The sequence below is a fragment of the Balaenoptera ricei genome, chromosome 2 (genome assembly GCF_028023285.1).
Source record: "Balaenoptera ricei isolate mBalRic1 chromosome 2, mBalRic1.hap2, whole genome shotgun sequence".
NCBI lineage: Eukaryota > Metazoa > Chordata > Mammalia > Artiodactyla > Balaenopteridae > Balaenoptera > Balaenoptera ricei.
The window spans coordinates 175,386,529-175,617,104 of NC_082640.1; the positions used below are offsets into that span (position 1 = coordinate 175,386,529).

The 230,576-nt window shown below is 37.5% G+C and overlaps 1 protein-coding gene and 2 pseudogenes across 1 annotated transcript; 1 reads left to right on the top strand and 2 right to left on the bottom strand.

Annotated features, from left to right (window-relative positions):
- Nucleotides 1–41,166: 41,166 nt before the first annotated feature.
- Nucleotides 41,167–42,541, bottom strand: LOC132360733 (acetyl-CoA acetyltransferase, mitochondrial-like; annotated as a pseudogene).
- A 17,058-nt stretch (nucleotides 42,542–59,599) lies between these two features.
- Nucleotides 59,600–197,878, bottom strand: CATSPERB (cation channel sperm associated auxiliary subunit beta). Its single transcript, XM_059915818.1, has 28 exons — nucleotides 197,812–197,878; nucleotides 189,266–189,344; nucleotides 178,966–179,054; nucleotides 176,663–176,803; nucleotides 172,408–172,468; nucleotides 162,410–162,505; nucleotides 149,869–150,018; nucleotides 142,784–142,879; nucleotides 142,526–142,644; nucleotides 141,172–141,204; nucleotides 137,314–137,380; nucleotides 136,970–137,016; nucleotides 136,431–136,583; nucleotides 135,913–135,915; nucleotides 134,906–135,058; nucleotides 127,199–127,343; nucleotides 110,538–110,692; nucleotides 108,213–108,367; nucleotides 94,602–94,792; nucleotides 90,202–90,534; nucleotides 81,188–81,327; nucleotides 78,820–79,017; nucleotides 77,969–78,079; nucleotides 74,566–74,676; nucleotides 68,055–68,190; nucleotides 65,523–65,623; nucleotides 64,746–64,820; nucleotides 59,600–59,788 (listed from the first exon to the last, which is right to left on the bottom strand). Exons 2-28 carry the CDS (start codon nucleotides 189,342–189,344, stop codon nucleotides 59,600–59,602), a joined length of 3,327 nt encoding a protein of 1,108 aa, XP_059771801.1. The 5' UTR covers nucleotides 197,812–197,878.
- On the top strand, nucleotides 163,328–164,485 carry LOC132360848 (pyruvate dehydrogenase (acetyl-transferring) kinase isozyme 3, mitochondrial-like; annotated as a pseudogene).
- Nucleotides 197,879–230,576: the final 32,698 nt, after the last annotated feature.

Genomic DNA, 230,576 nt, shown 5'->3' on the forward strand with positions numbered 1-230,576 from the left:
CTTTGGGGCTGGACTGGGCACCCGGAGCGCGGAGGTCGGTGGCGCCGGAGCCTCGCAGACTCGGGCCTTTCTCCTTTGGGAAGAAATTGAGAAGTTTTCGGGAAAGAGCGCAGGTTTGCGCAGCGAGGTCAGCCGTAGGTCCTGGGAGCTGCCATAGGGCACGTACTGAGATGGGAGTCTAGAAACTTGGCACAGTTTTATATTTCTGGGCGTAGGACCAAGCCTGAAGTGACGAGTCTGAAACCTCTCCTTACAATAGCTGCTACCTCTGTTCCTCCAGAATTGTTATTTTCTAGCTCTTCATGTTGCAAAAAGAACTTGAGGGGCTTACGAAAACAAACGGGGTACTGTATAATCAGGATGAGTAATTCTCAACGTTCACTGTTAAGCACTGTTAATCTTCACAAAGGAATATCGTTCCCATTCCTGTCACACAAATGATAGCCACCATTTGGGGGGCTTTGCCACGCCGTCTAGGTCATTGCTGGCCACTGGCAATAAAATGTGGGGCGCGCATGTAATTTTACATTTATGGTAGCCGCTTCTTTAAAATGTTTGAAGAAACTGCTGAAATTTGTTTTTATAATGTATTTTGTTGTGTTAAAAAAAAATGTTGCCTGCCGTTCCACTTCTGCAAGATTCCAGCCATTAGCCACTGCAGTGGCTCACGGACAGTGCACCCTGAGGGGAATTCAGGAAGGAGAAAAACAGGAAGCATTCTGTGCTTTGGATACACTGGCCCCTGGAAAAATAAGAAACATAGCTAAGGAAAAATTTCAGTGACCCCGAGATTCTAACATCTTCCCAAACGTAGAAAAGCACTAAAATCATTGAGATGTCTGTTCTTTGTGATGAGCAGTAACCTTTTCATGCTTGACTACAAATGTCTTTCCCGGCAAAAAAGTTCGTATATATTCCTGGCTCCTCCCGGACCTCTATGGGGCCGTCCCTCAGAGCTATCCGAGAGGCTGCCTCCTGGGCTGTAGCCCTCAGTAAGGTCCCAGAACAGAACTTAACTCACAACTTTTACATTTTGCCTCTTTACTTCAGTCGACAGTCTAATGCAGTATCTTCAATATAAAATGAAAAATATTTTGAATTACCTTTTTTTCATACTAAGTTCAAAATGTGATGTGTATTTTACCTTTAGTGTAAATTTCTATTTGGATGCTGAATTTTCATTGGAAATACCTGATGTGTATTTAGGTTTCACTAAATTTACAGTTGAAATAGTAGATTCACATACTAAAGTTACTTGAAATATACTTACCTTTTTTCCAAAAATAAATCGAGTATTTTTAAACTTTAATTAAAATTAAGTAAGTTTTAAAATTCAGTTCCTCAGTCCCACTAGCCACATTTCCAGGCCTTAGTACTAAAACTGAGCAGGACCCTATGGGACTCCTGGGCACAGAAGCCTTTCTGTGTCCCCCGTTCCTTGTTTGTAGGGAACAGACCCCAGCTTCTGTGATCTTCCCTGAGTCCCAAAGGGCAGATTCAAACAGTTGCTAATCAGGGAAGGGAGGGGATGCAGAGACAAGGGAAGAACAGCCAAGAAACAACAGTGCAGCCTTGGGGCAGGATCCTGGTTCCTCAAGGGATGCACATAACAGTATCTTTAAGCTCTTTATAGAACTAAAACCCCTAACAAATGGAAGATGTCAGGATTCTTCATTCCAGAGAAGACCACCTGAGGCCAGATTCAAGGAACCAGAAAAGCTCATCCAGAGATTACCTGAGACCAGATGAAAGGAGTGCAGTTCCTGCACACACCCTAATCTTATCAGCAACCCCACCTTTGAACCATTGCTATAAAACTCCTCACCAAATCCTCCCGGGTTGGGACACACAGTTTTCGAGGGCAGGAGCCTACTGTGTCCCCTTTTGCCTGGCAAAACAACAAAGCTATCCTTTTCTACTTCACCCAAAACTCTGTCTCTGAGATTTGATTCGGCACCAGTGCACAGAGGCTGAGTTTTTGGCATCATTACCCACATGTGGCTACTGGCTACCATTTTGGCAGGTTCAGGTGCTTAGTATTATCAGAAATCTCACCAAACCTGCAACGTACAGCATTTTGAATTATACCCATCTATTCAGACAGAGGCCTTGACCGAATGACCAGGGCAAAGGGGTTTCACAGGATGTGGGAATATCAGTTTTAAAGTCAGAAGTTGGAACCTTCCTCCCCTACCACGTCAAATACAAAGAAGTGCTTGCCAAGAACAGCCTGAGACTTTCACCATTTACAAAAAAAACTGGAAAATTATAAAAACAGAGCAATTTTTTTTTCTAAAAAGTAAGATGCAATAATTTCAAGCATATGGGCATGACAGCAATTATGTCTACTTTTGACACAGACATCTTTAAATGTATTCACATGTTATTACTTATTCGATCCCCAAACCAAACATGAAGTAATTTGTGGGGAAAAAAAACATACTTTATTTTATATCTTTTTAAGGTAAATTAAACAGCAGGGTTTATTAAATGACAAAAAGATTTTAAATTATATATACAACTAATATTAATAATTATGTTTAAATGAACTTTTTAATATAATCTTAAACAACAGTTGAGTTGTATTAGAGTTCTACCAGAGAAACAACCAGTAGGATACATCTACAGAGAGAAAGAGATTTCGAGGAATTTGTTTATATGGTAGTGGGATCTGGCTAGGCAAGTCTGGAGGTACGTAGGGCAGGTCAGCAGCAGGCTGGAAACTCTTGGGCAGGAGCTGACACTGCAATCCACAGAATTTCTTCCTCAGGGGAACCTCAGTTTTGGTGTTAAGGCCTTTCCACTGATTTGGATGAGCCTCACCCAGATTACTGAGGATAATCTCTTTTACTTAAAGTCAACTAATTGTAGATGTTAATCACTCTACAAAATACCCTCACAGCAACACCTAGATTAGTGTTTGACTGAATAACTGGGTACTATAGCCTAGCCAAATTGATGCAAAACTAACCATCACAGTAATAAATAAATACCTTAATTTATAATCACTTAATCATATGCCATGCGCAAATAGTGATACAATTTAAGAAAATTCCTAATGGGAGGTTGCAAATCACAAAAGGTTGAGATACATTACCATAGTGGTCAAGGATGTGGGTGTCGGATTGTGAGTCCAGGTCCTGCCTCTTAGTAGCAATGTGATATTTGCAAGTTTCTAAACCTCTCTACCTCCTTTTCTTCACCTGTAAAATAGGAATAATAATAGCTTCTAAGGTTGTTGTAAGGATTAAATAAGATACTGACTCCTTCTGTGCTCTAAATATAAAACTTTTCCCCTGAACCCTGTACCTTCACCTACATACATAACATAAACTTATAAAATATGCAGTGGAGTCTATTCATTGCACAATATTTATACCTACTCTATGTTACTTACCTTTATCCATGTCACAGTCATTAGTTTTATAGTGTTACCTCCTTTAAACTAAAAACCCTGGAGAGAACAGGGACAAGGATGCTGGATTATGCACTGCCCAACTCCAGAATGCTCCATCCCTATAGATAACCCCCATGTTAGGCCATGAAGATAATGGTGTCTGTATGGGGGGAAGGGCACAGCACCAATGCTGGAACTGTTGAACCCTAATTGTGGTTCAGTCAATAAACTGGTGGCCTAGGATAAGACACTTAACCTCCTTGGGCCTCAGTTTTCTAATTCTGATGAGAAGATCTTTAAGGATACTTCTAGCTTTCAAATTCCATAACTGTGGAGCAATGATGGTAAGAATAATAGAAATTATTAAATTCTCCCCATAAAGGCAATAAAAAAGATGTGGTATGTGTGTGTGTATATATATATATAGTGGAATACTACTCAGCCATAAAAAAGAATGAAATAATGTCATTTGCAGCAACTTGGATGGACCTAGAGATTATCATACTAAATGAAGTAAGTCAGAAAGAGAAAGACAAATACCATATGATATTTATATGTGTAATCTAAAATATGACACAAATGAACTTACCTATGAAACAGAAACCAACTCAGATATAGAGAACAGACTTGTGTTCGCCAAGGGGGTGGGGTGGGGGAGGGATGGACTGGGAGTCTGGGATTAGCAGATGCAAACTATTATGTATAGAATGGATAAAGAACAAGGTCCTACTGTATAACACAAGGGAACTATATTCAATATCCTGTACTAAACCATAATGGAAAGGAATACAAAAAATAATATATAACTGAATCACTTTGCTGTACAATAGAAATTAATACAATATATAAATCAACTATACTTCAATAAATTTTTAAAAAATTCTCCCCATAAATGCCGATGCTCATATGAGCATACATAAGCATTTTCATGACATTCATGAGCATTTTATTACATAGCACCATGTAATATAAACAGCTGAGAATAATCAGAAAAAACACTCAGCAGAAAAATGTTCCATCAGTCATCCATTTTTGTTCTAAACTATTTTCATAAGTTAGATAAATATTTAATTTGCTATATAATACTTCTGGAAAAAAAAGTTAGTTTCTCTTATCCTACCCTCAACATAATGTAATCATGAACAAATCAGAAAATGAAGGTAATTTTAGATAAACCCTGCAGCAACAACAGACTTTGACCAGCTGAGAACTCACTACCACCCACAATTCATTTCTTTAAATATAAAAACTACCTTACAAAATGCTGAATAGCAACTCTTCATGGGTTAACAACAAGCAAAATAAGTGTTAAATTTATTTACAAAGAACAAGTTAAATTGAAAACAAAATTCCCTAAGTCTGTCATTCAATTAGCATGCTTGGGAATCATTTAAGATACTTCTAGGGAATGGAAATCACAATTGGGATTACTATGATTTGTTCCCTGTTCTTTTCATTGTTCAGGATTCTATCCACCTCCCCTCCCCTCACCAAAAAATATTGAAAGAAAGAGGAAGGTAGTTTGTCCTCTCTCTTGAAAAGCTTTTAATATGAATTCCATATGTGTTTATTATTCCTTTCCATCAAAAATTTGATAAAGACAAGCCCTCCCAGAAGTACAGCTGTTGTAGCAAGATAAGCTTTCCTGCTGGAAACCCAATTGGTACTTTATTAACATAGATCTGTAATAAAAGGAGCGAAAATCTGTGATGTTGCTTAATTTTTATTAACCAACCAAGAGCTTTATTCATGTTCAATTGTCAATAAATGTATCAGTCTAGTCCTAGAAATAGTCATTTACGTGTGTGCCCCAGTGAATAATAATATAAGCAGGATAAATAGAAGTCATTATTTTACTAATGATGTATATTAAAATGAACAGGTGGGTAGCTTAAATATTTGGGTACTTTTTACTTTTATTTTTTTAAATTTTATATTTATTTATTTATTGGCTGTGTTGGGTCTTCGTTGCTGCACGCAGGCTTCATCTAGTTGCAGCAAGTGGGGGCTACTCTTCATTGTGGTGCGCGGGCTTCTCATTGTGGTGGCTTCTCTTGTTGTGGAGCAAGAGCTCTAGGTGCGCGGGCTTCAGTAGTTGCGGCACACGGGCTCTAGAGTGCAGGCTCGGTAGTTGTGGCGCACGGGCTTAGTTGCTCCGCGGCATGTGGGATCTTCCCAGACCAGGGCTGGAACTCATGTCCCCTGCATTGGCAGGCGGATTCTTAACTACTGGGCCACCAGGGAAGTCCTGGGTACTTTTTAATTTCAAAGCTTCCCCCTTCACTCCAATCCAGGCAATGCCCTGCTACCAGAATTACATATGTTTGATATACGTATCCCTATATACAGTGATATATAACAGGGCTCCCCAACCCCTGGGCCGCAGACCGGTGCTAGAACCGGGCTGCACAGCAGGAGGTGAGTGGTGGGTGAGTGAGTGAAACTTCATCTGCCGCTCCCCATCGCTCCCCATCGCTCCCCATCGCTCCCCATCGCTGGCATGACCGCCTGAACCATCCCCCCCTCCCCCACCCCCGCCCGTGGAAAACCTGTCTTCCATAAAACCAGTCCTTGGTGCCAAAAAGGTTGGGGGCCGCTGCTATGGGATATGCTGGAAACTCTTCAGCAGATTACTATTTTGCCTAAAAGTTCAAAGGCTGAAACAGTCAGCATCTCCCTTCATGATCTGTTACTTGCCCCTTGAATTTTAACACCACTCCAGGGATGTTGACTGCTTCTAGTTCCCTAAATATTAGTTTTTGCTTTGTGTCTTAAGCCTTGTGCCTCTGTCTAGAATGTTCTTTCCATCTTGTTTCCTTTTAAAGTCTGTATAGGTATCACCTACTCTGTTAGACCTCCCCTGACAGCTCCCATCCCAGACAGCCTTAGCCATCCTCTCTTTTATAACAATCTGTGTCTTTTCAATACTTAAACTATCACCTGTGCACTATTGGTTTATTAACATGCCTGATTCTTCTACTAGCTTGTGAAGCTCCTTGAAGGCAGGACTTTCTCTTATTCTTATGTATACTCAATGTCAAGTACATTGCCTGGAATTTGGTTAATGTTCAGTAGATATTTGTTGAACTGAATGCTAAACTGTCTAATTAGGAAAGTCACCTGGTAATTGAGCACAGATTAGCTACAAGGAAATAAGTGTTAAACTAAGGCAAAGGTCATGCTGAATGAACACAGAAGTTGTGGTAAAATTGATGATTGCAGGGGTCAGAGAAGAGTTTTGTGGAAGAGGCAGCATTGGGATGAGACTTGAAGAGTTTGATGTCAAAAGAATGGGAAAAATAGCATCTGAGGCTGCAGGATTAAGAGAAAAAATATTTATAGCAAGGAGATATGAACATATATGGCAATTCAGGAAACTGTAAGCAGATCAGCATGACTGGGGAGCCCAAACTGAGGGAAAGTAGGAAATTAGGCAGAAAAGGGAGTTTGGGCCAAGATTATGAAAGCCTGAAATGTCATTTGGATATTTGTTTGGATGTAATTCTGAAGATGAATGGAGAGACATGAAAAGTTTCTGGGGCAGAAAAGTGACAGGATAAAAATCTACACTTTGAAAAAACAACTACATTTACAGTAGCATCGAAAAGAATAAAATAGGAATAAACTTAGCCAAGGAGGAGAAAGACTTGTACACTGAAAACTACAAAATATTACTGAAAGAAATTTTAAAATACATAAATAAATGGAAAGATATCTCATGTTCATTGATTGGAAGACTTAATATTGTTAAGATGACAATACTACCCAAAGCAATCTACAGGTCCAATGCAATCCCTATCAAAATTCTAATGCCTTTCTTGTTGTTGCAGAAATTGAAATATCCATCCTAAAATTCATATGGAAGCTGAAGGGACCCTGAATAGCCAAAATAGTCTTAAGAAAGAATAAAATAGGAGGACTCACACTTCCTTATTTCAAAACTAACTACAAATCTACAGTAATCAAAACAGTGTAGCACTGGCATAAGACAGACATCCAGACCAACGGAATAGAATAGAGAGCCCAGAAATAAGCTCTTGCACGTATGATCAAGTGATTTTCAACAAGGATGCCAAGACCATTCAATGGGGGGGTGGGGGGATGGCAGGGTGGGAGACAGTCTTTTCAACAAATGAAGAAGAATGAAGTTGGACATGTAAAAAGATATCCACATGTAAAAAGAATGAAGTTGGACCCTTACCTTACACCATATGCAAAAATTACCTCAAAATAGATCAAAGACTAAACATAAGAGCTAAAACTATGAAACTCCTAGAAAAGAACTTAGGACATGACATTGGATTTGACAATGATTTCTTGGACATCAAAAGCATAGGCAACAAAAGAAAAAATAGATACATCAGACTGAATAAAAATTTAAAACTTTTATGCAAAGGATACTATCAAGAGAGTGAAAAGGCAACCCATAGAATGAAACAAAGTATTTGCAAATCATATCTGATAAGGGATTAATATCCAAAATATGTAAAGAACTCCTACAACTCACCACCACCAACAACAAAAAATACGCTATTAAAAAAAATGGGCAAGGGTTTGAACAGATATTTCTCCAAGGAAGATATGTAAATGGCCAACAAGCACATGAAAAGATGCTTAACATCACTAATCATTAGGGAACTGGAAATCAAAACCACAATCAGATACCACTTCACACACATTAGGAGGGCTGTTGTTGGCCAGGATGTGAAGAAATTGGAACTCTTTTGTGCATTGCTGGTGGAACTATGAAATGGTGCAGCTGCTATGGAAAACAGAATGGCATGTCCTTCAAAAAATTAAACAAAGAATTTACCATATGATCCAGCAATTCTACTTTAGGTATATACCCAAGAGAATTGAAAGCAGGGACTTGAACAACTATTTATACATCCTTGTTTGCTGCAGCATTATTCACAATAGCCGAAAGGTAGAAACAACCCAAAAGTCTATTGACAGATAAATGGATAAACAAAATGTGGTGTACACACACAATGGAATATTATTCAGCCTTAAAGAGGAAAGAAATTTTGTCACTTGCTACAACATAGATGAACCTTGAGGACATCATACTAGGTGAAAGAAACCAAACACAAAAGGACAAATATTGTATGATTCCACTTGTATGAGGTACCCAGAATAGTCAAATTCATAGAGATGGAAAGTAGAGTAGTGGTTACTAGGGGCTGGGGAAGGTGGTAATGGGGAGTTATTGTTTATTGGGTACAGAGTTTCAGTTTGTGATGATGAAGAATTTCTGGAGATGGATGGTGGTGATGGTTGCACAACAATTAATGTACTTAATGCTACTGAACCGTATGCTTAAAAATGATTAAAATAGTAAAATTTTGATACATATATTTTACCACAATAAAAAAAGTGTACAGTTTAGAAGCTGAATTCTGGTGGCACTGTTGAAGATAGATTGAAGAAGGTAAAAACTGGAGTCTGAGAGGCCTGCTTGCAGATTATATAATAACAATCAGAGTTTCTCAGGAGGGTCTACATCAGCACCAGGGCAGAGTAATGGAAAGAGAAGGGTAGTTACAAGGGCTATTTTAGATGTACAATCAATAGGAGTTAGACACTAACTGAATACTGAGGTGGAAATGAGTATGGATGATCAAGGTTTCTAGGTCATATGACAATTAGAAGATAGGAAAGGGATTGCAGGAGAAAATTTGATAGGTATTTGTGTCATTTACAAAATATGAAATCAATGTAAATTAAAGGAATATAAAGCAATCATTTGCCCCTTTATCTAGATGCAGCGTGGTCAGCTCTTTCTGTTCCGGTTTATTTGTACTACCAGCGCTCAGTAACGTGGCTAAGAGCCAGGTTCCAGATTTGGACTGCATTTTGCCACGTTTTGTTCTTTCTATCCCTAAATTTCATGACATCCGAGGTACAGGAGATAAAGAGCTTTATCGGATGAGCCTAAATTCTATATTATTTAAATTATGAGATAATCATACATACAGAAAAGTATATAAACATAATATACAGTTTATTGAGTAATAATAAAATGAAAAACTGTACCACCATCTAAAATGATCTCAGAAGTACTCTGTGTCACCTTCCCCCTCCATCTTCCCTCAGGAGGATCACTTGTTCCTTTGCTTTTCTTTTTAGCTTTACCTCCAATGTATGGATTTCTAAGCAATATGCTGTTTAGATTTGAAAACTGAGTAAGAAGCACAAATTTAGCTGTGCAAAGAAAGAGGACAAAAGTGCCACTGTTCGACTCAGTCGTTGCTATGGACTAAATGTGTTCCCCCCAAATTCATATGTTGAAGCCCTGACCTCCACAGTGTGACAGTATTTGGAGATGGGGCCTTTGGGAGGTAATTAGGTAGTTAAAGTGAGGCTTTCATGGTGGGATTAGTGCCATTATAAGAAGAGACAAGAGAGAGCTTGCTTTCTCTCTCTGTTCTCTGTCATGTGAGGACACAACCAGACATCTGCAAACCAGAAAGTAGGCTCTCACCAGACAGGAATCTGTTGGCACCTTGATCTTGGACTTCTCAGCCTCCCAAACTGTGAGTAATAAATGTCTGTTGTTGAAGCCACCCAGTCTATAGCATTTTGTTACAGCAGCCCGAGCAGACTAAGGTCATCATAGTCTGCGGGCATTAAATGGATTCAGGTTTCCTGAAAATTCAGAAGGGCCCTTTCAGGGAATTCAGGGAGCAAGGCTGTGAACGAGTCCGGGAAATGAAAGATTTCCATTTGGGGGGCATCTGGTGGGGCTGAGCAGGGGCGAGGCACTGATGCCTGACATGAGCACAGTCATTTTCTGCTCGTAAGTAGACCATGGTCTAGCTCTAGTCCTCCTGTATCCGTGCCCTCTCTTTCTTGTTTTACCCTCTGGTTTTGGTAGACCACATTCTTTGGTAGCTTCTTGAAAAAAGTTCATGGGAAGGGAATCTTTTTTGAAACTTTTGCACGTCTGACTCAGTATTACTTGAAGGTTTAGTTCAGTATCGAATTCCAAGTTGGAGGTAATTTTCTTTCAGAATTTTGAGTGTTTCACCATTGTCTTCTTGTTTCTGGTGCAACTGTTGCAAAGTCTGGAGCCATTTTGATTCCTAATGCTTTGTATTTTTTTCTCTCTGGAAGCACAACTAAGTTTTGAGGTAATTTGCTACATAGCAATAGTAACTAGGACATGTATTTGCTTGGGTAATTGATTCTAAGCTCAAAGAGATGGGGGTAGTAGTGTATTTTCCAAGGATAGAATAGATGGGATTGAAATAGTTTTGCATTTTTAAAAAACTTTCTTCTGATATGCTCCTTATCTCTTATGGAAGAACTCTTTACTTAAGTAGATACAATGACTGTATGAAATGGATTTTTGAGCACAGTCTATATCTCAAACATCTGACTCTTGTTCTGAGATTTGATTTGGGAAATATGGATCAGATCTGATTAAACCAACCTTATAGGGACTGTATAGATATTTTATACTATACTGAAATTCTGTGGTATCTTTTTCCCCCCTTAGGTGGTCTCAAAATTTCTGTTTAGTTAAACTTAACTTTTACTTATACTGGTATTATTATCATATTTCTATTTGAAGTTGGATCAAAGGAAAAAAATGAAGGGAGTTAAATATGATAAAGAATGAGAATAGGACTTTCCTTTGATCAATGACTAAACAAGAACACTGTGTTTTCTCTGAATGGCAGTTAAGAGTCAGTGTTACTTTCTCAGGTTCTGTGCAGGACTGATTAAAACTGAGAGCCTGGGCTTGCAAGATCAGTGTGGGAAAGGGGAGAGTTGAAGCACAGTTGAAGCTGAGGTGTCTTAGCTAAGGTATCTCAGGAAGCAGAGTCTGAGACAAAGACTTGGGAATGAGTATTTTGTTGGGAAGTGTGATCTCATGGAGAAAAGCAATGAAGAGGGGTACAAGGCAGAAAAGGAGGAGAAGTCAATATGGGGAGGTGTTAGCCAACATGGCCCCTGCTGTGTGTGGATGATTGCTTGATCCTACAGGGCCATTAGTCTGAGGGGAGAGATGGAAAGCATTTATTCATTAGCTCCAGTGTCGCTCAGTCAAAACTTTACCCCATGGAGTGTTAATTCCCCTACACTTCTGGGTTTTGCCTGCATGGGCATAGAGCAGGTCATCATGGCATCCCCACATTATAGCATCAGAGAGGCCCTGGGAGGGAGGTGAGAAGCATATGATACAGGGCTATGGTGAGGCTTGTTAAGTTGCATCTGTGGGAATGTGATGAGTGCCCAAGCAGCACTGGTCACCACAGCAGTGCCTGGAATAAGAGAGAGATGAGTCTGAGAGTATGGGGGGCGGGGGGGCGACTAATCTGAAAACATAGTTAATAAGTGGAAGTTTTCATATTGAATCATGGGACCCCTGAGAAGACTTTCCCCCTTTCTAGGCAAAAGGTGGCAGACTTCTCTGCACAATCTGATCATAAAGGGAAAAATTTTTAAGATGCTAAATCACCGGGTTTCTCAACAAAATGGTCTAGCCAGGTCATTCCACAATGCATCCACAGTTGACAAACCCAACCCATTCACATAATTTCCAAACAGCTTTTTAGTTTCTTACTCTTAAATATGGGTAGAGATCTTAGGCCCACAAGAGAAAAGCTCATAACATGGCATACGGATGCCAAAGCAACAAGCAAGCAGGGAAAAGCAACTTGGAGGAAACAGGAACTATTCTTAGAAAAGGAAATTTCTAAAAACCTATTAATATCCTCAGAGATAGAGGATGTGGCACCTATGAAACAAAAATGGGGTGCTTTTAAAAAGGAACATTCAGAGAACAAAGTATAATAACAAAAATGAAAAATTCAATAGATGAGTGGGAAAGAAAAGTTAAGACTATCTCCTGAAAGTAGATCAAAAGAACATGTATAGGAAGAAATGATAAGAAAATCAGAGGAGCTTCCAGAAAGAAGAAAGCCTGAATATTAGGAGTTACAGAGAGAACAGAGAAAATGGAAGGAAAATAATTATTAAAATTATTGATTCAAAAAGATTTCCCAGAACTGACAGACATGAGTGTCCAGACTGAAAGGCCCACCATGGTGTCTGACCCATAACATGCATATAGAGCAAAACCAAAGCACATCATTACAAAATATCAGAACTCTAGGAACAACAGAAAGATATTTAAATCTTCTCACACAAAAGAATCAGGAAAAATAATGGCATTAGACGTCTCAACAGCAATACAGCAAACTAGGGAACAATAGAGCAATGCTTTCAAAATTTTGAGGAAAAATGGTTTCTAATATAGAATTCTATACCTAGCCAATCAAGTGGAAAGTAAATAGACACTTGCAGACATGAAAGATCTCAGAAAATTGGCCACCCATATATTTTTTCTCTGGAAGGTACTGCAAGATGTGCCCCACAAAAAGAGGTATTAAACTAATAAAGCAGAATATATGGGAGCCAGGAAACAGAAGATCCAGCAAAGGGAGGTTATGGGGATAAAATAGTGAAAAGTGCATCGAAAACTAAAAGCAGGGGCTTCCCTGGTGGTGCAGTAGTTAAGAATCCGCCTGCCAATGCAGGGGACATGGGTTTGAGCCCTGGTCCAGGAAGATCCCGCATGCAACGGAGCAACTAAGCCAGTGTGCCACAACTACTGAGCCTGCGCTCTAGAGCCCACGAGCCACAACTACTGAGCCCATGTGCTACAACTACTGAAGCCTGCGCACCTAGAGCCTGTGCTCCGCAACAAGAGAAGCCACCACAATGAGAAGCCCGCACACCACAATGAAGAGTAGCCCCCGCTCGCCACAACTAGAGAAAGCCCGTGTGCAGCAACAAAGACCCAATGCAGCCAAAAATAAAAAATAAATTAAATAAATTTATTTTTTAAAAAATCTTAAAAAAAAAGAAAACTAAGAGCAAGAAAAACGAAAAGACTTTCAGAGAAGGAAAAGAAACATGGCTTAGTTGTGAAAGTGGTTTACATTGTTCAAGTAATGTAAACAGTGAATAATGATCTGACTAAATTTTGATAAAACTATAGTGGGGGGTGGGAAGAGTGAGTGTTAATGTATGGTGGTCATGGTGGGGCTCATGAGAAAGCTAAACCCCCTTTTCCAAGGTGGAAAGTTAATAGATTATAACTTTTTAAAAAGTGGCAATAGGGAATTCCCTGGTGGTCCCATGGTTAGGACTCAGCGCTTTCCCTACTGAGGGCCTGGGTTCAATCCCTGGTCAGGGAACTAAGATCCCACAAGCTGCGGGTGCAGTCAAAAAAAAAACCACAAAAGTGGCAATAAAAGCAGGTTTTTTAGAAATACAGGGGGTAAATATTCAAACAGCTAAAAGAATTTTATGTGGTTGCCTCTAAGGGAAAAGAAATGGGGAGAATGTTGTCTACAGGGAACTGTTACTTATAATATTTGTGGAATTATTTGAATTTTTTGAACTATATGGAGGTACACATTTAATAACAATTCTAACTAAATGAAAAACTTAAAAAGAGCAGGCTAGAGCTAAATCAGGTTGGTCAATGATTTTTTAAAAGCCATTAACATCTGAAATTACCCATGAAGTTATTTATTAAATGTCTATTTGGTGGAATCCCCTGTTATTCAATTGTGATTAGTCTAAGAAATATTGCTTTCAAGTTTATTGACAGTGTAAGTGCTTAATCTTCACTCTTAAAATATTAAAGTTCATTTTAAAAATTCATTTTTAATATTTACTTAGTATCCAAAGTATATAGTACAAGTTGTTCTACTTATGGATTCTAGCAGCTATTGTGCAGCATTTAACCACATATAATGACAAGATTATCTATTTGTTTAAAAGTCCATTGGGTGGATTTAAATGATTCTGCTGAAGAATAATGTTTTCCCTGAAAATAATAAAAAACATTCTACATCCTAGGAAATGGCTCTTGTAAGCGGCATGAGAAGATGTTTTGGTCAGTGAGAATACTTGGGGAAGTATTTAACCAACTGTATTATATTAACCAGATTATGATTATGGGTATAATTATTTAATTCTTTTTTGAGATATGAAGAATTTTTTTAAATTAATTAATTACTTAATTAATTTATGGCTGTGTTGGGTCTTCGTTTCTGTGCGAGTCCTTTCTCTAGTTGCGGCAAGTGGGGGCCACTCTTCATCGCGGTGCGCGGGCCTCTCACTATCGCGGCCTCTCTTGTTGCGGAGCACAGGCTCCAGATGCGCAGGCTCAGCAATTGTGGCTCACGGGCCTAGTCGCTCCGCAGCATGTGGGATCTTCCCAGATCAGGGCTCGAACCTGTGTCCCCTGCATTGGCAGGCAGATTCTCAACCACTGCGCCACCAGGGAAGCCCAGAGATATGAAGAATGTTGAAAGCATAGAGAGCAAAATAATGATGCTACCCATACAATGAAAAGGGAATTTTGTATAACACCCTTACATTTGAATTGAGACCTGGGATGCTGGTATTTACACACTGATGAACTCTATTAGAAAATTTTATGATCTTGGGGGATAAGAATGGCATTTGGCAATTTGAGACTTTTGGTTCATAGCTGCTCTAAAACGTAGATTGACTTGAAGTTCAATGTGCTGGTTACTCTCCATCTAGCTGCTCCTCCCCAGCCACATCCATTCTTTACCCTTCCCTTCCCTGCTCTGTGGCCTGGGGGACCAATCTCCATGGAGTTTTTTACCAGGCTCTCTTGCCCTCTGGCTTCTTGCTTCTGGTTGGATTTAGTCTGTAGGAGGAATGGCAAGAGACTGCTGAGGGGGAGGAGATGTGAGGAAAAAGTGAATGTGTTATTTTTTCTCTTGTTTTCTTATTGCCTCATGGCCTCAGTTCTGTCAGGGCCCACATCCCAGGAAAAATGGTTTGTTGCGGATTGAGTACAGAGATATATAGTGGACTGAGCTGGTGCCGGAAAACTCAGTTGGACCCAAATCCTGAAGGCCTCTATTTGTTTTGGATTTTATTCTGGAGGGTACAGGGATTTATGAAAGAATTCTAAGTAGAGGAATATTTGTGTTTTCTAAAGATCTGGAAGCATTGTGGAGGAAGGATCAGAGAGAGGTGATACCAAAGTGGGGGGGGATCCTATTTATAAAGTAACTGTCCCAGACCAGACAAGAAATGCCAAATTATAGAATTAAAGCAGTTCTGGTGAGTATAGAGGGGAAGGAATAGATTTCAAGTACTCCTATCACTCCCAGGAAGGAAGGTATGAGTGGAGGCCTGTAGGGAGGCTGGAACTCCCATCTCCACCCAGCAGTAATGAGGAGTACCCCAGCTTGGATGTCAGAGGAGGCCAAGTGGGAACCTGGACTTTTACCTCCACCAGGTAGTAACAAGGCACCACTCCTTCCTTCTCCCGGAGAGGAGTCAGAAAAAAGCAGCCAAAAGGAGGGCCTAAAGAATATCCGGAGTCTCATAACATGTTAACCAAAATGTCCCAAATTAAACTGAAAAGTCATTGTCATCCCAAGAACCAGGTAGAGCTCAAATTGAATGAAAAAGTACATTCAACAGATGCTAACACCAAGGTGATAGAGATGTTAGAATTATCTGAGAAAGATTATAGAGTAACCATCATAAAAATGCCTGAACTAGCAATTACAAACACACTTGCACAAGTAAAAAAGTAGAAAGTCACCCAATATGAAACAGATCATTGGAATAGCTCTATGATTATTAAGCCCTATGAACTTGTAATTAAAATCTCCTCAAAAAGAAATCTTCAACCCAAGAAACTAGGGGTTCACTGGAAACTTCCTCTCAAGATCCTTAACTTAATCACACCTTCTGGCATATAAGATAATATTCACCCTTTTGCCATATAAAGTGATATTCATGGGTTCTGGGGATTGGGATGTGGCCATATTTTGAGAGGAGCCACCATTCAGCCTACTACATATAGCCATAGTAGTCAAGATGTGTGATACTGATGCAGAAGTAAACATAAAGATCAGTGAAACAGAATAGAAAACCCAGAAACAGATGCACACAAATAAGCTCAACAGATGTTATACAAAAAGAAAGAAAGCCTCTTCAACAAATAGCGCTGGAGATTTAGAGCATCCATGAGGGGAGAAAAGAACCTCTCTCCAAGTTTCACACCTTATTAAAAACTAACTCAAAATGGATCCTGTACTTTAAAATGTAAAACTATACAGCTTTTAGCAAAAAAACACAGGAGAAATTATTTGGGACCTAGGAGAAGGGAAAGAATTCTTGGACTCAACTCCGAAATCACAGTTTATAAGAGGAAAAAATGGACAAATCAGACTTTATCAAAATTAGAACTTCCTCTGTGACAGATCCTGTTAACAGAATGAAAAGATAAGCAACAGACTGGGAGGATTTATTTGCATACCACATTATCTGACAGAAGATTTTTTTCTAGAATATACAAAGAATGCTCAAAACTCAACAGTACAACACACACACAATCCACTTAGAAAATGACCAAAGATATGAACAGACATTCACCAAAGAGGATATACAGCTGGCAAATACATGAAAAAATGTTCAACACCATTAGCCATTAGGGAAATGCAAATTAAACCCACAATGAGATATCATGTGCACCTAACAATGACTAAGATTAAAAAATAGTGACAAAAAAAAAAAAAAATAGTGACAACACCAAATGCTAGTGAGGATGCAGAGAAATAGGATCACTCATATATTACTAGTGAAAATAGTTTGCCATTTTCTTAAACAACTAAAATGAAGTATGACCCAGAAATTTCACTCCTGGGCATTTATCCCACAGAATGGAAAACCTATGTTCACACAAAACATGTACACAATTATTTATAGAAGTTTCTTTGTAATAGTTAAAAACTTCAAACAACCCTCATGAACTTTTATGGGTGAATGGTTAAACAAACTATAGTTTAAAAAAAACCCCTCAAATCTGTCTAAAAACCAAGTCATACCTTATTAAAAAATTAACTCAAAATGGATCAGGGACTTAAATGTAAGATGTAAAACTATAAAACTTCTAGCAAAAGACATAGGAGAAAAATCGATAAATTGGACTTCAAAATTAGAAACTTCCTAGAAAAATTAGAAACTTCCATGGTAAACCATGGAATACTATGCAGCAATAAAGAGGAATGAACTACGGATACACCCAACAACCTGGATAAATATCCAGAGAATTATGCTGAGTGAAAAAAGCCAAAGGATGCATACCCTATGGTTCCATTCACATAACATTCTTGAAATGATAAAATGATTGCAATGGAAAACAGATCAGTGGTTGCCAGGGGTTGAGGAGGTGGACATGTGTGGAGCTGGAAGGAAGTGGGTGTGGTTATAAACAGCAACAGTGAGCATCCTTGTGGTGATGGAAATGTTCTGTATCTTAACTGTATCCATGTCAATATCCCGACTGTGGTATTGCACTATATATAGTTTTACAAGTTGTTTCCTTAGAGGAAACTGGGTAAAAAGTACTTGGGATCCCTCTGTATTATTTATAATAACTACATGTAAATCCGTAGTGTTCTCAAAATAAAAATTTTAATAATAGTATTATTATGAAGCAAACAACTGTGTAACCACCCTATATAGTTGGCCAGCATCTCAGAAGCCCTCTGCCCGCCTCATCCCATTCAAAATTACTCCTTCCCCTAAAAGTAACCTCTGTTCTGACTTTTTATGGTACTAACCTTCTGGCTTATGTTTATAGTTTTACCACCTAAGTTTGCATCCTCCAAGATAGCAGAGTTTTTCCTGTGTGCTTTTTTTTTTTTTTTCTGTTTACTGCATGCTTACTTCCCGGCTTATTTATTTCTGGTTACTTTTTAGTTTTTTCATTCCTTCTATTTTATTTGAGTTTACATTGTTGTTCTCTCTCTAACTTCAAGAGATGAATGCTTATCTAATTTATTTGCAGACTTTGTCCTTTTCAAAGGCCAGTATACACTTTTAAGATGAAATGTTTTCCTCTAAATACTGCTTTAGCTGCATCCCCAACCAGGTTTGATATGAAGTATTTTCATTATCACTGTGTTAAAAACATCTTATAAGATCACTATGATTTCTTTTATGATTTCTTTTTTGACTCCCACACAGGGATTAACTTTTATGTTGTTGTTTTGTAATTGATTTCTAATTTAACTGCAGTGTGGTGAGGGAACAGAGTCTGAGTAATTACAATCCTTTTAAATTTGCTGAGACTGCTTTATAGCCAGAATATGGTCAATTTTCATAACTTATCTGTATGTGCTTTAGAAGTATTTGTAATATGGTAGTAGTTATGGTCAGTATTTTATATATGACCATTAGGTCAACTTTGCTCATTTTGCCATTCAAATCATATATTCTTACAGATTTTTGTCTGCTGTTCTTTTAATTACTGAGACTTAAAAATCTCCCATTATGCTGGTGGATTCCTCTATTTCTGAGCTTTCACTTTTTTTGAGGTCATCTTATTAAGGGCTTACGCATTTTAACTGGCTATAGCTTCCTGGTTAATTGACCTTTTATTACTGTAAAGTGACTGTCATTAATTTAGTATTGATTCTTGCCTTAAAGTCAATTTCATCTGATATTAATACAGCATGCCAGCTTTCTTACTGTTAACGTTTGCGTAGTATATCTATTCACAACCCTACAAGACATTCTTTTTATTATTTAATACATTTGGAGTTACCCATCTATGTGTTAGCTTTTTACCCTTTATTTTTTCTCCCAACTTGGACTTTCCATCTGGGATCATTTTCTTTTTGCCTAAAAGGCACCTTTTTATAATTTCCTATAGTGAGACTGTGCTCTTGGCAAACTCTCTTAGTTTTTGTCTGAAAAAAGTTTTTTTTCCTGATCCCTGATAGATATTTTTGGTTGCTGTAGAATTCTAGGTTGATGGTTATTTTCTTTTAAATATATTAAAGATATTTTTCCATTGTCTTCTGCCTTTTGTTGTTCTGCTGAAGAAATCAGATAATTTCTGATTGCTACTAATGGTTGCCTTTTTGAGGATAATATATTTCATTTTCTCTGGCCGCTTTTTAACGCTTTATTTTTCGGTTTTCTTTAGTTTCGCTATTTATTTCACTTTTATTTGTATTGCTTGGGATGTGTTGAGCTTCTTGAGTCAGAACTCCTGTTTTTCATCATTTGCTTGACAACATCAACCATCCTTTCTTCAAGTATTGCCCTCTGCCCTCTTATCCTTCCCTTGGGGGACTCCATCTGATTGTATTTTAGATTTTCATACTGCTTCTTCAAAGTCTACCATATCTTCTGTATTTTCTATCTTTTTGTCTTTCTAATCTAGTCTGACATTATTTTCTTTCTAACTGGATTGCTTAGTTATAACAACCTATGATCCAGTTAACTAACCCTTTCTTTTCCTAGCTATATCGTCACACTTGTTTCTCATTTATTTAAACTTATTTTGCACAGCTGTTTTATAGTATGTACCTGTTAAATCCAATGCCTGAAGACGCTGTGGGTCTGGTTTGGTTTGTTATTTCTGCTTCCTTTTGCTTATAGAGTCTGATTTGTCGGGGGAGGGTTCTTGTTATTCTTTGGCGACAGTTTGGACATTGTATTTGAAAAATGATTTGTAGAAATAAGTTAAGGCCAAGAATTGAGGTGCTTTACTTCAGAGAAGAGTTGCATTTGCCTCTGCCAGATTCCTGGGTTACTACTAATTCAGAATCACTTTAAAGCAAGTTTAAGCCTTGTCAAGACAGGTGATTTGAAAACTGGCCATAATTCTGTGAGGGCTGTTGTACTTCTGGTTCGGCCTGTCTTATTAGACTCCCTGCTAATGTCCTGGGCTTGATTCTGTCCTTCTATCCTGGATAAATGTTTCTCTTCAATTTTGGCCTCATAATTTCTTACTGTATTATATGTTTTCATGCTATGAAGATCTTTAAAAATGTTTTACCCACACTTTTTGTTGTTTTCACCATATAAATTAGCCTTCAATGACAGGATGACATATGGTATCTTCTTTTATCAGTTATATAAAGTTCTTAATAGCTACAAAGTTCTAAAGTTAAAGAATGGGATCTGAAGAAAAAAAATCCACAATTAAAACTTCATTTGATAAGATCAGGAAGCATTATGATTTCTCATCATAGATTAAAACATCTTTGAGTCCAAAATATAATCGTCCTCTCTTGAGTGCTCTTTTAAGTTTCTATTAGTAGAACAAATAAATATAAGCAACAATGGAAGACCAGAAAATTTAAAAACAGTTGAAGTTCTAGAAACACATCAGAAAGTAGTGTAACTAAGGTAATGTATTAGTTTCCTAGAGCTGCTAAGAACAAATTACCATAAACTGTGTGGCTTAGAACCACAGAAACTCATCTCTTACAGTTCTGGAGGCCAGAAGTCTGGAATCAAGGTGTCAGCAGGGTGGTGCTCCCTCCAGAGGCTCTACCGGAGAGAACCTGTCCCTCGCCTTTTCTAGCTTCTAGTGGCTGCAGGTGTCCCTGGCTTGTGGCCGCCTCAGTCCAATCTCCCTCATGGTCATATGGCTTCCTCCTCTTCTGAGTCTTCTGTGTGTCTATCAAATCTCCCTCTGCCTTTCTCTTATAAAGACACTTGTGATGGCATTAGGGCTCATTCACGTAATCTAGGATAATCTCCCCATCCCTAAATCCTTAACTTAATTACATCTGCAAAGGCTTTTTTTCCCCCCCCCACATAAGGTCACATTCACAGGTTCCAGGGATTAAGACATGGATTATCTTTTTAAGGGCCACCACTGAGCCCACTACAGGTGCTATGATGCAAAACAAAATTAAATATAGCTATTGTGATAAAATCTTGTTAAGATGAATAATAGTTGCTAAGAAATAAATTTGAATATTGCTCCAGGTCAAATTTGGAGTGTCCAAGTTATTCCTTATACTTTTTTCATTCTTCCACCTTCCCTTAGTGTCTCTTACTTAAATCATGACAGTCAGATCCTCCTCTCACATCCAGTTACCTAAAAAAGAGAGTGGTTACATGTGTGTTTGTCTTCCATACAAAAATATCTAAGGCTGCATGGAAACTGGGCATATTAACTCTGAAATGTTAGCAGTGATTGCTCTAGGGAGAACCGGATATGCATTCAGAATACATTGAGTACCCTCCCGTTTTACAGACTGCAAGCATCTATCCTTTATGTTTTCTTCTTGCTTCTTTTGGGTGTTTACCAAACTAACATTAGAACCATGTGGGACATGGATTATAGAGTTTCCTCTTTTCCACAGTAGGGATAGAGTTCTAAGGATACACATACAGTAAGTCCCCTACATATGAACCTAAGAACATTTTATGTACACAGTTAGTCAAAATGTATACATACTAAAATTCCAATTTTATAGTCATTTCAAAAAGCCTTCAGTCCTTGAGTGCTTTGGCACCAAAGGGGCTCCCTGTAGTGTTTTCTGTTGCATTTCCCATCTGAGCCAGAAGGTGGCGATGGTTCTCATTAGAGTGGTCACCCCTCCGCCCCTTCCTGACCCAGGAAGTTCAGCGTTCTCTTTTGGAATTAGGGAGTCAGCTTTTTGAAAATTCATAATGGCATTCACTTCTTGAATTTTAAAACATTAAATAATATAACAAGCACTAAATGAATGTTGGCTCATTTGATAAACTACATGTGAGATTGCTTGGCAGAGAGCTGCATTTTTAAAAGACATTTGAAATTGGGACTATATGGTTCTAAAGGAAAAGAGATTTCATAGCATTGGACCACTAGTATCAGTTAACGTTCTAGTAATCAACATGCTTCTGATTTCTGCATGCTTAACCTCTTAGGTCCCTTACCAGGAGAAATTTTTGTCCTCTGATTAGAGGTTGCAAACTGCTAATCTGAGGGTCAAATCCAGTTCACTGACCTATTAAGTTTGCCTGAATAGTTTAAAAATTGGGAAAACTTACATAAAAATCTTGATTTCTGACTTCTCTTGAGGGACTGGGAAATCTGACCACATTGCTTACATTCCCACAGGACAACAATGGGTTGGTGATACACAGTAGAAACTAGCTTTGGAGAGGACACCCCAGCTCCAGTCAGCTACTATGTGTACCGTGCCCATCAAGTTTTACTTTTCCTGCTTCCTTATTGATGCCTGGCTCCTGTAGGTCCTTAAGTTTCTGACTGTTCTGAGCAGATCAGTAAGTGCCTTGCTGCGGAGGAGACAGATAACTACATTTTATATAGATGAGCCAGCAGAACAGTTTTTGAAAGTTTGTGTGTGTGTGTTTAGTGTAACTGCAAGAAAATTAAGTTCCAAACATTCAACAGACTTGAAAAGAAGAAAAATTTCCCTAGGTTATGTGATTTATATCACTTTTGAAGTTCCTTAATTCTTTCATTAGTTAATTTATCTATTATCTATCTATCATCTATATATCTATCTAATTTGTCTTTCTTTTGCTAAAGACATTGGAAAATTTAACTGAAACTAAGAATTAAACCAAACTAATAAAAACTTTACCAAGGCTATTTTTTCTTTCTAAAGTGATTAATAATAATTTTTTTTAACATATTGAACTGTGAACCAAGCAGGCATGTTGCCTGATAGTATTTACTAGAAGCTATTATTTCCACTGTGTAGCTGTGTGTATCATCCCAATAAGTTTTGATTTTTATTTCAAGCACATTCAGATTTCCAACTAACACTTGAATAAATGGTACATACAACACGTCGGCAGCCACTGCTGTGACGAAGAACAACTATTAACGTTACCCTGGCAAGATAATGAAAAACTAACTATGTTTTTAAAAAGTCAACATTATACTCAGTGGCAAAATTCTAGAGCAGAGACCATAAACTGGTAGCCCTACTACTATATCTGTCCCACACACTGTATTCAAAAATTTTGAATTACCGTAGTTGCAAACACTGAAAATCGCAATACTATAGTGCAGCCTCCACAAGGGGGCGCTTCCAGGACACTTGACTGGGTTAAATGACATGCCTGGCCTTATAGGGCAGTAGATTTTGTGACCTGTGCTCCAGGTATTCTTTTTCAATTCAGAAATATTACAAGGAGGCTCATTTTCACCATTTCCCCCTATTTTTAAAAAGTATTGGTAATATATGAAGGCATGAAAAAAATACCAAGAAGCAGCTGTTGGAAATGATGAAGCTAAAATGTGACATCATCGTAGGGTATAAAATCCAAATAAATTAGCAAACTATCAGAACTAATCAGTAGATTTAATAAAATGACTGTGAATCGATAAATGTAGCTATTAATAATGCTCTAGTATTTCAGCAAGATAATTTCTCACTCACCTCATCTTTTTTTTTTAATTGCAGTGTAGTTGATTTACAATGTTGTGTTAGTTTCACCTCATCTTTTTAAAAATGTGTGCTAAATACAGTTGGTTCTTGTTATGTCTGGTAGTTAAGTTCTATAAAGTTGCCACGAACTCTGAATTAGTGAATATTGAACCACTGCTTCTAGGGGAAACACAGGGATGGGTTTCTGTGAGCCTCTGGTCACATTTTTGTTGACTGATCAATACATGACCTTGCTTTTTGTGTATTTCTGTTTAAAGACACTTTATTTAATATATAGTGTTGACTCACTAACACTGATCTCACAGCCAACAACACTGTCTCTCAGGGGACTTCCCTGGTGGTGCAGTGGCTAAGACTCCACACTCCCAATGCAGTGGGCCCGGTTTCAATCCCTGGTCAGGGAACTAGATCCTGCATGCTGCAACTAAGAAGTCCGCATGCCACAACAAAGATCCCGTGCGCTGCAACTAAGACCCAGCACAGCCAAAATAAAAAAAATTTTTTTATTAAAAAAAAGGCTGTCACTCATGCCTGTAGGAAGCTTACCTAACACATATTTTCTCCGTAAGGTAATCACAGCCTTGCACTTAGGAACACAAAAGACAGCACTTCTGCTTAGGGCCATTTTAAACAGCAAAATCACCCACAAAAAGCACAAAAATGTGAAAACCATGGCACTAAATAGATTGTGAAAAGGACATTTGTTGACATTTTGAGAGCTGACACAGAAGGCAGAGGGTCACCTTGTTCTGACCTAGCTGGGAAGGTGCACATTCGGTGACTCAAACATTTTCCCCAGTCTGAGCATTTGTGTGTCTGAATGACCTGAAAGTGTTCTAAGTAGTGGTTTGTGGTTACAAATAAATTTTAGTAAAGAGGCAAATTAAAAAATACAGAATCTGCAAACATTGGGGATTGGCTGTATGTAAACTTACAAGCACACACAATTTTACAGAAATACATATGTACTTTTTTTAAAATGCAGTTTTTCCTTTAGCTTTTTGGTTCCTTCCCCTTCTCATCCTCCTTCCTCTCCCCTATTACATACTCCTCTATTTTCACCCCTCCCCCAGAGTAATTTATGTTGGTAACTTAATTGACATCATTCCTTCTTTTCCTTATGCTTATTTAATCATATTAAAAAACCGACATGCACATAAACATATATTGTTTTACAAAACTAGAATCTTAAACAAATCAAAACTAGAATATTAAACATTCTTATCTCCATCTTGCTTTTCTTACTCAACAATATCTCATGGAAATTCATCCAAGTCAACCAGTGTGTCTCTAACCCAATCTTTACAATAGCTGTGTCATATTCCATATTCCATAGTTGGGGGGGGGTGTATCTATTTCCTTCTTGATAAACATTCACTTTGCTAGAACAAATAAAGCTGCAATAAAGTTCATAGGACATATATTCCTTAATTTCTATCAGCTAGGTCATCAGGAAAGGGACTGCTGGCTGTTGTCAGATTATTTTCCAAAAGGTCTCTAACAGCTGACATTTCTATCAGCAGCATATGAGAGTACTCTTAACACACGTCCCTATAAGGAAGAGATGTTATATGTCTTTTTTATTTTTGCCAGGATGCTAGTAAGAGAGTAATCTAACTCATTATCATTTTAGTTTGTATTTCCTTGACTACCACTGGGTTTTTTGTTTGTTTTCATTTGGATTTGCTTATCTGAGGACAACCTAATTTTCCACTGTTCTGTCTAATCCCTTCTTGTTGAAATGTAAGAGTTCCTTATATATCAGAGATCTTAAATTTGTTTTCTAATTTAAAAATATTTTTCCAAATTATTAGACTTTGATTATGGTATTTTTCCTAAACATGATTTTAACTTTAATATAGTCAAAATGTTCAACTTTCCCTTTTTTTTTTTTTTTCTTAAACAACAAACTTTAATTATTCACAGTTCTGGAGGCTGGGAAGTCCAGATCAGAGTGCCAGCAGGGTCAAGTTCTGGTGAGAGCACTTTTCCTGAGAAAGAGAAAGTAAGTACTCTTTCTCTCTCTCTCTCATATAAGGGATGTGTCTCTTCTTATAAGGGCACTAATATATAGGGCAGGCCATCAGGAAGGGTAGGCTGGGGCTCTCCTGCACAGTCTGAAGCTGCTATCCAAAGGCAGAATTTCTTTTTCTTCTTCTTCTTTTTTTTTAAAAATTTAATTTAATTTTATTTTCATACAGCAGGTTCTTATTAGCTATGTATTTTATACATACTAGTATATATATATATATGTCAATCCCAATCTCCCAGTTCATCCCCACCCCCTCGCTTTCCACCCTAGGTGTCCATATGTTTGCTCTCTACATCTGTGTCTCTATTTCTGCCTTGCAAGCTGGGTCATCCATAACATTTTTCTAGATTCCACATATATATGTTAATATGCAATATTTGTTTTTCTCTTTCTGACTTACTTCACTCTGTATGACACTCTCTAGGTCCATCCACAGCTCTACAAATTACCCAATTTTGTTCCTTTTTATGGCTGAGTAATATTCCATTGTATATATGTACCACATTTTCTTTATCCATTCGTCTGTTGACGGACATTTACGTTGCTTCCATGACCTGGCTATTGTAAATAGTGCTGCAGTGAACATTGGGGTGCATGTGTCCTTTTGAATTATGGTTTTCTCTGGGTATATGCCCAGTAATGGGATTGCTGGGTCATATGGTACTTGTATTTTTAGTTTTTTAAGGAACCTCCATACTGTTCTCCATAGTGGCTGTATCAATTTACATTCCCACCAACAGTGCAAGAGGGTTCCCTTTTCTCCACATCCTCTCCAGCATTTATTGCTTGTAGATTTTCTGATGGTGGCCATTCTGACCAGTGTGAGGTGATACCTCATTGTACTTTGGATTTGCATTTCTCTAATAATTAGTGATGTTAAGCAGCTTTTCATGTGGCTCTTGGCCATTTGTATGTCTTCTTTGGAGAACTGTCTATTTAAGTCTTCTGCCCATTTTTGGATTGGGTTCTTTGTTTTTTTAATATTGAGCTGCATGGGCTGTTTATATATTTTGGAGATTAATCCTTTGTCCATTGATTCTTTTGCAAATATTTTCTCTCATTCTGAGGGTTGTCTTTTCATCTTGTTTATAGTTTCCTTTGCTGTGCAAAAACTTTTAAGTTTCATTACGTCCCATTTGTTTATTTTTGTTTTTACTTCCATTATTCTAGGGGGTGGGTCAAAAAAGATCTTGCTGTGATTTATGTTAAAAAGTGTTCTTCCTACGTTTTCCTCTAAGAGTTTTATAGTGTCCGGTCTTACATTTAGGTCTTTAATCCATTTTGAGTTTATTTTTGTGTATGGTGTGAGGGAGTGTTCTAATTTCATTCTTTCACAAGTAGCTGTCCAGTTTTCCCAGCACCATTTATTGAAGAGACTGTCTTTTCTCCATTGTATATCCTTGCCTCCTTTGTCATAGATTAGTTGACCATAGGTGTGTGGGTTTATCTCTGGGCTTTCTATCCTGTTCCATTGATCCATATTTCTTTTTTTCTTGCCAGTACCATATTGTCTTGATTACTGTAGCTTTGTAGTATAGTCTGAAGTCAGGGAGTCTGATTCCTCCAGCTCTGCTTTTTTCCCTCAAGACTGCTTTGGCTATTAGGAGTCTTTTGTGTCTCCATACAAATTTTAAGACTTTTTGTTCTAGTTCTGTAAAAAATGCCATTGGTAATTTGATAGGGATTGCATTGAATCTGTAGATTGCTTTGGTTGTATAGTCATTTTCACAATATTGATTCTTCCAATCTAAGAACATGGTATATCTCTCCATCTGTTTGTGTCATCTTTGATTTCTTTCATCAGTGTCTTATAGTTTTCTGAGTACAGGTCTTTTACCTTCATAGGTAGGTTTATTCCTAGGTATTTTCTTCTTTTTGTTGCAATGGTGAATGGGATTGTTTCCTTAATTTCTCTTTCTGATCTTTTGTTGTTAGTGTATAGGAATGCAAGAGATTTCTGTGCATCAATTTTGTATCCTGCAACTTTACCAAATTCATTGATTAGCTCTAGTAGTATTCTGGCGGCATCTTTAGGATTCTCTATATATAGTATCAAGTCATCTGCAAACAGTGACAGTTTTACTTCTTGTTTTCCAATTTGTATTCCCTTCATTTCTTTTTCTTCTCTGATTACTATGTATAGGACTTCCAAAACTATGTTGAATAATAGTGGCAAGAGTGGACATCCTTGTCTTGTTCCTGATGTTAGAGGAAATGGTTTCAGTTTTTCACCATTGAGAATGAGGTTTGCTGTGCGTTTGTCATATATGGGTTTATTATTTTGAGGTAGGTTCCCTCTATGCCCAATTTCTGGAGAGTTTTTATCATAAATGTGTGTTGAATTTTGTCAAAAGCTTTTTCTGCATCTATTGAGATGATCATATGGTTTTTATTCTTCAATTTGTTAATATGGTGTATCACATTGATTGATTTGCATACATTTAAGAATCTTTGCATCCCTGGGATAAACCCCACTTGATCATGGTGTATGATCTTTTTAATGTGTTGTTGGATTCTGTTTGCTAGTATTTTGTTGAGGATTTTTGCATCTATATTCATCAGTGATATTGGTCTGTAATTTTCTTTTTTTGTAGTATCTTTGTCTGGTTTTGGTAACAAGGTGATGGTGGCCTCGTAGAATAAATTTAGGAGTGTTCCTTCCTCTGCAATTTTTTGGAAGAGTTTGAGAAGGATGGGTGTTAGCTCCTCTCTAAATTTTTGACAGGATTCACCTGTGAAGCCATCTGGTCCTGGACTTTTGTTTGTTGGAAGATTTTTAATCACAGTTTCAATTTCATTACTTGTGATTGGTCTGTTCATATTTTCTATTTCTTCTTGGTTCAGTCTTGGAAGGTTATACCTTTCTAAGAATTTGTCCATTTCTTCCAGGTTGTCCATTTTATTGGCATAGAGTTGCTTGTAGTAGTCTCTTAGGATGCTTTGTATTTCTGTGGTGTCCATTGTAACTTCTCCTTTTTCATTTCTAATTTTATTGATTTGAGTCCTCTCCCTCTTTTTCTTGATGAGTCTGGCTAAAGGTTTATCAATTTAGTTTATCTTCTCAAAGAACCAGGTTTTAGTTTTATTGATCTTTGCTACTGTTTTCTTTGTTTCTATTTCCTTTATTTTGGCTCTGATCTTTATGATTACTTTCCTTCTACTAACTTTGGGTTTTGTTTGTTCTTCTTTCTCTAGTTCCTTTAGGTGTAAGGTTAGATTGTTTATTTGAGATTTTTCTTGTTTCTTGAGGTAGGATTGTATTGCTATAAACTTCCCTCTTAGAACTTCTTTTGCTGCATCCCATAGGTTTTGGATCATTGTGTTTTCGTTGTCATGTGTCTCGAGGTATTTTTTGATTTTCTGTTTGATTTCTTCAGTGATCTCTTGGCTATTTAGTAATGTATTGTTTAGCCTCCATGTGTTTGTATATTTTACATTTTTTCCCCTGTAATTTATTTCTAATCTCATAGTGCTGTGGTCGAAAAAGATGCTTGATATTATTTCAGTTTTCTTAAATTTACCGAGGCTTGATTTGTGACCCAAGATGTGATCTATCCTGGAGAATGTTTCATGTGCATTTGAGAAGAAAGTGTAATCTGCTGTTTTTGGATGGAATGTCCTATAAATATCAATTAAATCTATCTGGTCTATTGTGTCATTTAAAGCTTGTGTTTCCTTATTAATTTTCTGTCTGGATGATCTGTCCATTGGTGTAAGCGAGGTGTTAAAGTCCCCCACTATTATTGTGTTACTGTCGATTTCCTCTTTTAGAGCTGTTAGCAGTTGCCTTATGTATTGAGGTGCTCCTATGTTGGGTGCATATATATTTATAATTGTTATATCTTCTTGGATTGATCCCTTGATCATTATGTAGTGTCCTTCCTTGTCTCTTGTAACATTCTTTATTTTAAAGTCTATTTTATCTGATATGAGTATTGCTACTCCAGCTTTCTTTTGATTTCCATTTGCATGGAATATCTTTTTCCATCCCCTCACTTTCAGTCTGTATGTGTCCCTAGGTCTGAAGTGGGTCTCTTGTAGACAGCATATATGTGGGTCTTGTTTTTGTATCCATTCAGCAAGCCTGTGTCTTTTGGTTGGAGCATTTAATCCATTCACGTTTAAGGCAATTATCGATATGTATGTTCCTATGACCATTTTCTTAATTGTTTTGTGTTTGTTTTTGTAGGTCCTTTTCTTCTCTTGTGTTTCCCAGTTAGAGAAGTTCCTTTAGCATTTGTTGTAGAGCTGGTTTGGTGGTGCTGAATTCTCTTAGCTTTTGCTTGTCTGTAAAGCTTTTGATTTTTCCATCAAATCTGAATGAGATCCTTGCCAGGTAGTCTTGGTTGTAGCTTCTTCCCTTTCATCACTTTAAATATATCATGCCACCCCCTTCTGGCTTGTAGAATTTCTGCTGAGAAATCAGCTGTTAACCTTATGGGAGTTCCCTTGTATGTTATTTGTCATTTTTCCCTTGTTGCTTTTAATAATTTTTCTTTGTCTTTAATTTTTGTCAAATTAATTAAACAAACATGCTGAGATTTCTATGTATCTCAGCGTGTTTCTCCTTGGATTTATCCTGCTTGGGACTCTCTGCACTTCCTGGACTTGGGTGGCTATTTCCTTTCCCATGTTAGGGAAGTTTTCAACTATAATCTCTTCAAATATTTTCTCGGGTCCTTTCCCTCTCTCTTCTCCTTCTGGGACCCCTATAATGTGAATATTGTTGCGGTTAATGATGTCCCAGAGGTCTCTTAGGCTGTCTTCATTTATTTTCATTCTTTTTTCTTTATTCTGTTCCATGGCAGTGAATTCCACCATTCTGTCTTCCAGGTCACTTATCCGTTCTTCTGCCTCAGTTATTCTGCTATTGATTCCTTCTAGTGTATTTTCCATTTCAGTTATTGTATTGCTCATCTCTGTTTGTTTGTTCTGTAATTCTTCTACGTCTTTGTTAAACATTTCTTGCTTCTTCTTGATCTTTGTCTCCATCCTTTTTCCGAGGTCCTGTATCATCTTCACTATCATTATTCTGAATTCTTTTTCTGGAAGGCTGCCTATCTCCACTTCATTCAGTTGTTTTTCTGGGGTTTTATCTTGTTCCTTCATCTGGTACATAGTTCTCTGCCTTTTCATTTTGTCTATCTGTCTGTGAATGTGGTTTTCGTTCCACAGGCTGCAGGATTGTAGTTCTTCTTGCTTCTGCTGTCTGCCCTCTGTTGGATGAGGCTATCTAAGAGGCTTGTGCATGCTTCCTGATGGGAGGGACTGGTGGTGGGTAGAGCTCGGTGTTGCTCTGGTGGGCAGAGCTCAGTAGAACTTTAATCCGCTTGTCTGCTAATGGGTGGGGCTGAATTCCCTCTCCATTGGTTGTTTGGCCTGAGGCAACCCAGCACTGGAGCCTATAGGCTCTTTGGTGGGGCTAATGGTGGATTCTGGAGGGCTCAAGCTAAGGAGTACTTCCCAGAACTTCTGCTGCCAGTGTCTTTGTCCCCATGGTGAGCCACAGCCACACACCCCCCCCCCCGATTCTGCAGGAGACCCTCTAACACTAGCAGGTAGGTCTGGTTCAGTCTCCTATGGGGTCACTGCTCCTTCCCCCTGGGTCCTGATGCACACACTACTTTGTATGTGCCCTTTAACAGTGGAATCTCTGTTTCTCCCAGTCCTGTCGAATAGCAATCAAATTCCACTAGCCTTCAAAGTCTGATTCTCTGGGAATTCCTCCTCCTGTTGTCAGACCCCCCAGGTTGGGAAGCCTGATGTGGGGCTCAGAACCTTCACTCCAGTGGGTGGATGTCTGTGGTATAATTGTTCTCCAGTTTGTGAGTCACCCACCCAGCAGTTATGGGATTTGATTTTATTGTGATTGCGCCCCTCCTACTGTCTCACTGCAGCTTCTCCTTTGTCTTTGGATGTGGGGTATCTTTTTTGGTGAGTTCCAGTGTCTTCCTTTCGATGATTGTTCAGCAGTTAGTTGTGATTCCAGTGCTCTCGCAAGAGGGAGTGAGCGCACGTCCTTCTACTCCACCATCTTGAACCAATCCTTGACATTTTAAAATTACGTTTTCCCAGTCAAGAACATGATGCCTCTTTCCATTTGTTCAAACATTATTTGATGGCTCTCAAAGAGGTTTTAGTTTCCTTCATGTAGATCCCAGTCTTGTTAAATTTATTTCCAAGTACTTGACAGATGTTGCTGCTATTATGAATGGAAAAATTCCATTTCTTTTCCTAGGAAATTATTATTAAAATAGAGAAAGGTTATTGACTTTAGTACTTATAGGCCACCTTATGAAATTTATTAACACTAATGCATTTTCTTATTAGAATCTTTTAGGCTTCCTTGGTATAATATAATATCATCAGCAAATAGATGGTTTTTATCTCTGCTTTTCCAGTGTTAAACCAGTTATTTTATTTCTTCACCCTACTCTTCTTGCTGTAACTTCCAAAACAACGTTGAGTATTATGGTAGTAGCATGTAGTCCTGTTTTGTTCCTGATGGTTTTGAACACCCAGTGAATGTTTGCTGAGAATCAAGCAGTGTCCTAGGGTCTGAGAGTACTCTGGGGAATAAAACAAAAGTCCCTGGACACATGGTGTTTACATTCTAGAAGGGGGTCCATGGAGGGACTTTGAGTACCTTTGTTCCGCAAATGTTTGTTCATGTTTCTGATTTTCATCTTGTGGCTTTAGTGTTTTGCCATTTAAAGACATTATTTGCTATTGATTTTTCATAACGAGTCATTCCTATTTTTTAAAAGGAAGAGCTGCCAAATTTTATCAAATGCTTTTTAAGGATGAAATGATATAATTATTTAATTTTTCTCTTTTTAACTTGTTGATGCATCTGTAATGAAATATATTGATTAGCTTCCTGATACTGAATTATCCCTGCATTCCTGGAAGATACGACTTGGTCATGTTGTACTATTCATTTATTATACTACTGGATTCTATTTACTAATATTTTATTTGAAATTTTGCATCAACTTTCAAAAGTGCATTTGCTCATTTTTGTTACTAAAGTTATGTAAGCTTTATAAAAAGATCTGAGATTTCCCACCTTTTCCCTACAGTGTGTAAATGTTCAAATAACATTGGAATTATGTTATCTATTCCTATTGGTTAAATAAATCTCAGGTGTTAATTAATCCTCTGATTCTGGTCTTATTTCAGTGGTAGCCATTGGCCTTTTGGGCACTTTAACCTCATTCTAGCTCCAGATGCTCAGGAGCTTTCCTTCTATTTGTGAGCGTTACCAAATTGGTCCAGAGCTTCCATAAGTTACCTATCATGATAGAGGAAATCTTAAAAGTCTCCTCGGCAAATATTGGTGGGGATGCTTCAGCTCTCATACTGAACAGGTAATCTCAATTTGTCCCATCTGCCAGAAACACAATCCTGTTAAAAAGGTAAAGGTGGGGCAAGGATGCCAGCCAGCTCCCTCAGGCCCCTTTCTCCACTGGCAAATGGATTTTGTCAAACTCCCATGGTCTCATGGGTACAAATATGTTCTAACCATACTCTGCATTCTAAAAATAATGCTTGGAAGCTTTGTCCTGCAAATAGGCTACTGCCACAGCTTGAGCGAAATTGCTGCTAGAATTTTTCCCACCTGGGGAATCCCTCTGTTCCTCTCTAGTGACAGAGGAACTCACCACATTGCTGAGTAGTTCCACTCCCACAAAAACGGCAGTGTCCTTACCATCCTTAATCTGCAAAAGAAAAAAGAATGAGCCAACGGAACACTCAAGTTAGTCAAATGCTGAGGAACTCAACCTAACTTGACCCGAAGTCTTGCCATTAACCCTGATAATACTTTGATTCTCACTTTCCTCTCAACATTGAGTATCCCTTTATGAAATAATTACTGGCAGGCCCATGAAGATTCCTTACTCTTGTTGGACCATAGGAGGTTCAAATATGATCCAGACTGGTATTCTTAAATACTGCCAAGGTCTTATTCAATACACTCATATTTATTACTGATAGTTCAAGTGTACCTTTCCCCCAGACCTCCCACCTCAGCCCTTACATGATCTTCATGTTGAAGACCTGGTCTTCTGGAAAAAAATACCATCAAAAGACCAATCTTGAACCCAGGTGGAAGGAACCTTATACTGTCTTCCTAACCAGTTGTACTGCTGCAAAACTATAAGGAATACAACCTTTCATGTTTTAATATTTTAACAATACAAGTCTTATTTTGAAGTTAGGAAAATTCACCCTAGCAGCAGACCTTAAACTGAGGGTCCTTGAGAGCTCCCAGAAGCAGATGATGACATGAGACAAACTGCTTTCTCATGAATTTTGGAACAAGCAGATGGCACCACAATGGGGTCAGCTTCCACCCACAATGCTGGAACACAATTGCCTGGGATTCCCCTATCCAGTGCTCTCCATGTTCCTCCTTTGTATCCTTCTCATCATTCTGTAATTTTTCTATTGTCCATTAGTTTCAGAACTTCCTGAGCCATGTCTTCCCTGTTCCTTCCCATTTCTGGCCTCCTTACCATTTCCTTCTCTATTCCTCATTTATCTACGGACATGCAGGGTCCCCAATTGTTTCACGTTTGCTCCCACAAACCTCTCTGACCTCTACATCATAAGCAAGAACATGTGAGATGCTAACCAAAAAATTCACTGCATTGCCTCCACAATCCTGACCCCATCCTTGAAGGATCTCCACACCAATTTCCTGGAATCCACTAGACTGGTTCTCGCTGGCCTTGGGTCTTGGTTTTACTCCTTATCATAGCCTCTAATGATCGATTTTCTGCTTTCTTTTATAAGTATCCTAATTAAGTGTTTTTTCTCCAGAACACTTTCTCAGCTTCAGACCACCATCAGAGCTCAACAGATGATTAAGCTAGTGCTCCAAGGGGAGTGCCAACAAGAAACTACTGACTCCATGGACAATTTCACTTAGCCTCGACCAAAACCCATGGAAATTACTGAGATTGTTCTAAGACAGATGATGTTTGTATGGAGCAAGAGGGGGCACTGACCAGGCCAAATACAGACCTTTCCCCTTTTGCCTGAATCTGATGAGGCCAGATACTGACCCTCCAATTTCCCATTCTCTGTCTCATGATTGATTTCCTAAGATTAAAATTATTTGTCCTCTGAAACTAGCTAACCACAGAGAAAACCATTTCCTCTTCACATAATTGACTGAGACTTCTGTTGGAAAAACAACCCCAAGTATAAATCACCCCTTCTGCAACTTGTTTACTCCTCACCATAAAAGTCTAAGGCAGAATCACCCTGCGGAGACATTCTGATCTTTGGATCTTCGATGCTCCCCCTATTGCCTGAAAACAACCTATCTCCTTACTTGACTGACTTCTGTCTTTGATATAAATCACACTAAAAGTGAACAGACAATAGAGTAGTAGGGCAAAATCAAATGGACCAAGAAACAGAAATCAATCTCTGTTATGTGTAAATTTGATATATGATAAATAAGGTACCACCAAAGAATGGCAAAAAAAAATTTTTTATTCGATGGTAGTGGGCAAATTAGCTCACTCCATGGAGAATAGTAAAGAAAATAAAGTTGAATCTTTAACTTATATTAAATAAAAAGGGTGGGTCTCAGACTGAAGTCCTAAATTCAAAAGGTAAATTTAAAAATCTAATTGAAGAAAATGTAGGAGAATATCCATGTGAACTAAAAGTGTGGGGAAATTTCCTAACCAAGGCTCAAATAATGAATAAATTTGACTGCATCAAAATTAAAAATTTCTGATAAACAATGTACCCATTTGGCAAAATTAACAGAGACATGACAAACCAGGAGATGTTTGCAAATCTATAACTAACCAGGGATTATATCAAGGACAATTGATTTTAGATTATGATTTGTAGACCATTACTGAGTGATAAATTCAACTGAGAGAATTGCAAGCATAATTTAAAAAAATAAAGTAGGAAAGAATAGAAAATATCAGAGTGCATAACAAGTATTAGGAGAAAATACTCATCAGCCTTTTGTTTACATCATGTAAAATTAAAAATGTACATATATACAATAGTGTGTATTTGTTGGGAATATATATTTATGTATATAGTACATTAATACATATTAATAATTAATCATATATTTAATTATATAGACTTAATAGACACTTATATAATTATATATTACTGATATAATCAATATATACTCTAATTAATAATATATTGATATATAACATGTATACTCATATATGCATATATGTATGTATGTACATAAATATATATGTATACTTATAAGATTATAAATATACATCTTATATATTAATATATTAATGTATTATATATTATATATAATGTGTGTTGGTTGTGATGTAACATATACTTCTTACTGTTGATTATGATCAAAACAGTGAAACACTCAATATTTAAGGGGCTCAAGCAAATCACTGAGAAAAAGATAATGATACTCAACAGAAAATTGGGCAAAGTATATGAACAGGCAATAAATAGAGAGGGAAGCCTGAACAGCTAACGAGTATATGAAGAGATTCTCAAACTTACTAGTAATCAGGGAGATATATTTTAAAACTATAGACACCATGTTACACCCATCAGAATGGCAAAAATAAAAAAGATGTCTGCTATTAAGTGTTGGAGAAGATGGGGTATATGGGAACTCTTGCAGTTTTGACAAAAGTATAAACTGGTAAGGTCATTCTAAAAATAATCATCTGGAGGTCCTTAGTGACATTAAGAATGTGAATTCTCTTTGACCCAGCAAATCCACTTCAAGGGCTATATGTGATGGATATCTCCACTCATGCCCTTAGGATGGCACGTACTGGGGTGCTTCTTATGGTGGTGTTTATGGTTGGGGAAGTTGGAGGAAATCTAGGTTTTATCATTAGGGAAATGGATACCTGAAATGTGGTCAATGCACGCTTATAACATGAATTACTATCCACTAGTTGGGAGCAACAGACTTGTCTCCAAACAAAGGCTGATTACTTAAGAAAAACACAAAATATGAAAAGTATCTTTTCATAATATGGTTAAATATATTTGTCTTTTATAAAATTAATACAAGCTCATTATAAAATTTATAAAACATAAAAAGTAGAAACAGCTAGTATCCTCTTACCCAGAGTATAACCACTATTAATTTTGTGGTCTATATTCTCAATTTTTATGTCTTAAATAAAAGTTGGATTGTATTGCATATTTGAGTCTATAGTATGTAGTATTTTATAATTTTTTTATTTCCTTAACTCTGTATTAAATGAGTTTATGATGTGATTTTTTCCTTAAAAACCTGACTTTGTTGCATTCTACCATATGGACATATCAAAGCAAATCTAACCAATTTCTTATTGTACATTTAAGTGGTTTCTAACTGATTACTATTATAAACAATCCTGCAGTGAACACCCTCTAATAGAGGCTGACATTTGGCTCATAGGCATTGGTATAAGAAAAGTGGATGTTTACAAGCAGCAACTCTTCTGATTTAATAGATGTTCATGCTAACTGGTGATCCTATACTACCAGTGGTTGAATATCACCCCTGCTTCTACCTAATTCTTAGTGTTTAGTTAATGTTGTTTCATTAGGATAAATTCATTGAAGTGGAACTGCTGAGACAAACAGTATGAATATATTGCCAACTTACCTTCCTGTAAGATTCTACCAAGTTAGACTCAGACAGCCGTTCTCATTAACACTAGGTATTATGTTTTCGATCTTTACCAATTTCTTGTTACATTTTAATGTTAAGATCCTGTACATCACAGCACTTCAGTAACTCCAAATGATTATTTCCTCAAATGGCAAAGTCCAGATCACTCTCCTTTGCCACACTGTCTTTCACTCTGAAAAAAAGTCTGACAAGTTAAACACCTTATATCCAAAGTGTTCTGTTCCCTGTTGCTCCTTTAGAACTAAATAAACTTTTAAAACAATTATCATTTCCTTCAGCATTTGAGAGATTATTTTTTTAAAATTTATTTTATTGAAGTATAGTTGATTTCTCATGTTATGGAAAGATTATTTAATTATACTCCTCAAAACAAATTTTAAAAATTTGCTCATAGGTTAAATATTATTTTCTGAGGGAACTCTTGCCCAGCACACAAGCACTGGCTTAGCTCACCTCTCAGGGTCTGGTGGGGGACAGGGGTTGACTTTCTATGTAGGCACATGTTAGAGATAGTTGGACCAATGAGGATTCTCTCACTGTGTAATCATTGGCCTAACATAGCTCCATTCCAGGGCCTTTGAGCAAGGGTGCCATCAGCCTGCTGCCCAATTCTTATAAAAATAAGAGGCATTTCTCTAAAGGATTGACTGATCGTCCATTGTTATAGATCCTCTGATTTTAACCTTGGATTAAGCATACATTCAGAGAGTTACTCTATTTTTTCTTTTCTTCTGATTTTCTCACATTAAAAAATCTTTGGAAACCAGACAGTATCCTTCTGAAACTAATTTTTTTTGGGTGGATCCCAAATTGTCATTTGTATAATTTTTTTTAGATTCCACAAATAGGTGATATCATATGATATTTGTCTGTCTCTGTCTCACTTACTTCACTTAATATGATAATCTCTAGGTCCATCCATGTTGCTGCAAATGGCATTATTTCATTCTCTTTTATGGCTGAGTAATATTCCATGGTATATATACATACCACAACTTTTTTATCCATTCATTTGTTGATGGACATTTAGGTTGCTTCCATGTCTTCTTGCCTATTGTAAGTAGTTCTGCAATGAACATTGGGCTGCGTGTACCTTTTCAAATTATGGTTTTCTCCAGATATATGCCCAGGAGTGGGATTGCAGGATCATATGGTAGCTGTATTTTTAGTTTTTTAAGGAATCTCCATACTGTTCTCCATAGTGGCTGCACCAATTTACATTCCCACCAACAGTGTAGGAGGGTTCCTATTGGTTTTGTTTCTTTTTTTTTTTTCCTACTGGTTTTCTTTAACAAAGGACACATCATAAAAGGGTTTATAATCTTAATAGCACCTGTTTATAGACAATAGTAAAAGTAAATAAATCAGATTTCACATATTACTCTTTTGTTCTGTATAAAGTGGGTGGGGAAAGGACATATTTTGATAAAAAGTGACCTAGAGAGCCATGATGATGGTCAGCATTGCTATGAATGGGAGGGCTTCTAACTCCATTTGTCTTTTTATTTCTAGGAAGGTTAACAGTGCCCAAACATTATTCAAAATCTAACCATAATCTCGAAAAAAATACCATAGAGAGAAAGCAAAAACAATGACAATAACTTACTCTTCTCGTGTGTCAATACCCTTCCTTCTTCACATTCAAGACTCAGCTCATATGCACACCATTCCCTGGTAAGTATACATAGGACAAGGCCTTTCCCTTACCTAAACTCTTGGCTAATTTTATTGACTCGAAATCCTCCTTTCCTTTTAACTTATTCAATTTCCTTATGATGGCATCATATCTGAATATTTTGGTTAAACTTATATGTTTTTCCCTCACAGTAGATTCCAGGTTCTATAAGGGAAGAGAACACGCTTCCAGCATCTTTATAGCCCTAACAGCCAACAGTGGCCTGGTACACAGAACATGCTAAATGAACAAATTAAGAATCACTAAACGAATGAATGGATATGTGTGAATAAGTAGTTATCAACACTCTCAAGTTAGGAAAGAAAACAAAAGGAAAATTATTTTACAAAATTAAAACTATCAGAATCCCAAAGTTTTGTTGCTTCATGATGTATATGCTATTTCTAAACTCCAAAATGAAAGAAAATGAGCACTTCAACCCTGAAATAGATATTACTGTATTAGGGAAAAAGAGAAGTATTTTTAGTATGGAATAAAAATAAAATTAAAGACAGAAGTACTACAAATAAACATATCTGTTCTAATATAAAACAGGGGCTCAACCAAGGGACAAAATGTCACTACCGTCACTGAGGGAAAAAGAACTATTCGAGTCCTTATAAAGGTCTATACAGATTAGTGAGTGTCCAGAACAGTGCCTGACACTCAATAAATAATTGTCAAATAAGTGAATAATATCAAATCAAGAAAGTCAATATAATGGGAATAAATGACCAAACTGATAGGTGAAGAAGAAAGCAGTAATCTAGGGGATCAAGAGAAGAAAGGTTTCTAGAAGGCACTGAAGTAGAAAATGGGGATTAAAAAAATAGTACTTAGTAAAATTAAAAATAAATCAATCCAGGAAGTTGTGTAAAGTAGAAAGAAGAGTGAAGCCTAGTGAGGCCTACCATCGAGATTTTATTGGTGAGCTTATAAAATCTTAATGGAACAGATAATCCATACCTTAAATGAACACTTCCATAAAAGAGGGAAAACTGCCAAACTCATTTTATGACTGAACTGCTTTTATGCCAAAACTAGATACAGATAGTACCAGAAAAGAAAATAATGGGTTCATTTCACTTACATTTATAGTTGCGAAAATCCAGAAAAAAATATTAGCTAGCCAGACTCAACAGTGTGTTAGCAATCAAGGAATGCAAGAAGAGTTCAAGTGAGGTCAAATTGCAAGTCTACAAGGCAGAAAGACTGGTCATAATTTTTCCTCTGCCAGAAAAGAACTTTTCCATTAGAAAAATAAACCTTTTCTTCAACATGCCCAAGAGACTAGTCAGCATAATTAACTAGCAACCTCTCCAAGGCCAGAGAGGAGGCTTCCCTCATTATAAATACTGAGATCCTGAGGATCACTAGCTTTCCACTAAATACACTAGTGTATTCACTAGGTCCTGAATTGAAGAGGGGGAAAAATATTTTGCCAGTCTAGAAAGGAGATTGCTGCTTGCCACAAACTGGATAAGGTCAGCTATCATCAAAACAAAGGGCCTTGGGCTTCCCTGGTGGCGCAGTGGTTGAGAATCTGCCTGCCAATGCAGGGGACACGGGTTCGAGCCCTGGTCTGGGAAGATCCCACATGCCACGGAGCAACTAGGCCCGTGAGCCACAACTACTGAGCCTGCGCGTCTGGAGCCTGTGCTCCGCAACAAGAGAGGCCGCGATAGTGAGAAGCCCGCGCATCGCGATGAAGAGTGGCCCCCGCTTGCCGCAACTAGAGGAAGCCCTGGCACAGAAACGAAGACCCAACACAGTCAAAAATAAATAATAAATAAATAATAAATAAATTAATAAAAACAAAGGGCCTTAATGTCATTACTGCTATGACCCTAAAGTTTTACCATTATGCTAAAAATTTAAGTGTCTCTAAATACTAAGTACTTATCTATGTTCCCTATGGTTTTTTAAAAAATGTAAATTAAGATTTATTCTCTAAAATGGAAGCTTCTAGCTACTTATAAGTCACTAATATTGCACAATGGTATTTTAAGCAGTATAGCTTTATAACAAAAATGTGTTCAAGATTATAAAAACTGTAAAGTAGAAGAAAAAATTATTTTGTAATCTCAACAGGTTTTGGGATTTGATCTTTTTACCTTATTTTTTTAAAAGAGTTGAAAATAATAAAAAGTGAAACAGATTATTTTCATACAAGCTGACCCAGGGTAATCGGTCACCCTGATTACAGCAGGCCTTTCTGGCTACATAGGGTTGTTGCCTTACACAACAGAAGTTGTCTACAGCTTTCGGATCAGCATGGCAGAAGCACCTCCTCCTCCGCTGCAAATGCTGGCAAGACCATATTCTCCTTGCTTCAAGGCATGAGCCACATGGACGACAATCCTGGCTCCACACATCCCAACTGGATGTCCAAGAGAAATAGTTCCTCCATTGATATTCACTTTGGGGGGAATCAATCTCTAGCATTTTAATGTTTGCTAGTACGACTACACTAAAGGCTTCCTTTATTTCCCACATTGTAATACCTTTTTTTCAATTCTGCATCTTTAAGAACCTTAGGTACAGCATATGCAGGTGCAATTGGAAAATCAATAGGTTCTACAGCAGCATCAGCAAATGCTGCTATTCTTGCCAGTGGTTTAACATTGAGTCTCTTGGTTGCATCTGCAGTCATCAGAAGCATAGCAGCTGCTCCATCATTCAGTGTGCCGGCATTGGGAGCTGTTACTGTACCATTTTCTTTTTGGAAAACCGTCTTCAGCTTTGGAACTTTGCTAAAGTCAACATGTTTACATTCTTCATCTTCTTTCACCACTACATCTGGTTTACCTTTTACTGTAATTGTGACAGGAACAACTTCACTTCCAAATTTTCCAGCTTCTCAGGCTGCTTTACTTCTGGTATAGGAGTTAACAGCATAAGTATCCTGTTCATCTCGTGCAATATTCAGCTTCTTTGCAGTATTTTCAGCACAGTTGCCCATATGAATTTTACTGTAGACATCAGTTAGCCCATCTTTTACAATCAAATCTTCAAGCTTTACCCCACCATATGGCGTTGCTCCTCTGTTCATTACGTAGGGAACATTGGACATGCTCTCCATCCCACCTGCCACCATCACATCCTGATGTCCACACATAAGATTCTGAGAGGCCATCATGATGGCTTTCATTCCTGAGGCACAAACTTTAGTTTACAGTGTTACATGGAGTAGAAATAAGTAAGCCTGCACCCAGTACTGCTTGCCTTGTAGGGGCTTGTTCTCCACCTCTTTGTAGGACATTAGCCATGTATGCTTCTTTCACTGCTTCTTCTGGAAACCCTACCTTTTCAATGGCTCCCTGAATTGCAATGGAACCAAGCTCGGTGGCTGGCAGAGAGGAAAGTCTGCCTAGAAAGGACCCAATGGGTGTTCTTGTAGCACTTACTATGACCACTTCATTCAAAGTGGGTTTTGATCATAACTTCGTTCCACATATCTTATTTCCTGCATCCGCCTCCGAAGCAGGGGATTGCACCCGCGGGCGCCACCGCGCAGAAGGGCCGCCAGCACAGCCATGGTCACCAAGCGCGGGGCGGAGAGTTACCAGCGGAGAGATGTGGTCGCGCGCGGCGGGTCCCTGATCCCGCTTCCTCTATGGTTTTAAAGGTGTTCCAGTGATGCTTATATCTTTTACCTGGAATGACGTGTGTAACAAAAAAAAAAATTATGCATGAGAACAGCCCTGTTTAGAATATGGAATGAACTAAAATTTATTCATAAAAATGAACTAAGAAACTCCTCGAAGGCAATGACTGTGACTGACTTCTTCAGTTTTCCCTGCAGATACCAAACTAGTGCTGGATGCACAAATGAGTGATTAGTACTTGTTAAAATTGATTTCAGTTTGAGGGCAAATTTGAATATTTTCTATGAGTAGGACAGCAGCCACTTTATTAAGAGGTTTAAATGTATGGGTCCTACTAAAAATGTTGAAGTCAAGGCCTTCCACCTCAACTGAAAGCTGGAAGACATAGCAGCAATCTAATAGATGCTGGAGTATAAAATTTTTTTATTGACATGGAAAAAGTACAAGATCATTGCAAATAGAGCCTGCATTCATTTATTCCCACAATCACTCCTTTCAAAGCCATTCAGCTCAGTTATGCTGGGCTGGTGGGACTATACACACGCAGAAAAAGAGGCATAGAAGGGTCCTCACAAGGTTGTTTACATTTATAATAGGAGCAGGGGACAGCTCCTATTTCTGTTTTCATTGTTAGAAAAGCTTAGATCATTTGGCATCTTTTTTCAGACATGCAAACTGAAAGTAAATAATGTCTTTTTTTAATAAAAAATTTTTATTGAGTTATAATTAACTTACCACATTAAATTAGTTTCAGGTGTATAACATAGTGATTCTATATTTTTATACATTATGAAATGATCAGTGTAATAAGACCAGTTGCCATCTGTCACCATACAAAGTTGTTACAATATTATTGACTATATTCCCTGTGCTGTACTTTACATCCCCATGACTTATTTATTTTAGAGCTGGAAGTCTGTACCTCTTAACCCTCTTCACCTATTTCATTCGCTGCCCTCCAGCCCCTCCCCTCTGGCAACCACTAGTTTGTTCTCTGTAACTATGAGTCTGTTTCTGTTTTGTTTTGTTTGTTTGTTTATTTATTTTTTTAAGATTCCATATGTAAGCGAAATCATATGGTATTTGTTTTTCTCTGACTTATTTCATTTAGCATAATACCCTCTAGATCCATCCACGTTGTCACAAATGACAAGATTTCATTCTTTTTTATGGCTTACTAGTATTTCAGTGTGTGTGTGTATCACATGTTCTTCATCCATTCATCTACTGATGGATGCTTAGGTTGATTCCATATCTTGGCTATTGTAAATAATGGTGCAATGAACATAGGGGTACATATATCTTTTCTAATTAGTGTTTTCATTTTCTTCAAATAAGTAGCAGAAATGGAATTGCTGGATTGTACAGTAGTTCTATTTTTAGTTTTTTGAGGAATCTCCATACTATTTTCCACAGTGGCTGCACAATTTACATTCCCACCAATAGTGCACAAGCGTTCCCTTAAGAGATTCAAATCCATACACAGCCTCAAATATTTTGCACACATCCTACCATGCTCTCCTGTACTACACAAGGCTGCTCAATGTTCATTTCCTTGAATTTCTTTCTTCTACACCTTTGTTACTGTTGTTTCTTCTGCCTGCATTCTGCTCTGTTTTTGACCTCTCAAAACCTTTATCATCCTTCAAGATTCAATTCAAACATCACTGAACTGTTTCTTCCTCTCTGCTGCAATAACACCTCCTTTTCACTTTGTTACTACGTTGAGCACAAGTGTCTTATAAGAAATTACTTTTTGGAGGGCAGAGTCAAGATGCCGTACTAGGAGGATGCGGGATTCGCGTCTCCTCACAACTAGGGCACCTACCAGGCACCGGTGGGGGACCACGGACACCTAAGGGGGCAGGAGGAGCCGCCAGTGACCGGGTAGGACGTGGGGTGTGAGGGGGAGTGAAGGGGGAGGAGAAGTGGAGGCGGGACGGGTCTGGTGGCCCTGAGGGGCGGCTGGGGGATGGGAAGGGATCCCACGCCCGAAGGGGGAAACTGGGGAACCATTGGGAGGGCAGAGGATCAAAAGGGAGCGTAGCCAGGTTTCTGCTGCCCACTTGGGCCCCCAGGAACCTGCTGAGATCCTGGGCCTGATCCTCTGCCCGCCTAGGCTCCCTCCAGCCACGTGGGTCCTGAGGGAGTGGGAGGGAGGAGAGAGGGAGCAAAAGTAAAGGCCGGACCTCCGGGACCTGCACCCCTGAGGGGTGGCTTGGGGAGGGGAGGAGTTCCTACACCCAGCGGGATCCACCCATGGTTAGGGGTCCAGTGGCGATGGGGGAGAACCTGGGGGAGACGGTAGGGGAGGGGCACAAAGGAACGGAAGGGAACGGGACCAGTGCTTTCCCTGTCCACTTAGGCACCGGGGAGCCTGTTGGGCTCCTGGGCCTAATCCTCTGCTCTCAGAGCCTCCCTCCTGCCATGCAGATCCCAAGCCCTGCCCCTACACCCCCAACTCAGGGCCCCACCTCTACACTCGGAGACCCCCTCTGAGATGCCCTCCAACACAATAGGCCTAAACCCCGCCCACACACCCTCATACAGGGCCTTACCTCCAAACTCTGGAACTCCACACTCCAGAAGCCCTCCTTTCCAACTGCTGCCTCTTCCCTTCTGCGCAGGTCCTAAGCAGAGGCCCCGCCCCATGCTTGAACGTCACCTGCCTAGGCCCCGCCCCACGTGCAAACGTTACTCCCCCACCCGCCTAGGTCCCACCCCACCCTAAACCCTGCCCCTGCCTAAGTTCCACCCCCGCCTAAATTCTGCCCCCATAGCCAAGGCTTTTTTTTTTTTCTTTTTTCCTCTTTTAGATTGGGCTTCTGTTTTACCTTGTTGATTCATTGTTGTTGATTCTTTTACATTTTTATTTTTCCTAATAAATCTTGTATTTTTCTAATTTTATTTTATTCTTTATACTTTGTTAGTGATCTCTCCTTTTGGCTTGTTCCCCCCCAACCCCTGCTTTTTTTTTTCTTTTTTCTGTTGTGGTTTTATTTTACCTTGCTGCAGTTGTTTCAATTATAGTTTTATTTTTCCTAATTTTTTTTTTATCTTTCTAATTTTATTTTGTTTTTTATTCTTTGGTATTATACTGTTCCTTTTTTTCTTTCTTCCTTTTATTTATTTATTTATTTTTAACAGCACCATGAAGCTTGCAGGATCTTGGTTCCCAGGCCAGAGGTCAGACCCGAGCTCCTGTGGTGGGAGCTCTGAGTCCAAACTGCTGGACTAACAGAGAACCTCAGACCAGGGAATATCAATCGGAGTGGGGCCTCCCAGAGGTCCTCATCTCAACACCAAGACCCAGCTCTACCAACTGCCTGCAAACTCCAGTGCTGGATGTCTCAGGCCAAACAACCAGTAAGACAGGAATACAGCACCACCCATCAAAAAAAAAAACAAAAAAACTGAAATGACAAAAAAAAATGTTACAGGTGAGGGAGCAAGGTAAAAACCTACAGGACCAAATAAGATGAAATAGGCAACCTACCTGAAAAAGAATTCAGAGTAAGGATAGTAACCATGATCCAAAATCTCAGAAACAAAATGGAGAAAATACAAGAAACATTTAACGAGGATCTAGAAGAACTAAAGAGCAAACAAACAATGATGAACAACACAACTACTGAAATTAAAAATACTCTAGAAGGAATCAATAACACAATAACTGAGGCAGAAGAACGGATAAGTGAGCTGGAAGATAAAATGGTGGAAATAACTTCCAGGGAGCAGAATAAAGAAAAAAGAATGAAAAGAATTGAGGACAGTCTCAGAGACCTCTGAGACAACATTAAACATTCAAATTATAGGGGTCCCAAAAGAAGAGGAGAAAAAGAAAGGGTCCGAGAAAATATTTGAAGAGATTATAGTTGAAAACTTCCCTAACATGGGAAAGGAAATAGTCAATCAAGTCCAGGTAGCACAGAGAGTCCCATACAGGATAAAACCAAAGAGAAACACACCAAGACACATGTTAATCAAACAATCAAAAATTAAATACAAGGAAAAAATATTAAAAGCAGCAGGGAAAAGCAACAAATAACATACAACGGAATCCCCATAAAGTTAACAGCTGATTTTTCAGCAGAAACTCTGCAAGCCAGAAGGGAGTGGCAGGACATATTTAAAGTGATGAAAGGGAAAAACCTACAACCAAGATTACTCTACCCAGCAAGGACCTCATTCAGATTCAATGGAGAAATTAAAACCTTTACAGGTAAGCAAAAGCTAAGAGAATTCAGCACCACCAAACGAGCTTTACAACAAATGCTAAAGGAACTTCTCTAGGCAGGAAACACAAGAGAAGGAAAAGACCTACAAAAACAAACCCAAAACAATTAAGAAAATGGTCATAGGAACATACATATCGATAATTACCTGAAATGTAAATGGACTAAATGCTCCAACCAAAAGACATAGACTGGCTGAACGGATACAAAAACAAGACCTGTACATATGCTACCTACAGTAGACTCACTTCAGACCTAGGGACACATACAGACTGAAAGTGAGGGGATGGAAAAAGATATTCCATGCAAATAGAAATCAAAAGAAAGATGGAGCAGCAATTCTCACATCAGACAAAATAGACTTTAAAATAAAGACTATTACAAGAGACAAAGAAGGACACTACATAATGATCAAGGGATCAATCCAAGAAGAAGATATAACAATTGTAAATATTTATGCACCCAACATAGGAGCACCTCAATACATAAGGCAAATGCTAACAGCCATAAAAGGGGACATCGACAGTAACACAATAATAGTAGGGGACTTTAACATCCCACTTTCACCAATGGACAGATCATCCAGACAGAAAATAAATAAGGAAACACAAGCTTTAAATGACACATTAAACAAGATGGACTTAATTGATATTTATAGGACATTCCATCCAAAAACAACAGGATACACTTTCTTCTCAAGTGCTCATGGAACATTCTCCAGGATAGATCATATCTTGGGCCACAAATCAAACCTTGGTAAATTTAAGAAATTGAAATCATATCAAGTATCTTTTCTGACCACAACACTATGAGACTAGATATCAATTACAGGAAAAAATAAACTGTAAAAAGTACAAACACATGGAGGCTAAACAATACGCTACTAAATAACCAAGAGATCACTGAATAAATCAAAGAGGAAATTAAAAAATACCTAGAAACAAATGACAATGAAAACACGATGACCCAAAACCTCTGGGATGCAGCAAAAGCAGTTCTAAGAGGGAAGTTTATAGCAATACAATCCTACCTCAGGAAACAAGAAACATCTCAAATAAACAACCTAACCATACACCTAAAGTAATTAGAACAAGAAGTACAAAAAACCCCCAAAGTTAGTAGAAGGAAAGAAATCATAAACATCAGATCAGAAATAAATGAAAAAGAAATGAAGGAAACAATAGCAAAGATCAATAAAACTAAAAGCTGGTTCTTTGAGAAGATAAACAGAATTGATAAACCATTAGCCAGACATCAAGAAAAAAAGGGAGAAGACTCAAATCAACAGAATTAGAAATGAAAAAGGAGAAGTAACAACTGACACTGCAGAAATACAAAGCATCCTAAGAGATTACTACAAGCAACTATATGCCAATAAATTGGAAAACCTGGAAGAAATGGACAAATTCCTAGAAAAGCACAACCTTCTGAACTGAACCAGGAAGAAATAGAAAATATGAACAGACCAATCACAATCACTGAAATTGAAACTGTGATTAAAAATCTTCCAACAAACAAAAGCCAAGGACCAGATGGCTTCACAGGCAAATTCTATCAAACATTTAGAGAAGAGCTAACACCTATCCATCTCAAACTCTTCCAAAATATAGCAGAGGAAGGAACACTCCCAAACTCATTCTACAAGGCCCCCATCACCGTGATACCCAAACCAGACAAAGATGTCACAAAGAAAGAAAACTACAGGCCAATATATCTGATGAACATAGATGCAAAAATCCTCCACAAAATACTAGCAAACAGAATCCAACAGCACATTAAAAGGATCATACACCATGAATAAGTGGGGTTTATCCCAGGAATGCAAGGATTCTTCAATATATGCAAATCAATCAGTGTGATACACCATATTAACAAATTGAAGGATAAAAACCATATGATAATCGCAATAGATGCAGAAAAAGCTTTTGACAAAATTCAACACCAATTTATGATAAAAACTCTCCAGAAAGTGGGCATAGAGGAAACTTTCCCCAACATGATAAAGGCCATATATGACAAACCCACAGCCAACATCATTCTCAATGGTGAAAAACTGAAACCATTTCCTCTAAGATTAGGAACAAGACAACGTTGCCCACTCTCACCACTATTACTCAACATAGTTTTGGAAGTTTTAGCCACAGCAGTCAGAGAAGAAAAAGAAATAAAAGGAATCCAAATCAGAAAAGAAGAAGTAAAACTGTCACTGTTTGCAGATGACATGATACTATACATAGAGAATCCTAAAGATGTTACCAGAAAACTACTGCAGCTAATAAATGAATTTGGTAGAGTAGCAGGATACAAAATTAATGCACAGAAATCTCTTGCATTCCTATACACTAATGATGAAATATCTGAAAGAGATATTAAGGAAATGCTCCCATTTACCATTGCAACAAAAAGAATAAAATATCTAGGAATAAACCTACCTAAGTAGAGAAAAGACCTGTATGCAGAAAATTATAAGACACTGATGAAAGAAATTAAAGATGATATAAACAGATGGAGAGATATACTATGTTCTTGGATTGGAAGATTCAACATTGTGAAAATGACTATACTACCCAAAGTAATCTACAGATTCAATGCAATCCCTATCAAATTACCAATGGCATTTTTCACAGAACTAGAGCAAAAAATTGCACAATTTGTATGGAAACACAAAAGACCCTGAATAGCCAAAGCAATCTTGAGAAAGAAAAACAGAGCTGGAGGAATCAGGCTCCCTGACTTCAGACTATACTACAAAGCTACAGTAATCAAGACAGTATGGTACTGGCACAAAAACAGAAATATAGACCAATGGAACAGGATAGAAAGCCCAGAGATAAATCCACACACCTATGGTCACCATATCTTTGATAAAGGAGGTAAGAGTATACAATGGAGAAAAGGCAGCCTCTTCAATAAGTGGTGCTGGGAAACCTGGACAGCTACATGTAAAAGAATGAAATTAGAACACTTCCTAACACCATACAAAAAATAAACTCAAAATGGCTTAAAGACCTAAATGTAAGGCCAGACACTATCAAACTCTTAGAGGAAAACATAGGCAGAACACTATGACATAAATCACAGCAAGATTGTTTTTGACCCACCTCCTAGAGAAATGGAAATAAAAACAAAAATAAACAAATGGGACCTAATGAAACGTAAAAGCTTTTGCACAGCAAAGGAAACCATAAACAAGACCAAAAGACAACCCTCAGAATGGGAGAAAATATTTACAAATGAAGCAACTGACAAAGGATTAATCTCCAAAATATACAATTAGCTCATGCAGCTCAATAACAAAAAAACAAACAACCCAATCCAAAAATGGGCAGAAGACCTAAACAGACATTTCTCCAAAGAATATACACAGATTGCCAACAAACACATAAAAAGATGCTCAACATCACTAATCATTAGATGCAATCATTAAATGCAAATCAAAACTACAACAGAGTATCACCTCACACGGATCAGAATGGCCATCATCAAAAAGTCTACAAACAATAAACGCTGGCGAAGGTGTGGAGAAAAGGGAACACTCTTGTGCTGTTGGTGGGAATGTAAATTGATATAGCCACTATGGAGAACAGTATGGAGGTTCCTTAAAAAACTAAAAATAGAACTACCATATGACCCAGCAATCCCACTACTGGCATATACCCTGAGAAAACCATAATTCAAAAAGAGTCATGGACCACAATGTTCATTGCAGCTCTATCTACAATAGCCAGGACATGGAAGCAACCTAAGTGTCCATCGACAGATGAATGGATAAAGAAGATGTGGCACATATATACAATGGAATATTACTCAGCCATAAAAAGAAACAAAATTGAATTATTTGTAGTGAGGTGGATCGACCTAGAGTAGGGTAGGAAAAGTTAAATAACTAGAGAGAAGAGTACACCATATTTATCCTTAAATAAGGGAGAGATTTTAAAGTACATATAAACAAGAGACAGTTATTGCTATTAATATGTCTAATTCAAGTTAACAAAAAATAACCTTTACAATTACAGTTTCAGAATTACAGATTATGTTACTAAAACTGACAGAGTGAAAAGACATGGGCTTTTAGAACAAGGCAATCTTTTGTGAATTTTAGCTCTGCAAAATACAGGCTGAGGACCTTAGGAAAAATAGTTAACTTTATTCTAGTAAAGATTCAAGCTAACAGATATTTTTTTGAAAACATCTTACTTGTGTCTGTAACATAAGTGGTGTACAGTAAATGTTAGTCCTTGTCATTTACATTTTATAATGTTATGTAGTTTTCAAAGCATTATCGTATGTATTCTAATCTTGTATCCTTATCCTAACACTATGAGTACTAGCAGGTAATATTATCCCCAGGTCAGATAACTAATAAGTAGGAGAGCTAGTTAAAGGGATTAGAACCTATATTTTCTACTTCTAACAGTACTGCTTTCACTATACCATGATATGATTCAGAATAAAAGGATGGAAGCTGTAGTAAAATGCCCTCATTTTATAGACGATGGGCTAGAGACCCAGAAAGTGATTGCTCAAAACATGTAGCTAGTTAGTGGCAGAACTAGATTAGAACCAATGGGTAAAGCGTTAACAAAATTCTTTCATGAGGTTAACAAAAACCTTCTGCATGAGCATTTGAACTCCTGTTAACTTTCTAACTCTGTTTCCTTGGTAACCTGCTCAATAAGATGTGTTAACTGTGTTATTAGACAGTGTTGCTTATGGTAAAAATGATTCCTTACTGGTAAGCTGCATCCAGGCTGTGAGAACTATAAATACCTGATATCCTTGGGCTTCCCTCAGTGTGGTGACTAGTCACCTGGAAGATATGCCTATAAAGTTGTCACAAGCGATATTGCTCCTCTAGGAAGTGGGGCTTCTAAGGCAGGGCAGCTCCACTCCCCCTGATGTGAGTCATTAGGCAGTAAGCTCTTCTTCGTGTTACCTTCCATTTAGGCACCAATTACTTTCTATACTGGGTATGCTTAATGTACACTTTTACACACACACACACACACACACACACACAACGTAAAAGACTAAGAAAACATACCAAAATTTTAAGTGGTATAATTTTAAGTTTTCTTCCTCATACTTTTGTTTTCTAAATTTCCCAGTTACTACTCTTAAAATCAAAAAGACTAAAAAGAAACACTCCCTTATAATTTTATACAGATCATGTATGATCTTCAAACCCTCTCCCTTTGAATCTTCTCTTTGTGTTCATCTGTTTTTTCATTTTTCAACAAATATTTGAGTGCTTACTTTGTGCCTGTGGGATGTAGGTATAGTGCTACTTTATCTGAACTTCTCTCATAGAAAGATGCTCTTGTATCGTCTTTATGTTCTCCTGTTCACGCCTGAGTTTGATAATAAAGGGGTTTTACTCTTCAGTCACTTATTGAACGCTGACCATGTATTAGTCACTATACTGGACAGGCATTAAAAAGAAATGTGACAGAAAATTAGCACCATACCTAGTGCAGAGGATAAAGTATGTAAATAGCAGAACCAGGTTAATAGGGGTGATGACCTAGAAATGTGCACAGTGTTATGCTACTCAAAGGAAAGAAAAACTCATTACCAAAGAAAGTTGGGAGAGAATTTCTAAGTAGAGGAGATATTTCAACTGGGCCTTGAATGATGGGTCAAATGATCGTGGATGAAAAAGGAGGAGGCTGGCAGGGAGGAGGAGGCTGGCAGGGAGGAGGAGGCTGGCAGGAGGCTCTGTGGGGCGAGCTGGGGGTGGTAGGGAGGGCTCCCAACTCCAAGGCAGGCAGAGATTCTAATGACACTGGCTGGCATCTACCACCAAAGGCATGGAGGGGGCCGATGGGGTTGGAGCACACATGCTTGTTTGGAGGTGGCAGGACTGTTTGCTGACCCTTCCAGCCTTGTCCAGTCACCCACCAATCCCAGCTCTTTTCCCTTCCTTTCCATCTGAATTGCATTGCAATTTGCCCAGTGCCCCCATGTTTCAGTCATTGACACTCACCATGCTCAGTCATCCTCTCTGTTCTCCATAGGCTGCATCCAAGTTTTTGTTCCTCACCAATTGGAGGGATTGCCAAGCTAATCAATGGTTTTTCCTTTTCTGGGAATGGTGCATGACCCTGTCCCTGGCCGTGGCTGATTGATCTAGGGGTAACCATCTGATTTAGACACCTTCAGCCAGTCAGGTTCCTGCTGAGGACTTTTAACCTGAATCAGAGACCCGAGATGGAAGTTGTAGGTGTGTGTATTTGCGGGGAGCTTAGTCACACGATTTTAGCATGTCAGAAGGTCAGTCAGGAACTCCTGCTGCTGTGGCCTGGAGCTGCCTGGGTTAGTTCAGGGTCATGGACCCCCTGAGTGTGACATGAGATGGGGTTGGGCAGGAGGAGGGGGTGGATATTAGTTGACCACTGAAAGAGGCATGTTGGAACTTAGGTTAGGATGTTTGCTTCTAGTGGTGCTGAGAGACTCAAATCCCAATAATATTGATATAGACAAAACAGTCTTCCTCAGAACTGTCTTGTGACCCTTCTGAATGAAGCTCTCATGGCTGTGGCCAAAAGTTGAGACAATGAAAACCCAGTTTAGAACTGATTTTGAGGATTTCCGAAGTAGATTGCCAGTTGAGTTCACAGCCCAAGTAGATTTCTTTAATGAACATCATAGTGGCAGATTACAATTCCACAGGTGACTACAATGATCCTCTCAGCCCTTAGGTTCTTTTGTCATGTCGCCTTGCCACTCAAAAGAGGTGGAGTTTATTTCTCCTGCCTTTGAATCTGAGCTGGCCCTGGGACCACCTTGACCAATAGAATGAAGCAGAATTGATATTCTGAGATTTTGAAGTCCTAGTATTAAAGAAAACCTGGCAGTTCTCACCTTTGTGTTCTGGGGGAAGCCAACCGCCATGTAAGAAATCCAATCACCATGATACTACAAGTCTGTGAGTAAGAAGACAGATGCCTCCTGGACAGACCCCAGCTGCTCCAGCCAGCCCAGTTGAGGAGCCAGACATGTGAGTTAGGAAGCCATCTTGGACGTTCCAGCCCCAGCATACAAAGGAGCCTCAACTTCTTCCTTTGGAGGAGGGTGCTTTCTGATAAGTCTGCTGCATTGGTGGCCTTCAGTGAACCTCATCTCTCAATATGCACGATCATGCACAGTCCTCCTCCCTTAAATCTGGGCTAGGCTGGTGACTTGCTTTAGCCAATAGAATGTGGATGGTGTTGTACCACTACTAGGCCCAAGTGTGGCAGCTTCCCCTTTTGCATTTTTAGGAGCCCTGAGCTGCCATGTAAGAGGTCCTGCTACCCTCATAGAGAAGCTACATAGAGAGGCCATGTGGAAAAGGGAGAGGCCCTGAGACTACATGGAGAGAGAAAGAAGCTCAGAAATCAGGTGCCCAGCTGAGCCCAGCCCCCAGCCAACGTGCCAGCTGAAGGATGTGCAAGAGGGACCATTGGCAAGACCAGCAGAATCACCCAGCCAAGTCCAGCCCAGGCTACTGTCTTGAACAAATAAAATGGTTGTCGTTTTTAGTCACTAAATTGTGGAGTTGGTTACATAGCAATAGATGATCAAAGCAATGAGGTAAGAGTGAGATCTTAATATTTGATATCTAGAATGAGAGTAGTAACCATCCCTGTCCTGCCGGTGTTGGGCTTGGCCATGTGATTTGATCTTATAATGGAATATGAGCAGACGTGATGTACATCCCTCACGGGCTTCAGATAGTTCAGATGGTTTGGCTGGGTCTCTTGTGTCTGGACCTGTGCCATTAGAAGAGCTGCCCTGGTGGGCCCTGCTCTTCAGCCTGTGTTCCAGAATGACTGACATGTGGGGCAGATCTAGCAGGTGCAGAACCAGCACAGCCGATCCAGAGACCGGTGAGCAGGAAACAGATGCTTGTTGTCACAAGCCACTGAGAGTTGAGGTTTGAGGGTTGATACTGCTGTAAAAACTGACTAATATGCTCGGCCAACCAAGTATCATCTAAATTCTTCCCTCAGTGAAATCTTTGCCACTTCCTGCTGTGCCTCCCTTTGTAGACGAAATCTCAAAATCCGTCCTTTTGTCAAATGGTGGATTCTGACTCAAGCAGGAGAGTGTTAAGCATAATCAGAATAGAAAAGAGTTACACCATAGAATTGCCAATTATAGAATGTGCTCATTTCATTGTTAAAACTCCAAGGAAATTTTTACGGACGAGGACTTTTGAAATGTTTGACCAAAGATTGAAGAATATAATATGTGATCATTCTCAATTCATTGTCATAGTGATACTGTATTTGATATGCTAGCTAAGGCTGCTGGCTGGGGTTCTAAGGGACTGGACTGACTAATGCAAATCTGGCCCAATACCTGCACCACAATAGGTGACACTGAAAGGCCAGAAAGCACCTGACCCAGCAGAGAGAGAAGAGTTCAAAGACTGACAGCACCCAGAAGTCTCTCTCCCCTTTCTTGTCATTAGGGGCAGATTGATAAAAGAAGCATCTGAATCTTTTAAGATGTGCTCCCTGACCTTCCCTGTGTAATAGCTAACACTTCCACAGCACTTTCTAGGGGCGAGGCTCTGTTCTAAGCACTTTACATATATTAACTCCTTCAATTCCCAAGCAATCAAATGAGGCAAGTAACAACTATTATATTGGCAAAGAAACTGAGACACAGAGAAATTAAATAACTTTCTCAAGATGACACAGTTGGAAACTGGATCCCTGATACTGATAGAAATGAGAGGTGCCTAAGATGACTACACCCTGTGTGCTCATTATAGTGACAGCAGAGTGGGCACAGTAATCATGGTACAGAGACAACCATTAAGGGCCCTGGCATATTGCTCCATGTCAAGCACAGGCCTTCCCCTGGCTGGGTAGCAGTACACTGTTACTATTCTGCCACTCTGGCTCTGTGTCCCAATCTAGTGGGGAGCAAGGTGATCACCTCATTATGCAATAGGACATTATGTTGCAAGGACCTGAAGAGCATAAAGAAACAACTTCCTAAGACATCTTGGTAAGATTCATGTGTGATGAGATAGAAGATCAAAGTTGATAAGAATATGCTGTAGCAAAGTTTGGATTAATTCAGTATTATGGAGCCTGTGAGGATCTCCCATTCCAAAGTAAAGAACAGGCCAGAGCACCACGCATTCCCTACCACGAAGACAAACAACATCTGGAAATGTGAGGCCGTACATACCGCATACCATTTAGAATTCCTGCTCTAATAATTTTGGTTCAAAAATGGACAGCTTTGAGTGGGACCTAGCCCAATTCAGGCTGCAGTACAAATTGGTTACTCTTCTCTCATGACCCAGCAGACCTGTGGACAAATTTAAGCCTTGTTTGTGTCAAGAACTGTGAAGGATCTGAGGTTTTTATCCTACTTGTTAACTAATGAGGTAGTTCTGGGAATGCTGGGTGAGGACAGAAGACACCTGAGACAAAACCAAGGACTGTTTATTACTTTCAACAACAGCAGTAGCCAGAGTATTAGCATCTTTGCAGCACCCTGAGCCCCAGGGCAACACAAAGCGGGCCAGATGACATGTGCACATATGGTGAGTTGCATTACCTGAAAGGAACCCTGAACTTAGGGAACTAGAATCTTTTTTTTTTGGCTGCGTTGGGTCTTCATTGTGGTATGCGGGCTTCTCAGTGCGGTGGCTTCTCTTGTTGCAGAGCACGGGCTCGAGGCATGCGGGCTTCAGTAGTTGTGGCATGAGGGCTCAGTAGTTGTGGCTTGCGGGCTCTAGAGTGCAGGCTCAGTAGTTGTGGCGCACAGGCTTAGTTGCTCCGTGGAATGTAGGATCTTCCCAGACCAGGGCTCGAACCTGTGTCCCCTGCATTGGCAGGCGGATTCTTAACCACTGCGTCACCAGGGAAGCCCTATTCAGAATTTTCCAATCAGAAAATCTGGAAAGAAGTTATTCTAACTTCCACGTATATTTAAGTGCTGTGTTATAATCAAACATTTAAAATTTTAATTACCCATAGGGAGACACAATAATCTTTTCAGCACGTTGGGACTCTAAACAGTTTAATCCATCACAATTTGCCTCTGGCCCTATCCTCAACTCACTTCACAAAAAGAAGTGAGGCAATGGGTGGATGTTTTGGGGATTAATTGCATTACTGTTACTCTGTCATCCAGAAACAGGTGGTCTTATGATATAAGGAAGCCTACTGAACGTTCATGCACAGTGGTCTCTTGGACACTGCGATTTCTCTGGCTGGATGAAATATGTGTTCCATGTTGGAAATCCCCAGTATACAGGGATGTTTGCTAGCTAGAACACATTAATCTGGGAAATAAGGGGTGGAGAGTGAATGGTTATTTTTAGATTTCACTTAATAAACCTACCAAAATTTTTGTTTTTTTGTGTTCTAAACTTTGAGCTCTGATAATCAAGTGGCCTATCTCACCAGTGTAGAAATACCAGTGAAAGCAATAATGATCCCACTGAATTGGAAACCAAGACAGCCATGTAGCCATTTTTGGTTCCTGGTGTATTAGGAAAACAGGCACAAAAGAGGATAATCAACCTTACTGAGGAAAAATAGAGATGCTATAACACACTGAGGACCAAGATTAATTGGGTGGATGCAAGGCCACAAAATTCTACTACCAAGGATAACCCCGGATATCCTCGGTAAACTTCAATGGATAAAACCAATGGAAAAAAATCAATGGAAAAAATAAAAATCAATGGAAACTAACTTACAGAGTAATAGATATCTGATTACCAAAGGGCAGATTTACCAAAGGCTTGGATCCTTCACAGATGAAGACATTTCATTCTGCTGGGCAAAGGATCCTAATCAGGCGAGGTGCTGTTCAGAGGCAGGGCAGCACATGGAATGTGTGGTGGAGAGAGAAATCTAATGCCAGCTTTAGCGTTAGTTACAGGGTCATAAACAATTCACATTTCTTGACTTTTGCTACAGTATAATAATCATCACTATTTCCTCCTTTTCAACAGAAATTAAGAGAAATTGATAGCACCTAGAGATTCTGGACTCCCAAGAACAGTGGCTCTATGACGTTACTTCTGGACCCCATCATTAGATATGACTTTGGATGGTGTTTTTTGGGGGAAGAGGTGAATGAGTTTGTGGTTACATGTAGAATGAATTATCTTAGCAGGGGCATCTTTGAACACACAGGAAGACAGATGTGTACACGGCATGCATCTACATGCTCAAATAGCCAAAAGATGACATGTATAGACCACAGTACAGAATCTTAGGTTAAATAACTTTCCCAAGATCACACAGCTAGTAGGTGATGGAGCTAGATAAAAACCAGGCTGTAAGGCATTAATACTAGGGGCAAATGCGTGTGGGTTATACGAGAACCCTCTGTACCACCTTCACAACTTTTCGGTAAATCTTAAACTATTCTAAAAAAACAGTTTATTAAAAGAAGAAACACAGGTTGTTAGACTCTGGAGCTTACACTTTTAACTTCTGTGCCATGTTTTATCTCTAGAGCCCTGGCCCAAGTGATGTTCTGAGGTGCTGACAAACTCCTGTTTTCCTAGGTCTCCAGAATGGTTCTCATTCCTCCCCATGGACAAGAACTGATTGTCCAGATTTTGCTTTGATTTTCTGGCTTTCTGTAGTATCCTTCCAATAAATGTCCCTTTTTATTATAATTAGACAAAATGGCTTTCTATCACTTACAACCTAACAACAACAGCTAACACTTAGAGTATTCACAGAGCCAGGCACTGTTCTGATTACTTTGCATGTATTAATTCATTTGACCCTCACAACAGCCCTATTAGGTAGGTATTAATATTATCCCCATTTTACAGGTGAAAACACTTAGGCACACAGAAACTAAATAATTTGCTCAGGTCACACATCTAGGAAGTGGCAAACCTGGGACGTCTGGCTCCGGAGTCTAACTGTTGGATCTACCTTGCCCACTATCCTCTCAAAAGAACTTTCATGATACACAGGTACGGCCACGGTTTACAGTTCTCAGAGCTGGGCTCTCCTGGCCGGATGCCTAGGCTCTCCCTATGTTGTCAAGAGCAGTCTGCGGCTCCTCCTGAGCTTTTCCAGGAGGGTGCCACTCTCTGATCTCCAAATGCATTGGCCATCTTCTGACTACCTGGGGGCAGGTGCTCTGAGAGTACACAGAGGTGAATCTTTTGGAATTCTACATGTTGCATGTAGTTCTGTAAATAAGTACCTCACCCAGACCCCGTGTTCGTCCAACCCCACGATGGGGTCACAATTCATTCTCTAGGTGTTACAATCTGGTTTTGAAGTTGCCTCAAGAAACCCAAATGGTTTCATCTTTAATTTCCATGAGGCTCTGAAAGCACACATGCACAGGAGCCTCCTTTATCACCTATCTTTCCCTGGCAGGATTGCATTCTACTCATATTCCAATCTGAAAAGGGCAAGGCCCAGAATGGGCTCCAGTCAACAAAAGCTGAAAAATACAGAAAACCCATTCCACACAGAGATGGTTATCATTTTGTATTTTTCTAAAAACCTCAAGGAAAATCCTCTATTATAAGTGTTGACATAAGAAATTTTCCATGTATTCAAAATAAGAGAATGGAATGGTAAACATGTTGACAAATAGCAATTTGAGTTAAAATGGTAATTCTATAGTATTTTAGCTAGTTTTTACATTAACATTTAAATATATTTTTTTCCAGGAGTTGTCTAATGAAACTCGGAAATAAAGAGAAAATTATGATTACCATTTGTTCACTATTCAGATTTTCAGTCGATGAGCCAGCTAATTACCAGTAATATTTGTTGAATTCATATTGTTTGTCCTCATCAATTTTTTGCATGTATCCCATGGGTGGATGTTATGTATTTGGAACATAAATGCTATAAAAATTAATCCCCCTAGCAGTACAGCTGCTGCGAGGGCAATAAGTGTGTGTCCTGGAAATGGCAGAGGGGCTTCGTCAACATAAATCTGCAACAGAAAAAGCAAAGTCTTTAAGCTTTCTGAACCCAGTAATTCAAAACGCTGAACTTGACATGATTCCCACAGTGGTGGAGACATTGTTAGTCATTTAGCAACATTCCGTCCAGACTGATATAGATATTTAGCTTCCACAAAGCTTACAGTCTCTTGACAATTTGACAGGTGGTGAATTTCCACATGATACACAGGGAATAGGAATTCGATTTATATCCTATTCCTTTATCCTATGTCTTTAGTGGCAGAGGCGGGCAGATAGAACACTTACACAGCAGGAAAACATTCTGTGTTCAGTTACAGAGGAACAGGTAAAGTGCTGTGGGAACATGCTTAGAAGTGCCTAACTGCTTAGCGTTATCAGGTAATGTGCTTCCTGAGCTGGGTCTTGAAGAATAAGAGAAGGAGGAGAAGGTACATTCAAGGTAGAGGGAATAAGCATGGGCTCTTCCAAACTATCCTCTCTTTAGAAATCCTCTGTACAAGTGCTGACATTGGGAAATTTCTGTATATTCAAAATGTTTCCTCTGCCTGAATGGCTAATTAATAAAAACAAGTTCCTGGAGGGGAGACAGGATCATTGACAGAGGCACAGAGTCGTCTTTTTCTCTGAGACTAGAGGCAAAGATGGGTGCCATAGACGTTATAAGTAGAAGTGTGGGCATATGGAGAATAAGGTGGTTCAAGCTTATGTTTTCCCAGTGAAGTAGGAAGGAAGATCATCTTTGGAGGTAGAAGAAAGTAGAGATGAATGAAAACAGGGTGGCAGGAATGTGGGAAAATGTCAGGACAAGATAAAGGATTAAAAAGCTGCTTTAGGGTATAGATCAAGTTAAAGGTATCTCCATCCTCCCAGTGACCTAAGGATGTATCTGGTTTTTAAGAAACAGTCCCATAAGCTATGAATTCTTTTATAATTTCTCTCACATTCATTCTTTCTATTCCACTTTTGTTACTGCTATTGTGAGTTTTAATACCTCACTTTGTATAAATAAGCTCCCCTAACAGCTTTCCATGCTGTCAATTCATGTTGACATAATAACATTGCCAGATTAATCTTTATAAAACATCAGTCTGTCTATAAAATTTTTTTTTAAACAAAGAGAGATTGCTTCATTTGTGACGAGAAGAATCCTGGCTATATAGAACTGGTACCAGAAATGGAGTATTGTAAGCCACAGAATTTAGAAGGTGGCTCTGGCCAAGTGGTGTGGAAAGCAGTGAGAAACTGTGCTTTCCAATCTGGGAAGATAATTATCTTCATGGTAATGGACTAGCCGGTTTAACCATGTCCTATTGTACTTGGAGGCTCAGACAATGTGCCCAATGCTACTGGAATTATTGGGGATTTGATAGACAAATATTACATATTGGATATGATATGCTACTTGTGGTTTTCAATATGGTGCTACAAGATACCAAAAATCTTTCTTTTAAAGGTGGCCCATCAGAGGAGGTTGGATAATTAGCTTTGTAAGAATGATCTAGTCTGTTTGTGGTAAACGAGAGAGACAATTGTGCGCTACCTGTAATCTCAAAACTGAATTTTCTTTTCTATGCTAAAGTTAGGAAGAGCCAGAGGAAACCACCCATTGTAATCATAATCTATCTTTTTTTCTGTTCTGCTTCCTCAGTGTTGGATAACTCCCTCCATAGTCCCAACAGTCCTTGTGGCTGACAGTAGCTCCTGGGGCTGCAAACTTCCTTGTTCAATGTCATTAAGAAAGAGCAAGTCCATGTCCCAGCACTTTGAGCAAAAGTCCTGTGATTCACTCTGTTTGGGCAGGCGTAGGATCATGTGCTCATCCCTGAACACCCCTTTTCAAAAGTGTTTAATAGTTTCTCATTGTTGACAGGAATGTTCCAAAGTTCTCATTCAGACATTCAAGGTCTCCCACAATGGGACCCTAACCTACCCACTTTCTTATATATAACCTTACATTCCAGCCAAATGGATCTACTATTGAAGAGATTGCTTTATGACTTCCTATATCTGTGTCTTTGCTGCTGTTATTCTTTCCACCCAGAATGCCTTCCTTACCCATTTCTGCCTAAAACAAAATTTCAGTCACCTTATCAGAAGATATAAAAATTTCACTTGCTTAAGTCGTCTATTATATTTCTAAGAGTAGAAACCTCTATCACCTGTGAATCCTGTGTTCTCCAGCTAAACTGCTATCTCTAAAGTTCTTGAAAACAGTTTTTTCTTAAATGTTTCCCTCCCAATCTTCTATGATTATCTAAATATTCCATGCCATGTCTAAAAAAAAGTTGAACCCCAGAATCATAAAAGAGTATGTTCTAGACACAATGTCTTTTTATCATCAAAACACTTCAATTTGTACTTCTTTAACGCAAAGAATTCACTTAACCAGAGTGCAGTTATCAAAACCAGGATATTAACTCTGAGACAACGCTATTATCTAATCTCCAGATTTTACTCAAATTTTATCAATGATTCCAATAATGTCCTTTAGAATGAGAGAAAATCCAAGATCATGCTTTGCATTCCATTGTTTCAGGATACTTGCAAAAGTAGATTTCAGGAACCTTTGTCTTTTTCTATTGTTTCTTAATGATTCTCTTCCTTTATTAACTATGCAATCACTTCCTATTTTTCTTGTATTCATTTTCGTGGTTCTTCCTTCATTCCTGAAGCTTTGTTTCTCTCTGTTGACACTTCTTTTTAGCCTGAAGAACTTCCTTAGGCATTTTTTCAAAGAAGTTCTGCCTACAGTGGATTATCTTATTTTTCCTTCATCTGAAAATGACCTTTATTTTCCCCTCATTCCTCAAGGATATTTTCACTAGCTATAGAGTTCTGGGTTGACAGTCCTTCTTCCCTACACTACAACTGTCCCCAGTACATTAAGGATGTTGTACAACTTTCTTTTCTGTGGTTTCTGATGAGAAATCAGCAGTCATTCAAATTGTTGTTCACTTACATGTAGTGTTTTTCTCTGGCTGCTTTCAAGATTTTTCTTTGTCTTTGATTTTTAGTAGTTTGATTATGATTTAGGCATTCAGGTGTAGTGTTTAGGCATGATTTTTTTTTTAAGTTCACTTGTTTGGGATTCATTAAGCTTCTTGAACTTGTCAATTTTGTGTTCACCAAATTTAGGACATTTTCAGCCTTAATTTCTTCAGCTTTTTCTTCTTTTTTTTTCCTGTACTAATCTCTTTTTTCCTCTCCTTCATGGACTCTGGTGACATAAATGTTAGACCTTTTGATACTGTCACATAGATCCTTGAGGCTATTCTTTTTAAAATCTTTTTTCTTCAGGTTGAATTTTTACTGATTTATTTTCAAATTCACTGATTCTTTTCTCTGCAATACCCATTCTGCTATTGAGTCCATCCAGTGATTTTAAAATTTTAAATATTTGTATTTTTCAGTTCTAAAATTTCCATTGGGTTTTTTTTTTTTAAATAGCTTCTATTTCTCTGCTGAGAATTTCTTCCTTTCCCTTTCCATTCATTTCAAAAGTGCTTGCCTTTACCTAGAGCATGGTTATAATAGCTGGTTTAAAATATCTGTCTTGATAATTCCATTTGCTATCATTTGCTGATTGTCTTTTCTTTCCCTGAATTGCTTATATTTTCTTAATTCTTGGTATACTGAGTAACTTTGGATTGTATCCTGGATATTTAAGATATTATGTTTAGAGACTTTGGGTCCTGTTAAAAATTCTCTGGAAAATGTTGAATTTTTTGTCTGTTTCAGCAGTCAATCACACTGGTTGCATTCAGATCACAAGTAATGCCTTACTGTCTGTGGGTATGGCTCCAATGTCTGCTCAGTTTTCAAAAAAAGCCTTAGCTATGCTATCATGTCTTCCTGTCTCCTTTGCCACTTAGGGGAACTTAAGTGGGTGTTTATATTGTCGTTTTATTTTGAAGCCTTTGATAAGCTTCTTTAGGTGTGTTCTACTCGTGTGCTGCTTGGTACTTGCACTAGTACATATACACAATTAGGAATCTCCTCCTCCAGCTCTCTTCTCTTAGGGATTTCCCCCATACTCTCTACTCCTAGAGGCCCTTTTCCTTAGTCCTCTGGGAAGAAAGCTGGGATTCATTAGAGTTTTAGCCTTCTGTACTACTGTGCTGTTCCATGAAACTGGGGCTGACCTTGGGACAAAGAGATGAGAAAAAAGAGAGAAAAATAATGGGGATTTTCTCTCATGCTCCTCATACGACAGATGCTTCTTTTCCTAGGTCTAGTGGGATGGATTTTTTCTCAGGGTCTTAGATGTCTGCACTGCTGCCATGGCACCCGTCACCACAGTTGTGCAGATTCATTTCTGAGGCAGGGCCAGGACAGAAAAAGGAAAAAAGAGAGAGTAAGAGATTTTGTTTTTGATAATGTGGTAACAGTATTTGACAATGAATGAGCCATTAATCAATTTAATCAAATCCTTATTCCTTCCCACCCGCCACAGGCAGCAGATATCACTACATGAATAAACAAAAATGAGTCATTGAACATCATAGGGTGATTTGGAGAGACTGATTTTGGTTTCCAATTCTTTTGGATCTTGACGGCTTTGGGAGTATTTAAGACTCTACCCTTACAATGCAAATAACCAAAGGGAGGGTAATACTGGAAACTAAAGTGTTACAGACATAGGTCTCTGTGGGGAGTTGGCGGGGTGGGGGGTAGTGTCAGAAAACCAAGCTAAATATGGAAGGTGGAGAGGGAACAAAAACAAATACAGGCACTTATTAAAATTTTCCCAGCATTAACTGGTCCTGCAACCTATCAAGGGCCCTAACTTCAGCACTGCTGATAATGTCACCACCAGTCTCCAGGGTCCCCCATCTCCAGGTCTTGTCTATCATACAAATTCTGCCATTTTTTTCTCTTAAGTGTCTCCTGGACGGATGCCTGTCATATTACATCCCCAGCCATCACTCCCTTGGATACCACTGGATACCTGTGCCTTCACTATACCTGAAATTCTTCACCTAAGTTACAAAACGAGACCCCCGGAACAACAGACACTCTGAAGTGAAAGAGCTCAGAGCCCTGTGGAAGAAACACACCAGGCATTAGCAACATTGACATGTATGTTCCTTTAAGTAAAAATATACACTGGGGCCACTTTCCCTACAGATTCTGCATAGAAAAATTCCAACCTCTTTTCTAAGGTTCTTGGGCATATACTTCATGTATCAAAATAAAAATGGAGGGAGAAGGACAAGAGTTAGAAACAGAGGGATTCGATAGCTGACACTTTTTTCTTTTTGAATGAAGAAACAGAAACATAAAATCTAACATGGCCTTGATGAGTACTTTGGGCTAATCCACATATTCATGGTTTTGAGATGTCCCCTAACTTTTATTGGCTTTCACAACAATCACCTAGATTATGTCAACTTGATGTGTTCTTAGGGGCAGCTGAACCCAGAAGACATGTGTCTGTACATGTCCAGGTGAAGATTACTGAGCCCATTTCCCCCTAACTTTTGGAAACACCTTTTCTGCTCCACCTTGATAATCTATTAGTCTTGCATTTTAGCTCAAAAAATGGTAAGTTAATGTTAAATTCAACATTCAGATATCTTTAGAAATATTATAATAGCATCAAGGGAAATGGAGGAAAAATAAACTCCAAATAGCGATGCTATTTCCACCATTCACGGATACCTATCCTTTAAAACTAAAACCAAAGACATACAGGTTTTATGTAAACTCAAAACAGGAAAAATAAAAATGCTGTCAACTTACCTTTATACTTAGGTTGAGGCCTAAAGGATTATACACTGGAGCATGAAGAATCGATTCTAAGTAGTCTTTCATTTTTTTTACATTTTCTGGCACAGTGTGTTCTAAAATTACACAAAGTATATTTTAAGCACATGTATGCTATTTTCTCATTCTGTGTAAAGCTTCTTAAATACAGTAAGGTACAATGAAAGATTCCACTCCATAACATGGCTAAATTATACATAATTTTAGTTCTGCTTGACTCTGTGGAGAATATATTTAGAGGAAATTAGGCCTAGCATCTGACACTGCATCTTCTCAGGGGCATCGTCAAGAAGGATGACCTCTTACCACCTTAATTCATGCTGACCTTTCTTTCCTGCCCTATGCTTATGACTATCCTGACCTGCAGATATTTTGGGTATTTGGCAATGAGATAATTTCAGGACTACCTTAGCAGTTGGTAAATGATTTCCAGTAAGGTAGCAGAGAAGTTCCACAATAAGATCACTTAAATCTTTTCTGAAAGAAGTGATCAGTTACTCCTATCTTCTTGTAATTCTTTCTAAAACCACACATGTAGTGTGGGGGTTAGAAATGGCAGTGGTGTAAAGGTACATGGGATCTAGAGGGGTAAAAAAAAGCTCCGACTGTAGCGTTTGCCAATTTTCAGGGTGTGAATTTTTTTAATTGAAGTATAGTTGATTTACAATGTTATGTTAGTTTCTGGTATATAGCAAAGTAATTCAGTTATATATATATATTTTTATATATATAAATAATTTTTCATATTCTTCTCTAAGTTATTATAGGATATTGAGTATAGTTCCCTGTGCTATACAGTAGGACTTGTTATTTATTTATTTAGTTTGTATACAGTAGTGTGTATCTGCTAATCTCAAACTCCTAATTTATCCCTCTCCCACCTCCTTTCCCCTTTGGTGACCATAAATTTGTTTTCTATGTCTGTGAGTCTGTTTCTGTTTTGTAAATAAGTTCATTTGTGTCATATTCTAGATTCCACACATAAGTGATATCATATGATATTTGTCTTTTTCTTACTTCGCTTAGTATGATAATCTCTAGGTCCATCCACATTGCTGCAAATGGCATTATTTCATTCTTTTTTATAGCTGAGTAATATTCCATTGTGTGTGTGTGTGTATGTGTGTGTATATATATATATATGTCACATCTTCTTCATCCGTCCGTGGACATTTAGCTTGCTTCCATGTCTTGGCTCTTGCAAATAGTGCTGCTATGAAAATAGGGGTGCATGTATCTTTTTGAATTATAGTTTTGTTGGGCTACATGCCCAGGAGTGGGATTGCTGGGTTATATGGTAGTTCTAGTTTTAGGTTTTTAAGGAACCTCCATACTGTTCTCCATAGTGGCTGCACCAATTTTCATTCCCATCAACAGTGTAGGAGGGTTCCCTTTTCTCCATACAGGATGTGAATATCATCATGGCTAATTTTAAGCAATGAATGGTTTAACAACCAGTATGCCATATGCTTGAATATTTAACAATCAGTGCTCAAAAAGAGCAGGCTCCAGCACACCACAGAAAATGAGGATGTTAGTTAAAGCAAAATATTTACTAGTTCTCTTTGCTCAGTTTTTCAATTCAAAAATGCATATGTTGGGCAGAGTAAGACTCTTACTGAATACCAAATGTCTGGATGTTTGATAACATTTGGAAATTTCATTTAACTCTATCTATTGATCTATCAATCTATCTACCTATTTATCTCCTTAAAAGTACACATTCGTGAACAAACACAAATGTGCAACAAAAAATTATATATTTGAGGTAAAACTGAATTGTGGTAGATTTCATTTTACTTACTTAGAAATACTGCTGCATCCTTTCAATTATTTTACCATAAAATATTTAAGAAACTTTTCTCATATAATTAGAAGATAGATCTTATAGATAATGTGGCAACACGTTTTATATCTTCCTTCATAACATTGCAAAAGCAATGAAAGGAGACACCAGACCAACGTGTAGCACAAATTCAATCATTTTTGCTGCTAATCTACATAATGGCTCTGAGTCCAGGTCACTGGAAGTGATGATGAAATAAGTGTGAGACACACAGACATAGAAAACAAACTTATGGTTACCAAAGGGGAAGCAGGTGGAGAGGGGATAAATTAGAAGGTGGGGATTAACATATACACAGTACTATATATAAAATAGGTAACCAACAAGGACCTACTGTATAGCACAGGGAACTCTACTCAATACTTTTTAACAACTTATAAGGGAAAAGAATCTGAAAAAGAATATATATATGTATGTATAACTGAATCACTGTGCTGTACACCTGAAACTAACATGATATTGTAAATCACCTATACTTCAAAAAATAAAAAAAGAAGTGTGAGATGATAGAAGCAGCGTGAACAGCAACATGACAACTGATTCGACTTCTTTTCCAAAGAACTCTCGGCTATCTTTTGTGTAAACAGTTTTGTAAACCACTTCTCTACATAATAACAATAGTACGCATAGCTGTAATAATTGTAGAAGAAAGCAAACCTTACTTAGGTTCCAGTTTTCCCTGTTATTCACTTCAGTCACAGTAACCAGGTATGGAGTTTCCACTGGGATATGTCCATCCTCACTGTAAATTTTCAAAGAAATTGGATATTGTGTAACTGGAAACTTAAAACGAGGAACCTAAAATGCAAATGCCAAGAATGAAAGTAAATTTGGAAAATTCAATACTAACTCTTCATTTCCTGGTAAAGAATGAATAGATGTATTCCCAAGAATTTGTCTATTCTATATGAAATGTGCTTCTGAGGGTTTCTGCCTTCTCAGAGTATAAAAAAAAAAAATCTGTCTTATAGTAGAATCACTGTGAACTCCAAAAGTAGTGCACAAAGACTGTAGTAACAAAACTCATGACTTTCTGTCGGCCTTTTTTCACAGGAATTTGCTATTATGGTATCCACACTTTTTCGGCCAACCCATATACCCTAAGATACTGCATGAACTGGGTCTTGCCCAAATCCCTTAACGGCCCTCTCCCTGCCAGTCATGATCTTTTTTTTTTTTAAATTTAATTTAATTTTATTTATTATTTTAGACAGCAGGTTCTTATTAGTCATCCATTTTATACACATCAGTGTATACATGTCAATCCCAATCTCCCAATTCATCCCACCATCACCACCGCCCCTTGCCACTTTCCCCCCTTGGTGTCCATACTTTTGTTCTCTACATCTGTGTCTCAATTTCTGCCCTGCAAACCGGTTCATCTGTGCCATTCTTCTAGGTTCCACATATATGCGTTAATATACGATATTTGTTTTTCTTTCTGACTTACTTCACTCTGTATGAAAGTCTCTAGATCCATCCACGTCTCTATAAATGACCCAATTTCGTTCCTTTTTATGGCTGAGTAATATTCCAATGTATATATGTACCACAACTTCTTTATCCATTCGTCTGTCGACAGGCATTTAGGTTGCTTCCATGTCCTGGCTATTGTAAATAGTGCTGCAATGAACGTTGGGGTGCATGTGTCTTTTTGAATTATGGTTTTCTCTGGGTATATGCCCAGTAGTGGGATTGCTGGGTCAATATGGTAATTCTACTTTTAGTTTTTTAAGGAATCTCCATACTGTTCTCCATAGTGGCTCTATCAATTTACATTCCCACCAACAGTGCAAGAGAGTTCCCTTTTCTCCACACCCTCTCCAGCATTTGTTGTTTGTAGATTTTCTGATGATGTCCATTCTAACTGGTGTGAGGTGATACCTCATTGTAGTTTTGATTTGCATTTCTCTAATAATTAGTGATGTTGAGCTTTTCATGTGCTTCTTGGCCATCTGTATGTCTTCTTTGGAGAAATGTCTATTTAGGTCTTCTGCTCATTTTTGGATTGGGTTGTTTTTTTAATATTGAGCTGCATGAGCTGTTTATATATTTTGGAGATTAATCCTTTGTCTGTTGATTCATTTGCAAATATTTTCTCGGATTCTGAGGGGTGTCTTTTCGTCTTGTTTATGGTTTCCTTTGCTGTGCAAAAGCTTTTAAGTTTCATTAGATCCCATTTGTTTATTTTTGTTTTTATTTCCATTACTCTAGGAGGTGGATCAAAAAATATCTTGCTGTGATTTATGTCAAAGAGTGTTCTTCCTATGTTTTCCTCTAAGAGTTTTATAGTGTTCGGACTTACATTTAGGTCTCTAATCCATTTTGAGTTTATTTTTGTGTATGGTGTGAGGGAGTGTTCTAATTTCATTCTTTTACTTGTAGCTGTCCAGTTTTCCCAGCACCACTTATTGAAGAGACTGTCTTTTCTCCATTGTATATCCTTGCCTCCTTTGTCATAGATTAGTTGACCACAGGTGCTTGGGTTTATCTCTGGGCTTTCTATCTTGTTCCATTGATCTATATTTCTGTTTTTGTGCCAGTACCATATTGTCTTGATTACTGTAGCTTTGTAGTATAGTCTGAAGTCAGGGAGTCTGATTCCTCCAGCTCCGCTTTTTTCCCTCAAGACTGCTTTGGCTATTCAGGGTCTTTCGTGTCTCCATACAAATTTTAAGATTTTTTGTTCTAGTTCTGTAAAAAATGCCATTGGTAATTTGATAGGGATTGCATTGAATCTGTAGATTGCTTTGGGTAGTATACTCATTTTCACAATATTGATTCTTCCAATCTAAGAACATGGTATATCTCTCCCTCTGTTGGTATCATCTTTAATTTCTTTCATCAGTGTCTTATAGTTTTCTGCATACAGGTCTTTTGTTTCCCTAGGTAGGTTTATTCCTAGGTATTTTATTCTTTTTGTTGCAGTGGTAAATGGGAGTGTTCCCTTAATTTCTCTTTCAGATTTTTCATCATTAGTATATAGGAATGCAAGAGATTTCTGTGCATTAATTTTGTATCCTGCAACTTTACCAAATTCATTGATTAGCTCTGGTAGTTTTCTGGTGGCATCTTTAGGATTCTCTATGTATAGTATCATGTCATCTGCAAACAGTGACAGTTTTACTTCTTCTTTTCCAATTTGTATTCCTTTTATTTCTTTTTCTTCTCTGATTGCTGAGGCTAGGACTTCTAAAACTATGCTGAATAATAGTGGTGAGCGTGGACATCTTTTTCTTGTTCCTGATCTTAGAGGAAATGCTTGCAATTTTTCACCATTGAGAATGATGTTTGCTGTGGGTTTGTCGTATATGGCCTTTATTATGTTGAGGCAGGTTCCCTCTATGCCTACTTTCTGGAGAGTTTTTTTTTTTTTTTTTTTTAACATAAATGGGTGTTGAATTTTGTCAAAAGCTTTTTCTGCATCTATTGAGATGATCATATGGGTTTTATTCTTCAATTTGTTAATATGGTGTATCACATTGATTGATTTGCATATATTGAAGAATCCTTGCATCCCTGGGATAAATCCCACTTGTCCTTGGTGTATGATCCTTTCAATGTGTTGTTGGATTCTGTTTGCTAGTATTTTGTTGAGGATATCTGCATCTATATTCATCAGTGATATTGGTCTGTAATTTTCTTTTTTTGTAGTATCTTTGTCTGATTTTGGTATCGGGGTGATGGTGGCCTCATAGAATGAGTTTGGGAGTGTTCCTTCCTCTGCAATTTTTTGGAAGAGTTTGAGAAGGATGGGTGCTAGCTCTTCTCTAAATGTTTGATAGAATTCACCTGTGAAGCCATCTGGTCCTGGACTTTTGTTTGTTGGAAGATTTTTAATCACAGTTTCAATTTCATTACTTGTAACTGGTCTGTTCATATTTTCTATTTCTTCCTGGTTCAGTCTTGGAAGGTTATACCTTTCTAAGAATTTGTCCATTTCTTCCAGGTTGTCCATTTTATTGGCATAGAGTTGCTTGTAGTAGTCTCTTAGGATGCTTTGTATTTCTGTGGTGCCTGTTGTAACTTCTCCTTTTTCATCTCTAATTTTATTGATTTGAGTCCTCTCCCTCTTTTTCTTGATGAGTCTGGCTAATGGTTTATCAATTTTGTTTATCTTCTCAAAGAAGCAGCTTTTAGTTTTATTGATCTTTGCTATTGTTTTCTTTGTTTCTATTTCATTTATTTCTGCTCTGATCTTTATGATTTCTTTCCTTCTGCTAACTTTGGGTTTTGTTTGTTCTTCTTTCTCTAGTTCCTTTAGGTGTAAGGTTAGATTGTTTACTTGAGATTTTTCTTGTTTCTTGAGTTAGGCTTGTAGAGCTATAATCTTCCCTCTTAGAACTGCTTTTGCTGCATCCCATAGGTTTTGGAATGTCGTGTTTTCATTGTCACTTGTCTCTATGTATTTTTTGATTTCCTCTTTGATTTCTTCAGTGATCTCTTGGTTATTTAGTAACGTATTGTTTAGCCTCCATGTGTTTGTGTATTTTCCGTTTTTTCCCCTGTAATTGATTTCTAATCTCATAGCATTGTGGTCAGAAAAGATGCTTGATATGACTTCAATTTTCTTAAATTTACTCAGGCTTGATTTGTGACCCAAGATGTGATCTATCCTGGAGAATGTTCTGTGCGCACTTGAGAAGAACGTGTAATCTGCTGTTTTGAGATGGAATGTCCTATAAATATCGATTAAATCTATCTGGTCTATTGTGTCATTTAAAGCTTGTGTTTCCTTAGTAATTTTCTGTTTGGATGATCTGTCCATTGGTGTAGGTGAGGTGTTAAAATCCCCCACTATTATTGTGTTACTGCTGTTTTCCTCTTTTAGAGCTGTTAGCAGTTGCCTTATGTATTGAGGTGCTCCTATGTTGGGTGCATATATATTTATAATTGTTATATCTTCTTCTTCTTCGATTGATCCCTTTATCATTATGTAGTGTCCTTCCTTGTCTCTTGTAACATTCTTCATTTTAAAGTCTGTTTTATCTGATATGAGAATTGCTACTCCAGCTTTCTTTTGATTTCCATTTGCATGGAATATCTTTTTCCATCCCCTCACTTTCAGTCTGTATGTGTCCCTAGGTCTGAAGTGGGTCTCTTGTAGACAGCATATAGATGGGTATTGTTTTTGTATCCATTCAGCAAGCCTGTGTCTTTTGGTTGGAGCATTTAATCCATTCACGTTTAAGGTAATTATCAATATGTATGTTCCTATGACCATTTTATTAATTGTTTTGGGTTTGTTTTTGCAGGTCCTTTTCTTCTCTTGTGTTTCCCACTTAGAGAAGTTCCTTTAGCGTTTGTTGTAGAGCTGGTCTGGTGGTGCTGAATTCTCTTAGCTTTTGCTTGTCTGTAAAGCTTTTGATTTCTCCATCAAATCTGAATGAGATCCTTGCCGAGTAGAGTAATCTTGGTTTTAGGTTCTTCCCTTTCATCACTTTAAGTATATCATGCCACTCCCTTCTGGCTTGTAGAGTTTCTGCTGAGCAATCAGCTGTTAACCTTATGGGCATTCCCTTGTATGTTATTTGTCATTTTTCCCTTGCTGCTTTCAATAATTTTTCTTTGTCTTTAATTTTTGCCAATTTGATTACTATGTGTTTCAGCGTGTTTCTCCTTGGGTTTATCCTGTATGGGACCTGCTGTGCTTCCTGGACTTGGGTGGCTATTTCCTTTCCCATGTTAGGGAAGTTTTTGACTATAATCTCTTCAAATATTTTCTCGGGTCCTTTCTCTCTCTCTTCACCTTCTGGGACCCCTATAATGCAACTATTGTTGTGTTTAATGTTGTCCCAGAGGTCTCTTAGGCTGTCTTCATTTCTTTTCATTCTTTTCTCTTTATTCTGTTCCATGGCAGTGAATTCCACCATTCTGTCTTCCAGGTCACTTATCCATTCTTCTGCCTCAGTTATTCTGCTATTGATTCCTTCTAGTGTATTTTTCATTTCAGTTATTGTATTGTTCATCTCTGTTTGTTTGTTCTTTAATTCTTCTAGGTCTTTGTTAAACATTTCTTGCATCTTCTTGATCTTTGCCTCCATTGTTTTTCCGAGGTCCTGGATCATCTTCACTATCATTATTCTGAATTCTTTTTCTGGAAGGTTGCCTATCTCCACTTCATTTAGTTGTTTTTCTGGGGTTTTATCTCGTTCCTTCATCTGGTACATAGCCCTCTGTCTTTTCATCTTGTCTATCTTTCTGTGAATGTGGTTTTTGTTCCACAGGTTGCAGGATTGTAGTTCTTCTTGCTTTTGCTGGCTGCTCTCCCAGTCATGATCTTTCAACCACACTCATTAAACTCAGGCTCTGGAGTTCAAATCTAGCTCCATCACATATTAATGATGTGGTCTTTGGCAAATTACCAGGCTTCTCTGTGCCTCAAATGAAATGAGACAAGTTATGGAGAAGCCTTAGAGCAGTACATGGTAGACAGTAAATGCTCAAGAAATACTGGAATTCAGCAAGGGTGGAGTTGTGGAGGTATACAATAGCAACCCTCATAGTTTATTGACTGTTGACTCTATGCCCAATATTATAGTAAGCGATTTTATCTTTGTATAAAGTAATTTAAAATAATGCCATATACAGTCCAACAAGGCCTTTGAAATAGATCTACTTGAAAGTTATACAAAGTGCACAGGTAAGTCAGCTAATGCAGATACCAACATCAACTTGATATATGTCTGAATGTTTGGAGCCTAACAGAATGAAGTATTTGACACAGAACCCATTCTCTTAACCAACATATTATACTGTCTTCTATTTTGTCACTAGTACCTTGAGCTTTAAGTCCTATGTTCTCAGAGCCTGATACATGTTTGATAGTCAATACTTTTTTAAGTGAATCAATATTCACCATAATCTAGTGTAACGTTTGACAGGTTATACATTGTTTTCATATAGATATAAGCATGTGTGTGTGTGTATCTTTATAAGAACCTGTGAAATGAACAAGGCAATGCAGATATTATTCTATTCTACAGATGAGGTTAATTACCATGTCTGGGGACATTTAAATTCAAATATTTTTAGCTCTATGTCATATTTAATTCTATGTCATAATAAAACAGTATTTCTATGTCTTAGTTTTCATGTTTAACCAAAATGTGCATTTCAAAATCTTATTAATATGAAAATACTCTGTCCTCAGGAAATTAAAGATTATCTTACCTTTTCTCTGCAGTCTGAGAAAGCAACAGCATGTGAAAACTTCTGATCATTTGTGCAATTACACTCCTCCCGAGTAGACACATTTGCACACTGTTTGAATTTACCAGATTTCTGCAAATAGAATTAAAATAGGTTGATGTGCTTTTTTTGGTGGCAGGATTTCTGCAAACTGAGTAAATGTGCAATAAATATTTGTTGCCTGAATGAATAAAATCCCTGAGAAGTTAAAAAGGGAAAAAATCCATTAATAACAAGGTAAAAGCACAGTATTTCTGAATTTTGTCTCCTTGCTTGGAATGAACCCAAGTATCACTCAGCTGCTTGCCAGTTTACCTCAGGGCCATTGATAGTCAACATGCATGGGACCCAGAAAGCCTGTGTCTTTCTGAATGCAGTAATTAAGATGCCCACCTCCATCGCTGGCATGGAAACTGAGACCTAAAAGAACAGACTTGATATGATGGGCTGCCGACTATGGATACTCTCCAAACCTACTATTTTGTACTTATCTCTCCTCATAGCAGTCACTAAGGCTGTTTAAAATCTCCACTATAACCATCCACTTGTCATTCATTTCTTCATTTGATCACTCTTGCTAGAGATTGGTTTATTCGTTTTTTCAAAGAACTGGCTTTTGATTTTGATAATCAACTCTATTTCTAAAAACGTTATTCTTCTTTCTACTTCTTTTAAGATTACCATTCTCGTCCTCATTGCTTCTTTTTTTCTTCTTTTTATTGAGATAACATTTACCATTTTCAAATGTACAATGCAGTGGGTTTTAGTATACTCACAATGTTATTCAGTCATCACCACTATCTAATTTCAGAACTAATTTGCTGCTTAGTTAGGTTCATTCAGCTCTTCCAATCTTTTGAGCTGTTTCACGATTACATTTTAAATTTCTGACATCTTTTTTGTGTGTGTGATGTCTGTCTCCAATTTTTTTTTCATGGTTGCAATATGACTGAAACTGTTCTGAAATAATTATTTTGCTTATTCTAAAGTTTGCTTGTATTTATGATACTGTTTTCCAAGGCATGAGTTTTTTAGTTGTTTAGATTTATGCTTCTTTTTTATTGTGGACGTTTTCTTCAAATATTTGGTGTTTTACAGTTGTCTGCTTATCCTTGGAGAGTCTAACTGCCAACTCTGTATCTGGAATGACATCACACATGATTGCCTAGTAAGGGGATGATGCCAGCATAACAAGAAGTCACAGTGTTGGTTCAGATGTACTTTTTTTCCCAGCTGTTATATTTTGAGGTGATCAGAGGCAGAATTACATAAATTTTGAGCAGTCTGCTCCACTAGATGATGCTATTTAATTTGTGTAACTTTTAAAGCTTATTCTCCCCCATTAAAGATCCACGAAGATGTCATGTTTATCTTGTTCACTGTTGTCTCCCCAGAGAATATCTGTTTGTACAGTGTCTGATAACTCTGGAAATGCTGAAATTAACATTTGTTGAATGTATAAAAGGTGCCCCCCCAAAACCTGTTATTTACTTATGTGTAAATTAGATACATTTCCTATTCAACTCCCAAGAAACTCCAGAAGAAAAAAAAAATCCAAACGAAGGATTTCCATGTAAATATATTAAACTCATATTTCAATAGAGGAGGCTTGCATCTAGTGACATATCAGACTTTATCTTTGGAAGAAACTGCAACTGAAGAATTCAGTATTTGAGTTGCTCATTGCCTGGAGCAGAGCTGCTTACCCTGAAATCCAAGATTCAACAAGAAGTCAACCTCGTGTGTGTGTGTCTCTGTAATCATATGTGTATAAATGTGTATTATTCGTTTGTTGAACAATTTTTAAGCACTCCCTATGTCGGGCACTTTTCTGGGTACTAAAGATATTGTAGAGAATAAAATAGATTAAAAAAAACCCCAAAATAACCCTGCTTTATGTAGCTTACCTTTTAATGAAATACAATAAATAAATGGGTAAAATATGTAAAATTGTAAAAGTGCAGTGAAGAAAAATAAGGCAGGGAAGGGGGACAGGAGTGGGCATCAGTGGAGGTGGAGGTTACAGTTCTAAATAGAGTGGCCAAGGAAGGTCTCACAATGATGGTGACATTTAAGCAAAAATCTGAAGATGGTGATGGAATGCGCTATGTGATATCTGGCACATTCCAGACAGAGGACATTTTTGAAACTTAAAGACCCTGAGGTGGAAATAGGTCTGGTATACTTGAAGAACAGCAAGGAGGCCAATGTGTGCAGAACAGAGTGACCTGCGGGAAATCAGGTCAGATGTGAAGCCAAGGCTGAACCACAGAGGACCTTATAAACCATTGTAAGAATTTGGCTTTTACTCTGAATGAGATGGGAAGATGATGAAGAATTTTGAATAAAAGAAACAACCATTTTCTGTCTTTGTGTGTGTGTGTATGTTCATGAATGCATATGAATGTCTGCTTGTCCATATGTATATGCAGTTAGGTGCGTTTTTCTCGAGAGAGATGTTACAGGTATCTGTGAGGTTTCCTTGGGAAGCCACCCCATGATGTACTTTTCTTTTTTTAAAAAAAGTATTTATTTATTTATTTATTTTGGCTGCACTGGGTCTTTATTGCGGCACGCGGGATCTTTAGTTACATATGCATGTGGGCTTCTTAGTTGCGGCATGCATGCAGGACCTAGTTCCCCTGATTAGGGATCAAACCCAGGCCCCCTGCATTGGGAGCTTGGAGTCTTAACCACTGGACCACCAGGGAAGTCCTGATGTATTTTTCTTTTGAGTCTAATGGTTTCTCTCTGTTCTACCTTGCTCACCCTGACTCCAGAGAGGCAGAGTGCTGCTGGGGTTTGGTTATTTTCTAGGCGGATCCTCGGCAGTTCAAATGAGTCTATGTTGGAGCAAACACTCTTCTCTCCTTTTGGACATCATTCCTTTCACAGAGCTGTGAGATGGGTCTGAGGCCCCTTTCATTTAAAAAACGATGTTCTCACTCTACCTATGCTCTTTGAAATTCAAATGGGAGCTAGGGAGAGGTCAAGGGGAAAGAGTCCATTTAGACCTCTTGGTTCCAAAACTGTATCCAGGAGTAGCAGTAAGAGAACAAAAGGCTAAAGAAGTAGTAGGAGGAACAGGGATAGCAGTATTATTATTATTATTATTATTATTAGTAGTAGTAGTAGTAGTAGTAGTAGTAATAGTAGTAGTAGTAGTAATGAGGGAGGAGGAGAGGGAAGGGGAGGGGGAGGAGATGGAGCGGGGAAGGGGAGAGGGAAGGTGAGGAGGAGAAAAAGTAGTGATGTTATCAGGGCGGATTATGCTTAATGCACCTTCTCATTTAATCTCCACAGCTAGGTCTGTCCATCTGTAATTTTACTGAATGATTTCTTGAATTCAAATGAATACTAGTATATCTACAGAAAAAATATTTACCTTTGACTTGTGAAATAGATTTCTTGGTATGGGTTTGCTAGGATCTGCATGATAAAAATTATCTGTAAGTGGAATAGCTATTCCCATATTAGAGGGAGGCCTGTAGTTTATCTGAAAATGATTAAACAAAGTTAGTGTAAAGTTCATTATTATTTACTAAGTCTTTCATTTAAAAATCTTGATTTTCTAGAAAAGCATTCAAAACAAATATTTCACTTTCAGCTCCTGGTATTTAAGTAAATTTCTCTTTCTCCAGCACTCCCTCAACCCATGGTAATACAACTTGGACCGTGTAAATAAGTGAAAAAAGTTTTAGAACCTAAAGTAGCTGTCATAAAGTCAATGCAATAAAGTTTAAACACCTTATAAAGAGGCTTAGTGACATATTTAGTAAATAATTCTTCAAGTTTGGTTTTTTTTTTTGTCACAAAGAAAATTATAAGTAATAAGTTAACAAAGATATTTTTAAAAGAGTCACAGAGTCTGACAAGGCAAAAATTAAAATTGTTATTACATTGAAACGGGACCTGTAAGATATATCAGCTCAGGATGAGAATGAGTCAACTTAAGGGCAAATAACTGTATATATTGTGAAAGCCCAAGATTATGCCACCATAATATAGCATAAAACGTGATATTAATAATGATAAGACTAAGTTACCAAGAAAAATCATTATTTCAGAAAGTTTTCACATTTTAGTCATCATATCTTCAAAACGACATGAGGATTGAAAAATAACTGGGTTGTTTTGAGCATTTCAGGAAAGAAATGCTAAGACCGAATGGCCAGCCGATCATACAAAAGTAATCTATCACTGGTACCCTTCAAACAATCTGCTTAGGTTTCTTACTGGCAAAACTTTGATCATATTAAAACCCTGACTGTCCATGTGAACTCCACTGATCCAGTCCTCCAATGGGATAATTTCACTAGGAATGTGATGCATAGACTTGAGATAACTACAGCTGCTTCTCAACGTTGGCACGAATGTTGTAACAAGACACTCAGTCGATGCTCCCCAGACAATAAACGCCAGTGAAGTTGAACCCTGGAAATATCCAAATAAATGAAGGTTATTTAAAGTAACTGTTATCGGCTGAACTGTGTCTACTCCATATGTTGAGGTCTTAACCTCCAGTATCTCAGAATGTGATTGTATTTGGAGATAAGGCCTTTAAAGAGGCAAAAGTTAAGATGAGATCATTAGGGTAGGCTCTAATCCAATATGATGAGTGTCATATAACAACAGGAAATTTGAAAACAGACACACACAGAGGGAAGACCATGTGAAGACACAGGGAGAAGACAGCCATGTGCAGACCAAGGAGAGAGGCCTTAGAAGAAACCAACCCGTCCAGTGCCTTGATCTTGGCTTCTAGCCTCTGGAACTGTGAGAAAATAAATTTCTGTTGTTTAAGCCACTCAGTCCATAGTATTTTGTTATGGCAGCCCTGGCAAACTAGCACAGTACCCAAGTAAAGAATACAGAAAATGAAAATGAAAAGAAATAGAAAAAGAATGATAATAGAAAACAGAAATAGAGTCATAAGTTTGATCATAACAATCTGTTTGAGGATAAATCTTAACAGAAGAAATATTCTTTTCCAGGAAGAAATACATTCCAATCTAATTGCCTGTGGGTGACATTTGGAAATGAGCAAGGATTAAGTGTTTATTATTAAATAAACACTATTATTGGATGTAGTTGGACGTAAATCCAACTTAGAATGGCAAGGCTTCCCTCATTCATTGATAAGCATTGACATTTGCTTGGATAATACGAGTAAAATAACTTCCATTGGTATACATTTTGAAAAGAAGATACTCACTTAGCAATCACTGTATTTCACAAAGATATGTTTTTAGTAGAAATTTATGTACAAAAACCATATTTGAACCTTGCATGATATTAAACATTAACAAAATTTGATAAATTCTGTTTGAAATTTTTAAGTACTTCTTGAAATTAAAAAATGTAGAAATACTAATAATTATACTGATATAGTAGACTCTAGTAGTTTTGCCCCCATCTCTATACTCTGTAAGCCATTAAAAATAATCTATTTTTAATGATTTTTTGCTAAAACACATTGAACCAGAATTTAAGCAGGGTTCTACTATTAAAGGAAATTTGGGGTGGGTGGAGGGGGGTGACACAAGTTCAATAAGAAATAAGGAAGTAAACAGAAAAATCTAGAATACTGGAGATTCTACAACATAACTGACTCAATTGCTACAATTCAATGGCAGGGGAAGAAAATGGAGTCATACCTACCTTAAACTAAAAGAAACTTAAGAGATTAATAAATAACCACATACTGTGTGACTCTTGTTTCGATCCCAATTCAAACAAACCAACCCAAAACTCTTTATTTTTTTGAGAAAATTGGGGGAATTTGATTATGAACTGGGTTTTATAGGATACCAAAAAAAAATTCATTCAAAAAATTTCAGGGATGATAACGGCATTCTTGTTATGTGAGAGATAATACACATATTTTTTGGAGATATGTATGGAAGCATATAGGAGTGAAATGACATAATGTCTGCTATTCATTTAAAAGTATGTCAGAATATAAACCAAAAAAAATTAAATAGAGATGATAAAACAGAAGTATCAAAACCTTGACTATTGTTTAATTTGAGAAATAGGTATATGGAAATTCTTCTTTTGTCTATATCTGAAAATTTTCATGATAAACAGATTGTAGAATTTGCAGAAAAATATTTATTGACATAAAAGGATTAAACTATATAATTAAGTGGAAGGAGCAAATTTTTAAAAATGTATGTACAATGCTCTCCCAGTTTTAGGGGGAAAAAAAGGAAAATACTATAAATTCATAGTGATTGAGCATTTTCTATGTGCCAGACATTGTTTTAGATGGCCTACCTGAATTATCACATTTAATTCTCAAAACAATCCTATGAGGTAGGTATTATTAGTATCACTTCCATTTTATAGATGAGGAAACTTAAAGTAACTTTCCTAAGCTCACAAAAACAGTACCAGCAGTGAAAACTAACTCAGGTAGTCTTTTCCAGAGCTCACTTTTTAAATCTCTATCACATACAGCCTTTTCATAATTCCCAAAATGTTAAAAGTGTTTAGTCATCCTTGATAGGTAGGATTATGCATAATTTTTCCTTTTTCTTAGCTTATATTCTAAATTTTCTATAATCAATAGATATTTTTTAATAATTAAAGAAAAACTTACTTGACGTAAAGTTTTGCTGGCTGCAGAAATTTCCATTAGATAACTATCAGTGCCATCAAAATAGCCTTCAACTTTAACTTCCAACAAATTTGGGTTTCCAACGACTACTTTCAGTAGTGGGATTTCAAGTGTTTGAACACCTTTGGAAACAAAGCCAAGAGTGAACATGAAATCATGAAAATTTTAAGCAATTTCATAATGACTGGCTGATCAGAATTCTAGAACATCTACAGAATCTATTTATACAGAGTTATCTTTAATGGTTCTTAGAAAAATTTAACTTTGCAAATATTTTCTCCTAATTTTTTTCAAAGAAATATTGCTCCCCTCCACCCCTCATTCCTCAGTCAGGTTCTCGAAGGCAGTCACTTGGATAGTCTTGGTCACACTGAGTTGGCTAACTCAGTAGAGAAACTGAGAATACACGCTCAATTTAAAGGGCTGTCAATCAGTTGCTGCCAAGAGAAAAACCCTAGGCAGTTAACACAATATGTCATTAGGCCACTTCCTGCCTTCAGAGCTACTGTTTGCAATCTCTCCATACTGAGAAATTTAATGGAAAGAGAGATTTGAAAGACCATGTAATCTAACTGCCATCTTTACTAATAAGTAAATCAGAGCTGAGTAGTAAATAAGTTGCCTCAAGTCTCAGCTCTAGCAGTTTCCCTTAAATCAAAGTGATCTGGCCAGTGCTTCCTAAACTATAACTGGGGATTTTGTTAGAATGCCAATTCTGACTTAACAGTTCTGAGGAGGGGGCTGAGATTCCACATCCTGTCCCCTTCATACCTTTATTGAGGTATACTGACAAATAAAATTGTATATTTTTAAAGTGTATAATGTGGAGATTTGTTGTACTTATACATTGTGAAATGATTACCACAATTAAGTTAATTAATACAGCCACCACCCCACATTGTGTGTGTGTGTGTGGTGGGAACACTTAAGATCTACTCTTTTAGCAAATTTCAACTATACAGTACAGTGTTATTAACTATAGCTATCGTGCTATGTATTATATCCCCAAGACATTTATTTTATAACTGGAAGTTTGTACTCTTTGACCAACATCTGCCCATTTTCTCCATCCCCCAGCCCCTGGCAACCAGCACTCTATTTCTATGAGTTAGGCATTTTTTTTTTTTAAGATTCCACATATGAGTGAGATCACACACTACTTGTCTTTCTCTGGCTTATTTCACTCAGCATAATGTCTTCCAGTTTCATCCATGTTGTTCATCCTTCTTTTTTATGGCTGTATAATATTTCTTTGTGCATATATACCACATTTCTTTATCCATTCATCTGTTGAAGGACCCTTACATTGTTTCCATAACTGGGCTATTGTGAGTAATGCTGCAATGAAAGTGGGAGTACAGATACCTCTTCAAGATACTGATTTTGTTTCCTTTAGATATATACCGAGAAGTGGGATTGCTAGATCATATGGTAGCTCTATTGTTAACTTTTTTGAGAAACTTCCACACTATTTTTCATAGTGACTGAACAAATTTATATTCCTACCAAGAGTGCAAAAGGGTTCCCTTTACTCCACATCCTCACCAGCACTTAACTATCTCTTGTCTATTTGATAACAGCCATTCTAACAGGTGTGAAGCGATATCTCATTATAGTTTGTTTTTTTTCTTTTTTTAACATCTTTATTGGAGTATAATTGCTTTACAATGGTGTGTTACTTTCTGCTTTATAACAAAGTGAATCAGTTATACATATACATATGTTCCCATATCTCTTCCCTCTTGCATCTCCCTCCCTCCCACCCTCCCTATCCCACCCCTCTAGGTGGTCACAAAGCACCGAGCTGATCTCCCTGTGCTATGCGGCTGCTTCCCACTAGCTATCTATTTTACATTTGGTAGTGTATATATGTCCATGCCACTCTCTCACCCTGTCACATCTTACCCCTCCCCCTCCCCATATCCTCAACTCCATTCTCTAGTAGATGTGTGTCTTTATTCCCGTCTTGACACTAGGTTCTTCATGACCTTATTTTTTTTCTTTTTTCCTTAGATTCCATAAATATGTGTTAGCATATTGTATTTGTTTTTCTCTTTCTGACTTACTTCACTCTGTATGACAGACTTTAACTCCATCCACCTCACTACAAATACCTCCATTTCGTTTCTTATTATGGCTGAGTAATATTCCATTGTATATATGTGCCACATCTTCTTTATCCATTCATCCGATGATGGACACTTAGGTTGCTTCCATGTCCTGGCTATTGTAAATAGAGCTGCAATGAACATTTTGGTACATGACTCTTTTTGAATTATGGTTTTCTCAGGGTATATGTCCAGTAGTGGGATTGCTGGGTTGTATGGTAGTTCTATTTTTAGTTTTTTAAGGAACCTCCATACTGTTCTACATAGTGGCTGTATCAATTTACATTCCCACCAACAGTGCAAGAGGGTTCCCTTTTCTCCACACCCTCTCTAGCATTTATTGTTTCTAGATTTTTTGATGATGGCCATTCTGACCGGTGTGAGATGATATCTCATTGTAGTTTTGATTTGCATTTCTCTAATGATTAATGATGTTGAGCATTCTTTCATGTGTCTGTTGGCAATCTGTATATCTTCTTTGGAGAAATGTCTATTTAGGTCTTCTGCCAATTTTTGGATTGGGTTGTTTGTTTTTTTGTTATTGAGCTGCATGAGCTGCTTGTAAATCTTGGAGATTAATCCTTTGTCAGTTGCTTCATTTGCAAGTATTTTCTTCCATTCTGAGGGTTGTCTTTTGGTCTTGTTTATGGTTTCCTTTGCTGTGCAAAAGCTTTTAAGTTTCATTAGGTCCCATTTGTTTATTTGTGTTTTTATTTCCATTTCTCTAGGAGCTGGGTCAAAAAGGATCTTGCTGTGATTTATGTCATAGAGTGTTCTGCCTATGTTTTCCTCTAAGAGTTTGATAGTGTCTGGCCTTACATTTAGGTCTTTAATCCATTTTGAGTTTATTTTTGTGTATGGTGTTAGGGAGTGTTCTAATTTCATACTTTTACATGTACCTGTCCAGTTTTCCCAGCAACACTTATTGAAGAGGCTGTCTTTTCTCCACTGTATCTGCTTGCCTCCTTTATCAAAGATAAGTTGACCATATGTGTGTGGGTTTATCTCTGGGCTTTCTATCCTGTTCCATTGATCTATGTTTCTGTTTTTGTGCCAGTACCAAACTGTCTTTATTACTGTAGCTTTGTAATATAGTCTGAAGTCAGGGAGCCTGATTCCTCCAGCTCTGTTTTTCTTTCTCCAGATTGCTTTGGCTATTCCAGGTCTTTTGAGTTTCCATACAAATTGTGCAATTTTTTGTTCTAGTTCTGTGAAAAATGCCATTGGTAGTTTGATAGGGATTGCATTGAATCTATAGATTGCTTTGGGTAGTATAGTCATTTTCACAATGTTGATTCTTCCAATCCAAGAACATGGTATATTTCTCCATCTATTTGTATCATCTTTAATTTCTTTCATCAGTGTCTTATAATTTTCTGCATACAGGTCTTTTGTCTCCTCAGGTAGGTTTATTCCTAGATATTTTATTCTTTTTGTTGCAATGGTAAATGGGAGTGTTTTCTTAATTTCACTTTCAGATTTTTCATCATTAGTGTATAGGAATGCAAGAGATTTCTGCGCAAATCAATCAACGTGATACATCATATTAACAAATTGAAGGAGAAAAACCATACGATCATCTCAATAGATGCAGAGAAAGCTTTTGACAAAATTCAACACCCATTTATGATAAAAGCCCTGCAGAAAGTAGGCATAGAGGGAACTTGCCTCAACATAATAAAGGCCATATATGACAAACCCACAGCCAACATTGTTCTCAATGGTGAAAAACTGAAACCATTTCCACTAAGATCAGGAACAAGACAAGGTTGCCCACTCTCTCCACTATTATTCAACATAGTTTTGGAAGTGTTAGCCACAGCAATCAGAGAAGAAAAAGAAATAAAAGGAATCCAAATAGGAAAAGAAGAAGTAAAGCTGTCACTGTTTGCGGATGACATGATACTATACATAGAGAATCCTAAAGATGCTACCAGAAAACAACTAGAACTAATCAATGAATTTGGTAAAGTAGCAGGATACAAAATTAATGCTCATTATAGTTTTGATTTGCATTTCCCTGATGATTAGTGATATTGAACACCTTTCCATATACCTGTTGGCCATTTGCATATCTTTGGAAAAATGTCTGTTCAGGTCCTTTACACATTTTTAATTGGATTATTTGTTTGTTTGCTATTGAGCTGTATGAGTTCCTTTTATATTATAGATACTAACCCCTTATCAGATATATGGTTTGCAAATATTTTCTCCCACTCTATATGTTGCCTTTTCTTTTTTTTTTTTTAACGTTTTTATTGGAGTATAATTGCTTTACAATGGTGTGTTAATTTCTGCTTTATAACAAAGTGAATCAGTTATACATATACATATATCCCATATCTCTTCCCTCTTGCTTCTCCCTCCCTCCCACCCTCCCTATCCTTCTAGCTGGTCACAAAGCACCGAGCTGATCTCCCTGTGCTATGCAACTGCTTCCCACTAGCTATCTATTTTACATATGGTAGTGTTTATATGTCCATATATATACTACCACTCTCTCACTTTGTCCCAGCTTACCCTTCTCCCTCCCCGTGTCCTCAAGTCCATTCTCTAGTAGGTCTGCATCTTTATTCCCATCTTGCCCCTAGGTTCTTCATGAACTTTTTTTTTTTTTTTTTAGATTCCATATATATGTGCTAGCATATGGTATTTTTTTTTCTCTTTCTGACTTACTTCAGTTTGTATGACAGACTCTAGGTCCATCCACCTCACTACAAATAACTCAATTTCGTTTCTTTTTATGGCTGAGTAATATTCCATTGTATATATGTGCCACATCTTCTTTATCCATTCATCTGTCGATGGACACTTAGGTTGCTTCCATGTCCTGGCTATTGTAAATAGAGCTGCAATGAACATTGTGGTACATGGCTCTTTTTGAATATGGTTTTCTCAGAGTATATGCCCAGTAGTGGGATTGCTGGGTCGTATGGTAGTTCTATTTTTAGTTTTTTAAGGAACCTCCATACTGTTCATAGTGGCTATATCAATTTACATTCCCACCAACAGTGCAAGAGGGTTCCCTTTTCTCCACACCCTCTCCAGCATTTACTGTTTGTAGGTTTTTTGATGATGGCCATTCTGACTGATGTGAGATGATATCTCATTGTAGTTTTGATTTGCATTTCTCTAATGATTAATGATGTTGAACATTCTTTCATGTGTTTGTTGGCAATCTGTTTATCTTCTTTGGAGAAATGTCTATTTAGGTCTTCTGCCAATTTTTGGATTGGGTTGTTTGTTTTTTTGATATTGAGCTGCATGAGCTGCTTGTAAATTTTGGAGATTAATCCTTTGTCAGTTGCTTCATTTGCAAATATTTTCTTCCATTCTGAGGGTTGTCTTTTTGTCTTGTTTATGGTTTCCTTTGCTGTGCAAAAGCCTTTAAGTTTCATTAGGTCCCATTTGTTTATTTGTGTTTTTATTTCCATTTCTCTAGGAGGTGGGTCAAAAAGGATCTTGCTGTGATTTATGTCATAGAGTGTTCTGCCTATGTTTTCCTCTAAGAGTTTGATAGTGTCTGGCCTTACATTTAGGTCTTTAATCCATTTTGAGTTTATTTTTGTGTATGGTGTTAGGGAGTGTTCTAATTTCATTCTTTTATATGTAGCTGTCCAGTTTTCCCAGCACCGCTTATTGAAGATTGCCTTTTCATTTTGTTTTTTGTTTCCTTTGCTGTGCAAAAGTTTTTTAGTTTGATATAGTCCCATTTGTTTACTTTTGCTTTTATTTCCTTTGCTTGTGGTATCACATCCAAAAAAAATCATTGCCAAGACCAATGTCAAGGGGGTTTTTCCTTTATGTTTTTTTTTTTCTAGGATTTTTATGGTTTCAAGTCTTACATTTAAGTCTTTAATCCATTTTGAATTAATTTTTGTGAGTGGTGTAAGTTAGGGGTCCAGTTTTATTCTTTTGCACATGGCTGTCCAGTTTTCCCAACACCATTTATTGAAGAGACTATTCTTTCCCCATTGGCTCCCTTGTCAAAACTTAGTTGACTGTGTATGCATGGGTTTATTTCTGGGATCTCTACTCTGTTCCATTGGTTTATATGTCTGTTTTTATGCCATTACCATAATGTTTTGGTTAATATAGCTTTGTAATAGAGTTTGAAATTAAGAAGTGTGCTTCCTCCAGCTTTGTTCTTTCTCAACATTGCTTTGGCTACTCAGGGTCTTTAATGTGAATACACCACATTAACAGAATGAAAGATAAAAATTATTATCTCAACAGATATAGAAAAAGCATTTGACAAAATTCAACATCCATTCATGAATAAAACTCTCAACAAATTAGGTTTAGAAGGAATGTCCTTCAACACAATATAGGCCATATGTGACAAGTCCATAGCTAACATCATACTCATACTTATCATACTCAAGCTTAAAGCTTTTCCTCTAAGATGAAGAACAAGACAAGGATGTTCCCTCTCACCACTTCTACTCAACACAGTACTGGAAGACTTACCCAGAGCAATTAGGAAAGAAAAAAGGCATCCAAATCAGAAGGGAAGAAGTAAAATTGTGTCTGTTTGCAGATGACAGAATATTATATTTAGAAAACCCTAAAGGCTCTACCAAAACAGTGTTAGAATAAAAAGGTTCAGCAAAGTTGCAGGATAAAAAATCAATGCAGAAAAATCAGTTGTGTTTCTATACACTAGCAATGAACTAGCTGAAAGAGAAATTAAGAAAACGACCCCATTTATAGCACCATCAAAAAGAACAAAGTATTAGGAATAAATGTAACCAAGGAGGTGAAAGACATGTACACTGAAAACTATGACACCAGTGAAAGAAACTGAAGATGACACAAATAAGCTGAAAGACATCTCATGTTCATGAATTGGAAGAATTAATATTGTTAAAGTGTCCATACCACCTAAAGCAATCTACAGATTGTAATTCCTATCAAAATTCCATTGGCACTTTTCGCAGAAATACAAAAGAAAACCCTAAAATTTGTATGCAACCACCAAAGACTGTGCATTTCTTACAAGCACCCAGGTGATGCCAATGAAGCTGGTCCAGGGACCACATCTTGAATAGCATGGACTAGGTTTTTCTTCAGAGGCAACTGAGTTGATTTGCTGATTATTATTTGTTTCTTCAAACTGAACAAGTTTAAAATATAACAAATTAGTTGTTAAATACAATTAAAGCTAAAATAGTTATAACATTTGGGATTTGTACTGGAATACAGAGAAATAACAAAGGAACAGAATTTTTAAAACCCAGAAATGGTCAAAATAATAGGTAAATTGCATTGTTTTTAAAAATCAGTGAAGAAAAAATACATTATTCAATAAGTGATGTTGGAACAACTACCTAACCACCTGTAATACACCAAAACAAAGTGTAGATAAATTAAATAATTAGATGGAAAGTTAAAGCCATAAAATTAAAACCCTAAAATTACTTGATGGAAATATGGACAATTAGTCATATAATCAAAGAGAAAGTTCTAAGGGTTTCAGAAAGAAGTTTTTTCAGAATATTTAGTCCACAATACTGACGGAAATAGAAATACATGTCTCCAATTTTTTTCAAAGCCTATAATTTTCATTTTTATAAATTGCACTTGGTTATGTTTTTCAAATAAGCTTGTTTTTTTTTAAATAGTGTTTTGTCCTTTCATTATGGTTCATATGCTTTCTTTTATCTCTTTAAGAGTTTTACATATTTTATACTTTACAATTGTTTTTATAGTGTCTTTCTGATTTTTCCATAAACTCAAGATTAAAACTTTGTTTCCTATGCTTGTTGAGTTTCTCTTATGTTGGGTCATTTCCTTACATGGTTTTAAAATTCTTTTCCTCAATTTATGTTCATGAAGATTGATTTTTCTGTGGAATTCCATGTTACCTTGTTTATGAAAGTATTCCTACAGAGGGTTTTGTGCTTCCTTATGCTGGGACCCAGGCATTGTAATGATGTCTCAGTTTGGGATTCTTGTATTTGGTGGGTAGTGTCTAGGTGTTACACAGTCTTGGAGTTTGGGTTTTTTACAAGAAATTCTTTGAGTCCCGTGGAGATGACAATCTCCCTACCTCTTTCTTTGAGTTGTTGGGTAGTGTTTTCCTTATCCTCTCTTCACCCTTCATGATTTGATGGTTCCAGCTTTACTTAATGTTCTCATTTCCAACTTCCTACCACAAGGTAGAAATGTCTAAAGGTCTACATCTTCTACCAATGCTTGGGCATTAAAATTCATCCCACTGCCTATATGGCCCATGTCTGAGCCTCAAAACCTTCCAGGAGCCACATATTAGCTAATTTTTTCGACTTTGAGTTCCCTTTTCATTTCTGGTGACAGGATTTTCTGTTTTCCCTCCCCTTCCTTCCATATTTTCCCCTCAATTTCTAGCTCAGTAATTTACTAAAATTTTTTGTTTTATTTCTTTCCAATATGCCATTTCCCCATCATTTTTAGTAAGTTTTATATTAGTTTTGTAATAAATAAATACCTTGAAAAATGGAGAAAAGTATAGAATTCTATTTAAACGTCTTTTTTTTGGCTTAAAATAAATACTTGAAATGATTATAACAACACCAAGGTAATTATAATGTTTTCTTTTCAGAGGGCAGCAAAAACCTAAACTAAAATCCTGTGTCTATTTGGGCTGATAATTTAAGCTTATTTATAAAATAAGGATTATAATCTAGCCTTTTAGGGTTGTTATAAACATTAAATTTTAAAATGAATTAAAAAATCATTTAATACAGAGCTTTGCATAAGTGCTCAATAATTAGAACTAGTACTGTTATTGGTAGAATGCCACCTACTACAGAAACCAAAGATAAAGGAAATATCAAAGAGTATATTTTACATTCAAGAAAAGCAATAACATCTCCTTTTGATATTTCCCAATAAAAATAAACTTACCTTTTGTATTAGGTATGACTTTAATTTTTAAAGCATGAGATTTCCCCAGATCAATGTATTTCAGGACATTGAGGGATAGTGAATCATCATGTTGTTGAAACCAGTAATTACATGGTTTTGAATGTATGTTCCATGTTCGTCCATCCCTTTGTCCAAAGTTGTATAAGAACCAGGAGCCTTTTAGAAAGGTCATATTGTGGGGTACTGTTTCAGGCATGGTAGCGATAGCTAAAGCATTCTCATTATCTAAAATCCTTGTGATCAGGAAGCTGCTGTAACCGGGAATCACCACAGTCTTTTCTATATCCGAATCTTGAAATGAGGAAGTAACACCTGAAGCTAAAACAGGAATGATTTGGTATAAAATAAAACAGCCAATGTTCTGCAAGCAATACTGGTGGACATAACTGAGGAATACACTAGTTGAGTTTTTAAATTATGGTCTTAACTAGAGGATACATTTGCCAGATTTCAGGTTATAATTCAAATTATTTTGTAGAAAGTGTATTGCAAATATGCCAAGCACAGTTTTTACTGTGAAACTAGTTCTATAAAATTCTCAGCAGAAAAAAACCACATAGGGCTAAGTAATTATAAGAAATCTGATTTCTTTACCATAGAACTATTAAGAGCCTTAATAACCCAGAGTCTTTATTGTGATTTTATAAGAGAAGAATAATGTAGCTAGTGTTTTCCCTAGGGCCTAAAGGTCTGCCTATTACATAGCAGATGCTCAATAAATATTTGTTGAATAAATGAATAATTGATTGCTTAAGAAGAGCATGAAGATTTAGAAGAAAAGAGGCTTGAGGGCAGGACCATAAGGAACACCATCATGTAAAAATGGGAAGGAAAAAAAAACTCCACAAAGGAGACAAAGAAGAAATGATTGGAGAAAATCCATCAGAGAGGATATGAGGGAAGCCAAAAGATGGCTGTTTGAAGGAGAGGGAAGTCATCATTTTAAATGTTTTTGAAACATGTCAACAATGATACTCACCTCGTTCTGAAAAAATAAGTAGAAGTAGTCAGAAGACAATCTCATAATTCCCTTTATTATGCACACACGCTCTAATTTTTCCCATTTCAACAAACCAACAAAAATCCTTTCCTACAATCCCTCCAACTACCACATAATTTCTCTCCTCCCCTTCATTGTGAAATTCCCTGAAAGGGCTGCCTTTATTCACTATCTTCAATTCCTCGCCTCTCATAAGTTTTTAAACCTAACCCAATCAGACTTTTGTCTACATGACTCCACCCAACGACAGCTTTTATCAAGGTTACCAATGACTTGACACAGATCCATTGGGCAGTTTTCTCTCCTCGTCTTACCTCACCTCTTGGCAGCATGTAGCACAGCATCATTCCCTCCTTCTTGAAGTACCTTCTTCACTTGGTTTCTGAGACACACTCTCTTAGTTCTTCTCCTAGCAGACCATCTGGTCTTCCTGTTCTCTGACCACTAACTGTTGGACCTCAGACTTTTTCGTTTCTATACCTACACTAGCTTTCCCAGTGATCTCATCTGATCTCATAGCATTAACTATCATATATGCTGACCACTTGATTCCCCCCCCCCCTTTTTGAGATATAACTGATATATAACATTAGTTTCAGGTGTACAACACAATTCGATATTTGTATGTATTGCAAAATAATAACCACAAAAATCTAGCTAACATCCATCACCACACACAGTTACAACTTTTTTTCTTGTGAGGAAAACTTTTAAGATCTACTCTCTTAACAACTTTGAAATATACAACGCAGTGTTAGCTATAGTCACCATGTTTTATATTACATTCCTATGACTTATTTATTTTATAATTACAAGTTTATATCTTTTGATCCCTTCACCGAACCCCCATCTCTGGCAACTACCAATCTATTCTGAGTTTATTTATTTGTTGTTTGCTTGTTTTTAGATTTCACATATAAGTGACATCATACAGTATTTGTCTTTCTCTGTCTGACTTATCTCACAATAATGCCCTCAAAATTCATCCATGTTGTTGCAAGTGGCAAGATTTCCTCCTTTTTTATGGTTGAATAATATTTTACTGTATATATATATATATATACAAACCCAATTTTCTTTATCCATTCATCTATCAATGGACACAGGTTGCTTCTACATCTTGGCTACTGTAAATAATGCTGCAATGAACAAGGGGGAGTATATTATCTTTTCAAGTTAGCATGCTCATTTTCTTTGGATAAATACTCAGATGTGGAATTGCTTGATCATATGGTAGTTCTATTTTTAATTTTTTGAGGAACCTTTATATTGCCTTCCATAGTGACTGCACCAATTTACATTCCCACCAACAGTGCACAAGGATTCCCTTTTCTACACATCCTCCCCAACAATTTTTATTGCCTGTCTTTTTTTTTTAATATTTATTTATTTGGTTGCACTGAGTCTTAGTTGCAGCTCCAGGGTTCCTTAGTTGTGGCTCACCAGCTCCTTAGATGCGGCATGGGGGCTCCTTACTTGTGGCATGTGAACTCGTAGTTGCAGCATGCATGTGGGATCTAGTTCCCTGACCAGGGATCGAACCTGGGCCCCCTGCATCGGGAGCACAGAGTCTTATCCACTGCACCACCAGCGAAGGCGAAGGTATGTATTTACTGGTGGATAAATTCATACCTGCACCAAAGAATGTATATGTTAACATGTTAAGGCCGAATACATACCACCTTATGTATTAAGGTGGATAGGTATGCATTTATTGGCAGTTTGTTAATTGTTTCCTAGGTGTTTTATACTTTCTCTGTTCCTTTCTTCTTTTGCTCTCTTTCTTTGTGATTTGATGATTTTCTGTGGTTATCTGTAGTGGCTTAGATTCCTGTTTATTTTGTGTATCTACTATAGGTTTTTGCTTTGTGGTTACCACTGGGCTTACATAAAACAACTTATATTTATAATAGTCTATTTTAAGTTGATAACAACTTAAGTTTGAATGCATTCTAGGGCTCTACATTTCTACCCCAATTTATGTTTTTGATATCACAATTTACATATTTTTATCTTGTGTATCCATTAACTAATCATTGTAGTTAGTTTTTTTACTACCTTTGTCTTTAACTTTCATACTAGCTTTATAAGTGATTAACTACCACATTTACAACATAAGATTATTCTAAATTTTACTATATATTTGCCTTTACCAGTGAAATTTATACTTTCACACATTTTCCTATTACTGATTAGCTCTCTTTTGTTTCACCTTAAAGAAATTCCTGTAACATTTCATGTAAAGCCAGTCTAGGATGATGAACTCGTTTGGTTTTTGCTTGTCTGGAAAACTCTTTATCTCTCCTTCAATTCTCCATGACAATGTTGCTGGTAGATAGATATACTTGGTTGGCAATTTTTTTCTTTCAGCACTTTGACTATATCATCTCATTCCCTTCTGATGTGCAAAGTTTCGGTTGAAAAATCTGCTGATAGTCTTATGGGGGGGGTTCTACTGTAGGTAACGAGTTATTTTTCTCTTGCCACTTTTAAGATTCTCTTCTTGTCTTTAAGTTTTGACACTTTAATTATAATGTGTCTTGGTGTGGGTCTCCCTGGGTTCATCTTATTTGGAACTCTATAGGCTTCCTGGATCTGGATGTCTGTTTCTTTCCCCAGGTTATAGAAGCTTTCAGCCATTATTTGTTCAAATAATTTTTCTGCTCCTTTCTCTCTCCTCCTTCTGACTGCTCAAATGTATTTCTCCAGTCCAGAGGTCTTTCCTGAACTCCAGACTTGTCTTTCTATATATCTACCTTATTTTTCCACTTGGATGAGTAACAGACATCTTACATCTAATATGATCTCTCACCTGATTATTGCAATAGCCTCTTAACTGATTTCTCTGCTTTCCTTCTTGCCCTCTCTCTGTCACATGCCCAGTCTGTTCTCAACAGAGCAGCTAGTTCAATCACGTCACTTTCTGCTCAAAACACTCCAAAGGCTCATTTACTCAGAGTAAAACCCAAATCCTTACAATAAACTATATTAACTTTTGCTATGTATCTATCATATAATCCTTTGAAATAGAAATATGCTACATGACAGTGATTCAAAATTATTTCATTATGTAGGGTAAAGTCTGGACTTTTTGACTTTTCTCACTGTTCCTGAGCACTGTTTAAGACAAAATAACATCATATTATAGAAATAAATGATAGGTGTTACTATTGATGAAATATCAATGAAGTGATAGCTAGGTTTCATTATATTAGAAATAAAGAATTCCTCCAGGAATCTAAGTATATGTAGACTTCTGTAGATTACCAACTGGACTAAATTTTGAAATCTATTGTTCTATAAAAGAGCATGAACACTCTTCCCAAAAGATAATTTCTCATTTTCCCCAGCCATCAGAGAGATATATTACTACACTTACTTTGTAATTGAAGACTAAGCTTATAGGAGAAAGTTCCAGCTTGATTAATGGAAAGGGAACTAGACAAACAAGAGCTTTCATGCACTTCCTCTATTCCAAAAGGGTCTATAATTTCTGCAATAACTGACGACAAAAATCCTTCAGGAGTGTTATGTTGCAATATCTTTCTTATGTAAGCTGTTCCAGTTTTCCTAAAACCAAACCAACAAACATCATGCAACTTGGGTGAAACAGTGGCTTAAATTAGCAAGTTCATAACCATATAATTTATAAATAAAATTTACCACAAATGGCTAACAAATGAATATTTGAGTAACATTTGTTCAACCTCATTAGTAATCAATGAAATGTCAATTACAGCAATGGGATATGATTTTTCACCTATCAAATTAGGAAAGGTTTTTAAAAGACAGTGTTTAATAGTGGTAAGAATTTAGTGGAGATAGGCACTAATGGGATTGTAAACTGGTACAAGATTCCTAGAAAGCAATTTGACATTATGCATTAAGAGCTCTAATATTATTTTTTTCACCCTCTGATTCCATAAATCTACTGATAGGGTTCTATCCTAAGGAAAAAACTTGAAACACAGAGGGGGAGAAAAGCTTTCCATACAAAGATGTTCACCACAGCATTATGATAAAAGCTAGAAATAAAAATGCCAACAATAGGAAAATTAAGTAAATGATAATACCTGATCTACCTAGGCAAAATACATCTATTAAAATGCTACTTACAAAGAGTTTTTAATTACCTAAGGAAAGTGGTCACATTATAATGTCAAAATGAAAGAAGCATAGTGAAGAATGTTGAAATGCATGTTGAAAAGGACTAATCAGTAATTCATCAAGGTGTTAACAGTCATGATTTCAACTGTCTTCTTTATATTTGCCTGTCTTTTAGGAAATTTCTACAGTGAGTATGTGCTTTATAATCAAGAAAAACAACCTATTTTTAAAACGTTATGCTAAGATATCCATGTGCAAAAAATAAATCTACACAGAGACCTTACACCCTTCACAAACAGTTTAACTCAAAATAAATTAGACTTAAACATAAAATGCAAAACTCTAAAACTCCTAGAAGAGAACATAGGAGAAAACCTAGATGAACTTGGGTATGGCGATGACTTTTTAGATACAACACTAAGGACACAATCCATGAAAGAAAAAAATTGACAAGCCATACTTTATTAAATTAAAAACTTCTGCTCTGTGAAAGACACTGTCAAGAGAATTAGAAGACAAGCCATAGACTGGGAGAAAATAGTTGTGAAAAACGTATCTGACAAAGGACTGTTATCCAAAATAAACTGTAGGGGAGGAATAAAACCTCTTTTTCCTCTGCCCTCCTAGGTTCTGTGCCTGGGACCCTAGAAATTAAACTGATGAAAGCCAGATTAACAATAAAAAATGAACACTTTATTAATGTGTGTCATGCTTACACAGGGGAGACACCTCAGTGATGAGTAACTCAAAGGGGTGGTTAGAACCTGGAGCTTGTCTAGCATCTTAATAAAGAACAATAAGTTTGTGGAGAAGTGACAAGATAAAGAAAAAGGGGCTAAGGCTTTTAGGGGTGGCAAACAGTGGAAAAGTAAATATATGGGAGAAACTATTGGAAGAAAAGGGTTGTTTTTAGTAATCCTTGTTATGCAGATTCCTCTCAGTGTCTCTGAACTGGTAAGAGTCTCCAGTTGTCTCTGGTGATTAGGAATCATCCTGCCTTTCTTGGTAGAGAGGTGGAGGGCAAGGGATTTTTTCATATGTCTGCTTCTTCTTAATTGCCTTAGGCTAAAAATAATCTTTATGCCAAAGTGGTATATTTTGGATTGCCATATGCCAATCCCCTACAATACAAACAACTCTTAAAACTCAACAGTAAGGGGCTTCCCTGGTGGTGCAGTGGTTGAGAGTCCTTCTGCCAGTGCAGGGGACACGGGTTCGGGCCCTGGTCTGGGAAGATCCCACATGCCGCGGAGCAACTGGGCCCGTGAGCCACAACTACTGAGCCTGCGCATCTGGAGCCTGTGCTCCGCAACAAGAGAGGCCGCGATAGTGAGAGGCCCGCACACTACGATGAAGAGTGGTCCCTGCTCGCTGCAACTAGAGAAAGCCCTCGCACAGAAACGAAGACCCAACACAGCCAAAAATAAATAAATAAATATATTAAAAAAACAAACAAAAAAAACCCTCAACAGTAAGAAAAGAAACAGCCCAGTTAAAAAGTGGGCAAAAGGTCTAAATAGACACCTCACTGAAGAAAACATGCAGATGGCAAATAAACATATGAAAAGATGCTTATATGCATCATATATCATCGGGAAATGCAAATTAAAGCAACAACGAGATACCACTATACGCTTATTAGAATGGCAAAAGTCCAAAATATTGACAACACCAAATATTGGTGAGGATGTAGAGCAACAGGAACTCTCATTTATTGCTGGTGGGAATGCAAAATGGTACAGCCACTTTGAAAGCCACTTACCATATGATCCAGCAATCAAATTCCTTGGTATCTATTCAAATGAGTTAAACACAAAACCTGAACAAGGATGTTTATGGCATCATTATTCAAAATTGCCCAAACTTGGAAGCAACCAAGATGTCCTTCAGTAGGTGAATGGACAAAAAAACTGTGGTACATCCAGACAATGGAATGTCATTCAGTGGTAAACAGAAATGAGCTATCAAGTCGTGAAAAGACATGAAGGAAGCTGAAATGCATATTACTAAGTGAAAGAAGCCAATCTGAAAAGCTACACACTGTGTGATTCCAACTATATGACATTCTGAAAAAGGCAAAACTATGGAGACAGTATAGATGTCAGGGATTAGTGGGGATGGAGGGATGAATAGGCAGAGCAGAGAGGACTTTTAGGGCAGTGAAAGTATTCCGTATGATATTTATAGTATAAGGTGGATACGTGTCATTACATAATTGTCAAAAGCCATAGAATGTACAACACCAAGAGTGAACCCTAATGTAAACTATGGGCTTCAGGTGACTGATGATGTGTCAATACAGGTTCATGGATTGTAACAAATGTACCTACATTATACTATAGTATAGTGTCCTACACTATGGTGTAGGACATCAATAGTGGGGGAGGTATGTGTGGAGAGGGGGTATATGGGAACTCTACTTTCTGATCAGTTTTGCTATGATCCTAAAACTGCTCTTAAAAAATAAAGTTTATTACCGTAATTAAAAAAAATTAACCTCTTTGTATCTGAAGTCATTGACCAATAGCCAGGCTATTACTGAACCTGTCTTCCCACTTCTCCCACCACTGGCGAGGTAAATGAGCCTCTTGTACTCAGGTGTCTAGGATGGCTCTTGGGGGTGATCAAGCTCCAGTCTTCCAGGAGACATAAGAAGTCAGCTTTTAAAGGAGGGAATGGGGTTTGGGCAATGAAGGATGGGCTTAAAATTAGGAGTCAGGGAGTTCCTGAGGTGGAAAGGAATATCTGTTGAGGGGGGAAAACACTGCAAAAAGACAATCACCATCAAACTTAACTGCCTGTAACGCTAAGCTCCCATTCCAGTACTCATGCTGTTTCCCCAGCCCACTGCCCTCACCCCATGCCAATGAAGCTGCTTTAATCAAGGTTACTACAGCCTGGAATGTTGCCACATCCAAAGGTCACGTCACTTCTTTGTTCTTATTTTACTCAGTCTCTCAGCCGCATGGGTCACAGTGGTCCACTCCATACTTTCCAAAACACCCACCTCCCTTGGCTTATAGGATCCCACATTTCCCTGGTTTTTCTTCTATCTCACTGGCTGCTCCGTCTTCGTTTTCTTGGCTGGGGCCTCCTCTTCTGCCTAATCTCTCTTCCTGAAGTGCCCAAGGCCTTTTCTTCTCTACAGACATCCATTTATACAGGAACAACTGCCAAATGCAGAGCTCCTGCTCTGACTTTGTGTGCTATGCATTAGTACATCCATGCAACTGCCAACTTCACATCTTCACTTGGGTACCTAACAGGCATTTCAAAGTTAATATTTCTAATATGGAACTCTCACTCACCCTGCCTAACTCTGCATTCCTCATCTCATAAAATGACAGCATGATCTACCTAGCTGCAAACCAAAAACCTAGATAGTTCTTGATTGCTCTCTTGCTAATACCCACACCAGGCAATCTGTCATCAAATCCTGTCTTTTCTCAAGTGCACCTGCTTCAACCACCTTCATTTCTCACCTGTATTACTTCAATAGCTTTCCAAGGGGCCTGGAAACTTTGACTTCTCATTCTGTCCTATACTTTTCAAAGCAGAGTGATCTTTTCGAAAATAAAAATAATTTCACTTTCCTATGTAAAACTCTCCAATGGCTTCCCCTGGCACCAAGAATAACACGTAAACTCCTCATGCAGCCTACAATGCCTTATATGATCTGGCACTTACCTACCTCCTCGCTCACCTTCCACCACACCATCTCACTCTGCACCATCCACACTAGCCTCCTTCCTGTTTATTAAATACACCCACATATTTTCTTGCCTCACTGCATTTACACTTGCAATTTCTTTTGCCTGGAAAGCTCTTCGCTTTTTGTTCTCAGCTGTTTGCTTATCCTTCTCACTCCCTCTGTCACCATGTTTACTTTCTTCATAGCATGTATTAGATCTAAAACTATTTTGTTTTTTGCTTCCTGTTTATCATCTGTCTCTCTTCATTAGAATGTCACCTCCATGCGGGCAAGGACCTTGTCTATCTTATTCACCACTATATTCCCAGTCTTAGCATAAGACGTGACGTGAAATCGTCACTCAATAATATTCATGGAATTAACAAATAGCTTTACCAAAAACTTTGTGTAAATGTTGATGATGTTTTCTTTCTGAGCAATTTAGTAGAATTATTGACATTAAGTTATCACTTTTAGGATTTTGTGGAGATTCTCAAAAACAATTGACCTTGTTACGAAATGAGAGAAGTTCCTTCTCAATACTTCACCATTTGTGGAACGACTATACTTCCCATTATCAAGCAGATACAGTTTTTTTACCTGTGGGTATATAATCAATTCCCACTGTGGAAAGGATTTTGATTCAGTATCCAACATCTCGTAGGTAGTGCCCCCAAAATCCAAAATCCTTGCTAATGTTCTGAATCCCTTGTGTTCCATCATCGAATCTTTCTTTAAACCATTTTTAAAAATTGAAGTATAGTTAATTTACAATGTTGTGTTAATTTCAGGGGTACAGCAAAGTAATTCAGATATATATATATATATATATATATATATATATATATATATATATATATATATATATACTTTCAGCTTCTTTTCCATCATAGGTTATTACAAGATATTGAATATAGTTTCCTGTGCAATACAGTAGGTTCTTGTTGTTTGTCTGTTTCCATCATCTAACCTTAGTTCCTCTTATTCCACAAATTCTCTTTTGAATTCCAAGCCTACTGTTTGTCATTTCCACACTGCATGATTCCTCACCCAACAGTCTGTCTACCACAAGTACCTGTCTTCTTAAGCACAATATGAGAACCTCAGATTCCCTCACAATAATAAGACAAGATGTGGCTGGATGTGGCACACAGAAGACAAGCATAGATGTGTTTTATAAAGCAGAGAGCCAGGCAATAGAGTACAGGAATGGAAATTACTCTGGATCCATTGTCCTGTTGAGTCTACCTCCCAAATATCTCTCAAATCAATCCATTCCTCTCCATTTCTACTATCAACATCTTAGACTGACACACGAAAAATTTTAGCCTATACTATTGCAAAATCCTTCTAACTGATCTCAGTGCATCCACAGTTGTTACCCTCTACTTCCTCCTCCCCATCTCAGCAGAGTGGTATTCTAAACAAAAGCGAGGCCATTTGAGATAAATGGGAGTTTATGAGTTTAAAGAAGGCAGGAGTAATGCTGTGCTGTGCATTTCATCTCTCATCTCCATTCTACCCTACATGGAGAAGAAGAAAGGGCTTCTCCTCATGATATGTCAAGAAGGGCTTCCAGGGGACCACTTTATAACTTGAAATATGCCTTCTGAGATTTGAGGGACATAGGGACCAGAGTTGGACTTATCCTGAGAAATATAAGGAGTGGAGACAAATCAGACACCTAGAGTTTAAAGTTATATATGTTGCGGGAAAGGGAGAAAAACGTCAATACATTTTAGACTTTAAGTTAACACACATGTGAAAATCTTAGATAACACTAAAAAAAAGAAAGGAGTATGAAAGTCCCAATCCAGTAAAAGAAAATAAAATGGAAGAGGGGAAAAAAAGAACCTTAAAGTGAGGTAAACAAAGAGAACAAAAAAGGAAACATAAAAAAAGTAGGACAAATAGCACAAAAGAAGATGGTACGAATAAAGTCAAATACATTGGGTTGGCCAAAAAGTTCATTTGGGTTTTTCCATAACTCTCCAATTAAAAAACAGAGATTGGCTAAAAAAAGCCCACAAAACCTATATATGTTTTTTATGAGAGATACATAAGGAAGGTGGCAGTAAGAGGATCAAAATCATATACTAGACAAATATTACCCAAAGAAGGCTAGTGCAACTATATGAATAACAGATTAAAAACAATAAAAACAACAAAAATTTTAAAAAAAAACCATGGTAACAACAAAAAGATAATCTGATTAAAAAGTGAGCAAAGGACTTAATTAGACATTTCTACAAAGAAGATATACAAATGGCCAATAACACATTAAAAGATGTTCAACATTACTAATAATTAGAGAAATGGAAATCAAAACCACAAGATATCATTAGGAATGGCTATTACAAAATAAAAAAATAGAGAATAACAAATGTTGGCAAAGATGTGGAGAAATTAGAACCCTTGTACATTGTTGGTGGGAATACAAAATGGTGCAGCTGCTGTGGAAAATGGTATGGAGTTTCCTCAAAATATTAAACATAGAATTACCATATGATATAGCAATTCCACTTCTTGGTATACCCAAAATAACTGAAAGTATGGTCTCGGAGAGATAGCTGTACACCCATGTTCATAGCGACATTATTCAGAATAGCCAAAAAGTGGAAGCAACCCATGCCCATCAATAGAGGAATGGATAAGCAAAATGTGGCATATGTATACAACAGAATATTATTGTCTTAAAAATGAAGGAAATTCTGTCACATGCTATAACACGGATGAACTTTAAGGACAGTATGCTAATTGAAATAAGCCAGTCTCAAAAGATATATACTGTATGATTCCACCTATGTAACTGATCTAGGTGTATCCACAACTGTTCATAGTCAAATTCACAGAGACAGAAAGTAGAACAGAGGTTGCCAGAGGCTGTGGGGAGAGGGGAATGGGGAATGAACAGTTTAGTGGGTACAGAGTTTCAGTTGGGGAAGATGAGATAGTTCTGGAGATGGATAGTGGCAATGGTTGCACAACCATGTGAATATACTTAATGTCACAGAACTGCACTCTTAAAAATGGTTAAAATGGTAAATTTTATGTTATGTATATTTTACTACAACCAAAGTACTATAATGCAAAAAAGCATTATAAATATAAAAATAATAATTAAATACCAATAAAATGTTCAACTCATCAAGAAGATGTAACAATTCTAAACTTATATGTATCAAAAACAGCCTAAAAATATATAAGGCAAAATTGACAGAACTACAAAAGAAACTAACAAATTCAATATCACATCAGAAAATTTTAACATAACTCAATAATTGATAGATCACACAGAAAAAAAATCAGTAAAGATACAGAAGATTGAAAAATCACAATTAACAAGATTAATCTAACAAATAAATACTAACATTGCACTCAACAATGTACGAAATGTATAAACATAGATAATACACAATGACCAAGATAGGTTTATTCCATGACTTCAAGTCTGGTTCAGCATTAAATCCATAATATATTTTACAACATTAAGTAAAAAGTTAAAGGAAACAAATCTATAGATATGCTCAATAGATATAGAAGAAACATTTAAAAACAAAAATAAAACACCTCTTGGGCTTCCCTGGTGGCGCAGTGGTTGAGAATCTGCCTGCCAATGCAGGGGACACAGGTTCGAGCCCTAGACTGGGAAGATCCCACATGCTGCGGAGCAACTGGGCCCGTGAGCCACAATTACTGAGCCTGCGCGTCTGGAGCCTGTGCTCCGCAACAAGAGAGGCCACGATAGTGAGAGGCCCACGCACCACGATGAAGAGTGGCCCCCGCTTGCCGCAACTGGAGAAAGCCCTCATACAGAAACGAAGACCCAACACAGCCATAAATAAATTAAATAAATAAATAAATAAAAATTAAAAAAAATAAAATAAAACACCTCTTAAACTGAAAAAAAGATAACTGTCTATAAATGAAAAAGAGTTTAAAAAATTTATGGAAAGGACAATACGTGATGGTGAAATGTTTAAAACATTCTTTTAAAAGTCAGGAACAAGGAAGCCTACTGTTATGGTCTGAATGTTTGTATCCCTCTAAAATTCCTCTGTTGAAAACCTAAAGCCCAAAGTGATGGTATTCGGAGGTGAGGCTTTTGGGAGGCGATTTAGGTCATGAGGATGAAGGCTTTGTGAATCAGTTTAGTACCCTTATAAAAGGGGCTCCAGAGCAATCCCCTGCCCCCTTCAACTATGCGAGGACAGGGCAAGAAGTTGGCAGTCTACAACCAGAAGAGAGCCTGCACAGAACCCAACCATGCTGGCACCCTAATCTTAGGCTTCCAGTCTTCAGAACTATAAGAAACACATTCCTGTTGTTTATAAGCCACCCAGCCTTTGATATTTGATTATAGCGGCCTGAACGGACTGACACCAACTATCTTCATTTCTATTTAATGAGCTCCTAGATATTGTGACAGAAAAAAAAAATGTATAATATGCTAAGAAATGTTAAAGAAACAAATTATTTGCAGGTGATGTGATTATCTGCTTAGAAAAATATTTACCTCTACTCAGAAAATCCAAAAGAATATATAGAAAAAGTACTGGAATCATCAAAAGAATGTAGCAAATTTGAAATATTTAAGATTGCTGCACAAGGGCTTCCCTGGAGACACAGTGGTTGAGAATCCTCCTGCCAACGCAGGGGACACAGGTTTGAGCCCTGGTCCGGGAAGATACCACATGCCGCGGAGCAACTAAGCCCATACACCACAACTACTGAGCCCGTGTGCCGCAACTACTGAAGCCCGCACGCCTAGAGCTCATGCTCTCCAAGAGAAGCCACCACAATGAGAAGCCTGCACACCACAATGAAGAGTAACCCTGCTCACCACAATGAAGAGTAACCCTGCTCACCGCAATCAGAGAAAGCCCGTGCGCAGCAACGAAGACCCAATGCAGCCAAAAATAAATAAGCAAAATAATTAAAAAAAAAAAAAGATTGTTACACAAAAGTCAATTACAAGACATCTGCTTTTGCTTTCAATGCAGAAAGAAGCAACCCAACAAGAAACAAAACAGATAAATCACTAAGTCATCATTTTCCTTAAGTCATCAGATAAGTAAAGTCACAAGATAACCAACTAACCTGAAATCCAAGGGAATAAGCCATTCTGAGGAGAATCTGAACACAGGAACAGTCTCACTTATGGAAGAGCATGAGAGGGAGAAACAGTGCTGGCCACAAAAGAAGCAAGTAAGAAATAGCTAAAATTGTAAACAACTGTCAAAGGTCAAGTATGTGCTGGTATGTGAGTCTGGAAATGCTGGGGCACCTTTCAAAATGGAGTCTGCACTCACTTGCAAGCTCCTTCCCATGGGTTTCCCTGGACGCTCAGGAGAGAGACTGGGGCAGGGAATAGACCAGAGAGTCCCTGCTGGTGGTGCAGGCATCAAGGGAGTGCGGGAGCGGTCACTGTGGGGGGTGGGTGGGGAGGATGGGAGCAAGCATCACTCGCTTCCCTGAACCTTCTTCCATAAGAAGCAAAAGCCTTAAGCTACAGGAGGTTGGGCATTCAACACTTGCACACAGGCCTCAAAAGAGGTGATCCATGCTGGGGGGAAGTGCTTGGAGGGTGCTGGCACTGAAGCCCTGGCTCCTTCCCTCCCTCTTATCCCCTACTCAGCAGAAGCTTGAAGCTACTGAGAGAGAGGAAGCAAAGCCACCCATCACTGGGACACAGGCAAAGTCACATTATGGATAAGGGAAGCTAAAATAATAACTCTCTATCCTTATGGAGAGTCAGGGAGCTGTCTTGGGCCTAAAATTCTAGGAGAACAAATAGAGTTATCATGCTGCAAGAAGAATCAGGAATCTCCACCTAAGATCTAACTGCAGGTACAAGGCAGAATTTGGCCTCAAGAGGTAATTTTTATTAACAGGTTGTTATGCTTTTTTTTCTTAATGGAACTTGACAAGCTGAATCTAACATTTAAATGCAAGAACAAAGGCCAAGAAAATCCAAAAGGGGGTGCTATTCATAGGAGTTACCTGGTATTGTGATCTAGGGAAGGGCAAATACAGCAATGAAGGAGAAAAGAGACCGAGACAGATTGATGTACATGTGGAACTAGGATATATCACAGGGGTGACACTGCAGATCAGGGGCAAAGACGGGTCTTGTTTGCACAATTGGTTATCTATATATATATAAAAAAGAAAGAAATCAGATCCCCACTTCATACTACACTCAACATCAATTCTAGACAGATTAAAAACTTAAAAATACAAAGCAAAAGTTAAAAACTACAAGACAAAATAGGAGAATAGCTAAATAGATTGTGGTATATTCATATGAGTGAATACAGACACATACATCAATACCAAATCATTTTTAAAGCATATGGGGTAATTTAAAAAGCATAAGGTTGGGACTTCTCTGGTGGCGCAGTGGTTGAGAGTCTGCCTGCCGATGCAGGGGACACGGGTTCGGGCCCTGGTCTGGGAAGATCCCACGTGCCGCAGAGCAACTGGGCCCGTGAGCCACAACTACTGAGCCTGCGCGTCTGGAGCCTGTGCTCCGCAACGAGAGGCCACGAGAGTGAGGCCCGCGCACCGCGATGAGGAGTGGCCCCCACTTGCCGCAACTGGAGAAAGCCCTCGCACAGAAACGAAGACCCAACACAGCCAAAAAAAAAAAAAAAAGCATAAGGTTGTATGAAAAAGGCAAGTCACAGGAAAAGGTATACATTGCTAAGTAATACATCTGGCAAAACTAAACAATATATTTTGATGCACATATATGTTAAAGCTATAGAGAAACATTTCTTAAAATGTTTACACAAAATTCAAGATAATGTTTATTTCTGAGGAGGCAGAGTGTTGGGGCAGGGAAGAGGCAGCAGAGAAAAGGAAAGCTACACAGAAGCACAGCTGGAAGGGTGCAGGGGCCCCAAAAGAGGGGAAGACTTCCAGAGGCCCAGAGGTGACGGGGGCAGTTGTCTCCAGGGAGAAGTGTCACCCCCATCAGCAGACCTCTTGCCCCTTTATCTCACCTCCGTTTTCTCACCCAAACTCCGGAAGGGGCTGGAAACCATCAGCTATGAGGGAGGGGGGATATGAATCTAAAAATAATAAGAATGAGGAAATTCTCCACCTCCCCACATTCCAGGCTCCCCAGGCTGGGTCCGGCTAAAACTGGGGCTGGAAAACAAACTTAAATTGGATAAGGGTTTGAAGTTTCTTAAAACACTGGGCAGGAATGGAGTCATGTGGTAATTGACTGACTTAGACTTTTTTAAGCTAAGGAAATATTTATTTACTCTCTAAGGGAAAATCCATGGGACTTGCTGATACTTCATCTAGAGGCAGAAAGGAAATAGGTCCACAGAGGTGGTCTGAAGAGACAGGAGGAAAAAAAAGTTGATATCCAGCTGATTCAGTAAACAAATTATACATAATTGATCTGGTTATTCACCTAATTTGAAGCCTTCAATGCTTCCCCCTCCCTTAGAATAACACCCACATTCCCTACTGGGACTCAAAAGGCCCCACCTGACCTGGTCTCGAATGACTTTTCTCCTTGGTTCACAACACTGAAGTCACTCTGGTTTTTCTTGGGTTTCTCAAGCACACATCATGTTCCTTTTGGCCTGGGGGCCTTTTCCACGCTGTGCTCTCAGGCTGGAACCTTCCCCCCACCCTATCCCCTTCCTTCATCCTCATTTTCCTGATCTCATCATAAGTGTCACTGCCTCTGGGAAACCTTCCAAGATCCTCCAGATAAGGGCTCAACCCCCAGGAACTCACTCTCTCAATGCTCCATGCTCCTCTGTTGCAGACTTACATCAACGGTAATTACACAACTGTCTATGTCCTGTGCTAGAATACAAGTTCCAGGAGTACATGGGTTTGAATGTCTTCCTCACTCTCTATCACAGCACCTTCCAGAGTGCCTTGCATGCAGTAAGTGTTAAATAACTACTTGTGGAAGAGAAGAATGAAGGGCTCACCCTGCTTCACCTCCTGACTATCTAGATATCTGCCTTTGGCCCACAGCTGACCTCATAACTTCCGGCTCCCACATCCTTGACCCTCCTGCTTGAAGTCCCACTTGCTTCCAGTTCCCTGATCCTGGCTCTTTGCTCCCATTTCCTTCCTCGGAGATGCTCATTCTCTAGTTTCTGTGCAAGTGGAGCACAGTTATTGAATTTGATCTCAGAACATGCTATGCTGGTTTTCAAATATTCTGATCCTTTAGAGAATTATCATATGCTTTTAAAAATAATTAGGATATAAGAAATTGATATTAACGTTGAGATGATGTTAATCATATGTTAATTTTAAAGAGTGATTCTCTATGTTTTCTACAAGGACATACCTATGTAAACATGCACTAACTGATCTGGAATATCACACATCCAAAAGCTATCAAAAACAAATAGTTCTAGGTGATCACAGATACTTTTCTCAGAGGCTGAAGCTTCTACAGTCTTTGTGGAAGAAAACCCTAATGCCAGCATTTGCTATATTATGTTTGATTCTTGTCCCCATCTCTACCTCTGAGTGAGCTGTCCCGTAGAGCTGGAGTTGTTGGCTATGGGACAAGATCCGAGTTGACAGCCCAATGCATGTATAATAGATTTCAACCTGGTGGAACAGGGCTCACCACTTTGGAGATAGGTGAGTTTCTGGTAATCTGAAACTGTTTCTTTTCTGGTTGTTAGATGTGGGGGTGAGGGGTTATAGAATTTGTATTGTTTTTCAAAGAAAGATTTTAGGCCTTAAAGGCAGCTTTCAGGGTCCCTGGCTCTTGCCAACATCTTCAAAGTAAGCGTTCCTCAGAACTCTGCATACCTTGCCATGCAGTATTTCATGCAGAATGGCCTCCTCTACGTTAGATGTGCTTGTCTTTAGGACATATGACAACTGCCATGGGAGTGAACTCAGAGGATAAGCAGTATCCAGTGTAGCCCAGACATTTTTGATACTCAGGACAACAAACACACATGTCTTTAGCTTGGCCAGATGGTGCTGATATAACTGGCCCCATGTTTCTCAAACTGGGGCATTGTGCAAGGCACCTTAGAGTCTATAAGTAAATGTATTTGGCCTTGCGAGGTGTCCAAAAAAGACTTACTCTCCTTGACTAGGAAAATTACTCCAAAAGATAGGCTCAAAATTTAGAATATCAATACTGGTGTGCAACCTAAGTAAAATGTGAAGATAATCAGTACCTACCTGGAGTGTATCAATTTTCCAAGGTGAATGTCGTTGAATTTCTTGGTGTATATACTTTCCTTCGGTTCATTCTCGGGCACATATGCATAAAAGATCATTTCATTTAAGGTGATATACTGTGGAGCAAGGACAGTCTCAAAGCCCATGTCAGGAGCCTGGAACACAAAAAAAGAAAATATTGAATTTAAACGAGCTTATATTTCCATTATGACAAAATGAAAATAAGATTTGCTTCCAGTTCACATCAAAACAATACTGCTTTGCTTTTCAATAGGAGGAATATTTCAACACATTCTGTCTGAATATCCACGCATGTGCAAGGGAAAACACACTTTTCTGTTGAGGAGGAGAAGAAATTCTGAGAAGGAAAGTTCAGTTTAAGATTCCCGTGAAGAAGGCTGCAGTGGGAGATGTGAATGTCTTGCCTTGTGTGTGTGGGAGGAGTCTGGAGGTGCAGATTCTAGAATTCAGTTCCTATTTGGAGTTTTCTATAAGCGAGGGGCAGGGAAGAACCTCTCGTCACTTGAGAGCTGCCCCCACCCCCAATCTCACGCTGGTGACTCTGCACAGCTGCCGCTGAGTCCCCAACACTGGTGGTTCACAAGGCTTTCCCTCACTGTCCACACCGGCACCTTTGGACCAGATTTCTGACCCGCAGGTCTTCTTTCCAACACACCCTTCTCTGATCCTGCTCTTGTCCAGATTTGGGAACTTGCAGGGGTGAGAAGACAGGTAGGGACCAGCCCCCAAGGGGATGCTGGAGTTGCCCTTGATGCTATGACAGGAGGAGGGGTGGTAGATGGTACAGACTGGTTGGGACGCCACCATCAAGTAGTGCCTTCCAGACCCATTTTCTGTCATGCCTTTTCCTCTGGCCTCTAAAAGTTGGGAACCCACGGAGAAGAGAGAGTGGGAAATAGATGCCAGGAGAATACATGTGGGACTGAACAGATGGCTTAAGGAGTCTTGAAAATTACTGACAATGCTTTAAGAGTTCTGCATGACATTCTAGCCGGGGAGTGCCAAGAACATCCCATGAAAAGAATGTGCAAGTCCAGGGAAAGGCAGCAGGATGACTGAAAGCATAGGCCTTGGAACTTGCTGCCTGATTCGATGTCTGATTCCAGTGACTAACCAGTGATGTGTGTAATTTGGGGTGAATTATTTAGCCTCCCTGCACTTCACTTTCCTTATGGGTAAAATGAGGGTAAATAATTGTTATAAAGATTAAGTGCTCATGACAGTGCCTGGCACCTAGTCAGAGCCAAATAAGGTCTAGGGACCATTTGTATCCAGAGACAATACATGTATAGTTTGTTTTGGGAGAGGAGGGTCGTAATATCGAGTGTAAGTTCCTTGAACTCACTCGCCCTGAGTATAAAAACCCCCACTGGCTTTTGATTTTAATAATTTAAACTTTCACATAAGAGAACTAAGACATTTCCTACAAATTGTGAAGTTAGTGAAAATTGGGGTAACTGCTTTTATGGTTAGTGCTACCTTCCCGCTTGCGTGGTTTGATTTATTTCTATGCAGAGCCACACAACAGAAGGGCAAATAAATACACAAGGAGTCACGTGATGGCATCTTACTGTCACTAGAAAGTTCCACTTTACTCTCTACAAATATCTCGTACAGACAGGGAACTTAAAACACCATGTTCTGAACCGCAGTTAAAACTAGAGTCATCCTTGAGTCCTCCTTTATTCTGTTTCCTTTAAGCCAAAGGGCAGGTTTTATTAAGTCCCAGTCAAAAAATCTGTTTGATTCTTTGCTGATACGCTGATGAAAATTCATTATTAATTATTATTAATTCATGATTATGTGCCCCGTGATGACTTCTTAGGCATATATACCTTCATAAGTGGCACATTATACATTAAAATTATTAGAAAAATCTGCATGAAGTATCTTCTGTGACACACGTAACGCCTTTCTCTGTTAGCATTAGAAAAGGAAGAAACAAGGGGGGGCAGGGTTAATATGAAAGAAGAAAGGTCAAACATTGGGAAAAAACAGAACTCATGTTTCTTCAAGGTCAACCTTGAGAGGCAGAGAGTCAAACCCACCATGGACCTGGGTTGGATCTAGCTTAGAATATCTGGTGGCTTGCTGTGAAGACATTTATATGAAAATATCCTAGGTGGATGTAAATCTATATAGCTCTGTATGTGACTTGAAAGATTTTGGAGATGTTCCCTGATATATGGAGGTTTTTCCTTTAGTTAAATAGAGCAAAGAGCATTAATAAGAGTTTGTAAGGAAAACACTTTCCCATTTCCACTTAAAACAAGACAAACTGTTTCAATGCATTATATCACTGACCTGTCCAAAAATACCTTTAGAATTTCCAAAGGCAGCAAGTGACCCACCAGCTTCAAAATGATCCGGAGTCAGTTTATGTATGAATCCCATGTGGTCATAGTATAATGTGAAAATTTTATCAGAAATAGATCCAATTTTACTATATCTTCCTAACCCTGTTAGGAAAGAAACAGACATCTCTTGATATTGGTACGATACAACTAGAGAACTTTAAAAACTATACCTTATGAAAACTCTATTTAAACTAAGAGGTGGGAGAAGGGCTCTGAGACTCCAGAATTAGCAAAATTCATGTTAGTCTTCGGTAAGTCCCTGGAAAGTCTTTTTCAAGCTCCATTTCATTACAGAACCTGTTTGCTGAAGTAGGTGAAGGACAGAGTGAGGGGGTGTCTAGAGGTATAGAGGAAAAGAGGTTAGCTCCTCCGGCAGTGGGTTTTCTTCCTAACACTGAAATCAGACTCCTGAGTAGGTAGAAGGCAGTGAGAAAATAACCCTTGGGGAGGCAAGGGGGAATTATCAGTAGAGACCACTGGGTCATTAGCTATACTAGGATTAATATGTTGAACCAAACTTGGTGTTTTGCGTTTCTCTCGTGTCTTAGGGCAACACGTTGAGAGGAACTGGCAGTCATCTGGTGATGCAGCAACATTCACTGAACCAAACACTGATCCAGACAAAGAAAGTGTCCCCTCCCCTGGATGGAGGATGGAGACAGAGTGAACGCTGAGGTCTCAGGATGAGAAAGGTTGATTTCCACATCCCGCTCCCCACCAAGCTCCCTAATCCTCCCTAGTTTCTCCTGTCCTGACCCCTAAACACTGGAGTGCCCCAGGACTCAGTTCTTAGATATCTTCTACCATTATCTCTGGAGATCTCATCCAGTTCCAGGATTTTATTTTATTTTTTTAAATTAATTTTTATTGGAGGATAGTTGCTTTACAACGTTGTGTTAGTTTCTGCTGTACAGCAAAGTGAATCAGCTATACATATACATATATCCCCTCTTTTCTGGATTTCCTTCCCATTTAGGTCGCCACAGAGCACTGAGTAGAGTTCCCTGTGTATACAGGAGGTTCTCATTAGTTATCTATTCTATATGTAGTAGTATATATATGTCAATCCCAATTTCCCAATTCATCCCACCTCCCCTTCCCCCCTTGGTATCCATACATTTGTTTTCTATCTCTGTGTCTCTATTTCTGCTTTCAGGATTTTAAATCCATTTTTATGTGGATGATTCCCAAATTTAAACCTCCCATCTCATTCTCTTCCCTGAACTCCAGACTTATCTAACTGCCTAATGACATCTCCATATGCATGTCAGCCAAGCATCTCACACGGAACTCATCCCAAACTGAACTCCCAATCCTCTCATAAACCTCCTCCATCCTCAGCCTTCCTCATTCCCAGTAAGGGCAACTGTGTTATTCCTGCTCCTCAGTCCAACAACCATACAGCTGTTCTTAATTCCTCTCTTCCTCTCACACCCTGTATCTAATCCATCAGCAAATCCTACTGACTTTAGCCTCAAAATACATATAGAACCCAGCCACTTCTCACCACAATCACCCTGGACAAGCCAATATATATATTTACTTATTGTGAGATTTATAACGAGGAATTAGCTCATGCAATTACGGAGGCTGAGAAGTTCTATGATCTGCTGTCTGTAAGGTAGAGAACCAAAGGCCCAAGCACCAGGGGAGCTGATGGTGTAACTCCCAGTTGAAGCCCAAAGACCTGAGAACTGGGCTTGTGGGGTGGGAGGGCCGGAGAAGACCAATGATGTCCGAGCTCAAGCTGGCGGGCAAGAAGCAAAAGGGGTGAATTCCTCTTGCCTCCACCTTTTTGTTCTACTTAGGCCCTCAAGAGACTGGATGATGTCCACCCATACTGAGGAGGACAGTCTATGGATTCAAATGTTAATCTCATTCAGATACACCCTCACAGACACACACACAAATAATGTTTAATCTGGGCACCCCTTGGCCCAGTCAAGTTGACACATAAAATTAACCATTACAGTTGTTAAGGTTCAATATGCCATATTTCATCTATAACCATAAGATACACTTTTTTTTTTTCTTCACATTTTAACATCTTGGAAATGGAGATATTTTATAATTGGTCTGTCTTATAATCATTGTCCACTAGGTGGCACTCACGCCATAATGGTCAATTGGCTACACATGTACGTATTATACTTTGTCTCCGCTATTTTATACTGTCATCACTTTCCTGAATCACTGGTATAATACATGTTGAGTTTTAATGCTGCTTAAAATGCCTTAAAATATTACATTATAATCTGGTATTGAAACAAAATTATTATGGGTTCAGCAAGAGAGAAAAACAAAGCAGGGCAAAGATTTATCAATAAAGCAAAAGTAGCTAAAGAATTACCACGCTGCCACATTTTCTTGTAGAACAATCACCAAGTATTTTATAAGACCTAAGAACAAAGAAACCTACAAGTAGATGAAATTACATTATGTTTTACTATGGAGATACACATGAAATTATTGCCTTATCACACAGAACGCTGGGGAAATGTCAGCACAATCCATGCATCATCCACGATCACTGTTAAAACACTGTGTTAAAGTTTAATTGGAAGAGTTTTTCCTTTCTTTGTGTTAATAGAACAAAGTGTATCTTACACTCAATGAAGCTCACATTTGATGAAATATGTTTACAACATTCTTCTGTTGGTTTTGCATATGAACAACTAGTTGAGTTGGTTCTTAGGTAATATTTTTCTCTGAAAGTTCTTTAAAAGAATATGTGATATTCATTGTTGCAGCAGAAAAATCCAAGGCTGGCTTGATTTTTTGATGTGCTTTTTAAAATTTTTTTTTTTTTTTTGGCTGCGTTTGATCTTCATTGCTGTGCGTGGGCTTTCTATAGTTGTGGCGAGCGGAGGCTACTCTTTGTTTTGGTGTGCGGGCTTCTCATTGTGGTGGCTTCTCTTGTTGCAGAGCATGGGCTCAGTAGTTGTGGCTCACAGGCTCTAGAGCATGTGGGCTTCAGTAGTTGTGGCGCACGGGCTCTAGATCACGGGCTCAGTAGTTGTGGCACACGCGCTTAGTTGCTCAGCGGCATGTGGGATCTTCCCAGGCCAGGGCTCAAACCCGTGTCCCCTGCATTGGCAGGTGGATTCTTAACCACTGCACCACCAGGGAAGTCCCTGGCTTTACATTTTCTATTTCAAATAATTCAGAAGTGTTTTTGCTTTTATTATTGGTTTTGCTTTTAGTTAAAAAAATTAATGTTTTATCAATTTTGGTTTCCTTTATTCTTCCTATTTTCAGTATTTATTCATCCATTCATTCATATCAGAGGGCTACAATGTGCCAGGAAGAGGAATACAGAGCCACCACCTTTGTTCATCACTGAAGATCCCTACCACTTGCAATTTCTCAATCTTTAGCATCTATATTTGTCATCCGAGATTCTTTCTAATTATCTATTCATTCTATATGTGGACATGTTTCTATAGTTCATATCTATAATTTGTAATAATTTATATTGCCAATTTAGTTTCATTTTCGGAGGTATTAAATATTTTTACTATTTTCAAAGTAATCTTGCTTAGTCTATTTTGACTTCTGTTTCATAATATGTGTTTATTCTCTATTTGCCCATTCCCCTGGATACATTCTCAGACTTCCTCTTCCTTATTCGGTGCACTGAAAGGCTCACCCCTATGTATTTCAATACTTCCACTCTTTTTCCAGCTGGCTTCTGAATGGGTTTGGCCAGTGAAGGGCACTAGCAGGAGATAAGAACAAGAGAAGGAAAGAGAAGTCTGTCTATCTGTCTATCTATCAATCTATCTATCATCTATTTATTTGCATTACCCCTTTAACTAAAGGGACTGTAATGGCTTTCTTCCATTGCTAGTCTCTGGATATTTTAATATTATTGTTGGTTCCTTTAACTCTGTCCACCATTCTGCAAATAATTCCCTTATAAAGGCTCTTCAGGTGAAACACTTGAGTGGTATTAGGTTCTTGCCAGGATTATTACTGATACAGTATTTTTTTTTTTTTTACCAGACATGTCCCTAGAAACAGTATCAAAGTGGGATTCTGGGACTGAGTTGCTTATACATTTAAGGAATGCAAAGATGACTTCTTATGCCTGGCAGATATTGTGAACTGGCAATCCATACCAAGCAAGGGCAACACAATTACTCAAATTATATTGGACGGAGTAGGTCTGTGGAGGGCAAGACTTTAGGTGATCAAATGGGGTGGCTGTGCTTGATTACAATAACAATCATGGTTTTTAGCATGACTTATTGGATGTATTAGAAAGCTTACCAAAAAAAACAACAGTAACAACAACAAAACAACCAACTTATGACCTTGAATATCCAGCTCAAGGCCAGAGTAGAGAACCTGACAGCTGTATGGGGAAAAAGGAACCCTACCTCACCACACACAAAATTAGAAATTTTAAACAGACCTATGTAAGCAATCTAAAACAATTAACCTCCTAGAAGAAAACAGGAGAATATCTTCATAAGTTTGGGATAGACAAAGATTTCTTTTCTTTTTTTTTTTTTTTTTGACAAAGATTTCTTAAACAGGATATAAGAAGCAAGAAGCACTAACTATAAAGAAAAGGCTGAGAAATTGATCTGTTAAAAATTAATAATTTTGGACTTCCCTGGTGGCGTGGTGGTTGGGAGTCTGCCTGCTGGTGCAGGGGACGCGGGTTTAAGCCCTGGTCTGGGAAGATTCCACATGCTGCGGAGCAGCTTGGCCCGTGTGCTGCAACTACTGAGCCTGCACTCTAGAGCCCAGGAGCCACAACTACTGAGCCCGCATGACACAACTACTGAAGCCCGCACACCTAGAGCCCACGCTTCACAACAAGAGAAGCCACTGCAATGAGAAGCCCGAGCACCGCAACAAAGAGTAGCCCCTGCTTGATGCAACTAGAGAAAAGCCCATGTAGCCACGGAGACCCAATGCAGCCAAAAATAAATAAATAAATTTATTTTTTAAAAAATTAATAATTTTGTTCATCCAAAGACACCATGAAAAGAATAAAAATTACAAGCCACTAATTGGGAAAAGATGTTTGCAAATTATATTTCTAAAAAAGGCCTCATATCCATAATACATTAAAAACTCATAGAAATCAATAAGAAAAAAGGCAATCCAATAAAACTTGATTAAAAAGACTTGGAGAGATAATTTACAAAAAAAGATACAAAGGTTGGCCAGTGAGGGACTTCCCTGGTGGCGCAGTGGTTAAGAATCCGCCTGCCAATGCAGGGGACATGGGTTCGATCCCTGGTCTGGGAAGATCCCACATGCCGCGGAGCAACTAAGCCTGTGTGCCACAACTACTGAGCCTGTACTCTAGAGCCCGCGAGCCACAACTACTGAGCCCACGTGCCACAACTACTGAAGACTGCATGCCCTAGAGCCCGAGCGCTGCAACTACTGAAGCTTGCGTGCTGCAACTACTGAAGCCCCCACGCCTAGAGCCCATGCTCCGCAACAAGAGAAGCCCGAGCACCGCAACGAAGAGTAGCCCCCACTCGCCACAACTAGAGAAAGCCCACACGTAGCAACGAAGACCCAATGCAGACAAAAAATAAATAAAATTTAAAAAAAAAGATTGGCCAGTGAACATGTGAAAATGTGCTCAACATTATTATTCATGGAAACTAAATCTTCAGTGAGATACCATTGCATGCTCACCATAATGGCTAACTATTAAAAAGACAATACTAAGTGTTGACCAGAAGAGGGAGCAACTGGAATTCCTTCATATTGCTGGTGGGACAGTAAATTGATAAAATCATGTTGGAAAAATGTTGGCAGCACTTAATATTTTTTCTCACAAAAAGCTAAACAAACATATACTTTATGATGTAGTAATTCCATTCCGACATTTATACCCAACAGAAATGAAAGCTCTGTCTAGCAAAAGACTTATACAAGAATGTTCATAACTGCTTTATTCATAATAGGCTCCAAATGGAAGCAACTCAAATACCTACCAGCAGTGGAATGGATAAATAAATTGTTGTATATTCAGACCATGGAGGACCACGCAGCAGTGAAAAAGAGCAAATTACTAATACTTGTGACAATATGGAGGAATCTCAAAGTCATAATATTGACTGGAAAAAGTCAGACATAAAATATATACCACATAATTCTATTTATATGAAGTTCGCAACCAGACAAAACTAATCTATGGTATTAGAAGTCAGGATAATGGCTACCCTTAGAGGTATACTGACAAGAAAGGGCATGTGGGACCCTTCCAGAGTACTGGGAATGTTCCATAGCTTGCTCTACTTTCCAGCCCCTCCCAATGATACCGATAGTTATTTTTGTTTATTTCACAGTCACAAGATGCCTGATTGTCAGAATTCTAAATGCTACTACTGCACACCTGCTGTCTCAACAAATGATTCAGACAAATTAACCACAAGATTAACCTTGATACCAACATAAATTGAACAAAATATTATTGACAGAAACGAGAATAAATAAACATTGTGGGGAAGATCTGAGGGAATAGAATCAGAATTTTGTGCTCTCTCCTTATCCTTGAATAAGGAAGGACCATTGAGGAGATTTTATGATGGTAAAACTGTCCCTGCTGGTGAGCATCAAGGACACAGGATCGAGGCCTTAGAAACCATGCTTTATGAAGTCATATCAGAAACCTTTAGAAAGCTTGTTGTTTAGAATCATATCATAGACTTACAAGATCAGAAGAACCTGGTTTTAAGCTTGGACAGTCAAGAATGCTGGCAATGTTAAAAACAAAGAAACAAACAAAAACCCCCAGACTCATTCTTGTCTTGGAGACAATTAGTACATTTCCTACTCTGGTTATACCTAATCAGGTATCTCCAAGTTTACCCCAATCTCCAAACTTACCCAATGATCTATAAAAGTGTACTTGAACATTGGGAGATCTACCTTTGGGGGGACTGTATTTCTTTTTTTTTTTTTAAACCTTTATTGGAATATAATTGCTTTACAATGTTGTGTTAGTTTCTCCTGTACAACAAAGTGAATCAGCTATATGTATACATACATCCCCATATCCCCTCCCTTGTGAGCCTCCCTCCCACCCTCCCCACCCCACCCCTCTAGGTCATCACAAAGCATCGAGCTGATCTCCCTGTGCTATGCAGTAGCTTCCTACTAGGGGAAGGGGAAGCTGGGATGAAGTGAGAAAATAGCATTGACATATATACACTACCAAATGTAAAATGGATGGCTAGTAGGAGACTAGTATTGAAGGTAGATCTTCCTTGTCTATTAAGTTATTGAATTTCAGCATTGTTTGTTTTTACAATTGGTAGTTTTATTATCTCATGAACACCTGAAAAAATGAACCCTAAAATGTATGAAAAATATAAACCTCTCTGAAGAAGACATTAAGAGTAAAGCTTCATGTTCATGAATTAGGCAATGGTTTCTTAGATAAGACAGCAAAATCACAAACAACAAAAGGAAAAAGAGATTGGACTTGATGAAAATTTAAAACGTTTGTGCCACAAAAAACACCATCAGGAACGTAAAAAACCCATAGAATGAGAGAAAATACATGCAAATCATATATCTCTTAAGGGACTTACATTCAGAATATATAAAGTACTTTTATAACTCATCAATAAAAAAACAATTAACTCAATTTTAAATGGGCAAAGGATTTGAATAAGTATTTCTCCAAAGAAGATATATTAGTGGCCAATAAACACATGGACAGATTTTTAATATCATTAGTCATTAGAGAAATGCAAATCAAAACCACGAGATACAATTTCCCATCCACTACAGTAACTAAAATTTTAAAAAGACAGATAATAATAAGTGTTGGTGAGGATGTAGAGAAATAATCCTCATACATTGCTGGTGGGAATGTAAAATGGTACAGCCATAGTTTGACAGTTCTTCAAAATGTTAAACATAGAGTTACCATATGACCTAGCAATGAGAATCCTAAGTATATACCCAAAAGAACTGAAAGCATATGTCTACACAAAACTTGTACACAGATGTTCATAATAGTATTATTCATAATAGCCAAAAAAGTGTAAAAAACATCAAATGTCCATCAACCCAAATATCCTGATGAATGGATAAACAAAATGTGCCAAATCCATACAATAAAATATTATTCATCCATAAAAAGGAATGAAGTACTGATATACGCTACAACATGGATGAAACTTGAAGACATTATATTAAATCAATAAGTCAGTCACAAAAGGACAAATACTGTATGATTCTACTTATATGGGGTATCTAGAGTGGTCAGATTCAGAGAGACAGAAAGTAGTTGCCTGGGGCTGGAGGGAAGAGAAATGGCGAGTTATTGTTTAATGGCTATGGAGTTTAAGTTTAGAAAGATGGAAACATTCTGGAGGGAGATGGATGGTGATGATGGTTGCACAACAATGTGAATATACCTAATGCTACTGAGCCATACCCTTAAAAGAAATTAAAATGTTAAAGTCTGTGTTGTGTATATTTTAACAAATAAATAAATTGGAGTAAACAAAACCACCAGCAGGAATCAAGAAAAAAAAAAAAAAAAGAACCATATTATGCCAAAATGTAGAAAAGTATGAGCTAAGGAAAGGAAGAGAAAATTCTGATGTAACAGGTCACACTACTCTATGTCTAACCCTTTAAAGCAATATAGAGAGAAGGAAGGTAAATCAACAAAATCCTGAGGACTCTCAGTAATATCCTCCTAAGGAGACAGAGGTTGACAGTGGATGAGATGGTTTCCAAAGGAGAAGTAAAGGGAAAAACCAGCCCTCTTAAGTGAAGTCAGGTTCACCACCTTCCAAGGTCCTTTACTGAGTTGAGAGAATGAATCAAGTGCTACCTAGATGAGGTGAAGCAAACAGTCTCAAGAATAATTTACCCACATTGCATCAGAGCAAACTGAAGATCTACCAGTGCTGCACACTTTAGTGATGAACCAGAGAAAAAGAGGAGGAGGAGGAATAGAAGGAGGAGAAGATGTGAAGGAGGAAAGGGGTAAAGAAGAAGGTAGAATAGGGGAGGGAAGGGGACAGGAAAAGGCAGAATAGGAAGGCACTGATAGCATATAAGAGATATAAAGAATCCAGTCATACAAAACATATCCCAAGATAAGGTAAAATTTCCTCTGTATTTTGCATCAAAAGACTTTAATGAATTAATAGATTCAACAAGACAAGATCTCAAAGCCTCAATAACTGAATGACAACATGAAAAGGCAGATCACAGAGATAAAGAAATAAATTGAAAGCCATGTCCCTTTATCATTCTAGGCTCCAAGACAGGTTGACAAAATTTAACTGTGTTGGAAGGGGGGAGGCATCTGTCAATAAGGTCAATCAGTATGAATTTTTCCTTTCAACTGTGCAAACTGAGAGGAGCTATGTAGGCTTGATCAATGACATCACAAAATTACCAAACCAAGTAAGTGGAGAGCCATATATCATTTACCCAACTCCACCTCTTACAAGCTGTGTGATTTTATTTTTTTTATTTTTATAAATTTATTTATTTATTTATTTATGGCTGCATTGGGTCTTCATTGCTGCACATGGGCTTTCTCTAGTTGCAGTGAGCGGGGGCTACTCTTCATTGCAGTGTGCGGGCTTCTCACTGCGGTGGTTTCCCGTTGCAGAGCATGGGCTCTAGGCACATGGGCTTCAGTAGTTGTGGCTCGTGGGCTCTAGAGCACAGGCTCAGTAGTTGTGGCACACAAGCTTAGTTGCTCCGTGACATGTGGGATCTTCCCAGACCAGGGCTCAAACCCATGTCCCCTGCATTGGCAAGCAGATTCTTAACCACTGCACCACCAGGGAAGCCCAAGCTGTGTGAGTTTAATCGTATCAATTTAAACTGTAAAAGTAATTTAACATTACCTATTCCAACTTGGTTGTTGTGAATATTAAATGAGATGATATTTGTAACATGCTGAGTACAACTATAGTAGCTCACTGAGTGGGAGCTATTATTATTTGTCTTTGGGGAGAGTAAAAAAAAAAATCACTGAAATTGTAAATGAGAATAAAGCATGATGTTTCAGAGTCCCCCTGCTTTAGGGTTGTTCATAGGATCCTATTTTTGTGGATCCTAAAAATCCATCATCACCACCCCACCCCCTGCCAGAGGATTCTGGGAAGATGGTAGAGTGGGATGCACTAGGAATCTCTCTCCCCACTTGGACAACAATTGCACTGGAAGAATCTATCTGATGTAATTGTTTGGGAACTCTGGAGTCTATTGAAGGCTTGCAACTTCCGGAGGAAGACTTGGGTAGTAAATTGCGGTTAATTTCAGCCCTTAGCACAGTAAAAGCTACCCACCCCCCCACTCCAGCCTCAGGGCAGGCAGTTATGCATGTGTTCCTGGGGCAGTTGCACACAGTTTGCAGGAGCCAGTGTGGGCAAAAAGGACCTTGTCCTCCAAATATTGGGGATCTGTGCTCTGTTTGCTGATTGCAGCTTCTTATCACAGAGGTGCAGACAAAAAGGAGGGTGGCCATTCTTGTTGCACCTCTTTCAGTGTTGCAAGTCCACTCCCCACTGGCTGAAATGACTTCCAGGGAATTTAAAGGTCTGGGCCCTTCCCCCTTATCTACCCCTTCATTTGTCTCTTTTTTCCCTTTTGGGAACGAGACATTAAAGACTAGGACATCTGAGGTATTATCAAAAAGACAAGAGGTAACAAGTGTTGGTGAAGATGTGGAGAAAAGAGAACACTGTTGGTGGGAATGTAAATTGGTGCAGCCACTGTGGAAAACAGTGTGAAGACTCCACAAAAATTAAAAATAAAACTACCATATGATCCAGTGATTCAACTTTTGGGTATATATCCAAAGGAAATGAAATCACTATCTCAAAGAGATATCTGCATCCCCATTTTCATTGCAGCATTATTCAGAATAATCAAGACAGAAAAACAACCTAAGTGTTCACCAACAGATGAATGGATAAAGAAAATGTGGTATATATACACAATAGAATATTATTTGGCCATTAAAAAGAAGGAAACCCTGCCATTTGCAACAATGGATGAAACAGGGGGCATTATGCTAAGTGAAATAAGTCAGAGAAAGACAAATACTGTATGACCTCACTTATATGTAGAATCTATAAAAAAGTCAAACTAATAGAAATTGAGAGCAGAATGGTGGTTGCCAGGAGTGTGGTGGCAGGGGAATGGGGAGGGGGTAATTGGTAAAGGTGGTTGAAGGGGACAAATTTCCAATTATAAGATGAATAAGTTCTGAGGATACAACATACAGTACAGTGACATAGTTAACAATACTATACATATATTTGAAAGTTGCTAGGAGGGTAAGTCTAAAAAGTTCTCATCACACAAAAAATTATAACTATGTAAGATGACTGATGTGTTAACTAACCTTATTGTGATAATCGTTTTGCAATATATACATATATCAAATCATTATACTGTACATCTTAAACTTACACAATATTATGTCAATTATATCTCAGTAAAGCTGGGGAGAAAGACTAGGACATTCAAAAGCAACTGCATACACAAGGAAAATTTAGAAACTGACCACATACACTTGGGGAAAGGTACAGCCTCAGGAAAGACCTAAGAAGATCTCGAGTTTACATCTCAGGCTAATCCTTGGCACAGAGACAGCCCACAACAATAAAAAAACAAAAACATTAACAACAAAAAAGCAAACCCTGGGGAAGGGGGAGAATCTGATTTCCATATCTACTATATTATTAGATTCAAATGTCCAGTATTCAACAAAAAAATCACAAGGCATACAAAGAAACAGAAAATATAGCCCATTCAAAGGAAAAAATTAAATCAACAGAAATGTTCCATCTTAAAGATGTTCAAAAAACTAAAGGAAGATGTGGAAAAAGTCAAGAAAATAATATATGAACAAAATGGAAATATCAACAAAGAGACAGAAAAACTAAAAGAACCAAAGAGAAATCCTACAGATGAAAAAGCACAATAATTGAAATTAAAAATTTGCTAGAGGGATTGAAAGGTAGAAGAAAGAATCAGTTAATTTGAAAACAGGACAATGAAAATTAGCGAGTCTGAGGAACAGAAAGAAAAACCACTGAAGCAAAGTGAATAATGGTTTGTAACTGTACTTGTGTTTTCTATATGATTTAAGAGACTAATACATTTAAAGAAAAAAATGATTAATATGAAAGCTAGTATTACTTACTGTTAACTTGGGTTTGTAACTCCAAATCTCGTTTTCTACATAATTTAGGAGACTGATGCATTTAAAAGAATTACTAATTTATGTTTGGAGGCACACAATGTATAATGATGTAGTTCTGTGACATCAACAGCTGAAACAACAGTAGTTGGAGACTTCAATACCCCACTCACAATTATGGACAGAACACCGGACAGAAGACAGGTAAGGACATCAAGTACTTAAACAGTGCAGTAAACCAACTGGATATAACAGACATACACAGAACATTCCACCCAACAACAGTACATACACTTCTCAAGGGCATATGGAACAATTTCCAGGACAGACCATATGTTATGCCACAAATTAAGTTTCAATAGACTTAAAAAGATAAATATCACACAAAGTATCTCCTCTGATCACAAGGAGATGAAGTTAAAAATTAATAACAAAGAAAACTGGAAAATTCACAAAATTCTGGAAACTAAACAACACTCATTTAAACTAGCAACCTACCAAAGAAGAAATCACAAGGGAAATTGTAAAATACCTACAGACAAATGAAAATGAAAATACAACATACTGAAACGTATGGGATGAAGTGAAAGCGGTGCTAAGGGGGAGATTTATTACTCTAAATATTTACATTAAAAATAAGGAAGAAATGAGTGAAGGGAGCCAAAAAGTATGAACTTCCAACTATAAAATAAATAAGCCATGGAGATGTACAGGAATACCTAGGAGATACTGCAAGTTTGTTTCTAGGCCAACACAATAAAGCAAATATTGCAATAAAGCAAGTCACATGAATTTTTTGGCTTCCCAGTGTATATAAAAGTTACGGTTAGGGCTTCCTTCGTGGTGCAGTGGTTAAGAATCCGCCTGCCAAGGCAGGGGACATGGGTTCAAGCCCTGGTCCGGGAAGATCCCACATGCCGCGGAGCAACTAAGCCTGTGCACCACAACTACTGAGCCTGTGCTCTAGAGCCCGCGAGCCACAACTACTGAGCCCACGTGCCACAACTACTGAAGCACGCATGCCTAGAGCCTGTGCTCCGCAACAAGAGAAGCCACCGCAATGAGAAGCCCGTGCACCACAACGGAGAGTAGCCCCCGCTCACCGCAACTAGAGAAAAAGCCCATGCCCAGCAACGAAGACCCAACACAGCCAAAAATAAATAAATAATAAATAAATTTATTTTAAAAAAAGTTACGTTTACACTAGACTGTAGTCTATTAAGGGTGGAATAGTATTATGCCTCTAAAACAATGTATATAGCTTAATTTAAAAATACTTTATCACTGAAAAATGCTAACCATCATCTGAAAATGGATGGTTGCTACAAACCTTCAATTTGTTAAAAAAAAAAACAATATCTGCAAAGTGCAATAAAGCTAAGCATAATAAAATTACATATACCTGTAATGTACAGCATGGTTACTATAGTTAATAATACTGTATTACATATGTGAAAGTTGCTCAGAGAGTAGATCTTAAAGTTCTCATGACAAGAAAAAAAAATTCGTAACTATGTATGGTGATGGATGTTAACTAGACTTATTGTGGTAATCATTTTGCAATGTCTACAAATATAAAATCATTATGTTGTATACCTAAAACTAATATAACGTTATATGTCAATTATACCTCAATTAAAATTGTTAAAACAAAAACCAAGAAATTTCTCAAATCAACAATTTAACTTTAAAACTTAAGGAACTAGAAAAAGAAGAACAAAGTAAACCAAAAGCTAGCAAGGAAAAAAGGAAATAATAAAGATTAGAGCAGAGATAAATGGAATAGAGAGTCGAAAAACAAGAAAGAAAATCAATAAAATCAGAAGTTGATTCTTTGAAAAGGTCAATAAACCTTTACCTAGATGAACTGAGAAAAAAAGAAAGACGACTCAAATTACTAAAATCAGAAGTGAAAGTGAGAACAGTACTGCTACTTCTACAGAAGTAGAAAGGATTATAAGAGAGTATTATAAACAACTGTACACCAGCAAATTGGATAAGCTAAATAAAATGGAAAAATTCCTAGGAAAATAAAACTACAAGACTAAGTAAATCATGAAGAAATAGAAAATGTGAATAGACCTAAAACTAGTAAGGAGATTGAATTAGTAATAAAAAATCTCTCCCTGGACCTGATGGCTTCACTGGTGAATTCAACAAAACATTTAAAGAAGAGCTAATACTGATCCTTCTCAAACTTTTCCAAAAAATTGAAAAGGAGGGAACATTTCCCAACTCATTTCATGAGGCCAGTATTATCCTGATACCAAAGCCAAACAAAAACACTATCAAAAAAGAAAAAAGAAAACTGTAGACCAATATCTTTGATGAGTAATGATGCAAAAATCCTCAACAAAATACTAGCACACAGAATTCAGCAGCACATTAAAAGGATTATTCACCATGACTAAGTAGGGTTTATTCCTGGAATGCAAGGAACATTGAATGCAAACAACATATGAAAACTGATCAATGTAATATACCACATTAACAGAATGAAAGAAAAGAACCCACAACATCATCTTAACTGATACAAAAGAGCATTTGACAAAATTCAACATACTTTCATGATAAAACACTCAACAGACTAGAAATAGAAAAAAACTGTGGGGGGGTGAGTGGGATGAATTGGGAGATTGGGATTGACATATATACACTATTGATACTATGTATAAAATAGATAACTAATGAGAACCTACTGTATAGCACAGGGAACTCTACTCAGTGCTCTATGGTGACCTAAATGAGAAGGAAATCCAAAAAAAAAGGGGGTATATGTATATGTATAGCTGATTCACTTTGCTGTACAGTGTAAACTAACACAATATTGTAAAGCAACTATACTCCAATAAAAGTTATAAAAAAAAGAAGAAAACTACCTAAACATAATGAAAACCATATATGAGAAACCCACCGTGAACATTATACTCAAGGGTGAAAGACTTAAAGCTTTTCCTCTAAGATCAGGAACAAGGCAAGGAAGCCCACTCTCACAACTTCTATTCAATATAGTACTAGAAGTTCTAGCCAGAGCCATTAAGCAAGAGAAAGAAGTTAAAAGCATCAGAATTGAAAAGGAAGTATTAAAATCATCTCTGTTCACAGATGATGTGATCTTATATGTAGAAATCCCTAAAGCTTCTACCAAAAAAAAAAAAAAAAAAAGACCTATTAGAACTAATAATGGAATTCAGCAACGTAGCAGGATATAAAATCATCACTCAAAAATCAGTTGCATTTCTGTACACTAACATGAATAATTAGAAGACAAAATTAGGAAAACAATTCCATTTACAATAGCATCAAAAAACTACTTAAGAAATAACCGAATTAGTTAAGGGTAACCCACAGAATGGGAGAAAATATTTGCAAATCATATATCTGACAAGGGATTAACATGCAGAATAAATAGAAAACTCCTAAAACTCAACAATAAAAACAAGCAATCTGATTAACAAACAGGTAAAGGACTTGAAAAGACATTTCTCCAAAGAAGATATAAAAATGGCCAATAAGGACATAAAAAGATGCTCAACATCACTAATAATTAGGGAAATGCAATCAAAACTATAATGAAAAACCACTTCACATCCATTAGGATGATTACTATCAAAAGACCAGAAAATAACAAGGGTTGGCAATGATGTGGAGAAACTGGAACTCTTTTGCACTGGGTGTCAGAATGTAAAATGGTACAGTGCTGTGTAAAACAGTATTGCAGTTCCTCAAAAAATTAAAAATAGAATTATCATATGATCCAGTGATCCCACTTCTGAGTATATACCCAAAAGAAATAAAAGCAGGTCTCAAAGATATATCTGTATAGCCATGTTCATAGCAACACTATTCACAATAGCTAAAACATGGAAGCAACCCAATTGTCCACTGATGTATGAATGGACAAGCAAAATGTCATATATACTATACAACTGAATATTATTCAGCCTTAATGATGAAGAAAACTCTGACATACGTTATTACATGGATGACCCTTGAGGACATTATGCTAAGTGAAATAATCTAGTCACAAAAGGACAAACACTGTATGATTCCACTTATATGAGGTACCAAAGTAGTCAAAATCATAGAGACAGAAAGTAGAATGGTAGCTGTGAGAGGCTGTGGGGAAGAGAGGAGTGGGGATTTATTTTTTAAAGGGTATAGAGTTTCAAGATGAAAAGAGTTATGGAGATGGATGTTGGAGATGCTTGCAGAATATTTGCATGTATTTAATACCACTGAACTATACACTTAAAAATGGTTAAGATGGTAAATTTTGTTATGTTTATTTTTATTACAGTAAAATTTTTTTTTAAATCCATCACCCCTAATAGGTCTGTGACCTTAGGATTAGTTCATTAATATGGCAGATTTTAAAATAAATCTTCTAATCCCTGGCTCACAGGTAGTGCTTATACCAATAAAAGTGAATTCCTCACCTGCCTTTGTCAAGTAAACCTTTCCACTTCGGGAAACAAAAGTAATATCTGAAGTATAAAAACTATGGTAAGTATTCTTTATGATATCATCATCAAAGTCAGCTATAAATTCAAAGGTGTTGCCGCCATCAATTGAAAGCCATACCTAAGGGAATAAAAAGATAATACCTCACTAAAGAGCTGCCATGTAACAGTCATCAGTTACCTAATCTTCCTACATAAGAAAAGTCATGAACCATGACCATGCTCCCACATCCATCACACACACACACACACACACACACACACACACACACACAGATGTACAGACAGACTCCTTACCTACTTGGTCAACCGTCTATTTCCTTCCTAGAGTTTGTGCAAAAGTGTACGTGGCAGTCTTCAGTTTTAAACAGTATGCATTGTGAATGTACCAAAGAACAAAGTTATTCCATCATCTCCCAACTGGGCCTCCTCCTATCAACTGATTTGATACATACTGGATGTATTTGGATATGGAGGAGAGTGTTTATCCATATTAAAATGAGACTTCTGTGCTGAATTCCTTTATTAGTTCTAATCAGGTTTTTTTGTTTTTGTTTTGTTTGTTTTGTAGAATCTTCAGAGTTTTCTACATACAAGATCATATCATCTGTGCATAGAGATAATTTTACTTCTTCCTTTTATATGCAGATACTTTTAAATTTCTTTTTCTTGTCTAATAGCTCTGGTTAGAACTTCCAGTACTATATTGAATAGAAGTGGTGAGAGTGGGCTTCCTTGCCTTGTTTCTGATCTTAGAGGAAAAGCTTTAAGTCTTTCACCATCAAGCATAATGCTCACTGTGGGTTTCTCATATATGGTTTTCATTATGTTTAGGTAGTTTTCTTCTATTTCTAGCCTGTTAAGTGTTTTTATCTTGAAAGTATGCTGAATTTTGTCAAATGCTCTTTTGTATCAATTGAGATGATGCTGTGATTTTTTTTTCTTTCATTCTGTTAATGTGGTGTATTATTACATTGATCAGTTTCATATGTTGAACCATCTCTGTGTTCTAGGAACAAATCCCACATGGTCATGGTATGTATAATCCTTTTAATGTGCTGTTGAATTCAGTTTCCTAGTATTTGGTTGAGAATTTTTGCATCAGTGTTTTCTAGGGATTTGGTCTCTAGTTTTCCTTTCTTGTAGTATCCTTGTCTGGCTTTGGTATCAGGATAATGGTGGCATCATAGAATGACCTTGGAAGTGTTCCTTCCTCTTCATTTTTTTTGGTATGAGTTTGAGGAGGATTGGTGTTAATTCTTCTTTAAATATAATATTTGGAACAACTCACCAATGAAGCCATCCCGTCTTGGGCTTTTCTTTGTTGGGAGGTTTGATTACTGATTCAATCTCCTAACTAGTTATTGGTCTGTTCACATTTCCTATGCCTTCACAACTTAAGAATTAGGAGGTTGTATGTTTCTAGGAATTTACCCATTTCTTCTAGGTTATCCAGCTTGTTAGCATACAACTGTTCATAATATTCTCATATCCTCCTTATTTCTGTGGCATCAATTGTAATGTCCCCTCTTTCAATTTTAGTTGTCTTCTTTTTCTTAGTTAATCTAGCTAAGGCCCGTCAATAAAGCAGCTCAATTTCATTGCTTTTTTTCCTATTTTTCTATTCTTGATTACATTTATCTCTTCTCTAGTCTTTATTATTTCCTTCCATCTGCTAGCTTTGGTTTGGTGGGTCTTCTTTTTCTAGTTCCTTAAGTCATAAAATTAGGTTGTTAATTTGAGATTTTTCTTTTTAATATGTGTTTATAGCTATAAACTTCTCTGTTAGTACTGTTATTGCTGCATCCTGTAAGGTTTTTTTTCACAGATTATTTTTTATTTTTCATTGAAGTATAGTTGATTTACAATATCATGTTAGTTTCAGGTGTACAGCACAGCGATTCAGTTATACATATATATATTCTTCAGATTCTCTTTCCTTATAGGTTATTACAAAACACTGGGTATAGTTCCATGTGCTAGACTGTAAGTCCTGTTTATCTGTTTTATATATAGTAGTGTATATGTGTTAATCCCAACCTCTTAATTTATCCCTCTCCTCACCCCCTTTTCCCCTTTGGTAACCATAAGTTTGTTTTCTATGTCTGTGAGTCTCTTTCTGTTTTTGAAATAAGTTCACTTGTATCCTTTTTTTTTTTTTTTTCAGATTCCACATGTAAGCGATATTATATGATATTTATCTTTCTCTGTCTGGCTTACTTCATCTAGTATGATAATCTCTAGGTTCATCCATGTTACTGCAAATGACATTATTTCATTATTTTTTATGGCTGAGTAGTATTCTATTGTGTATATATACACCACATCTTCTTTATTCATTCATTTACCTGTTGATGGAAATTTAGGTTGCTTCCACGTCTCAGCTATTGTAAATAGTGCTGCAATATGTCTTGTTTTCATTTTAACTTTCTCAAGGTATTTTCTGATTTCCCTTATGACTACCTCTTTGACTCACTGGTTGTTTAAGAATGTGTTAATTTCCACATACTTGTGGATTTTCCAGTTTTCCTTCTATTGACTTCTAGTTTCATTCCACTGTGATTGGAAAATATACTTTGTATAATTTCAATCTTTTTAAATGTGTTGAGACTTGTTTTGTAGCCTCACATATGATCTATCCTAGAGAATGTTCTGTGTGTATTTGAGAAGAATTTATTCTGCAGGTGCTGGGTGCAGTATTCTGATCACATCGGTTAGGTGCAATTGGTCTACAGTGTTGTTCAAATCTTCTGTTTCCTTATTTATCTTCTGTCTGGTTGTTCTATCCATTATTGAAAGTGGAGTATGAAGTCTCTTATGATTATGTTGCTATCGATTTCTCCCTTCATTCTTTCAAAGTTTGCTTCATATTTATATTTCAAGGTTTGCTCTGATGTTTCATGCATAAATATTTATAATGGTTATATCTTCTTGGTGAATTGACCTTTTATTCTTATATAATGTCTTTGTTTCTTGTAATGATTTCTGACTTAAAGTCTATTTTGTATGATTACAAAATAGTATAGCCATCCCTGATCTTTTGGATACCATTTGCATGAAATATTTTTTCAATCTTTTCGTTTTCAGCCCATGTCCTCAGATCTAAAGTGAGTCTCTTGTAGACAGAATATAATTGCATCCTGTTTTTTTTTTTAAATCCATTCAGCTAATTTATGTCTTTTGATTGGGATATTTAGTCTATTTAAATGTAAAATAATTACTGACAGGGAAGGATTTACTATTACCATTTTATTTATTGTTTCATATATCTTGTAGCTTTTTGTCCCTCCTTTCCTCTCTTACTGTCTTCCTTTGTGTTTTTTGTTTTTTTTTTTTGTAGTGACATGCTTTGATTTCCTTCTTGTGTTCTTGTGTATATATTCCACATATATATTTTTCTTTGTAGTTACCACTGCAATTACATAAAATATTACATTCTATTTTTAATCTGATAACAACTTGACTTCAACTGTATACAAAATCACCTCCTATGCAGCTCCGCCCCCACACTTTATGTTATTGATGTCATAAATTACATGCTTTTATATTATATACTTGTTAACATATTTATAGTTTTAAAAATATTTTTCTCATGTAAATCCTATACAAGAATTAAAAGTGAACTTATGCACCAAAATAACATTAATACAAGTTACTGTATTTGTCCATGTTTTTATATTATTGCAAAACTTTTTATTTTCATGTGACTTCATGTTGCTATCTAGCATCCTTTAGTTTTGTCTTGCAGGACTCTCTTCAGCATTTTTTTTGCAGAGCAGGTATAGTTGTAATGAACTCCTTCAGCTTTAGTTTATCTGGGAAAAATCTTAATTTCCCCTTCATTTTTGAATGACAGTTTACCAAATACAGTATTCTTGATTGACAGTTTTTTGGGTTTTTTTTTTCCCTTTCAGCACTTTGAATATATCATCCCACTCCCTTCTGGCTTGCACTGCTTCTGCTGAGAAATCCACTGATAATTTTATGAAAGTTCCCTTGTATGTGACAAAGCCACTTTTCTCTTGCTGCTTACAAGATTCTGTCTTTGACTTTTGACAGTTTGATTATAATGTGTCTCAGTGTTGGTCTCTTTGGACTTATTCTGATTGGAATTTCTTTAATGTGTATGTCCATTTTCCCCCTCAAATTTGAGAAGTGTTTGACCATTATTTCTTTAAATAAGCTCTGTGTCCCTTTCTCTCTCTCTCTTCACCTTCTGGGACTCCCATAATGCATATGTACGTCCATTTGATAGTATCTGTAAATTCCTGAGGTTCTCTTCACTTTTCTTCATTCTTTTTTCTTTTTGCTCCTCTGACTTGATGATTTCAAATAACCTCTCTTCAATTTGCTGATTCTTTCTTCTGCTTGATCTTGTCTGCTATTAAACTTGTCTAGTGAGTTTTTCAGTTCAGTTATTGTATTTTTCAGTTCTGGAATTTCTGTTTGACCTTTTAAAATGATTTCTATCTCTTTTTGATATTCTCATTTTGTCCATGCATTATTTTCCTGATTTCTCTTAGTTATCTGTGTTCTTGTCTGACTCATTGAGCACCTTTATGACAGTGGTTTTCAATTCTTTGTCAGGCATCTCATAGATCTGCATTTCTTTAGGGTCATTTTCTGGAGTTTTATTTTGTTCCTTTGATTGGATCATGTATGCCTGTTTCTTTGTATGCCTTCTGATGTTGCTGTTGTTGTTTTGAGACTTGGGCATCAGATAAAGCAACCACATTTCCAGTTTTTATGGACTGGCTTTATGCAGACCTCTACCAATCTGCCCAGTTAGAGATTCTAGGACCTCTGAAATCTTTTCTGAGGATGTGCCTTCTCTGGCTTGTTCTGTGCTTTTAGTTGTCTCAAATTCCCTAAACTGCTTATCCCTGCTTCTTCTCAGAAGCCCATAAGCTCTTGCTGCCGCTGGCATCTGCCTGCAGAACTGCAATTCTAATGTGCTGCAGTGATCATATCTGTTTTCAGCAGTTTCCAAACAAGGCTGCCAGTTCCATCAGTGCTTTCAGTCAAGTGAGACAGATTCCAGTCTGTCAGGCAGCCCCTGGTCTTGCCAGAACATTGGATGCACTGTTAGCTCTTTTGTTTCTGTCCTGAGGGAGGATTCTTGGTGTGGGAAGTTTCCTTCAAGTTGTGCTGCACTAAGTCAAATAGGAGGAGAGGCATGGATGTATGTGCAAAATGTTGCAAGTTTTTCTATCCCTTTTGCTGGAATCCCTTCTTGGTTTTAGCTTGGTTTGGGTGCTGTAGCTTCTCAACAGGCCTGTAGAGTTCTTGCAAAGGTATGCTGGTTTGTATATTGCTATCTTTGTGGTTCTGGGGGAAAGTGAGGGTCTGAAACTTCCTAGCCTGCCATCTTGTCAATATTACTCCCCCTTTTCAGCAGTTTCCAAACAATGCTGCATGTCGCATCAGTGTTCTGAGTTAGGCAAGACAGAAACCAGTCCCTTGAGCAGCCCCCAGACAAGCCAGAATGTTGGACACAAGGTCCACTCTTCTGTCTCTATTCCAAGGGAGGATCCCTGGTGTGGGAGGTTTCTTCCTGGTTGTGCCATGCTAAATTGAATGGGGGCAGGACAGATGGGCACACACTGCAAATTTTCCCACCCCTTTGTTAGAATCCTTTTTTGGTTTTATGTTGGTCTGAGTGCTGTAGCTTCTCAACTGGTCTCTAAAGTTCTTGTAAAGGTACTCTGATCTGTATATTGTTGCTAACTCAGTGCCTCTGTGGAAGAGCAATGGCCTGAAGCTTCTTAGTCTGCCATCTTGCTGAGCCAGAATTCTTCTTTTTAATGAAGGTGAAGTTCTCTTTTTCTTTTATGGTTATTGTTTTTTTAGTCTTGTTTTAAAATGCTTTCCCACACTGAGTTCAGAAAGATATTCATTTTTTTCCCTCTAAAAGTTTTGATATTTAAATTAGTAATCTGTCAGGACTTGAGCTTGATGTATGTTGCAATGTGGGGATATATTTCAACAGTTTCCATATGTATAACCAAACTTCCCATCCCATTTTGAACAGTCTCTTATTTCCCCCTGTGATGTCACTTTGGCCTCTATCAATATTCTAGATTTGCATGGGTCTACTTGTGGGCTATTTTATCCCGTTGGTCAATTTGTCTATTCCTGGGCCAAAACTGCATTACCAAAATTGTTACAACTTTTAAAATAGTGTTAATATCTGGTAATACAAGTCCCTCCCCCTTATTCTTCTTCAGGAGTGTCTTGGTTACTCTTGGTCTTTTGTTTTTCCATGTATAATTATTTTTTTTCTTTTTGCTTTACTTGAAAAATTTTTTAACTGAGGTATAATTGACATATACCATATATATTTTAGAGTCAACTTAAACTCCACAACAAATCTTGGGATCTTGATTAGAGTTGTATTAGATCTACAGATTAATTTAAGGAAGAATTGATATTAATAGTCAAGTTTTCTTGTCCACAAGCATGTTTATGTTCATTTCTTTATAAAGTTTTAAATGTCCTTCAGTGAAGTTTATAATTTTCTACATATAGGTCTTAGAAATCTTAGATTTATTCTTAGGTACTTTATAGTTTTTGTTTGTGTATTTCTGTTTTGTTTTGCTTTGTTTCTGCTATTGTAAATAGTGTCTTAAAAATTATGTTTTCAAATTTATTGTTGTTCGTGTACAGAAATGAGATTGACTTTACCTCCTGCCTAGTTTAACTTTAACTCCCATCTTGTTTTAGTAATTTGTATGTATCTTTTAGATTTTCTATATAGACAATCAGATCTTCTGCAAGTAAATAGATTTTGTTCGCTACTTTTTAATATTCATGCCTTTGATTTCTTAATTTTTTTTCTTTGTCTTATTGCATTCCCCTCTGTATACTTTTTCACTTCTTAATAATTTCTTGGTAGAACTCCAAGAAACTGTTGTATTGTGGTTAATACAAACCCCTGCCTTTTCCACAGTTGAATGTGGAAAAGAACATTTGATAATGCTGAACTGGTCACATGTTGAATTCATGAGCACAAAGCTCAAGCAATCATATTGGATTACCTTAGTCAATTCATTCTCCCATCTTCCTAGGCAACTATTTTATTCTGTTCTCTCCTTCCTCAACCCCTCAACATTCCTCCTCCATCCTCACTAGTAAACAATAACTTTGATTTTTGTTGAGAAAATAGAAGATAAATTCCCACACCTTCCATTACCATAGCTACCCACCTGCCTACCAGCTTTTGAACCCGAAAATCCTTCCTTCCTCCCGTTACTATAGAACAACTGTCTGTGCTCCTAAGGCCAATCTCTCCACTAGTTCATAGACCTCATCTCCTCTCACCTCTTTAGAAATGTCACTCCAGCAATTTCTTTTCTCTCTTTCCTGCATCGTCAGCTTTTCCTCTCTACCAAATAAGTCCCATAAGCACACAACGTAATTCCTCCTATCTTTAAAAAAACTCTTCTTTTGACCTTTCTTTCTTCAAACACTGCTACAATTCCGTGCTCCACTTTTCAGCAAAACTTTGCAAAAGATTTGTTTGTATTCACTGTCACTAATTCCTCTCCTCTCATTCTCTCTTCATCAGGCTTTCCACCTCCCTGACCATCAGAGTGACTCTGTTCTTTACTTGATGTATAATCACTCAGCATAGAGCAAGTGAATGATTTACATCTATACTAGAGTGTGAAGTTTCATACACACCTGATTACCATAAGCATACAGAAAATGGCTTCGTGGGTGGAATATCATTCCAACAGGAGAAGAAAATGATGAAGGAAATAAGAAAAGTGGAAATTTTTGTATTAATCTCGGTTTGTTGTTTTTTAGGATCCTCACAGAGACAGTGGTTTTTTTCTAGAAATAGATAAACAAAGCAGAAGCAAATCATAAGAATTTTTCCACCAATAGTACTAGTCTATGTTACAATTTTTAGAGTTTCTTGTTACTTGGATTTGGATTAAGATAGGCACAAAACCATTAACACAGCATAGAATAGGAAGGATTAGCAACTACTGGTATCTCTTTACTCTGCGTCCCCCCACCATATATGTCGATTTTATAGATGTTGAACATGAAGTAAAGGAGATTAAATAATTTTCCCATTTATTATTTAATAATAATAATTTAATTAATAATAATTTAATTATTATTATTAAATAATAAATGTCATGGGGGGATTTATTGTAGAATCATTACTGAACTCAACAGACTCCAAGGCCCATGCTCATAACTATAATGTCAAACTACTTTTTAAAAGTGTGGATGCCTAGGCCACACTCCAATTCTGTCAGATCATGATTTTGAAGGGGATCAGAATATGCACCCCCAAGGCATGCCACTTTGGTATAAAGATTATTTTAAGCTGAAGATATTTGAGATTCAAGAGATGCAGACAAAATCCTTCCATTATCTGACTAAAAGCAGCAACTTCTGGGATAAAAGGCTGCCATTAATTCCTCTTCAGAGCAGATCGACTCCCAGAAGGCAGAATGTGAACAAAACCTACCCCAAATCCCTTCCCAGGGGAGTTTTATGGCCCTGAAGGAGCCGGAAAGACCACGCATACCTGTACAAACAAACCTCACAAACTTCCTTATCTCCTGTTTGTTCTCCTGTAAACCGTTATCTTTTCATTTGTTTTCCCTTAAGTACCTTTCTCGCTCAACCCCTTAAACTATTAAGATGGCATATAACCTCCAAATTTTAACTACCTTTTGAATTATTCATCACTGACTTTCACCCACACGTATGTGCACTGCATGCATAAATAAATTGTTTTCTTTTCTCCTGTTAATCTGTCTTTTGTCAGTTTAATTTGCAGGGCCCCAAAAATTGAACATAAGAGGGTAGAGGAGAATTATTTTTTTTCTCCCCTAAAATCATGAGGCTAGGGCTAGTTCCACTTTTTGTTCACTTAAACTAACCATTTTACAGACACTTAAATTTATATAGACCAAACTCAGCTTACATTCTCCTGAAGAATAAGCAAAGAAGCATTACTACACAAACAGCGCTGTATTTTCCATTTTCATCAAACTGAATGACAATAAGAGGCAAGACATCTATAAAGTATCAAACTATATTGTTAACCATAAATAATTTCACTGTAGCCAATTTTATCACCTTCTATTGTCAAAGATAAAAAGAACTTGGAAATAAGTTTTGCAAAGGTAAATTTTCACTACTGTGGTGTCAAGAGCAATCACCTCTGGGCTATAAGGCCTACCTGGTTATGGAAGAGGTAGACTCCAGAACTTTGTTCTTGGTCAACAAGAAATGTTACCACAGTTGAAAGAATAGTTTTCATTCCTTTTGAAATGGGGGGTAAGCAAGGTAACCATTCAAGAAATGGTTCTTTACTATAAAAACAAGAGCTTGCCTACAAAAAGAGAAAGGAAAAGTTAATGCCATTCTTGAACTATAAAAGTCCTAATTAGTTCTTGTAGGCAAATAAACTAATGAACAACACTAATTGTGTTGTCATGACTGGCCACAAATAATAGTGATATATCTTTAATGCCTGTGCTTCTCTTCTGGGGGATATGCATCCCTTTCTGGCATGAATTGTTTTTCTAGAACCACTGTGTGGGTCAAGATTTAACATAATTAGGTAATTACCATTAAATCTAAGTACAGGCACCACTGGGAGCAAAGGGTGATTGTTAAGCTTTTGAGTCTATGGAATTGCCATTTTTTAGATTAATAACAACCTGTGAAATCATGAACAATAAAATTTCTTACTTTTTAAAATATTTAATACCATACCTCACTTAGGGTCCTGTTTCTCTCAAAGGTGATAGTAACATAATCAACTATAAAATATAAAGGTACAGAAATTATAAGTAGCATCTATATTTTTAAACGTATCACTAATTAAATGATACAATTTAATTGTATCATTTACAATACAATCTTCTTGCACTTACAACAGGGCATGCCTATTGTATCAGATTTAAACTAATTTTCCCCCCAGTTTTAGGCCATTAACTTATACAAAACAAACCTATCTTTATATTTAATTCTGTTTTTATTTTATTTCATTTTATCTAATCTATATATGCTAGCTATGTTGACAAAAGCTTATTAATAGTTCTTTAACTAAAATTTACCTTCAAAATGTTCTCTGTTAGCAAAACATCTTTCATTATACCACAGTTTTCCTTTGATGTAGTCAACCTACATAAATAAACAAAAATGTCATTTAGGCAATATGTAGCCTTAAGATGTAAAAATAGAAAAACTTATAAGAAATTTTAAAAGTTCAATAGTTCAGGAATGTGAGGCAAATAAAAGAAGAAAAACTGTATGGCAGCAAAATAAAAGTTCGTGGAATGAGGACAAGAAACAAGAATATGCTTTTTGAACAACACACAAAAAAGGAATAAAAAGAAATTTCGCATGATTGGCATATGTTAATGGAAGACGCTACTCTCTATGAGCTGTCTTTCCGAGGCTCTCAGGAGCTGCTGATCTTTCATTACAGTTAAAATGGGTCACATGCTTATCTTTTATTCTCCTTCAGCTGCAGCTAGGTTTAAGGAGACTTCCCAGAGGCCTGACAGCAGCAAGAAGCAATAAGAAAAAAAGCCACAAAAATACAGGTTTTGAAAAACTGGTCATATGGGAGAAGCTTCCAAGAAGGTGAGATTATATATGTTGGATATGAATTATATGCAAGAATTTGAGACGGTTTTGTAATAGGTGTCAATGAAAAAATGTTGCCTGCCATATCAGTAAACAAAGGATGTTGCAGCCATCAAGCCACTACAGCCACTCCGATGGTGAGCCCTGAGGGAACTCAGGACAGAGACAAATGAGCTGCCCACTGCCAAGCCCTCAGTCACTGCAGCCACCCCCCAAGGATGCACCCTGAGGAGACTCAGGATGACAAAGCACAGGATACTGGCCCCAGATAGCTGAGGTGCACATCAAAGGAATGATTTCAGGGAGCCCAGACTCTTGCATCTTCCCGTACATAGAAAAAGGACTAAATTCCTTAACTTGAGATATCTGGTTTTCTTTAATTAACAGTCATCTTTTGATGTTCCGATTACCTGGTCTTTGTTGCAAAAACTCCTAAATATCTTCCTCCTCCCTTACCTCTTAGGAGCAGTCTCTCAGAGCTATCTGAGAGTCTGTGTCCCAGGCTTATGTCCTCAGTTTTGTCCACTGAATAAAACATAACTCAGCTTTCAGGTTGTGTATTTTTTTTTTTAGTCAACATAGGCAGATTCTGACTCTCATATTATTGTTGAGACAAAAGGAAGACCTTCTTACATTTTTAAAGACCAGTAATAAAATCTGCATAATCTGTGCATTAAAAGCCTTTAAAATGTTCTAGAATAGATTGTGGTGATGCTTGCACAACTCTGTGAATATACTAAAGGCCATTGAATTGTACACTTTAAGTGGGTGAATTTTATGCTATGTGAATTATATCTTGATAAAACTGCTGAATAAACAAAAAAGCCTTTTAAAATGGAGTGGACAATAATTTATTTGAATTTCAACCTATGGTTTTGTATCAAATGAGCCTTTTGAGTTCTCATATAAATCTTCAGTTTTTCAGGATGCCATAATTATCATGATTCTATCTGGGCAATTAGTATAGAATCTTTATCGGGCCCTGATTCCTTTTTTACTCTTTAGATTCCTTCTTTTTTTTTTTTTTTTTCCTACCTGGAATAAAACCCGTAATAGTCCAGTGAATATCCTTGGGGATAATTTAATCTGATCAGGCTGACTTTATTCCAAGGATGAGCTCATGCCCCAGGCCTGATTTAGAGTCACAAAGATGGGTCAGGAATACACACAGGATCCAACTCAGGTTAATGAGTCGGCCCTGAGGCTTGCTAGAACCATGGGGAAAGAGATACTTTATTCCTGTGGGGAGTGCTAAACTGATGGCACATAAACCTGGTGGCTATTCTTCCTGACAATTGGAGAAAACCCACTGAGAATGAAGCTAATGTAGAGGAAAGCAGACTCAAATGCTGAGAAGACAGGGTCGGACGGACATCTGTTAGGCACTAAATCCAGTCATGTCTGGAAGCTGGATTCATTCACTCCTTGAATTCCCTGTTCACATGAGCCAACAACTTCCTCTCCTTCGCTAAAATCAGTTTTAGTTTGGTTTCTGTCATTTGCCTTCAGAAGTTTCTGACTATCTGTTTGGGGAGAAAACCCAGCTTTTTTTTTTTTTTTAAAGTTGCTACTTTGATTCTGAACCAGGCTGAGGTTTTTCTTATGTAATGTTATTTAATCACTTCACCTCTAAGACGTAGATATTGTCATGCCCATCTTAAAATGAAGAAATTGAGGCCCAGAGAGGTATATGACTGCTCAAAGTTCCATGCTGCATGGCTACTAAGCTTGTCCAAGACTGGACTCCTGTCCGTCTTCATTTATTCACTCATGGATTCTGCAAATATTTATTGAGACAGCCTATCTACAAGGCAGCCTAATAATAGCATACAATAGTAAATAGGATAGTTCTTGACATGAAACCTAAAGTCTGATGAGGTTAGTCCAAGTATCCATCAATAGGAGACAGGCTAAGTAAACTCTGGTTAAGTTCACACAATGGAATATTTGCAGCTATAAAAAAAAAAGAAGGGCAGGCTTAGGTCTGGTAAAAAGCACAAACAAGGTTCCTGCCTCACTTACAGCTTACATTTCTAGTTCTGTCTTTATTTCTGGCATCCCACTCCTTCACAGGAGTCTCTGGATAGTAAGCTCTCCTGATGTCTTATCTGTGACAATTTCTTTTCTTCACCCTCATTCTTGAATAATATAGTTTAGCTAGGTTTGGAACTCTCTCTTGACAGTTTTCTCCCTTGCTCTTTCTGATGTAAATCAGTTTTGCCTACCTGGCCTTCCCAGTTCTCAGCTTCACATTTCTTCCAATCAGTACAGCAAGAAGTCAGTTCCTTTTGTTTCCTGAGAAATAAGTGCCCCTTTGCTTTAGACAGTCTGAGTGAGTGTGCGTGTGTATGCACAGGTGAGTGTGTGCCCACAGGCCTGTATGAGGACAGAATGGGGAGGAGACATGGCAAAAGGCTAGAAATGCTCATAATTTTGTTGTGCTTTCCAAACTAAAGCATGCTTATATGTTGATGGGAATGACTTAGTTGAATCTCAGAACTTGACCTTGTAACAGAGAGGGGAGGTAACTGATGGAACAAAATCCAGAATCAGAGCTGTAGAATCAGAGTTTACATGGTACTTGTATCAAATTAGAAAGAGCACCCCGGGACTTCCCTGGTGGCACAGTGGTTAAGAAACCGCCTGCCAAGGCAGGGGACACGGGTTCGACCCCTGGTGCAGGAAGATCCCACATGCTGCGGTGGAGCAACTAAGCCCGTGTGCCACAGCTACTGAAGCCCGCATACCTAGATCCCATGCTCCGCAACAAGAGAAGCCACCGTGTGAGAAGCCCGCGCACCGCAACGAAGAGTAGCCCCCGCCCCGCTCGCCGCAACTAGAGAAAGCCCGCACGCAGCAACGAAGACTCAGGGCAGCCAAAGATAAATAAATAAAATAAATAAATTTATAAAAAATGAAAAAGAAAGAGTGCCCCTTTCTCCAGGTAGGCACAGACCCACACGGAGGTGGGGGGTAAGCGGACTGGGGAGTCAAGTGTTAGCCATATTTCGGCTCTATCTTTTCAACTGGGTGTCCTTGTGCAGAACGCACTGAACAACCACAGCAATCCTGGACAGAACGTATAAAGATGGGGTGGGGACCACCTCAGAGACAAAGAAGGGGCTTTTCCTCCTTTGAAACAGAAGGGGATATCATTGCTTAATGGTTATTGGAAATACGTGTTTTTAGTTCAAACTGTAAATAATATTATAGTATCAGCAATAATAATCTATATTATGAATTCTTGTCTTGCACCTCATCTCTTAGGTCACTAAGGAAACACATATATTTTAACCAACCCTTGGAAACTGAAAGCTTCTTACCCTTTCAAAACCACAGAAGTCTGCCCTTGAGAACTAGAAGAAAGAAAAAAAGGAATTTTAATCTTTGCTTGTAAATCAGAAGGCATAACAAAACAGCAAATTAAATTATACTAAAGGAGATGATGTTTTTTATATCCCAGCAGTTAGGAGTATCAAACACTAAAACCAGCTTCTTAAGTAGTTTGCACCGTGTCTTGGAGATTTTCCCCTCAGTCTTTGCCTTGTTTCACCATTTGATTAATTTATTTATACTTTAACTTAATTCCAGAAAGGATCTGAGACCAAAACCCCACCTTTTAATGATTTAAATGGAGGAGTTAGGAAGTGTATAGGAAGAAACTAGGTCGGCCACCGACTGGGGTTTAGGAAGGCACATCCTTATCCCACTATTTTCTTCATGGCCACTCTGTCTTCTGCCCAGCCCAGTACAGCCCCTAGACCAGGCCCCCAGGATGTACAGCCCACACCTAATTCTCTGTGCTTTGACCTCAGGTCACGCTCCTGGCTGTTTCAACTCTCTTCTTTAGCAACCACATGATAAGCACATAAAAGGCCAGATCTATTAGCTGTCTGAGCAACAAATGATACTTTCTTAGAGATAATGAGGAAGAAGGAAGGTTGTGAATATTCGTGAACCTTGAAAAAAGGTAATAATTACCATGTATAAGAAATAACTATTTCTTAACCAATACAATCATCCCTTCTACACTTCCCCAATCTTTTCTCCTACTGTTCCTAAGTCTTTATTACTGTTCTTATTTCTGTTGAGGTCATTTTGAGAGCTATTTATTAACATATTTAAGAACTGATTTCCCTTCTCTCAATCCCAAAACTTACTTTTAATTACTTTATTTATTTATTTATTAATGTCTCTTTTCAATGCTTTATTTTGGAGCAGATGGGAGTGACAAAGCAGAAGCTGAGGAAGCACTTTAAAACAAAAAACATGGTGTTGAAGCTTTGATATAGCCATTTAAGAATAAAAAGAAAAAACTCATCAGAAGGACATAATTTTAATTTATGCTATTTTGTAATACTATATCTGGCTTTTTGTACCTTAAAGCATTTTGGGAACATATATGACTATTTATAAGTATATAGGGTATTTCCTATATGAATTATTTGAAACGTCTCATAAATTTGTATAGCAATAAAGCTAGCACCATTTCCAAATGATATATTCAACACTATAAGGCAAAGGAAAAAGTCACTATATTACGCTTTTACGTTTTTTAAAAGGAAGAAGCATTTTGGTTCTAAGATACACCACACATAACTCAAGTATCCACTATTTCTACTTTATGTCACAGAAGATATTTAAGGTTAATTATTAGTTACAGAGCAATTCACCTACCATTAAGACAGAGGAGGATGGATAGCGAAGATCTCCACTTATAAAAAGACCCAAAGAGGTGAGGATAACTAAAAAATGATTTGTTAAAACCATATCCACCATGGAAAGCTCTGTGTGTTCTAAAGGAAGAAATCATACCATGGGTTAAAAAGTAAGGAAAAAGTGATGTCCTCAGCAAAGCAAAGACATTTCATAAATATCCATCAAGTGTTGATGTAAAGGAAATGCTGAAGATGAAGGCACTGTTAGAGGAATTACCTTCTCCAACTTGGGAATAGACCATGTCTGTCAGGTTATACCACGTGGTATCATCATAATTCCAAAATCCAGAAAAGCTGAGGCCTATGTAAACACCTACCATGAGAGAAAAGGGAAATTAAGGCAACACAACTTTGCAAAGTGAGTAACCAACTCCTAAGGTGCTAGGTCTTTAGTGGGCAGAGCCTGCATCTGCCCCACCTTCCAGCCCACTCTCCACCCCTGCCTCAACTCCCCTCCCTCAGTTTGAATCGCACTTCCCCCACCACTGGAAGATAAAGTAACTTGGGTTACACCACAGGAGTTTAGCCAACCATCTAATTATTAAGGATTTTGTTTTGTATTGAAGGGGATCAGAATATTCCACCCCCAGAATATGGCACTTTGGCATAAAGATTATTTTGAGCTGGAGGCAACTGAGAATCAACTGATGCAGGAAGAGTTCTGTGCCTCCCCTTGCCTGCCTAAAAGCAGGGCATTTTCTAACCACCTCACTCTGTATCAGGAAGAGAAGAGAGAGCAATCTTATCACCAGAGACAGGGAGTTGACACCAAGATGAGTTTGCATAAACAGACTTTACTAAAATAACTCTTATCTCCCATTAGTCCACCCACATATTTCCTTGTCACTTCTCCACAATTTCTTGTCCCTTGAGGCCTAGACTCCTTTCCTTTGTTAAGATGGTATATAAGCCCCCAAGTTTAACCACTTCTTTGAATTTCTTTTCTGTGAACTCTCGTGAATATAAATATTAATAAAAACTGCATGTCTTTTCTCCTGTTAATGTCTTTGTTAATTTGTAGGCCCCCAATCATAACCTAAGAGGGTACAGGAAGAGCTTTTCCTCCCTGAAGTATCCTTCTAAGCAAAAATATGTTCCTATTTCAAGAATACAATTATAGTCAACAGTACAAAAACTCCAAAGAAGAAAATTAAAATGTGAACCCCAAGAGGGAAGAAAGTATGTTTGATTTACTTATAAAGTGATTTACTTTAATATTTGTGATTTTAAAAATAGAAAAAAAAAAACTGTTAATATGAGAATATTAAACCTATTAAAACGTATGAGAACTTATTAAAAGGAGACTGAGCATGTTGGAAATACTGAAAGCGCTTTGCTCCTTGATCTCACCTTTCCTTGGCCATAGCTAGGAATGCTTAGAGTCTTTTGTGTTTTATTTATTTTTTAAATTCTTATCTATTTATCTTTTTTAATATTTGTTCTTTGGTTTTTTTTTTTTTTTTATGTTACATGGAGCTTTTTATTTATTTATTTATTTATTTATGGCTGTGTTGGGTCTTAGTTTCTGTGCGAGGGCTTTCTCTAGTTGCGGCAAGTGGGGGCCACTCTTCATCGCGGTGCGCGGGCCTCTCATTATCGCGGCCTCTCCTGTTGCGGAGCACAGGCTCCAGATGCGCAGGCTCAGTAGTTGTGGCTCACGGGCCCAGTTGCCCCGCGGCATGTGGGATCTTCCCAGACCAGGGCTCGAACCCGTGTCCCCTGCGTTGGCAGGCAGATTCTCAACCACTGCGCCACCAGGGAAGCCCTGTTCTTTGGTTTTATTTATTTATTTATTTGGCTGTGCCTCCCACACAGCATGCGGCATCTTAGTTCCCCCACCAGGGATCCAACCCACGCTCCCTACAGTGGAAGGACGGAGTCTTAACCACTGGACCGCCAGGGAAGTCCCGAGTCTTTTGTGTTTTAAATGCAGAACATTAATCTGAAGTCTAGTCAACGGGCATAACTATGGGGGTGGTGGAGGGTAGAGGGAGCCTGAAGAGAGCTGATAATCCAAGGCACATGCTTTGTTTCCAAAAGAAGAATGTAGGATCACTCGTATTGTGAAGTGTGTGTTTTAACTCCCAGCTCTTTTCTGTGTGGGGAAAGATGTAGAAGGAAATGTTATCATCATCCACTTTTTCCAGAAAGAGGGAAGCTAAAGACAAGCTTGTGCCTTTCTAAGCATGAAATCTAGTCCTGCAGATAACACTACACTATATTCTAAGTGGGGATGATTATAGGTATCCAGCATATCACATGACCAGACTCCTGCAAAGTCTAGAAATATTTAATGGAGAAGTAAGCAGTAAAATAAATGCTTTATTCTGGTTGATATTTTAGCCTGAAATTAAGTTATAGGCCACTCTCTATGACACACTGGCCACAATTGCATCCCAGGGTTACAGAAGCTGATGTAGACCACTGCAAAGATTTTGGATTTTATTCTAATGGGCAAAGGGAAGCCACTGGAATGTCTGAAGCAGGAAAATGATGTGATTTGTTTTACACTTGAGATCACTGTGGTGGCTGTATGGAGGGTGAGTTGTACCGGGTTTAGAAACAGGGAGACCACTTAAGAGGCTGTGAATTAGTCTCGTGGAAAACCAATGCTGACTTGACAAAGATTTTAGCAGAGGAGAGAAGTGGCCACACTGAGGATAGACACTGGATGTGGCATCGTCCTGGAATGCCATCAGAGTAAGAACAGTCAAGAGTGTACGCTAGATTTTAGTTTTGAGTAATTGGATATGAATTGGGATGAAGAATACTGGAGGAGAACAGTTTTAGAGGGAGATGAATCAAGAGTTCTGGCTTAGACTTGTTATAGCTGAGATGCTCATTAGACATCAAGAGGAATTGTAAAACAGACAACTGAATATAGGAATTTAGTTTCAAGGAAGCAGTCAGCACCAGAAATACAAATTCAGGGATCATTAGCCTGAAGGTGGCATTATTACCAGAGGACTGGATTAAGTTTCCCAGAGAGAATCTGGTTATATAAGGAAGGAGAGTCGAGGACAAAGCCCCATTTCATCGACACTTTAGGGGTCACAACAAAAGAGCAGGCTTAGAAAACTAAGGAGTGATCAATGAGGTAAGATAAATGTAACTGAAGGTGGTGTCAAGAACCCAAGAGAATAAAGTGTTTTGAGGAGAAATAAAGTAGTTAACTGTGTCAAATTCTGCTGGGAGGGAAAGTAGAATGAGGATAAAGAATTGGCTGTTGGAATCAGCTACATGGAGATCATGGGTGATCTTGGGAAGAATTGTTTCAGAACAGTGATGGCAACAATCCGATATGCAGTGAAATGAAGATAAAATGGGGGCTTCCCTGGTGGCGCAGTGGTTGAGAATCTGCCTGCTAATGCAGGGGACACGGGTTCGAGCCCTGGTCTGGGAAGATCCCACATGCCACGGAGCAACTGGGCCCGTGAGCCACAACTACTGAGCCTGCGCGTCTGGAGCCTGTGCCCCGCAACGGGAGGGGCCGCGATAGTGAAAGGCCCGCGCACCGCGATGAAGAGCGGCCTCCGCACCGCGATGAAGAGTGGCCCCCACTTGCCGCAACTAGAGAAAGCCCTCACACGAAAACTAAGAGACCCAACACAGCCATAAATAAATAAATAAATAAATAAATAAAGTATTAAAAAAAAAAAAAAAAAGGCTCACAGGTTAAAATTTAAAAAAAAAAAAAAAAAAAAAAAAAAAGATAAAATGGGAGGTGGAAAATGTAGCACCACCTACAATAAATTCTTCCCATACATTTTGTCTGAAGCAGAACAGAGGGATGAGGGATAGTGGTAAAGTGAGATAAATGAAGATTTTGGCTAAGATGGGGGATTTTAGGGTATGTTTGTATGCTAATGCATCTAATCCAGTAAAGAGGGAAAGCATGATGATACAGGAGAGAAAGGTGAGAACTGTGGGACAGATGCAGGAGCAAGGTTCTCCAGATGACGGGGGAGAATGGGATGCAGGACATGAGGGGTGAGGGGTGGCCTCTGGTAGCAGCAGAGACACTTCTCATGATGCAACAGGCAAGAAGGCAAAGCACGCAAGTACAAAGGCAAGTGGGGTGGCAGACACGCACAGGAGCGATGATGGAGTGCCTTGCGATCAGTCTTAGTCTTCTACATCAAGTATTAAAGGCACAGCTGAGACCGGAGAAGGAAAGGAGGTGAGGTAGAGTGTTTGAGGAGTGGGAAGAGGTGTGACAAGGTCATTTTGCAGAGTGGGAAAATAAACATACCAGAGAAGAGAGATAGGATTTCTGGGCAGTGCTGAGTACCCACTTGGGACTTGTGATCATGAATTTATAGTGAGACCACTTGGTGGAATTTTAAAGTGAGACTGGTGTGCAACTTTTTTCTAGTAATATTCTGCTATTCCAGTGGCGTAGAGGTGGTTTTAAGGAGAGTTGGGATTGTGCAGGAAAGGAAGAAAGAGAAGGGCAAAGAAGTTACAGAAGTATTTATAAGGAGAGACTATGAAAATTATGGTGAAAAAGTTAAGGACGTTGAGGAGTGAAAAAAGTGGTAGAAACAACATATTGAAGTCTCCATGAAATCAAAGAAATGTCAGAGTGTGAGTACTAGGGTAGACTGAAAGAATAGAAGGTAGTGGGCAGAGTGTGAGATGGTTGTAGTGGAGATTTTGGAGACGGCAACAACATCAGAGACAACAAGGTCAAGAAAATGACCACAGAAGTAAGATGCAGGAAAGATCATTGGAGGAGAGGAGGCCTTGAAAGCATGGGTCCATATGGGTGGTGAAATCCCCAAACATAGTGACAAAAATAAGGTGGAGAGGAAGGCAGGGGTCCAGACGCTAAACTCATCAATGAGTGTGAGTGATGGGAAGGTCATCATAGTCTGCCAACCAAGAAGAGTTAGAGGGAGTAAAGTCTGAGTTCAAAGGAACTGGGCATTCTGAATGAGAAGACAGGAGTAATTATTAATAAGTAGCCCTTAAGGAACAAGGACAATGACCCTTGAGACTCAGGCATGTGACATGTGAGAGGGCCGCAGGGGAAAGAATGTTAACTGGGAGTGGCCAGATTACTCTTTACGGCAAGAAAGTTAAGGGACCATTCTGAGAAAAGATTAGTAGTACAGGGGAATTTGCTGATGACAGACCACAAATTCCAATGAATGGATTTGGGTAGATGGAGAGGGACAGAAGTTTGGGTGAATTTAAAGGAAGTCCAGAAGAGTATGTGGGATAGAGTAACCATAAGTGACCTGGAGGCTTAGGTTTCTGGTGGTGACATAGAACTGGGGTGAGAGGCATGATGGCGTTAGGAGTGTCATAGAGGAGAAAGGTGGGTAATAAGTCGAAACTGGAACACATGGGGCTCCTGGATACCTGTTCCCACCATTAACTCCATGTGGGATGAAACCCGGTGGGTGGACAAACCAGGGCCTCACAAAGAAACTGCTAGTTAAGCTTGATACTGTGGGAACTTATTTTCTGCTTCAGCACAGTGGGGGCCAGCTGGGGGAAAAGGTGGTTTCATCTAAAAACAGGTTTCCAAACTGTTTCTTTTCTTGAGACATTGAAGTGATCGGGTGAGTGAGACCCCAAGGAGTCGAGACTGCCCCGTCTCTCCTATGACTCTCAGGGGTGTGGCAGGATGCAGAGACTGGCTCTTTTCCTGTGACTCACAAAAGTAAGGCAGGTTTGGACAGAGAGGAGGAGGGGGCCCTAGCCTGGCATCCGTGGAACAAAGGTAGAAAAGGAGTTTCCATCTGGTTGAGAGAGAGGAAAAAGAGACACAGGTTCTCTAAACTAATTCAGCACAAGCAGGCACTCCAAGCTAGAGGTATCTAAAAGACTGCAAGACATTAGGAATTCAAAGAAATCTGGGGCAAGGCTATCTGTCTATTCCTATACAAGTGCATACTGCTTGAATCTATTACTTTATAATAAGTCATGGTAGGCAACCTATTGTGCTTTTTATTCTTCTTTAAAATTATGTTTGTTATTCATGTTGCTTTATTCTCCCACCTGAATTTTGGGATTGGCTTATCAATTTCCACACACACAAAATACTGCTGTAATTTTTCTTGGACTTGCATCAAACTGATTGATAAACTTGGAGAGAATTAACATCTTTACAATACCAGAAGTTCCTGTTCATGAACATAAAATATCTTTTTTAGTCTTTTTTTTATAGCCTTCATTAAAGTTTTATAATTTCTATACAACAGGCCTTGCAAGTCGTTTTTTGTTTATTTCTAGGTCCCTATTGGGGTTTATTACTTTCTGAATAGGATTTTAAAAATTATAATCTTTAATTAGTCTTTGGTGGAGTGGTTTTTATATATTGTTAATATGTTCCTCAATTCCATAGCACTCCCATATTTGTTCCGATAGTTTGTCTGTTGATTCTTTTGGATTTTTATATAGATACACATATAATCTATGAGTAATAAAATTTTGTTTCTTATCTTTTAATTCTTTTTTTCCCTCATATTTATTAGATTTGGGGAGTAGGAGGTCATCAATGACCTAAGAAAAACAAACTAGGGCTTCCCTGGTGGTGCAGTGGTTGAGAATCTGCCTGCCAATGCAGGGGACACGGGTTCGAGCCCTGGTCTGGGAAGATCCCACATGCCGCGGAGCAACTAGGCCCGTGAGCCACAGTTACTGAGCCTGCGCGTCTGGAGCCTGTGCTCCGCAACAGGAGAGGCCGCGACAGTGAGAGGCCCTCGCACAGCGATGAAGAGAGGCCCCCGCTCGCCGCAACTGGAGAAAGCCCTCGCACAGAAACGAAGACCCAACACAGCCATAAATAAATAAATAAATAAATAAATAAATAAATAAATAAATAAATAAATAAAAAAAAGAAAAACAAACTAGAACAAGATGATTAGTAATTGAAATGTGTAAGGATGCTATTAAATATTACAACAGTAACTGAAAAACACATGTGTAACAAATAAAATAATGTGATACCTTAGAACAACTTAACCTATTCACATATGGCAGGCATAGAAGATGGATTAGAAATGCAATGAATAATCTCTGGGAGGGAGGAACATATTAACAGAGGGCAGAGTATCAAGGAAATTTGGAGAGACACTAAAGTCACTAGTAACATGCCAAAAGTCACAGAGAAAAAAGTTTATCACACTAGCAAGTAGACAAGGGAAAGTGATGAAGAGTAAGTTCTTAGGTGTTTTTAGGAGACATTTTCACTCCATTACGCCTATGTGTTTAACTTGTACTGCCAGTTAAACATCACTGTAATAAAATACAAAACACCACCTCCAAATTTGAATAAAGCCACAAACTTACCATCAAGTGTTGTGTTCATAATGAAGCCAAGTAACACTACATCATTAGCACATGGGCACTTTGTCGTTTTGAGATCTACCACATGTGGATATAATTTACCGATGTCGTTTTTTGTCATTACAGTCCCAAGTTTCCACTGAAGAATAGGTTCTGTGGAAATCAAGTTTTGGTGTTTAAGTTGTGGCAGCACTCTTGAAAATAGAACATTACTGTTTTCTTTTTTGTTTTTGTCTTTAAAAAGTTTCTTTTTTAATTTTTATAAATTGAAATATAGTTGATTTACAATGTTGTGTTAATTACTGCTGTACAGCAAAGTGACTAAGTTATACATATACATACATTCTTTTTCATATTCTTTTCCATTATGGTTTATCACAGGCTATTGAATATAGTTCTCTGTGCTATACAGTAGGACCTTGTTGTTTATCCATTCTAGATATATCAGTTTGCATCTAGATATATCAGTTTGCATCTGCTAATCCCAAACTCCCAATCCGTCCCTCTCCCACCCTCCTCCCCCTTGGCAACCAGAAGTCTATTCTCTATGTCCGTGATTCCGTTTCTTAGATAGGTTCATTTGTGTCATACTTTAGGTTCCACATATAAGTGATATCATATGATATTTGTCTTTCTCTGTCGCACTTACTTCACTTAGTACGATAATCTCTAGTTGCATCCATGTTGCTGTAAATGGCATTATTTCGTTCTTTTTTATGGCTGAGTGATATTCCATTGTATATATGTACCACATCTTCTTTATCTGTACATCTGTCAATGGATATTTAGGTTGTTTCCATGTCTTGGCTATTGTGAATAGTGTTGCTATGAACACAGGGGTGCGTGTACCTTTTTGAATTATGGTTTTGTCTGGATATATGCCCAGGAGTGGGACTGCTGAATCATATGGTAATTCTATTTTTAGTTTTCTGAGGAACTCCCATACTGTTTTCCACAGTGGCTGCACCAACTTACATTCCCACCAACAGTGTAGGAGGGTTCCCTTTTCTCCACACCCTCACCAGCATTTGTTATTCATAGACTTTTTAATGATGGCCATTCTGACCCACGTGAGGTGACACCTCATTGTAGTTTTGATTTGCATTTCTCTGATAATTCATAACTGCTTTCTTTTATGGGTTTTAAAGGCACCATGTAAAGGAACTGTTCCATTGTTTTAAAAAATGGGTGTATTACCTCACTTTTCATCAGTTAAAAATAGGTTGTCAATTCTTATTTTCCAGAGTAGGAGGAATGAAGTCTAATTTCCTTGAAGGGGGCCTGGCAAGGTCATACTGCAGAAGAGCAGGTGAGGTGGGAGATACTGCTTTGAACATCTTTGGAAAATACAATTGGCCACAGGATCTATCCCTAGAAGTGGAGTTGCTGGATCACAGGGTTTGCACATTTATAGCACAGAGAATAACTTCTGCTTTGAGAGGCCACACATTTACTTTCTGTTCACTTTCCCAATCCCATAGAGAGCAGGAGATATATATATAAATAAGAATAAATCTAGAAAAGCAATAGGGAACAGGGAAAGTTGTCATCAGTGGCCAAGACACTTAGAAGGATTTCTGGAAGATACAAAGGAGTTAGGGAGGGACAAACAGGAAAAACTAATCAGAGGTAGGACATCTCCAACCCTTCAATGCAGCAATCTACTCTTAGATATACAAAGGGTTGGAGCTGGATAAAGTCAAATTTTAAAGCATGAGAAATGGGAGGATTTTTTTTTTTTCTGAAAAAATGAGAAAAGAGAACACAAAAAGTAAGCCAGGACAGTTTGACAGATTACTGCTGTCCGAATTTCAAAAATAGTCAAAGCACTTTTAAGAATAGAGATACAATCACTCTGTAGCTGTTTACATTTCTGCATCGTGAATCTCCTTCATCTCCTCATCAAACTTTCAATAAAATCTGCTACAAAACCAAAGACTTTAGGTGATATATGCTTCACTTTGTGCAAAGCAAGAAAAGGAGCTAAGTTTCCATCTGCGTTGACATAGTGTAGCACGGCGACAGCCAAGAAGAAGAAGAGACACAATTTATAACCAAACTAATTCACTCTGAAATTCAAAGAAATCTGGGGTAAGGCAGTTGACTTTCCAGGGTATAGCATATGTGTACAATTAATGACCAGATCTTAGAGGACAGGGAGATTTGAGCTTGTATCTGGGACATGATTGCACTGAATCGAAAATGCCTCTTTACCCATGTGGTCTATTTTAAACGTTTTAAGAATGAGGGAGTGATCAAAAGTCTTGACTGCTGAGAAGGTAGAAAGAAGATGGAAAAGTGACCAATGTGAAAGTGACTGGTGATTGTGATTAAGAGCAATTTTAGTGGAGTAGTCTGGACTCCGGATCAGAGATGAGGAAGTAGGGACAATATTTTTCAACATCTCATTTGAGTTAGGTAATGAAGAAAGATTCCCAACTGTAACTCTAACCTTAATGTTTGATTGCCACTTCCCAATGTTTTCTCCATCCCAATGATGTCTTCAGCATCTCAGAAAATGATACCACCATCCACTTGATTGCTCAAGTAAGAAATCTAGGATTCATCCTTAATATCTGTGTCCTTCATCCCCAGTCCACCCGGAGGTCATATCAGCTCTACTTCCAAACTGTATCCTGAAGACTCTGACTTCTCACCATCTCCACTGCTCGTCCCACAGCCCAAGTACCCCAGACCATCTCCTGCGTGGACTGTGGTGACAGCTGCCAACCAATTTCCTTTATTCCATTCTTGTCCTCCTTCCTCGACAGTCAGTTCTCTACACAGCAGCCAAAGTGATCTTTTTCACACAGCATAAGTCGGAAATTATCACTTTCCTGCTTAAAATACTCCAGTGGCTTTTCATTATAATTAGCATAAAATCCACACACTTTACTGTGGTCTCTGCCAGTCTCTCTACACTCATCCCACACCACTCTGTCATTTACTGTGCCCCAACGACACTGGCCTCCTCTCTGCAGCTGCAACCTTTAAGAATTATTCATTCTCCACGGTGGCCGCACCGATTTACATTCCCACCAACAGTGCACAAGGGTCCCTTTTCTCCATAGCCTTGCCAACACTTGTTACGTCTTGACTCTACAATAATAGTCATTCTGACAGGTGTGAGATGAGAGCTCACTGTAGTTCTGAGTCGCATTTCCCTGATGATCAGTGAGGTTGAGCATCTTTTCATGTGCCTGTTGGCCATCTGCATGTCTTCTTTGGAAAAATGTCTATTCAGTTCTTCTGCCCATTTTTTTTTTTATAAATTTATTTATTTATTCATTTATTTAATTTTTGGCTGCATTGGGTCTTTGCTGCTGCACGCGGGCTTTCTCTAGTTGCAGTGAGCGGGGGCTACTCTTTGTTGCGGGGCGCAGGCTTCTCGTTGTGGTGGCTTCTCTTGTTGCAGAGCACAGGCTCTAGGCGCGCGGGCTTCAGTGGTTGTGGCACATGGGCTTCAGTAGTTGTGGCTCGCGGGCTCTAGAGCGCAGGCTCAGTAGTTGTGGCGCACGAGCTTAGTTGCTCCACGGCATGTGGGATCTTCCCGGACCAGGGCTCAAACCCGTGTCCCCTGCATTGGCAGGCGGATTCTTAACCACTGCGCCACCAGGGAAGCCCTTTCTGCCCATTTTTAAAATCAGGTTTTTCATTTTTTTATGTTGAGCTGTATGAGTTCTTTGTATACTTTGGATGTTAATGCCTTATCAGATATATCATTTGCAAATATCTTCTCCCATTCAGTAGGCTTTTGGTTTTGTTGATAATTTCCTTCGCTGTGCAAAAGCCTTTTACAATAGCTGATGCAGTCCCATTCGTTTTTGGCTTTGGTTTCCCTTGTGTGAGGAGAAAGATCCAAAAAAATACTGCTACAAGTGATGTCAAAGACTGTACTGCCTACGTTTTCCTCTAGGAGTTTTATGGTTTCAGGTCTTACATTTAAGTCTTTAATCCATTTTCAGTTATTTTTGTATAAGGTGTGAGAAATTAGTCCAGTTTGATTCTTTTGCCTGTAGCTTTCCAATTTTCCCAAAACTAATTATTGATGAAGCTGTCTTCTCTCCCACCATACATTCTTGCCTCCTTTTTTGTATGGTAGATGCATTGAACGCATAAGTGTGGATTCATTTCTGGACTCTTGATTCTGTTCCATTGATCTATGTGTCTGATTTTTAAGCCAGTACCACAGTTTTAGTTACTATAGCTTTACAGTACAATTTAAAATCAAGGAGCATGATACCTCCAGCATCTTCTCAAGATTGTTTTAATGCGGAAATATGTATACATATAGCTGATTCACTTTGTGATACAGCAGAAACTAACACAACATTGTAAAGCAATTATACTCCAATAAAGATGTTTAAAAATAAAAGATTGTTTGGGCTATTCAGGGTCTTTTGTGTTTCCATATATATTTTAAAATTACTTGTTCTACTTCTGTGAAAAATGCCATTAGTATTTTTTTAAACATCTTTATTGGAGTATGATTACTTTACAATGTGTGTTAGTTTCTGCTGTATAACAAAGTAAATCAGCTGTACATATACATATATCCCAATATCTCCTCCCTCTTGCATCTCCCTCCCACACTCCCCATCCCACCTCTCTAGGTGGTCAGAAAACACCAAGCTGTTCTCCCTGTGAATGTGGCTGCTTCCCACTAGCTATCTATTTTACATTTGGTAGTGTATATATGTCCATGACACTCTTCTCACTTTATCCCAGGTTACCCTTCCCCCTCGCCGTGTCCTCAAGTCCATTTTCTACATTGGCGTCTTTATTCCTGTCCTGCCCCTAGGTTCTTCAGAACCAATTTTTTTTTTTTTTTTTTAGATTCCATATATATGTGTTACCATACGGTATTTGATTTTCTCTTTTTGACTTACTTAACTCTGTATGACACACTCTAGGTCCACCACCTCACTATAAATAACTCAATTTCCTTTCTTTTTATGGCTGAGTAATATTCCATTGTATATATGTGCCACATCTTCTTTATCCATTCATCTGTTGATGGACACTTAGGTTGCTTCCATGTCCTGGCTATTGTAAATAGAGCTGCAATGAACATTGTGGGACATGACTCTTTTTGAATTATGTTTTTCTCAGGGTATATACCCAGTAGTGGGATTGCTGGGTCATATGGTAGTTCTATTTTTAGTTTTTTAAGGACCCTCCATACTGTTCTCCATAGTGGCTGTATCAATTTACATTCCTACCAACAGTGCAAGAGGGTTCCCTTTTCTCCACACCCTCTCCAGCGTTTATTGTTTGTAGATTTTTTGATGATGGCCATTCTGACTGGCGTGAGGTGATACCTCATTGTAGTTTTCATTTGCATTTCTCTAATGATTAGTGATATTGAGAATCCTTTCATATGTTTGTTGGCAATCTGTATATCTTCTTTGGAGAAATGTCGATTTAGGTCTTCTGCCCATTTTTGGATTGGGTTTTTTTTTTTTTTTTTTTAATATTGAGCTGCATGAGCTGCTTGTATACTTCGGTCATTGCTTTGTTTGCAAATATTTTCCCCCATCTGAGGGTTATCTTTTCATCTTGTTTATGGTTTCCTTTACTGTGCAAAAGATTTTAAGTTTCATTAGGTCCATTTGTTTATTTTCGTTTTTATTTCCATTTCTCTAGGAGGTGGGTCAAAAAGGATCTTTCTGTGATTTATGTCATACAGTGTTCTGCCTATGTTTTCCTCTAAGAGTTTTATAGTGTCTGGCCTTACATTTAGGTCTTTAAGCCATTTTGAGTTTATTTTTGTGCATGGTGTTAGGGAGTGTTCTAATTTCATTCTTTTACATGTAGCTGTCCAGTTTTCCCAGCACCACTTATTGCAGAGGCTGTCTTTTCTCCATTGTATATTCTTGCCTCCTTTATCAAAAATAAGGTGACCATGGGTGCGTGGGTTTATCTCTGGGCTTTCTATCCTGTTCCATTGATCTATATTTCTGTTTCATTCCAGTACCATACTGTCTTGATTACTGTAGCTTTGTAGTATAGGCTGAAGTCAGGGAGCCACAATCCTCCAGCTCCGTCTTTCTTTCTCAAGATTGCTTTTGCTATTCAGAGTCTTTTGTGTTTCCATACAAATTGTGCAAGTTTTTGTTCTAGTTCTGTGAAAAATGCCATTGGTAGTTTGACAGGGATTGCATTGACTCTGTAGATTACTTTGGGTAGTATAGTCATTTTCACAATGTTGATTCTTCCAATCCAAGAACATGGTATATCTCTCCATCTGTTGGTATCATCTTTAATTTCTTTCATCAGTGTCTTATAGTTTTCTGCATACAGCTCTTTTGTCTCCTGAGGTAGGTTTGTTCCTAGATATTTTATTCTTTTTGTTGCAGTGGTAAATGGGAGTGCTTCCTTAATTTCTCTTTCAGATTTTTCATCATTAGTGTATAGGAATGCAAGAGATTTCTGTGCATTAATTTTGTATCCTGCTACTCTACGAAAATCACTGATTAGCTCTAGTAGTTTTCTGGTAGCATCTTTAGGATTCTCTATGTACAGTATCATGTCATCTGCAAACAGTGACAGTTCTTCTTTTCCAGTCTGGATTCCTTCTATTTCTTTTCCTTCTCTGATTGCTGTGGCTAAAACTTCCAAAACTACGTTGAATAATAGTGGTGAGGGTGGGCCACCTTGTCTTGTTCCTGATCTTAGTGGAGATGGTTTCAGTTGTTCACCACTGAGAACAATGTTGGCTGTGGGTTTGTCATATATGGCCTTTATTATGTTGAGATAAGTTCCCTCTATGCCTACTTTCTGGAGGGCTTTTATCATAACTGGGTGTTGAATTTTGTCAAAAGCTTTTTCTGCACCTATTGAGATGGTCATATGGTTTTTATCCTTCAGTTTGTTAATATGGTTTATCACATTGGTTGATTTGCATATTTTGAAGAATCCTGGCATTCCTGGGATACACCCCACTTGATCATGGTGTATGATCCTTTTAATGTGCTGCTGGATTTTGTTTGCTAAAATTTTGTTGAGGATTTTTGCATTTATGTTCATCAGTGATATTGGCCTGTAGTTTTCTTTCTTTGTGACATCTTTGTCTGGTTTTGGTATCACGGTGATGGTGGCCTTGTAGAATGAGTTTGGGAGTGTTCCTTCCTCTGCTATACCTTGGAAGAGTTTGAGAAGGATAGGTGTTAGCTCTTCTCTAAATGTTTGATAGAATTCACCTGTGAATCCACCTGGTCCTGGGTTTTTGTTTGTTGGAAGATTTTTAATCAGTTTCAATTTCAGTGCTTATGATTGATCTGTTCATATTTTCTATTTCTTCCTGGTTCAGTCTCGGAAGGTTGTGCTTTTCTGAGAATTTGTCCATTTCTTCCAGATCGTCCGTTTTACTAGCAAATAGTTGCTTGTAGTAATCTCTCATGATCCTTTGTATTTCTCCAGTGTCAGTTGTTACTTCTCCTTTTTCATTTCTAATTCTGTTGATTTGAATCTTCTCCCTTTTTTCTTGATGAGTCTGGCTAATGGTTTATCAGTTTTGTTTAACTTCTCAAAGAACCAGCTTTTAGTTTATTGATCTTTGCTATCATTTACTTCATTTCTTTTTCATTTATTTCTGATCTGATCTTTATGACTTCTTTCTTCTTGCTAACTTTGGGATTTTTTTCTTCTTCTTTCTCTAATTGCTTTAGATGTAAGGTTAGATTGCTTATTTAAGGTTTTCCCTGTTTCTTGAGGTAGGATTGTACTGCTATAAACTTCTCTCTTAGAGCTGCTTTCGCTGCATCCCATAGGTTTTCGGTTGTTGTGTTTTCATTGTCATTTGTTTCTAGGTATTTTTTTATTTCCTCTTTGACTTCTTCAGTGATCTCTTGGTTATTTAGTAGTGTATTGTTTAGCCTACACGTGTTTGTATTTTTTACAGATTTTTTTCCTGTAATTGATATCTATTCTCATAGCATTGTGGTCAGAAAAGATACTTGATACGATTTCAATTTTCTTAAATTTACCAAGGCTTGACTTGTGACCCAAGATATGATCTATCCTGCAGAATGTTCCATGAGCACTTGAGAAGAAAGTGTATTCTATTGTTTTTTGATAGAATGTCCTACAAATATCAATTAAGTCCATCTTGTTTAATGTATCATTTAAAGCTTGTGTTTCCTTATTTATTTTCATTTTGGATGATCTGTCCATTGGTGAAAGTGGGGTGTTGAAAGTCCCCTACTATGATTGTGTTCATGTCAATTTCCCCTTTTATGGCTGTTAGCATTTGCCTTATTTACTGAGGTGCTCCTATGTCGGGTGCATAAATATTTACAATTGTTATATCTTCTTCTTGGATTGATCTCTTGATCATTATGTAGTGTCCTTCTTTGTCTCTTGTAATAGTCTTTGTTTTAAAGTCCATTTTGTCAGATATGAGAATTGCTACTCCAGTTTTCTTTTGATTTCCATTTGCATGGAATATCTTTTTCCATCCCCTCACTTTCAGTCTGTATGTGTCACTAGGTCTGAAGTGGGTCTCTCGTAGACAGCATATATAAGGGTCTTGTTTTTGTATCCATTCAGCCAGTCTGTGTCTTTTGGTTGGAGCATTTAATCCATTTACATTTAAGGTAATTATCAATATGTATGTTCCTATGACCATTTTCTTAATTGTTTTGGGTTTGTTATTGTAGTTCTTTCCCTTCTCTTGTGTTTCCTGCCTAGAGAAGTTCCTTTAGCATTTGTTGTAAAGCTGGTTTGGTGATGCTGAATTCTTAGCTTTTGCTTGTCTGTAAAGGTGTTAATTTTCTGTCTAATCTGAATAAGATCCTTGCTGGGTAGAATAATCTTGGTTGTAGGTTTTTCCCTTTCATCACTTTAAATATGTCCTGCCACCCCCTTTTGGCTTGCAGCATTTCTGCTGAAAGATCAGCTGTTAATGTTATGGGGATTCCCTTGTATGTTATTTGTTGTTTTTCCCTTGCTGCTTTTAATATTTTTTCTTTGTATTTAATTTTTGATAGTCTGATTATTATGTGTCTTGGAGTGTTTCTCCTTGGATTTATCCTGTAGGGGACTCTTTGCACTTCCTGGATTTGATTGACTATTCCTTTCCCATATTAGGGAAGTTTTCAACTATAATCTCTTCAAATATTTTCTCAGTCCCTTTTTTTTTTCTCTTCTTCTGGGACCCCTATAATTCAAATGTTGGTGCGTTTAATGTTGTCCCAGAGGTCTCTGAGACTGTCCTCAATTCTTTTCATTCTTTTTTCTTTATACTGGTCTGTGGTAGTTATTTCCACTATTTTATCTTCCAGGTCACTTATCCATTCTTCTGTCTCAGTTATTCTGCTATTGATTCCTTCTAGAGAATTTTTAATTTCACTTATTGGGTTGCTCATCATTGTTTGTTTGCTCCTTAGTTCTTCTAGATCCTTGTTAAACGTTTCTTGTATTTTTTCCATTCTATTTCCAAGATTTTGGATCATCTTTACTATCATTACTCTGAATTCTTTTTCAGGTAGGTTGCCTATTTCCTCTTTAATTGTTTTTTCTGGTGGGTTTTTACCTTGCTCCTTCATCTGCTGTGTATTTCTCTGTCTTCTCATTTTGCTTAACTTACTGTGTTTGGGGGTCTCCTTTTCACAGGCTGCAGGTTTGTAGTTCCCGTTGTTTTTGGTGTCTGCCCCCAGTGGGTAAGGTTGGTTCAGGGGGTTGTGTAGGCTTTCTGGTGGAGGGGACTGGTGCCTGTGTTCTGGTGCATGAGGTTGCATCTTGTCTTTCTGGTGGGAAGGACCAAGTCCAGTGGTGTGTTTTGGGGTGTCTGTGAACTTATTATGATTTTAGGCAGTCTCTATGCTAATGGGTGACGTTGTGTTCCTGTCTTGCTAGTTGTTTGGCATAGGGTGTCCAGCACTGTAGCTTGCTGGTTATTGAGTGGAGCTGGGTCTTAGCGTTGAGATGGAGATCTCTAGGAGAGCTTTTGCCGTTTGATATTACGTGGGGCTGCGAGGTCTCTGGTGGACCAATGTCCTGAACTCGGCTCTCCCACCTCAGAGGCTCAGGCCTGACACCCAGCCGGAGGACCAAGACCCTGTCAACCACATGGCTCAGAAGAAAAGGGAGAAAAAAAAGAGACAGAAAGAAAGAAAGAAAAATAAAATGAAGTTATTAAGATAAAAAATTTTAAAAATATTGTTAAAAATTAAAAAATTTAAAAGTAATAAAAGAAAAGAAAGAGAGAGCAACCAAACCAAAAAACTAATCCACCAGTGATAACAAGTGCTAAAAACTATACAAAAACAAACAAACAACAACAACAAAAAAACAGACAGAGAGAACCCTAGGATAAATGGTAAAAGCAAAGCTATACAGACAAAAATCACACAAAGAAGCATACACATATACACTCAGCAAAAGAGAAAAAGAAAAAAAAAAAGTATATATATATATAAAGGGAAGAGAGCAACCAAATCAATGAAAAAATCTACCAACAAGCTCTAAATACTAAACTAAGATAAACATAAAACCAGAAACAAATTAGATGAAGAAAGCAAACCCCAAGTCTACAGTTTCTCCCAAAGTCCACTGCCTCAATTTTGGGATGATTCGTTGTCTATTCAGGTATTCCACAGACACAGGGTATATGAAGTTGTGGAGATTTAATCTGCTGCTCCTGTGGCTGCTGGGAGAAATTTCCCTTTCTCTTCTTTGTTTGCACAGCTCCTGGGGTTCAGCTTTGGATTTGGCCCCACCTCTGCGTGTAGGTCGTCTAAGGGCATCTGTTCCCCACCCAGACAGGACAGGGTTAAAATAGCAGCTGATTAGGGGGCTCGGCTCACTCAGGCTTGGGGGAGGGAGAGGTATGGAATGTGGGGTGAGCCTGTGGCGGGAGAGGCTGGCATGACATTGTAACAGCCTGAGGCATGCCATGTGTTCTTACTCCTCCTCTGTCTTGAAGTTCCCCCACACCATTAGTATTTTGACAGTGATTGCATTGAATCTGTAGATTGCTTTGGGCAGTATGGTCATTTTAACAACGTTAATTCTCGTGTTTTTGATTTTTTTTTTAATCCATTCAGCCACTATGTTTTCATTGGAGCATTAAGTCCATTTGCATTTAAAGCAAAATTATTGATATGTATATACTTATTACCATTTTGTTCATTGTTTTCTGGTTTGTTTTGGTTTTTTTTCTTTTTTCTGTTCCTCTCTTCTTCTTTTGCTCTCTTCCCTTGTGCCTGATGACTATCTTTAGTATTATGTTTGGATTCATTTCTCTTTTTTGTTTATCCATCATAGGTATTTGGTTTGTGGGTACCATGAGGTTCATATATAACAACCTACGTACATGATTATTTACATGATAATATACATGATTATTTTAAGTTGATGATCTCTTAAGTGAGTCTGACCCAGACTCTTTTCAAATTACTGCCTCGCACTGAGACTCAGAGCATGTGAGATTTGGTGTGTGCCCTTTAAGAGCAGAGTCTCTGTTTCTCACAGCTCTCTGGCTCTCCCACACACAAGCCCCACTAGCCGTCAAAGCCAGATGTTCTGGGGGCTTGTCTTCCCAGTGCAGGACCCCTGGTCTAGGGAGCCTAATGTGAGGTTTGGACCCCTTGCTCCTTAGGTAGGACCTCTGAAAGTGTGATTATCCTCTCATTTGTGGGTTGCCTACCTGGGGATGTTGGTCTTGACTATACAGTGTCTCTACCCCTCCCACTCATCATATTTTGGTTCCTTCTTTATTTGCTTAGTTTTGGGAAATCTTTTCTGCTAGTCTTCTGGTCATTCTCATAGATAGTTGCTCTGTAAATATTTGTAATTTTGGTGTGCCTATGGAAGGAGGTGAGCTCAGGGTCTTCCTACTTCACCATCTTGGCCCTGAATCATCATTATTTTCTTAAAGCTACCCAGGTGTTTCTTTCCATAAGATGAAATATTTATTTTTACTCTGGCTTCTACATACCACCATATCAAAGTGGGTGCAAAAGAATAAAAGTAAAAAGGGAAGGTGAGGAAAATGAGAATAAATACAAACTCCAGGATGGAGGATTTTTTCTATATACTATGGCTGACCCAAAAATTGGGCTATAGATCAGACAATTGAAAAAGAAAAGCTAGTCAGTTATATTCCTCAGTGCTCATAACCTTAAAATAACCAATTTTTTTATGAAGAAATACAAATGTTCTTACTAAGACTGAGCAAAACTTTTTGCTTGATGGTCGTCATAAAGTAGACTGTGATGCAATAAACAATATCTTCTATAGCATCTTTATAGAAGATGCAAAAACTAACTCTATAAAGCCATTGTTTATGATGACCCCCCAATATGGCTACAGAAAACATATATTTCCATATTTCTATAGCACTCTTTGCAGAGCTCTATTAACAATTACCCATGTATATTTAATTCTTTGCCTCATCAGATTGTAAGCCCTTCAAGAGTCATGATCATCTCTTATTTATCTATCTCTAGCACTTAGCACAGAGTCTGGCATATCATAGCTTACAAGGTTTGTTGAAAGAATATTACAAATTTTCACTTCACTTTTATCTACTGGCATTTACCTCGAATACTATCCAACAGTGTTCCTTCAGTAGTATAAATATTTAATCCATGTTGCAAAGTGATCCTTACTAACCATTCTTCTACAGCTGCAATATCTGTTTGAAAACAAAAGGCAAACAATCAGCTATTTTTTTGTATGTCATGTTGGTGAAATTTAAGACTATATGAACATTACCAACCACAATTACCTTTTATTTCCCAATCATTTTGATTGCATTTATATATGTTTTCCCAGCAAACATTTTGATGATAAAATAAGGAAAAAAGAATTATGAAGTTATCTTACCAACACAGCAGTGAACCCAGATAATAGTATTTTAGATTATAATTTTTCTCTGAGAGCTCTTGTAGCTTGGTAAGAAGCAAACTGTTATACTTCAGGTGAAGTGGTATAATATTTTTTGAAAGTAGACCATGATTAACTAAAATATTTAGTATATCAGGAATTCCCTGGTGGTCCAGTGGTTAAGACTCTGTGTTTTCACTGCCCAGGGCACAGGTTCAATCTCTGGTCAGGGAACTAAGATACACAAACTGCGTGGCATGGCCAAAAATAAATAAATTAAATAAAATAAATAAAATAAAATAAAATAAATAGTATAAACCCTAGGGCCAACACCAAAAAAAATTTTCAAAGAATAATAAACCAATAGTTGAGACAAAACAGAATCATAAAAAATAATTAATATGGATGAAGACAGAAAAAGAAAAGTAAAACAGAAGAGATAGAATAGAAAAAACCCTAATGGTAGATTTCAGTACAACCATACTAAAAATTGTGTTAAATGTAAACGGCCTAAAAATACTAATTAAAAGACAGATTTCCAGATTAGATGTGAAAATCAAGACTGAAAGATATGCTAACTCTAAGACACCCACTTTAAATACAGAAGCATAACTGAGTTAAAAGTTAAAGAATGGGTGGGCCTGGGGAAGCCAAGGTGATGAACTCAGCCTGGGTGCTGCAGCAGTTGTACCCATAAGTCGAGGCTGAAACCAGGGTGTGCTCATGAAGAACACACCTGACCCGAACAGCTCAGCTGCACAAGCCCTCATGTCCATCCAGGCCTCTAGGTGGATCTGTGCACCACCCTGGCGAGGATATGGATCTTCTAGTGGCTGCTTAAACAGCTGGTAAACAAGTAGATCAAGTGCTATTTATGCTTCTTGCTGTCACTGCTCTTTATCAAGCAATTCCTGGATTGGGGGAAAGATAATGGTGTGAGAAAATATCCTATATGTTTCTACAAAAGGAGCTTCCTGCACAACTGGCCAACACAATGAGAGAAATCAATCTTCTGATGGGTAACTTAACTGGCCTTCAGTGTGACTGGTTCAAAGTTGGTATATGCATAGTTTTCTTGAACTTCTGAAACATGAAAATAAGAGCCCTGAGAATCCACAGGTCTTGTATAACTTTCTACAAGTCTTGATAAAAATCACAAATAGAAACAACAATGTGGTTCCTATAATGGTACATGGAGTGATTGAATATAAGGGAAAGTATGGGTTTCATCAGCAGTAATAGCCAATATTTTCTGGATTGGTTTTATACCAACTGTATCTCTTTCCACATGCATATTAACCAGCACACACATCTGTTTGGTGGTGATACTAATCCTGCTCATCCTAAACACACAGGAAATATTAATCCCACCTGTAATGTGGCTCATACAGTGAAAGATGTAGATGAGCAGCCAAGAGACTGTGTGAAAAGTGTCAACTGGTAGACCCACAGCTGGAAGTTGAAGAGGTCAATGCCAAAGCTCCAGGCAAACCTATTCAGGTAGTTTATGTGACCTCATATCTGTTTCATATGCTATTTAACAACTCAGTGAGAACAACAATAGAACTGCACCAAGAGTTACAGAAAAGAGGGCTATCTGGCTGTTAAAACCTTTGTTACTTTGGGTTAAGAAGACACATCCATTAGATCAGTGACTAAGGTGATGGTACCTATTCTGAAAAATAGCACCATAGTTATTCCACTGATCGAATGTTTATTTTCTCTATATCAGCTGGACATTTTCCATGGAGTCCTTCCTACAGCTACTCCTGTTCTTCCATTAAACTAGTAACTTGAGTAATTTTTCATTGTACCTTGCTGCAGTGTGGTTAGTGCCTGACATAGAAGAGTGCAGTCTCCCTATGGTTCTTGTAGCCTCATACCTTCCACCTCATTATTACAGAGTTGAGTGTCCACAGTCTCTTCAGGATTCTGAACTTCTTCCCCATTCCAGACACAGCAGATACCTACTGTTGCTCTTTGTGACCAAGTATCACGCTTATCTCAGACTACAAATTAGGGCCCAAGGTATTTGGAAATTAAAGACATCAGTTCAATCTACCTTGATAAATCAGTATGCCAAGGTCCTTCCTCCCTTATATGCATCTCTCCTCCAATCTCTGGTTTAGATTTATGCCTTCCTCCCCCATTGTGAGGCATCTGCACTTTTGTGTTAGATCGCACTCATTGATGCACTGATTTTACTTTAAAATTCACTTGTGTACTTCTATTCTGTTGATTAATGTGTTCTAAAAGTTGTCTTGGGGAAAAAAGGTAAAAGAATGAAAAAATATATCTTATGCAAATACTAATCAAAAGAAAGGTGTAATGGCTATATCAGTATCTGACAAAGGAGACTTCAGATCAAGGTAATATCAAGAATAAAGAGGAAAAATACATATGATAAAGGGATCAATTCACTGAAAAGGTATGACAGCCCTAAATGTGCACATGCTTAACAGAGCTTCCAAATACATGAATCAAAAGCTGATAAAACTGGGGATTTCCCTGGCGGTCTAGTGGTTAGGATTCCTGGCTTTCACTGCAGTGGCCCAGGTTCAATACCTGGTCTGGGAAATGAGATCCCACAAGCTGTGCAGCACGGCCAAAAAAAAAAAAAAAAACCTAATAAAACTAAAAGGAGAAATAAACAAATCAACAATTATAGTTGGATATTTCAACACTCCTCTCTAAGTAACTGAGTAGTGAGTGAGGATATAGAAAAGCTGAATAACACTATCAACCAACTGACCCAATCAACACTTACAGAGCACTCCAGTGAAAAACAGCAAAGTAAGTATTTTTTTCAAGTGCACAGGGAAGATTCACCAAACAGGCCATAAAAACCATCTCAACAAATGATCATACAAAATATGTTCTCAGAACATAATAGAATTAATCTAGAAAAATCAGTAACAGAAAGATATCTGGAAAATTCCCAGATATATGGACATTTTACAACACACTTCTAAATAACCACAGGTCAAAGAGAAAGTGGCATGGGGAATTAGAAAATACTCTGAAAGAAAATGAAAACACATAAAAATTTATGAGATGCAGATAAAGCAGTGCTAAAGAGAAATATATAGTAGTAAAATATTTATATTAAAAAAGATCTCAAATCAATTATCTGAAGCAGGGATTAAAAGATAGTACTGCCTTATAAAGTGTCAAATAGTAAATATTTGGGGTTTTGTGGGCCATATGGTCTCTGTCTCAACACTTCAACTCTGCCATGGTAGCCAACAAGCAGCTATAGAAAACATAAATAAATGAGCACAGCTGTGTTCCAATAAAACTTATTTACAAAAACAGGCAGCAGACCAAATTTGGTCTGCAAACTGTAGTTTGCCACCCCCTGATCTAAAGGTCCCCAACTTAAGAAACTAGAAAAAAAGGAGCAAATGAATCCCAAAGGAAGTAGAAGGATGAAACAGTGAAATCAACGAAATGAAGAACAGAAAAACGATAGTCACAATCAATGAAATCTAAAGATGCTTCTTTGAAAGGATCAATAATGTTGATGAACTTCCACCAGATGAATCAAGAAGGAAATAAAGATGTAAATATCAATAACTAATATTAGAGATGAAATAGGGCACATCACTATAGACCCTTTAAGGTTAATAAAAGAATGTCACAAAAACGCTTTAGTTACAAATTCAACAATTTAGATGAAATGGACAAGTTCCTTGAAAGATACAAACTGCCGAAACTCACTTCAGAAAAAACAGAAAACTTGAATATTCCCATATCTATTAAGGAAACTGAATTTGTAGTTAAAATCCTTCCCACAAAGAATACTCCATGCCCAGAAAACTCCACTGGTGAATCCCACCAAACATTTAGTGAAAAAAATGATATCAATTCTACAAAAATTCTTCCATAATATAGGAGGGAACTCTTCTCAACTCATATTTATTTATGTATTTCCCTTTTTAGAAATGAGCTTTATTTCAAAGCAATTTAGATCTAAAAGCCTACATACTTACTTTGTCCTCTGACCAGGTTTACCTACCAGTCAGGATTTCAAAAACCGCAAGCAAATCAAACACCTGTGAGATTCTGGGCAGTGCCCACCTTCCTTTCATTTTGGCAATTAAACCAGGACTCCCTTTGAAAGAAGCTTCTGTGCAAAACGCCGTATTTCCTAGAATGAGGCTCATTGTTTTTCCACCTTGAATTCACCCACTTAAAAAGGAGACCCAGAAACCCAAGCTTTTAGAACTCAGTCCCAGTATCACCACATAAATCACTTTCATTCTAGCAATTGTACAATTAATAGCCCCAAAATTTCCCTTATTTAACAGAGGGCTTCAAGGCAAGGCAAAATTTCTCGTAACACCCCTGTCTGCATCTGCCAACTGTTTTCCGTGGGACTCAGCAATACTTCACTCTTAAAGTCCTGGAGACGACCCCACCTGGCAATCAGAGCCGGATCCCACTGGGGAGGAATGTAGACAAAGGGCTCCTTGCTGGTCCCAGCACTGCTGTCAGACCCAGAAACAATGAACTTGCTCCGTACTCATAAACACTGTCCAATAAAAAGGCTGCCATAAAACTCAGAAGCTAAATTTTCTGCTCAGATTCCTGGATACAAACGATTTTTAAAAATCTGTGTAATTCAGACCAAAAGATGATTATTTAAAAGAAAATCAAGAAATAGAAACAACTTTCTAGTAAAAGCTTGTTGGAAGACGGATTCCAATACGATAAAAACGATCTAGATAAGTCCTTTTGTCTATGGGGAATGCAGTGTTATCAGCCCCTTACACAAGCCCTCCTGATACTCCTTATAGACAGCATTTCAGTTCAGAAGTCAAAGTGGAAATACCTTTGAAAGGAAAACAGTGATGTGGCTGGAAAACCACGTGCATCTTGGCAAACGTTTTCCTACCCACCATGAGCCTGGGTTTTCTGATAAGGTCACTGGCTTGGCTTTCCCGTCAAAAACATTCTTGAAGTCATAGGGAACAGAGGAATGGAGACTTGGTGTCTGAGCGCGTGTCTTCCGGGTTCCGTATCTGGGGCTCAAGAGCCAACAGCAGGATCCTGTGGGACTCATGGAAGGTTCCCCAGGGTGATGAAGATTCTAAAGTTTCTTAAGCTCAGTATGAACTCAAGTCTGGTATCACCTGTGCTGGGCTCCCTCAACTCCTGCCCAAAGCCCTGTGCGCCCTTGGTTTTCAGCTTAAAGCTGAGCACCGCCCCCAGCGTTCATCATCAGCAACAGCTGAGCAATTCATTTGATTAAAGACAGCATTACCAGATACCGAAACGAGATAAAGATATTACAAGAAAATAAAACTCCAGACTGATAACCCCAAGAACCCACTAGCCAAATGAGTCCAGCAATACACAAAAAGGATAATGCATCCTAACTAAGAGTTGTTTATCCTAGGATTGCAAGGCTGGTTGAGAATTCAAAAACGAATCAATGGAATTCTTCATATAATGGGATGAAAGAAGAAAATCCTTATAATCATCTCAATAGATGCAGAAAGAGCATTTAACAGAATTCAACGCCAATTCTTGAACTCAGCAAACTAGGAATAGAATGGAACTTCCTTAACCTGATAAAGGGCATCTGCAAAATACCTACAGATAACATCATACTTAATGAGGAAAGGCTGAATATTCTCTCCCTAAAGTTGGAAACAAGGCAGAGATGTCCTCTCTCACCATTTCTATTCAACATTGTACTGGAGATCCCACCGGCACAATAAGGCAAAGATAAACAAGTAAGTAAGTACGTAAGTAAAGACATATATAAATAAATAAAATGAATCATATTAGAATGGAAGAAATATATAAAATTATCTCTATTTCTAGATGGATGTTTATCCATGTAGAAAATCCCAAAGAATATACAAAAGACTATTAGAACTAATAAGTGAATTTAACAAAGTTGAAAGATACAAAGTCAATCTACAAAAATCAATTACATATTTACATATTATTAATGAACAATTGGAAATTAAAATATTAAAAATAACCATTTAAAGTAATACCAAACCCATGAAATACTTAGATATAAATTTCTTAAAGTATATGCAAGATCTCTATGCTGAAAACGACAAAACCCTGATGAAATAAATCAGAGGAGATGTAAATAAATGGAGAGATATACTGTGTCCATGGATTGGAAAACTCAATATTGTTAAGACGTCAATTCCCCCTAAACTAATCTATAGATTCAATGCAATTCTAATTGAGATAAAAAAAAATCACAGCAGAATTTTTTGTAGAACTAAACAAATTGATTGTAAAATTTACATGGAGAGACAAAAGAACTAAAAGAACAAAAGAAAAAGATCAAAGTTGAAGGGTTAATATTACTCATTATAAGCTTATTATTTATAAAGCTAAAGTAATCAAGTGTGGTATTGGTAAAGGATAGAGAGCCCAGAAATAGCAACTCACTGGACACAAAATAGCTTTTACAACAAAGGTGGTGGAATAATTGGATATCCATATTTCCCCCAAATTACCCTCAGTCCATATAATGTATAAAAACTAACTTAAATTCAGTCATAGACCTAAATACAAAACCTAGAACCATAAACTTCTAGAAGTAAATATAGGAGAACCTTTTTGTGGGTTAGGCAAAGATTTCTTAGATATGATGCCAAAAGTACAATCCATAAAATAAAAAACTGATAAATTAGACTTCATCAAAATTAAAAACTCTGATCTACAAAAGACGTTCTTAAGAGATTAAAAATACAAGCCACAGACTGAGAGAAAATATTTATAAATCATATATCTGATAAAGGAGTTGTATCCAGAACATACAATGAACTTGCAAAAGATTTGAATAGATAATTCACCAAATGGCAAATAAGCACAAAAAAGGTTGTTCATTGTCATTAGTTATTAGGGAAATGCAAATTAAAACCATAATTAAATGTCACTCTACACCTATTAGAATGGCTAAATTAAATACATACATATTTATACATATTAAAATATATTTATATATAAGTATACATATATACATATTGTATAAATATACATATATGTATAAATGTATATGTATACATGTATGCAAACATACACACACACTTATATATACTAAGTGCTGGCATGGATCCAGATAACCTGGTGGTGAGAATGCAAAATGATACTGCTACTTTGGAAAATAGTTTGATAATTTCTTACACAGTTAAACTTACACTTACCATATGACACAGTAATCCTACTATCTGGTATTAGCCAAATGCAACAAAAATTTGTGTTCACCACAAGAATCTGTATGAGAATGCCTATAGCAGCTTTATTCATAATTGCCAAAAACTGAAAAAATTCAAATGCCCTGCAACAAAATAAACTATGGTACATCCATACAGTGGAATACTACCCAGTAAGAAAACAAAAAAAACTACAACATAGTGAATCTCAAATGAATTATGCTAAGTGAAAGCAGCCAGACTCAAAAGACTACATATTTGATGATTCCATTTATATGGCTCTGGAATAAACGAAACAATAGGAACAGAAAACAGATCCATGGTTCCTGGGGCTCAGGAGACAGAGAGTTGAATACTGGTGGGGTAATGTTATTGGATGATGGAACTGTTCTAAATCTTGATTCATGATTACACAATTGTATACATCTGTGAAAACTTATAGAGCTAGGCACTAAAAACGGTATATTTTACTGAATGTAAATTATACCTTATTTTAAAATGAAAAAGAGAACAAATTGTGAAGTATAAATTAAGGAGGGACTCTTTTTACCTTCAACAGTTCTATGTAGTTCAAACTTCAAATTGCCTTCACCACTTTCTAGCTATCACCAAATCTCCATATGGCTCCATAGGCCTCAGTTAAATCATTCGAAAATGGAGCTAACAATAGTAACTAACACATATTGAGTAATAAATGAATTTAGTTAGGTAAAGTGTTTAGAGTCGTGCTGAAAATATAAGAATTCAGTAAATGCTACCGGCAAGTTCTACTACTACTATGATGATTATTTTGCTACCTTTGCTGTTGATGTTACATAAACTACCCTTCCCAAGATTTTACAGATACATAATACTCAAATTCATGGTATGGCAGCAAATAAGATATGATTAAGGAGTAAAAAGTGAATGAGCAAATATGGTCTCCTTCCCCCTGAAGATTTTCTTTCCTGATTTCTAGCATATTACTAACATTAGACCATTCTCTCCTATTACATTATAAGCTCAAATATATTTCTTTTTGCTCAATCCAGAAGTTGTATCAAGATAGGCAGAGATCATTTGGTCTCTTTCCATAAAATACTTAAGTTTTCAGATCACCTTTTTTCTTGCCTGGGTGATCTTAGAATCAATGCATTTCTGAAATTAAATTTTATAAATAGAAGAAGTGAAAATAACAAGTGATCTTCACTTCTTCGATTGTCAAACTAATGTCAATATTAGGCCAAGCAGCTAGAACAATCCATCATTAGGCTGTACTCTCTTTTTTTTTTTTTAAAGGAGTACAATTTTCAGGATGAATTCCTTGAAAAAAAAATCACAAAAAGTTCTGATAGATTAATTTGAAAAAACTGAGATGAATAAAGGATAAAAATAGTGATATAATCCATGTTAGCTGTTATAATACTGGGGCTTCTTCTGCAGTCTTTTATCTTTTATGCTTCCTTATATAGAGTCTTTTCTATCCTTTCTGCCTTATTCTCGCTTTCCCCCTGCCATTTACTCTGTAGGACACACAATTTGGTTCGTCCTTTAACTTTCCCATACTTAGAGGGGTTTGCCTGTATGATCCCCCCATCCCACTGTCCCAATTCCTCATCACCTGCTACATTTGATTGGCACACAAGTGGGTGCAGGATCAATTCTAGGCCAATTGAAGATACTCTCCTGGGGATTTGGAATTGGGCTGGTCCCTAGGAAATATATATAAAACTTTGACAGCAGTGAGGCAGCTTTAGGAAACTAGTCTGCATAAAAGGAAAAATAAATATAGATGTACAGAAAATATAGATAAGAGAAACGGTGAAAATATTCCCTGGGTTCTTGAAGGTTCTCCATTTCTTACTTCTAATTCCTTCTTATAATCTGGCTTCATTTTTGTCTTTGGGTTCCACAACAAAAAGAAATTTACTCTTTTTCCTTTAGTGAGGTCAGGATGGTTTCTATTTCTTGCACCTACCATATTAGAATAATATACCCTTTATCATTTTTAAACTATGGGTCTGTATCTCATGCCTGAAGATCTACTAGCTCAGTCCACTAGCTCAATACTCACACCTTCTGGAATTTGACTTTCCCGCTCTTTCCTTCTTGGTATTTACAGTAGTATATAAACTAGGCTGCCACATAGCACTTAATAGTAGACCCAATGGTAAACTAATACACTACATACTACATTTTAAAATTAATGATTCCATTTCATTAAATTAATTGGTACCTGACTTTCTCAATATTATGAATTTCATGTTCTAGAAAATGAGTTTACTTTAACTAAAGAATAATATAAATGCTATGTATGTCAGAACCATCTATCTATAATATAACTGCCAGGTAAAATACAGGAAGCCCAGTTAAGTTTGAATTTCAGATGAATCACTAGTTTTTAGTAAGTATGTATGTCCCAAATACCACAGGAGACATTAACATGAGATAACATAATTTTTTAACATAATAAATGGTTTTTATTTGATAAATTTGGCAATCCAGACCCATGTGTAAAATAGTGAATTCAGATCATTCTTACCTGTATTTTTTGTAATGTTTTCTCTGGGAATATCAATCAACCAATAAACTCGATCACTGAACTTGAATAAAGAAGACATCAGAAAACAGTGTTTTACAATGTTAATAGCAACACTTACTTTGGCATATTCTACCCTATATTTTAAAAACTAAAATTAAACAAAAACATCCAATGTATATGTCCTTTACCCAGCAATTTCACTCTTGCGAATTTATCCTGCATTATACTCACATATGTGTGAAATGAAATGTGTTCAAGGATATTTTTCATCATTGTTTGTGATAGTAGAAGATTGGAAATAACTAAAGTATTCATCAGTTATGTGTAAGAATATAGCCACGAAATGCAATATCATACAGCCAAGTTCAGACAGCACAAAGCTGAAGCATTACTGGCTTGATGTGTCAGAGGACAGAACCTGCTGCTGACAGAAAATTTAGGAATTTAAGAGGAAAATCCCAGGCACAAGGGAGCTTTAAAAATAATGATCTAAGAGTTAAATATAAACTCTTTCCATATCCTTGGGCAACACAAGTGCAGGGGAGATCCTCAGAAGGCCATGTGAAAAAAAAAAAGTCAGCAGTGGAAGTTAGTAGAACTGAGCAGAGATATCAGCTGCTGAAACAATAGGTAAGACATTTTGCAATTTGTGCCAGGGCAATTAATAGCCTTTTAGACCACCACCAACAAAAACATCAGCAAATTCTTGTAAGAAAATAGCACAATCCAGAGTTGTTACAGCTTATTATCTTCAATGTCCACTTTTCTCCCAAAAATGACAAGACATGGAAAGAAACAGGAACATGTAACAGATATTCAGGGAAAAGAAGATAAACCATAAACTGACTCAGAATGAGTTCAGATACAGATGAAGACTTCAAAGCAGTTATTACAAATATGTAAATGGATTTAAGGAAAATGTGTTAATGAGGGAATGGATAGGAAATCCAGCACCGAAATGAAAAATACAACAATAAAACCAAATGGAAATAGTGAGGCTGAAAAGTATAACTGAAATAAAATTTTTACTAGATGCGTTCAATAGATTGGAGATGGCAAAAGAAAGAATAAATGAACTTAGGGCTTCCCTAGTGGCATAGTGGTTAAGAATCCGCCTGCCAATGCAGGGGACACGGGTTCAAGACCTGGTCCGGGAAGATCCCACATGCCACGGAGCAACTAAGCCCGTGCGCCACAACTATTGAGCCTGCGCTCTAGAGCCTGTGTGCCACAACTACTGAGGCTGGATGCCACAACTACTGAAGCCTGCGTGCCTAGAGCCCATGCTCCGCAACAAGAGAAGCCACCACAGTGAGAAGCCCACGCACCACAATGAAGAGTAGCCCCTGCTTGCCGCAACCAGAGGAAGCCTGCGCACAGCAACAAAGACCCAACGCAGCCAAAAATAAATAAATAAAATAAATAAATTTATTTAAAAAAAAGAAAGAAAGAATAAGTGAACTTAGATATATAACAATTGAAATTATTCAATTTGAAAAAGGCAGAAAATGATTAAAGAAAAGTAAATGGAGCTGTAGAGATCTGTGGGTCAATAAAACATGTTCCAAAATGTGCCTAATTGGAGTCTCAGGCAGGAAAAGAGACAGAGAAAGGGGTAGAACATTTCTTTGCAGAAATAGTGGCTGAAGACTTTCCAAATTTGGTAAACTTACAATCCAAGTAGCCCAGAGAACCTGTCAGGGTAAATACAAAGAGAACATCTTAAAAGCACCCAGAGAAAAATAACATTACATACAGGGGACAATAATAAAATTAATAGCTGACTTCTCATTCAGAAACAATGGTATCAGGTGACATATTCAAAATGCAGAATGACATATTCAAAATGCTGAAAGCAAATGAAGTCACCCAACAATTCTATATCTGACAAAATAATCATTCAAAAATTAAGGTGACCACTAAAAAACTACTAGAATTTATAAATGAGTTCAGCAAGTTCAGGATATAAGACAAATATACAAAAATTAATTGTATTTTTTATACACTTGCAAAGAACACTCTGGAAATGAGAATAAGAAAGCAATTCTCTTTACAACAGCATCAAAAAGAATAAAATATTAGAAATAAATTTAACAAAAGAAGTGCAAAACTTATACTCTGAAAACTACAAAAAAGTGTTGAAAGAAATTCAAGAAAATGTAAATAAATGGAAAGACAACCCACATTCATGGATTGGAAGATTATTAAAATGGTGATACTCCCAAAACTGATCTACAGATTCAACACAATCCCTATTAGAATCGCAGCTGGTTTCTTTGTAAAAATTGACAAGTTTATCCTAAAATTCATATGGAAACTAGTGAAATTTATATGGAGACTAGCAAAAACAGTCTTGAAAAAGAAGAACAAAGTTGGAGGACTCATTGTTCTCAATTTCAAAACTTGCTACAAAGCAGCAGTAACAAAACAACATGGTACTGGAATAAGGGCAGATGTATAGATCAAAGCAATAGACTTGAGAATCCAGAAATAAACCCTCACATTTAGAGTTGATTGATTTTCAGCAAAAGTGGCAAAACAATTCAGTAGGGAAACAGTAATAGTATTTTCATCAGATGGTGCTAGGATAGCTGGATATCCACATACAAAATAATGAATGTGGACCCCCCCTACCCCACACCACACACAAAATTCAACTCAAAATATATCAAAGACCTAAATGTAAAAGGTAAAACTATGAACCTCTCAGAAGAAAACATAGGGGTAAATCTCCATTCCTTTGGATTAGGCAATGGTTTCCTATTTATGACACCAAAAGAATAAGCAACAAAAGAAAAAATAGATACCTAAGACTTCATCAAAAACATTTTTGTGCATCAAAAGACAGTACCATGAAAGTAAAAAATCAACCCATAGAATAGAAGAAAATATTTGCAAGTCATTTGTCTGATAAGGGACTTGAATTGAGAATGTATAAAGAACTTTTACAACTCAACAATAAAAAGACAACCCAATTAATAATCTACATAGATATCTTCACAAAGAAGATATTCAAGTAGCCAATAAACACTGTTGAGCAATGAAAAGATGCTCAACATCATTAATCATCAGGGAAATGCAAATCAAAATATAATGAGATAGCACTTCACACCCACTGGGATGGCTATAACAAAACAAAACAAAACAAAAAACAGAAAATAACAAGTGTTGGTGAGAATGTGGAAATTTGAACCTGAATACACTGATGATGGGTATGTAAAAGAGTCCAACCACTGTGGAAAACAGTCTGGCAGTTCCTCAAAAAGTTAAATATAGAGTTACCCTATGACCTAGCAATTCCATTTTCTAGTTATATACAGAAGAGAAATAAAAAAACAAAATTTCCACACAAAAACTGTACACAAAAGTTTCTGGCAGCATTATTCATAATAGCCAAAAAGTGGAAAAAACCCAAATGTTCATCAACTGATGAATGGATAAACAAAATATGGTACCAAAACAGTGGGATATTATTTGGCAATAAAAAGAAATGAAGTACTGATACATACTATCACATGGATGAACCTTGAAAACATTATTCTAACTGAAAGAAGTCAGTCACAAAAGACTGCATATTATATGACTTCATTTACATGAAATGTTCAGAATAAGCAAATCTACAGAGACAGAAAGTAGATTAGTGGTTGCTTAAGACTGGGGAGTAGAAGGTAGAATGCGGAGTGATTGTCAATGGGTATGGGCTGTCTATTGGAAGTGATGAAAGTGTTCTAAAATTAGATAGTAGTGATGGTTGCACTCTATGAATATACTAAAAACCATTTAATTGTACACTTTAAATAGGCAAATTGTATGGTATGTAAATTATATCTTAATGAAGTTGTTACCACCACCCCCCCCCCCAACAAAAAGGTGAAATAAAGACATTTTCAAGGGGAAAAAACTTCCAGAGAATTAATTGCCAGCAGACCTGCACTGTAAGAAATGCTAAAAGTTCTTTATGCTGAAGAAATATGACACTGGATGGCAATTTATGCCTACAGAAAGAATGAAGGAGCAGTGGAAATAGTAAATATGTGAATAAAAAGTAAAAAAAAAAAACCCACATGAATCTTTTTCTTTTCTTCTCTTAATTTCTTTAAAAAAATGACTTTAAAAAGTATAACAATGTATTATTGGGTTTAAATCACATACAGATGTAATATTACTGGACTAGCTGTTTTTAAAATCACATGCTAAAAGGAAGAGTATTCTTCTTGTAAATAACAAACCACAGAATAAAATAAAATGTAATTACCAAGGTTAAATTAAAGTGAAAGATGCCCGTATATGTACTATTTATGATTCCCAAGCTTGGAGCAAGTCCTCCTGATGTGAACACGCTTAGAAATTCCTTTGAAGTAAGCTCAATTTCAGATTGGAAAAAACACTGGATTTTCTTTAGGAAAGAGAAAAACACAAGTAGTGACAATTTGATGGTGAGAAGCATATTTTACATTAATTTGAAAGTGAGGAGAAATCTATGAAAAGTAGATGCTGCTGAAGATTGCTATCTCTAGTAATTCCAGTCTTTAGCTTGGAAAAAAAATCTATTTTGAAAAGTACACTTTCAGAACCCATCAGCCTATTATGCTAGTGTCAATAGGTTTCAATTCATCCTATAATAATCTTTTCTGTCATAGAAATGGTCATAGAGTTATTATGTTTAACATAGACTCAAAGTCACATGCTATCATATGTAGAAATTCCTATTTTATTAAAATCATTATTTTGTGTTAAATAAAAAAGCAAATGTATAAAGCAGAACTCATTTTACTGCATTTTTATTGAATATTTCCCAGTTTTGAGAAGGTATATGAAAAGGTAGCAATCACAAATGGTGGATTTCCCTGAAAACCAATATGGAAAAGAAGAGCTTCATCTCACTTAGTTCTCCTAGTAGTTAAGATCACTCTGGGCAAGTTACCTATCTGAATTTCAGTTTCCCTATCTATAAAATGGGGAAGCATATTCATTCCAAAGATATTTACTGACCCCTTACCATGAATCAGGCTGTGTTATAGGTGCTGGTAAAACAGAATTGAACAAAACAGGCAAAAATCCCTGACCTAATGGAACTTATTTTCTAATGGGGCTTGGCAGGGAGATAAACCCAAACCCTTTTCCTTTGTCTTACACTTCTCCACAATTTATTGCACTTTGTTAAGATGTTATACAAGCTCCCAATTCTAAGGATCCCTTTGAGTTACTCATTGTTGAGTTCTCCCATGGGTATGTGCATTGCATGTATAAATAAACTCTGCTTTTTTTTGTTTTGTTTGTTTGTTGTTTGTTTTTGTTTTTTAGGGTTTTTTTGGCTGTGCCGTGAGGCTTGCAGGATCTTAGTTCTCAGACCAGGGACTCAACCTGGGTCACGGCAGTGAAAGCGCCGAGTCCTAACCACTGGACTGCCAGGGAATTCCCAAACTTCATTTTTATCTCCTGCTTAATCTGTCTTTTGTCAGTTTGTTTTACAGGCTCCAGCCACTGAACCTAAGAGGGGAGGTTCAGTACTCCCCTACAGTACTTCTCTTACAGAAGATTAAATGTCATAAGGAACATAAAACATTTTGAAAAATGCCTGACAAACACTTTATAAATGCTAGCTATTATTTCTACTAATATTTCTTCTAGAACTACCACATCACAACTATCCAAAAAGTAGATTATACTTCCCTTTCAAAAGGACAAAACTGAGGATCAGAGAGGTTAGGTAACCTGCCCTAGGGCACACATACCATATACGGCAGAACCAAAATTTGACCCCAGCTCTGTAGGTCTCTCTTCCTCTAGAGCCCATTCCTTTTCCAAAATATTAATCACAAATAGGAAAGACACGTGTGCCTCAAAGGGCTTGCACTTCACAATAGTTGTAAATAAAAAACTAAATATACGTTTGGCATATTAAGAAGGAACAGGGAACTAAGTCAAAACAGACTTTAGGATAAATGTATTTGTCCTCATGGGGTGTTTTTCTTTGTTTTGTTATATTTATCATAGATTTTTAGACAATCTGTGCAATTTTTATTAATTTATGTTTTTGTTAGCATTTGTTGCATGACTATCTTAACAGTACATTTTATTTTGTTGTGTTTTTAAAAATTTTGGCATAATTTGAATCAAAGGAGTCAAATAATCCCTTACCCAAAATGACACCTGCAATGTGGTACTTGTTATAAAAGGGAAAGATTCTTTCCCAAGGTCATGTGAGGTAACGTTCTTTCTCTAACAGGCTACATCTGTCAAACTTCAAATGGACAGATCAGAACCATAAAAAATGAAGATCATTACAGCCAATCTTTTAAAAAAAAGGATGGAGGCATCTTAAAAAAAAAAAAAAAAAAGCAAACCACCCAGGGTGTTCAATGGCTAAATGAAATATTTTACTTGATCCAAGTGGAAAGAATTAGAAAGGATAGAAAGGATTATTTGTATCAAATTTCACCTCCCCAAGTCTGAAAATAGTAGAAGGTATTTGAAAAGAGTACAGTGCTACTGGTTTCACCTATGCACTTAAAAGGAATATGAGGGGTTGTAGCACATGCTATTAGTGGACCTTACCAAGTCATCAGAGGAAAGATACAACTTGATTATTTCATTCTTTTGGGGGAACCCTTGGCTAGCACAAGCAAAGCGTTTCTCCGTATCACCTAAATAATACAAACATATATATTTTTTTAGGTCACTAATGAAGAATTTCCATTAAAAGAACCATATTTTTTAAACAGAAAATATTTTTTAAAGTATAAGAATTATAATTGTATATTTTAAATTCACATCACTCTAGATAAAGTTTAAATCTTCCACTTTATTTTTTCATTTTAAAGATACAATGTCAGGACACTAAAAAGGAAGGTTTGACTGAGCACTAAAATAAAATATAACACGTGCTAGGCTATGATACAAATTTTCAGAAGTGGCCAAAAACCAGTTCTTCACTCTTAAACTCCTCAACCATGGTGAACATATAAAAGGGACAGAAGTTGGAGATTGGAGAGTGAATTTATGTTTTGATAGAAAGCTACTGATATGAAGGTGACTCCTCTCCCCAAAGGGTGGGAGTGTTGGGAGAAAGATCCCTCCTTCTTATCTTGTTCTAAAGTGAGTCTCTCTGGGAATTCCCTGGCAGTCCAGTGGTTAGGACTCTGCACTTCCACTGCAGCGGGCATGGGTTCGCTCCCTGGTCAGGGAACTAAGATCCAGCATGCTGTGGCATGGCCAAATAAAATAAAATAAAACAGAGTCTCTCATAGACAGCATAGAGTTGGATCATGTGTGAGTATTTGTTTTTGTTTTTGTTTTTGTTTTTGATCATGTGTTTTTACCCATTCTGCCCATCTCCCAGTTTTGATTGGGAAATTTAATCCATTTGTAGTTAAAGTGATTACTGATAAGGAGAGACTTACTTCTATCATTTTGCTATTAGTTTTCTATATACCTTATAACTTTTTTGTCCTTCATTACTGCATTACTGCCTTCTTTTGTATTTAGTTGATTTTTTTTTGTAGTGAAACATGTAAATTCCTTTCATGTATATTTTATAGCTATTTCCTTTGTGATTACCATGGGGATTACATTTAACATCCTAATGGTATACTACCCTAATTTGAATTTATAGCAGCTTAACTCCAATAACATAGAAAAACTCTACTCCTTTAAAGCTCCATCCCCACCCCTTTCAGTTGTTGATATCATAAAATTATATCTTTAAATATTGTGTGCCCCCAAAACATGAACTAATAATTCTTTTGAATGCATTAGTCTCTTAAGATATGTAGAAAACAAGATTTGGAGTTACAAACCAAAATTACAATGACAGTAACTTTTGCACTAATCATTTTTTTCTTTAGATGTATTAGTCTCTTAAATCATGTTGAAGATGAAAAGTGGAGTTACAATCCATTGTTACAATATAATTACCCACATATTTACCTTTATTTCTCCCTATGGCTTCAAGTGACTGTCTAGTGTCCTTTCATTTCCCCTTGCAGGACTCCCTTGAGCCTTTTTTACATGGCAAATCTAGTGGTAACAAACTCCCTCACCTTTTGTTTATCTGGGAATGCCTTAATTTCTTCCTCACTCTTGAGGACAGTTTTCCCAGATATAGGATTCTTGGCTGACTGGTTTTTCTTTTAGCAATTTGAATATATCAGTCCACTGCCTTCTGGACTCCAAAGTTTCTGATAAGAAATCTGCTTATTATCTAATTGAGGATTCTTTGTGTGTGGTTATTCACTTCTCTCTTGCTGCTTTCAAGATTCTCTCTTTATCTTTGGCTTTTGAAAGTTTGATTATAATGTGTCTTGGTGTAGGTCTCTGTCAGTTCATCTTACTTGGAGTTTGCTTAGCTTCCTAGATATATATATATTATACATATTTATGCCTTTCATCAAATTTAGGAAGTTTTTAGCCATTATTTCTTCAAATAGTCTCTCTGCTCCTTTCTCTCTCTCTTCTGCTGTTACTCCCACAATGTGTGTGTTGGTCCACTTGACAGTTTCCCAGAGGTCTCTTAGCTCTACACTTTTCTTCAACCTTTTTTCTTTCTGTTCCTGAGACTTGATAATTACAATTGTCTTATCGTCAAGTTGCTGATTTTTTTCTTCTGCCTGCTTAAATCTGCCTTTGAATCCCTCTAGTGAGTTTTTCATTTCAGTTATTGTACTTCTCAGCCCTTGCATTTCTTCTTGGTTTCGTTTCAGGTTTTCTATTTCTTTATTGATACTTCCATTTTGCTCATACATTTTCTTGACCTTCTCCACATCTTCTTTGGTTTTGGGAGCAACTTTAACATGGTTGTTTTAAAGTCTTTGTCTAGTAGATGTGCCATCCAATCTTTTTTCAGGATAATTTCTGGTGGTTTATTTTTTTCCTTTAATGGGCCATACTTTCCTGTTTCTTTGTATGTCTTATAATTTTCTGTTGAAAACTGGACAGTTGAATCTAATAGTGTGGTAACTCTGGAAATTAGATTCTCCTCATTCCCCAGGATTTGCTTTTTTTTGTTACTGTTTTTGTCTTTTGGGTTTTTAAAAAATTGTTGTAGGCTGTCTCTGTATCAAGGATCAACCTCAGGTGTAAATTTAAGGTCTTCTTAGGTCTTTTATGAGCCTGTGTCATTTTTCCCTGGGCATGTGTGGTCACTTTGTAATTTATCCCCTTAAATGCAGTTTTGTTTTTGTTTTTGTTTTTTTTGATAGTCTTTAACGTCTGGCTCCCAAAGAGGAAAAAAATGAAAAATGAAAAAGGGGGTAAAAAGGGCACTGGCCCTTTAAGCCCCTTGAAAATCTGTTCAGCTGAGGGAGAGGAGCTTGCAACAATGAGGGGAGGTACAACAACAATGGCTGCCTGCCTCTTTGTCTGCACCTCTGTGATCAGAAGCAGCAATCAGCAATCAGAGTACAGATCCTCAATATTTGGAAGACAGGGTCCTTTTTGCCCACCCTAGCTTCTGCAAGCTGTGTGTGACTTCTCCAGGAACACGTGCACAGCTGCATGCCATGAGGCTGAGGGTGGGGGATGGGTAGTTTCTACAGTGATAAGAGTTGACAATGACTGAAATTAACTGCAACTTACTGTCCAAGACTTCCCCTAGAAGTTGTAAGCCTTCAGTAGCCTCCAGAGTTCCAAAAAAGTTACATCAGACAGATTCGGCCAGTGCAGTTGCTGTCCAGTTGGGGAGGCAGATTTCTTGTGCTTCTCACTCTGCCGTCTTCCCAGAATCCTCTATCCCTTCTCCTTATCTTGAGTTTGAGGAAAGAGGCTGTGATGGGACCACTCATCAATGTCATATGTATTCCTCTAATCTGGGGTATAAATTCAGACTCCTTCTTGGAAAAAGGCAGGACTTGATTTGATGAAGAGGATAGGCCCTATCCCTTGCTAGACCTGCATAGCTATTTTCACAAGAATCCTGCTAAGTCATCTTAGAGAGAAACCCCCCCATCCTTTTTTAAAATTTTATTTATTTAATTTAATTAATTAATTTATTTATTGTGGCTGCATTGGGTCCTTTGTTGCTGCACACGGTCTTTCTCTAGTTGCGGTGAGCAGGGGCTACTCCTCGTTGCCGTGTGCAAGCTTCTCATTGTGGTGGCTTCTCTTGTTGCAGGCTTCAGTAGTTGTGGCTCACAGGCTCTAGAGCACAGGCTCAGTAGTTGTAGCGCACAGGCTTAGCTGCTCCGCAGCATGTGGGATCTTCCCAGACCAGGGCTCGAACCCGTGTCCCCTGCATTGGAAGGCGGATTCTTAACCACTGCACCACCAGGGAAGCCCCCACCCCATCCTTGATATCTAACCACTCTCAATATCTACTCAAATTCTTCATCCCCTACCATCCACCCAGATGGTCATGCTGGTCTGCCCTCAGCAAGAATACTGTTTGGTTAGCTGAACAAGAATCCTCCCTACTCTTGATGTCTCCTCTTAGTAATTTTCCATCCAAAGACACAATTTCCCCTACAATGAACCTGCTCCTTGGCTATAAATTCCCACTTGCCTATGTTGTATTTGGAATTGAGACTAGTTCTATACTGAGATCTTTTTTCCTCAATTGCAATAGTCCCTGAATAAATTGTAGTTTTACAGCTTTAAATATTGTCCAGCTCTGGTTTTCTTTGGCACAATGAAGTTGAAGCCAGATACTGCAAAAGTACTGAAGGACATCAGAGGTAAGGCTAGATGAAGGTTAACTACAAACATCTTTTGTAACAAACATGGGTTTTGGTGGTATACAATGGCAAAGTACTTTTTAAAAAACTGTCTAAAGATGAGTTAGGGATGTTTTTATATTACTTTTTAAAAAGTGTTTTAAATTTTCTGATCTTTTTTTTTTAACATCTTTATTCGAGTATAATTGCTTTACATTGCTGCGTTAGTTGTTGCTGTATAACAAAGTGAATCAGCTATATCTATACATATATCCCTGTATCCCCTCCCTCTTGCATCTCCCTCCCACCCTCCCTATCCCACCCCTCAAGTTGGTCACAAAGCACCAAGCTGATCTCCCTGTGCTATGCAGCTGCTTCCCACTAGCTATTTTACATTTGGTAGTGTATATATGTCAGTGTCACTCTCTCACTTCGTCTCAGCTTACCCTTCCCCCTCCCCATGTCCTCAAGTCCATTCTCTATGTCTGCGTCTTTATTCCTGTCCTGCCCCTAGGTTCTTCAGAACCCTTTTTTTTTTTTTTTTAGATTCCATATATATGTGTTAGCATATGGTATCTGTGTTTCTCTTTCTGACTTCCTTCACTCCTCTGTATGACAGACTATATTCCATTGACAGTAATATTCCATTGTATACATGTGCCACATCTTCTTTATCCATTCATCTGTCGATGGACACTTAGGTTGCTTCCATGTCCTGGCTATTGTGAATAGAGCTGCAGTGAACATTGTGGTACATGACTCTTTTTGAATTAAGGTTTTCTGAGGGTATATGCCCAGTAGTGGGATTGCTAGGTCATGTGGTAGTTCTATTTTTAGTTTTTAAAGGAACCTCCATACTGTTCTCCATAGTGGCTGTAGCAATTTACATTCCCACCAACAGTGCAAGAGGGTTCCCTTTTCTCCATACCCTCTCCAGCATTTATTGTTTGTAGATTTTTTGATGATGGCCATTCTGACCGGTGTGAGGGGATACCTCATTGTAGTTTTGATTTGTATTTCTCTAATGATTAGTGATGTTGAGCATCCTTTCATGTGTTTGTTGGCAATCTGTATATCTTCTTTGGAAAAATGTCGATTTCGGTCTTCTGCCAATTTTTGGATTGGGTTCTTTGTTTTTTGGATATTGAGCTGCATGAGCTGCTTGTATATTTTGGAGATTAATCCTTTGTCAGTTGCTTCATTTGCAAATATTTTCTCCCATTCTGAGGGTTGTCTTTTGGTCTTGTTTATGGTTTTCTTTGCTGTGCAAAAGATCTTAAGTTTCATTAGGTCTCAGTTGTTTATTTTTGTTTTTATTTCCATTTCTCTAGGAGGTGGGTCAAAAAGGATCTTGCTGTGATTTATGTCATAGAGTGTTCTGCTTATGTTTTCTTCTAAGAATTTTACAGTGTCTGGCCTTACATTTAGGTCTTTAATCAATTTTGAGTTTATTTTTGTGTATGGTGTTAGGGAGTGTTCTAATTTCATTCTTTTACATGTAGCTGTCCAGTTTTCCCAGCACCACTTATTGAAGACACTGTCTTTTCTCCATTGTATATCCTTGCCTCTTTTGTCATAGATTAGTTGACCATAGGTGTGTGGGTATATCTCTGGGCTTTCTATCCTGTTCCATTGATCTATATGTCTGTTTTTGTGCCAGTACCATACTGTCTTGATTACTGTAGCTTTGTAGTATAGTCTGAAGTCAGGGAGCCTGAATCCTCCAGCTCCATCTTTCTTTCTCAAGATTGCTTTGGCTGTTTAGTGTCTTTTGTGTTTCCATACAAATTATGCAATTTTTTTTCTAGTTCTGTGAAAAATGCCATTGGTAGTTTGATAGGGATTGCATTGAATCTGTAGATTGCTTTGGGTAGTATAGTCATTTCCACAATGTTGATTCTTCCAATCCAAGAACATGGTATATCTCTCCATCTGTTGGTATCATCTTTAATTTCTTTCATCAGTGTCTTATAGTTTTCTGCATACAGCTCTTTTGTCTCCTTAGGTAGGTTTATTCCTAGATATTTTATTCTTTTTGTTGCAATGGTAAATGGAAGTGTTTCCTTAATTTCTCTTTCAGATTTTTCATTATTAGTGTATAGGAATGCAAGAGATTTCTATGCATTAATTTTGTATCCTGCTACTTTACCAAATTCATTGATTATCTGCAGTAGTTTTCTGGTGGCATCTTTAGGATTCTCTATGTATACTATCATGTCATCTGCAAATAGTGACAGTTTTACTTCTTCTTTTCTGATTTGGATTCTTTTTATTTCTTTTTCTTCTCTGACTGCTGTGGCTAAAACTTCCAAAACTATGTTGAGTAATAGTGGTGAGAGTGGGCAAAGTTGTCTTGTTCCTAATCTTAGAGGAAATGGTTTCAGTTTTTCACCACTGAGAATGATGTTGGCTGTGTGTTTGTCATATATGGCCTTTATTATATTGAGGTAAGTTCCCTCTATTCCTACTTTCTGGAGATTTTTTATCATAAATGGGTGTTGAATTTTGTCAAAAGCTTTTTCTGCATCTATTGAGATGATCATACGGTTTTGATCCTTCAATTTGTTAATATGGTGCATCACATTGATTGATTTGCATATATTGAAGAATCCTTGCATTCCTGGGATAAACCCCACTTGATCATGGTGTATGATTCTTTTAATGTGCTGCTGGATTCTGTTTGCTAGTATTTTGTTGAGGAGTTTTGCATCTATGTTCATCAGTGATATTGTCCTATAGTTTTCTTTTTTTGTAACATCTCTGTCCGGTTTCAGTATCAGGGTGATGGTGGCCTCGTAGAATGAATTTGGGAGTGTTCCTCCCTCTGCTATATTTTGGAAGAGTTTGAGAAGTATAGGTGTTAGCTCTTCTCTAAATGTTTGATAGAATTCACCTGTGACTCCATCTGGTCCTGGGTTTTTGTTTGTTGGAAGATTTTTAATCACAGTCTCATTTTCAGTGCTTGCGATTGGTCTGTTCATATTTTCTGTTTCTTCATGGTTCATTCTCAGAAGGTTGTGCTTTTCTGAGAATTTGTCCATTTCTTCCAGGTTGTCCATTTTACTGGCAAATAGTTGCTTGTAGTAATCTCTCATGATCCTTTGTATTTCTGCAGTGTCAGTTGTTACTTCTCTTTTTTCATTTCTAATTCTGTTGATTTGAGTCTTCTCCCTTTTTTTCTTGATGAGTCTGGCTAATGGTTGATCAATTTTGTTTATCTTCTCAAAGAACCAGCTTTTAGTTTTATTGATCTTTGCTATCATTTCCTTCATTTCTTTTTCATTTATTTCTGATCTGATCTTTATGACTTCTTTCCTTCTACTAACTTTGGGGTTTTTTCGTTCTTCTTTCTCTAATTGCTTTAGGTATAAGGTTAGTTTGTTTATTTGAGATGTTTCTTGTTTCTTGAGGTAGGATTGTATTGCTCTAAACTTCCCTCTTAGAACTGCTTTTGCTGCATCCCATAGGTTTTGGGCCATCGTGTTTTTATTGTCATTTGTTTCTAGGTATCTTTTGATTTCTTCTTTGATTTCTTCAGTGATCTCTTGGTTATTTAGTAGCGTATTGTTTAGCCTCCATGTGTCTGTATTTTGTACAGATGTTTTCCTGTAATTGATATCTAGTCTCACAGCATTGTGGTCGGAAAAGATACTTGATATGATATCATTTTTCTTAAATTTACCAAGGCTTGATTTGTGACCCAAGATATGATCTATCCTGGAGAATGTTCCATGAGCACTTCAAAAGAAAGTGTATTCTGTTGTTTTTGGATGGATTGTCCTATAAATATCAATTAAGTCCATCTTGTTTAATGTATCATTTAAAGCTTGTGTTTCCTTATTTATTTTCATTTTGGTTGATCTGTTCATTGGTGAAAGTGGGGTGTTAAAGTCCCCTACTATTATTGTGTTACTGTCAATTTCCCCTTTTATGCCTGTTAGCATTTGCCTTATGTATTGAGGTGCTCCTATGCTGAGTGCATAAATATTTACAATTGTTATATCTTCTTCTTGGGTTGATCCCTTGATCATTATGTAGTGTCCTTCTTTGTCTCTTGTAATAGTCTTTATTTTAAAGTCTATTTTTTCTGATATGAGAATTTCTACTCCAGCTTTTTTGATTTCCATTTATCTTTTTGAAATGCCAAATTGCTGTCAGGAATATGCTGACAGATAGTTTCAAAAAGTAAATCAGGACTCAGTCTGTCCTTCCAAACTGAAGGTTCATTTGAACAATGAACGGTAAATTAAATACCTTAAAAATTGCATGCTGTGGAGAGAGCATTTTGAATATAGGCAGCTGGAAATGTTTACATTAGTATGTGATTTTGTTACTGGAAATCTCATAAATATATCATCTATAATTACTGTCATATCTGCAATACTTTAGAAACTTGAAAATGGAAATTTTTTTACTTGATTTAAATATTTCAAATGAATTTCAATGAAGTTTTGAACTATTTGCTTAAAATGGAAAAAAGTTGACTGACATACAGAAAGCTGGAAGCTTACTAAAATTTTATCAATAAAAACCTTTACAAAGTTGATAGATGGGATTGAAAAATGAGTATCATGATTTATTCATTAAGCCAACATGCATTTATCCCATTTAGATATACAAAAATTTGCGAGATATATTTTTAATATAATAGCTAATTAAAGTCAAATACCAAAATAAATTGAATTAGAGCCAGATATTCAAATCTCTATAAACTTTGACTCCAAGATTTCAAAAACTATATTTACATCACATTTTCTCACCAAAAATCTTAAAATTTGAAAGAATTTTATGATGTTGATCAGTATACTTTATAATAATTTTAAAAGATTATTTCATCCTTTTTCATCCCCTTTTAATTTCTGGTTTTTGTGTAGGTTTACAAGGTACACAATATATTAGTACAGTAGTACAAGTACGTAATTTAAAAATAAATAGAAAATATTGGAGAACCAAGCTTACACTTTTTTTTTTTTTCAACCGATGCAGTGCATGACCAAAAAAATGACTTCATGACTGAAGATCTGGTGTAAGCTACTGTCATGGTCTTCTGTCTGTTCTCTCTGCCTCCCAACTTTCCCTCCACCAATCTACTTTACATAATGCTGCCATATTAATCTTCCTAAATTGTAGCTTTGAGATGTTACTCCCCTAACCAGTCATCTTAAATGACTTTCCAGTGAATATAGACTAAAGCCCAAATTCCTTAGCTTGGCATTCAAGTACCTCTATAATATAAGCCAGTTTCCTATCTTTCCAAAATATTTTACTTCTTCTATTCCTTCTTTCAAGTCAGAATGAACTATTTACTGCTCCCATCATGTTCTGTGGTTGTCTACCTCCACGACTTTATTCATCACTTACCTGATGTTGTCTTTGTAGGATGCTCTTCCCCATGCATGTACAGACATTTGGGGGACACATATGGGTTGATATCTTTCATACAGTGTTTTCTCTGACTCACTCCATCCCCTGCCCCAGTTGGAAGTACATTCTCCCTTCTCTGAAATCTCATAAGTTTGCTGGTGACTATCCAATCTTCGGTTATGTCCATACCTGTGTAATATATTCTCTAGCGGAATATAGGAACTAGAACTGGCTCATCCCAGAACTCACCCAATTCTGCAACACACCCATGTGTAGAAGAGAGCCTGAGTCTCTCCATCCACTCAGTCAACAATTTTTTGACCATCGACTATGTTCTGGTAGATCCAGTTCAGGATACTACAGAATCTATACAATCTGCACTAATGGAGGTGGATTTGTCTTATTCCTTTTGCAAAGTTTTACACCATGAAAGTCCTATTGGGCAATTTAATCCATGTATTAATTTCAGAAAATTCTCATTCTATTAGCCTATAATTCAGTTTACAATTCATCCTACATGCAACCATTTATGGAGGAAAAATGAAAAAGTTCTATCCAAATAATTCAAGTTTTGCAAATATAAAATGTTCCTTAAAATTTAAATATTCTATGACTTATAAGTAATGAAATACTATAACAAAAGAAAAGTCCTGATATAAACAATGATATTATTAGAAACCTCTGGACCAGAGTACAATAGATAATACTGGGGAAAAACTGGAAGATAAGGTAAAGAAGAAGTACTAAAAGAAAAATAGTTTAACTGTTAGTGAGGAAGGGATATAAAGGGGAAGTCTTGAGAAGATTTTCTCTATTTTAGAGAGTAAAAAGAGTCTGAAACTTACCTTTATTATATGTTATTCCTGATGAAATATCAAAAATGTTCAAAAGTAAAATCATAACATATAAAAGTGGCAATTCCATCTGTTGGAAGAAAAAAGAATTATTTCCATTCAATTACTCTGAAGATATTTTTTAGCTCCTTTTGTTATAAACAATGGCATAGTAAAGAAATCATCTCTTCTTTGAATTAAAAATATTTCTCATTATGTGACAAAAGCAGGCAACAATTGACTAAGCTCTACACTTACTCCTTAACTGGTATTAAATATATTTATAAATATAATTATTGCAAACTAAAGAGCTGTGGCTCAGAGTTTTCTGCAACTGTTAGAAAGGCATGATCAATTCTACATCTGTGTAAAACCCAACCTGACTTGATAAAGACTCAGGATGGTACAGTTGTACCTTGATCTGAGACTGTGACAGCATTGCTCTTGGGAGAGACAATCCATGTGAGTCCTGAGCATCCCTGCACATCCTTGCTATGTGCCAGGAATGCAAGGCCCTTTTCTCAGAGTTGTGTTTGCAGCAAGCAACCTTGAGGCATGAGGTAACATCCTCTGGACAAGCACAGGCTTGTTTCCATGGTGAATCTCCCAACTCCGTGTTCTTCTCTTGTAATGCACACCACTATGTGTGTTAGCAAGCGTCTGTCATGGGCTGAATTGTTCCCCCCTCCCAAATTCATATGCTGAAGTCCTAACCACCAGTATATCAGAATGTGGTCATATTTGGAGATAGGGCCTTTACAGAAGTAATTAAGTTAAAATGAAATCATTAGGGTAGGCCCTAATCCAGTATAACTGGTGTCTTTATAAGAAGGTGAAATTTGGACACACTCTTGTACAGGTAGAAGATGATATGAAGACACAGGGAGAAGGTAGCCATTTACAAGCCAAGGAGAGAGGCCTGGAACAAATCCTTCCCTCGTGGCTCTCAGAGGGAACTAGCTCTGCTAACATCTTGATGTTGAAACTGAGCAGGACCCTTTGGTACCCTCTCACTTCGTTCGGGACTCTCTGTGCCCCGCATCTCTTGAAGTAAAAGAGGTTTCTCCTGACGTCTTCAGGTTTCTCCCGAATCTCAAAAGGCTGGCTAAGGAGTTAATGATTAGGAAAATGTGAACATATAATAATAAAGAATAACTGCTGGGCCAGGAAAGTAAACTGGTAACAATTTAAACAAAAGATCAGCCATATAGCAGAGTCACAGGACCTTTAGTTCGTCCATGAAGGACATAGATAACAATGTCTGAAGCACATTCCTAAGTTGTTTTTACAGAAACTAGACTCCCACCAGATGGAAACAGCTGACCACAAGCGCGTAGACCCCAGACCAATTGGGATCAGAAAGTTGATGATGTTGACTCTGGAAACATCACCCTGTTACCTCACTGCCAATCAATCCGAAGAATGTCCACGAACTGATCAGGCACCCTGCAACCCACATCCTTAATGGTGCCTTTAAAAACCCTTCCCTGAAAGCCATCAGGGAGTTCAGGTCTTTTGAGTACTAGCTGCACATTCTCCTTTCTTGGCACCCTGCAATAAATGTACTTTCCTTCACCACAACCTGGTGTCAGATTGGCTTTGCTGCACATCAGGGAAACCGACCCAAATCCAGGTTCGGGATAATCTCAGATTTCTAAACTCCAGAGCTGTGAGACAATAAATTTCTGTTGCTTAAACCACTCAGTGTGTGGTACCTTGTTAGCCCTAGTAAACTAATACAGCATGAGACTCCATGGGACTAGGGTGGGAGGAGGGAGGGAGGAAGGGGACATGGGGAACTGGAGTGAGCATCATGTTGACAGTGACTACTGCTTTTCTGTGAGTGATAAAGTCCTACATCTCTGACCCAGGAGTCTGTATCTTTTGCCAGCACCCAAGAAACAGTAACAGACTGACTTGCCAGCTAAAGGAAGAGTAAAATCCAGATGCTTTGGGGTTCCTGACAGCTGCTGAGTAAATTAAATTTAACTGATGTTTTTCTTGCCTCAAAATTGATTTGCTTGATTAAATACATTTAACTGACAGTAGAAAGCTCAACATTTGTTGGATTTTGAATTCCTCACCCTTATCACATGGTTAGGGGAGAATTGTTTTTTAAGTGCATTTTTTAGTCATTTAAGAAAACAACTTGTTTTCACAAGGTAAGAGGAAATAAATGGTCCATCAAAATTACATCTGCACAGTGCTATGCTCAATTTTATTTTTGGTATAAGAATGAATTTAACATTAAATGGAGAAGTTACCAGAGACAAACTTTGAAAATAGTGCCCTTACCAGGAAAATCTTGTATTATTTTGCTAAACATTCAAATTAAATGACATAACACCATTATTGGAACCCATAAGCTTTCCTCATCCCTGAAATACTGTCTGAAATGTATTATATTCCAGGACTCCAGTTTGGATGACCTCTTAATAAGTTATCTTCAAAGTTGTTCCAATTCAGTTCTCCAAGTAAATATAAGAAGATCTCTAATTTCATTTAAGTGGATTTGACTGTATCTGTCTTTGAGTCAAGAACTAAACACTTACTTTGAAAGGCTTTTAAATGCTTTCATTAAGGAAAGGAAACCCGAGAGAGCATATTTACGGGCAAGACAACCAAGGAGTGATCTTTGAACTCTCCATGGCTTTGTGCTAGCTGCACATTCCCTTACTCTAATAATTCAGTCCATATATATAAATTCATATTTATAGCCTATATATATACTTATATATATATATAAGTTTTTTAAAATTTAGAGATGAAATGTCCTTTACTTTAGAGTTGACATATGAGACATTAAGTAACATGTCCAAAGTCCATTACTGGCTAGTTACAGAGTTGGGCTTAGAACCAAGGTCTCCTGATTGAATTGATCTAGTCAGCATACAAAGATGCCACAAAATGAAAATTTAAAAACTTATTCCACACTACATACTTGAGTAGATTTGACCTCTCACCAAAACTGCTAAATTTGTTCACCATAATTCTGCTTCATACATACATTAGTCTCATTCTTCTCCTTCTTCAATATTATGACTTTTCTCAATTTGGTACTACCTTCTTTCAACAATTATCTCATGGTTAGAGAAAAGGCACAGACTTTGGCCTAAGATCAGCTCTGCCCACTGAGATGTTTGATCTTTGGAAAGTTACTTAACTTCTTCAAGTTTACTTTCTATTCAGTAAAATAGGGATAACACTTCACAGGGTTGTTGTGAGAATTAAATGAATAATATACTAAAACATCTAACAGCTAGCTACTTTACACAAACTAAGCACTTGATAAATATTAGCTCTGAATCCATATCTTTATACATTGAAGCAACTTCTTTATCTTCATCACACTCTCCTACACATCCTTAACAGTCAAATTATCCCCACTTATTATTCCCATTTAATGTTTATGAGTTTCATGTAACGGTCAGATATAGGTCATATATCTGGGTATTTTCTATTCTCTGGCATCAAATAAATATTGGGAATTGTCCCAAAGGAGGAACCTACCAGTTCACTTGTAAGTTACTCTATTATCATGGAAGAGTGATTACACTGTAAATTCATACTATAGTAGGGCCCTTATTTCTTACTGTAATTCCCTCTTAGTGGGATGCCCAACCAGTTGCACTTTTCTTTTTTATATTTTCCCAAGCTTTCTTCCATACAGGCTGAGAAACAAGACCCAAAACTGGGAGCTGAGTTTTCACAGTTTACTGGTTTAGTAGTCCACTTAACTTTGGTAACAGCCAATCAGCTGCTACCAAGTACAGAAGCATGCTTAGAAAAATCTAAAGGACAGGCAGTTGGAATTTCCAATTAACTGCCTCTTCAAAGAGCACCAAAGATCATTTTCTGTGTTAACATCAGTGTCCTGAAGGAAGAGTGGGACTTAAAAGAATAAAGACCTTATTGATAGGGTAAGCAAGAAAAGTAAATACACAAAGCAAAAAGATAGGAATGAGCTACTTGTGCATGGGAATCAGTAAGACCAAATGATATGCCAATCTGTTCTTCAGGTTCATTCTCGTGTAAATGTCCTTGGTGGGGTTGATTATACCCACTCAGGCTGCCTTTGACTAGTGGGCTGAGACTGAACCTTTCTTACTTAGCACCCTAACTAGTCATCAAGGTCACAGAGGCTAACAAATAATTTTTTAAATGATGATAATAAAATCTGCTTTACATTCATGTTTTCCTTCAGAAGTCCCTTCACATGGCCATGTAGAATCTGCTCTTACCCATATCATGAAAGATAGCTGGTATCTGGGTTATCTATTCCTAAAGAGCCCATGTAAGAAAAACTTTCTCCCACCTTTTCTGGTGACTTTAACTGAAAGAAAAAAGTCACTCCTCAACCTGCAACAATGTGCAAAACTCAACAAAATCTCTCTCCCAATAAAGACTCAGTTCCTCCCCTATTAAGGGTAAGGATCTGCTTTCAGTCAGTTACTGCTGAATTACATTTTGATTTGAAGGAAAGTTCCCATAGCAGAGCTTTTATCTGTAACAGTGGAATGAAAATGTTCTTCTCCCTGGAAAACAAGACAGGCACGGGGCATCTAGTTAGGAAATTTGGGGACAAGGAAGGGGGCTCATTGGAAGGATGACTTTGACTTTTTCTGTAATTTTTCTCTGACTATAAAAGTGCTCATTGTGCAAAACTTGGAAAATACAAACAGGTATAGAGAAATTAATTACCCATAAACCTACAATCAGATATAACCACTATTAACACTTTGACCTATTTCTACAATCTGTTCCCTACACATTTATGTGTTTCATGTAGGATCCTTCTGTATATAGCTTCAGTATATAGCTTTCAGTCATTGTTATTCTGACCATTTTCTCATGTAATTCAACTTAAAAAAATTTTTTTTCACAATTACATATCTAAAATAACTACAATTTATTTAAACATAAGTCATTCAGTTGTTTCCAGTGTTTTCCTGTTATGAATAGTATAACTGAATAATCCTGAACAAAAATCTTTCCCTGCATTTAAAAATATTTCTTTAGGATATAAACATATTTAAGATTCTTGGTATATGTTGGAAAATTGCTTTCCAGAAAATGGAGTGTTTGGGGCTTCCCTGGTGGAGCAGCAGTTAAGAATCCGCCTGCCAATACAGGGGACACGGGTTCGAGCTCTGGTCTGGGAAGATCCCACATGCCGCGGAGCAACTAAGCCCGTGTATGACAACTACTGAGCCTGCGCTCTAGAGCCCGCAAGCCACAACTACTGAGCCCGTGAGCCGCGACTACTGAAGCCCGCGTGCCCTAGAGCCCGTGCTCCGCAACAAGAGAAGCCACCACAATGAGAAGCCTGCACACCTCAACGAAGAGTAGCCCCCCACTCACCCCAACTACAGAAAGCCTGTGCGCAGCAACGAAGACCCAACACAGCCAAAAATAAATTAATTAATTAATTAAAAGAAGAAAAAAAAGAAATGCCTGTGGGACATACAGTTAAAAAAAAATGCAGTGCTGAGAATTAGATATAATCTGTAATAGTCTGATAGGCAAAAAAGTATCTCATTGTTTTACTTTTTAAAATATTGGTACAATTTAATATTTAAGATATGCTTGTTAGCCATTTTGTCTTCTATAAATTATCTGGACATATTCTTGACCACTTTCTGTTGGAATTTTAGTGTTTTGCTTGTGAAATGGTAAAAGAATTTCTTGCAATATTTACAATGAATATTAAACCCAATTAGTCACTTAATTTTGTTTACAATGGGCTTTGATGCATAGTAATTCAAATCTGATGCAATCAAATTTATCAGTATTCTCCTTTGTTTCTGTTGCCTTATGGTTTCAAAGTCTACTCCCATCCAGAAACATACTTTTCTTATGCTTTTTGTGACCACCTAGATGGCTGGGATAGGGAGGGTGGGAGGGAGATACAAGAGGGAGGGGATATGGGGATATATGTATACATATAGCTGATTCACTTTGTTATACAGCAGAAACTAACACAACATTGTAAAGCAATTATACTCCAATAAAGATGTTAAAGAAAAAATTTAAAGACTCAAAAGGTTCAAAGAATAAAATAACAAGGACATTTTGATCACCCCAGATTCACATTACTACCAGTTTAAAAAAAATTATTATGGGATATTCCAACATTAGAAAAAGATTCCAAACAAAAGAAAAAGAAAGACTGTACAATCAGCCTCTCTGTATCCATCATCTAGCTTCAGTCTTGTTTCATCAATACACACACCCATTTATCATCCTCCTTCAGGATAATCTTGAAGATATCCTAGACATTTATACATATTTCAGTATATATTTCTAAGAGAAAATGACATTTTAAATTTATTATTTATTTATTTATTCATTCATGGCTGTGTCAGGTCTTAGCTGAGGCACACGGGATCTTCGTTGACGCACGTGGGATCTTTCGTTGCAGGATGCAGGCTTCTCTTTAGTTGTGGTGTGCTGATCCTCTCTTCTTTACTTGTGGCACGCAGGCTCCAGGACATGTGGGTTCTGTAGCTGTGGTGTGTGAGTTCCAGAGTGTGGGGGCTCTGTAGTTAGAGGCACAGAGGCTCTCCAGTTGAGGCGCGCAAGCTCAGTAGTTGTGGCACACGGGCTTAGTTGCCCCACAGCATGTGGGATCTTAGTTCCCTGACCAGGGATCAAACCTGTGTCCCCAGCATTGTAAGGTGGATACTTTACCACTGGACAACCAGGGAAGTCCCAAAATGCCATTTTTAAAATAAAACAAAACCACAATACTGGACTTCCTTGGTGGCGCAGTGGTTAAGAATCTGCCTGCCAGTGCAGGGGACATGGGTTTGAGTCCTGGTCTGGGAAGATCCCACATGCCGCGGAGCAACTAAGCCTGTGCATCACAACTACTGAGCCTGCGCTCTAGAGCCCGTGAACCATAACTACTGAGCCCGTGTGCTACAACTACTAAAGCCCGTGTGCCTAGAGCCCATGCTCTGCAACAAGAGAGGCCATCGCAATGAAAAGGCCGCGCACCGCAGTGAAGAGTAGCCCCCGCTCAACGCAACTAGAGAAAGCCCACGTGCAGCAACGAAGACCCAACGCAGCCAAAAATAAATAAATTAAGAAAAAACAAAAGAAACACAATACCATATCATGCCTTAAAATAATAATGATTCCTGGATATCCACCCAGTGACTGTTTTCATTTCTTCAGTATACCATTCTTAAATTTTTTTATAGTTTGTATGAATCAAGATCCAATAGGGTTCATCTCTGCAACTGGTTGATATATTTTTGAAGTTTTTAAATCCATAAATAACTCTCCTTTTTACCCCCATTTTCTCTCTCTTTTTCCTTGCAACTTATTAGTTGAAGAAGTAGTTCATTTTAATGTTTTCCTCTGGATTTTGCTGATTGCATCATTGTGGTATCTTTTAACCGTAAGTTTATCTCATTTGTCCTGTAAATTGCTAAGTAGATTTAAATGCTTGATCAGATTCAGGTTAATTTTTTTGGCAGGGACACTTCATAGGTGGTGTTGAGTACGTCTAACAGGAGGTACATAATGACTGGTTCTCTCTTTCCATGATACACCAGCAATCATTTATTGCCTAGATCTGTTAAATTCATTGGAGGTTGCAAGATGGTGATATTTTATCATTCATTCTTTACTCATTCACTGGAATACTTCTATAAAGATAAAATTTCCTTCACCAACTATTTTGGTTACCCAGAGGTATATTTCCTAAGAAAAGGCAAAATAAATGCTTCATTCTTTTCCTTCACTTACCAGTTTTGATTCCCTAGCATTGGTTTCCTAGAATTGATTTTCTAGCATCCTCATAGAAGCAACCAATAAGATTTGTTTTTAAGTATCATTATGAACTCATAGCTTTCTGTTTAAATATATTTCAGTGTTTATATCTGTTACAGTTACTATCCTTACTGATGCTCAAAGTGTCCAATTTTTGGCAGGTATGGTCTTCTTAAAGTTGGCTCCTGAGTCCTTTTGACATGGCTCTACTTGAGTCTTTGATTGCTTGCTTTCTTCCTTTCTTCTAGGACAAAATATTCCAGGCTCACTTTATACATTTCTGTCCCAAACATGGAATCAGTCATTTCTGTATGGAATTCTGATTCCTTTTACTGGGAAATGGTATTTAGAAACCATAATTTGGGAGCTAGGCCAGTCTTAAATATATATATATATATATACACACACATATATATATAAACTTTATGGAAGATACATTGTGGCTACTCAAAAGTGTATTTCTCCACATATTCACCAAAAAAAAAAAAATCACATAAATAAAGAGGAGAATTAATAAAACAACCCTAGAGCAACCATTGCACAGAGATTACTAAGAATTTCAATTTACATAAAAGTAGAAAAATAAACATCTAAACCCAGCAGGATCAAATCCAGAGTCCACACCAGAGCAAAGTGGGGTAGAGATTGTGTGGAAAAGAACAGAGGTTCACAGGAGTATAGCAGTGGTAGGATACAGGTGAAATCCTCTCTAATAGAGTTCTACCTGAGAAAAGAAATACTGAGAAAAGGTTTGAGAACTGGTAGATTAGAACACTCACTTGAAAATCTCTTTGCAGTTTTAGGAAGGCACTATTCAGAAGAAGGGGTAGCCTCTGAATGGCGAGGAATTTCTCAGATGTTTGATGGTGAAGAGAAAAAAGAAAGGAAACAATGGGAATTAAAGATCTTACAGAAACAAAAGAGAACCACAAAATTGGGGAACACACTGACCCCACCCCCAAAAGTTTCCATCTACTTAAAAATTCAACTTCCCTTTAGCAACAGAAGAGGATGCTTTTGAATTAAGAAACCTAGATAGAACCAATGGCATTTTCCACAGAATTAGAACAAATAATTCTAAAATTTGTATAGAAGCACAAAAGACCTCGAATAGTCAAAACGATCTTGAGAAAGAAGAACAAAGCTGGAGATATCATGCTCCCTGATTTTAAACCACACTACAAAGCTATAGTAATCAAAATGGTGTGGTACTCGCACAAAAACAGACAGATGGATCAATGGAACAGAACAGAGAGCCCAGAAATAAACCCACACTTATATGGTCAATTTAATCTACAACAAAGGAGGTAAGAATACATAATGGGGAAAAGACAGCTTCTTTATAATTGGTGTTGGGAAAACTGGACAGCTACATGCAAAAGAATGAAACTGGACTACACTCTCACACTGTAAAAAACAAAACAAAACAAAACAAAAAACTCAAAATGGATTAAAGACTTAAATGTAAGACCTGAAACCATCAATCTCCTAGAAGAAAACATAGGCAGTATGCTCTTTGATATTGGCCTTAGCAATATGTTTTTGGATCTGTCTCCTTATGCAAGGGAAACAAAAACAAAAATAAACAAATTGGACTACATCAAACTAAAAAGTTTTTGCACAACAAAGTAAACTATCAACAAAAGGAAAAGGCTGCCTACTGAATGGAGAAGATGTTTGCAAACAATATACCTGATGAGGGGTTAATATCCAAAGTATACAAAGAACTTACACAACTCAACATAAAAAAACAAACAACCCAATTAAAAAATGGGCAGAGGACCTGACTAGACATTTTCCAAAAAAGACATACAGATGGCCAATAGGAATATCAAAAGATGCTCAATCCCTAATCATCATGGAAATAAAAATCAAAACCACAGTGAGATATTACCTCACATCTGTCAGAATTGCTTTTATCAGGGACTTCCCTGGCATTCCAGTAGTTAAGACTCCACTCTTCCAATGCAGGGGGCGTGGGTTCGATCCCTGGTCAGGGAACTAAGATCTCACATGCTGCATGGCACAGCCAAAAAAAAAAGAAAGAAAGAATTGCTATTATCAAAAAAACAACAAATAACAAATATTGGCAAGGGTGTAGAGAAAGGGGGACCCTCGTGCATTGTTGGTGGGAATGTATTAAACTGGTGCAACCACTATGGAAAACAATATGGTAGTTCCTTAAAAAATTAAAAATAAAACTATCATACAACCAAACAATTTCACTTCTGGATATTTATATGAAGAAAATGTAAACAACTAATTCAAAAAGATACTTGTACTCCTATGTTTACTGCAGCACTATTTACAATAGCTAAGATATAGAAGCAACCTAAGTGTCCATCAACAGATGAATGAATAAAGAAGATGTGGTGTGTATATAAATATGTACAATGGAATATTACTCAGCCATAAAAAGAATGAAATCTTTCCATGTGTGACGACACGAATGGACCTAGAGGGGATTTTGCTAAGTGAAGTAAGTCAGACAGAGAAAGACAAGTACCATATGATTTCACTTATATGTCAGTGTATATGGAATGTGGAATCTAAAAAACAAAACAAATGAACAAGCATAACAAAACAAAAGAGTCCTAGACACAGAGAACAAATTGGTGGTTGCCTGAGGGGAGGGGAGTGGTGGTATGAATAAAATAGGTAAGGGAGATTAAGAGGTACAAACTTCCAGCTACAGAATAAATGAGTCACAGGGATGAAATGTACAGCACAGGGAAATAGTCAATTATATTGTAATATCTTTGAATGGTGACAGATGGTAACTGGATATATCATGGTGATCATTTTGTAATGTATAGAAATATTGAACCACCGTGTTATATACCTGGAACTAACATAATATTGTGAGTCAATTACACTTCAATTAAAAAAATATGTAGACACTGAAATAATGTATTAAAATGCTAATGATAGTTATCTCTGGGGGGTGGGTTATAGGTTATTGTTGATTTTTACTTTATGTTTTTATGTATTTCTAGTTGTCTGCAATGAATGTGTATTGCTTGTAAAATTAGAAAGAAAACCAATAAATGTCACTACAAAATGTTTTATAAATTTAAAAAAAAAGGAAAGAATTGAGAAACCATATTTCATTAAAAGTAAAGTTTTCTGCTATGTGAAAGGCACTGTCAAGAGAAAAAATAACATGGAGTGGAAGAAAAAAAATACTGGGTTGGCCAAAAAGTTCGTTTGGGGTTTTCCATAACATCTTGCAGAAAAACCCAAATGCATTTTTTGGCCAACCCAATATTTGCAAAAGACACATCTGATAAAGGACTGTTATCTAAAACATACAAAGAGCCCTTAAAACTCAATAATAAGAAAACAGCCCGATTAAAAAACGGGCCACAAATCTTAACAGACACCTCATGAAAGAACATATATAGATGGCATATAAGTATATGAAAACATGCTCCACATCAAATTTCATCAGAGAAATGCAAGTCAAAACAATGAAATACCATTTCACACCTATTAGAATGACCAAAATTTGGAGCACTGACAGCACCAATGCTGTGAGTATGCAAAATGGCACAGCCACTTGGAAGACAGTTTGGTGAGGTTTTTTAAAAAATTTTTTATTTATTTATCTTTTTATTTTTGGCTGTGTTGGGTCTTCATTGCTGCGCACGGGCTTTCTCTAGTTGCATTGAGTGGGGGTTACTCTTCATTGCAGCGCGTGCGCTTCTCATTGCAGTGGTTTCTCTTGTTGTGGAGCATGGGCTCTAGGCACACGGGCTTCAGTAGTTGTGGCTTGAGGGCTCTAGAGCGTTGGCTCAGTAGTTGTGGTGCACAGGTTTGGTTGCTCTGCAGCATGTGGGATCTTCCCAGACCAGGGCTTGAACCCGTGTCCCCTGCGCTGGCAGGCAGATTCTTGACAGTGATGCCACCAGGTAAGTCCCTGGTGAGTTTTTAACAAACCTAAACATACTCTTACCATATGATCCAGCAATTGCACTCCTTGGTATTTACTCTAAGGAGCTGAAAACTTAAGTTCACACAAATACTTGCACACAGATGTTTATAGCAGCTTTATTCATAATTGCCAAAACTTGGAAGTAACCAAGATGTCCTTCAGTTGGTGAATGAATAACTAAACCGTGGTACATCCAGACAATGAAATGTTATTCAGCACTAAAAAGAAATGAGCTTTTTACAAGGAGGAAACTTAAATGCATATTGCTTAGTGAAAAAAGTCAATCTGAAAAGGCTACTTATTTTATGATTCTAACTATATGACATTCTGGAAAAGGCAAAACTATGGAGACAATAAAAATATCAGTAGTTGGGCTTCCCTGGTGGTGCAATGGTTAAGAATCTTCCTGCCCACATATATACAATGGAATATTACTCAGCCATAAAAAGAAACGAAATTGAGTTATTTGTACTGAGGTGGCTGGACCTAGAGTCTGTCATACAGAGTGAAGTAAGTCAGAAAGAGAAAAACAAATAACATATGCTAACACACATATATGGAATCTAAAAAAAAAAAAAAAAACGGTTTTGATGAACCTAGGGGCAGGACAGGAATAAAGACACAGACGTAGAGAATGGACTTGAGGACAGGGGGCGGGGCAAGGGTAAGCTGGGATGAAGTGAGAGAGTAGCACTGACATATATACACTACCAAATGTAAAATAGATAGCTAGTGGGAAGCAGCTGCATGGCACAGGGAGATCAGCTCGGTGCTTTGCAACCACCTAGAGGGGTGGGATAAGGAGGGTGGGAGGGAGATGCAAGAGGGAGGGGATATGGGGCTATACGTATGCATATAGCTGATTCACTTTGTTATACAGCAGAAACAAACACAACACTGTAAAGCAATTATACTCCAATAAAGATGTTAAAAAAAAAAAAAAAGAATCTGCCTGCCAATGCAGGGGACACGGGTTCAAGCCCTGGTCCAGGAAGATCCCACATGCCATGGAGCAACTGAGCCTGTGTGCCACAACTACTGAAGCCCACGCACCTAGAGCCTCTGCTCTGTAACAAGAAGCCACTGCAGTGAGAAGCCCGTGCACCACAACAAGGAGTAGCCCCCGCTCACTGCAACTAGAGAAAGCCCGTGTGCAGCAACAAAGACCCAATGCAGCCAAAAAAAAAGAAAATCAGTAGTTGACAGGAGTTGGCAGTGGGGAGGAAGGTGTCAATAGGCAGAGCACAGAGGATTTTGGCGATAGTGAAAAATACTGTGTATGATATGATAATCATGGATACGTGCCATTTTACATTTGTCCAAACCTATAGAACGTTCAACACCAAGAGTGAGCCCTAAGGTAAACTATGGACTTTGGGTGATTATGATATGTCGATGTAGGTTCATTAGTTGTAACACACGTACCACTCTGGTGGAGGATTTTGATAACAGGGGAGGCTATGCATGTGTCAGGGTAGGAAGTATACAGGAAATTCCGGTACCTTCCTCTCAATTTTGCTGTAAAACCTAAAACTGCTCTAAAAATTTTTTTCTAAAAATTTGAAAAAAAAATAAGAGAATCACATTGGAAAAAAAGGGACATAGATACTCAAACCTTGCCCCCTACCTGCTGGCTAGTACAAAAAACATATGACATTTCCAAATGAACACAAAAGAGCAGGATATATCCATGCAAAGCTATAAGATAGAAATGTGAATTGAAATATTTCAGCAGAAAAGAATATTCTCTCTGCCCCAAACAAAAAACAAACAGAAAAACTATACAACAGAAAAAACCGTAACACAACACTCTAACCTGAATTAAAATGTTGAAACAAGGATTAGCACATTGAAACAAAAATTACCTTAAGTAATAGCTTCTAAATTCTAAATTTAGAAGACAAAATCAGCACAAATTCTAAATTTAGAAGACAAATTCATCAATTTCTTTTGATTCAGAAATCAAAAGAAAGCTGGAGTAGCAATACTCATATCAGATAAAACAGACTTTAAAATAAAGAATGTTACAAGAGGGGCTTCCCTGGTGGCGCAGTGGTTGAGAATCTGCCTGCCAATGCAGGGGACACGGGTTCGAGCCCTGGTCTGAGAAGATCCCACATGCCACGGAGCAGCTGAGCCTGTGAGCCACAACTACTGAGCCTGCGTGTCTGGAGCCTGTGCTCTGCAACAGGAGAGGCCGCAATAGTGAGAGGCCCGCGCACCGCGATGAAGAGTGGCTCCCACTCGCCGCAACTGGAGAAAGCCCTCACACAGAAGCGAAGACCCAACACAGCCAAAAATAAAAATAATAAATAAATAATAAATTAAAAAAAAATAGTGTTTCATGTAAGAGCAAAAAAAAAAAAAAAAAAAAACAATGTTACAAGAGACAAGGAAGGACACTACATAATGATCAAGGGATCAATCCAAGAAGAAGATATAACAATCATAAATATATATGCACCCAATACAGGAGCACCTCAATACATAAGGCAACTGCTAACAGCTATAAAAGAGGAAATCGACAGTAACACAATAATAGTGGGGCACTTTAACACCTCACTTACACAAGTGGACAGATCATCCAAACAGAAAATTACCAAGGAAACACAAGCTTTAAATGACACAATAGACCAGATAGATTTAATCGATATTTATAGGACATTCCATTGCAAAACAGCAGATTACACGTTCTTCTCAAGTGCGCACGGAACATTCTCCAGGATAGATCACATCTTGGGTCACAAATCGAGCCTCAGTAAATTTAAGAAAATTGAAGTCATATCAAGCATCTTTTCTGACCACAACGCTATGAGATTAGAAATCAATTACAGGGGAAAAACCAGAAAATACATAAACACATGGAGGCTAAACAATACGTTACTAAATAACCAAGAGATCACTGAAGAAACCAAAGAGGAAGTCAAAAAATACCTAGAGACAAATGACAATGAAAACATGACATTCCAAAACCTATGGGATGTGGCAAAAGCAGTTCTAAGAGGGAAGTTTATAGCTCTACAAGCCTACCTCAAGAAACAAGAAAAATCTCAAATAAACAATCTAACCTTACACCTAAAAGAACTAGAGAAAGAAGAACAAACAAAACCCAAAGTTAGCAGAAGGAAAGAAATCATAAAGATCAGAGCAGAAATAAATGAAATAGAAACAAAGAAAACAATAGCAAAGATCAATAAAACTAAAAGCTGCTTCTTTGAGAAGATAAACAAAATTGATAAGCCATTAGCCAGACTCATCAAGAAAAAGAGGGAGAGGACTCAAATCAATAAAATTAGAGATGAAAAAGGAGAAGTTACAACAGGCACCACAGAAATACAAAGCATCCTAAGAGACTATTACAAGCAACTCTATGCCAATAAAATGGACAACCTGGAAGAAATGGACAAATTCTTAGAAAGGTATAACCTTCCAAGACTGAACCAGGAAGAAATAGAAAATATGAACAGACCAGTCACAAGTAATGAAATTGAAACTGTGATTAAAAATCTTCCAACAAACAAAAGTCCAGGACCAGATGGCTTCACAGATGAATTCTATCAAACATTTAGAGAAGAGCTAACACCCATCCTTCTCAAAGTCTTCCAAAATATAGCAGAGGAAGGAACACTCCCAAACTCATTCTATGAGGCCACCATCACCCTGATACCAAAACCAGACAAAGATACTACAAAAAAAGAAAATTACAGACCAATATCACTGATGAATATAGATGCAAATATCCTCAACAAAATACTAGCAAATAGAATCCAACAACACATTGAAAGGATCATATACCATGATCAAGTGTGATTTATCCCAGGGATGCAAGGATTCTTCAATATATGCAAATCAATCAATGTGATAAACCATATTAACAAATTGAAGAATAAAAACCATATAACCATCTCAATAGATGCAGAAAAAGCTTTTGACAAAATTCAGCACCCATTTATGATAAAAACTCTCCAGAAGGTGGACAGAGGGAACCTACCTCAACATACTACAGGCCATATACGACAAACCCACAGCAAACATCATTCTCAATGGTGAAAAACTGAAAGCATTTCCTCTAAGATCAGGAACAAGATAAGGATGTCCACTCTCGCCACTATTATTCAACATAGTTTTGGAAGTCCTAGCCACGGCAATCAGAGAAGAAAAAGAAATGAAAGGAATACAAATTGGAAAAGAAGAAAAACTGTCACTGTTTGCAGATGACATGATACTATACATAGAGAATCCTAAAGATGTCACCAGAAAACTACTTGAGCTAATCAATGAATTTGGTAAAGTTGAAGAATACAAAATTAATGCACAGAAATCTCTTGCACTCCTATACACTAATGATGAAAAATCTGAAAGAGAAATTAAGGAAACACTCCCATTTACCACTGCAACAAAAAGAATAAAATACCTAGGAATAAACCTACCTAGAGAGACAAAAGACCTGTATGCAGGAAACTATAAGACACTGTTGAAAGAAATTAAAGATGATACCAACATATGGAGAGATATACCATGTTCTTGGATTGGAAGAATCAATATTGTGAAAATGACTATACTACCCAAAGCAATCTACAGATTCAATGCAATCCCTATCAAATTACCAATGGCATTTTTTACAGAACTAGAAAAAAAATCTTAAAATTTGTATGGAGACACAAAAGACCCCGAATAGCCAAAGCAGTCTTGAGGGAAAAAAACGTAGTTGGAGGAATCAGAGTCCCTGACTTCAGACTGTACTACAAAGCTACAGTAATCAAGAAAATATGGTACTGGCACAAGCACAGAAATATAGATCAATCGAACAGGATAGAAAGCCCAGAGATAAACCCACGCACCTGTGGTCAACTAATCTATGACAAAAGAGGCAAGGATATACAATGGAGAAAAGACAGTCTCTTCAATAAGTGGTGCTGGGAAAACTGGACAGCTACATGTAAAAGAATGAAATTAGAACACTCCCTAACACCATACACAAAAATAAACTCAAAATGGATTAGAGACCTAAATGTAGGACCAGACACTATAAAACTCTTAGAGGAAAACATAGGAAGAAAACTCTTTGACATAAATCACAGGAAGATCTTTTTTGACCCACCTCCTAGAGTAATGGAAATAAAAACAAAAATAAACAAATGGGACCTAATGAAAATTAAAAGCTTTTGCACAGCAAAGGAAACCATAAACAAGACCAAAAGACAACCCTCAGAATGGGAGAAAATATTTGCAAAGGAATCAACGGACAAAGAATTAATCTCCAAAATATATAAATAGCACATGCAGCCCAATATTAAAAAAACAGAGAACCCAATCCAAAAATGGGCAGAAGACCTAAATAGACATTTCTCCAAAGAGGACAAACAGATGGCCAAGAAGCACATAAAAAGATGCTCAACATCACTAATTATTAGAGAAATGCAAATCAAAACTACAATGAGGTATCACCTCACACCAGTTATAATGGGCATCAGAAAATCTACAAACAACAAATGCTGGAGAGGGTGTGGAGAAAAGGGAACCCTCTTGCACTGTTGGTGGGAATGTAAATTGATACAGTCACTATGGAGAACAGTATGGAGGTTCCTTAAAAAACTAAAAATAGAATTACCATATGACCCAGCAATCCCACTACTGGGCATATACCCTGAGAAAACCATAATTCAAAAAGACACATGCACCCCAATGTTCATTGCAGCACTCTTTAAGATAGCCAGGTCATGGAAGCAACCTAAACGCCCATCGTCAGATGAATGGAAAAAGAAGATGAAAAAAAAAAAAAGAAGATGTGGTATATATATACAATGGAATATTACTCAGCCATAAAAAGGAACGAAATTGGGTCATTTGTAGAGATGTGGATGAATCTAGAGACTGTCATACAGAGTGAAGTAAGTTAGAAAGAGAAAAACAAATATTGTATATTAACGCATATATGTGGAACCTAGAAGAATGGTACAGATGAACTGGTTTGCAGGGCAGAAGCTGAGACACAGATGTAGAGAACAAACGTATGGACACCAAGGGGGGAAAGCGGTGGGGGGTGGGGGTGGTGGTGGGATGAATTGGGAGACTGGGATTGACATGTATACACTGATGTGTATAAAATTGATGACTAATAAGAACCTGCTGTATAAAAAAATGAATAAAATAAAATTCAAAAATCAAAAAATACCCCAAACAATAAATGGATAAAGGAAATGTGGTATATATTTTATATATATATATATACACACACACACACACACACACACACACACACATACACGTGTGAATGCATGAGTGCACACACACACACACACACACACACACACACAATGGAATATTATTCAGCCATGAGAAATAAGGATATCCTGCCATTTGCAGTAACATGGATGGACCTTCAGGACATTATGCTAAGTGAGATCAGTCAGACAGAAAAAGATAAATACTGTATCATAACACATATATGTGGAATCTAAAAAAGCTAAAAACTCATAAAAACAGAGTAAAACGGTGATTACCAGGGAATGGAGTGGGAGGAGGGATAGGAAAGATGTTAAGGGTACAAACTTGCAATGAGCAGTAAATAAGCCCTAAAGATCTAATGCACAGTACTGTAAATATAGACAGTATTGTATTATAATCATCAACTTGCTAAGAGACTAAATCTAAATTATTCCAGCCACTAAAAAGAAATGGTAATTATGTGACATGATGGAGATGCTAATTACACTATAATGGCCATCATATTACTATATATAAATGTATCCAGTCAACATTTTGTACATCTTAAATTTATACAGTGTTATATGTCACATATTATTTCAATTAACAAAAAAATTTTAAAACATCTATTCCATTACTCTTTGATAATAATAGCTTTTTTTTATGGATAAAGAAGATGTGGCACATATATACAATGGAATATTACTCAGCCATAAAAAGAAACGAAATTGAGTTATTTGTAGTGAGGTGGATGGACCTAGAGTCTGTCATACAGAGTGAAGTCAGTCAGAAAGAGAAAAACAAATACCATAGGCTAATGCATATATATGGAGGCTAAAATAGCTTTTTTACTTTGGGGAACTTACCCTATCTCTATAGTCTGGTGGGACTGCTAATCAAGATTCCCTGCCTTGACATAGAAAACAAACTTACGGTTACCAAAGGGAAAAGGTCGGGGGAGGGATAAATTAGGAGTGTGGGATTAACATATACACACTACTATATATTAAATAGACAACCAACAGGAGCTACTGTATAGCACAGGGAACTATACTCAGTATTATGTAAAACCTATAAGGGAAAAGAATCTGAAAAAGAAAAAAAATATATATATATAACCAAATCACTTTGCTGTACACCTGAAACTATACTTTTTTTTATCTTTCCATAGCCAGCTGGAATAATTAAGATCTAGCCTCTTAGCAAGCACGAGCACGTGCCTCAAGTCAGGACAAACAGGTGCTCCTTTCCTGGAGCAGGAATCATGAGCAGAACGACAAAAAGACTGGTGATGGTGGAAGTCCATTCTTGAGGCAGGTTCCAAACCAGATTGATAAGCACTTTTTTTATAATCCTCTCTGGAGCTGCATAATCTTTATCTTTTCTAATCCTGGTTCATCAGCCTTTGAGTCAGTGAGCACCATCTTATCCTTCAAATAAATTCCTTTTTGATTAAGTTACAAGTCTATTTATACTGTAGGATCTAATTGATACAACTAGGACTCAGAAAGAAAACTTGAAGATATTAAAGGCACATTATTCTCTTGTTAATAACAACAAAATGAAAGGGAATAAGAAAGTCTAGAAAAATCAAAATGCTCTACAATAAAGCAATGTTCCAAATCATAATAAAAGATGACACTTCTTAAAGCTAGGGTGCTTTACTTTTCTGTTTTTTTAATATCAGTTATATATGCATATATATATATATGCACAAATAGTTCTACAAGGCTTATTGCAAAAATACAGTAGTTCCTTGTATCCTCCACTCCATTTTCTCCACCCAATCACTTTCAATCTTTTGTTGTTTTGCTTTGTTTTGTGTTCATTTTAGGCATTATCTACTGGCTTTCCACTCTGCAAGAGATGATTTGGCTCTCTTCTCCTCCACTCTCCCAACACATATGAACCCTTTCTATTCCTCCATTATCCAACTATCTTTTGATCTGTTCATTTAATTTTCTTTCCACTCCTATTTCCTATCTGTCTTTTTGTTTAATTTTATGAGTTTTCTAAATTTTGTCTTCCAAAGCCTTTATATTAATTTTTTTACAATTCCTATAGTACTTTTATTTTCTAATAATTGTTTTACTCTCAGAATTTTCCTTTCCATAGATTCTATTCTTATTTCATTTATGTAACATTCTCTCTTTTCTGAGGCTATCAATGATAGGGTGTGTGTGTGTTTGTTTGTTGTATAATCTCTTTGCATAGCTAGATTCCTCCAAGTCATTTTTTTTTCTTTTAATTTTTTCTGGTCTAAGTCTTTCAATTTTGAGACTTTCCCAGCATTCTTCATGATCCTTGGTTGTTTTCTCAGATTTAAAAGCCGGTACTAAGAAGTTTACTTGAAGTTCTGGATCCAAGAGAATGGCCTATCGACTGTGAAAAGAGGTAAGAAAGAGTAGCATATTCTGGAGAAGCTGTTTCATTTGGGAACAATCTCGATGTTTTTAGCTCTTTTCTCTTTGGCTTCTCAAATTTCCCCTAGTCTTCCCATCTTCTTTCTAAAGAGTACAAGCCTGGCTGCTAGCACTCTGGGGTGTCAGTATTTAGTATTTAAGCATTCATCTCCCCCTTTCTCAAATTGATTTCGATCAGTCCAGCAACCCTCTGCTTTACCCTCTCCCAAGAATAAACCTCCAGCCACTGGCTGGGTGGGAAAGGGCAGCTGCTAGGGTACAGAATACTGAGGATCTAAAAACTCCTTCCATGGGTATTTAAACAATCCTACTTTTAGCCCCACTTTCATCTCCAGTTCAAGAGGTACTTGTTGCTACAAGTCCTGAGCCCTTTGGGGGTTCTGCAGTACAAACCCCATTGCTTCCAATCTTGCCTCCATGCCAGTTTAGGATTTAGCTTTCCTAGGTCTGCTAATTCAGTTACCATTTATCTATCTGCTTTGCAGCTTTCTAAATTTTGTTCCTACAGTCATTTCTCCAGTTCTCTCTGTCCCTATGGGTCTATGCCACTTTGGAAATCCCTTTAGTGTTCAGTTTGGTAGGAGTGAGAGTAAATATGTGTGTTCAAAACCAATAAACAGCAATCCTAAATGTGCCATGAATTTAAAGAATTGAAGGAGGGTGGTAAAAAAGAAATCCACTTGATTTTGATGATAGGCACATTCTTTTTTAAAATTTAGGTAGTTTCAGGTGTACAACATGATAATTTGATTTGTGTATACTGTATTGTGAAATGATCCCAATAAGTTTAGTTAACATCCATCTAGGAACATTCTCTTTGATGGGCTAGAGGTTATGACATTGGACCCACTGGACCCAGGACTGGAAATGAACTGTATTTACACAATCATTGTGGCTGACATAACCTAAGGTGACCCACAAAGATTCATGTTTTTGTATAATCCCCTCTCCCTGAGTGTAGGCAGGACCCATGACTTGCTTCTAACCCATAGGATATGGCAAAGATGATATGTCACTCCTCTGATTAGGTTACATTATATGACAAAGGTGATGGTATGTCACTCCCAGGATGATGGTTCATTATATAAGAAGACTGAGCAGGCTGGAGGGATCTTCCTGCTGGCTTTGAAGAAGCGAATAGCCATGTTGGGAGTTGCTTATGGAGAGGGCCATGCAGCAGGGAACTGCAGGCAGCCATTAGGAACTGAGGGTGGCCCCAGGTAGTGAGAAGCAAGGGTCCTCAATTATACAACCACAAGCAAAGACATTCTGCCAACAATCTGAGCTAAGATGAAAATTCTTCCCCAGTTGAGCCTCCAGATGAAAAATCAACCCAGCCAATACCTTGATTGCAGCCCTATGATATTCTAAACAGAGAACCAGCTAACTTGTGTCTGGACTCCTCACCCATGGAAACTGTGAGGTAATAAATGTGTGTTGTTTTAGGCCACTAAGTCTGTGGTGCTTTGTTACACAGCAGTGGAGAATTAGTACAGGTCACAACAAGGATTTCATTGACCTGCAAGTAGAGACTGCTATCCAGCCACTCCAGGTTCTTCTGCCTCCGAATCAACAGATGAAGAAGGAGGTTAGTCTACTGGCTGGGGTGATTGATCTTGACTACCAAGCAGAAATCAGGTTGGTCCTACAAAAAGGGAGTAAGCAGGGGTATGTATGGCTTACAAGAGAATCCCCCAGAGCATCTTTTAGCACTTTCATGTCCTGTGATTAGAGTCAGTGGAAAACTACAACAACCCAATTCAGGCAGGATGGCTAATAGGCCAGACCCTTCAGGAATGAAGGTAGGGTCACCCCACCAGGCAAAAAAGTACAGTCAGCTGAGATGCTTGCTGAGGGCAAAGGAGATATGGAATGAGTGAAGAAGGTAGTTATACATACCAACAATGACCACATGACCAGTTATAGAAACAAAGATGATAATAGTCATAAGTATTTCCTAATATGAATGTTTGTGTATATATATATGTGTAAATATATACTTACATATATAAATATACATATCCAAGTATTATATATATATCCAATTTTTGTGCTTTCCCTCTCTCATCCCCTCATCATCTAGCATGTGTTAATCATAGTTAATTTTACATCTCAGTACTTAAGTTACAGCATAGCAAAGGAGAAGAGTGCAATCACTGAAGGACTCTGTCCTCTTCTGGGGGAAAGTTAGCCTGTTTCAGTTGTGCTGGGCAGAACTGCATTATGTGAGGCAGAAATATGACTCTGTTATGTCTTTATTTGGACATTAAGTATGATTTAAGCAAATGTGTATGAGAGCCAAGTGGACAAGGGGTAGACTGTGATGGCTTTGTGATGTGTCAGCTTGGCTACATTCCTTGGAATTCTCTTTCTACCACGTTTCTAGTTAGGTTGGGCTACAAGGGATATTTTCTCACGAGCTGGAGGACAAACAGAAAGCCACAGCCATTTTGTAGAGTCCATGTACCTTCTCCCAGTTATTCAACCACTAATCTAGGTACTGCTGTGAAGGGATTTTGCAGGTGCCAAAGACCCTAACCGAAACGGGAGATTATCCTGGATTGACCTAACTTAATCAATTCAGAGGCTTCAAGCTTCAGCTCTTGCTCCTGGGCTCCAGGCTGCTTGCGATCTTCCCTTTCTGACTGCCTGCCCTACAGACGTCAGGCTTGCTTGGCCAACCCTCCACATTTGCATAAGCCACTTCCTCATAATAAACAAACTAGTGTGTGTGTGCACACATTCACATATATGTCTCTATTTATACAAAGACACATGGTAGATAGATGATAGACAGACAGACAGAGAGGTAATCTCCTTCTGGTTCTGCTTCTCTGGCTGAACTCCAATACAATAATAATAAATGCTACTGACCGGTTTCTGACGTTTAAACTGAACTTTCTGAAAAGCATAGGTTGGCAAATCAAAAAATAGAGGAATCATCATATTTTATAAAGTTATACGGGATAATCATTGGACGAACACAGGAACTATGAGAAAAGATGTCTCTGGAGAGGGGGACTAAGGCAAGAACTGACTGGAGCCTGAAACTATTGCTTTTCATCATTATTTCTTTGGTGCTACTTTGTTACCACATATTTGTATATCTTTAAATAAAAGAAAGCAACATTTGGACAGCTTTTTAAAAATATATGAAAAAAAAGAAAAAGTAGAAAAAAAAAAAAGAAAAAAGAAAAAAGGACTTCTCTGGTGGTCCAGTGGTTAAGACTCCACGCTTCCACTGCAGGGACACGGGTTTGATCCCTGGTCAGGGAACCAAGATCCCACATGCTGTGCGGTATGGCAAAAAACAAAAAACAAAAAACAAAAAAAAACTCTGTGTGTGTGTGTATAAAATTTTCCTCCCCAATGGAGACAATATAGATTAGTAAAGAGAAGGGACTCTGCAGTTAGATTTCTTGGACTCTTATTCCTATGGTCTTTGCTAACTGTGCTACTTTGAAAAGGTTACTTACCCCTCTAACCCTCAGGTTCCATCTCTGAAAAACGGGGATACTACTACTACTTATCTCACATAGTATGTGTGTGTGTTCATATATACTTTTGCTTTTCCTTGTAAAGTAGCTTCCTATACACCCTGTTATGTTCTATACTTTGGCACCTAACAATGCATCTTGAAGCTCTTTCCTTATAGCTGCCCTATTCCTTGTTAATGGCTGTTTCTTATTCCATCGTGTGGATGTACCATAATTTATATAACCAGCTACCTATGATAGACATTGCAGTTGTTTCCAATCTTTTTCTATTGTAAAGAATATTCTCATCCACATGTCATTTCACACACGTATAAATATGGCTATAAGTTTCTGGGAATGAAATTGTTGGCTTAAAGAAAAAGTGCTTTTAAAATTATACTATTATCAAATCGTCCATCACTGTTGATGTGGAAATTAATATTCACTCTTACCAACAGCACGTGAGGGCCAGTTCTCCACACCCTCGCTGACCACAAGCTATTATGTCCCAGAAAATACCATGTTGTCACTGTAGTTGCATTTCTCATAGTATATACTTTCTTTTTTCTGAGGTTTTGCCCATTTATCTGGAATGTTGATCTCTTTCTTACTGATTTGTAAGCATTCTTATATGTTAAGCAAATTAGCCCTTTGTCTATGAGGTGAATTACAAAGAATTTCCTCCATCTGTCCTTTGTCTTTTGACTTTTTTATGGTGACATGATTTTTTTGTAGTTAAATAAATGGATTTTCTCTTTTATCTTGTGGTAATTTATGGTTTCATTTTTTAACATGACTTCTTTGATTCATCTGGAAATCATTTGGGAATAGTCTGTGAAGTAGAGATCCAACTTTTTTTTTTCAGATGGCTACTCAGTTGTCCCAACACCATTTACTGAATAATCCTCTTTTCCTCCACCATTTTGAAATAAAACCTTCATATAATTGCTGTATATATTTTGGGTCTGTTTCTGGGTTTTCTAGTCTGTTTTTGAATTGTTGATTCACAAATGTACCAGTATCTCATTGTTTTTATTATTGCAGAATAAGTTTTTATATTTAATACAGTTAGTGCCCTTTCATTAATCTCTTTTCAGAACTTTCCTGGTACAGTAAGCCCCCTACATATGAACGAGTTCCATTCCGATAGCGCATTTGTAAGTCCAATTTGTTCGTAAGTCCAACAAAGTTAGCCTAGGTACCCAACTAACACAATCGGCTATATAGTACTGTACTGTAATAGGTTTATAGTACTTTTCACACAAATAATACATAAAAAACAAACACAAAAAATAAAGAAAACATTTTTAACCTTACAGTATAGTACCTTGAAAAGTACAGTAGTACAACAGCTGGCACACAGGGGCTGGCATCGAGTGGCAAGAAGAGTTACTGAGTGGAGGAGGGAGAAGGGGTGGGAGACGGTAGAGCTGAAGGATCATCAGCAACAGGAGATGGAGGGCAAGCTGCACTTTCACTCACTCACATCCTGGGCTTGAAATAAAGATACTGCACTACTGTACTCTATACAGTACTGTAAAGTACACAAAAGCACAACCACTTGTAGAGGATGCACACACGTGACAATGTATGCCAGACATGTGAACTAACTTACGAGACTGGACATGCGAACACACGTTCTCATCTTTGAATGTTCACAACTTGAAGGTTCATATGTAGGGGACTTACTGTGATTGTTACTTCTTAATTTTTCCACATGATTTTTAGAATAAGCTTGTCCAGTTCCAAACAAAACAACAACAACAAAAACACCCTCCTGGGGTTAGTCAGATTAACTTATGGAGAATCGATATGATGATGATATTGAACTTTCCTATCTAAATGTGGTGATACTTTTACATTTCCTGCACACTGGCTCCTGGGGGGCTTTCACTTTCCACAGCCAGCACCGGTGTCTCTGTCTGAGGGCTGCTCTCAGGCTGCCAAAGACCACTTTGCCTGATAGCCTGAGGTTCCTGGGAATTCATACCTCCTCAGGGGCAACCCTTAAACCAGTGGTCCTCAGCTGGGGGCAATTCTGACCTCCAGGGGTCAAACTGTCTAGAGGCAGTTTTTGTTGACACTACTGGGTAGGGAAGGGGGTGTCACTACTGGCACGTAGCAAGTAGAAGCCAGGGATGCTGCTGGACACCTACACTGCATAGGACAGACTCCTGCAACAAAGAACAAAGAACTATCAGAAACTTCACCTTAAACAATGACTGATTGGCAGGGAAGTATAAACACTCCAGTTCTCTTGGACCTGATTTGGATACTTCTGAGATATGACCTATGCTGTCTCCAGAGCACTCCTGTGAGACTGAACTAGAATTACCTCCTTGGCCTTATACATATCAAAAACAAACTTATGGTTACCAAAGGGGAAACAGACAGGACGGATAATCAGGAGCTTGGGATGAACACACACACACTACTAAATATAAGACAGATAACCAACAAGGACCTACCGTATAGCACAAGGAACTCTACCCAATATTCTGTGATAACCTATATGAGAAAAGAATATTAAAAAAGAATGAATATATGTATATGTATAACTGCATCACTTTGCTGTACACCTGAAACTAACACAAAAATCAACTAAACTCCAATAAATCAACTATACTCCAATAAAATTTAAAAATATTTTAAAAATTATCCCCTTGGAAGTTTGCCTGCTATTGTATCCTTGTTTGGTTTCCTTCTCTTCCCTGTCCACTTCCCCACTGCCCTACCAACCTTTCCACAGAATATTTCCTGATAAACCATTTACACAAGTCTTCATCTCAGGGTTACTTTGGGAAAACAACTCAAAACAATATGTACAAGTTGTAAGGATAACTACAGATTTTATGTACACACTGTGGGGTAGGTTACTAAATGGTTGGCTCTGCCCTAACAGAACCCATGTAGTTGGACATGCCCATAAGTAGAGAGTTAGCGTATGTTAAAGCCAAACCAGGAAAGCATGGTATGGGGTATGGTAGGAAAAGACACTGAGAAGTTAGGAAACTTAAGGCATTCCTGATTGTTAGACTTTATTAGACGAGGCAATGTGTTATTGAAGGAAACTATAGCATAGTCTCTAAATACATCCCTAAAAATAGCATAGACTATAGCTGCTTTTCTGTTTAAGATTTGGATGGGCTTATTCAAAACAGATCTTGAAATGTTATGTGGCAGAACTAAGCACCTATCCAAGAAGCTAGACAGAGGAGAGCTGGGGCCTGAATCTCAGCAAGCTGGACATTATTCTGAAGAATCAACTCTCAGTCACATATTGGGATTTAAATATTCTGTGATTATGCATCCCTCTCCCCTGCAACCACCAAAGAAACCTCCCTCGAGTGTCCATTAACCTGTGGATACAACCTTGGGGGCTGAGTTTTCTCCTCTAAACGTTTTCCTAGAGTGAAAAAGTTTCCCAAAATAGTACATAGGTAAGAGTTAGAGAAGACTAATTATTCTATAGCTGGCTTATCTGAGTTGATAAAAATTTAAGTGTACAACATATTTGCTTACGAATCCGGGTCTATTCATGTGACAGGTGGTACGATGACGCCATACTTAACTTTGACTTGACATTCCTGTTGGCCCAAACCTCTCATGCCCTTTTTAAACAAACAGCCGGCAGTAAAATCCAACATATTGTATAACTAGCCAATGTTACATATTGCTCAGAAAACTCTACACTCCCAACAGGAAGTTCCAGGAATGAAAGGGTTTCTCAGTTTCATTATTAGTTAGGTGCCTTATTCCAGTCACCACAATAGGTAGGATACAATGAACACATTCATTGCTGGGTTGTTTATTTCTTTGAAAGTGATTTAAGGAACAAACTTAACATTTTTGAAGTAGGTCTGACATAATGAATTCTTTCTCATCTTTGAAATAATATACTGAAATACGCATCAGAAAAGCTTCTAAGGTGCTTAAATTTTTGAAAGACTAGCTGCTGTCAATTGCAAGGTAGGGTGACAGTTGAGAAGGAGCCCAAAGTTTTCACTTGGCTCCGAAGGTGGATGTCCTGCACCCTGCACTTCACTTAAGTCTTGCCCATCAGGAGTCTGGCAAGGAGAGGCATACTGATCCCATTAGAAGGGCCTAGATTCCGTCTACCACAATAACACGACAAGGCACTTTGACCACCTGCTGTCAATGGCCGAACCAATACATGTTTAACAGAAAGGCAGAGTTTTGACTTTTCAGATCTAAGGTCTCAAAGCTGAGACTTTACTCTCAATAATACAACTGCGCATGTTTTAGCCAGCAGCAAAGCAAACATTTAAAGCTGTGATTTACACTGCTTACAGTTACTAAATGCAAAATTTTAAAAACGAAATAGCAATGATTTTTTAACCCAAATTACCATAACCTTTCATCTCATGGGGACACTATATATCATCAGAGAGAATGGAATGAACATCTGAGATTCAACTCTAAATTTTCCAGTATGTTTTACAAAATGCACTTATTCTTAAAGGCAGGGAGGCAACTGAGGGTACTAATTCAAATGAAGGCTATTTTACTGCCACTTGGGGTATTTAAGAAATAATAATAAACGTAAAAACTAGATTTCCTTTATTTCTTCACAGTTTGACTTGTCAATATTTGATGTAAAAACAACAAGAAGTCAAGGCAAAGGACAAGCTTATAGTAAGTTATGTTTCCTTTCCAGTCATGTCAAAATAATTCCATTTCATTACTCAGAAAGAAGGGACAGAACTTCCCTGGTGGTGCAGTGGTTAAGAATCCGCCTGTCAGTGCAGGGGACACAGGTTTGAGCCCTGGTCCAGGAAGATGCCACATGCCACGGAGCAACTAAGCCTGTGCACCACATCTACTGAGCCCGCGTGCCACGACTACTGAAGCCCGCGCGCCTAAAGCCCATGCTCCACAACAAGAGAAGCCAGCGCAATGAAAAGCCCGAGCACTGCAATGAAGAGTAGCCCCCGCTCGCCGCAACTAGAGAAAGCCTGCGCGCAGCAACGAAGACCCAACCCAGCCAAAAAATAAATAAAATTAAAAAAAGAAAAAAAAAGAAGGGTCAAGGAAGGGAATGAATGTAATTCAACGAGGTAGATCTCTAATTGGTTAAATAATGGTTAAATCAATGATATTTAAAACATGCATATTAGAGGAACAGCTCCTAGTGGCAAACATTTGAGCAACATCTCTACCTTGGCTGCTTTAAAAACTTTATCAATAACTAAGGCACAAAGATATAACAAAATGATTATTAAATTTTGAATTATACAAAGACATAGGCTTATTACCTGGATAATATCTGATATCTCAGTATTTCTTCTTCTACAACTAAAATGGGCAGTAACTTATGTTATAAAGTTGTTATATATTCTAAAATGATTTTAGCCAAAATATGGCATTTAACACATTACCTGGGGATGTAACAAGTACTTGATGTTTGTTGAGTCAAAGATCACTAGACTAGACATCAGGTAACATGAATATTTGATTCAGCTCAGTCACAAATTAGCTGATAAATCTATGCAACATTTACTTTATATCCCAGTCTTTTTTTATAAAATGTTCACTTTGTCTCTAAGGTTCTATGATTCTAAGATCAATCAGATGGGCTAAGTAGCTATTAATATATTAAAATAGGAATAATAATTTGAAAATACACACCTCATGTTAAATGTCATCAATTACTATAAAATAGGATTGGAAGAGGAGGAAGGAAATTGGCCTAAGACAGTGGTTTTACTGCAAATCCAAAGAGTGATAAAATGGGGTAAAATGAACGAAATCCTGGGTCACAGTAATAGAAGTATAGCAGCTAGACCACAGAAGGGAATAATCTTCTTGCAAGTGCTATGAGCTGGTCAGATCATATCTAGAACATTTAGTATAACTGCAAACCAGAAAAGCTGCAATTTCTTAATTTTATAAAATAAATTATTTCTAATGTTTCTTCAAAAGCAAAAGTTGCATAGCATTGATAATTATTAATTCAGGCATCCAGGGCCCTAAACCCAAACTTGGGTTTGGGTGAGAAAAGGCAAGGTGTGATGGTGAATTTTATGTGTCAACCTGGAAGGTGTTTGTGGATTAGATTAACATTTAAATTGGTGGACTCTGGGTAAAGTAGACTGCCCTCCTTAATGTGGGTGGGCTTCACCAATCTGTTGAAGGCCTGAATAGAATGAAAAGACCAAGCTCTCTGAGCAAGAGGGAATTCTCCAGCAGAGTGACTTTCAGACCTCATCTGGGTCCTTGCCTACTGGCCTTTGGACTGGAACTGCACCATCTGCTCTCCTGGGGCTCGAGCCTGCCTGCCTGCACTGCAGATTTTGGATTTCTCAGCCTCCAAAATTGTGTGAGCCAATTGCTTACAATTTGTGTGTGTGTGCGCATATGTATGTGTGTGTACATATTTTAAAATTATTAAATATATTAATTACATTAAATATATAATTATATATTTTATTATAAATTATATTAATTTATAATGATAAATTATTATGAATATATATTTCTATATCTCCATATCCTATTGGTTCTTTTTCTCTAGAGAACCCTAAAGCAGAAGGTTTCCTGAGAAAATGATTCTGAAACACTCACAATATGTAGAAATTAGGTAGGTGAAGTGGGAAAGAAAGTGGAAGGCACTGACTAAAATGTTTTAGGCAAAGGAAAACAACATGAGCATAGCTCCAAAGGGCAAGAATGTATATGAGACACCCACATAGAAAGCCCTAGACCTAAGCTAACGATACCAGGTATTGAGATTTTATCAGAGTCTGTCTCTTATTCTGTATCCTGAGAAAAGGAGAAATAAGTATTCCCAAGGACCATAGATTTACATATCATCAAATTACTTCTCTTTTTCTCAGGACTATTTCAAGAGACTTCTGGCATGTAATTTATCTCTGTTAGTTATTATTAACTATTGCTATTTAACTTGAATCAGATTCAATTTGGAAGACATCCAACCATTAATGGTCATTCAGTTACACAAAAATCAGTTGAGCACTTCTTCCCACCACTTTCTCATAGACATACATGTGAGGCAGTATATAAACACACACTGAAAAAATTAAAAGTTAAAAATTTAAATGACTGGCACACAGATTTAATTATAAAAAAGAAAAAAATACAGAAATACAGTTTTCTCTGGAACCCACATATAATCGATACCCTGTACACATAGTTGATTTGAAAGCTACATTTACTTAGTTTTAAGTCATCTATCTGCATAAGATAAAGCATTTCTCATGTGCTTATAATTTTCTTTGGGTATGAATATGAACTTCTTCAAATGGACACGATTACACGTATGACCAATTGGCTTGGTGATGGTAAGTGATGTTTTATTCCTGTTTTTTCCTCCATGCTTGGAAACTAGAACTTTGTTTCTACGTATTTGTTTCCTCATTATCACTCCACCTCTATGACGAAATTATTTGGAATCTTAGCAGATATAGTCTTTTCCATAAATGTAAGCTTCCAGATGTTTTTTATAAGTACGCTATAGTAACCCTCCTCCCTTCAAAAAATTTTATTGATGGTTTCTGTAACTGTGACCATATCCTAGAGACAGTAAGCAGAAAGGTTAATCTCAGATTAAGTAAATTCCTCAGTAGCTTAGCTCTAAGGACTTGTAACTTCTCTAGCAAATAATGCTGTGTATACTAAACTGCTGATGACTACCCTGCCATGTTGGTTAATGCTGTGGATGATAAATTGCTTTCCAGTAACTTTCATCCCGCAAAACGGGTAAAGACAGCACTGAGTGAAAGAATCTCTTTCCTTAAAATTTAGGTAACATCATAAACTAATGTTCTCAAGAAACTCTACTGAAACTTGCAGAAAATAGTGTGACGTACAGGGAATCTCAGTAAATCTTTAAAACATAATACCAATGTAACACTACATTTCTTTAGCTCTACACCATACTTGGCATGAAAAAACTGTTTCTCATCATTTTCTTCCTAAGGCAGAAAAATGATAGAACATTGTCACTTTCAGATAAGTAAACTAAGATGCCAGATAGTATCAAAAATACACTTCTCACACTTTCAAATGACCCTGCAATAAAAACAGAAATCTTGCTAGTGAGTGTGAGGCACATACAAAGACAGAGACAGCTGTTTTATAACATTTTCCCTATATCTATGGAAAACAGATCACTATTTGGAAAGAATAGTGATCCAAATCCCAAATCCCAAACTGACATATCATTGGGATGCAGATATGAGGAGGCTGATAACCTGAGATGTTCTTTGACTAGCTGGAGAGGAATTCTGCACTGATAAATTTCTTTTACCTTCCTTGTGCTGTGAAGCCTCCCAACCAAGTATAATATGAACCCTGTCTAGTCTCCTTACCATTTGAATGACAGTGCCGTATTTTCCTTCATATTTCATTTAGTGCTTTAAATTACCCCAGCTAATGCAGTAACAAATGAATCAAAAAACAACTTTCTCAAAAATGAAGAAAAGTGTTTTTGAAAGGAGGAGGTAATTAACTGTCAATTGCTTCAAGTGCTATTGATAGAATAAAAACTGCAAACCTAGAGACTTCATTTATCTATTACCAAACATATATTTATATATTATCAAAAGAGTGGGGGGAATTTCTAAAACTGCGCTTTGGATGACCTGGGTAGGCCTGGGAGACATCGTAAAATGTAATTATATTATAACTTAGCAAGCTGAAACCTCATCAATTAAATGATAACTTGCCTGGCCAAAGACTGTAAATAGGTGGGGATCATTAGAATGAATTACAGAAAAAGGGAAAATCAAAGAGGCAGAATAAACCGTGTGAGTCCTATACTCTCCAGGAGAAAGACACTAAATATGGGCATCAGACAGTAAGGATCTTCAGCAGTCTCCTGTTTGGGGCAGGATGTTAAACCGGCCACACCAGAACCTGGAATATACCTCTGTCTACAGTCTGCTCCCCTTTGCTTTGATTTCATGCTCTCCCAACAATTATCTGGTTTCTAAAATTCAGTTCTGTAGGTGCCTTGACACAAAACAGAGGTGGATTGCGAAAGCACACATAAATATTTCTGTCACTGGAAGGGACTATCCTCCCTTAATAAATTAATAAACTGGTACTGTAGTTTGTACATCAGACTTTGGAAAGTTTTGTTAGCTAAGCCAATTCCTCTAATTTATTAGTCTTCTGAGAGAATGAACATTCAAGCCTCACACAACTGTGGGTCCAGATGCTGCACTCAGAGACTTCAATCGGGTGAAGCTGTCCTGAGCAGTCCTGGTCTCCCCAAGTTATTCCCACCTCCCTTCTCAAACAACAACCAAGTTTATCTACTGTCTTATGGCAAGCAACAGCAATCACACCAGGCCCTGAAAAGAGTTATTTTTACTTTTCAAAGTAATAATTTGAGGAATTAAATCAATGTTTTCAAAATGTGGCCCAAAGATCAAAACATTAATACCTTCCAACACTCTTTTAAAAAAATTTAAAAAACATATTTTAAAATAAAATATGTGTACCTAGTTTATTTTCCTCATTCCTAGGCCATGAAAAATACTTACACCACAATGTTAATAAGGAACAAGTAATTGAGAACTTTGAAAAGACACGTTACATTTTAATGTGTGACTTGCCTGAAGATAAAACTACATAGCCTAGGATTTGGCAATGTTTCTTAGATATGACACCAAAGGCACAGGCAACAAAAGTAAAAATAGGCAAATTGGACTTCATAAAAATTATTTAATTTTGCGCATCAAAAGACAATATCAACAGAGTAAAAAGGCAGCCCACAGGGTTGGAGGATACATTTGCAAATCATACCTCTGATAGGGTATTGATATCCAGAACATTTCGAGAACTCCTAAAACTCAACAGCAACAACAACAAACCCCCAATTCAAACAAGGGCAAAGGACTTGAATAGACATGTCTCCAAAGGTACACAAATAGCCAATAAGGACATGAAAAGATGCTCAACAGTACTACTCATTAGGGAAATGCAAACCAACACTACAGTGAGATACCACCTCACATCACTTAGGATGGCTACCATCAAAAAACAAAAACAAAAACACAAAACGCAAAAAAAAACAGAAAATAGCAAGTATTCGTGAGGATGTGGAGAAATTGGAACCCTTGCTGTCCCCATCCTGTTGGTGGGAATGTAAAATGGTACAGCAGCTATTGGAAAACAGTATGGTGGTTCCTCAAAAAATTTAAAACAGAATTACCATGATTCAGCAATTCCATTTCTGAGTATATACACAAAAGAACTGAAAGCAGCGTCTCGAAGAGATATTTGTACACCCATGTTTGTAGCAACATTATTCACAATAGCTAAAATATGGAAGAACCAAGTGTCTATTTTTGGATGAATGAATAAGCAAAATGTCATATATACATGGAATGCACTATTATTCAGCCTTAATAAGGAAGGAAATTCTGACTTATGCTATCACATGGATGAAACTTGAGGGCCAAGTGAGATAAGTCAGTCACAAAGAGACAAATGCTGTATGATTCCACTTACATCAGAGACCTAGAGCAGTTAAAAGCATAGGAACATAAAGTAGAATGGTGGTTTCCAGGGGCTAGGGGGAGGAAGGAATGGGGAGTTATTATTTAAAGGATATAGAGTTTAGGTTTTGCAAGATGGAGGTATGGAGATGGATGGTGGTGATGGCTGCAGAATATTATGTATATACTTCTGAACTATACACTTAAAAATGGTTAAGATGGTAAATTTTATATCTATTTTACCATAATTATAAAAACTGAAAAAAACCCCAAAAAAACTATGTAGCCTAGGTATGTGTATGAATTTCACTATGGTCCACCTACTTCAATAATTCTATAATAGGTATAACAAATTCACCTAGAGGTTTTTTTTTCCCTGCCAAGATTCACAACCTGGATGCAAATTATTGCCACTGTGACTCACTGTTACTGATGAGGTGTGTTAAATCCCTCAGGTATGCTGGGGAAGAAAAAAAGTGAAAAACTATTATCTTGTTTCATATACCCAGGTAATATCATTAGGAAAAAAAATTTTTAATTCTGTCAGCTTTCAAGAAAGAACCAGGAATAGGAACCCCCAGAGCATTTATTATCTCCACAGCAGAGACAGAATGCTAGACACAGGGAGCAACTCATGCCTCTTAGAACTGTACACTCTGAGCCAAAAAACAATGACATCATTCCAAACATTTTCCTGTTTTGTTGTTTCTGCAACTTACTTTCTTCTGGACTAGGAAAAGGAAAACTTTTCCCCTTTGTTATTTCTCAAGCTTAGTGTTTTCTGGACTGGGAAAAGAAACAAACTTGACTGTGATCAAATCTGTCATAATGTTTCCATCACTCTTCCAGCCCTGTTGGAATCATTTATTCCCCTCACTTTCAAGTAAACAGATGTCATTTTTCTAATTCTACAAGATAAAGGACATGTGTGTTGCGTGCATGGACACACTCACACACACTTTACGGCAAATCCTACCACTTAATGTTACTTTCTTGACCCTTGATAACACTATTTCCCTGAAAAAGCCCCCTGTCTTTAGCCCACTCTTCCTTTTGCCTTGTCCATATGTTTCAAAAAATTAAAAATATCTTTAAGAAAAAAAAGAAATAAAATGTTTTTAGAAAAGACTACCTTTTCAATGTCCCAGAGAAGAAACTGTGCTTAGTTAATAAACAATCTAGTTTTAACATTTTAAGAAAATGTTTGATGCCTTTTGCCTCTCCTTCCTTTGTTTTCCAGTCTTAAAAGACAGAAAATAATTAACATATGTGACTACGTTGGGGAGTATAAGTATGAATACACACACACATACACACACGGAGAAAGTAAATGCAGAAAACTGAGCATACTTTCTCTTTGGCTTTCCCAGATACTCTAAAAATAATCTCTTACAATACAAAGACGTCCATTGTCTTTTTTGGTTAAAGTCAATTATAAAAAAAAAACGCATTTAGAAAATCAACCTCAAGGCTTCCCTGGTGGCGCAGTGGTTAAGAATTCACCTGCCAATGCAGGACACGGGTTCAAGCCCTGGTCCGGGAGGATCCCACATGCCACGGAGCAACTAAGCCCATGCGCCACAACTACTGAGCCTGCGCTTTGGAGCCCGCGAGCCACAACTGCTGAGCCCGCGTGCCACAACTGCTGAAGCCCACGCATCTAGAGCCTGTGCTCCGCAACAAGAGAAGCCACCGCAATGAGAAGCCCACACACCGCAACGAAGAGTAGCCCCCGCTCGCCACAACTAGAGAAAGCCCATGTGCAGCAACAAAGACCCAATGCAGCCAAAAATAAATAAATAAATTTATTTTTAAAAAAAAGAAAGAAAGAGAAAATCAACCTCATCTCTACCATCTTTTAAAGCCAGGAAAACCCAAATATACAAGTAACCCAGATAAAAATTCATTTGCAAGTGGGTTGTTCTTACAATAACCACAGTACTTCCCTAGGTTAAGAATTCTGAGGTAATTCTTTTCAAATGGTCACTTGATATATACGTACATCCTGTTTTAGCTCAGAGTAGCTCAAGGAAAATAATACCTCCGAATGTACTTCTTTTGAAAAAAACCCCCAGATAACTCATCAATATATTACGAACATGAGCATTTGAAGTAACCTAAGACAGAAGGAAATTAAATGATGACAATTAGTATATGCAAGAGTCATACGGAAGGAAGACCAGGAACAGATTTTCTGATCTTGTATTTGCTCATTCATTGACTGAAATCCATCAAATTGTACTCAGAAATACTATTGTGTGTTCTGATATATTCATTATAATATGAGCTTTATGAGGGCAGTTTTTGTTTATTAGGTGTATTCCCAGCATCTAAAAATGAGTGGCACAAGGTAGTTATCCAACAAATATTTGTTGAATAAACATCCCTATGTTCTAGGTAGGTGGGAATTTACACTAGAGGACTCTTCAGGTCTTGTCCAGACACAAGAGTCAATGATTTTATTACCATTGACCAAATTAGTTTTCAGATTTTCTATGAAGAGAGCAAAAATTGAGCATGAGTTTTGGTAAACAGCAGAGATGGGGGAGAGAAGGAGGAAGGAGGGGAGTGAGGAAAGGAGGAAAGGGAAGGATAGTATAAGAATTCTGTATACATTTCTCTGAAGGAAATCTAAATTATGACAAGGTGTCTTACGTAAAAAGAAAAAGTGTATAGTATTAGGAAGTGTACAGTATTAGGCGCCTTGCTGAGAGATCACTATACGACTACATCATTATGAGTAAGAAAATATTACCCACCTTCCTTATCCCCAGACTTACTATCTGTGAGGACATGTCCTTAATACTGAGCTGTATATACGGTTAGGTTTACTTCTCTGAACAGCCTCTTCTCTGAATCCCTTTCTTAAATTCTATCAGAAAAGGTCTTCAAAATTCTCATTCTGTCCTTCAAGGATTAGAACTGTGACCTAACCAATCTTTTACTCAGGTTCTTTTCTACAGAAGACTTATGAATGCTGTTTAGGCTGGTAAATAACTTATTTACATCTTACAGGAAAATTTCAAAGCTGGACACAATCTATGTAGCCTTCCTATTTTATACAGGAACCAAACTTAACTGCTTCCCTGCAAAAAAAAAAAAAAATTTTTTTTAAATAAACTAATACAATTTTTGTGCTTGGTAATGATACATAGTAAGCTGTTAACACACAACAATAACACAAAATCTGATGAATACTCAGCAACTCACAAAATTTAGCATCAATTATGTTATAAATACTGCTCAGAATTTCAGAAATTATTTTCTTTCTAGGCCTATTTTTCCTAGGCTGTAACTCATAGTGTGAGGCTATCATATTTCTCTTTTCTATAATTAAGAAATACATCAACGAATTTTAAAAGTAAATGTACTAATAGTGTATAATCCAGCATTATCTCTCTCCACAGCAAGATACTGGCCTTTAGCTATCACTTCACTGAGCAATATAACATGACTCAGTGTGCTCATTCATTTTTTTGTTTATTCACTGTTATATCCCTAACACCCAAAATACTGCCTATCAGTTGAATGAATGAACAAATATTTACTATGTATCCATTATGTGCCAGGAACTGTGCTAGCCTCAGGAATGCAACAATAAACAGGACTCTGCTTTTGTGGAAACTGCAGTGTAGAAGAGACAATAAACAAAAATTATGCAATTATTTAATCACAACTATGATAAAAGCTATAAAGGAAAATTATATATGAAAATAGGACCTAACATTGCCTAAGATGTAAAAAAAGGCTTTTCTGAGGAACAGACATTTAAGCTAGCACCTAAAAAAACAATAGGATCTGGCAAAGGGAAGACCAAAGAAGAAAACTATGCCACATGGATGAAAAAAACATGTGCAAAGATCCTGAGGAAACTAGGTGAATACTGTCTTCCAAGAACGTAAAACAGACCAGTGGGAATAGTTCAAGATGAGGCTGGAACGGAAGGCAGAGCTCAGACGATGCAGGGCCTTATAAACTATGTGAAGGATTCTGGACTTCACACCAAGAGCAATGGGAACGAAGGAGTGACAATCATATTTGCGTTTTAAAAATACCACTCTGGCTGCTGGGTGGAGAATGTATTAGAGGGAAACAAGAGGGAGGCCGATTATGGGGAAAGTACCATACTACAGGTGGAAGATGACAAGGTAAGTTACAGTAGAGATGGAGAAGTGGGTACATTCAAGATCTACTTATGATGTACATTTCTGAATAGGGTGATTGATTGACTATGGAAGATGAGAGAGGAGTTCCAAGTTGATTTCTAGGTTTCTGAGATGACCAATCAGGTGGATGTTAGTTCATTTTACTTAGATGGGGAGCAATGGAGGCCAGATTTGTGGTAGGAATGGGAAATCAAAAGCTGTGTTTGGGATAATGTTCAGGAAAAGATGTCCACATTAGTCAAATGATAGTGAAGCTCGTTAGCAAGATTTGTATACAAGCATAAATTTGGCAGCCTTTAGCAAGTAGACAGCATTTGAAGCCATGGGAATAGATAAGATTGCCCTGAGAGATAATGTAGAAGGAGAAGAGAGGATGGTCTAGGACTGAGTACTAAAGAGTTCCCAATTTTTAAAGTGCATGAAGATGAGCCAACAGAGAACAAAGAAAAGGATAGTCTAGAAAGGTAGTAAGACAACACACAAAGCTTGAAAGCTAAGGGAAGAAATGGTTTCAAGGAGGAAGAGCTCTATTGTTAAGAAAACTGAGTAATAAAGAAAAAATAGCTGAAAAGCACTTAAAGCTTCAGCATGAGGTTCAGTGGCATGGCAAGGATGGAAGAATGAAGAAAACAGGCTAAGAACAGAGCAGTTAGAAATTACCTATGAAGAGGAGACCAAATAAACCAGAATCTAGAATAGGGTGGGAGGTCTAGGAATTTCTTAAAAGAAGGAAATAGGCCACAGAGAGGCCTGAAGTGTAGGTGACCTAACATACTATGCTGAGAAACTAATGCTCCTACTCATTAATTACACTTAAGTTCTTAATAATTACTCAGGAATTTGTTGGGATTGTTTTCTACCGGTTACAATACTTGTTAAGCAAGCAGAAATGAAGGTTTTAGCTGGGAAAGAATAGCCTGGTGAGAGGAGGAAAGTGAAGAAAGAATAAAATTTCCTGTGATAATGAAAACAGAGCTTCTGGGAATCTTCACAGGCCACATGTAGACTCATTCATAGTAGTATGGCCCAGGGGGATCCCAGGGGATCTGGGAAGACAGATCCACACCAGGAGCATGCCACATTGTCCTTGCTTTATATAATGTTTCCATAGGTTCCTTCATCAATACAGAAACTTGACCTCCACAATGATGTCTGCTGGGTTCTTTACAATGAACTTATCACCAACCTATTTTGAGATAGTCATGCATGTACCAAGGAGCTTTGAATGATGATAGGAAGACTCCAGTAGAGGACAGGCTCAAGGAATAGGAGAGAATAGGCATATTAAAAGGAATGAGATTCCTGAAAAAGCAGAGTATTAGATTCAGAATTCACAAGAAAGAACTGACTTTCTAACATAACCGAGGATGGATACAAGTAAGAATAATATGGATATGACAGTGGGATGGTGAAGGAATGCCTGACACTGTTTTTTTGTGTGAAGCATGAAATAATATATTCTATTACTAAGAGTAAAGACAGGAGTAGGTGGGTTGAAGATTAGAAGAGGGTGGAAGGAAGTACAAACTTTTTCACAGTAAGTCAGCTGATAAAAGAAATGAACTAAGATTGCTAGTTTGGCAGAGTCAGTGATCACGAATTCACAGTGCTGCCAAATCTGCCTGGTATCGTGTGTTTCAGATCAGAGATTTAAACCTTTCCTAATTCCTTCGGCTGTATTTAATTATTTCTTTAGTTGAGCCTCTAAAGCATTTTGTCCATACCTCAAATCCTGCTTCTTATTGCAATCCTGCTTTATATTGTTTTATTTCCCTAAATTAAACCCCAGCGTAAAGAGCATCTTTGTGTCCCTGAAAGCACCTAGAACAGTTCTTTGCATGAAGTACTATATAGATATTTTTGTATTTATTAAATATATAAAAATGACTCATTTTAAAATGTTTTTAATTTAGTCCATACATTGTATAATCAAGAAAGATTAACGATCTAGAATTTAAACTAAGAGACAACTCAGAGCCACAGTCAACCAAATTTCTCTCTGTTAAAATATATCTAGTTCTACGATTAAGGACAAATCTATTTTATCCTCCTGCCTCAGAAACTAAAGAATGGTGACCTAGAAAACAAATTCCACATCATGAGAAAATGAAAACCATCATATTCTAAAAGACATATCTCATTCAGTGATTTATCCCAGCATGGAATCAGGTATATTTTAGCCATTTGAGAATACATACAGACCTTTCTTTCTAGACATCTACTGCTATTATCAGAGTCCTATGGTTTAATATAGTTATATAGTTGCTATAGTTATATGATTTAATTTAGTTATCGATTTTAATAAAATACTGTTATTTTAGAGATCAGACTTTTTATACATGAAAAGGTTTAAAAATCTGTAACTACTAAGTTAAAAAATTTTTCCACGAGGAAATTACGGAAAATGTAGGCAGCATTCATCTTCAAATAATTCATCACCCATAAAATATAATCTAATTTTATAGAGCTACATTAATTCTTGTAAACAAATAAACAGGAACCTCAATAAAAGAGTTGGAAGACCAGAAGGGGGAGCTCTCATGCCCTGCAATGCTAGCAGAGCCCAACAAGAAGGAAGACTCCTCTTCTTTCCTGGCAAGGACTCAGCCAATGAAAAGCCATGGACTCTTTGTTTATGGTAGCCCTCCCAACTTCCTTTTCCTCTCTGTAAAAGTGTTCTCCTTTGCTGACAGGCGGCGACTTGCACATGACTCACCATGTAGCCAACCCCAAGTTGCAATCTTCTGCTGATCCCAAATAAATCCATCTTTCCTAGAGAAATATCTGGCAGTTTTGAATAAAAAATGCTGTTTGTCATGTCAGTAAACAAAGGACACTGCCATCAAGCTGC

What these genes read in the sequence shown, in the direction of transcription:
- CATSPERB (XM_059915818.1), bottom strand. Translation starts at nt 189,344, where the DNA reads ATGGAATTGCCACTTTTATATGTTATGATTTTACTTTTGAACATTTTT. An exon ending in ATCTTTCCTCTGATGACTTG is followed by an intron (nt 176,804 to 178,965) that starts GTAAGGTCCACT and finishes TCTTTCCTAAAG; the next exon opens with AAAATCCAGTGTTTTTTCCA. An exon ending in ATCTATTTCACAAGTCAAAG is followed by an intron (nt 74,677 to 77,968) that starts GTAAATATTTTT and finishes TTCTATTTGCAG; the next exon opens with AAATCTGGTAAATTCAAACA.